Genomic DNA, 271,986 nt, shown 5'->3' with positions numbered 1-271,986 from the left:
TTTTATTTTGACGTTTTTACACTTCACTTCCGCTTCCTGTCTGTCCACAGGAGTGGACTAAATGTGAAATGAAAAAAGGAATTTGCAAAAACCAAAATTGCACGGTCTTTTGAATTTAGTTTTTCGTTTGGAAATAAAAAAGGAATAGATCACGTGATTTCGTTTTTCGTTTTTGGTTTAAAATGAAAAAAGGAAAAAACCATGTGACTTCCGTTTTTGGTTTCAAACGCAAAAACGAATTAAAGCTGCAAGCAGCGATGATCGGGCCCTCGCGTCCTTGCGTATGTCGGGGCTCGGCGCTGATGAAGGGCTTCTGTCACGGGCATATAGATGTCCCCAGACCTGGGCTGTTTTCAGGCAGTGCAAGGGGAGATTAACGTCACATCCTCAATCAACTACTCTGCCTGCTGCAGGGGCTGCTGCATTGAAATGTCGTAGGGGGCGCTATGGAGCCAGTTTTCATCACTGACTGAATATTGGTATTTAGATGTGTTCAGGCTGGGAGTCTTATCAAACATGTAAGGTTTGGTGTAGACTCGAGCAGTTACACTAAAGTTATAGCAATTTCGCCTGTCATGGCGAAACATCAAAACTCAACACCACGCCACGGCCACACGCTTCAATGATAACTAAATCTTTTGATAACTTTTGATCACACACTACTGTAGATGACACACACTGATTTTGAAGTCGTTACGATGAATTCTGTAGGAGGAGTTCGTTAAAATACAAAGTATGCAAAATGGCCAAAAAAAACGCGAAAAATGACCACTTTTATCAAGATGGCCGACTTCCTGTAGGACTTACAATACGGCTCCAAGAGGCTTTTTGTGCGTCTTGACATGACACATAAGCCTACCTAATTTCATTTTCCTAGGTTAATCTGGAAGGCGGGGCTACAATTTTGAAATTTTCAAGGGGGCACTGTTGAGCCATATTGTCACGTCTATGCAAATGACCAATCAGAATTTTAACTGGTGTCACTCCAGACATGTGTGCCAAGTTTCGTGACTGTACACCCATCCCTTGTCCCTAAAATACAGCATCATATTTCATGGCGAAGGATGTGTCGCCATGGCAACAGCGTTTTGATATGGGTCATGACCTGCCCAATGTAGCATCACCAAGGTCTTACATCTTAGCTGAGTCAATTTCAGGTGCATCGGCCAAATTTCCTAGGAGTAATACAAAAAAGAACGACGCATGATACTTCCTGTTGCCAGTAGGTGGCGCTATGACTGTCACTAAATATGGGCCTGACAATGTCTTCAGACCGGGACTCTTAACAAGCATATGAAATTTGGAAAAGATCAGACCATGTGGAGTCAAGTTATAAGGCTTTGAAATTTCATGGCGAGACATCGAAATTCGCCGCTTTGACGCCCACAGAGTGTCAAAGTGTAAAACATGTAACTTCCTGTTGCCAGCAGGTGGTGCTATGACTTAGATCCAATATTGACACATGGATGTGTTCAGGACGGGACTCTTTCCAAGCACAAAAGGTTTGGGTCTCTTAGGATCGTGCATGCCGGAGTTATGGCCGTTTGAATTTTCACGGCGAAGGATCGAAATTCGCCGCCCAACCACACCCCCTTGGCAATGTCGAAAACTCACCGTTTTGATAACTTTTCATCTCCCAGGTCTGTAGATGATACTGACTGAATTTGAAGTTGCTGAGGTCAAATCCCTAGGAGGAGTTTGTTAAAGTATGCGGGCTAAAAACGGCAAAATTGGCGTCAAAATCGCAACTTTGAACCAAAATGGCCGACTTCCTGTTGGATTTAGGGTATGGCTCCAAGAGAGTTTTTGGTGCGTCTGGTCATGATATATAAGCACACCAAATTTCATTGTTCTACGACGATTTGTATCATGGGGCTCGCTTTTCTTAATTTTCTAGGTGGTTGGGGGGGTGGACGACACCAAATCCTTATCTCGCCAAGGGCGCCAAAATGGCTAGAGCCGGCCCTGCCTTTTTGAGCAATATGGACTGCTCTAAATCCTTATGTTAGGTAGGGCAGTGTCAAAGTAGCATCTGTCCCACTGGATAGTAGAACTCCTGAACTCCTTTGTCTATGAACATGCAGATGCAGATCTGCCTTTGGGGCTTGTGATGCACTTTAACAGAGGGATGTCCACTTCACAGGATCTGTTTTGGGACATTGAACCTGGAACCCTTAATCATCACTCTGTGGTGAAGGTAGGCTTCACCGTTTTCATCTCAGTCAGAGATATACACAGACCACTCATTTTCTTTTCCTTGAATTGCAATTGAAATCATTCATTTATAATATACTAGACAAAGCTTAAATACCATGTTCATGGTAACATGCAGAGCCCTTTTGAATGACCCACTGATGTGGAATTCAAAACCTTGAGTGGAAAGTAAGGGTGAGCTGGGTACACATCTTTTACAAATACTTGTGCTTCCATGAAGGTGACACCCCTAATTTTCCAGGAGATACTGTTGAAAAACATTTAATGGATTTGCATATAGTTTCCGAAAAAATAATAATTCTAGATAAAATAGAATTGTCCCAATAGTCCCAAGATAGAGATTTATTATAATGGTTATATACTAATCAAAACATCTTTTTTAGGAGCATGTCTTGCCTCAGGGAGTCCACCAGTGACCTGGCTGGAGACATGGAGACGGATACTCACCCTCTGCAACACCTAGACAAGGTTGCATTACAAGAAGGTAAGTGAGTCATCATTGTAAAATAAATAATTTCTGATTTTTTGCTTTTTTACTGATGAGGTAGCATGCCTGTTTCTTTGTTTGTGAATGGCTGTCTTTAGGAGGTTTCCTCCACTGGTCTCAGACAGCAACAGAAACGTCAGCCTCCCTGTCTGTGGAGATCAGCTGCTATGTGCTGCTGGCCGAACTCAGTGCCTCCCTTTCACTTGAAGACTTGGGCTACACCGTCCACATTGTCAGATGGCTGACAGGCCAGCAGAACTCTTATGGAGGCTTCTCCTCTACACAGGTACATCCAAAACAGCTGATTCCTGGACTTTGACTTTGCATGTCTGTGACTAGCTGGTGTCTCAGGTCCTTGGTGTGAATTTGTAACACAACACTTTGTAATCTGATACCTAAATTTAAACAGGTTACCTGATACCTCATCAATTTAATTTCACTGATCAATACGATGTACATTTTCTGAACTTACACCAGTGTATTTAGTACAAATCACATATTAAACTTTATTACCTTCCAGGTGGCCATTAAGGTCTGAGTAGCTTCACACAGACTTAGTTGTACTGTAGAGTGAAAAGCCTGCAATGATTGGCTGCATCAAATTGCCTACCCTCTCAAGTCTCCAAGACCTCAATTTCTTCTGTGTGCCTCGTAGAGGTTCATGGTGTTGTAGACACAAAAAGTGATGCAAGTAGCTGTGTAAAGCATCTCCACCTTGGGAGAAAAGTTCAAATCCTGCTTACTTACCTTACCTCCACACTCTTGGCCAGTCGTTGGGTGCGGTAGGCATGCTTGTCAGATTGTTATTGGACGCAATCCCAATCATTTTTACTTTTTTGATTTAATTTAATTTTTATTTTATTTTATTCAGGTGCAGAGGTGTTTGTGAAGCAGCTGGGTCTTTAGCTTTTTCTTAAAGATCAAGAGGGACTTTGCGGATTGGATGGAGTTTGGTAACTCGTTCCACCACTGGGGAACTACAGAAGGGAAGAGTCTGGCTAGCGACTTAGGGCCCTGTTGTGGTGGTGGTACCAGGCACCTTTCATTGGCAGAGCGTAGTGAGAGGGATGGAGCGTAGACCTGAATGAGTGAGTTCAGGTAGGCGGGCGCTGTTTTAGTTGCTGTTTTGTAAGCAAGTATCAAGGTTTTGAATTTGATGTGGGCAGCAACTGGGAGCCAGTGGAAGGATATGAACAACAGAGTGACGTGCTGTTTTTGGCTGGTTGAAGATCAGACGCACCACCACGTTGTGTATCATCTGCAGAGGTTTGAACATGCATGCAAGGAGAGCTGCCAGTAAGGAGTTGCAGCGGTCAATGCATGATATTACAAGAGCTTGTACCAGGAGTTGTGCTGCATACTCAGACAGATAGGGTCTGATTTTCCTGATCTTGTACAGGGCAAATCGACACGACCAAATAATCAAGGCCATGTGAACCTTAAATGTAGGAACAGGAAGAGATGGGTATCGTCAGCATAGCAATGGTATGAGAAACTATGGGAGTGGCAGATTGCACCAAGTGAGGTGTTGTATATTGAGAAAAGAAGGGGACCGAGCATTGACCTATGAGGAACCTTTGTGGATAAGCCATGTTTGTTGAACAATTCCCCCCTACAAGATACTCTAAAAGATCTCACTGAGAGGAAGGAGGACGTGAACCAGACCCTGAGATACCAAGCTCAGTGAGTGTGAAGAGGAGGATTTGGTGGTTAACTGTGTCAAAGGCAGCTGATAGATCTAGCAGCAATATAGCTTAGGACTTAACACAGTGCACAAGCCATTCAGAGCAACATGCACCTCCACCTTGACGTGCTGACGTGCTACGGTAAGCGTATTGTATCATTTCCGGTTGCCGACTGTGTATACTGATAGCGTTGTTGCTGCTCTCATCTCAGTTGATTTTCCTATATATATCACATTACTGTTGATTAATATCTGCTGTATATTTAAACTTTCGCTAGTTTTACACAAGCACTCTCAGCGCTTTTCTCTTAACGACTTTTCTCGCTAATCGCACAAGTTGTTAGTCACTTTAGCTCTGCAGCTAGCACTAGCAGCTAACTCAAACTAAGCAGTTAGCGATGGCTTCTCTCTCTCCCTCTCGTTCTCCTGCTCTCTCTTGCTCGGTGTGCCAAATGTTCAGTTACTCCTCTGCCTCCTTTAGTGATAGTGATAAGTGTAATAAGTGTAGTCTATTTGCAGCACTGGAGGCAAGGCTTAGTGAATTGGAAGAGCGGCTCCGCACCATGGAAAAACAATCAGCTGCTAATATAGTTAGCCAGCCCCTAGTATCCGGTGCGGGCCGACCTAGCGTAGCTCCCACTCCCCCGGTAGCTCCCGAGCAGCCGGGAAGCCAGGGCGGCTGGGTGACTGTCCGAAGGAAGCATAGCCCTAAGCAGAAGCCCACGGTTCACCACCAACCAGTTCATGTTTCTAACAGGTTCTCCCCACTCAGCGACACACCCGCTGAGAAACAAACTCTGATTATTGGCAGCTCCATAGTCAGAAACGTGAAGTTAGCGACACCAGCAGCTATAGTTAAATGTATTCCTGGGGCCAGAACAGGCGACATTGAGTCAAATTTAAAACTGCTGGCTAAGAATAAGCGTAAATATGGTACGATCGTCATCCATGTCGGCGGCAACGACTCCCGATTACGCCAATCAGAAGTCACCAAAATTAATGTTGAGTCGGTGTGTACATTTGCTAAAACAATGTCGGACTCCGTAATTTTCTCTGGACCGCTGCCTAATCTGACCAGTGATGACATGTATAGCCGCATGTCACAATTCAACCGCTGGTTGTCGAGGTGGTGTCCAGCAAACGATGTGGGCTTCATAGATAATTGGCAGACTTTCTGGGGAAGACCTGGTCTGATTAGGAGAGACGGCATACATCCCACTTTGGATGGAGCTGCTCTGATATCCAGAAATATGGCCAAGTTTATTAGTAAACCAAAACCATGACAACCCAGAGTTGAGACCAGGAGGCAGAGCTGCAGTCCTACACGCTACTCTGCGCTTCCATTAGAGCAGTTACCCACCCAAAACCACATAGAGACTGTGTCTGTCCCCCGACCACATAAATCAATTAAATCCAAAGTATATAAAAGAAGAGTCATTCATGAAAATCTAGTAAAAATTAAAACCACTACTGCAATAGTACAACAAAATAAGATAATTAAATGTGGACTCTTGAACATTAGATCTCTTTCATCTAAAGCAGTTTTAGTAAACGATTTAATTTCAGATCATCGTATTGATTTATTTTGTCTCACTGAAACCTGGCTGTGTCATGAAGAATATGTCAGCCTTAATGAATCCACTCCCCCCAGTCATATTAATACTCATATTCCTCGAGACACTGGCCGAGGAGGAGGAGTTGCAGCCATTTTCAACTCAAGCCTAATCATTAACCCTAGACCTAAATTTAATTATAACTCATTCGAAAGCCTTGTTCTTAGTCTCTCCCAGCCAACCTGGAAAACTTTACAGCCAGTTCTATTTGTTATAGTGTACCGTCCTCCTGGCCCGTACTCTGAATTCCTATCTGAATTCTCAGAGTTTTTGTCGTATTTAGTCCTTAGTACAGATAAAGTAATTATAGTAGGTGATTTTAATATTCATGTGGACGTTGATAGTGACAGTCTCAGCACTGCATTTCTCTCATTATTAGACTCAATTGGCTTCTCTCAGTGTGTAAATAATCCCACTCACCGTTTTAACCACACCCTAGACCTTGTTCTAACTTATGGGATTGAAATTGAACATTTAATAATTTTTCCACAAAATCCTATTTTATCAGATCATTTTTTAATAACTTTTGAATTCCTATTACTGGATTACACACCATTAGATAAAAATGTCCTCACTAGATGTCTATCTGATAGTGTTGTAGATAAATTTAAGGAAGCAATTCCGTCAATACTGAATTCACTGCCATGTCTCAATACTACAGAGGACTCTTATGTTAACTTTAGTCCCTCCCAAATTGATAATCTTATTGATAGTGCTGCAGGCTCACTAAGACAAACACTCGACTCCATCGCCCCCTTAAAAAAGAAGATAATAAAACGTAAGAGGTTAGCTCCATGGTATAACTCCCAAACCCGCAAATTAAAGCAAACATCGCGAAAATTGGAAAGGATTTGGCGTTCCACCAAAGTAGAAGATTCTCGCTTAGTCTGGCAAGATAGTCTTAAAACATATAGGAAGGCCCTCTGTAATGCCAGAGCTGCCTATTACTCAGCATTAATAGAAGAGAATAAAAACTGCCCTAGGTTCCTTTTCAGCACTTTGGCCAGGCTGACAAAGAGTCATAACTCTACTGATCCATGTATTCCTATAGCTCTCAGTAGTAACGACTTTATGAGCTTCTTTAATGATAAAATTCTAACTATTAGAGACAAAATTAACCATCTCCTGCCCTCAACAGGCACCGTTCTCTCCCCAAACACAGGAACCTTGGTAACGGCAGTAAATCCTGACATATATTTGGACTGTTTTTCTCCAGTAGACTTGTCTGAACTAACTTCAATGATTTGTTCAGCTAAACCATCAACCTGTCTCTTAGATCCCATCCCAACTAGGCTGCTTAAGGAAGCCTTACCCTTAGTGAGCACTTCTTTACTAGATATGATCAATCTGTCTTTAGTAACAGGCTATGTACCACAGTCCTTTAAAGTAGCTGTAATTAAACCTCTTCTTAAAAAGCCTACTCTTGATTCAGGTGTTTTAGCCAATTATAGACCTATATCTAACCTTCCATTTCTATCCAAGATCCTTGAGAAAGCAGTCTCTAATCAGTTATGTGACTTTCTACATAACAATAGTTTATTTGAGGATTTTCAGTCAGGATTTAGAGCGCATCATAGCACAGAAACAGCACTGGTGAAAGTCACAAATGACCTCCTAACTGCATCAGACAAAGGATTTGTCTCTATACTTGTCCTGTTAGATCTTAGTGCTGCATTTGACACAATTGACCATCAAATCCTTTTGCAGAGACTGGAACATTTAATTGGCATTAAAGGAACTGCATTAAGCTGGTTTAAGTCCTATTTATCAGACCGATTTCAGTTTGTACATGTTAATGATGAATCCTCCGTGAAGGCAAAAGTTAGACACGGAGTTCCACAAGGTTCTGTACTTGGACCAATTCTATTCACCTTATATATGCTTCCTTTAGGTAATATTATTAGGAAACACTCCATAAATTTTCATTGTTACGCAGACGATACCCAATTATATTTATCAATGAAGCCAGATGAACCCAATCAGTTAAACAAACTCCAAACATGCCTTAACGACATAAAGACCTGGATGACCTGCAATTTTCTACTACTAAATTCAGATAAAACTGAAGTTTTTGTGCTTGGCCCTAAACACCTTAGAAACACAATATCTAATGATAAAGCTGCTCTGGATGGCATTACCCTGGCCTCCAGCACCACCGTAAGGAATCTGGGAGTTATCTTTGATCAGGATATGTCCTTTAACTCCCACATAAATCAAATTTCAAGGACTGCCTTTTTTCACTTACGTAATATCTCAAAAATCAGGCACATCCTGTCCCTAAAAGATGCAGAAAAACTAGTTCACGCATTTGTTACTTCTAGGCTGGATTATTGCAATTCCTTATTATCAGGCTGCCCTAACAAGTCTCTAAAGACTCTCCAGCTGGTCCAGAACGCAGCTGCACGTGTATTGACTAAAACTAGAAAAAGAGGTCACATTTCTCCCATTTTAGCTTCACTACATTGGCTTCCTGTAAAATCTAGAATAGAATTTAAAATCCTTCTCCTAACTTACAAAGCCCTTAATGGTCAGGCACCATCATATCTTGAAGAGCTCATAATACCGTATTATCCCACTAGAACACTGCGCTCCCAGTATGCAGGCTTACTGGTGGTCCCTACAGTCTTTAAAAGTAGAATGGGAGGCAGAGCCTTCAGCTATCAGGCTCCTCTTCTATGGAACCATCTACCGGATTCAGTCCGGGGTGCAGACACCCTCTCTATGTTTAAGAGTAGGCTTAAAACTTTCCTTTTTGATAAAGCTTATAGTTAGGGCCGACCAGGCTCGCCTTGGATCAGCCTTTAGTTATGCTGCTATAGGCCTAGACTACTGGGGGACTTCCCATGATGCACTGAGCTCCTCTCTCCTCCTCCTCCTCTCCATCTGTATGCATTCATGTAACATCAATGCATGTCACTAACTTTGCTTCTTCCCCGGAGTTTTTTGTGCTTTCTCATCTCACAGAAAAACCTGACTCCCGGGCCGAACCTTCGCGGTCCTTCACAGTCCTGATGGCATCCTTCCCTGTCTGTTGATGCTTGTGCTTGTTGTTCTTTGTTGTTGTCATTGTTTTTCTTCTGTCCCCCCTCCCCCTTTCCCTCTCTCTTTCTCTCTCTCAACCCAACCGGTCAAAGCAGATGGCCGCCCACCAAGAGCCGGGGTCTGCTTGAGGTTTCTACCCGTTAAAGGGGAGTTTTTCCTTACCGCTGTCGCCAAGTGCTTGCTCATGGGGGAACTGTTGGGTCTCTGTAAATTAAAGAGTACGGTCTTGACCTGCTCTATGTGAAAAGTGCCTTGAGATGACTTCTGTTGTGATATGGCGCTATATAAATAAAGATTGATTGATTGATTGACTGACCAGCAGCTCTAGCCGAACACAGTGATTCCATTACCGACAGGAGTGCAGTCGGTAGAATGACCTCACTTAAACCCATTGATTCAGATCAGACGGGTTGTTCTCAGAGAGGAATTCAGAGACTTGTTTAAAGACCGTGTGCTCAAGTATTTCTGATAGGAAGGGTAAGAGTAGTTTTCAACCTGGGCTGGGTTGAGTGTAGGTTTTTTTGGGTGACCCAAATTTGCTTAAATGTAGTGGGGAACACACCCATTGTAAGTTAGGAATTGATGATGTTTGTGACTACAGTGTTAAGTGCAGGTGAAATGGTCTGTAGGAGTTCAGATGGTATCAGGTCCAGTAGACTGGTAGTGGGACAGGCATCAAGCAGAAGCTTGGAGACTTCCTTCTCAGTCAGAGGGGAGAATGAGGATAATGTGGCCCTGTTAGCTGGCAGCAGCAGACTAATTCAGTCAGGTTCAGAGAACTGGTTACTGATGGCAGAATCTTTGTCAGTAAAGAATGAGGCAAACGTATCTGCAGTGAGCAGAGTGGAGGGCGGAGGAGGAGGTAGTTTGAGGAGTGAGTTAGAAGCAGAAAACATTTTTCAAGCATCTGTGGCACCACAGATATTGTTCTGATAGCAAGTGGTTTTAGCTGTTTTCAAACTAGAGGAGAATGATGCTAGGAGACCCTGATAGTCACTGATGTCAGTGGACTCACGGGATTTACGCCATTTTCTCTCTGCCACTCTGAGACCCACCCTTTGCCATCTGAAATAAATACTAAACTCTGAAAATACTAACTTTCATGATGAAGTCTTTCCTCAAAACTTTTGACACACTGGTGAGACGAGACAAAAGGCATTCGATGAGACTGTTAATCTGATAGTGACTTTTACATTTTTCCTTTCATTTGCAGCTTGAAGAGTGATGTTCTCTGCAGTTACACTAAAATCTTGAAGCCAACCTCTACTCAAAAGTATGTTTTGCTTCTTGTTGCTTCACTTGGATGTTTGAGCTTCACTGTGCAGAGTGATTTATGTGCACAGTTTGACACTCAAAGACTGTTTTCATAGTAATCTGCTGAAAGTAACTCTGTGTTCACCATAAATCTGAGTTTAAGGTGTGAACCCAAAGGCATGATTTGTGAAATCACAAATAGTTTGTAGCCAATCATTGTCCAGTATTCAGGAAGTAAAGTAGGAAACATCTTGTATACAGCAGTGAAACTTTTCTAGTAAAGAATATTTGCATATTCATGGATTTGGGATTTTTAATGACAGAGGAAAAGTGATCTTACAGGTTATAACAAGGTAATTTAACTTTTGTATTCGAAGCAAGGTATCTTAAGACATGTCTGATGGAGATCTTTAAATAAACCTGTATTTTATTTAAAGATATGTGTACTTTGTCTCCTTGTATGTTTTAGCCTCTTTTAGCCTTCTTTACCTCATTGTTTTGATTCACAGGCTGCTCTCTTTATGCTATTTGCAGCAAACAATCTCAAATAATCCAAGTTTACAGTACCTCCCCACCATTGGATACAAATTGTGTCACCTGATTCCTAGATGTGCTGCAGCCACCTATTGGCTGGTTTAAATTAACAGCGCTTAGCCAAAGTGAAAGAGTAGCTGATGAAGAAATTCAAGCTAAAAACTGATTTTTATCAGGTGTTGATGGAAACCCCAGCAGAGCTAGAGAAAGAGGGATTCTACTATGACTCCAATAGGATGATATTGTTGTTTTGTGTTCACTGGATGTGTAAGATGGAAATTGTTTGTTAAGCATTTAGCCAGCCCAGAGAAACTTGATAAGCTGATGGTATATCAAGGGCCTGCTCTAAGACACAGGTTTACTAAGTTATTTGGAGGAATTTGCTGAGTAAACTGGAACACTGACTAATGTATTATGTTTTTACTTAGCAAAGTAATCCAGGTGACTCAGTTAACCTGCTCCTTGGTGGAGACCCCTGGGCTGTGTTCTGTTAATGCTCCCCAGAAACTCTACTTTAAACACCAGTATATAGTCAAAGATGCTTATGTAAAGGAATTGACCATTTTGTTCAACTTAAATTCATAGTGTTTAAGATTGATAAAGGGGGAGGGAGCTATGGGGGAAGCTTTCATTAAAATCATTTTGTCTTCACCTTTATGAGGAAAAAAAGAAAATTATAATGAATTAAAACAATTCCTAGCAGGGACGAGTAATTAGACAGTTTGTTTAACTTGAGGAAGGCAACGTTGAAATCTTGAAATACTGTGTCCTTGTTTTCCTGTTCAGACTGCTTACCAATGCTGCCTCCATGTGGACACAGACCTACACTGCAACAGTTTAATTTACAGAAAGATTTAAAACTTCAGACTCTTTCACTAAATGCTCACCTGTAATTCCAAAATATGTAGGCTACTATTTTTTACCATGTATTTTGTTCTGTATTGTATTGCTTAAACTGCATTGGCCTCAAACCTTTAGTAGGGAAAATGGTCCTGTACAGATGGTCGACCGTACTTAAACCTGCCTTAAACCTTTCATTTATCATCACTATAGTGACAAAATGAAATGTTGAGGATGGTACATTGACAACATAATATTGTTTTGGACTGGCTCTGAGGAGGAACTTCTACTGTTTCATGATTTTTTGAACACTAACAACAGAAACAAAATTGCATATTGAATATTCTAAAAGCAATATTAATTTCCTAGATTTGACTGTCTCTAAGGGTGAGGATGGCCATCTTCACACTACGGTATATAAGAAGGCAACAGACAAAAATACTGTGCTGAAAGCGGATAGTTTCCATCCTAACTGACTTAAGGACAACATACCTTTGGGCCAAGTCCAACATCTTCAACATATTTGTGACACAGAGTTTAAAAAGCAGACTATAATCTTGTCAGACCATTTTGCACAGAGAGGTTATAAGATGAAAACTGTCTAGGATGCATACAAAAACGCCCAGTTTGCCTGTAGATCTGAACTCTTTAAGAAAAAGAAAAGACAATCTTCAGGACAAGAGCAGGTTTACTTCGTTACAGGCCACAGTTCTCTACCAAATCCAATAAAAAGGATAATACACTCAAACTGGAATCTCATGAAAAGTGACCCTATTCTTAGGGAAGTTTTTCCTGTCCCTCCCAAGATCAGTTTCAAGAGGGTCCCAACATTACAGGACAGGTTAGTGTCATCTCCCTATAATCAATAATAAAAAAAACTTGGCTTCATTGACCATTGAAGGGTACTTACAAATGTGACTTCGCAACCATTGTGCTAATATAAAGGAATGTAAGCAATTCAGTGATTTTAAGACTCATAAGGTGTAACACATCAAAACATTTATCAACTGTAATCACTTGTACCTGTGGTTGCTTTTACATAGGCCAGACAAAGAGATGACTGAAAGACAGAGTCTCTGAACATAAGTATGCTATCAGAAAAGCTAATTAGGATTACTTATGGATAAGCAGTTTTATAATGTACATAACACTAATCCAGACAGTCTTATGGTTTAAGGCCTAGAAACCATCAAAAACAAAACTCGGGGTGGTGATTGACTAAATTATTATTGCAGAGAGAAACATTTCATATATACCAAATGTAGGCCACAGCACAACCACGACTAAAAGAAGAAATTTATTTCAGTCCTTTTTTGTAGTTGCCCTGATGCATATGTGGTCTGGTGCCTATGCTGCTGTAGATGGTATACAATGTTATTGTTTTTTGTCTTGTTGTCTGTACATCTATTTTTTTCTTATTTTCTTCTCATTATGTTTTCCTGTTGTCCTCCTCCTTCTATACATCTAGTGGTCATACATTGCATTTGTCTCCTATGAGTTCATTGGCTTTCTGTTCAGGTGTTTGCGCATATCTTGTATCTACAAAAGGGGAAACTGTAACTCTATCTTAACAAGCACAAGTATTGTCTATGTTTTTGAATTAGCCATCTGAATAAAGACTTTTAAACTTTTGCCAGAGGAGTGCCTTGGACCTTTCTTCCTTTTTGAACTATTAATTATAAGTTTCTCTCTTTAAATACATAGCACGGTTGTTAGGGGAGACTGGCATCAGCAAGTCCACATTCATGAACGCACTCTGAAACACCATGTTGACAATAAAGAAGCCAGCCAAGGCACATACCTGAAGCTATGAGCATACAACCTGCAACAGAACTAAGTCCCCATCTAACTAGACAGTGACCAAATTAGCAATGAGGACTCAAGCTCATCATTGACTATACTAACACTCTGAAGATCAGTCATTCATCGTTTAACCACCAGTATTTACATTTGCCTTCATAAACCATCACAACCGTGACAATAAAAACTGGACAGCCACTGGACAATGGTATTCTCTGTGTTAATGAATTTCATTTGTGATGATACACAACCACAAGAGGGCTCTGGTGCACAAAGTGGCATAAAGCCAGTGACCATCAGGGTCCTTGAAGTAGCCTGTCAGAGCTCAGATCTCATTTCTGGGGTTTACACAGTTTACATTTACACATTTAAGAATAAAGGTCACTCATGTTATGTTAGGAGTTGTACTGCTGCATACCCTCATCCTCTCAGCTAAAAACAGAATCCAATTGACGGACATTAGGCTGTCCAATAGACAATATATTGATCAATTACACACACACACACACACACTTTAAGTGCCTCATTACTATCCACCATTAGGAATGTATTGTGAATGGTGTGTTGCGTAATTGGTTTTATTTGATATACAGTATATGTTGTTTCTTGAGTGTGTTGATCTGCTAATGATGGTTTTGGCTCCAGTGTAATTTATTACCACATCTATTTTACAACATTTTACAATGTGCTCACCCATCTATGATAACCTTTTCAACATAATACAATGTTATGAAGGAAGAAACATACCAGTCCAAGTTTCCAAATGATTTACCCCATGTAGTTATTGGTTTAATGCCAAATTAGAAAATAACAGGCCTTTTCACAGCAGACATTTTGGCTTGTCACAGCAGGAAATGCACAGGTGTTACTAATGATATTAATGATAGCTCAGTTCTGTTAATTGTAAGTTATTCCAGTGAGCCACTATGCACAACACAAGGGCCCTGAACATCACTAATGTTATTAGTTACACCTGTCCTTTCCCTGCTGTGACATGTCAAAGTGTCTGCCATGAAAAAGCTCTATCAACATAATGAGAGAGATGACATCTGCAGAGTGTCAGGCAAGCTACATGTAAAACAAGACAAGACAAATCCCGATCATCATCAGCAGCATCAACAGCAACACAATGACATCATGGGCTCATCTTGTCAAGAGGAACCTTCTTGTTTTTTTATTTTTGTTTGTTTGTTTTGTTTTTGTTTTTTCAATTTAATAGCATCTCATAAAAATATGAATTAAAAGAATCATATGGTGTAATTTAAACATATTTCCAATATAAAAGGAAGTTATTAAATTAAATGAAGAAAAAAAAACGTTTTCATGTAACAAGCTACGTCACTTCCAGGATGCAGGGGAGAGCAAAATGACAGCTGGTTTGTTTTCATCAACAAGGGAAATTAAGAGTAGATGTTAAAGGTATGTAAAACGACGACCTCCTATTCTGTCAGTTTTTCAGACGCTGTGTTAGGCTGTTGTCGTTAGCTATTGATCATCTACAGTATATTTATACGGTTGCCATCTGTAATCCATGTCGCTGCTGCTGGGGGTCAGACTCACTGATGCTCGAGTCTGGACACCGGACACCGTCTGCTGGATTTAACCCTTATTGTTCACCAGTTAAACGTTGTTTCCTTTAGCTGGAGCTGCAAAGATGGAAACATATTGTTATTGTCTGTAGTAGGTTAGCTACTTGTTTTTTATTTTATTTTATTTTTTTAAAAACCAGCCTCCATTCAAAAATCTGTCAATTTTAAGAACTCTATATCATTTCGGCCGAGGTCTAACGTAAAAACAACAGTTAATGTCCTTTTACGAATCACCAAGAGTTGCACCTAGTTTCGGCGTAAATCTAATTAAAGAACTAGGTATTACTGCAATGAAATGACAACTTTTATGATCGGTTTGCATGTTGTTGCCACCATTATTCTCCACCAAACGGACGTCACGTTACTCCTTGAAGTGTAGCTAGTAAGCCGCTCATAAAAGTTGATATTTTGTTTAAATAAGTATTTCATCGTCGATAACATATATGCCGAATTTAAGAACACTTCCAGTTCAATCGCTGGCCATCGTGTTTTATACGCTTCTCGATGTGTATGTTTATCTAGGAGTGAAGAATTCTCAAAATGCGATACTTTTTAAGGGCGTTTGGTGTAACGTTACCAATTAAACGTGACCTTTTACCTGCCACCAAGAGTTACACATCAGCCCGTCTTTAATCTCATAGAAGAAGCAGCACCTACAACCAAAAAAGTTTTATAACCGTTGTGCTCGTTGTTGTTAGGACAATCTTTCATGAAATTGGTATTGTGTAATATATTTGTAACTGTGTTTTGTATAACAGTTGAAATTTTGTCTAAATGACAATTGCTTCGTCAATAAAGATATATGCCGAAGTTACAAGAATTACGTGCTGAATCGTAGGTTGTCATGTTTTATAAATTGTTAACGTATGAGTTTAATGCAAGCAAAGACATATTAAATTATATGAAATTTCTACGGTGCTTGGCACCGCGGGCCAAACTCCATTGAAAAATCTGTCACTTTATAGGTGCCTGGTGGGCCGATGTAAAACCTAACAGCACAACTGAAGACCTTTTACGAATCACAAAGAGTTACACATCATCTCGGCGTAAATCCAGTGGAAGAAGTAACATTTATTGCTATGAAATATAAACCTTTATAATCGGTTTGCTCGCTGTTGCCACGGTCATTTTTCACCTACTTAAGTTGATCTTCCAATAAGTATTACTTTACACAATGTATGCTGAATCTAGGAGAACTGAGTGCTGAATCGTATGTCGTCATGTTCCAAAAATATGAAAAGGTGACACATCTCAAATTTCCAAGTCAAGGAGGACAAAATACTAACATTTCACTCGTTTATCACATCAAACGTGAGCCAGATAAACAAGTGAAATGTTAGTATTGTGATGTCTATGATGTGAGCCACTTGTTTATTTAGCTCACAACTGTGATGTGAGCCAAATAAACAAGTGGCAATGTCATTATTTTGTCCTCCTTGACTTGGAAACTTGAGATGCGCTACCTTTTTTGATATTTTTGGAACATGCTTGGGTTTAGCACTCCACTGAGAATCCCATTGTTGAAGTGTAACCTCCTTTTCCAATTCATACATCGTCATGCTTTACAAGTGAGACCCACTTAATCTCTCAGCTTCTTTATCTCACAATTCAAGTGACTTACTGCACAACCATCAATCACTGAGTTTATGTGTATTATCACTGACAGAAAATTGTGTCTTATTTTGTTTACCCTCATGGGGACAGTTCTCTGTCTGGTTTGTATCTGGACTGTGAAGGCAGTTTGGCAGCTCACTTGCACTACTTGTAAGAAATCTAAACATGTATTTTGGTGCTCTTTCAGTAAAACTGATATTGGCAAATGATTTATGAGGCAGAAACTGATCTTTGACCATGTCTGTGCTCCAGTGTCATGAGCTGAGCGTCCCCCAGTTCCTCCCTTTCCTGGCCTGTCCAGAGCAAATCCTGACTGAACAAAGAGTGAGCAGCATTTCTTCTGGAGACGACTGTCAACCCTGCCAGCCACTCTGGAGTAAGACAATACTGGCAACGGTAGGGCCTGTCTTTCATCTCCCAAATAGACAACTTTGTCTTGTGTAAAAGTAATGATAATTTAGTCTCAATGGCAAATAAATGCATACATTTAAGCATAAGTATACAGTGGTGTGAAAAAGTGTTTGCCCCCTTCCTGATTTCTTGTTTTTTTGCATGTTTGTCACACTTAAATGTTTCAGATCATCAAACAAATTTAAATATTAGTCAAAGATAACACAAGTAAACACAAAATGCAGTTTTTAAATGAAGGTTTTTATTATTAAGGGAGAAAAAAAATAACCCTAACCCAAACCTACATGGCCCTGTGTGAAAAAGTGTCTCCCCCCCACCCGTTAAAACATAACTTAACTGTGGTTTATCACACCTGAGTTCAATTTCTCTAGCCACACCCAGGCCTGATTACTGCCACACCTGTTCTCAATCAAGAAATCACTTAAATAGGACCTGCCTGACAAGGTGAAGTAGACCAAAAGATCCTCAAAAGCTAGACATCATGCTGAGATCCAAAGAAATTCAGGAACAAATGAGAAAGAAAGTAATTGAGATCTATCAGTCAGGAAAAGGTTATAAAGCCATTTCTAAAACTTTAGGAACCACAGTGAGAGCCATTATCCACAAATGGCGAAAACATGGAACAGTGGTGAACCTTCCCAGGAGTGTCCGGCTGACCAAAATTACCCCAAGAGCGCAGCAACGACTCATCCAAGAGGTCACAAAAGACCCCACAACAACATCCAAAGAACTGCAGGCCTCACTTGCCTCAGTTAAGGTCAGTGTTCATGACCCCACCATAAGAAAGAGACTGGGCAAAAATGGCGTTCCAAGACGAAAACCACTGCTGAGCAAAAAGAACATTAAGGCTTATTTTACATATACTGTCTCATTTTTGCCAGAAAACATCTTGATGAACCCCAAGACTTTTGGGAAAATACTCTGGTTCTGTTTTGCTGCTTCAGGACCTGGAAGACTTGCTGTGATAAATGGAACCATGATTTCTGCTGTCTACCAAAAAATCCTGAAGGAGAATGTCCGGCCATCTGTTTGTGACCTCAAGCTAAAGCGAACTCGGGTTCTGCAGCAGGACAATGATCCAAAACACACCAGCAAATCCACCTATGAGTGGCTGAAGAAAAACAAAATGAAGACTTGAGAGTGGCCTAGTCGCTGTAAAAGACTCATTGCAAGTTATCGCAAACGCTTGATTGCAGTTGTTGCTGCTAAGGGTGGCCCAACCAATTAGGGTTAGGGGGCAATCACTTTTTCACACAGGGCCATGTAGGTTTGGGTTTTGTTTTCCCTTAATAATAAAAACCTTCATTTAGAAACTGCATTTTTTTTGTGTTTACTTGTGTTGTCTTTGTCTTATATTAAAATTTGTTTGATCTGAAACACAAAGGTGTGACAAACATGCAAAAAAAAAAAAAAATCAGGAAGGGTGCAAACACTTTTTCACACCATTGTACGTGTCAGTGGATACAAAATGAAATGGGCTACTCCTGATTTCTTTGGCAGGCCATCACTACAGAAACAGAAGAAGACAGCAAACAGTGATAGTAGTCAAATCAAGAGAAACGTCTCTTCAGGTAAGACACTCTGTCATATCTTTTGAACTATAACCTTATTCTGTTGGAGGTTTCTGTCGAAGTTTAGACCCATCCTCTCTCAAACAAGACATTGGGTAAAACTCCTACAGTATGTATTTTATTTGTGTTTGTCAAATAACTGGCGTTACAGCAAATACAGCTGACGAATAACAAATTGCCTCACCACAGTTTACTGCAGTCCATTTATGTCAAATAAGATATTGTAACAGGATCTTTTTTTTTTTTTTTTATTTCAGCAAAACCACTACATAATTTATGCTTCCCTGCAGCAGATTCCACAGCGAGGATCTATCCACCAAGCATCTTAAAACACACACATACTCATGTTAATTATAGATACTTAACTGATAAGTAAGGTCAAAAATGGCTTCTTCAGTGTGTTTATATTTTAAAAAGTTCAGCAGAAAGATCAGCTCTCTTGTTTCTCTCCTCTGGGCAAATTGAGGGATATTTAAATGGGACAGTGTCTCTGTGGTTTGCTGATAAAGAGCTGAAGACACCTCCTCGTGTCCCTCCCTGATCCCATTATCATTTTGTACCCTTCTTAAAAAGAAATGCAGACATCTATGAGACTGGACAGTAATCCTGAGGAGGGCAGCAGTTATGTCTCTGCAATGTAAATGTAAGACTGTTTTATTCTACATGGAACATTAGTTGCTGAATGAATGGCTGATTTGTACAGGCTAGAAGTGAGAAAATAGTTTATGAATGAAATATGGCAGGTATGAAGACCTGCAGAAAAAATACAAGTGAGTCATTGAAATGAGTGGGCTGATGGTTCATGTTACTCATGTTAATAGTTTAGCATTATTAGTACTGAGTGACAGGGCACGAGTGTTCATCTGTGTGAAACCAGCTGATAAACTAGTTTGGAGAACTTTGACAGGTGAATGTAAGACAGGAAAAGTGAAGATTTTTGAGATTTAGTGTGAATTGCACAATTAGTTAATTAACCAATCAGTTCATCAACAATAACCTTAATAGAGCAGAAACAATTAGTGGACTAAGCAAAGAGTCACTCGACAAAAAGGTAATCAACAATTTTAAAAAAGAAACTACAGCCTCCAAAATGAGCATTTAGTTGAATCAACATCTCTCCAAAACATTTTTAACAAAAATGAAGGTATGACTTGTTGCAGGTCAGTTGTATTAAACCACATTAGCAATCAACTGGCTGTGTATATAATGGATAGATGAATTAAATATATACTATAGACCCAAATTAATGAGCTCTAGGTCAAAATGATCAATAAAAAGACCATCAATTAAACCATAAAAAAGTAAAATATCCTTTGCATCTGTACAACTGTCACTGTCAGAAAGTTTGCTAGGTAGCATCACACTAGTCGGTTATAACTTGATGTTCACCAAAGTTTTTCCTGTTGCAAAGTGGAGAAGGTGACAAATTGTACAGAGAACATGCACATGTCAGTGTCAGATCTTCAGTCAGGTTTATCTCTGTTTCTCACAGTCTCTTTCATCTGTGTATGTTCTCGTCAAATAACAGTAAAGTGAACTTTGTGACTGCAGCAACAGTAGTTTTCTGTTTCTCACTTTTATGATGTTTTATGATGTATGATGTATTTAATTGCAGTAGCGATAAGCCCGTGGCTGCAGTGAACATTATTACATTTATGATGGAGAGTCATACTGTTGCAAGTGTTTGGGTTTATGTTCAATGTGATAGTTTTTGTGTGGATCACTCTTTTGAAAGAAAACCTTGCATCATATTGCATGGAAACCATGAGGACCAAACTTTCAGTTCTGTTTTTAATCAAGTAGTAAAAGTCAGTTTTCACTTACTTTTATTTTATTATGCAATGTTGTGAGTGGTATCAAAGAAGTAATGTATTATGTTTTATAGTCGAGAATGTGTGTGGATACACTCTCATAGTACCTGTGTACACGCTGCAGCATTTTGTACAGTGTAAACAGTGCCTGAATGTGATAACTAATAACTGTTGACTCTTTCCCACCCTGCCGGCCAGCTGAGGGGGGAGCGGTTCAGCGGAACGGAGACATGGAGCCATCAGAGGCCATTGAGGGTCGTACCTTTGTGGAGGTGATGAGTGAAAAGTACAGCCCTGAGAACTTCCCGTACCGCCGCGGGCCTGGCATGGGCGTGGTGGTGGTGCCCACCGCAGGTCCCCAAGGTTCCCCCATGAAAGGTGAGCTGTAGAAAAAAAAAAGACACTTTCACTTTGCCTCCCTAAACCTTAAATAGTTAGGTGCACTTTACTTTATAATCCACTCAGTGTCAGGACTGCTTTCCAGGGTTTCCTGGGTACATGCATTAAAAACAAATAAGACAATTAAAAACATAAAATAGAAACTCCCTCTCACATCTGCTGCTCTGCTTTGTCTCATTGATCCTCCCTCCTACATTCCCAAAAATATCTTTCAACAGCCTGCATAGAATGAGCTCAGACTTACATTCAGCTGTCTGCATTACTCAAAAATACAACATGTCTTGTGGCTGCATTGCATTTTGGTCTTTTGAGGCTTTCTAGTGGTGGAGACATTGGACTCATGAATGTGAGTCCTGTCTTTTCAAAGTAGAGGTAGGAAACACAGATACTGTAGTGAACCAGGGCTTTTGACAAGACACTGTATTAAAATGTCTATCAGTAAGTCAAGTCAAGTTTATTTATAGAGCACATTTAGAAACCAGAGCTAACCAAAGTGCTAAAGAAGAGAATGAAATGACATTAGTAATGATAATAATAGAGTTAAAATGAAAAAGCCTCCCTGAATAGAAAAAGGCAGGAATACAAGACAACAATGAAAGGCAATGATAAAATACAAGGCAATATCAAAATATATGCACAAACATAAGAGCAGAGAAGTTTAGAAAGTAGTACAGCGCAACAGTAACAGTTGTTACAGTCATCATGTCCTAGAGGAATGTTTGGTTCTCATCTTGTTTATTTAATTTTATATAACACTGAAAGAGTATCAGAAGGTTGAGTACTTATATTAAATTCTTAATTTTAATTGTCTGATGTGCTACTTTTTTATTTTAACAAACAAATTTTGACTCATTTACATTTAGTCAAATCCCAGCTGAAAAAATCCTCCTTTTTCTGTGTGAACCTTCCCCTCTGTCATCCTTATAAATTCTTCCTTTCATCCTTGCCCATCTTCCCCTCAGACCGTCTGAACCTGCCCAGTGTCCTGGTGTTGAACAGCTGTGGAATCAGCAGGGCAGGGGACCAGGCTGAAATTGCTGCCTTCTGTGCCCATGTTGTGGAGCTGGACCTGTCCCATAACAAACTGCAGGACTGGCATGAGGTGCTGTTTCTGGGTTTGTTGTTTTATCCCTCGACAGTTAATAGATAAATATAGCAAATAGAGAAGCCTGTGCAGGTTGTGTTTTGTGCGGTGGTCTGTGACTTTTAGGGACAAACATTTAAACACTTTTTCTCAACACCACATTATTTCTTGTTTTCAGATTAGTAAAATTGTCTCCAGCATTCCCAACCTGGAGTTCCTCAACCTGAGCTCTAACCCACTGGCAGGAATGACCCTTGAGCCGCGGTGTGCTGAAGCCTTCTCCCGAGTCCGACGCCTCGTCCTCAACAACACCCAAGTATCCTGGGACACCGTGCTGCTGCTCACCCAGGAGATACCCGAGTAAGACAAATACATATTTTAGATGAGTTGTTTTGAGTAAACCCAGCAGGGAGGCCAAAGCTCAGAACAGTAGTTCATCTCATTTCCAGTCCGACCCTTTCTCTTTTACCTAGCCTTACTTTCCTCTTCACCCTCCTCCCCTCTTTCTCCCATGTTGTCCTGCAGTCTGGAGGAGTTGTTCCTGTGCCTTAACGAGTACAGTGGCGTGAGTGCCTCCAGAGCTGCCTGCCCCAGTCTACGCCTGCTTCACATCACCGACAACAGCCTCCAGGACTGGGCCGAAGTCCGCAAGTTTGGTTCCATGTTCCCTAGCCTGGACACTCTGGTTATGGCCAACAACAACTTGGCCTCCATTCAGGACAGCAAGGAAATCCTGCAACGGCTCTTCCCCAACCTACGCAGCATCAACCTGCACAACTCAGGTCAGTGGATCCAGCTGTTGGCTTGTGTGTATGTTGGCGTCATAGTGATATATTGTTATTACTACTAGTGCTATTGTACTATATAGAGCTGGTACATGAATATACTGAGGGATCTCATGATGGCTTAATTCCAGGAGGAAACAGCATTGCTTGAGATTTTCAGTTTACAGGATTTTACAGAGCCTATCAAAGGTATAGTATCACCATCAGTATGTAATGACTTAATAACAGATGGCAAAATTTGCATAAGCTAACATGTCACTGTATTCTGAAAGGTTTGTATTATTTGAAGAGTATAACAGTTGATCTCTCTCCACGTTAGCTTTTATCTCAGGAATTGTTGTTTCTAACTTTGGAGGAATCAGTGCTGAATCTATGTTTAGAGTTCTATCAGAAGTAGCGTGGACAAAACAATATCTGAAAATATATCAGTGTTCAAAAACACTTCAATACATCGCTTCTTCCTATTTGCTCCTTCAGAGGCACATGGAGAAACATCCTTCCAAGCAAGTTATTTTGTCTTAGATTCAGCTTTTTCTTCTGCCCACAGACTTAGATTGTTTCACTGATTACTGCTGCAGTATCCCTTGTTTCAGGCATTTTGGAATTAAGTGCAAATGTCTTTAAACAAGTAATGATAAGCAAGAAAAGACTACAGCCTATGATTAAGATTTTGACATACTTAAAGGATTGTTGTTGTTTTTTATTGGCAGCAAATCCCATGAAAAGACCAAAACCAAAAATAAGTTTCACAATACTTTCTGACTTCCCTATCCAGCTCATGCTTCTCATCCCCAAGCTGCTTCATTCATACCAAAAATGTGAATCTTTAAAACGTGTCTCAAATATAACATTTTTTTAAACAAAGTCTCAGTTGCATTCTAAAATAGTTGGGCACTGTAGTTTTTAGCCAGTGTTATGCAAAGAGGAATAAACAGACTATTTTCAGCGCTACATTAATACACATTTGGTGCACTAGTGAGCAGTTGGATGGTGTATGTGTGACTGAGCTCTGAGCTCTACGGCATAAGGTAAGAGGAATAAGATATATCAGGCTTTGTATACATACTTGTTAACAGGATCAATTTGTTGTTGATTTTGGTTTTTCATGGGATTTGTTGACAAAGAAAAAAATACAGATTTTTGCCAGCGTTATCCTGTAAGAAGAAGCATACTTTTCATATTTGAGGAATTGGAATTAGTGTTTTGCTTTGTCCAATGTCAAGTTAATCATCTAAAAATTGTGTTATTTTTTTATTCCATGTCCAAGCAGAATCGGTGGTGAATCTATTTTTAGAGTTCCTTTGGGAGTAGAGGGGACAGAAACAATATCTGAAGGCTTGATGTTCAAAAAGACTTCAATGCATCACTTCCTCCTATTTGCCCCCTCAGAGGAACATGAAGAAGCTACTGATAGGTAGCTAGTTTTCAGGCCATGTATGTGTGTCATTCATACTATGAATTTGGCCCAGTCAACCCTCCCACGTTTAACACCTTTAGATGGAGTGGAAAGAAAGGCAAACTCCTCACGTCCAGATTCAGGCCCACTGAACTCAGCCAGGGACTTGAAAATGCTTGTTGACCTAGGCCAGAGACTCCTCTGTCTCCCAGAAGTTGTCAGAACCAGCCTGAGACCAGATCTAGTCCTCTGGTCTGAATCTCAGCGATGGGTCTTTATCGTCGAGTTAACAGTCCCCTGGGAGGATGCTGTGGATGAAACAAATGAGTGAAAGAGGCTGCAATAGGTCAACCTCACAGCAGAAGCAAGAAACCGAGGCTGGAACACCAAGGTGTGCCCAGCTGAGGGCGGATTCATGGCCAACTCCACAGCCAAGCTCCTAAGGGAGCTGGGAATCAGAGGGCAGGCCAGCAGAAAGGCAATTAAAGCACAAATTATACATATTTATTTAGTTTAAAATACAAAATGTGCAATACATTTCACTCATCACTGCATATTTGAAGAGGCTCTATATACTGTATATAACTACCTACTATATGTATATAAAATAAGGTAATTTTTTTTACCATTCAATATTTATCTCATCACTCCTTGCACCCTTCATTTCTTTACACTATTTGTATCCTGTTTTCAGTTCACAGAAACGGTTTCACCTGTATATAGTCATTTTTTGTGTATATTTCTGAAGATTGTTGTGTTGAGTAAACATACTTGGACAATTAAGATGATGCTGATTCTGATAAGTTTTAATAACCATCTTTTCACCTAGTGTCATCATCAAAATTTCAAAATGAATTCCCATCAGCCTCAGCTGTATCTTGTGTTTATTGCTAATTAGCAAATGTTAGAACGCTAACAACCTAAAATAAGATGGTGAACATGGTAAATATGATTCTGCTAAACATCAGCATTTTAGCATTGTCACTTGTTGTTAGCATTCTGATGTTAGCATTTAGCTCAAAGTACCACTGTGGCTAAGTACAGCCTCGTGTAGTAGACTGGTAGTCAAACAATGCTGTCTTGTAGTTACTTAACAAACTGCTCTGTAAAGTGTTAGCACATGGCCTGGATACAGCTATCTACAAGAGACACAGTACACATCACTGTAATATATGTCTGCTGTCCTTTCTTTGTCCTGTCTTAACTTGTCCATGTGTGTGTTGTCAGGTCTTAACCGATGGGAAGACATTGAAAAGCTGAACTTCTTCCCAAAGTTGGAGGAAGTGCGACTGCAGGGCATACCCTTATTGCAGACCTACACTAACGTGGAGCGACGCAGCCTCATGATAGCACAGTGAGTCCCATTAGTGACATTAGTGAGACTGGACCTCCTTTTTAGCAGGTGGAGAGGTTGTTTCTTCTTACACTGAGGAATGCTTAACACCGAATTAGAAGAACATCTCCATTTGGTCTTCAGAACTGTAGAAGTCAATGACCTGAAGCTTTTCAGATTCAAATAGTGTCACAAATATCTGCTACTGAGCTGCTTCATATGTATGTGCTCCTCCGCAGGCTTCCCTCAATATCACAGTTAAATGGCAGCGTTGTGACTGATAGCGAGAGAGAAGACGCAGAGAGGTTTTTCATCCGTTACCATTTAGACTACCCTGAGGAGGAGCTGCCTTACAGGTGCACTTTCTTTCTGAATTCTTAAAACAAAAGCATGAGTGTTTGTAGGGTTTGTAAGTTTGCAATGTAATGAATGACAACACCTCTCCTGCTCTTTTCTTTATAAGATACCATTGCCTGGTAACCAAATATGGAAAACTGGAACCACTCGCAGAGATTGACCTTCGGCCGCGCTTCCGTGCCCAGGTGGAGGTTCACTGTGAGGAAAAAGTGGAACAGGTCAGTTAAACAGTTAATGAGCTATTGTTCAGAAGAGTTTACGAATGTAGAATAACTTGAAAGGCAGGATTAAAGGTTGTATCATGTAACCTTTTGTCACTCCTCCATTCATACTTGACCTTGCTGTCTTGCAGGAATCAACACCAATCCTGCCCTTGATTACTCACGCTTGCATAAAGCGATAAGTCGTCCAGTTATACTTTCATGATATGTACTTTAGCATACTATAAAAAAATTCAAACAAGTACTTTGTTTTCAAACCATAGAAATCATAAGATGTGTTATAGCACCTTCCTTCACTGTTCACTGCCACTCACTTTGCTAAAGGACACAATGACACATGTTGCTTGATACATTTTAACCCTATTATAGATATGTACTGGAAGTGATTATTTTGCCACTGATAAGTCTAAGTCTGATTGATTTTCTGATTTATGTTAGCTTGTTCACTGGCTAACTGTAGAATCTGGTCTCTTGCTAACACATCTGATTTGTATAATAGGTCATATGTATATCTTGTAGAAGCTAACATTTGGAGCAGCTAATAGTTGCTAACATGAGCATCAATCGGTAAATTAGCCCACTGGCTAGTTAGCATAGTCACAAGGCCAAAACTAACTCCAATCATTAAATGTAACACTGTAGTGCCTGCAATGGACCCTGTGTGCAGTTTTAAGAAATACTATCTTGTAAAATGGTTCTTTTAAAAATTGTGGACAAAGTTGCTCTCCCAAAAACAGATACAATGGCGTCCAATTGGGCATTCAGACAGTCCACTTTCTGCTCCTTTTGGGTATACTCACAGGTTAAATAAATTCTTTTTGGATATCGAACTGTGCACTTTTATATGAACAAAACAAAGACGTGGAGGGATTTAAAATTAAATGGTATGAGGGTGCAGTTTAATTCATGGTCACGGTTAGGTTTGCATATTACATACAACGATTATAGCATAGAATTGAACAATTCTGCTTGAGTTCGAACTTATGTATAGAACTTAAAATACCACCAACTTTTGTTTATTCTACTATCGTACCTCCTCAAGGAGTGTCATTTTAATGCCTAAAACGTAGAAACTTTTTGTCTTTGTCTCAGCTGAGCATCCGTTTGGACCAGACAGTAGCAGAGCTGAAGAAGCAGTTGACGACAGTGGTCCAGCTGTCCACAAACAGCATGAGGATCTATTACATCGACAAGTGCAGCGCCTTTGGTCCGGAGGAAATGAAGTACAACACCCGGGCTCTCCACTCCTACAGCATCCAAGATGGTGATGAGATACTGGTGGTACCCAAGACCAAGTGAGCAGCCAGCTTCCAGCTGGCTGATTAGGATAACTCGATTGATTGTTTCATTGGATTATTTATTGATTGGTTAACTGACACTGAAAAATAATTGGAAACTGCACACGGAACAGCATCAGCAGCCTATTTGTTGGAATGGAGAGAGAGTAAAAGAAGAAAATGATGTTAACACCATCACGGAGACTGGACAGTGGAGTACAATGGGCTGCTGGGAGGTGCTGACTGGAAATGCAGCTAGTCTGGAGAGAATTATGTCTTTATTTATTTAAGCTTTATTTGAGGGCATCCACTGAAGTTGATGGATAAATCTATCACACTGGAGAACAGGCCAAGAGAGAAACTTGCAGTCAGCTAGCAGCTTAAGCAGAAGAGAGGGCGCTGTTGTACCAGCAAAGCTTTGCTGCAGCTCTATCTCTTAGTATACGGCATGTACCATAGCACCTGCAAGGCAAGTATCCAACACCACTGGCTTGCCCAAAAGCTACCCTGATTAGTCGTGAGGCAGTGCTACCCAGTGGAGAGGGGCTGCTGTTCTCATCTGCACTTTTACTGTAGGCACAATATCAGGAGGAACAGCAGTTGTTAAAGGAAAAATCCTGCCTAAACATTATTAAATGCAGGTGTTGGTGATCAAATTTTTTGGCTCCATTTTGTTGTTTGGTGGTGTTTTTTTATTTATTCCTGGGGATAATTTGCCAAACACAAAATGTTTAGTCACATTCAGTGAAAAATACCAACAGAGTCAAAAGCTTCTTTGCAGAGCTGTCACGATATTCAAGAATCAGTTTGAAATTCATCATTGAATAAGCAGTTTTAATCCTTAAAGATCCCCTCCAGACATTTTTTAAGACGTATAAAAATAGCTTTGAAGTATAATTTCTATCTGATGAGGTTTTTCCACAAAAAAGTTTGATAACCTTGTTTAAAAGTCTTCATTGCATGTATTTCTTTTACCTTACTAAAAAAAATCAGAAACCATGAACATGCAAAAATAATTTAACTACTAGACACAAGATGTCTGCTACTTCACTGTAAAGTCCATTCTCAGTGTATGTGCTCTGCAGGCTGCAAGTTTCCACATCACACTTGTATAAGTTTCATATTGGCTCCAAACTAGTTGTGATATCACAAAATTCTGCTCGTACATACATGTCTTGAATTAAGATTTAGATGAGCACAGATAAATTTTCCTCCTTCAGCAGATGAATGTGAAAACAAACTCTGCACATTCATCATTCTGCACAGTGCAGCTAAAATAGCAAACTGAAAGAATAAGTAAAACACATTTTTGAGTGGAAGGGGACTTTAAGTGCATGGGGACTTTAACTAAAGTGGGAGTTGATGAGGCAGGGAATGAGAAAATTGGTCGTACGAAAAGGAAAATTACACCACTTTATGACAAAATGGCTTGGGGAGTGCAATGATCACAAACTGATCATACCACAACAGTGTACAGACTATCTGAGGGTTGATTTTTCCTTTAGCACTGGGTCTCTTATCACAGAACACATTCACACATGCCCACACAGCTTACCACATAAAGGCTGTTGTCATGTTATGTGCTGCCCCCTACAGGCTTCATCTGTGTCCCTGCTGAAAACTGATCCCTGCCACTATGAGTTTAGGGTCTTTGTGAGGGAACAAGTGACACACAAACACACACACCAGGGTACCAAAAGACAATCTGTCATTGCACATTCTGTGTAGGAGCCGTAGGAGGGCATCTACATTTTAAATATCACGTAAGTGCAGGTTTATAATTATATCCACATCATGTGAATTTAGTTCAACACAACCTAGGGAGCAAGATGAGGTTTAAAGAGTCACTAACTTGTGTTCATGAACATTTCAGTGGAATATGGTGTCAGTGGAAGTTTTTTGCTGTTATCAGTTTCAGATAATTAATATGCTTTTAAGAGGGGAACTGTTTTTTCCAACGTTCTATTTTTTGTCTGTCGTAAGTTAAATCATTGCATAATGTGTTTAATCGCTTGCTTATGATCTTGCTTATGACCTTTTAAATGCGTAATCAATATATGTTCTTCACAGTTTATTTGGCTTTATCTTTAAAGGGGCACTCCGCCAATTTTACACATTAAGTCCAATTCACTCATCTTGAGAAAAAGTTTGAAGTTTGAAAGAAAAAAAAATCAAAAAGACATAATCTTGGATTAAAAGTCTGTTCAGCAAAAAAATTGTAGGCATTGATTGAAAGACATGAGCATTGAGGTCTTATGAGAGACTATCCAGATGCATTATGGGAAATGTGGGATCCAGTGTTATTAGGGACTAAAAATCAGGATAGCTCGGCCTCTGCTGCTTAAATTTTGACTATTCTTTCTCTGTCTTTTTTGAATGTTATGGAAGTGCAATGCTAAATCACTGGAGTGCCCCTTTAAACTGAAATATTCCTTTATGCCTCTACATCAGTGTTTCATCCACCATAAATTAGTGTATTCTATATTTCAGTTCGTCCTGCGCAGAGATACTTTCACCAAAGATAGCTCATTAGGGTATTCTTATTAATGTGGAATATATTCTGTATGTATTGATTTTAATATACAGCATCCACCTTATATAAGAGGAGCATTGATATTTGATGCTCGGTGCTATCGATTTTTCCTATAGCAAGCAACTTAGCAGAGTAGGGGATTCCTGACAGTGCACAGTGTTATGGCCATGGAGACAACTGATACATTAAGACACAAAATGAAATATTCACATTAAGTGGCTTTTTGGAAATAGATATATGTTTGGGCTGTAGCTCCAGTTCATCCACTGATGATAACAAACCCAGCTCAGTGTGCTTTGGCCTCTTTTTTAACACTGTTTTTACCCTCCAAAGTATCAGTATCTCAAGAATATATATCCCACAGTACCTTCCCTCCTAACTATCCTTTACCTAATTATTTTATGACACTACTGCTATACTTGAATATTAGAAGGTGTAATATAATAACACTAAAGAGTCAGTAATGAAGGTGTAACAATGGCATACAGCAGGTTAGATGAAAATAAAGGACAATACTGGCACCTGTTTCCCCATTCTATCACATAATAATGTTGCTGAATAAATGTTACTGTAGCATGAACCATAGCCATAGAAACCAGCACACACAGGCAGCTGTGCAGTGTTGGCATCAACATCCAAGTCTGGACTGAAGTATTGAGTTATGGTGTCTGTGCTAATCAGTGTGAGACATCTGAGACATCTTTATTTATTAAGAGAAAAAACTCAGCTAATCTGCTTCTTCAGGACTGTGTGGATGTGGCTTGATCAGATTGACAGTGGCCTGGCAGCACAAGCAAATTATTTTTTCAACACCACAACACTCACTTCCTTTTGATTCAGATGTTGCTATACTCGGATTGGTGCATGGAAATACGTCACCTTTTTCCACTTGAGACCCACCCACTTCACACCAGTGAGAAAAGAGCACAAAAAACACAAATACAGAAATTCTTGTATGTGAAATAACCAAAACTGCTCAAGCTTTAGCAGAAAACTTTGTGTTCATTTTCAGATTCCATTGGTCATAGTAAGAAGCTGATTGGCAAAATAAGTTTTCAGGGTGTTTGAAGACAAATTCCTTTTATGCTGCGTTCACATGCCATTAACAATTATTAACAATGTACTCTCTTTTTTAAACTGTTTCAGCTGTTTCATTCCCCTGAATACATCAACCATCAATAGTGACGTCTTGATATCATGTTTGAGATGTTCTCAGCTCAGCTAAACTCTCAAAAGTAAACATCAAGTTTGGTGTCAAAGAATCAAACTGTGCAGCCCCTGAGAGACGCCGTTTATTCATCATTAAACATTTTTGCAGGGAGAAATCCATCATAGAGGCACCATACAATATATCCAGCAGCAGTAGCCCTAGTAGACCAGAATGCAGTGCAAACACAGGACACTGTACTTTGAGTAAGAACTGACTATGCTTGTTGTTGATATGCTGCCAACATCACTATTGCAATCCGTATTTCCAGATTCATACATAATACAGAGATGAACAGGACATTTAAAGGGATAGTTAGACATTTTGAGAAATGCACTTATTTGCTTTTTTGCCAGAGTTTGAAGATTGATATCACTCTCATGTCTGTCTGTTCAGTATGAAGCTACTGGCAGCAGCCAGTTAGTTCAGCATAAAGACAGGATACAAAGGAAACAGCTAGCCTGGCTATCTGCCTACCGGCACCTCTAAAGTTCATTAATTAACACTTTACATCTTATTAGTTAAATCTGGACAAAAACTTAAGTGTAAAAACAACATGTGGAGGACTAGGCTATTTCTTGGCAGGTGCAGTGACTTCCTTGAATCTCCACTCTGAAATTGCCCTGCAGTAATTAGTCAGTTTTTAGAGGAGTGGTAGGTGAATTCTGTTACCTTTGGACAGAGCCTGGCTAGCTGTTTCCCTCAGTTTCCAGTCCTCATGCTAAGCTAAGCTAACCGGCTGCTGGTGGTAGCTTCATATTTAGCCTACAGACATTAGAGTGGTATTGTTCCTCTTATCTGTCAGCAAGTAAGCAAATAAGTGTTTTCCCAAAATGTCAATGTTCTGCTTCAAAGAAGTTCGTGGTGGATGTCAAAAGGCATTCTACAAAATGAAGGAGTCACTAACTGAAGTAGACAAAATACCCCCTGAAGAGTTCCTGAGGGTGGATTTTTCCTTTAAATTCAAATTCCATTTCTACTCCTTAAAACTGCTGTGGTCTGTTCACATTATAAGAAACAAATAAACAAACGAGAAGCAGAAAATTGAGTTGAAATACTCCACAATCTTACACAATGTAATAAACTGATATCAGACCTGTTGAAAAACTGAAACACTATTCTGTTAGATTATGGCTTGCCTGTTTAAATGGAGATAATTCATACAATTAAAACCTCAATATTTCCTTTGCTTAGCTGACCACTCAGCACATAATGCTAGACATCTGGTAGCATCAATATAGCACATCCTGTTCAAAAGGAAACCTGTGAAACTAAATAGATACTTGCTACTCTGGATATATCAGTAAATACACTGCTTGAGTCATCATCTGCCTCTAAAAGTAGTGCACCAGACGTCACATGGATCTCAGAAGGCTATATTTGTCTTTGATTATAGTGTAATAGATTTTGGTGGGATTAAATGTGCAGGATGCCCAGGTTTCATCCCTGCTCAGTCTTATACACCAGTATTTAAGCTAATCAATTCACTCAATATATGTAACTCGGGACTGTTCATAATCTGTGGCATTTGAAGCATAATCTTTTTTTTTTGTAGGAGCCTATATGAAGTATTAAATGGAACAGAATGAGTCATCTTTCTTGTGTTTGTATATGTTGAGAAAGATGTGTCACTGAATGGTAATAAATTGCAGTCTCCCTCTTCAGTGTGACACTTTGTTTCATTCACAGCAGCAGCTTTAGAACCATGTCAGAGGTTCAGATGTGTTTAATGGTACAGATGGGTCTACTGCAGCGTGATTTTATGACTCACTTTGTAAAGACGCTGGCACACTCCAGCATGAATGACTACTGGAGTGCTGGAACTTGGAATAAGGCAAAAGATCCTCCTCCTCCTTCATAATTGAGCCAATCATCCATCAGTACAGAGAAATATAGTCTCATAGAATATTGTAGGAGTGAAGGAGATTTAAAAGTCATGTTGACTACAGTAATAATGGTAGTAGTAATAAGCAGAATGCAAGAATCTGTTTTCACTGATTATTTTTAACAGCCCTTTTCAAAGATTACATTTCTTATTGGCAGCCATTGGTCTTGATTTATTAGACATTCAGAACATCACAGAAATGTTCTAAAAACGAATTTGTGTATAAGACTTTAGCAGCAATACATCCTACATAAAACACATGTAACGTGTAACACATGTAACACTGTGATGGCAACAAATACAACGCTCATTTATTTATACTATATATGTATATATATATATATATATATATATATATATATATATATATATATTATTTATACTATATAGGTACTTATTCCATATTGACTATAGAATAGTATTTCCTTGTGGAACAGCCTTCCTAACCATTTGAGGGCAGCAGACCCTAGACTCTTTTAAAACATGCTTAAAAACCTTTTTATTCAGGAAGGCTTTTTCATCTTAATTCTTGTCATTTTCTTTATGTTATATGTTTTTGACGCTGTAGCACTTTGAGATTCACTGCGAATGAACAGTGTAATACAAATTAAATGCATTATTATTATTGTTATTATTACTTAAATCCTTTACTAGTGTCTTACAGTATTTGTTGAATGAAATCTCTGATGTTTACGTTCATCCCCATGGCGACGGTGTAGGAGGCGGTACACTGCGCTGGCTGGTGACGTTTACGAAGAGCTTCGAACCAATCAGAAATAAGCTGTTTACCGAACTGACGTCACCGTTAAAGCGAAAAGAACCGTTACTCGGTTGCAGAAAGTCTACTACAGCGAGCGGACAGAAGATATGGCTGAATAACAGCGTAGTTTTGATTAAAACCCATGGCGGTGTAGTCTTCTATCGAAACATTAGCGGCCAGCCTCCACAGCACGGTTTGAAAAGCAGCACAAGGCGGCTAGAAAGCTACTTTTAGGGGGGCGTTTCGCTGCCCGCTCGGATCGGGATGATCTCCAACTGTGGGGTGAGTGAATGCAGTTACCTTGATAAGCACAAGCCAGACTCCTATCAAACTCTGGCAGTGTAGCATTGTCTTGCCTGTCAGGAATTAATTTGTCCTTACCGAACACAATTTAACACATTTTAGGGGTTACAATGAGTAACTAGAATATTCGGCATAAAATATGATTCTTAAAGTCATTATAATTTCAAAGTTTTAACCCAAAATCCTACGGTGTGCTGCGGAGGAAGAAAGAAAGTTCAGATACTGTCGAATTCAGTGTTGCTTATTCTGTCGGCCATAGGTTAGCTATGAATAATAGAAGAATGACCCCTGTATTTTACTGGCCTAGCTATGCTGGTACCTGTGAAATGTGTGTGGTTTGCTGATATGCACTACCGCAACTGGCATATGCAGTTTGGCGTAACAGCCCTGCTGCTGTCTCAGCTGCAGATAACGTATAGCCTACTGTTTGCATGAGTTAGCTAACGATATAGCTAGTTAACTAACGCTGGACGTTCAGAGGTTACATAATCTAATAAGACGTGTAGGTTAAGTTAGTTAATTGAATCAACTTTATACTTCGCTACCTCTCAGTCCAAAAGGAGTTTCGATCTCCTCCCCGCCCCCTTCACGGACCGTACTCAATCTGTCAAATCTGCCCCGCTTCCATTACCGAGCTGAGTGGTTATCTAATCACGTGTGAAATAACGATATCATCCTACTTCATGAGAATCTTTGAAATATATTAGTTATTGCCTTAAATCAGCCAGTACACAACCAAATTGAACCGGCCACACTGCAGTCTCGAGTATGGCTTCTGTGCCAGTGTCGTCCCATCTCCTCTCTCCGTGTCATGTAACGCTATAACGTTACCCCTCAGAGACCGTCCACCACAGCACTACGTCTGTCTTTTTCCATTGTCTTGCACACGTACGTCAGCTGTTGTCCTGTGCTAGAAAATATTCGATTTTATTTGGTAATTTACAGGTAATGTATGTTTTTCATGCACCACTATGGCAAGTATATGACATACCTGTGGGGAAACATGGTATGAATCTGACTTAAACGTTTAAATTACATATAGCAGATGTCAAAACTGAAATGCAATCAGAACCATCATCATTGAAATTGATGAGGAATTTCACTTTCATATGTGAAATTTCAGAGCAGCAAAGTTATTATTGCTTATTATGACAGCGTGGGGTGTATGTATATAGTATCTATGCTCTTTGCTATACAGCAACACTATGACGGGAGGAACTCAGAGATGCCTGCAGAGGAATCATGATCCAGTGAAGCTCTCCACTCACTTCAGATTTTAATTTCTGGGTAAACAACCAGTCTGCTGGCTTTAGCAGTGTGGTGGACTTGCTGCTTACCCAGCTTGGCGTATAAAAAGCCTTAATGCTAGTCCTTTAAGAGCAAATTGGAATGCCACTGAGTGTTGAGTGACCTGTGGAGGTCATAGGCGTCTGCTATATTTACCGGCTCTGTAACTTGATCTGTGGCATTTTGGATCGCTGTGCTCATACTATCCTCTCACACTCTGGGGCCACAGCCTCCCAAGTAGCACCCCATTGCTTTCTGTCTATTGGCCTGGCCGCTCGGAACAACACGGGTGAGCCTTTGATAAAGCAACTTAACTGTCACTCTTCCTCCCTTTTTCTTCTTTTAGGTACCTGCTTGTCAGTTGAACGGTGTTGGCTGTTTGAAGATAGGGGATAGGGGATAACGTTTCAGAAAGTTCTGGGTTTTTCTAGCATGAGTAGAAGAGCTAAACATCACTTTCCAGGGTAGGGCATATCACCACTTGATACAGGGGAAGTTTTCAGTGGATGGTGAAAGTATATAGTAGCTGGTCGTGGTGGCAAAATGTGAGCTTTGAAACAAGTGCATAAGAAGCTCTTGAAGATGGAGTCAACCTATCAGCTTTCTTTTTACCTGAGCTTTATAATTGAACAACTTTTCCGGATTTGATAATACGAGCTGAAGGATGCATCATCAATATTTAATGGTTGGACATGAAATCCTCAGAATGTGTTGACCGGTGGCCTCACTTCATGCTGAGGTTGCCTGCTGTAAAGTTTGCTGTGTGAGAGACAGCACAACACAGAGATATGAGCTGTTGATTTAAAACATAAACATTTCTACGGGGTGTTCTGTCCAGCTAGATTGTTTGACAGCAAATGATATGTATTTACCCGATTCTGATTACAGTTATCTCAAACAAAAAGTCCTCAGTCAACAGAATAAAAGTTTTTTCATGTTGATGTTTCCTGCGTGTTGAACGGTATGACATATAATGTGTCCTTGTGTTTCCTCAGGAGTGATCGCTATCACAAAGCCCGTGAGTACGTGTGTGTGTGTGTGTGTACACTGCGGGGTAGCAACCGTAGGATGAGCTGCCCCAGAGCCATCGCAGTCTGCGGGGACTGACACACACCACTGCAAATACGGCAGGTAACACCTTAACACACATGCTTTTACAGATACAAACACACATAAATATGTTGTCCCAGCTGGCAGTATGATGTCTTTTAAGTGTCCCCATGTACATATAGTTCAGAATGCATTCCTGTTGTTACATGTAATGGCAGAGTTTGACACCACTGACTGCATGGTTCAGATGTGTCACAGTAAAAACGGCCAGGCCTGAATGTTGACCAGCTGTACTGTTATTTTGGAAGAAGTTGGAAAAATAATGCGTGTGTTATGTTTTATCAGTCTACAATGACTCACAGAAATGACTCAACTGGTGAAGGTGATGCTGCGTGTCTGTCCCGTCTCAGTTTACAACATTACTGCCATGTAGAGATTTAGACTATGACACTGTACGATACACTATACATTTTAATTGCAGGTTAAAGCTCTACAAGTTTTTCATGATGCTGAAATGATAGAAAACAAACAAGTGGAAAACATATCCACTGCATTAGAGATCAAAACTGCACAACATATCTGCTATTGAGTAATATGATGGTAAGACTTATATTGGAGACCAAGTGTATTGAGTCAATTTAAAAAAAAAATTGGATTTAATCAAAGAAAGTCACAGAAAAATGTTATAGCAGAGACAGAGGAGATGTTAAAGCCCCCCTCTTTTCATTGTTATGCTTTGTTACTTCATTTGAATGTTTGGCCTTCACTGTGTAGAATGATGTTTGTGCAGAGTTAGTTTACACATTCATCTGCTGAAGGGGAAAAGTTTCTCTGTGCTCACTGAAAACATCGTCCAGTATTCAACTTACACAAGTGTGATGTGGACACTTGAAGCCTCCAGTGCACATACAACCAGACCGGACTTTTCAGTGCAGTATATACCCTAGGTTGACTGCTTTTGGGCAGCAGTGACGGGGGTGGAGTTGGGGCATGCTGAGCCAAACTCAGGAGAGCCTCAGCAGCCAGACATTTCTCCGTTCTCTGTTTACAGTAGGAGCGGCTGAGATTGACACTAAAATGAGAATAGCTGGTCCACCTTAAAAGTCAGTCCACCTTAAGTGAGCCTGGTCAGGTTAGGCTAACCCATCGTCGCTAACTTTGGGGCTCTTATAACAGTACCTCTCACGTAGATGTACTTTGGAGAATGAGGTGAGGGAGGATTCTGGGATTTGATGCACTAGTTGATGAGTCAAAAAAAACAATAACATAGGATGTTAGTCATCATCAGTAGCCCATTGATATCAATGATTGTGTGAAATTTTAGCAGCAGTGCTCATAATTCTGCAGCGGCGCGTTGCTGAATGGATATAGGGAAAACACTGCAGTGAAAGTAGCAGACATCTCGTGTCCAGTAGTTAAACTTCTGAAATGAAAAACATTTGAATATTCATACATTCCAGGTTTTTCAATGAGGGACAAGCAGTAGATGATGTTTTAAGAATTTTTAACTAGTTAACTGAAATTTTTTGTGGAAAAACCATATAAGACACAAATTATTACTCAAAGCAGAGTCTTTTTATATATATTAAAACATGTCTGGAGGGTGTCTTTAATATTATGAATTTTAGACCAAGTCTTGTATCACAACATTGATTTATATCACCTTATGAAGTTGTTATGTAAAATATGTTTGCAAACAAGGTTGATGACAGCGGTGAGATTGAATTAAAACAGTAATGTTGCATGCGGCTTTAAAATCAAATATGGGTGACATCATCAGTAACACACAGGTTACACCTAACCTACTGGAGATGATGTCTTTGTGAATGGATAAGAAGCTTACAGCATGTGTTGAAAAGTGCAACTGTTCCACCAGTGTGACTCATTGTTTTAACTACTTGTTGTTTTAAGCCACTTCTGGGTATCTACAACATTTCTCTGGATCACTCAGTGCAATGACAAAGATTGATAGGTGTTTCAAATAATAATGGTGTGTAATTGACCAAATGATTATCTCGATGAATAAAGCATTACGCCAGTCAGCTGCAGAGGCTGCAGCATCAATCACTGTAGCCTGCAGATTCATCTCTGAGGTCAATGCTACTTTTACGGCCTCTCGTGAGTCACCAACAGATGGTGGTAATGATATATCCTAATTGGCTCCTCCTCCTCCGAGTTTTGATATTGTAGAAACGTGGTTGTGCTGTAAAAAAAAAAAATGTTCTTGAGGGAAATTTCTTATAGCAGAAACTGCATATGAATAGAAAACATGAAAAATGTTTTCTCCTCAGTGGATTGCAGTGTTATGGGGATGTGACTTATTTTTGAGAGTTTAATAAGGTATGTGGAATATGAAAGGTGACTAAGCTGTCACAGTCAGAGCCGTAGAGATTTCAAATGCATTGCTGGAAGGGAAAGACAAGCAAAATCATTGATATTAAATTTCTTCTTTAATAGCATTTTTATGAACAAGATATTTTTAGTTGGCACTTTAATTTTGTGGTTTTATTTTTAAGTGTTTTGCTAGCACTGTGCATTCCTCTAGTTAAATTGTCTTTTCTTTGTATCTATCTGTAAAGTCTCCACTATACATGTCATTATACTGCCACACATTTGACTTGGCTGAGGGGAAAACTAAGTGTTGAATAGTAGTCTAACCTGTAGCTAGGAGAGGCTGGAGGAGATCCAACTATGGCCTGTCTTAGCAGCCAAGTAGTCAAGCTTAGTTTTAATATGAAACAGTTTGGCAACTATAGTTGTAATGGGCTGAAAGATGGGGCAGAGAGAGGCGTCAGTGTGGCCCTCACAGACATCAGCGGTGTCTTATCTGCTCACATTTCAGGGTATATATAGCTGCCTGTAAGACCAAGCCAAACCCAGCACAGCTCAGAGACCCCCGAATAGCTTCCATGTTGATCTGCTAACATTATTTCCTATGAGAACCACACTTTGTCTCTGTTAGTTTTTTATCGGTTGGCTGTTTTGTTTATATTGAAGCAACAGTAACAACAGGAAATCCCATGGATTTTTAGGTCAAAAACTGTCACTGTTACTTACTGTTTTCTTGCATGACAAATACATGTAGCACCACTGGTTTGCACAGTCTGGCAAAAGTAATTTTGATGCATTGTGAAAAGTATGAAAATTCAGTTCTAATGCTCAAAAAAGCAATTCATTGATGGAAGCTTGAAGCTGCGCTAATCAATATTTTTATATCAACAATGGGTCGAATGACTATGTGTAATGTGAAAGAGGTCCCTCGTACTGACAAACCTACAGAGAATTATCACCCAACTCTGTAGTTCCACTCAGCTCAATGGTGCATTTTAGTGTCTTTGGGCTTATTGTTTTGGCTTTATGACCCACAAATTTTCACTGTTTGGTTCAGTCTCACCACTCACACGACCTTGTATCCAGCGGCAGCAGGCAACAGTTTATAACAAAAAAAGCTCTGATAAACCTATTGTGCACCACACAGCACCAAATTGAAGACAGGCAAAGTTAGCGACTAGCTGGTGAACACAGTGGAGCTTTTATTAGCTGAAGAGAAAGATATTTCCCTCAGGAGAGACCAAAACAGAGCTAAAATGAGAGTGACTTAGCTTGTCTTATAACGTATAATCATCAGGTGGCTAGCAAAAAATGAAGACTAATTTTGCTCTGGATCTGATGAATGTTAATAGACCCCTCTTTGCTAACGTTTTCACCATATCAACTTTATAAGGTGATAATATGTCAATGCTGTGTGTACAGCTGGTTGCGCTGCTCAGAGATGGCCTCCATTTACTGTATGGCTGGTCTAGTGCAGCATATCTTGCTGTGTTAAATAATAATAATAATGTTAATAACAATAACAATGTTATTTAGATGAGTAAATGATCTATTTAGATTTGACAAAAACATTAATTGAAGATTGAGCCATATGGTACTGCAACAACATAGCCTGGTTCAGCGATTGGGCTCAATGATGACTGTTTCTCCCAGTTGGAAACAGAACAGAGCTAATCAGACCTCTGTAGGCAGGATTAAGAATAAGGACGTCATCCTCCTGCAAAGTTTGCTAATGAAGTAGCTACATCCATGAAAAATAGCATCAGAAAATGGCAAAAAAATGGTAAGAGGAACAGGTGAGATCAACACAGTTTAACAGGCTGTTGTAAGTCGACATACAGAGAAAAAATCTCTTTGACTGGCATGAAAAGTCAAAAACCTCTCCTAGCAACTGCTACCACCGCTTCTTTGTTGACTGAAAATGACTTTGGAGGGAGGCTTACTTCATTTGCTATTGAATGGTTGGGGCAACACCACCCGCCCTTAAAAGGAAATCAGCTAACACAAACAAGCAAACGTAAAAGAAATGGCAGTTCACAAGAATTGAATGTTTGTTTTTAAATGCTTGAGAATAATACATGATATGATGCTGTTTGTTTGCTTTTGTAATCAGTCAGACATTAGTATTGATCAACGCTCATTATCAACACACCACAGATCCCGTCAGTTGGTACTTAATGGTGTGAAATATCAAGCTACTTGTTGCACCTATATTTGACTACATGTGTTATCTGTGCCTGTCTCTATCTCTATCTCTATCTCCATGGAAACTGACCCAGCACTGAACTTGACTTTAACATAGAATCACAGTGCTCGCCTCAAAACAGCACTGACTCAACTGAGAAGGAAATTGAGCCAACCATTTACTATAATATGGCACTTCTACACACACACACACACACACACACACACAGACGCACACAGACGCACATACTCTCACTCCAAATCACCAGTGAGCGAGTGTCCATGCTGGTGTTACATTCATGCGATGTCACCCCTGGGCACAGCAGCTGTAGAGTCCTGCGTCATCACACACACTCTCCCAAAGCACTTGAGATTTACTCTGCTTTCTAATAGGCCAGCGGGAGACCTGGGAGGACAATATGTACTGTAAGAGATCTGACTCACTCACTCATTACAATGATGGATTTTCAACAGATGCACATTTCAGTGAGATAATTGACCCAATCAAAATCAACAAGAGAATTCACAATGTGTCTGGGGGTCTTTGAAAAGCTCTGAAATGTATCAATTTAAGGCTCTAAAAGGTTTCTATGAATAATTTTCTCCTTATAAGCCAAGTTAACTTTCAAGGTTTTTCATTTAGGAAGTGTAGTTGTATTGAGGGCTCATTTATACTATGCCAAACTTCCTATTTCTCTTCTTCTTTGATTGTAGTTTCAGAACCTTCAAATGAATGGTAATTTGAGTCCAATATTCAATTGGTTGATGAGAGCAGTGGGAGTAAACCAGAACCTTTGACGGCTGTAGAGTTGAGGGGAGCTGAAGTGTTTGCTTGGTGATAATTCTTTGTGAGTTTGTCACTACAGGCGACATTACACATTACACATAGTCATCTTTTCCATTCTTCAATATATAGATATTGATGCAGCTTTATAATGAAAAGCGTGTGACATCATTGGCAACTCCCAGCTGAGCTGTGGTACTGCTGGTGATGACTGACTCTTTGTGAATGGAAAAGGAACGTGTGTTGGGATCCTTGTTAATGTCTCTAAATTTTTCATGAATTCAGTTCCAGGAAGTGAAAGTGAGGCTCCTGAAAAAGTTTTTAGTTTGGTTTTCTGAAACCTGCCCAGTAAGTGAAACCTCATCTCTCCAGCTCTTTGCCAAGGATTCCCAGCAGTCAGCTGCTAAAAACTGCCTTCCACTACGCTGCAGAAAGCTTCTCTCATGCAGTCACTTCTGCCACTCTGTTGACAGCTTGACAGCTTTCTTAATACAGATTTAGTAGAAGCTTGGTAGACCAACCAGCTCATTCATAGTAGTAGATTGTTGTCTTTTTACACTGGCATATTTTCACTTTCTGTTTTCTTCTGACCTCTAATATTTGATCCTATCTTATCCTGTTTGATCCTATCTTATCCCCCTACAGCACAGAGGCTTGTTAGGTCGAGCGTTTTTCATTTTTGTGGTGGTTTTCTAAAGGAAGGAAAGGAATAGAGAGCATTACGTGTAGCCCTCAGGCTGTGGCTCTGATAGTAGCCGGCTAAGTGTACATTGGCTCTGGAATATGCCCTGCTGCTACTTTTATGTCCTTACTGCGTTGGTAGCAAGCAAACGAATGCATGCAGCTTGTTGCCATGGTAGCTATGGTAACTACTGGTTAGCACAACCTCAGGGGAGGCTGAAAATGCAGAGTAGCCAGAGTGCGTTTGTGTGTGTGTGTGAGTGGGGCACATGCCTGTGCGTGTTTTGTTGTTTCCGTGGAGACATCTCCTCTCAGAAGCGAAATCCATAGTTTGCTATCGTCTTTATCAATCCTGTGTGTCCATGCTGTGTGGTGTTACTCCCACGGGTGCTACTTGCTGTTTGCACTTCACTCTCAGCAGCTTGCCCACCAGGCTAGCCCGAACTTGTTCCACTCAGCTGCGCTGGCCGGGTCTTACTCTGTGACACAGCTGTGGGAATACAGAGAGTTTTATGGGTGAGACAGGTAGGTCAAGGTTCAACCAAGGTCAAGGTGGTGCATTCATGGGTTCAAATATTTGTAGGATTCAAGGGTTTAGAGATAGACAAAAAAGCCACAGACATTTGATGAGAATTTGTCTTGAGGGGGATTTTTGGCGTTAATGATGTGGGATTGTACAAACTGTTGATTTAGTGAAGTGCCACATTTATACAGCGGGTCTTACACAGTTTTGTCAGAGAAAACACATCTCATGGTATCACAGATACAAATACATCCAGGATGTATCACTGTAATTCCACTCACACATGTTTTTATCCTTGTGTTTACACAGTGTGAGCAGTCACATAATGTAGCTTTGAGCTAGTGTGATGATAAGGATGTGGTGGGCTTACCAGCTGCAGCCTTGTTAATCGGTGGAATTTGCAGTGATGAATGAAGTTTTGCCTCAATCAAAGTTGGGTACAAGCTTTGAAAATTCTGTTGGTTAGTGTTCTCTTTGCATTCAGGCAGCAAATTACTAGCTCAGATTACCAGAAATTGTGCTCTGCAAAAACGATCTGGATAGGAATTTTGGGTTGGCATAGTAGAGTATTTTACTGGAGTATACTGTTATGTCTTCCACACAGATTATGAGCCCATTAGAAATATAGTCTGACTGATACAGGATTTCTTAGGCCAAAACCAAAATTGACATTTGAGAGTTTCAAAAATCTGATAATGATATACCAGCCAACATCAATATTCTTTACACAACCCATAACAGAAATAAACATTTTTGATAATGATCCTTTAAATCTGTTTTTAATTGTGACCAAAAATTCTGCTGTGCGCAACATTCTACAGTTGAAAAATAAACTTGTCAGTACTCTCTGGTGGATGAACTGCAGAACGGTTACACTGTCTCAAAACACATCTTTGGCATTTCTGTACTGAGGCGGAAATGAATGAATCTCTTAAGTAATTTCCTTACAGCACTGCGTCTGACTGTATTCACTTCAATCTTGGATTTTTAAGTGAGTTCAGTGTGATGCTAGGTGTATATAAGCACTGTTAATATCTTATCAACCATTCTATCTGCAACAGAGTTATTGCATGTTATTGTTAGTAAGTTTGTAGTCAAAATTAAAATACTGTATGTTACAGCTGATGGTTGGCGCTTTCATTCACCAGTGAGGGGAGCTACAATGCAGAAAGCTACTGATTCAGGCTACACACTCAGTTAGATTCAATGTTAAATATTTCTTCATCCATGTACTGATCACCTCTGATTGTAAAGAACTAGTCGTGGTTGTTGACACTTTGTTTGTTCCACTTCATTTCCAGGCAGGCATCCCACCGCATTGCACAATCTTGGTAATTTTCTGTCTCCAGTAACTGACAGAGGTGATGATGAAGAGAGTAAATCCAGATCCAGGCTTCATCCCATCTGCATTACAACACTGAAACCAAAATAACCCTGCAAACACCACTGCTGCCAAATTGTAGAAACAAACCTTGTATATCTACAGAGCTTTGCTTTAGCTGGCTGACTTACAGCGAGGCCAGGTTCTTGGTGCAGCTAGTCTCACTGGCTTAGCAGTACCTTAACTCTATGGTCACCGCCACCTGGCCCACCTCTGTGTGTTTTGGCCAGCAGTGTTGGCTTGCCTCCAGCACGCTGCCTGTCTGCCTACTCCAGATCCATATGCTGAATTATTGATAAACCTGTGGTCACAGAGAGAGGCAGAGGCAGAGCGAGAAAGAGATAGAGATGCAGAAGGAGGGGAAATTACACTGCAAAGAAGTAGGTACACTAGGAGAGAAGGCAGGGTGCCGAGAGAGCAGAGAGAGAGAGGATAGGGAGCAGTAAGAGAGAGAGATTAAAGAAATATGAGCCTCCCTCACTGAACTCAACACAGATCAGCAACACCAGATACTTTTATTTATTCAGACGATGCTGTGCATGTGAACAAGAGCCTGTCTCTGCCTCGGCTGTCACAGGAACACACTGTGCCCCTGGCCTGGCTTTACAGCCAACAACCAGCTGGACTCTTCCATTATAGCCGTGGGAGACACATTCTATACTGAGACGGAGGAGGGGTGGGTTGGATTTGCAGTTTGAGAAGTCAAAATAGCCCAGAGAGATTCTACTGCATATTTTCATTTCTCCCCTTGATTTTACGATGGGCTTAAAGTTGGTAGGAAAAGAGGCTTCCTGTGGGTTTTCCAAGCCCGGCTGAAGATGCTTGAGCATTAGATCATGCCTTAGTAGTGTATCAGCAAGCTAGTGCTAATTGTGTCACCACAGATCTGTCTCTGGATTGTGTAGCATGCTCCCCCCTCGTGAGTTGTGTGATGTGGGCTCTTTGTATAGTATGTTGTAGGCTGCAGCTGGCTTCACTTGGTACACCTCAGGCTTGGTTAACCAGCCATGCTCTGCAAAAGCCTGGAGATGGGTAGTATAGACCATAATGCAGGGGTGTTTATGTCACTGGGCCCTAGATAGACACACATGACAGCCTTATATATTCTAATTTGATTTGCTACGGTCTAGAGGAATAAAAGTACTAACAATGAAACCAAATATGTTTTTAAAGGGGCACTCCACTGATAATGTCAAAGTTGACTTTATAGTCGAAATACTACTCAGCTCGTGAAAATTATTAAACAGTGTCTTCTGTGGCTGAGGAGGACCTTACTCAAGTGACATCACTTGTGTAATCTTGGTTTAGGCCCAGAAACTACACATTTTAGCCAAAATTTCCAAAACACACTGCCACAAAATAACAAAGTGTTGGATGGAAAAAACAGCAATGGAAAAAGATCAAAACATCCGCACATTTATCTGCATAAAGACCTTAGTCAGAGCACAAAACTACACGGTATAACAGGAGATAAACTCTTTTAGAGGGAAATTTTAGCCCGATCTTGGGACAAAACCATCTTGTAATGGGGGCAGCAACATCTGTCTGGGGCTGGGATTGTTAGTATTTTTGACAGGAAGCCTGCATTACAAACCGGGGCTGTGGAGATTGAAAGACATGTACAGCAATGCATGTGGACTGCTGCCTGCCTCAATGTCTTCTTTTAAAGCCCCCCTAGACATGTCTTGAGATGTATATAAAATACTCTATTTTAAATAATAATTTGTGTTTGATGTGGTTTTTCCACAAAAGAAGTAAAATTATCATGTTAAAATCCTTAAAATTATATCTCCTCCTTTTCCCTCATTAAAAATTCCAGAATCTATAAATATGCAAATATTTTTAATTTCAAATATTAAAACTGCTGGACAAAAGATGATTCCAACTTCACTGTAAGTTGAATACTGGACCAGGATTGGCTTCCAAACTATTTGTGATGTCACAAATAATGCTCATAGGCCCGCCCCTTAAAACTGGATTTTCAGTGAGCACAGAGAAATTTTCCACTTTCAGAGGATCAATTTGAAAACAGTCTTCCAGTGTCAAACTCTGCATATATATCATTCTGCACAATGAAGCTCAAACATCCAACTGTAGGAACAAGAAGAAAAACATACTTTTGAGTGGAGGGGAACTTTAATAATACTATAAGGAATTGTCAGAGTAAGAACTTCCATTATTTTTGGAGGTTAATGCATTTGAGACATTTCAGATCAATTTGCACTTACTGCTACATCATGTACCACACAGAGACAGTTAAAAGATATGCCCCCCCCGGTCTAAATAATGGAAGTTTCAAGTTGTAAGTTGATTCTGATGACATAGTGCACTGAATGGAAACTAGTAGCTGCCTAAAAGTCAGGAAAAACACATTGAAAGCTCTAAAGTACTACAGCGTGCTTTGAGAAATGGATGGCAGCAATGTAAAGAAAATGTGATTTGTTGTAAATGGGATGAAACATGAAAAAATGCTGATTTAATCCTTCAAATAACATGATAATAAGCACCAGCTGTGTTAGAAAGCCTAATATACATCATGCTAGATCTATAGTTTTCATGATAATATGCCAAAAAGGTGGAACTTTTATAGTCAGTGATGCACCTTCTTGCATCATTTTGTCTCTTTAAAAGTAGATGAATGCTCAGTGAGGCGAGGATAAAGATGTCCTAACTGCTGCCTACATTGTTGCTGTAGTGTAAGTATTGATTGATTGTTGCTGATGAACTAATACAGAGCTGGTGTCTCTTTGCTGTGGCTGCAGTCGATGCAGTCTTCCAGAGGCTCTCCCTCCCTGTGGCTGAGAAACCAGCAGCAGCAGCAACAACATGTCCCGCGTCTCCTCCACCGCCAAGCGCTACGCTGGCCCCTCCTACACCAGCCACTACAGCTCCTACAGCTCCTCCCTGACCCCGGGCCTTAGCTCCTACAGTGAGCGGGACAGGTTGTCCTCCTACAAGTCCCCCACCTCCTCCTCCACCTCTTCCTCAGGTTACTCCTCCTCCAGCTATCTGAGCAGCTCTGCTGTCCGCAGCCGCAACTACAGCACCTCCTCAGACCCAGACCGCGACCGGGGCCGAACCATCCCGCGCACCGACATCCTCGGAAGCAGCAGCAGCCGCCGCAGCGAGAGCCTCAGCCGAACACCTCTCAAGAGCTACGGAGGGTCAGGGCTGAGTGGGGGGTCGGCCTACACCGGCTACAGTTCCTACTCTTCGTCCTCAGCCCAGTCCAGCTACCTCTCCTCTTCACCGGTGGCCTCCAGCATCTCGCTCAGTCGACGAAAATCTGTATCCCAGAGTGACTTAAGCAGGGACCTGGCCCCTCTGGGCCTCAACGACACCTCCTCTTCGTCCTCTATCCCATCTTCTTCCACCAGTGCCCTGCGGAGCTACCGCAGTCGGACCAGCGATGTGGCCGACTCGTATGGCACTAGCTCCCGCCTGAGCTACTCAGGCCTGTCACGGAGCTCTACTCAGGAGGCCCTCTCGCGGAGCTCCACCAAGGAAGCCTTCAGCAGCAGCAGCAGCAGCAGCAGCAGAGCATTCAGCTCTTCGACGTGGGAGCGGGGCAGTAACGGGGTATTTGACTCCCCCACCAGGGACTCCACGGTAAGAGAGTTTCCACTGTTCTTGCACATGCTGGCTTGACATTTCCTGTTTTTATTGGGCATGTACTGGCCGACAGAGGATCAATAACAAGGCGCTGAATAAGGCTCAAAGGAATCTTAGCTGCAGTGTCTGCAGAGGCACACTGCTTCCATTTATTTCACTTCACACATGGTAAAGCCCCACAATGCTTTGTGGTAACTGAAAGTACATTTTTTTACCAAATGGGGGCACTATTGTTTAAATTAATGTCAAAGCACTTGAAGACCTTCTATGCAATGATAGACCAGACCAGTTACACTCTCTCACATGCCTTTAACATGTTCCCTATACAGTCTGAGCTTATTTTTTGCTATCATAATAACAAACAGTGCTATTACATGCAAACCAGAGCTCATTATTTTAGTGTGGAAGTAGCTCCATGGTAATGTGACAAATGAGCTCTTACACATGGATACCTGACCTCTTCTAAACCAGCAATTAGCTAGGTTACACCTCTCAGAAAGAGTTGCCGGGAAAAGATGAGCTGGGTCTGCAGGCCACTCACCTCATCTCTAAGCTCAGTATTAATGACCCGAGCTTCCTCTATACAGGTCACAAAGCACAACTGACCCACTTCCTTTCTGGATTAGTCCCGATAACCGCTTACATGAGTGCAGGAGGGAGGAAAGAGGATGGCATGAAGGTGGAAGAGTGGAAGAGAGAATTAGGGAGAATTTGTGGCAACATTTTATTTGACATGTTGTTCAGTGCATTTACTACTACATAACCACCACTGGTTAATTAATAAAGACATTACCATGCATTTTAAAATGATCTTATGATTTATAATGCATCACAATACTTTATGAGTACCACTTTAACTGAGACATGTAGCTGTGACCTCTACTTGAGCATTAATTATTCAGTATGTAATATTGAAGTGATGAGAGCAAGCTTCCACTAACTTGTTCACATTCCACCAACAACTGTACTTTTTTTCAGGATTAGCCACAAGATTAAAGTGAAGGCACAAAAAAAACCCCACAATTGTACAAGTCATATAGTTTTCAGGACATGTGATGTAACCCCACAAAACGACGATATGGCTTAAAAAACACAAATACAGTATGTGGATATGGAGGGTGGTAGTATCAGGCGACTTGCCAAGATAATGCAACACAATATAACGATGAGAGAGCATTTGCTGTTCTCTCCCTTATATCATTGTAAATGGAATATTTGGCTGCTGGTTGGACAAATGAGACATTTAAAGACGTTACCTTGGGCTCTGGGAAAATGCAGTGGTCATTTTTCATTTGACATTTTATAGACAAAACAATGAATCGAGTAAATAATCTGTAGATGAATCAATAATGCAAATAATTGTTAGTTATTGCCCCTTAACAACAACAGCAAAAACTAACTACTCGAAATGTACCACAGAGTCAATTCAGCACCTTTCTTCAATTTTCTTCAATTGAAAACTTCACATTTACTATTGGATATTGAATTAGATTACATTATATCATACAGGCATATGTGTACATTTAGGGCTCATTAGGTCTTGTTATTGTTCTGAATTTTTAGACAAAAACTGAGTTTCAGTATCTCTATAAAACGACCATCTTTTCATTTAATATACATTTAACGTGAAAGGTCTTAAATGTCCTAAAGGCCCTGCACACCCACACACGTTTCCACTCATTCTGGCTGATTAGACCTCTGCTAAGGTTGAAGGTGGGTGGTGCTATGCTGGGAATTATGTGAGGTCACCGGACACCATGTGCTAATAAGATTGTCTGTACACATCCACACAGTCCTGAGAAGAGGTCTCATCAAATTGATTAAAATCACCTGTCTGGGTTAAGCATGACTGTCCAACATGCATCAGAGAACTTTGTATTGAAATTTTGTGTAAATTGTGTCAACCTTTGGTAGTTGACAGTATATGCCATTACACAAAAAGTGTTATGTCTGACTATGACAATACTCCCTTTAAATGACTCTTTTCATATGAGATAAGTTTAACAATATTAACTACTAACTCATCGTGTGATGGAGCTGCCTGCTGTCATCATGAGGTATCACAGCCTTACATTTTCTCATCAGTCAGGTGCTCCCGTTTAGCTCATTCATTAAAAGGTTAACGTGACCTTGCTCGACCTACGCACCTCTCGTGAGTCAAACATGATGATCATTTTATCACCACGAGACTACTGACTGTCCCATAGAGCAACAAAGGGGGGTTGTACTAAAACTATAAATTAAGCACTGGATAAAAAGAATGCCTTGTTGTTTGCTAACAACACTAATTTGATAATGTACTACTGTATGAGCCTGCAGCTCTGAATCTTGAAACACAAAGAGACTGTTAGACATTCCACTCAACCGTGGACTATGAGCTAATGTCCATGTATCTAATATCAGTTTACTTCAGTAACTGGTCAACCTTATGTCAAAACATGCATGTCACCAACTGGGAAACTGGTCCTTTAAATTAACCCCAGCCTTAGTTGAGTGGCACTGAAATAGTTAATAGAGTAGTTTATTAATAGAAAATATATTGCCATTTTGCTAATCGATTAATTATCAAATACCAAGTAAAAATAACTCACCTTTATTGGAATTTGTCATTATTTTTGACATTTTGTTGACTAAACATTATATTCATTATTCAAAAGAATTATTGATGATAGATGAACCAATAGAGAATATAATCATTAGATACAACCTCAGTTTGATCTACATGTGATTCACCCAAAACTCTATTCATGAAGCTTTCTCTCAGCAGTTCCTTACTTATTAGCAAACATTCCTCTGAGCAAGAGAGTCAGAAGTATGTGTTGCCCTGCACATACACATGTAAATATATGCTTGACATTGTCTCACCCGTTCAAAGTGTGATGATGATAATGAGTGGGTGTGACGGGTTCCTTCCTACTGCAGTTTAGCGTGGGGCGTGCCTATTGTGCGCTGACTGACACATTGTGGGGGAAAATGTCATGGATGATCTCATGACTGATGGACACCAGAATGACAGCCCCCTGTGACTGCTTCCTGACCGCTCATCATGTCATGTTAGGTCATCCATCCTCAGGAAAAACACTGTGGAGTTGTGCTTTGTCTTATTGGTGATGATGATGAAAGTTCCACCCTGCAGTGAACATCAAGCCATTTAAGCGTATAGTCAGAAAAGCTGGCTAAGTAAGGCTGCAACTATCTGCTCATATTCTTTCGGCTGGACTATAAAATGATAAACTTTAATTATATATTATTTTTCAAAAACAAGTCCTCATCTTTCATTATGAATGTTTACACTCACCAATGTTGAAGGGTCTCTTGAAATAGCTTTGGCAAAGCAAAGTTAACCTAATCGTGATAGTTTTCAGAAGCTTACAACACAAAAATAACAGCTGTTGGTGCCTCATGGTGCTGTTCATTTTGCGCCATGTTTATGAGTAAGGCAATCTGGTTGACATGACTCTGATCCTTGTTTTCCATGTTTCCAATTCATAATATTCAAAATAGATCATGACACATCTTAGAAAACAGCCTCATGATGTAACCTCTCTGTAGCTTTACAAAGTTTTGTTCAAGAGATATCAATGAGCTATAAACCTGAGACAATATTCACTGTTGAATTTAGAGCCAGCTCCTTGTAAACACAACCTTTCACTCACACTTTCCCTCCTTGGCTCCAGCAAACAAACAGCTACTGTAAGGCCATGGTGGCATGCCGGAGTGAAAGCTTTCTTGATTGTGCCCCAAGTAGGTCTTGTTCTTGCTTTGTGTCTAGACTTTCCGTTGAGTCAATAATATTTTTAGACTGCCCTACTCTCAGTTATTCACCTTGGTCAGGCAGCTTATGGTTTGATGAAACACAGTCTGGTGTGAGTTGGAGCTTACTTTGTTCTTTAGTGAACACGGTCCAGTACTTTAATAGTTCAGTTTTATAAGCTATTATTATGGGTCTGCTTGATTGGTAGGGGTCAGTGTGTGGCATGTCTATCATGACAGATATTTTAAGATGTAACTAAAACTGTTCAAGTACTATATCAAGCCCATGGATGCTCCTGTATCAATACTGGGATCTTGACTTCAAATCACAATACTTTGAAGTAAAACAAAGCGTTTCAATTGTCTTTTTACAACAGAGCAATAGTGCTTTGACATCTATCTATTCATCCATTTCCTAGATGTTTATCCAGGTCAGGATCATGGTAGCAACAATGAACATTTATAGTTTTGGGGTACATCTTTATCAGGTGTCCAAGCCACCTGAAGTGGCTCCTCAGATGTGGTGTTTGAACCCTGAGATTCTCTCCAATAGCAGAAATGTCCACCCACTCGTGCACTGTGAGTCTAGCCAACAGCTTAGAATTTTTTTTTCAGCCATTTTGGTCACTACCCTACTCTGCACCACAGTCTGATACGACGGTTACATTACTGAAGCCCAAAGGCCAAGAAATCATACCTAGATTATGTTTTCTTCTGTCCTAGCTGCGATGTGAATATGGAGCATGAATGTTCATTCTTGATCTTGGAAACAGTAATTTGATAAAATTATTTTAACACAAGGTCCACTTTTTAGCCTTTTTGCAGGGCTTTTGACTGCAACTCCTGGTCCTCATTTGCCCAGTTGACATGGAGATGGCTCATTTGTGATCATGTGACCTAAGTATGGAGCTTAAGTTATGTGATAATAGGTGGTTGTATATGAGTTGAAATGTGGACATTGAGTTTAGATTATTTTGTCAGAATAATGGAATGTTTTGTTTTGTTTTGCTTTGTTTTTGCATTTGATTAATTTAGAGCTAGAATTCCTCATTATAAGCAGGTCGTCACATTGTTACAAGAACTGAAAAAGTGAGTTAGATTGTTCATTTTGCTAACATAATGGTTTTGTAGCCAACTTACTCTGCTATCCAGTTCTACAGTGACCATACAGAAGACTTCATTCTGTACTTGAACTCTCCCACATGTTCATGTGAACTCTCCCACATGCTTCTACTGAGGTGATGTCAGCATTTAGCATCAGTGCTAGCAAGTTAAAGAATGCCTTGTAGGAATTTAGATTAAAGGCCTAGGTTCGCCATCAACAGCAATGAATTGTTTTAATTGCCTTCCAAAGGAATATGTTGTGCCTGGGTGGAATTTAAACACTTGAGTGAGGAGATTTACAGCCTAATGTGCCTAATTTAGCTTTGGGAATAGAGCAGCTATCCCTAGGTAATTGTACTCTGACTTCTCCTAGATAACATTGCTCAGAGACTGCTTTTGTCCCATTTTTATAACAGGCTGCACAGCTCTTTGCATCAGATATCAGAATACAAACATTGACTCTTTGCCCCTTTCTAACGTTGTAGTTTTCCACCTCAAGGATTTAGACACTCAGACATACACACACACACACACACATACGCACACACATGTTTAGCCTGGTAATGGAATGTACTCCTTGGCTATTTGTTGTGTACACAGGCTTGAGCCTGGGTCATGAGATTGCTGCTGGGGACTTGTTGCACTTCTCTCACCCTACACATCGGTTCAGTTGAAATCAGACACAGTAAGCACAGTATGAATTACAATCATTGTAACTCAATCATGTTGCACTGACGTGGTCAGCAGCTGATCATTTAAATGAAAGGAAACAAAAGACGGCGGAAGACAATAAGCTGCATTAGTTTGGAAACTTGTTTAAAAGTGTCTGAAAGGTCCAGCCTCAAATCATCAGTCATCAAGTGCTTGTAGTCAACAGCCTTGTGTAACCACCAGCACTGCTATAGTATTCTACTTCTGATATTTCCTCATGACAAACAGCTTCTCTATTTTGGACTGTCCAAAGTGTCGAAATTTAACCCTTGTTCACTAAAAAGGATGTAACAGCACATTGCCAAGTCCTCCAGGCTCAGTGGGAGTCAGTCACAGTTTTGTTTGTCACCTGGCCGTGGTCATGAAATTGAAAACCACTGATGCAAGCAAATTTTGCTTTCCAAGAGGTCTATGGTTGCAATCAAGAGGAGTTGAGGAGGGTGTCTCCGGCCATCGCCATCTTGGCGGTGCCTGACTCTACCTAACTCCCAGCTAATCCAAAATGAGCAAAGAGGTGCAGCTCATCAAGGATGGCTGAAACTAGCCACCTAGCAGCTAGAGACCTGTCACTCAAAGCGGCCATGTCCTTAATTATGCATAACTTTACGGCTTAATAAAATTTAAACTGGTGAGTAATAACAATTCACCCCACGTACAGTTGTCATGAAAGGGGAAATTAGCTTTAAAGACCAGAACTGTTTTTTGTACCAGGCTGTCAATATGTTTATTTCTGCTGTTTTAACATGGGGGTCTATGGGGATTGATTCACCTTTGGAGCCTCAAGTGGCCATTCAAGGAACTGCAGTTTTTGGCACTTCCACATTGGCTTCATTTTTCACTTTTACATTTATCTGTGTAGCCTATTATGTAGTATGAAATTGCTGTGTAAGCTAATAGTATTAATTAGTATAGAATTTTCTTGTCACTGGTGTCAAGGTAACAACACTGTATTCTTTTTTGGTAGTTTGTTTTTTGTTTTTTACCATTTTACATGCACATTAATATGTCCTGGCTATGACAATATTCTGAATTTGATACAGGTCATGTAAACAGCATTTTCCGCATTAGTCTTTATTCCGAATGTAGCATTTTCCAATTAAGACATATGGGATATGCCGGTATTATTCGGGTTTCAGGAGCATTACATCAATCAATCAATCAATCAATTTTTATTTATAAAGCGCCAAATCACAACAAAAGTCATCTCAGGGCACTTTTCACATAGAGCAGGTCTAGACCATACTCTTTAATTTACAGAAACCCAACAATTCCCCCATAAGCAAGCACTTGGCGACAGTGGTAAGGAAAAACTCCCCTTTAACGGGTAGAAACCTCAAGCAGAACCCGGCTCTTGGGTACTGTATGCATGTATACAGTACATTTGGAATATGCGTTTCAACTGGGGTATTTACCACACACGGCTTCTCGCCTGTTTACCCCTGCACAGGCAAGATGACATATGCTGGAGCAGGAAGGCAGACAGAGGAGAGGAATGAGAGGAGAGCTGTTCAGGGAGGGCTGGAAAAACAGAACGCGCCTTCTCCACGATGGGGGCGGAGGGGATTGGTTATTATCCTGACATGCAGTCATGGACTGACGCTGACGACTCAGTGTGATGCACCAAAAACACTCAGCAGTGTAGTAAACATCATGGAACAAGCTGGACGTAATTATAAATGTATAATATCAGTCATATCAGTATCACTTATAAATATCAGGCAGCAGCTCACTGATGTTTTTCACCTTGCTGGTTTACTTCACTGCCTGCAGAGATCTTGAGTTTCCTGTTCCTACTGGAGCAGAAGGAAACCCCTCTGCATGGAAACACCTTAGTAGGAATATTGTCTTTTTTTCGGAACAAAGGCAAAAAACAGAATATTTTGTGCATGTAAACGTAGTCACTGTCTATACTGGGTTGGTAAACTGTCTATATTTGGGTAATGTGGATGAAATCTAGGATTGCAGCAGTGATTCGTCTTCATTAAATTAGAGTGAAGCTACTACCAAACCACTATTCTTTGTGTTGCTGGTGATTCACCGGAAACTTTTTTAGGTCAGCTGACCCTAATTTTAGAACCATAGGGCAAGACTTTAATAAAGGCTCATCCATATAGACCTTTTTCACAGCAGACATTCGACTTTAATAATAGGTAAAGCACAGGTGCTACTAATAACTTTAATGATGGCACTGTTCCCTTAAATTGTCTCAGTGAAATGGAACTCAGCAATCATTAAGTTTATTAATTACACCTGCGTTTTTCCTACTGTGCCATGTTAAAATGTCCTCTGTGAAAAAGCTCTATTGTCACATTTATACTCCGGTGTTTCTTTCATCTCGCCTGTTATTATGCTGTCTACCACCTAATAGAAGGTATTGTGGCATATAAGTATTTACGTTAGTTTTCTGTCATGATCATTATGGACTAGATGAGTAGTCTCCTTGGACCACAGCATAAAGTCCTTCAGGTTGTTGCAGCAGCGTGGAGGATGGACTCTGACGTAGACAGCACGGCTGGAGGCGGTCGCTGACGTTTGTTGTAGGCCGACTTTCACCCGCGCCAGAAGGGGCGGACCTGCAGTCCTGTAAAACGGAATGAGAGCACAATATACATTTAATGCCATTTAAAGACCTGCTCTACACCTGCGTAGAATGATACAGCAGTCATCCGCTCTTGTCATCAGGAGGTGTTTTATCTGCGCTTTACCGCTCGTCATATGCTTATTATACTGTAAGTAGAATAATTTAAAGGGAAAGTAACAGGTCTTCTATTCGGCGTGATTTGTGTGGTTGGTCCCGTTATTTGAATGAATGAATGACAACAGACAGAGATCCTATCAAAAACGGAGTGAAAAGTCTAATTCGCCTTCTTGCAATAGAAAACGGCTCAATATCCAGGAGGAGCCGAACGGAAAACCGTCGCTGTTGTCTGAATAAGTCGCACCGGGTCGTCGGCTTCATCCCTCCGCCAGCATGCCGAGCATGCGACAGTCCTACACGGTGACCGTACCTGAGGAGCCGCCGGCAGCCGCGTTCCCGTTTCTGAAGCAGGAGATGCGGAGGAAAGGCAGCATGTCTGGCTCCGTGCTGGTGTCAACTTTCGTAGGGCTTCTCATAAACCAAGCCAAGGTAAGAGAGAGAGAGATACCTCAGCCAAACACCACTCAGAAATCAGGCAATTTAATGTTTACACAGTATTATTTGTTTCTTATGGGCTAAGCTGTGAAACTCGTTTAATTCTCTTTGTGAATGGCTGGTTTTCACTATGAAATGAGGCATATATCAAGCAGTTATTCAATAACAGTCACTGGTGCGTGTGTGGGATTCACTAACGTTATCTTATGTCACCAAAATACTTCGCTGTGGTTGGTAACAAGCAGTGTGGACGAGCAGTAAATATGAATATATAATTAAAAGCGCTACTTTTGTTGTCACATTGTGTTGAATTTATTAGAAGCTCGTGACAATAAACTGTATGAAACGGGTCAATGTGTTTAAAGGCAGGAGTGTGAGCAAGAATTGGGACAACGGTTCACAGATTTTGTTGGGAGAGTTACAGCAGACAGAAATAGCGTTTTGTCCTTATAAAGACGAAAGGGTTGAGTATGTAACTGACAGCTTTATGTATCTTGTGAAAGATGATGTCAGTTTAACGTTGAAGTGAGTCATTTGCAGAGGTAAGCCGCTCTCTTAAGCCGCTGTACTCCGCTGTGCCAGGATCAGTAGGCCTGCAATCGCAGGTCACTGGTTATATAACCACCGTTTAATCCCCATCATACACTACAGCTGCTCTTACTATACTGCTCTAATGTACTGTAGGCTTATCATGGAAATAAGTACAGAAATAACCCATCCTGACAGGGCTTTCTTTCTGCACTGAACTATCTAGGATATGTGTTTTGCCTCCGGCTGTTTCCATATGGACACAGCCACATAATGTAGGTCTCAGTACATAATGTACAGAATAATCACCAAGCTAGTGCTCATTTAGACAATAGACTTAAGGCAGTAATTTTAACTTAGTTAATACTGAAATTTTGTTCAGATTTTTGATAATTTTATAATTCTCATGTCCCATAATACCAGAAGTTAAAGGGATAGAGATTTCTCATTTCCTCTGTAAAATAATATTAACAAGTGCAAGACGAAACACCTCTCTAAAGCCAGGTGAACTCATTGCTCCCAAAAGTGAAGTGAAGCAGATATTTCTGTGGATTTTACCCTGAGTTAACTCTTCCCCTACTGGGATGATTTCTGAAATCACAAGTTAAAAATAAACTAAATAAATACTGATGCGGTTGGAAATGGGTTCAGCAGCCCTACTGTCTCTGACTGATAATGAGAGACGGTTCATGTATTCTTTGGCTTAAAGCTGTCATTACTGTTTTCACCCTGTGTACATAAATGGATGTTACAATTACTCATGCGTTGTTGGCTAAAGTGAAGTTTAAAAGCCTACTTGTCAGCTGTATTTGTCATGATATGAGAAGAACAAGAGGAATGAGTTTAGTTTGTGATCACCACAGCCTTGCTGCTGCCTTTCTGTGTGTGTGCGTGTGTGTGTGTGCGTGTGTGTGTGTGTATAGTCCCGAGCTACAGCGTGGAGTGGAGCTGCTTCTGTTATGTAATGTGAAATCACATTAGAATACACTTTAGCGCTGGCCAGGCCTGGCAGCTTGGCACGCTCCATGTTTTGTTGTCAGCGTCCACCTGCTCCTCCTGTCCTGTCCTTCTTCTTCCACTCTTGCTCATCATCTGTCCTCCACTCCTCCCCTCCCCTGTAGACCACCGGATGCATGGCAAGGGAACGTGCTCTGTCTTCCTCTTGATGTGTGTGTGTGCGAGTTTCCACATCAGAAAAAATGTGCGCATGAACTTTCATGAGGGTGCGTGTGATTATCTGTGTTCATCCACATGTTTCTGCACAGCAGGCTCACAGCACACCAGCACTGACAGCTGTAAGGTTAAAGGTTGCTTTCTGCAGCAGCTCTCTAACTCGTCCTCTACACTGTGATCAGTGGTACCTAAAACTAACGCTGAAATGCATAATTGATAAGTCAGTTGACAGTAAATTAATCATCAACAATTTTCATAATTTATTGATTGTTGAATTCCTTTATGAAGCGAAAAATCCCAGCTTCTCCAGTGTGAAGACTTTCTCTGTATTGTATCAGTGTAGATTGAATATAATTGAGTTGTGTATTGTTGGTTAAAGGGCTCTGCAATACAGTTGAAATAATTATCACAATATTAAATTATTTTTTATGACTGTTCACACTTCAACCTGTCATTTTACTTTATTACAATAAGCTCAAAATCATTCATTTGGACTACTGAATGTTAATAAATGAGAACATGATGCGTTCATATCTTCACAGTATGATTCCACTTAAAACCAATGAATGTTGATATTGAAAAAATGCTTCTCTTATGGAACTTGTGATGAGCTTTTTTCACTATTTTTTTTCTTGTGTAAGTGATAATGAAAATGGTCGGTAATTCAATGTCTATCCAAAAAAATATGACTGTCAATAAGTAGCTGAAACAATTAGTCCATCATCTGAAAATGAATCAGAAACTATTTTGATAATCAAATAATCATTTCAGTCCTTCTTCTTAAATGTGACAATGATGACAGTTCATTTATATTTTAGACTGTTTAGAGAAGAACATTGAAGACATCACTATGGACTCTGAGAAATTCTGTCACTATTTTTTTTAACATTTCTTGGAGTAAATGATTAATCGACCGATTGAGCAAATAATCAGCAGATTAATTATTTTCAGTGCAAGTGTTAAAAAGCGTTGCTCATTTACTTATTAATCTTTTCAGAAATATAACATTATCCTTGCTGATATTTCTACCAAAGACAAATATCACCAGCTTGTGGTTTCTGTCAGAGTCTGAACGTACAGCACTGGTTTCACTTCAGTGGGAGTAACTTGCCAGTAGATCTTCCATATGAGGGTAGCACGTGTTTATCGATGCTTACAGTACTGAGCTGTACTGCTAGTACGCTGTCACACATTAATATTTGGTTATTTTCCGTCGACCTGTCAGGAGCTGTGGTGTGATCTTCCAGTGTAGCATGTTATGATTAGACATAGGCGTAGCTTCAGCGTAATGTAAACACAGGCCGGTAAGCTGGCAGTTTACTTATCTACCATTGATATGCATACCAGCAGAGAAGGCTGAAGATGAACAGGTCTGTTACATAAGAAGTCCATGCATTACTTTATGGTCACATGCTCTCCAGCTGTTAATCTAAACAATGTTAGATTTTCACTGTTCGAATGCATGAATGAAATGCAACCAAGTGGCCGATTCAAAGGGTCGCAGGCTATATTTATTTTTATTTCTCAGAAAGACAGCCATTCTTCTCAGTAAGAGGATCTCACTATTTACTTGTTTGCGTGTGTGTGTGTGTGTGTGTGTGTGTGTGTGTGTGTGTGCAAGTGCGTGAGAGCGTGAGAGAGAGATGAGCTGTGGCTCCACGTCAGCGGACACTGGCTCAACAAGCTCTGATGACTGGTTTCATCCTTCTGTGTGTTTGAAGGGAGAAATAAATAGATCGCCCGTCCTTCCCTATCAAGTGTTTTTGCCAACGTTGAGTGTGTGTTTGTGATCACACACCCGCACACAAGCGTGTGAGCAGAAGTGACACTCACACGTTTGTGTGTGTGTGTGTGTATAGGAGTTCACACTCAACAGTAGCAATACGAGGTAACTCATAGAGAGCGAGAGAGAGATTGTTTATGATGGTCTGCCAAATAGAGAGACAGGTCAGAACAGACTGTTCTGCTGCTCTCTCTCACGCTGGTTTGCCAGCCAATCAGCAGTTGGCATTCTGCACTGCCAGGTGGACCCAGGCATCCTGCTGCTGGTAGTGTGAAGTTCAGTTTACAGCCTGAGCAGAGAGGGGGGGAAAGTGGCACTTGTTATTGCTTTGGTTTTGTTATGACAGTATTGCCAATACTGCAAATAGGTATTAGTCATCCACATTGATTTTGAGTTCCCATTAGTATGCAGCATGAATATGGTGGTTGGATATTATTACATTACTGGTTTCAGTGGAGAGTTTTAGTAGAACATGGTGGTGTAATAGTCATTTTTAAATGTTATAATTGTTGTGATTCTGGTATTGTAATATTTTTATGTATAGTGTTCTAGCTATCCCTTTAATATCTCTGTATCAGGCCATTGTGGGCAATGTTGTAAATCAGTGAGCAGGGCTGCTTTATGGCAATATTAGATTTTTTTTTTAAGAGATGTTTTTGGGCATTTTTGCCTTTTTAATGGAGAGCTGATAGAGGACAAGCAGGTACAGAAAAACAAGGGGGAGTGAGAGAGAGAGAGAGAGAGAGAGGTATAACATGCAACAGCTGCAAGGACGCTCCTAGATTATTTTATATTTGCATCAATGTGATGAAATATCTTGCTTTGTCAGGTATTTACTGGTGTATAGGATTTCATTAGTTATTAATATGTCGATTATTTTTTCAATTAATCAATTTGTTGTTTGATCTATACAATTTTGGGATCACTGTTTCCCACAGCCCAAGATGTTTTGTCCCGACCAACAATCCACAACCCAAAGATATTCAGTTTACTAACATAGAAGAGTAAAGAAACCAGAAAATACCCCTCGCCCTCCCACCTGTATATTTGTACCCTTAATATCAGATGGTACAGTGATTTTCAGAAGACTCATGTGCACTCATTTATAGTTTGGAATAAGCTTCCTTCTGGGATTTACGTGAGGCTATATCACTCGTGCTCTGAGCTTATTATTCTCCCACACCATCTCCAGTCTCCAGAAGGTTTAGATTACTAAGGAGCTGCTGCGGCAACAAGTGCACAGAGGTTGTTTGAGGTAGTCTGGATGTAACGTTAGCTTCACTTCTGTTCAAACGAGAAGAAATGTTCTTTGTGCACTTGCCCTACATCCTAAAATTTACATTTATTCTTACTTAGACAGTTTTTTAGAATAGGATAGGGACTTCTAAGCAATACACATAAGCACTTATAAGGGAACTTTTCCTATAAGTGCTTATGCGTATCCCTCGTCCGTTTGAAATTCGTTCCCCCTACACATTTATTTCCTCATGACCAGAATATAGCCTGAAAAATCCTTCAGTTAGTCGAGCCTGTCCTTTCTGTTGTCACCTTTTGATCAGCTGATGTGCGACAGTATGTAAGGCATTTGTCACACTGGATTCCTTAGATTACACTTGATGTAAACACACAATGCGTGCTAGACAGTTAATCTCCCCGCTGTTGGTCAAAGTTCACGGAGTGGTGAGATGAACAGTTGTCCAAGCAGCAGCTTATACAGTTTAAGACACAGAGCTGCTCTTTGTATGCATATACTGAATGAGGAACGATCCTATTTTTCAGCGTTTTCTGTCCATCTTTTTTTAAAATATTTTGCAATATGATATAAAACTGTCTCCATCAGTTTCTGTTTCCTAGCCCAGTGTAACGTTGTCTTCCTCTGTTTCCCTGTTATGTCACCCTGGTAGAGAAAAGCCAGAGTCAGAGATTATTCATTTCTTCCTGCCTCCCCACCTTGCTCTGACCTATTTCCTCTGCTCCAACACCACCCTCCATCCCCCCCTGACCGGCCATCAGTCCTAGATCTTTGGATTAATTGAGCACGATGGACGGACAGATTTTTACCTCCACCGAGCCGGTTACACGCCAAAGCGACGTTTCCGCTGTCTCTTATTCCAAGCTTTAGGAAGCGGTTCGACGTGGCCTCTGGAATGCTTTTTAATGCAGCCTCTCTGTTCCTGACGCTTTTAAGCCTCGGAGGACTAGGGTTTCAAAAGTAGCTCGCTGGTTGCCGGAGCTGCTTCTGACATTCATGAATAGAGCATTTATACAAAGTTATCCCCCTGGGCCGCCTCTTTTGTGTACAGTATGTATCAGCCCGCTCACAAGGAACCACTGGGATTATGAACAGTGGATGTATGTTCCCTCTTGTGACTATTGGTTTCATTTATCTCCTCTTTCTTTTTTTTTCTTTCCCATCCTTTCATCTCTTCTTCTACAAAACAAAATTCCTTTTCTAGCAGGCATTGATACTTTGATAAAAAAAACCTTTCTACATCATAGTGTAATTTATTTCCAAGCGCGAGCATGCAAATTAGACAGATGGCGTGGTTTATGAGTGTGTTATGTAAGGTGGTTAATTATTAGACTGTATTATATTACATAGTTAAATACTCATGCTCATGGAATAACTGTTTTGATGTTACTTAGTACTAAGGTGAATTGAATGTCACAGGCGTCTTTTACTGAACAAAAGTTCAAGCAGGTCATGTTGTTAGTGTTACTGGGTCTGCAGCGTCGTCTTTAAAGCGCTGAAAACTTGGATCCAAATTGGTGGCATTTCTCTATAATGTTAAATATTAATGAAGGAACAATCAAAATTACAGTAAAGTTTAGGGGTGAAAAAACTCCCTTACATGAGTTTAACATTAACAAACTCAACTTATCTGCGTCATCAGAACTGTGTGGGTTCGGTTTGTTTCGATTGATTGACAGAGCTCCAGCAAAACCACCAACTGTCATCAGACTTGGATGCATCACCTTTTTTTTCAAGCTAAGCCACACCCCCGTTCAAACCAATGAAAATAACGCAGAGAAAAACACAGATACATAAATCTCTCTTGTGAAGACTGATCACGTAGGATCCCGTCGTTCACAGAAAAAAAAAGTCATTTTATCTGTTTTCTGCTGTTGTAAACGCTGAATGTGCTGATCTGCTGCAGCCTTACTGTTAGTGCATGACTTTAATCCCACGTACACACTCTGTGCTGGTTTAAACTGCTTATACTGGAGATTCACAGCAGAATTTGCATAACGGAATTAGGCGTCATTATAGTCGTGCTACAGGCTGGGATCATAGCTTGAGCCAGTGAGTCACAGACGTACTGTACATTAAAGAATCCCGTTTGACACACCGCTGAAGAAATGAAGTGTGGATTATAATTGAGTGTCTGTCAAACGAATAGACAGTAGGATTAAACAAGAGAGAATTAGTGAACATTATTATAAACAATAAATTGCTATTTTACACATTGAAACTGTTAGCGTTTCTAATCTTTAGTGTCATTTACCTGCTACACCCTGCCCTAAAGGGACTGCTTACTCAAAAAATAACGACAATGTGGGTTTTAGTGTCCCATGATGATCTTAATGCCACCTTTAAGCCTGAGTAAAATTTTGAATGAAATACTGAATCAATCTCTTTGTTCCTATGAGATGATAAAACTCTAATTCTGAATATTATTATTGTTTTCAGCTGTGGTCTAAAAATAATCCTGGTCTAAAGTCACCACCGCTCCAAGTCATCCACTGCAAGTTCTTCACACTCTTAACTCTCACACACACTGAGTCACACACACACACACACACACACACACACACACACCCGCTCCTCTCTCAGCCCCGTCGCTGTGATGTCACAGTGTCCTCTAGCTTTCCATCCTGCAAAAAAAATAAGAATAGCGTTGCTACGGAGACAGAGCCGGGATGCTGTTCCGTCGCCGTGACGTTTGGCAGGGTGGCCGAAGGATCAGCCAATCACGAGTGGACAAGCAGTCGTTATTAAAAGCAAAGCTGCTATTTTTGGGAGCGGCCGTGGCATTACTCAGCAGAGTGCAGCAAAGTCAGACACATTCCAACAGTGGGGAGAAAAAGTAACTGGTGTATGTGTGTTTATGAAAATAAAAATTCGAGGTGACCAGAGAGGATTTGTCCCGGGCTGTCCTGTGTTCTGTCACAACGGTCAGCGAGCTAGTGAAGCTGGACATACAACAGGAAGTGTTTGTGTATTTATGTTACGTTACCATGGCTAATAAAGTGCTCCATTCACTACAGTGGAATTTACAGGAAGGAGGATTTAAATAAGCCATAGTTAATTAAACTCCACACGCTGTACAGACTCTTTCTCCTGAATAATAGATGGCAGAGGTTATTTATATAATAGTAAAAAGCTCTTCCTGTATCATAACTAGATAAGCTGCAGGCTCACGTTACTGATGAACAAGCGAACATGCTCACAATCATGTGAAACTCCACTGACAGCAGAGGTCAGGACAGGACTGCTCACTTTGATTTCTGTCCTCACTTTTTGCATCCTTGCTCTAAACCGCCGGTCTAACTAAAGATCTGCCGTTTAGAGCTGAAATTAAAGAAAATTATTCAACAAGTACAGTATTTTTGATAACAAAGCTGTGCAGTCCCTCATCGTTTTGCTTTTTCGGGACGAAAATATACAATTTTGGTTAATTCTCAGGTCTGTCAATCACCTTTCAGCTGCAGCAGGCTGCCGTTTTTAGCAAAAACCCCTCTGTTAAACGTTGTATGTGCTGGATGTGTAAATAGACGATTGTTTGCTAACAAGTTCACTATAACAACTTTATAAGATGACCATATGTCAGTGTAGTGTTTACAGCTTGTTTTGCTGCCCCCAAGTGGCCAAAAAAATATAAGCGATAGTGAGGCAAAAATGCCTGACATTTGCTTGTTGTAGAAGCTCAAATGTTTGAGATTTGGCTGCTTTTCTCTGTTCTATATCTTCGTAAACTGAAACTCTTTGGGTTGTTGACTATTTGACATACAAAACAAAATTTGAAAACACCTGATGTGCTCTGGGAAATCATGACAGTCATTTTTCACTATTTTCTGACATTTTACAGACAAAACAAAAAAATCTGTCAATCAAATAAGTGATAATGAAAATAATGGTCATTTTCAGCCCTACTTCTGTGAATAGATGAAGGCCACAGCCTTTATTAAGTGCTGCACTGTGGTATTCCCACTCCTACGGCCTCTTAGAAAGCATTCTGCTCAGATAGAAATAGTGTACCAGCACCAGTTGTACAGTTTGTATAGTTGTAACAGTTGAATCAGAAGATGATTAGTGTTGAGGCACAGGAGGTTAAGGAGCTCTCAGATCAGAGCACTCCCCAGCACACACCACCCCCTCTGAGACTATGAGATGATCCTTTTCAATGGTGTGATCACAGAGGACTACTCCCTTGGGTCAGTAAGGTCAGCAAGCGTACTCATGTATGCAAATGAATCTCTGTAGCCTTCTGAAGTGTGGCGGTTGTCACGTCATATCCAGGGTGTGGTGCGACTGCAGTCCTCTCTAGCACGTACTGTAGATACTATTTACATCATCTAACTTGACGGTTTTCAGACAAGAAGATGATGCAGCACTTTGAAGTCAAATGTGTTTCCTTACTTTTAAAATCGGTGTCATACTCCGGTAACAAGCCTTTACCAGCACGTTTTGCCTTAATTCAGGTTTTTAAAGCTCATTCTGTCAATTCTATTCCCTTCATTTTGGTTTTCTTTGCTGGTGGTATTGATGCAGAGCACATTCAGTGAATCTAGCTTCACCACGGGTGAGGGTAACAGGGAGCATGTGGGTAAGATACATTTCAACTGCCAGTGAGATCAGGTGACTGGTGTTAAGCTGCCGGCCCTGCAGAGTTGCTCTCCACCTAGAAAATACAAGCTCAAGTTACCAGGCTGTTAGTTTCACCTTGTTTCGCTTTCTTGCTTAAAATACTGTGTTATCATGTGGTTTTTATTTCTCATGTGGTTTACTCAGTGCCAGTTGACTCATTGGTCAGGATGTTGGGATGGTAGGGCAGAAGAAAGAAATGATTGTTAGAAGAGTCTATCTTCATTTCACAATTACAATACAGTTACCAAAAGCATGATCGATATAGCAGACGTATAGTTATGTGTATAACTTGAACTCTTGTGAAAAATGAATTAGATTTGGCACAGCGCTTGTTTTATAAAGCGTAATTGTCTGCTGCCTCTGTTTCTTAGTGGAGGGCACAAGTGCATTCCTTATCCACCCCCGTGTTCTTTGTTAGTTCTTCCTCTAGCTACTCAATTATATAACCACTGTACTTATGTAATGAAGTTTAACTGCAGCAAGTGATGACATAAGTTCTGCAAAGCATTTTTTTACCATTTTAAGATTTTGAAATCATAATAATATGCTGGGCCATCTGTTGTGTTTCACCGAGCGAAGACTGTCTGTGTTCCTGAAAATCTACATGAGTAAAAGCTACAGTGCAGAAAATCCTCAAGGTGTAGTGATTCAGTGTTATCTACTGTTGTTGATCAAATCTCTGCCATCTGGGAGTGATTACCAAGAGAGGAACTTGATTGCGAGATAACAAAAACAAGTTCCTCTCTAAAGACAATACTCACCAGAAAGGGGGAAAAAAAAAACCTGCGGTCCGTCATTCCTAGAGAGACACAACACACACATTCAAATGCAAAGTGTAGATAGATCATATCTTGATCACATGTCCTGATTTTAGATGACTCCCCAGCTGCTTGGGGATATGATTAAAGTATAAATCCAGAATCCCAAAACAGCTGGTGGCAATGTACATTGCATTCATGTGTTCTTCAGTGGAAAGCTTAATACAAAGAAAACACAGCAATGAATATGTATCTGTGATAACTGATGAAACATTTTCCAATGCCTTGCATCATGTGAGATTATAGGTTTTCTCAAGGGTTTAAAAAGAGGTTTTAATGTATTCTTCATCTTCCAGTAATAATAAATACAGTTATTAAGGGTAGAAAATGCACAGCTATAACTTTACTCTTGTCAAACACACTTCAGCTCAAATAAAAGCAGTTTCCGGAGGTTCTCTGGGGTTTGTTCAGATGCATTTTGGAAAATGTAGGAATTCACTAACTTAAAGAGAAGTTTACAAGTGACTGGAAGAATGAATGACTGACCAAATGTGTAATTTATAACACTTAGCTATTGATCATCACAGATTCAGTTTAGTTTAAAAATAATTCCTGGGCAAGAGTGGAATAAATATTTATTTCTAATGTACTGTTCATATGTCTTATGGCTCCTGGAATACATTTTTTCCACTGTTAATGATTGTTGGGAGACTGTGTGCAGGTATTTACATTTAAACTCAAAGAGGATTTACCTTCTGTGTTTATCTTAATATTGTGTCTTTTGTCTTTCAGAACTCAAAGAGTGCCCAAGGACTGGTGGGATTAAAGAACCTAGGAAACACTGTGAGTACAGCAGCTACGTACAAATCTTACTACAATCTGTCTCAGGCCAAAACTCCTGTTGTAGTGTTATAATGTTATAATGTTATAATGTTTATAGTGATTTCTTATTCTAAGCTGATTTATGAGGGAGAAACTCACACAGAAATCCCAAAATCCAGTTAGTGTTAGAGTGATATCAGTTTGTTAATATGTGTCCACATAAGAGTGGTGGTCCAGCAGAGTGTCTGCCAGGCAACAGGCAGAAGGAGCGCTCCTAAAATAAACGTTTGTGTGTGTGTGTGTGTGTGTGTGTGTGTGTGTGTGTTGCTGTCAGTTTGTGTACAGTAACCTAATCAGAGAGCTCTGAACTATGGACCAGGGAGGACTCGTTCTCTCTCTCTCTAACTGGTTTGATCTTACCAAATTGCACGTGTCTCATGTGGACACGTGACGGGAGCAGCAGTATATACACACAGTGCCGTCTTTGACAACGTGTGTGTGTGTGTGTGTGTGTGATACTACCGATTTGAGAGTCATCCCTGAATCAGGACTCTCTCACACTGGGAATGTGATATTTCATCTGTAAGGGAATCCAATTGTGTGCGTGTTTTATCTTTGCAGTGTTTCATGAACAGTATCCTGCAGTGTCTCAGCAACACACACAGCCTGCGAGACTACTGCCTGCACAACTCGCACCGCAGAGACCTTAACAACAACAGCCGCACCAACACAGCCCTCATGGAAGGTGAGAGACGTGTCACACAGGCCCCCTAGAGTCCAAAACAAACACTCGACACAGCTGCTGACACACATCACACTCATTTCCCTCCGTACCTCCGGATTATGTTTGCATCTCCAGATTTGTCTGTGTTTGGAAATCAGACACTGAGAATAGGATCTCTAGGTGTTTTAAATGCTTCGGGTTTCTTAAAAATATGGAAAATCTGACACTAAACATGCAAATGAGTTAAATCCTTACTGACACTGTTACAGTTGCAGAAAGACCCAAGTGCATTTTATGTCTCAGCCCCTGAGTAACGTGAGTGTTTTTGTGTGTTTGTGTAGAATTTGCCAAGCTGATACAGACCATGTGGACGTCATCCAGTAGTGAGGCGGTCAGCCCGTCCGAGTTCAAAACTCAGATCCAGAGATACGCTCCCAGATTTGTGGGATACAAGTAAGCTTTATTCCCCTCTTTGCAATATGTGTATAAGCTGTCATACATCTTAGGTCTTTTTGTAGCACCACAGTTTGCCTGAACTGATTTATTTGACTGCATGTGTAAACGTTTAGAGAAGGCTTGGGTGGTATCTATTTTTTCATACCTACATACCTTCCTGACATTTCACCGGAGTATACAGTATATGGTATTTATGTTTAAAATAAATAAATAAAAGCTGAGCTGCTGGTGTCTGACATTGTCAAGCCTACAGTGCTCTGTGTGTAATATGCAGCCTACTGAGACAAGTCTTGCTGGGTTTAAATACTTATGGCCTACAGAGTAATGAATAGATAGGAAATAAGCACCCTTCTTCCATAGATTCTTGCTGGAGGACCCAATGACACTTGTTGCCACAGCAGATACCGACACATCAGTGGGCTAAATGGAGATGATGTGCGGGTGGTGGTGGCAGACTGGCAGTTGTGTAAAACCATGTGGCTAATAAACTGCTTTTGTAGTTGGAAGAAGTCATCTCAAGATAAAGTTATACGTGGCAATATTTTCATGATTCTATACCACTCGCAGTCTCCATCTTTGTCAGCTCAGCTGCCTGTTCCACCAGTAGAGAATGACCTCTCGTGTCGCGTGCCATGCACTACAATACATCACCTCGATACAGCATCTCTGTATCAGTTTAATAGAAAGAGGAGTGTCTGTATTGAAAATCATACCCTCAGGATTTCCAAATACCTTGGTATAAAGTAATACCTTGATACCGCCCAAGCCTGGACTAGAGGTTAGAGATAATTGAGAATACAGTTACACTGGCTGATATTCATACTGTTCACTGACTGTACGTGTGTGTGTGTGTGTCTTGCAGCCAGCAGGACGCTCAGGAGTTCCTGCGTTTTCTCCTGGACGGTCTGCACAACGAGGTCAACAGGGTCACCGTCAGGCCGAGAGGCACCGTAGAGGACTTTGACCACCTGCCGTAAGTAGTGTGTGTGTTCGTGTGTGTGTGTGTGTGTGTGTGGACCTGCACTGATGCCTTTCTGCACAGGTCAACAGGCAGGATCAGAAGACAAGCTGTGTCTCTGAAGAGAAAGAATGCAGACAGAAATTCAATGAAATTTCTGAATTACAGGGTCAATGACAAAGACTTCAGACGGTATTAAGAATTCTTAAATTTAAATACAAAAGTCTGTTTTCCCTTTTTTGTGGAGTTTCAGTCAGCACCATCAGACCTACAGCAAACACGGTCACTATAGAAGCTGGGAAGCTCAACCACTCACAATGGACAAGTGTCAATTTTAGTTAAAAGTTAAATTAACCTTAATGAATTCATAATTTTTAATTGGTTAATCCATCTATCCATTTTCTGTCACATCTCTGGGTCCAGGTGGCATTAATTTAATTAATTATATGATTAGGAATTATTGTTGTGCTGCTGGGAAAATGTGACGTAATAATAAATAATTATTATATTATACATTCCATGAAACTTTCATACTTTTGCCGATGCATAAAGAGGGACTTCTGAGATGTGTAGACTGTATTCTATGTATCATCAAAAAGGTCTTACATTTAACTTTGTGAACCCTGTAGAAACTTGGGAATTACAATTTTGAAAAGTAAACAGACTAGGAATATTTGGGAATTCTACAAATTAGATATGCTACTGTTGGATAGTATTGTATTACATTTTATTGGAAATGGAACTAAACAGGAAGGAGCACAATTAGATACACTTAAACTTGGAAAAACATCCGGGCCATCGTAGCATCCTTGTTTATATTATGGAGGTATGCAAACAGGGTTTAGACCAGGGCAACATGACCTATGAAGGCTTCATTATGAAGCTTTCATTTAAGGCTGCATGCAAGACTTTTTCCTCCTGTGTGAAGTCTCTGGGGCCCAGATCAGCTTAATGCTCTAATTCTTTTTGGATATAATTATCAGTTATCTAACCATAGCTTGTTTAAGGGTCACAGTTAATCTCTGCAACTTTCCAAATCCCACAATTACTCCCAAAAACAGCTCCACTCTGCCTAAATATTAAAAACAATGCAGATAAAAATGTTCTTTTTCAGCTTGAAAATGTGTCTCAGGATAGAAAGAGTTTTTAAAAAGGTCCTTATTAATCCTTTAATCCTTATGACACATTTACTAGTTTCTCTGCCACCTAGACATTTAGAATAAAGTAGGTCAGATCCTTCAATAGTGGCTGATTACTGCTGTCACCCATTACATTATCAGCCTCTTTACTCAATCACAACAGCTGAGTTTGGATGTCAGTGCACATCAGTTTGGTCTTTAGTGCACACAGTGATTCCTGATATTTGGTGTCTGAATCCAGCAGCATGTCGTCCACTGTATGTAACAATAAGACCAGAACAATCAATAACGTCTCATCTGTGCTTTATGTTCAGGGATGAGGAGAAAGGGAAGAAGATGTGGAGTAAATACCTGGAGAGAGAAGACAGTAAGATAGTTGGTGAGTAGAATGATCTTCAAAATCTGACTTTTTATTTGTTTTTCAGACTTTCTGTGACAGGCTGGTCTTTTAAACCAATGTGTTCTTTACATGTCAAACCGAAACAAAATCTTGTTCTTCCAGACCTGTTTGTAGGGCAGCTCAAGAGCTCTCTGACCTGCAGCCACTGCGGTTTCTGCTCCACCGTCTTCGACCCCTTCTGGGATCTGTCTCTACCTATCGCCAAGGTTAGGGAACACACTCACACTCACACACACACACACAAACACAAACACACACAAATGTAAATAGACATGTGAATGTTGGTCATCAACAGACACAGAACATTAGAGTTGAAATTTCTGAAGTATTGATACATACTTGTTTATACAGCTCTTAACATGAGCTTCTTGATTTCCTCCTTGTCTCTGTTTGTGCTTTGCTTTGTGTGTGTGTGTGTGTGTGTGTGTGTGTGTGTGTTGTTTCTGTGTGGTTGCTTGTGTGCACGCTAATGTCAATGCATCTATGTTTGTGCTCAGAAGGGCTATGGTGAGGTGAGCCTGATGGACTGCATGCGGCTCTTCACCAAAGAAGACGTCCTGGACGGGGATGAGAAGCCAGTGAGTGACTTCTCACAAATTAATTACATTCTAAAGTCAATTTACCTCATAGTTTTCACTTCCACTCTTAAATAAGATTCTTTCATTTTTGTGATCTAAACACGTGTAGTAAATGAAAGTCATTCTGCTTCATGCTGAGTTCAGCTGAGTTGAACCTGGCAGTGAGTGAAACCAGCTCTGTATTTGTCCACAGACGTGCTACAGGTGTAAAGCCAGGAGGAGATGCACTAAGAAGTTCACAGTACAGAAGTTCCCCAAGATCTTAGTGCTGCGTATCCTTTCCTCTGGAATCTGTGTCTGATATTACTGCATAATATGTGATATTTGCAGTGAGCCCCTAGCTTGGAGAGCATGATGGTGCCTGTGTCAGTGAGATAGTGTGTATGTATGGTGATTATGGAAACTCTGCAGTGCACAGTACTGCCCTACTGAGGCAAAACGCAGTAACTACACATTTGGCCAAAATTGAGTTGAGATCTGAATTTGACGTCTTGACATCTGTTTTACTATACAGAAACTGATTATGCCACAGTGAAAACAGCTTTTTGTATTTGCAGTAACAACTAAACTGAGCTAAAAACCAAATTTAAGTAACTGTACTCTGGCTTGGTAATCTGTGAATCATCACACAGAACTGCACAGCTAAAACAACAGAGATATATCAAGTAAAAGCTAGCTGATGAGCCATGGCTAGCCTTAGCTAAAACTAAAACTAAATACATACTTATTGATTTTTCCCTAGCTGTTGACATCTTTGTAATTCAGTGAGTTATACATAAATATGCAAAATGTCGAGGGAGTAGCTAAATCCAATCATGATGGAGAATAAAAACCCAGCTAAACCTCTGCTAAAGCTAACTAGCCTAGCAGTCTAGCAGTAGCCACCATCTCAGCTTTTCAGTGGAATCCATTTCCCAATTTCCAATTTCCCCACTTCCATAGTTACTGCTGTCTACATTGGTAAGGCTGAGTAGTTGATTGCAGTTCAATGAGTCATTACTATTTAGTATTATTTGTTTGATTGGATTATGAAAATGTTTAGTGGCCAGTAGATTTATCAGAGCCATGTATAATCAGAACAATTGCTCCTTGATTCCTTGCTGTCCAGACCTAAAACGCTTCTCTGAGGCAAGAAGAACCAGCAAACTGTCCACCTTCGTTAACTTCCCTATGAAGGATCTTGACCTGCGGGAGTTTGCCTCTGAAAACAGCAGTAAGTACCAATTGTAGGGTTCTAACATCAGTTTGTAAATGTGGACAATCTGAAAAATAAACTTCTGCAGAAAATACCAAATATATGAATTTTGTGGCATTAAAAACTCTAGTAGATTGTTATAGAACTAATAACCACAGACTCTAACATTGCTTATGTCTCTGTCCTGTTGCAGTAAATGCAGTGTACAACCTGTATGCAGTGTCCAATCACTCAGGCACCACTATGGGCGGTCACTACACAGCCTACTGTCGCAATCCCAACTCGGGAGAATGGTACACCTTTAATGACTCCAGGTAGGTTTGAACACACAAATAGTCACAAGTTTATTAATGCAGTTTACATCAAGAAACCACATGGAATGGGAATTTATTGTAGCTTGCCTTTTATTCCTCCTGTACACAAATTACAGCACAATTTGAACAGCTTGTCTCCAAGTTAATTTCCTGTTAATAATTGATAGTAGAAAAAGCTACAAGAAGAACCAGTGAGTGAGTGAAACAGAAGCAGATTATTAAAGGCAGGAATAATGGTCAAACCTGCAGATAATCCTCCCCCCCTCCTTTAACTCCTCTGCTGCCTCGTGAGCATTCAGTCCTTCCCTCCAGGGTTTTTCCTGTTACGCTGCAGTCATTCATAACACTCCACTTCTCTCATTCTCACTGAGCCATACAGCATGCAGACGGGTGACAAATTAAAGGAAAAACCAACATTAAGTGTCTTAGTAATGAGCCTTGGCATTGATTCTACATTCTCTGAACTCTTCTGGAGGGATGAACATCATTCTTCAAAAAGATATTCCCTCATTTGGTGTTGTGATGGTGGTGGTGGAGAGTGCTGTCTAACACGTCAGTCCAAAATCTCCCATAAGTGTTCAACGGGGTTGAGATCTGGTGACTGGGGTCATAGCATATGATTCACATCATTTTCACACTCATCAAACCATTCAGTGACCCCTCCTGCCCTGTGGATGGGGGCATTGTCCTCCTGGAAGAGACCGCCCCCATCAGGATAGAAACAACCTGATCCTCTCACTGTAGGGGTCAAGAATTAAGGGCTGTACTGTTCTCTTGGTGTACGCCACACTCGCACTCGACCATGAGAAAGAGTTGCTCTTCTGTTCAGTGTGATCAAATGTGCGATGTCGACCACAATTTTCAACCCTATTTACTGAAGTTTTTTCCATAGATCTAAATGCAGATGTCACTTTAGTCACTGTTCCTATTGAAACACCAGCCAGTTGAGCAGTCTTTGTGATTGAAGCTCCTGCCATCCGATGAATGAACCCTCTTTCAAAGTCACTTAGATCTTTTCTTCTTGCCATCTTGATACAAAATCAGAATCAACTGGGTCTGCTCAGCATTTTTATACACGCCACAAAGCATGATTGGTTGTTAATTGCTTAATGTACCATGTAGTGCACCTGTGTGGAAGCATCTGCATTCTTTATGTTTCTCCACTTGTTTGTATATCACAGGTCTCATGCATTTCCCCAGTCACTCCCCAGTCGCTCACTATTGTGGTATCTCACCATAACACGGCAGCAGTGCTTCACATCAAGACTCACGTCCCCTCTTGTTTTGTGTTTATGCTGTTCCAGCTGTTTGTAATAATTACCGTGTGTAATTACCATAAATTCTCAAATAGTGGCTTGGGCCTTCAACAGTAGTAGCAGAGAGAACCAGGTTTATCTCTCATTTCCTCTCTTCTACAGTTAACTTGAATTAATTGGTGAATGAAACTAGTATTTTTGTTAAAAAGAGAGTAAATGTAACATGGCTGTGCTGCTTATTCTCTATCAGGGGATGCCTGAATTTACAGAGCAAATCAATACATGTAGTATCTTTAAAGGCATTACCACCACAGGAACTTTTCCAGAAAACCTTTTTTCTGACCTTTTTAGAAACTCAGGAATTTTATCAGCGTTTCAGCTGGAGGTACCAGGATGTACAGTAAACTGAAAACTACTTGCTGTGGGGGTAGTGATTTCCTTCAGCTCAAGAAGTATCAAGGTTGAATATGCAGCACTGAACGTCACTGATTGGTCAAATACACACAACCTTCTTCACAGCATTTTACAACTTCCATTTAAAAGAGCCCTAAACATCAAACAGTGTATTGATTCCAAGCTTTTTGCTCCAGATTCAGTTTTAGCCAAATGAGGCCACAGAGGAGATAAAATTAAATGAACTGTTGCAGCGTTAAACCGGCACAATTTTAAATGTAGTTTGGTTCTTCTCTTTAGAGATCAGTAAATCACATGTATCAAGGTTGTGTTTTTCTTCACCACAACTCTCCTGTTTTTGTGCACCATAATAAACTGTACACCACCCTCCCCCCTTCTCTTTTTCCAGAGTAACGCCAATGTCCTCCAGCCAAGTGCGCAGCAGCGACGCCTACGTCCTGTTCTACGAGCTGGCTTCCTCCTCGCGCATGTGAAGCCTCCTGGAGGACAGCGGGCCACAGCACCACTCTTGACGGACAGACAGACGGATAGATGGATGGATGGATGGAAAACGAGAGTGTTGGTGGAGCCTGGCCTATTTTGGACTTGTACTTGGACATATATCTCACACACACACACACACATACATGAAGGCACACGCCTGGAGCCTGCTTCTCTCAACAGAGAGAGGTAGAGAGGGGAACACTCTGGAAACCACAGGAACCTGATCAACCAGCCCTGCTTTCTCTCTCTCTCTCTCTTTCTGTCTCTATGTCTTTACTCTCGTTGTCTCGTTCACTCTGGCTGGAGGTGTGTGTTTACTGTGTGTGTGTGAGCGTGTGTGTGAGGCTGACACAGGGCAATAATCCCATCTGACCGACCAACCGGTGAATCCGTCTCCATCTCAGAAGTCCCTCTCTATGCACTGCAAACTCTCATCCTGACCGCGCCTTCGCTTTTTCTTGAATTCTTGACTTTCTCGTTTGCCTCAAACCATTAAACTGACTTGTTGCAATTTTTTTTTGACTTTTTTCTGCTTTGAATTTATGTTGTTTTTATGTTTTTTGTTTTTTTTTTGTTTTGTTTTTTGTGGGCGGGGGGTTATTACCCTAGCACCATGAGCATCATCATCACCCCTTTGGACTGTGGATAAACTGTGCTTAGAGTGTGAGTGTAACAGGACTGGTCATGGTTACAAGGAGCTTACAGCCCACCGGCCTGCTCGGTTTTCTCGGCTTTCCCTTCCACTGCACCATAACACTCCCACGTCTCTGTTAGCATCTCCTTCACTTTTTCTTTCTGTAAAAGTGGTTGGGAGGCCGGTGGCACTGTGAGCGTTCAACGTCTCAGAGGACAAACCTCTAACTTTTGTTTAATTTAATTTTGTTTTCCCCATGTGTGGCTGCTACTGATGTTTTAAAAGTGCTGTGAATGAATGAATGGACAGTCCAGTTTGGATCTGCTAAGGATTAACAATATAGACGATAATAACAGTAACAATCCTCATTCGTCAGTATGAGGTCTTTTCTTCCTCTCTTGTTTCATGCCATTGAACAACACGGATGAAAGAATGTTTTAAAGAAGAAAAAAAACACTATATCTGTATATTTTTATATCCTGATGCAATATAGAGAATGTACTATTCAATGGTGCTGAAAATGACCCATAACTGTTTTCAGTTGGTTTATTTACCAGGTTTCAAGAGAGAAAAAAAAGTTATTATTTATGCTTACAGGTGATAATGTGATGAGTCACACTTTTTAACAGTGGCAGTCAAACACATGAGTAAATATATATAAATATAAATATATATATATACATATATATATATATATATGAATAAAAGTCAACAAAACAGTGGTTTACTTTCAGTCTTTGTCTTTTTTTGAAGCTTTTATGAATGGAAATCTGCACTCTGGATCATGAAGGTTTTTCTCAGATGTAGTGACAGTAAAAGGTGTCGTTTATTGGCACATGAAGAAAGATTTAGAAGCATAAACTGGACAATGCAAATGGAGTCAGACAGAAAAAAAGCTGGGCTGTAGTCAAAAGATACTAGAACAAGAGTGTAAGACTGTAGTAACAAGGCAGCAGCTGGGAAGACAGGAGGAAAGTACAATGGTGACTAATGGACAGGTGAGGAATAACATCTGCAGTGACTGGAGATGTTAAAGGGCCACTCCACCAGTTTTACACATAGAGTTCAGTTGGTTTGTTATGGAGAGCACAACTCAGACTGAAAAATAATGTCATCTTCTGAGGCTCTGGAGGTGCTCTGAGAAAATATACTCATAACAGACTTCCTGTGTTACAAACTGGAGATGCGGATTTTGAAAGATCAAAGGATTACCAGGTATTAGCATCACATGCAAAGATTATGGGAAATGTAGGCTCCAGTGATTTTGGATATTAATCCATAAAAAGGACCAAAAGTCAGGATATCTGCCTCTGCTGCTTCAGTCTCAACCATGCTTTTCTAAATCTGTCTCAGAAATCCCCCAACTTTCTTTTTTAAATTTATATTGTATTTCCATTTCAGGATTGGAAGCAGTACATTACAATTTATACATGTTAACCTATTCATTTTCCAGCTATAAATACATGAAATATTCAAAGAAACCAAAGTACAAAAGTATTATCAGAAAAATGTACTTGTAAAAGTACTCATTGTGAAGAGTGAACTCTTTGATATTGTCATTCAGGATTATTATTATTGATGCAGTGATTTGTAAGCAGCATTTTACAGTTGTAGCTGAACAACATGGAGCTGATTTTAACTACTTCATAAAGTTTAAAAAAAACCCAAAACAGTTATATCTGTGGTTGAACCTTATGTCCTTAAAACAAGTGAAATTGTGTTGAAATTGTGTTTTTTAATTTAAATCAGTATGTTAAAGGAATTTTCTAGTGTCTGTATCTTGAAACATGTAGGATTAACACATATCTCGACATGAGAATTACATTGTTGAAACAAGTTGACTTACAGCACTGGCAGATTTTTTTTCCTTTTTAAAGAAAATAACAATTTAGAGACTCAATTGAAAAATAAAATTACTTGATAAGAAGGAGATTTTTCTTCACTGAACAATGCATCATCTATTAGAAGCTGATATGTATGAAAAATAATCTGCAAACCAGTGCCTTTAACTGCTATTTCCCTCTGACATGTAGTGGAGTAGAAGTATAAAGTAGCAAAATACAGAAATTGTGCCTCACAGTACATAAAAATATCACTTGTAAGTACTTGTACTGCGCAATGTTAAATCAATAGAGTACATCTCCTCCAGAGGAGGAGGATACAGATGAGGGAGAAGGTGAGGTCATTACTTTTCCATTTCCCTAATCATTAGACAATATTTATTTAAAATATCTTAGAGATTTAAATATTAGTTCTGCTGTTTCTTAGGAAGCCTATGTGTGTAAATCTGCAATAATACTCCAATGGGAAATTAAACTTTTTACTTTACTTGAGAGATTTTTGAGGAAATCATTGAAAAGTTTTTATATCATGCACATTTTCCCATGAAAATAATCATGGTTAAGCAGGTCTAATACATATTTTTATAATAACATTATATCAAATGTCAGTGTGTAATATGAGAGGCCTGTAGTGATGAACCAGAGCTTTATAATGAGTTTCAGCTCATTGTTCAGCTGTTCTGTTCTGGTTTAGTCTCACACTCTCATAGTGTCAATTGCAGCTGCAGCAGGCAGTTGTTTTCAGACAAAAAGCTGTAAAAACCTACTGTACACTACCTGCTCAACACCAAACAGCAAACAGACACAGTTAGCTGTAGACTAGCTGGTGAACATAATGGAGCATTTAGCAGCCGAAAAGCCAGATATTTCCCTCAGGAGATGGTGGAGACCAAAAACAGAGCTAAAAGAGAGTGAACATTGATCTTAAATGCTGGCCAGAAAAACAACTCCAAATAATGTTGCTCTGCAACTCCGCAACTGTTAACTTGCCAACAAGTTCAATATATCAATTTAAAAAGCAGTTGTCTCTGCCGCTCCCAAGTGGTCAAAAAATCAGTTATTGCTGGTTTAAAGATACTGAATAACAGCTATCAGCAAGTGTAATCCAAGTGTTTATGCCTGTAGCAGATCATACAGGTCTAATTCTGTCTGCCTAATGTGTCGTTATGAAACTGAACTACTGCACATAGTAAAATCACACTTTAGTGGTATAATTCATCTTGGGTCGAAAAAGCTCAGCCGGCTCTCTTATCAGCTTATCACCACAGAGACACACACCATTTTCTTTTGCTGGATCGCTCAGTAATCACTATGGAAGAGCCGCAGCCTGGCCTACTTCCTGCTGTTCCATTATCCGTACATGACCTATTTCTGTGGTCCGAGCTTTACAGCCCCATAGTGAGATCTGATGCCATGAAAGGTCCAGCAGCCAGGAATAGTTCTATAGGCTGACACCCTGGAGGCTCCCACGTCACACTGGAAGGATTCACCCAGTCAGACATCGGAAATAAAAATAATACATGAGGAACCTGTTCCACATGCATTAAAACATCAACTCAACATGGATTAGTTGATGCTCAGGACATCCATCATATTAAAGCTGGACAACACAGACTGGGGGAAACCATTAAGACCGATTGGTGTCACTCCAGTTTGTTGCACATAATTAGCCAAGTTGGGGAAACAGCACTTCATCTCAACATTTCGATTTCAGTTTAATGGCAAATGCTAAAACGTAGCACAAGTAGAGAGGACTCACAAAGTCAGCAAACTGACTCCATAATGTTATACATGAATATCTATAACGCTTTATTTTACAGGTTTGTATTTTTATTAAAAAATGTCCAAATAATTTCCAAGGAAGTTTACTGGAAACAACTATGTAAGTTTGTACTAAATTCAGGGGAATGTTCCTTGAAAGAAATGCTCAATTTAAACTCAAGTAAATATTAAATTCATATATGTTTAACTGTGTTCACAGACTCTAGGATATGATAACATTTAGCAGAGGTTAATTAATTGGAAATGTACCAAGTGAAAATTGTCTCCATTTTCCTTAAAATTAGTACCAAATGACACAGTGTTGTGTGAACAGTTATCTTTGTGGATTATGGAGGTGAAGACAATGATGGGCCATGTCAAGAAGAATCCAGGTTAGTGACAGCTAACAGTTGGAATATGGGTCATATCTCAGCTTAAGCTGCCTCTGTTGTCTATACTCAACATCCATGCAGGTAGGCAGCTGACTATTCACTTTTCAGGGGATCTGGGTCACACAGTATCAGCTGGCTTTTACATCACTGTGCTCATAGTACAATAGTCACAATATGGCTGTAACTGTTTAACTAATCCAGATTACAGTAGTTCTTCTTGGGAAACATCTTGGAAAAAATTAAGAGATAAATTGGAAGTTATAAAATAAAGTGTTACTATCTAAAGTGTGCTAACATTACTCAATGTCAGGGCTGTAAGTGTAAAACGGTAAGGCTATAGCAGCAAAACACCTGTGTGTTTCAAATAGAGCAAGGGAGCATTTTATTGCTTATGAATTCAACTTTTCATTTATAAGAGAATAAATGTACTGTGTTTTCTTTCAAAAGTTACATAGACTGGCCTTAAAAAGTGATATGAATTTAACATCAATGTGACCTTAAGGCCATGAAGGCCTCACTTGGCATTTGGATGGAGTTCATGTCTGTTTCATACTACAGTGAGCAAACCAGATAACACTATAGTGCTAAGGAATTACTGGTGTGTTTGTGTGTGTGTGTTTGATACGAGTCATTTTATTGACCAACACCATTTCTCTGGAACTTCTGAACTTTCAAACTAATAGAGACTGATCATATGGCGCAACCTTGATACACATTCACAGAAAAAGCTTTATTTGTATATTTGTTCAGTTCCACAGTGAACTACACTGAGTCAAAAGCAGGAAGTAAATACACAATTCACAGAGGAAAAGAAGCTTGCTGAAAGAAGACAGCAGATTTCAAACCAGTGCTTTGACCCACATACTAACTGTAGATTCATTTCCTATTTGTCTCTATATTAAAAACAAATAAATTTTACATGCAGCCTCATATGGTGAATTATTTTAAGCAATCTAGAAAGCGGTTGTATTTGAGTGTGTACGGAAGGGATATTATAAATGTTTTTCAGGTCCAAAGCCAGACATGTCCCGTGTGGTTCTGCTGTTACTGGGTGAGAAGCAAAGTGGGAAGAGTTCAGCAGGAAACACCTGGGCAGATGAGCCTTCCACAAAAAAACAACCCACGGCTCCAAGGAGGATGGCTCTATCTTTGGAATATGGGTGGATGTTTAAGCTCACAGTTTGTCTTAATTCATCTGAACTAAATCAAGTCTTTACTCACCTTAATTAAATTTGATCAACCAGGTGACAGTAGTAGTGGAAACCTCAGGGTGGCTGTCCCTATCCACCACCCCAGACAGAGTGTCCCAGGAGGCCTGACCCTCTGCCACCCGGAGCCCACCACCACCACCTTCAGCCAGGAGGAGGGGAGGGCCATGCAGGTCATGCTGCTCCACACCCCCATCTGGCAGTGAGCCATGGTCCTCTTCACTCATGGAGACAAGTTAGTTAAACTGATGATCATTTACTTGTCTGATATGTTTTCTTATGCTCATTGTTTATGTGTGCTGGTGTCTCACTGCTTTTGTGTTGATGTTATGTTATGTTGTAGTGACAAACCCACAGAGAATTATCACCTGACTCTGCAGTTCCCCTCGGATCTATGGAGCGTTTTAATGTCATTCAGCTCATTGTTTTGGTTTTAGGGTCTCAATTTACTGTTTTGGTTCACTCTCACTGGTCTCATTAACCTGGTTTCTAGACACAGCTGGAAGCTTTTTCAGTGACAAAGCTCCAGATCCAGGGATAGGTTCCTTCAATGGTACTCTGATCAAATCTTTGTAGTGTTGCCAACCAATCAGCAGGCCAACAATTAAAATAGAATATTTGCTATTGCAGGATTCGCAGCAGGCCCAGCTGTTTTAAAGCCTGCCCTTTGCCTCAGCCTGCTGGGAAGGAGGAAATCAGGAAAGAGCTCAGCAGGCAACATGATCCTGGCCAAAGGAGAGTTTCAGATCAACATGAAGACTGTCAGGTGCTCTGTAGGCCATGGGGAAGTATCAAGGTGGTCCGCAACCGTGGTGGACATCCCTGGGTGGAGTCTGTTTGGTCTGGCCAGTCCTGAGCAGGTCAGGATGGAGACTGGTTGAAGCCCTTCCCTCTGTCCTCTGAGAAGCAAAGTGGTGTTCCTGCTGGCTGTGCCAGTGGACTCATTCAGAGAGAAAGACAAGAGGGCCGTGGAGAAGTATCTCAGGGTTTTGGAGGAGCATTGTGGTGTTGTTCACCTACCGAGAACAGCTGAGAGGAAGGACAGTGGAGAGGCTCATCGAGGAGAGGGGAGAACCTCTCCAGTGGGTGCTGGACAGATGTGGCCACAGGCATTGTGTATTTGATACAAATACAGGAGAGGAGACTCAAGTAACTCAGCTTCTGGAGATGGTTGAGGAACTATAGAAACTATAAATATGAACAAAAAAGAGAGAAAATGTGGTGAGAAAATGTTTTTAGTACAATTTGTAATATTTGTATTCATTCTATCCACAACCTGCAATTACAACAATTTTAAAATGATGTCTTCAATATGAAACGATGCTGACAGTACACAAAATAAAAGTAATAATGACCTTCGGTCCACATGTTTATTCAAATACAACAATCATATCAACACATTAAAAATGGACATATTGCTTTGTATTGTGCCCATTTCAAAATTCACATATATTTTTCCTTACGTTTCTATTAAATAGAAATTGTAAAAACTATTTTGATGAGTTTTTACCTCTTTATGTATCATAAAGAGGTAAAAACTCATCAAGCAGTTTAATGTCCATTTTTAATGTGTTGATATGATTGTTGTATTTGAATAAACATGTGGACCGAAGGTCATTATTACTTTTATTTTGAAATAATCCCATGCTTTTAATATGAAAACAATGAAAGGTTATTTAAGGTCACACCTTGCTATTGGTTTAGAGCGCCTCTCGTCCAACCAATGATAGCCCTCTACATGACACTTACCTTTGTGATTCTCATAATACATCCTGAAGCTGAGATGTTGTAATGAACTGTCAGCTGTTTTCTGCTTTAACTTTTGTCCCGCTGTCTGTTTTTCTCTGAGGGCTTCTTTTCTTATGGATTATTGATCGTTATTTGTTTGGGAGGGCGCTGCGGCGGCTGCAGGAAGAGGAAGATAATGTTCACCGCCTTTGTGTGCGGGGCTGTGGTGTTTCCTGGACTTTTCTGCGGGTTCAGGAAGGTGCTCAGATCTGCTTTCACACACTGGAGTGACGCCGACGTGGTTTCTGTCAGTGAGAGGTCAGCACGACACCCGCCGACCTTCACTCAGATATCAGCCAATTCAATGTTTTCTTGCGCATGAATCACTTTAAACACGCTGTAATGATTCCTTTACTACTCTGTAATAGTCAATGTAATGTGGTGGTAAACTCGGCACACATATAATGAACCAATTACTGTTTTCACTGGATTATTTTCCAGTTTATTTTAGAGAGTTTTTGCATTTCCTTCTTAGAGATTAACAGTGGGGGCGGCGGTGAGCAGTGTGATCCAGTGCAAAAAGCTGAACTTCTCAGTAATTCACTCACATGTGTAATTTTAAAGTCGAACACAACAAATTAAATCTATGAATGGATTGACTCAGTGATTCTCGAAACGTTTCACGTCAAGGACCCCTAAACTGACACAAATTAGACCATGGACCCCCATTTGATATGATTTTTGCTTTTAGAGTTTTTTTTTTTACAGAAAGTGAATGAAACCCATGAACAAAACAGTCATACATTGTGTCATTGTGTTATTTGTGGATGGAATATTGTGAAAATAAATTATTCCCCTTTTTGCTGGGGACCCCCTGGAACCTCCTCCACCAGACCCCACTGAGAACCACTGATTTAAGTGCTTCAGTAATATTTTATGGTGTATGCATTGGTGCTAAATACGTTTGGTGTATATAAATGCAGTTTCACATGATTGTCTAAAGACAACATCTTCTCATTCCATTTTATTTAGGTGACATGTTGACACTTAGGCTGTTTTTCAGGTTGGTTTCTGCCATCCATGCATCCTTGGCTACTGCAGCTGGAGTTACAGTTGTGACATCATGCAAGGATGTGATGACTGACAGGTAGGAGTCATCTACTCCGTTCAATATGGCAGATATACTGCACCAGAATAGAGGAAAGAGGATTTTGCCATTGAAGTCCCACATTATGCCTCTAATGTTTTATGTCAATATATCATAAATGTTTCTTTGCATGTGAACTGTCTCACCACACACAGTCACTGGCTGGCCAATGGGTTTGTTTTGTTTGGAGCTTCCTATATGGCCAATGACATCTACGCCATGTATCTGAGCCACTACCACATACAGAGGGTCAAAGGTCATGCTGGTTCATACAGCAGCCACTCTCTGCAGACAGTGAAGGCTTTCCTCATCAAGGACTGGATGTTGGTCGTCCATCACGCAGCGCTGCTTCTCATTTTCATGCCCATCTCTCTGGTAAGAACAGGCAGGGATCTCTGTCATATTCACTGTGTGTTTATGCATGATGTGATGTCTTTCATATAAACACACACACGTATATAAATGCTGCTGACTGAACAGTGTGTCTTGACTTTCAGTTCTTCAGAAGAGGGCTAGGTGATTTCTTCATCGGGTGCCTTTTCACCACAGAGTTCAGCACTCCCTTCGTCTCTATAGGAAAGATCCTCATCCAGGTGTTGTTGTTGTATCCCAATTTGCCTACCTAGACTGTCAGAGCTCAACGACAACCTGTAATAATGTGTCTATATGGAGTTAGGGATTGTCTTATTTCTGGCTCACACAAAAATGTGACATCAGCTGGTTGAAACTAACAGATGCTGAAATACCAGTTTATACCGCAGTGGTGGTATAAACTGGTATTTCAGATACTAAAAATGCAACAAACAAAACAGACTGTTCCAACTTCCAAGTCACCAAAAAAAAATTAGACATGTTCTTGTTTTTCTCACTAGCTACCAGCCAGTGTAACAAGTAAGAGACGTCATTAAAATGTAGGCTTTATTTAGAGTAGTAGGAACCTATCTATGATCATAACTCTGTACTAGGCAGTTGCATATGATAATATGATAGTGTATTCACACCAAACCTCTGCCTACTCTTCACAACTTCTAGATACTTTATAAACTACTTTATAAACTACTTACTTGGATGATTTCAGTTCCTCTGCTCAACTGTTCACATTCTTTCTGTCTCTTGTTTCCTCTCTCTCTCTCTCTCGTCTCTGATATCCAGCTGGGCCTCGATGACACCAGGCTGCACAGAATCAATGGCATCCTTGTCCTCATGAGTTTCTTCACGTGTCGGATCTTGGTCTTCCCCTTCATGTACTGGATGTACGGCCGGCAGTTTGGGATCCCCCTGCACAGAGTGCCCCTCCATCTGCCTCTGCAGTGCAACGTGGGTAACCTGGTGATCCTGGCTCCTCAGATCTACTGGTTTATCCTCCTGCTGAAGAAAGCTAAGAGACTCTACCTGAGACAGAGGAGAGGGAAGGGAGACGGACACAAAGACAAGCCAAGGACAGACTGAAGAGTAAACCTGTTTCAAAAATAACCCGGTTAGACACCGAGAACAAATATCAAGGAGGGTTACAGCAACTAGTAAAAATAAAAGACTGAGACTTTGAGAACAAACTTGTAATATTATGAGAATAAAGTTTTAATTTTATGAGAAAAAGTTACTTTTTTGTACATGTCTGACTTTTTATTCCCAAAAATCTTACGTACTAATTAAATAATATGACGACTTCTTGAGATTGACTTTTTTCCTTCCTTACATAACATTTTTCTCATAAAATTTTGACTTTACTCTTGAGATATTGCATATTTTCTCCTTGAAATATTGACTTTTCCATCAAATTATTACAACTTTTTTCTTAAAACATCATGACCTTTTTCTCTCTTTATCTCCTTGATACATCACTGTATTGAGACATGTCAGCAGCTGTTTGTTGTGCACTACATCATTATGTATTTTATAATCTGTGAATTCTGAAATGAACTGTTGACTTGCAGTGTTCATGTTTCCTCTCAGGACGTGTTTGTCAGCTGTTACTATGTTACAAGACTGCCTTAAATGTTTTGTTACAGCTTGTATTTTACATTGTTTAAGCTTTACTGTTTTGCAGAGAATATTTTTGTGTAAATTAAACAATGACTTTTAAATTAATAAAATTCTTATCGTATTAATAGTAATTCTTGATATGACAGTGAGTGAGTACGCAGGGTTAATGTATGCATGTACCACAGTGCCCCGGGTGTAAAGTGGAAACATTTGTGATGAAATTGCAAATTTACCCTCAAGGTCAGATTACCACACTATCTCAGCTACCACATTACTGATCAGAAGCCTCTAACAGTTCAATTTCAGAGTAGAAATGAGAATTACTGACATCTTCTGTGAAATAATGGCTTTTTATTCCCCCAGATTCCAAACTCATCACTTTATAATCATGTCTGGGTTCAGTTAGCTGAGTGCAGAGTATGACATTGACAACTGAAATCATATAGTTTCTCACCAAACATGCTCAAAATCTACAGACAGTTTTTTCACATTTAAAGTAGCAGATAAGAGCTTCTTACACACGTTTAAGAAAATCTGCATCCTACATCAGTAAACTACAGATGAAGAAACAAAAATGATCAGGCAGCAGATGACACGAGCTGAGCGATCTTCTGCTGCAGTACAGCCTTCATCTCCTGGTTCTCCAGATTGTCTGTGATGGTGGACAAGAAGTGCCTGGTGTTGTCGCTCTCCAGCGGGCTGCTGCTGTCTGGAAAGGCGGCCATGATGGCCTCATAGTGACTGAGGATCTCCAGACTGCACAGGAACAGAGGCTCACACTGGCCTCCTGGCATCATCACCTGAGAACAACATCAAAGAGAGGAATCATCTATAGACACCTTAAAGCTAAAATACAGGTGTTTTGGTTTTAAACTGATTATATGTTAATAATTCATACCTGGATGTGCTGAACATGACAGAAGAGCTGGCTGAGAACAAAAAGGACTTCCTGGCTGGGAAATGTCTCTACCTCTTCCTCCATTTGTGACGCTTTTGATTTCAGAGGTGAATCTTCTTCAACTTGTTTGACATCTTTCAAAGAGTCTTTGGACACTTTAGGACTTTTAACTGCAGTGCAGGACAGACTGGAGTCTCTGGACGCTGGTGTTTTAGGAGGCGTTGAAGCAGAGCCTGTAGGAGAGACAGTTGAAGTACCAGATGAAGGGAGAGGCAGCTTGGCTCTCAGTGAGTTCATCATCTCCCTCACAGCGTGAGCGTATAACCTGCCAACATGGGCCCAGCCGTCCACTGACAGCCAGTGAGAGCAGCTGGAGCCACAGAGCAGCTGTAGGACCCGGAGCAGGAGCACTGATAGGCGGAGCTCACATGAAAACCTCCTCAGATCCAGAAGGGGCAGGAAGTCCACGTACTCCAGCGAGAAGGGGACGTGGAGGCGACCCGAGGCGATCAGCTCCTTCAGGGCTCCCAGCAGACGGCTCCACTGGGAGACGGAGCACCAGGGCAGCACCTGGGTGAGGGCCACCAGCAGGCCTTTGCTGAACATGCCGACATGGTCGGGCCGGCTCTGGTCCAGAGAGAGACGGGACAGCATGGTGGACTGTAGAGAGTCGGATAAAGAGCAGCACTCCATCCAGGCCAGAAGACCAGTGCCCTGGCCATACTGGGGCAGATCCAGACCTGACCACTCCTGCAGAGGACAGACACAGGACCACAAACTAGATGTATTAGCAGGAATGATTTGGCACAGAAAGCGAAATAAAAAACAAACCTTCCTGTTCGTCACATCTTATCATGAACTATTTAAAGATTGTTTTTATTGCATATCTGAAATAAACAACAGGAGATCTTGGCTGGACTCTGAATCATGAAGCTGTACTGAACATGCATGAGATGTTCAAAGAAAACAAGGTGGAACCGTACACATCAAAGAAGACTCAGTCCTCATTCTGTTTCACCCGTTTCAAAAAAAACCTGGTCAGACACTGAAACCAAAGATACCGAGGAGAATAACTTCCACTAATAGAAAAACAAAATCAGTAACATTAGAAGAAAAAACTAATCATAAATCATTTTTAAAAACATTTTCTTTGCACATTTTCTATTTTTTTCCTCATAAATATTTTACTTTACATAAATATTTTACTGTTTCACATACATTTTTAACCATTCTCGTAAATTTTCAATTTCTTCATATGTTCCAATAAAACAAGGTGAATGCTGTGCATATCAAAGGAGACGTAGTCCGCACACTGAATATTACAAGCTCTCAATATTTCATGCAATGAAAAGACCAACTGAGCCACTAAGACTGAAACTAACAACCATCACTGTTTAAAAAATGTCGATACACAGTGTTGAGATGTACCATTTAACTCACCCAGTGGCTCTGAGCTGCTTCAGGCCTTTGATCTATAAAACTAAAATGAAAGCTGTAATAAATCCTAACTTCATGAAGGTTATAATGACCAGTTTTGTTTCAGAGAGATATTGATTCAACTTTATACGAGAAACACCTGTCAGTGAAACACCTGACAATTCAACAGCAACACAAACAGCATCCAAAATCAGCACAAAGTTAAATTGAACTAATGTTTCAACAAACACTAAACATTGTAGCTGCTGTATTAAACTGCTACGGTTGAAAATAACACATTTTTAATCACTGCATTTATGAACATTGGGTATTGCTTAAGTCAGTGACTACAAATCTTTGAAATGATTGAAATGTGATTGTGAATTTACATCTGTAAACCAGAGCAGTTGGTTCTGGTTTACAGTAAAATTGTGAAATATCTTTATCCAGTGTTTATCCAGTGGCGACACTCTAGAGAAATGATCATCTGATGACCTCACATCTATTTAAGAAACTTCCAGTTCAACTTTGATCTGATCAGCTTCATAATTCTGAATCAGGACCTTCAGTAATAGCAGTAAGTAGCTGGTGAAGCACAGAAGGCTGCAGTTGTTAATTAAATGTGTCAGATATACATACAGTATATTAACATTTCATATTAGAACTACGACTAACGAATAATTTGCAGATTTTTTTTTTGATTAATTGTTTGGACTATATAATGTTGGAAAATAGTTAAAAATGCGCATCGAAATTTCCCAAAGCCCTGTCTGACATATTTTAATAGCTGGTTTTGTCCAAACAGTCTAAAACCTGATTATTCTGATATTCTGTTTGTTATCACATAAAACCAACAACAAACAGAATTTGAGAAGCTGAAACCAATTAATTTTGGGCATTTCTGCTGAAAAATGACACGAACCATTGATTGATTGTTCCATTTTTGTGACGATCAATTTTCTGTTGATTGATTAAATGGGATTCAAAAGGGTTCAGATTTGATACTGGACTTGAACTCTATGAAATGCTGTCAATGTAAGGTGACATGTTTGGTCTGATACATAACTATATCATCCTTAAAAGACACTCAGGACATTTCCAGAGGAGTTCCTACCTGCTCAGGTAGATCACACACAGTCAGCAGAGAGGAGGGCACTTCGTTTTTGAAGTGTTCCCCCCACACAGGTTTCAGGTGGAAGCGGACCGTCCAGTCCAGCTCCTCCATCTTGTTGTAGAGCCAGAACAGAGCTCTGGACCAGCTGCTGGGGGCCGCCACCACCTCTGCACCCACCACCTGCCCCAGTGAGGTCAGCACCGACACCAGCAGCTCCTTGGTGTCCATAGACCAGTGGTGAACAGCACCCTCTGGTGTCTGCTCCCAACACCTGGCAGATGTTGAGAAAGAAAACAGAGGAATAATGATGAGCATCTGGATGTGGAATTAAAGCTACAAGAACAGACAGAGGGGGACAGTTTGGTCAACCTGAGAGCCTGGTTGTGCAGCTGGGCCAGGACGTAGAGCAGAGGAAACGGAGAGCAGTCAAGCACCCAGTGAGGAGAAGAAGCCGCTTCATGGACATCCACACACAAGGCAGTGTGGAGAAGTTGCAGACTCAGCTCTATATCAACGGAGCTGTGACCTGGAGGGAATACAGAGATGTATGTTGAAACAGACAGGCTCAAAACTCCACCTGTTATTTGACCAGCATCAGTAATGAAGGCCAGTACCTATACTGATGAATGTTAATGTACAGTCTGATTGATACTGGACTTTTTAGGCAAATACTATTATTGATAAATGAGGAACAAAGAAATCTCATAATGATAACTGACTGCAACCATCATTGTTGGTTTAAACCAGTGACATCTGAGCAAACGTCACTCGCTGATAAAGGCTAATGTGGTCAAAAGCTTTAGAAAAAGCTGGTTAGTTAAGATTATTTTGTCAAACCAATGCAGATACTTCAATATGAACATCATATTGGTTTAACTGGGTCACTAAGATCCCATTTCTAGTTGCATAAGTGCACTTTTTACACAGAAGATTCCAAAACTAACATTTAAACATGGAAAGAGATGAGCTAGCAGGTTACTAAGTTTTAAATCAAAACATCAGAGGACGCTCACCCATAGAGGAGAGGTTAGGTAGGACGAAGGTGTTGACGACTTCCTGAGGTGACAGAAACCTCTTTTCCTCTCCCTCAACTGTCATGACTGGCATAATGAGCAGACCCAGAAACTTGAGAAACTGCTCCTTTTCATTGTCCGACAATGACCTGGTCCTGATCACTTCCTGTAGACACCAGCAGAGTAGACCGTTACCACTCATAGGACCCCTTCTTCTGTCTATGTTCTCATCTGCTCCTCCTCTTTCCCTCTGTCCTCTGAGTCCAGGCAGCTGCTGCAGGATCTTAGCCATGAGAGCAAAAGCTCCTTTATTGAAAATTGCTGAATGGCAGCAAGACCTCAAAGTGGCCTCTGGGTTCTGAAACGCCACTCTCGCTACTAAAGAGACAGCTGTGTTCAGGTTGCCCTGCAGCGCTGCTGCTGGTGCTCCACCCCCTCCTTGGATGATGCAGTTGAAGGCCATGTTGAGCTCCTGCTCAAACCCGTCAGTCACAGTGGAGGGAACGGAGCCCCCGAAGAACCCCCTGCTGGACAGTCTGAGCATGGCAGCCAACGCTTTATTCTTATCTTCTAAGGAAAGCGCAGAGAAAATGTCTGCGACGACTTTCATCAGCTTCCTGCACTGGCTCACAGTGGAGCCCTCGCTGTGGAGTTTACTCGTCAGGGTGGAGGAGAGTTTGATCAGCGTGTCGTGATGCTGGAAGGCTACTTGGTTCTTTTCCAGGCAGTCCATCCAGTGCTCATCACAGTCCGCCCAGCTCCTCTCACGGGCAAATAACACCGCAAAGTTGTGATAGTCCTCCAGACGGTGACTGATGATGGTCGTGGTGACCCTCACATTCACTTCAGGGGTGCTCTCTATGGCAGGGAAGGACAGAGACTCCAACAAATCTCTCAGCATATTCTTCACAGCCTCTTTAACACCCATTTCTGTCATAGCTTCAGGCACGTCAGCTTCCTCTACAGCTATCAGGACTCTCTGGGCACTTTGCTGTAGTTTGAATGCAGAGTAACTGGGATTCGAGTTGTCACACACTTTCAGAAACCCACTGTTTTTCCAAAACTGTGCAAGTTCTATAACAATCTGCAAGGCTTCAGTTAGCTTCATCTGACTAGGCTGAAACCAAGATGGGGTGTAAGAGGTACTGAGGTCTCTCTGAGCCTCCTGAATGAGTTCAGGACTGAGTTTCTCATTGTTCTTTTCTCTGATGATGACAGCTTTAGACAGGATGTGCATCTTCTCTTCAGTTGGAAGCTTGACCGCTCGTTCTATCAGGAAGGACGTGTAAAGAACGTCAAGAGAGATGGCGAGGGCGTGGAGGCAGAGGTCTGTTGTAGATATGTGATCTCTTAAGTCTTTCAGTGTGTGAAGGAGAATGTACAGGATGTCAGTGTTTGGCGATGATGCTGATGTGTCTAGTTTAAACCTCTTGGCGGCCTGAGGGGACATACTGGCGGTCTTGGTGGTGAGACGAGCAAACTGGTTAGCGAACATCATCTCTATACTCTCCTCTCCCCCTGCTGTCCGCTCATCTCTGCCTTTCCACAGTTCCCACCACAGCTCCAGAAAGAGGCGGACATCATCCTCGCTTGTAGGGCTGCTCTTCACATGTTGCGTCAGCCTTTCCAGCTCGCAGCAGATCTGAGACTGAGGAAGACACAGGAGGAGATGCGCAAATATCTTTGAAGCTGACATGGACTTTACCAGTTCCAGGAGGACGACATGGTTGACGTCAGGGAGGGCGTTCTGGAGAGGGAAGAAAGGGTTCTCCCTCCACGCCGTCTCAACGTCCTCTCCAGTGTCCCTGCACAGCAGCTTCAACCACACAACACAAACTAATTTCTTTTTCCAGCAGGCAGCCCTGCTGTTGGGAGGACCACCGAGTTCCTCCTGGCCACAGATTTCTCTGACTGCTGCCAGGACCGGATGCCCCACCCTGCTCCAGTCAGCTTTTTGAAGGGAGGACAGGGAAGAAGGGAGACACAGCTTATCAGCCAGTAGGAAAGCACCCTGAAGAACGGCCGAATCTGAAAGCAAAAGAAAACAGACATCAAAGCAATGGCAAGGAGCAATATTTAATTCATTCAGAGAAGGAATGCACTGCCAGCTAATGTGTCACTAATAATATAAACAATGGCTCTTTTCAAATATCCCCATAAGTCATGACAGCGGGACGGTGAACCAGCACGCACAACACCAGGACCCTGAAACTGATGCAGCTAAATGAATTCAGCTGTCACTCATTTTATTATTTACACCTGTGCTTTTCCTACTGAGACATGTCACAACGTCTTCTTTGTAAAGGCTTATTTAAGAGCTCCACAGATAAAAGGACAGGGGTGTTAGCACAGAATTTATTAATAATCTACCATTAAGTGCAGGTTGTTATATAAAGTTATACATTGTGTCAAACCTTATTTAAAAAAAACTGATTTATTGTTGTTTTACTTATCATAAAAAATATATACCTGGTAGAATATGTCTTGACACATTTTATAAATCTTCAATTTTCTAGTGCCAAAACAATTAGTGGATTGACAGAAAATTCACTGACAACCATTTTAATACTCAATAGATTTGAGTCATTTATCAAGCAAAGGATCTTTTTTTTTTTTTTACTGTATATCAAATATAACAAGACATCTAGAGATGTTATGAGGGTTCTGGGATTTTACTCTATTTTATGACATTTTGCAGACTATGCAATTATTCATATGATGGGTATTATTCAACAGATTTGTCAGTAGTGCAAATAATAATTAGCTGCACCCTTATCTATTCAGCCCTCGACTGATAATACACAAACAGAACCTGCTTCTACAACATTAAACTGGATGGATCTGGTTGTTTTGTTTTGTTTTCTTCCAAAGTAAACTGGTAGAAAACAATGTGAACTACTGATTAAAACTAATATTGTTTCAACTAAGTTGTGTTTTATCTGCTGAACCTATTTCATCTCAATTCGCGAAAAAATATAAACATGGTGACATGGCAAATTTAAGATAAATGATTTAGAGTTCAATGTTGTGTCATACTCTACCGCATAAACGTGTTTAAAGAGACATTATACAAAAAGTGAACCAACTTACCTTTATCCATCATCAGTGTCATAGCTGCCGGTAGCTAAATGCAGGTTGTTGCTAGTTTTGGTCAAGTTTTCAATTCCTATTCATGAGCTGCACCACAGAGTGACAATCAGAAGAGTCCATATAGTCAACTCAAACAGCAGTGCTTCACGACATACAGCAATGAAGCCGATACAGCTGAAAATCCGTCAACCTAAGGAACTCTGAACAGGTTTTCAGCAGCATGTCAACATTTCGTATAAAGCGCTTCCGCTGTTCTGCAGCAGCGTGACGTCAGACAAGAGAAAGACCCGCCGCTCTCAGGTGTTCACATGAACTCACAGCGCCACCTCAGGTCACACTCAGTACTGCATGTTTAGCGGCGCAAAAACGAAACCTGAAGCCTGGTAAATAATGCTCACTCAGATATTCATTTGGCTCATTATTTTAGAAGTTGTCATAAGGAAATATCTGTTAAATACCATCTAACTTTAGAAAAGATTTTTCCAGTGATCTGCTTCACACGTGATGCGCCCATGCAAAGTACGGTTTTTTTTCCTCTAAAATGAAAGTGAAACTCGGTAACTGCCAACTCTGTGGTGCTCGAGCAACAAGGAGAAGCTTCTACCAATGTACAATCATGGGTTTAATCTTAAAGATACTTATTTACTTGTATCTATGTGCAGGTAAGTCATTGTTTGAAGCGTTATTACAGATTGAGGAGGTTTGCAGTTTATGCTTCGAGTTTATAGCCTATGTGTTTTGCAGCCATAAAATACATAAGACTACAGGAACAGGAACGAAACAACTACACTATACGATATTCACTAAACTGTACTATACTATACTACTGTATTTATTCACTATACTATACTATATATATTTAGTATGCTGCACTATACTGTACTTGCTAAAGGGTTATACTTATATACTAATACTTATACTTATATACTATACTTTCTCTTTCTCTCTCTCTCTCTCTCTCTCTCTCTCTCTGTCTGTCTCTGTCTGTCTGTCTGTGTGTGTGTGTGTGTGTGTGTGTGTGTGTGTATCTCAGGTGTACAGTGCGTCGATCAGGTATCATGGCTGCCCTGTCCGTTCACTGATGAACATGTGTCTGTGAATAATGAGGGTCACACGGAGACTCAGAACCTCCACAGAGAGGCTATGCTGCAGTTTGGTCAAAAAGGAGACACCCCTATTAATCCACATGCCATCACGTTCCTGGTCACCGGTAAGGCCTGTAGCCTGTAGGATCAACAGCCTGAGAACTTTTCTATTCTATTATATTTTATTCTGTTGTGTTGTAGGATCCAAGTTGGACATGCGGCGGTATGTGGAGGGTGTGGAAGCAGATCAGTTGGAGTGTGAGATCCGTAGGTACAGCACAGCGGGCATCCATGTCCGCTGGCCTGTAAAGGGGACCAGTGAGTACAACCGCTGGTTCAGCTGCACCTTGAAACACACCAAGGGCCTGTTCACCGTCACCAGCTTCCTCAGACACCCATCTGACCAACCGCCCTCTGGACAGCAGGACTACCGCAGCTGGTCTACTATCAGCGACACAGAGATACTCATCACAACAGGTAACAGTTACAGCTGGTAACAATATTTTTGACTTTACTTATAGTCAATATGATAATGTTTAGATAAACAATTCTGTTTTTAGTTGATGGCAAACTGAAGCCCAGAGTAATCATCAAAGGGACATCATTATGGCACACTTGTATCATGGGCTCTGATCAAAAAGTTATGTTTCCACACGTAGTTTGTTTCCACAAAATAACATGTAATTAATATCAGTTCAATCTAAAATGTATCTCTGTTTCATTCTGTCTTATCACTTTTCCTTTTGTAGTTGCCATGGTCATGAAAACACAATCTCCATCAGTGAAAGCAAACCTGGGGTCCCAACAAAAGCTCCACTGCCACTTTGCCGTCGACCACAAGGCACCAAACATCACCGTGGAGTGGCACTTGCAAAATCGAGGAGAGAGAACCGAACTCTTCAGCCATACCAGCCGCTTGGGGCAGACTCGGGGGACTGGGGTTGGGCTGAGGAGTCTCGCAGACGGGGACGCTTCTTATATACTCCCCTTCTCCAAGATGAGCAGTGAAGGGACGTACATTTGTTCAGTGTCAGTGATGCCGCTGTTCGGCAGTCTGGATATAAGTCTGCATATCGAAGGTGAGAAAGAGTCAAGACATGATACTAGTATCCACTTAATTAGCTTTTTTTTTAGCTTTCAATTTCATCTCATGGTCTTCATCCGCAGATGGAGTTTGCTTTCATCATAATTATTACTATGTATTATTATTATTCACAGTAGTACAGTAGTCATACAAGTAGTAGCAATAGATTTAGGTTCAATTATTGAAATGAATCAATGAAATAATGAAGTTATTTTGGAACTCCCCTTGTTTCTCAGTTAATTATGTCATAGTTTAAAGGAATGGTTCGACGTTTTGAGAAATACACATGAGATTTGCGAAGATCAATGCCACTCATGTCTGTATGGTAAAAATAAAGCTAGAGGCAGGAGATGGTTAGCTTAGCTTAGCATAAAGACTAGTAACACTGCACAGCACGGTGACAACAAAAGTCCAGGAAGTTACTGCTTCAAAAAATAACTCAGGACATACATAACTATAAAACAACAACTTGTCTTACATTTTGTTTTTTTGCACGGATTAAACAAACAAGTTATGATGTGATAATTAGTGAGCTTTAGAGGTACCTGGTTGGTGTTTTTTTTACTTTGGGCAGAGCCAGGCCTAGCTGTTTCCAGCCTTTGTGCTAAGCTAAGCTAACCTTCTCGCTCTAGCTTCATCTCTGAATCTCCCAAATATTCTTCTGATTAATTGATTAATAGTTTAGCCTATAAAATGTCATAAAATAGTGAAAAATTGCCATCATAATTTCATAATTCGGACAAAACAAGTTTGTTTGTGCAAAAAAAAAAGATATTTGGTTTATAATGATATAAAACAAAAATTAAAATTTTGAGACGTAATTCCCCCCTGAATGTTGCACACAGCATTGGCTAATGGCACTTAGAGACAAACTCAAGACAGAGAACCCCTTGTTGCAACTGCCTTGAATTTTATTTTCTCCTCCTCTCCTCAGAGCCTCCCCGTGTCTCCCTCAATGTCGCACCTACTCTCTCACTGCAGGAGGGTGCGGAGCAGAAGGTGGTTTGTGAGGCAGAGAGCTACTACCCTCTGGATGTGGAGATAATTTGGTATCAGCAGGACCCGGCAGTGGCAGGCCAGAGGGTCGGTGCTCCTCTCCCCAAGGTGCTGCAGAACGTTCTGCTGTCCAGCCACAAACACAACTCGGACAAGACCTTCTCGCTTTCGGCTTTCTTCTACCTCCAGGCTTCGCTCAGGGACTCAGGCAAGCAGTTTATATGCAGCGTCTCTCATCAGTCCCTGCGAGTGCCCATCAGAAAGAGTTTCATTCTGAATGTTGAAGGTGAGAAGAGGATATGATGTCACTGCAGTTCACTTAGCTACCACACAGTGGCAGCAGAGGAACATATCTGACACCGCATGTCTCTGTTTTCTGTTTAATCGGCCCAGAACCAGTCAGCTGGCTTTTTTACCTCACTCTTTGCTTCATTGTGGTTATACTGTTGGTCATGCTGAGTGTGCTGCTGCTCTACTTGTACTCAGGTGAGTTTGGAGACCCTCATACAAACACGTTGAAACAATCAAACCAAGAAACAATTGTCCTATATGGGCCCATATGTGATCAAATGTGTTCATGTGTCAGTGACATGAAAATATGTGAGAACCACTGTGTTTGTATCATTTTCATGTATGAAGTGTTGATGCAAGAGTGACTAATTATTATCATTTATTTCCTCTACAGAAAGAAAGCGGTCAGCACAGGTAAGATGACATGAAAACATAACTTGTTCCCTTTGATCTTAACAGTTTTGATTTAACCATCACCATCAATGGAAACCACACTTTAATCTCTGTGTATGTGTGTGTTTGTGTCTGTCCTGAGCAGAAAAAACCATACTGAGGACGGACTAAGCAGAACATCATGAACACCAGTGAAGGCAGATTGTCTCCCTCAACCCTCCTCCCTCGTTAGTTTTTATTTTAGAGTGTCTTAGATGTTTGTTTTTTGGTTTTTTGAAAAAATGAATTCGGGTTTCTGTGAAACTAAATGTATGGGTTTTTTACTTTCTGCTTTGATTTTGCTGATGCTAAAAACTATTGATGAGAAAAGGCCTTTTTCATCATGTCACTGTAGGAAATGCTCAGGCATAAATAATAAGATGAATTATGGCTGAATGCCATTTAGCCGCTTCAGTTTCAAGGTCCTGCTCCTAGTTAACGCTGCCTCATTGTCACACTGAAACAGGCAGGCTTGAATAGACAGAGACATCGTTTATGATACTAGTAACATCTGTGTCTTTTAGCCATGCTAGCGAAATATTGTCAAAACATCTCATTTGATGGATTGTTATGATATTTTGTACAGACATTCATGTTCCCCAGAGGATGAATCATGCTGACTCTGGCGATCCCCTGATTTTTTCTCTTTCGCCACCATGAGGTTGGATGAATTGCTGAAGTTTTTACTAGCATTATCACTATAAGCATGCTGATGTGAGCTTTTAGCTGAAGTCACAGAGCTGCTAGCATGGCTGTAAACTGTTGGATTTGTTCTACTGTAACAAGTCAAAATGTCTGCTGTTAAAAGGCCTATATCAAGTCATCACTAAACACCAGTCCCACTGGCCGTTGATAAAACAGTTGGCTTCTAGTTGCTGATAATGCAATAATTAGTCACAATGCAATGTAATACAGCTGTGGTGAGTCTAAAATTTCACAAAACCAGACATTGTTGGACAATGTAATAATTAAATTTGACTCTAAATGTAATACACCCATCAATTAATCTAATAATGCCTTTAAATGAATACTGAAGAAGAATAAATGCCACATACTGTTAATAAACATTATATAATACCTCATCAATAATTTGATATATAATTTGATATCAATTATCAATAATTTGATAAGGTACTACATTACCAGAGTTTTTGTCTTTATCTTTGGCTACATGTGAGTGAAATTAAAAATTTCTTGGAGAAAGGAACGTGTTTTTCTTCATTCATCAGAATGTAACAGAGAACATATTTCTCTGTGCTCTTTCTCTTTATGTTGCTTTATCTCTTACACCCACACTCAACTCCGCATACACACAAGAAAAATCAAAGCCTCCAGTAAAACTCAGAGTGAACCCCAAGAAATCTTCTTTCCTTTTACTTTACTTTCTGTGCTCTCTTTTTCTCTGTCCCTCTCATTACAAACACACGCACAAAAACATCCTTGTAAAACACACTCAAACACAGCTCGTATATGTCAGCCGTCAGCTTTGAAGCGGACTGACGAAGGGAGAAGATGGAGTCCATAGAGAGGACAGCCAAACCGGTCAGTCAGGTAGGAGTCCATTTACGGGGATAAACAGAGCTTTAGTTAGACTGATACCAGATGTGTGTTTGTGTGTGCTGCCAGCGCTCTGTGCCTTAAGGGGTAAGAGAGAGTGTGTGTGGCCCGAGTTTGATCACAACTCTTCAGAGAAGACAAACAAAGCAGACCACACTCTACCTGTCTTTCTGACCGAGGAGAGTGAGTCAGGGAGACAAGAGAAGAAAAGGAAATTGATTAAAACAACAGACTTGACATTTGATGTTCTTTACAGAAATACAAGAACAGAAAAGAAGAAGATATTGTAATAAAAATTCAGTGAGGACTACCCAACAACACAAACAACTCTAGGATCAGTAGCTGTTGCCCTCATGTACACAGCCATCATTTCAAGATAAAGTAGCATTTTCTGAAACCTCGGTATGTTTATCATGAATAAAAATTAATTTTGAGAGACAATTGAATTCTTGACCTCACGTCAGAGGCAATATTAGTGATAGAGTCTTTAAACCACATTTCCCATAATCCCCACTGCTGTCTGCTCTAAAGAGGATATTATCAATTTCTTTTATATTCTCTGTATTTTCATAGATGATCAACATGTTGGAAACGATTTTTCCAACAGCTTTTCATTGCCAGTAATCTTCTGCTTCATGAAATGGCCCCGACTTTGGATAGAAGCTTAATCAAAGGTGTCCTAACTTCCCTCTCAGAATACAAAGCCACTTTTTTTAACAAGAATTTTGTCTCTCAATGTTTCATTCCATTTCTTTTTGAGAATCATTGTTGCAATAAACCAGCATCACTTGATATTTTTTTGGCCAACTGGGGGCGGTGTGACAAGCACTCAACACAACATGGACATATTATCAAATTTTAAAGTTGTTGTGGCAAAGGTATTTGCAAAGAGTTGCCTCTCTTTGACCAATAACTAGCAAAAATTGTGACAAATGGTAAACCCTTTACCATTTCCAAATAAAAAGGCTAGTTCTGTTTTGTACCATAAAGCAATCTTTTGTGCCAGAAATCGATTTTGCCCTAAAACTGATCAGCTGACATATGATGTAAAACACACAGTAGAGGACAAAAAAGGCATCTAAATGTATTGATGTATACATTTTTGTATACAATAATTGTACTAATACAATAAAATTAATGCCATACAGTTTATTGAAATGTGACACCTCATTCCTGAGAGAATTACAGTACAAATAAGACCAAGCCTTTCAACATAACTACACGATCTATATATCCAAAATATTTTGCCAAACACAAAATGGAATAACACTCTTAAATAATTCACATCATGCTATTTAATAAGTGTAATATTAAGGAAGATTGTACACAGATTATGTAACTTCATCCTTTTTTTAGTGGTCGTGCTGTTTCAGATACTTTCCTACCATGACAAGACTAAAATACTGGGGTAACTGAATACTACACTTGGCAGGAACACATTTTAATTTTAAACTAATGAAAATAGGAAATCTTGGCAGTGGCAGCTTCAGCGGGAAAAGTATATTGATATCAGTCCTCAAAAAACAACCATAGACAGCCTCTCTGGGGATGATTTAGTCCCAACTTTTGAATGGAGGTTTACAGACAGGAAGAAACAGAGAAACCAACATGACAGTTGAGAAACTACATGTTGCATCAGCCCTGCATAGTTACAGTGACTTAATCCAGTCACTGATCTTAAGACAATGAGCCAATTTGTAAGACTGGAGACAAGCCAGGGCTGGTGCTTGAGGTGGGTTGATTTCACTGTAGATACACTGAACAAAACACACTCTGATTCCTGGATGTTGTAATTGAACAGAGAACAATTAGCTCAGTTTAATCAGGAGGCTGCTGTTTATGGGTAACCAGCAAAGTCAGGACATGTCTGAAGGTGTGTAAATAAAAGATCACAATCCACTTTTATGATTTGATGATGAAATGTATTTATGACCAGGACACAGATGTGTCAGTAGTTACAGTTAACAATACTGAGGCTCTTCAGCCATGCTAGCTGCTTTCATGGGGTTGTACTATGGCGCAGCAGCTCTTTGTGTGGAATGCCCATGTGTACATTTAGGCAGACCATCCATTTTTTGTGGGTGGGAATTTAAGGGTTAATTAGAGTTTTTGTCATCTCATAATATCTTATTGTAGACATTTTGTGCTGGTTTGGGTAAACTTTGAACTTGTCCACCTCCTGCATGTTGCTTTCTAATCAGACACATTCTTGCTCACATAGTTTCTACTTACATTTTGAGGCATTTCACTTTATTTTGTCAATCCTATTGCCAGACAAGAATGTCAATATTGGTTCAGTTCACTGACAACATTTTTAATAACATCCAACACCAGCATTTTTAAAATTCTCTCTTTCTATAACACCTGCACATGGCACGTATGGTGTGGTTACAGCTGGGGAAAGATTGTAGTTATGGCAGGTGAACTATGTATAAGGTTAGGCAATCATCAGAGGGCACATGCACCATCAAGTCCTTGCAGGTGTTGGATTAATAATCTGCACAAAAAAGGGAAAAAATACCAGTACAGAGCTACCTAGTTCTCAGATCTTCTTGTAATCTACATGGACATGACAACATTTCGACCACAAATAGCCTCAGAACCTGAGGAAAACCATCCGTGACCTTGTCAGTGAATATGAAAATATGTAAGGCTCATGCAAGAACATTTTCGTATTCTTATCCTAGAACTCTTTTACTTTTCTCTGTGAGGTTTGCTCTTGCGAGTGTTCCAAGTCGGATTCAACAAACTCTCTTAAGTGCCTGAACCTGTCGTAAATCGCTTGTTTCAGCCTGATGAATGCCACCTGCTCATGAATAGGTGCACATTCGTGAGATGTGATCATTAGCATAATCCACTCAGTCCAAGGCTCCACTCATAAATTTCGTTCATACCTAAGAGAAAATTCTAAGTATAAGAAAATCAGCCCGTCCTCACAAAAAAAATGTCAGTATCGGTCAAAAATTCAGGGCCTCCACTGGGGTCCTAGAGGGTCCTGGGGTATGGTTAGGGTTAAGGTTACAGGGGAAAGTGACCTGAAAGTATGGACATTGGACCTAATTGAATTTCACATTGTAATCCCTTACACATCTCCTCTCTGAAAAAAGTTACCACATTACTGTAACGTGTTATATAGTAATGCATTACTGCCTGTTTATTCATACATGTCAGTGTGTCAGTCAGTTGAAATAGGGAGCACGCGTGCACGTGTGTGTGTGAGCGTGTGTGGCCTCTCAGGTTTGCAGACTGTGATCCTGCTGTGTCCCCACATATAAAACTTATACTCAGTGGAAATTTCATGTCAAGAGTAGAGAATTTCTGTGTGTTTGTGTGTCTGTGTAAGTAGTTCACTAGACCCTGTGACCAAACCGCTGGCCACACACTTAACTACTGCACGCATAATAAAGATCCATGTAGAGCTAGTGGAAAATTCACTGAGTGTGTTTTGAGAGTGCGTGTGTGTTGGTCCCTCTGTGGCTTCAACTCTTCTCTTCTCTCCCTCGTCTCCTTTTCCCTTCTTCCTCCTCGCCACAAATACTTCGGTTTTATTTCCTCCTCGCCGTCCATTCTTCTGTTTCTGTCTCCTGAGTTCAGCTTAGAACTAACAGCGCAGGGCTCCTATGATCTTTGAATAACAAACAGCTCTAATGATGCTGGTTCACCCGTCTGGCTCTCCTCTCCTGAGCTGTTGTGACAGATCTCAAATAACACCAGACTGATTTCCTACACAAAGGGTGTTTAGAAAAGCAAAGCAGCTAATTGCCATCACTGTTCTCACTGACAGACCTTGACACTTGCGGTTTATGTTCAAAATCAATTCTCTGCCCCGCCAGTTTCTCCGGCGAGATTAGGTTGCAAGTCTCACCCAGTAATAAAAAAAAGAAAAAAATACATGCAGCAGCTCAGAGGCGATGAGCTCATGTTAGAAACACATGCATGTAGTTTCTGGTCTGGCTGATGACGAGCTCTCACCAGCCAGCAGCTATAGATGCGCCAGGTTTCATGTTGAAACATCAGAGTTGCATAAGAGAGTGAGCGTGAAATATGATATATGGCATGCCGCAAACCAACATTTAAGTCAGATCGTAAAACAGGGTCGTGTCATTGCATAGCTATGCAGCAAGCGTCATGAAATTGTTCGAAGCAAATAGCCGCCTCAGATCACAAGGGACTTTATTGATTGTGTTTTGGGAAACTATGCCCAAAAAGATTATGAAATATGTTTGTGTAGTGCTATCACAAGTACAAAGTGATCTGGTTTACAGTATGTGGTGACGACACAGAGATGGAGGAACTGGAGACTTATTGGGTAACAAAGTGGGACATTATTGTGCAGGAACTGTTTTGTCTCATATTCAGATTAATGATAGTGTGTATTTTTAACTTTTATTTGTCAGTCTGTTTGTGTTTACATGGAAACTGTAAGTGATAGTGGCCCTCAGAGACTCAGTGTCAGTGCCTGTTTATGCCGCCCGACTGCCCTTTGTATATGTCTCTAAGTGGAGCTTTAAATGTCTTCGTTGTGCGCCATACCTCCGTTGTAGATCCTTCCGGCTTCCACCACACATACACTCGCAGGGCACATAAGTGAACACACTCTTAGGGTTTTAAAGTGTCATGTATAGTTCTAAGGAACTGGCGTCCACCAAGGGGAAAAGCAATAAGTCAAGAGGATCCATGGCTACCACTCTCTGCTTTGTTAATTGTTGTGTTTGTTGTGTCAACACAGTAACCGGTTGTGTTGGTCATCAGTATTTGAAAACTCAACTCCAAGGTCCCCACTGTGCCAACTGGCTCTCAATGCAGCTCTCACACTCTGAGGAGACATTAGATCTGTCTGATGGCGAGTGGAAATGCATGACATTTGCATGAATATGTGTGTATGTGTGTGTGTGTGTGTGTGTGTGTGTGTCAAAAAGAAAATAATCTACCCACATGTATGGTTTCATTTTGTTGTTTGGTGCAGTATTTCTCTTATTAAAATGGAAGAATAGCTCCAAAATAGGTGACATCATGTTTAGACATGGCTAGTGCAGCTAGAATGGATTTTAAAAGTAGAAAACACATTTATAAAATATATCAACAGTTCATGTCAAGTTTTGGTGTCAGAGATTGTTTTCTTAACTACTGTTATCATTATTAAAATTAAACGCAAAATGAATCCTTGTCCTTCATTACTCACAAATTTGAACGCTTGAGTGTCTTTGCAATCTGTTTTTCTTGGCCCAAAACAGCCAATGTGCCAACTGTAGAGATATTATCAGTTTGCTAGCTGGAAACGTACGCACCAAGAATGTGTGTGTGTGTGTGTGTGTGTGTGTGTGTGTGTGTGTGTGTATGGTGGGGGTGTCTGTGTGTCAGCTCTGAATGATCTCAGAGCTGCACCGTGAACTGTCTTTGTACATTGATGTATTGGAAACATACAACCTGATTTTGTGAAACATTTTCATCTCGCAGGGATATTTGCTTCGCATTCAGTCTGCACACACCTTAAAGTGGACATATGCTCCTGTGATTGTCTGTCATTTACATACTGTTATGATGTATGATGTTAAATATGGTCAAAGTTCCAAAACTTGAGGTGAACGTATGTAAAATTCTCCCTACAATACAAAAGTCCAGGTTTCGCTCTGCCATGAACATTTGTTTGCAATTTTTTTTTTTTACTTTCCTGGTGAGATGAGGTCAGCTTGTTATGCATGTCCATAAATGGCTGCCTTTTCAGTCCATTCTGTGTTTCTGAGGTTGTTTGCGTTTTCCACTCCAGATCGGATTTCAACTCAAACATGTACGGATGTATTTGAGAAGTTTGTATTTTGAGTAAAGAACAAGAAAAAGAAGTGAAATCCTACTACTATAGTTTGTTGATGTAGCCTCCGGAGCCTCTTGCAGTCTTCTGAGGGGCAGCCTCCAAGAACTGGCCAATCAGAACAGAGTGGGCTCATTGGGAGGACGGGCTTAAAGAGACAGGAGATATAACGGCCTGTTTCAGAACAGAGGCTGAACTGAGGGGCTGCATAAAGGGCCAGTATAAGATAAATAATGGGTTTTTTGAGCTGTAAATCATGCAAAAAATATAGTAGAGCCTCAGAATAGAAATATATATCTGGAAATGTGCATGACATGTCCCCTTTAAGATTCTTTAACTACATTCTTGCAACAAGTCCAGATTGCCAGGATTGGATTGTAAAAAGTCGTTCTGGCAAACAAAGTGAATCTGTCCTCTATTACAGTTTTTTATCTTCTTATTTGTTTCTGGTAAGAAAAATATTCCAGGTAAACAGGTTTACTGAGATGGATGGATTACCAAAAGGGCCTATTGGACACAGCTCGAGGGGCCCCAAGCAATATGCCCTTCTGAAAAACTGAAGGAAAAGTCTGAAGTTCAAAGGGAATGTTTATCATCTCAAGTATTATCTAGGACAAGTTCAGCATTGACACCATGTGATAGGGGCCCTTCAAATCTAAAGTGGCTCTAAAGTGTCTTCAAATGCTCATCGTCTCATAATCAGTCCATGTGTAGTGGTATTTAAAAATACCAGCTGTAGCACTGCATCCTCACTTTGATGCTACACACTTAATATAGCAAACTATATAACCTATGTTTCTGTATTAGGGAATGACGAATCCTGTACTTTTTCATGTTCCTCTCAGTTACTCAAAGGTTTCCATAACTACCAGCTCTTCCAGCCTCTTAATATCAAATAAGGTCTGTCTCCTGTCCAGCTGAAATACATCAACTACTGTATATCTCAGGGCTCTTCTCCGAGGCGACGCCATCTATCTGTGTGAATAGTTGAGCTCTGACACAAAGACATCTATACATTTTCCGAGACTTAAATGGAAACATCTCTAGTTCCAACTCCCTAAACCCAACGTTTCTCAGATTAAATTAAGTCTCGTCAGCAGGATGACTGATGTTCTAAAAAAGACAAGTTTGAAAGAGTCTCCTGTTTTCCGCACAGCACCTCTCTGCCTGTTGTACACTATAATTTAAAAGCAGACGTCCAACTACTACTTTAGTGGAATCCATCCCTTATTTTATGAGGACGTGGTAGTCAGGATAGATCCATACAGAGACATGATTTAAATAACTGAAGGGAAGGAGGCTCAGTGCAGAAAAAATACGTGATGTAGCATTTGCCAACCACACTGTAAGCCCTGCTGACACTGAGATTAGGCTCGGTTTTAATTTGTAATGAAGAGACCAGATGTGGTTGTGTGTGTGTTTGTGTGTGTGTTTGTGTGTGTGTGTGTGTGTGTGCATGGTTAGATGGCAGGGCAACAGCGGAACACGGGAAAGGTCAGCAGGACAGATTCCCAGACTGTTAAACAGCAAGAAGGGACGTTCAGGAAAATACAATCGTTATGTTCTTTCTCTCTCTGTATGGCTGTCTCTCTTGGTGTGTCTCTGTTTCACACTGACACGCACAGGCGCACACATACACAAAGTGTTAAGACAACACACTCCTGATTTATTGGCTCTCCTGGGTCCTGATAAAACTCATCCTGAATGATCTCATTTGTACTGCTAGAAGATGGGATAGGCAGACACTGACTGGCTCTGCATGTGTGTGTATGTGTGTGTGTCTGTCTATGTGTGAGGTTTAGTTATTTTCGTTGAGGTTTATTTGTTTGAGGATATTCTCAGACAGTAATTGTTGAGTTTTACTGAAACTTTTTGAATCCAAACTACAACTTCCTGTATGACTCTGGGCAAGAAAACTCATGTTCAACTAGTACTAGCATACCGGATCTGATACCTGATACTGATACTGCGTACATCCTTGGTCAACCATTTCACACACAAGACTCAGGATGCACTTGTAGATCTATAAAGTACACAATTATATATGACCTTGTATATTCTAAAGTGATATTCTGTTAGTACTGGACAGTACTGTACTGTACTTGGAAATATGGTGAAAACTAGTATTATTACAGTTTTTTGATGAAAAGTCAAGCTAAGACCCTTGTTAAAAGGTGAGGAGTGACAGAGAACTTGGCTGGATAAAACCATGTTGTTGGATGTCAAATGTGTAGTGCAAACTTTGACTGAATTTCCAGAACGTTGGCAAAGAAAATGCAAATCAATGCATGTTTCTACCTCATACTGTTATGTAAATAAAGGGCGTTGGGCTCATCTAGATAAATAGTCATGGCACTAATTCTCCAGAGGGCACAACAAGATGTAATTAAAAAGAGTGTCAATCAAACTCAAACAAGGAAAAACATGATGACAATATATCAATGGTTTGTTTCATGTATTAATTTGAGGAATCCACACAGATCTGATATTTTCATCTACCGGTATTTTTCATCACATAATTAATGCTTGTCATGATTTATTTGCTCAGTTAGTTTCCATTGCACTTTGTTGCATTTTCTTTTTCTCTACACACCAACTTTTCCACCTCAGCCAATCATAAAAACGTCTTTGTGATGTCAACATTTTTTCTAATTTCTGGCATTTCAAGTCAGATTTTGTTTTTTTGTTATTGCGCAAATGGAAAATATGATAACAGGTGGATGGAAAAGTACTTGCGGTGTCCAAATTAAAAGACAGTTGGTGAAAATGATACCTCTCACAAACAAGTTCAACCACTTTCATAAGGAAAGCACCAGCCCAACAGAAACTACTTCTTAATTTATCAATTTCGATCATCCAATCATCACATATGAAACCACACAGGCCAGTGATTTGGAACAGACTGTATGAAACTTTGGGAAATTACACATATACAGTAACTCCAGTGTTCTTAAGGCCAATTTATATTTGAGACATCTGTGTGGCTGTGAGGGTCTGCATTACATAACTTTCAACATCTGTCTACAGTACCAGTCAGAAGTTTGGACACACTTTCTCATTCAAGGGAATGGGAAGGTATGTCCAAGCTTTTGACTGCTACTGTATGACCATCAGACTGTTCATGTGCAGCCAAAATTGTTGCAAACACCCATTGTAGTATAAAGAGAACTGTGTGCACATCTGGAGTCCGCTGTTTGCATCAGTTTTTGGACTATCTGCCTTCTTTAGGTGATCTCACCCAAATAACTGTGTCACATTTTTTGGTCTGGAAAATATATAAAGGGGACTTCCATTTATTGCTGTAATATATAAATTAGGGGCCTATTTAAAACTATTCTGATGCTACAAATTGAACCATTAATGTGCACAATATTGGATATGATCCCATTTTGGATTTCCAGAATAAAAAGATTCATAAAAGGGTTTCAATTGCTTAAATCAATGATGGCATTTTTTTGTACATTTAAATGATATGAAAAGTCAAAGATAACACTAGTGAACTTTTTTACATTTGTGCATGTTATCACTTATGTAACTGTGCTTCCCCATTAGGCTGAGGTATAAATCCTGCAGAAGACAGCAGGTCAGTGAGGGGTTGATCCAGAGGTATTCCAACCTCCAGTGTTTACGGATCCCACCATGACTCACTTGGATCACATTACTCCTCACACATTACAAAGTGATGTGATGCAACGTTAACTTATTGTCTTGTCTGGGCGAGTGTGGGATTCGGCAGGATTTACGGGCCCATGAAAAACACCCGCAGAGTTTTATGTTCAGCCCTGACGCAACATTTAGATGAAATGTAAGAGCTGTAAATGTATGTGTGGGGTCATTCTACATGTGTATGCATACAGCAGTGTAAGTGTTATGAAATGTATTCAGTAGACATACGGCAGGAAACGAGTGTTACATAGAGTAACACAGTAACGTAGGTGTCTCTACCTCTCATGTTCATCCCCTCACCTGGACTAGATTTATGCTGGTTGAAGGAAGTGTCAGTTCATCATTTTTACATTTTGGCTGTCTGGGTAATAAGCAGGTAGTGGACAGTGACGGGGCGTTACTTAGAGACACTGTGTTTTACTGCTTGAGTCAGGACTGAGGAGTTTATGTGAGAATTGGGAATAAAATGTACAGAGAGAGAATGAGATAAACAGCAGCTAAAGGTATTAGTTCATAAAATTCTTTAGTGGTTTTATGGTGTTTTTCTTTGTATTACACAGTGCTTATACATTGGTGTAGTGATATATTAAAATGATGATGGAAAAAGTATCAGTGTCCTCCACCTTTGATATGATGACTGATTAAATCTATTGTAGAAATGATCAATGCTACTCCATGGGAAGCTCGTAACCTGAATGGATTCTCATATAAAATTTTGACTTGTGGTCACATAAATACATGCATTCGTTTCATTCATTCATTCGTTTCAGTCATGTCTTGCCAAAGAAATGAAGGCAATGGTGTTTATGAGGATCTTACTCAACAGACCAGCCGCGCAACTAAACACACCTAAAAGTATAAAAGTGATTTGTAACAGTTTTGGAAAGCGGCATTTTATACTCCTTCTTCATTCTGAAAATGCTACTATGAGTCGTACTGGAGTGCAGGTACAATCGACCTATGTGGTTGTTTAATTATGAGGATGTGTTGTATAATAGACAGAACTTGTTTACTGTGTTGATATTTAACCAAAGCCATGATCTCACCCTCGCTTTAAGATAGGCAACTTATGACTTTCTCCAAAAAATTTAGAAGACTTTATGCTAAGCACATTTTTGTTTTTATCTTTGAGGCTGGGGACTTACAAAAGAGGGATTCCAGTAACTTTAATAATAATCTCTTTCACAGACATGTATCCACGGCTGGAAAAGTTTAAGTTTCTTTTCTTTTCAGTTTTTCAGCAAATGAACACTACAAATCTTTCAGGCATATTTTACCCTCATTTGCATAAAGTTTCCATTTCTGACCTGAATTTTTGATTAAAAGAATGCATTTTCATGATGTGCCTAAGACGGATAGGATCTTCTGCTGGGATGGATGGGTGTGACTTGGAGCGAGACTCTACAGGGCTCACTGGATTGACCTAAATCTGGATCTAAAACTGACAGCTGACAGCAGCCCTGGAAGGAACTGCTTTTAAATCCAGCAACAAAATTATTTCATGTGGCTGAATCAGACTGGTTGAAGTGAACAGAGGAAATACAAACAGACAGCTGACTGAGTTGGAAGCAGGAAAGGAAATCTTTTGCTAAGCTTCATTTCAGAGTTTTTAGATTCTATTGACTGTTATGAAGCTGTTCCATTTTGGAGGAAATGTGAAACCTTGGCATTAAAATTGTCCAAAAACTCCAAGTAAATAAATGTATGACTTTTTTTGAAAAACACAAAATATCGGTCTTCAATCTTACAGCGGTGTTGTTGTTGCTGTACGGTGTGACGTCTGTTTGAAGTCAGAAGCTTTGATGAATCTTCTTGTGTGTTTTCAGACATGCATAGATTACATGCAGCTCTGCCGGCCACAGCTAATGATGTTGTCTTTCCAAACCTGGAGCTTTGAGGAAAAATGGCTCAGCTTGATGGATGTTCTCTAAAAACCCTGCTAATTGGCTCTGTTCGTGCATGCATGAATGTGTGTGGTTGATTTTGTGTGTGTGTGTGTTCAGCTCCAGGGCCTGGATGAGGAAAGGGTGATGTAATGCTGAATCAGGGCCTCGCTGCCAGCTGAAGGGCTGATCTGGTAACGCTGTGAGGTTTTGATACAGCAGAGTAGAGAGTGTGTGTGTGTATGTGTGTGTGTGTGTGTGTGTGTACAGATTGCAGAGAAAGAACAATTGATGGATATGACTGAGATGTATTTTGGCTGGGTCTGAGTGGATGACATCATCTTGCACTACACACACATATACAACATGCTGTTGCTTAAGAGTCAGTCAACAGTTATCGCTGTGAGTTCAAAGTTGTTCACTGATTGTTCTCCTGGGAAAAATGTATGACTTTCTCACACTGTATGTTTGTGTGTGTGTGTGTGTGTGTGTGTGTGTGTGTGTGTATGGGTGTTCTTGCTTTGGTCAGTAATTACATTGAGAATTAAATATTTTTCGTCTTGAGTGGCCGAAAAAATGTTAGCAGCATCAATTCAAAGAAACATTGATGTCATAAAAACCTACATCAAAGCCAAGTTGTGTGTGTGCACATGCACGTAACTTCCTAAAGTCCCATCCAGTTCTTGGGGTCATATCCCTCCCAGTATCCTCTCCACTGTTGACATTAGGGGCCTGTCCACTTCCACACCTATCTAATCCTGACGCCGTCCCACAGAGGACACCCGGCCCAGACTCATTCACTGTGTCTCCCTCAGTCTGCTCACTGTCTCTGATATCACTGCTTACTCACACTTGGAAGCACCAGTGTGAGTAACATGCTGGAAGACGTGACATCCAGTTTTTCACAATAGCTGTTAAATATCACTGAAACAGAGATAAGGCTTCAATTAAACTATTGCCTGAGGTGTGTTAGTGTATGAGTTAAAGCTGCAGCCAGTCTTATTTTCGCCAACAAAAACTATGACAAAAAATATTCATTGACAACCTTTTTGTTAACGTTGAAAACAAGCTTAAAATTACATAAAAAATAACTATAATGAAATAACATTTTTCATCAATGAATAAAAAGTAATCAACAATGTGAAAAAACAGACAAATGTACAAACAAATTATTGTTTTAATGCAAAGTCTTATCAGTCACCTGATTAGTAAAACACCACCCAAACATATCTGATTATGTAGCATTATCAAATGTTGTGGATGTGGACAACATTCATTTTCAGGAATGAGTAAGTTACAGGATTAAAAATTAAAATGTCACTGACAAGAGCTGAATTAAAATGTCTTTAACTTTGTTGACTAAAACTAACAAAAACCAATTCACTAAAATTTGACTAAAAATAATGTACATCTTGGTCAAAAGACTAAGACTAAAACTAAATCCAAACCAAGTGCCACAATGAACACGGCTTTGCACATTCCTACGCTCCTACACTAAACAGTTAACCACATTCTTGGTATCTCCATCTTTTTCTGAGGAATAAACAAACTACAGTTGACGTCTGAGTGTATTTGCATGAAGATAGAAGGAGATAGTTGTGGTTTTTTTGCCCAGGTTTTGACATATCCATCTCCGAGGTTTCTGCTTCAATCCCGACACAATGGAGGGTAAAGGACTAAATGACATTTAAAAATTCCCAATTTAATTCTGGATAAACCACAGAACACACATCAACAGTGTTTAAAGAGATTATTTCAGTAGAGAGTAGTTCCAATGCAAACTTCACAGCGAGGTCTGGAGATTATCTGGAGATTATCATTGTCTGCAAAGACAAGTTGCTCCTGAATTTTTTAAATGCCATTTAAAGTGCTGTGAGCACCACAAATAGACCTTTTAAACTATTAAACATCTTTAGTAATTGAACATGTTGCCACCTCTCAGAGGTTCTTGGACACATTTGCAGCATAAAACATTTTATTGCTGGCTTCGGTTACATGTGCTGTGTGATCCGCACGCAGTGGTGATGGAAAGGCTTCATAGTTCATGTTCGGTAATTTCATCCACATTTCTTGTTAAAATAATAAAGTAATAAAGCTCCTGAGTTGAGACAGTGGGCTGATTAATGTGAAACAGACGCTAGTGAAGTGCAGTGGCTTCTTCGTCCTTTTGAAGGCAAATATGGATGATGTTGTGAAAATAAACCAAAAGCTGACACCGAAAGAGTTTCCATAAGTGACCCTGTATGGTTGTTTGATATTCTGGATGGACACACTCCCCCTCATCCCATCCTGTTGCTCTTCTTAACCCTCCCAAAAGTGTATATCAGACACATCACCCTCTCCACAGTTCAAATCTCAAATCTCTATCATCACTCTTCCACCTCCCTTCATCTGTGCTCTATCAACAATCCTCTTTCCTTCCCACAAACTCTCACGCCACATCGCTCACCTTTTCACCCCGTCATACCTGCATCTACCTATTCCCCTGGCATTCAATAATGGAACCTTTATTCATCCCAGTGTAAAGTCAAGTGACCGTTTGCTATGAGTCACATGGAGGTAGACAAAAGCAGTCTTCTCATTTCTGGCTGATGACCATGAATTTTGTTCACTTAAATAACAACTGTCACTAGCAGATTTCATCAGCAATTGCTACTTAGCATAAGCTAATGCTAACGCTAAAACCCCATGAGTCGGTTGATAACTCCGTCTCCAGTTGACTTTTTTCCAACTGATTTGTTCTGAAATGAAAATGATGCTACATACATGATGTGCTAAAAGACTGAGCCTTAATGTCCCTGCATCCTCACCAGCTGGTGATCCAAGACATGTAACTAAAGGAGCAGCTTTGTTCATGTAATGAATTCAAAGAGAAAAGGATTTGAGGATGACGACAAACCAGTGAGTTTGGCAAACCTTAACACTAAGGCAAGTTTGGCAAATGAAAAGCAGGACAGAGATCCTATCATTACTCTAAACTGATATACTACCTTTGTTACCTTTCTAACGTAACTGTAACCCAACATAATAAGTAAGTAAGTAAGTTAATGACTTGCCCGTTAGGTTCCTACTGAAGGTAGTAAGCTAGTTTGTCAGGTATGCTAACATTTGCAGTTTACGTTAAAACGCAAACATACAATTTAGTTACACTTTTAGTTTAATTTCACTAGGATAATCCAGTATAATTCAGTATCAGTACTGCCTCCTCTTGCCTGGGCACATATATCAAAAACAAATTGCTGATGTTTTTTTAGTTTCTGCCACATTCTTTAGATATCATGCATCACTCTCACTACAATCTCATGCACATTGTTTCAGCATGTGGAGAAATCCAAAGCTTTCATAGGCCAGCATGCCTAGTTACGGTTGCTTTTAAAGCAGTGTCCACTGCATTTGAGGTACAAAAAAATTGACTGCATATTGATATTATTTTCCTCTATCTGCTTCCAGGGTGGCCTTACTAGCAGCACTGAGTCTACTTTGCCAAAACACTTGTGAACCTTAATAAGACTCAGTATAAACATGACATAATAATTGAATATTTTTAGTAGTTGCACACAAAAACAATACATTTCTTTCTACCTCCCTCCATATGCAGTTAATCAAATTTGTGCTTTGAAGTGTCAATGACATCATGACTTGGCTGACTTCCCGTGGCCCTATTTAGGCAGGACAGGTTCCCATGGAAACTCTGATGTCATGGGGGCTTCAGGGCGAGGCGAGTAGGAATGGATGACGTTTTTAGGCCTGCTTTCGGGTGAGATCTGATGTTCGTTAACAATGGACAGACATATCCATGTTTTTAAAGGAAGCAATTCAGTGCTGGCTGTGTTTTCGGTTTCATCCTCCATAAAGTTGGGATGAAATCCTACAGCAAATAATATGGTTCAACTCTGACATAGTAAATGAAGGTGGACCAATATTTTGAAAGAATGTATTTGATCAAGGTGTTTGGTTTGTAAATGATATTGTGTGTGAAGATGGGAAATTTATGAGGTATAACCAGTTCACATGGACAGACAGGAACAGCGCTGTGTGTCAGCAGACTGAAGTCAAAGCCAGCAGGTAGCCTGTCCGTCAACCTGGTGACTCATGCAACGAACTGGCTGGCTTGATCTGCTGTGTGTTATTGTGTCTCAATGTCAGTCTACAGGCAGATCAGAGCCAAGCTGTCCTGAATTTACAGTGTGAGTTAAAGACTGATGTAGAGGAACAAGCTGGCTGTATGCCTTGAGAAAGTGAAAGAGACCAAAATCTATCCATTTACAAAGTGCAAATGCTTTAAAATACTGCTGTCAAGAATTTTATTTAAAACATGGTGTGTGGTTTCTATTTTCAAACTAGGAAAAATGTATGTTCCTGCACTCTTTTTTTATTAAAGAAATGTTTTTTGACATTTTAGGAAATACACTTGTTTGCTTTCTTGCTGAGAGTTAGATGAGAAGATTGATAGTATAAAGACTGGAAGTAGGGGGAAACAGCCAGCCTGGCTCAATAATTAGCATGTTGTTTTTTGAAGTGTAAAAACAAGTTGTAATTTTAAAGGGGGTTGTGTGCTGGAGGTATAATGTATTTATTAGTGAGCTTTAGAGGTAGGTGGATTTTTTAACCTTTTGATAGAGCCAGGCTAGCGCTTCTGTATCCATTTTAGCTAACCCACTGTTGACTGTAGCTTGGTATTTAGTGTAAATGAGTCTTTTCAATCTTTTCATTTAACTCTCAGAGCAAATGCAAATATGCACATTTCCCAAAATGACAAACTAATGATTGTATTACCATTAGGTTTAGCTAATAGCTAATTAGCTGTTTGTGTGAAATGTCAGATTTTTGTATTAAGTGTCAGCAATTTTTTGTTGAGGATGTTGTAAAATTTATACATTAGCTTAGCTGATGTATTTTAATGTGTATGATAGTCTTTTTTTGGAATGTTTATGTGTACGTGAGTCAGTCAGTGAGGTAGGTAAACCAGCCTAAATGCAAAATGTCCCAATTAAGTTTGTCTGTGTTTACTTGTGGGTTGATTGCAAGTGTATCTCATGCAAAACCATGAAGGAATTGTTGATTTCATACTATGCAGCAAGAATTTGTTGGAATATTTTACCTCCCAAATTGTATAATGTTTGTATCAACTTGCTACTTACACTGGAATGCTGGACAATGTTCAAGAATAGAAAACTGCCTAAAGCAGTAGCCCCAACACAAAAACTATTTCAAAATGCTCATAAAAACTCAGTGTAAACTTGTCAATACATGGTTGTTTTCAGCTTGCTTGTTACCATGAGTCTTGCTGAGTCATACCTCACATAGGCTGAAGTGGTAGCTTATGCTTATGTACTGTAAGCAGTTATGGAAGAAATATGTCAATCTTTTACTTAAGTAAAACTACAACAATATTAAATCCCATATTTCCCATTCCCTCTGAAATATACTGGAATAGAAGAATCAAGCACAACTACCATAATATAACGTGTGTGTGTTGATTATCAGTAGCAGTATCATTTAAGTTGACCCAGATGCAGCATGACTCATTTTCGTGTTTAGACAAAGTTCACTTTGGCAGTTTGCTCTCATATAGCTCTGCTTTCTGCATCTCAAGTGTGTGTATGTGTGTGTGTGTGTTTATGGGAGTTTGAGGGAGTGTGGACATATTTGTGTTCTGTTTAAGGCGGTGGTGACGTACATTCTTCTCTGTGGCACAAACTCAGAGCCCTCTTGTTAATGTTTACAGTCTGTAACCAGCAGTCACAGATAGCCTGTGTGTGTGTGTGTGTGTGTGTGTGTGTGTGTGTGTGTGTGTGTGTGTGTATACCCTAACCCCTCTAAAAAGATATAGGGGAATGTGGATGATGATGGAGAGGAAATTAGAGAGGACCAAGGCGGAACGCGGTTGAGTTTGGCATCTTCGGCTGTATAGTTTCACTATGTTCATACATACATACCTATAATTAACAACTTAATTATAAACAACATATTGCCTAATGACTGTCTATCAAAAATTATTCACTTAAATACAGCACTGAATGTTCCTTTCATGTTGCCAGCTGTAAACTGATGCCAAAAAAATGTGTTGAAATAAAGCAGTTGGTGAGACTGAAAAAGAAGAAAAAGACTGGAGTCATGTCAGTGTTTTAAAGATCAGTTGTTCCGTTCTGATTTGAATAAGATTTACATGAGGCATTTTCATGTTTCCAAGATATACATTCAAAACTCTAATATCAAACTTAAAACAGCAAGGCTTAAGTCACTTCAGTGACAACTAAAAATACACAACACTAGCGCTCTAATGAGATCTTTTAAATAAAAGACAGTAGTTGTAAACATTCTATCCAGCATAACTTCATCAGAGGATATTTAGTGATGAATGTTGAATCACAAATAGATGTAAGGTACATTCAATGACTTTTTCCATCTTCCCAGGAACATAAACAGTTGCATGACTTTGTTGACATCATTTTATAGACTGTATCATGGAGTCATCATGTTTACCCATATAAGACACAGTGTGAGAATCTTCATCACATCAGAATGTGTCATCCATCCGACTGGTGTCTGTCCTTTCTTGTTTTGACTCATAGGGCAACATTTCGTGCATCTTAAGGCAGTTATCACTGTCAGACATCTGTGTTTGGACTGATTTGACTGTTGTTCTTTCACTTTTGCATCAGTGTAATGTTCAACCACAGTTACAGGTACAGGCCAACGAAACATCTATCATGAAGAGTATAACAGACAGAGCTAGATAAGAAAATTAACCAGAGCATGTTGGATGTGTTGAGAGGTAGTTTGAACAGCCACTCATTTGACTCAAGAGATAAATCAAGTTCATAAAGTTGTGGATTTGTTACGTGGGATGGAGCAGATGAACCCAAGTGCGGACACAACAGCAAGGAGACAGGGACATGATAGAAACAAGGTGTTTATTGTAAAGGCTGGGAAAAGGGAATGCAGGCCTGGAGAAGCTTGGGCTGAGAACTGGGAAGTGGGGCTGGGGTTTGGGCAGGGAAATGGGAAACATGGGGCTGAGGCTTGGGCTGGAATCTGGAAATCTGGGGCTAAGGCTTGGGCTGGGAGCTGGGAAGAGTGGGGATTCAGGGCAGGAAAGCAGGGCTGATGAGACAAGACAAGGGATTGGGGACAGAGCAGATGGAACTGCAAGAGACAGGAAACAGGGTTAAACACAGGAAAACAGGAGACAACAAAAAAAATGGATAAATGCAGGTGAAGTGGCGTGAAGCGTAGTAACTCTGACTGGAGCAGAGACTACGATCTGGCAGAGCTGAGTATTTGTAGAGGGATTGATTACTGAGGTGAGATGAGGTGCGGCTGGTGTGGCTCTGCTCTGACTCCAGCACACCTGTCTCCATTCACACAATCACACACACACACACACACACACACACACACACACACAGGTGCAATGAGACAGAGTGGTGAATAGAAGGTTTTTTATTTTATTTTTTTAATTAAAGTAATTAAACAACTTTATCCCTGTAAACTATGAACCAATATGACATCACAAGGGTTCCATATGTTTTTCTGTCATGCTCCACTTTGAAAGCCAAACAATTTTCATGCCCCGTGATTGTTTACACATCAACTAAAGGAGGCAAATTGAATTTTATTGAAATGATCAAGAACATAGACTGCATGTTTGTTTTCACAAATGTTTCTTATTCATCTCTGGTGTACAAATACAAGTTAACAGTTTTTACACACAGGTTTGTTGGATTTAACATACATGGCTGCTTGACAAGCATCAGCATTTCGTATTTTCTTCTCTGTCAGAAGTCAGTTCATATTATACTTGACATGTCTACATACTAGGTAGCTTTGCTGGCATCAGAGGGGTATTTTTTCTTTATCTTTGCCAAATTAATTCATTTCAATAATTTTCACAGAAGACATGTTTATCTCGTCATAGCAGAAAAAGCACAGAAGGAACTAACAAGATTAATGAAGTAGTAGACACAAAGTAGTTGCTATTTATTCCACACACTCCATGAATGTAACATAAGTCAGAATTACCCCTGGTTGTAAGGTCTGCTTCACTGGTTTTAGTTAGTTGGTTGGTTTAGTTTGGTTATTTTCTTAGGAGAGTAATACTCAGCCTGAAAAACTTCACATCTTTACAGAGACACACTTTTACAACTTCAGTGTATTGCTCATGAGCACTTTGACAGTACTTTCTGACGGATGGGAGCATGTACTTTATTCACCTTCTTGTTCACATGTCCCATCTGGTTGTGGGATTGAACTGGTGATTTTCTGATTTCCTCACATCTCAAAGGCATCAGTGAGAAAATAATTGCTTTCTCCTCTTGCTCCTTACTTTTTGCAGACGTTTGGCCCTTGTCAACCATGATATATTTTTGTCCATAAGTGTGCTACATAATGCAAATCCCCAGATGTCTCCCAGCCTACTATGTGACCTAATCCACACTTAATCAGTTGAGACAGACACCCTGCACAGAGGTAGAAGTGTGTTTGCAAATGTCTCTGCGATATCAACAAAAAGTCTTACAGGTTGAAGACCAGATGAGAAGAAAATCTAACAGTGTGTGACCTCTCCTCTTAGTTGTCTCAGTAATCATGCTGGACATTTACAACCTCAGTTCTGCGCAGAGGGAGTCAGAGTCAGAGAAGTAAAACATATTTGGTCATTATCAAAACAATGAAATAGCTCAACATGGACTGTGGGAGGCTTTGTATTGAGACAGGGGGAGAGAAAGAGGGATCTATTGTTGTGATGACAGCTGAAGCTTTTCATTTCATACCATTCTGATTTATGTGGGTCATACCACATTACCTGCTGACTCACTATTACTGGAAAGCAGTTTGGAGTTCAGGGACCTACAGAGGTCCTTCAGGGACTTTCAGGGTGCCCCAAGCAAAATGGGGAATAGTTCCATTCCACTTGAATTAATCTTAATTCAATTTTATCATTTAATGAGTCACATCATGAGTGAATGAAAATTTTGTTCAGGAAACATGAGTACTACAGAGAAATTGATTTCTTGAATAACAAATAAGAATCAGAAGCTGTTCTGAAGATACCAGGCTATATTCACACTCATTATGATAAAATTAAAAACACAGTTTAAAGCTGCACAAATATATTATAATATTATAATACATTTTCCTATAACAATGCATCAATTGAGTAGAGTGGCCACTTATAGTGATGAAGCAAAAAGAATTATATATAATTTACTCTGCAGTTCCCCTCAAATCTACGTAACGTTTTAGCTTCCTTGAGCTCATTGCTTTTGCAGTTAGCCACTAAAGAGACTTAAGAATTGGTGGAGACCAAACCAGAGCTAAAAGGAGAGCAAATATTAGTCTTACATTTCTCAAATGGCCAGAAACATGACTCCAAATGAATGTTAATGTTGGTCTGTGCCTGCTGGATGTGTGAGCTAACACGTTCGCCAGAACAACTTAATAGGGTGGTAAAGTCAATGTTGCATTTATAGCTTGTTCCACTGGTCCCATGTTGCCAAAAAAAGAAGAAATAAATTTGGAAAATCAATTAATGCGTCAAACTGGGTTCCATTCATACTTGTGTCTGAGTTCTTAACACTGAAATGCCAAAACAACAGAAACAAAATATTACATGCAGGCTTCATATTGTCTTCACAATGAGAAATCTTTACCAGCATCAGAAACTTGTAGGAGAAACAACAAACAGCCCAAGCTGACCATTCACAGCTCTTTCAGTCCCTGCATCATGTCAGCTATCTACAGCAGCAATGTGCGTAAGCTCTGTAGCTACACCATAACCCCTTATTACAGAGCTATAAATCAAACTTTAATGCTGCCACACTGAATTATGCCTGTACTCTATATGTTGACAATCATGTGTCAGATTTATCTGCATTAACTTGATTATGACATTACAGCGCTCCCCTTTTTTAAAATCCTCAGATGAATGATGAAGCTGATACGCGTGACCTCTGACCTCTACAGGGGTTTGTTGTCGTCTGTGTCTTGTACTGCCCCCAGCAGACTCACATAAAACCCCGAGGGGGTGCTTGGTTGGGGGTGGGGGAACAGAAAGGTGGGGGAACAATCTTCCAGTAAATCACCTCACCAAGCCCCCTCCTTGTCTCACAACTCCCCCTGCTCACTGTCTCACACACACACTCCTTAACACACACATTCACTGTTGACAGTAAGCAGGAGGGTGGAATGTCGAAGTATTTGCGTGTGTCTGCCTAATGCGTGGACGCACACATACACACGCACACACAATTGCTATCTGGTGTGGAATGTTTGTTCTGTTGGGGTCCAGTTACACGGGGGAGGGTAGTGGTCTTCAGCAGCCAGCTTGGCTGTCTGTCTGTCTCAACCTGCCATCAAACAAATCACTACAATAGAACATAATAGAAAAATGTAAAAGTACATGTGGGGACACAGTGGGATGTAAACCCACCTCAACCCCCTCTGGGGGTATTTACACTCTAGTTGACATACAGTACATCTATAGGATAGAGGTATAATAAGTAGTATCAAACTAATGTGATATTGTACACCATCATCATTCAAGTCTTTCACTCTTGAAGGTTGCAGTCTTTATCTTTTAAGGCTGAATTCACACAAAATCAGGTGTTGCAGCACACCTCCGCAGGGTTATGGGGAGGTGCGGGGTGGGGGTGTATTTGTTTGTAACCGCTGTGAAACAATCAGAAAATTTTTTTCCTCTCATTCACCTGGTTTCTTGCAAACGCTACTCTCTCTCTTCATTCACTCTCTAGCTCGCTCGACCACCACTGTTCTCTCTCTCGCTCTCTTTGTCTCTTGTCTTTTTTAAAATAAGTTGGGAAGCCGTCAGCAAAGCCTAACTTTATTTTTAACATTATCAAACAAAGAGAAATGTCTACGTCTTTGTCCTCCCTCATAGCAGGGTTGTACAACTCTGATCAGTCTGATCGCCAGCTGTGATTGATCATCGCAGCGTGATGTCGAGTTGCGTTTCTCCAAAAGTTGATTCTGGTTCAACTTTCTCACCACAGGCTGCTGCAGAACCCCTGTGGGCCGCATCTCTGCAGCTTAAACACACTACCCCCATTCAAATGAATGGGAGGACTGGCATTTTTGCTGCAACGCCTGATTTGGTCTGAATACGGCCTAACAAAACACCATTAGGGTGAAGGGATGGAAAGATTATGAGAGAGAGAAAGAAGAACAGACATGGATTGGGGAGAGAAGAGAAATAGATAAAGTGTGTGTTTGCATTGTCTATGTAACTGAAACAATTAAAGGATACCTATTCGGCTTTTTTGGTATTTTCTGTTATTTATATAGTGTTTGATGTCGGATATCTATGCTAAATATGTCAAAATTCCAAAACTTGAAATTAACGTATGTAGGAATGCTCCCTGCAAGTCAAAGGCCAGGGCTTCAAACTGCTCTCAATGCTTCATTTACAACGTTTTTTTCTACCTTGCCGATGAGCTGACATTGCGTCATTGCACATGCCCATAAACAGCAGTCCGTTCCATAGCCTTGATTGCTAATTTTTTTGCTAATGTTTTTTCAAGTGTTGTTTGCATTGTTCACTTTCATATTTCAGATCGCATTCTGGCTTCAACATGTGTGGATATATTTGAGAAGTTAACATTTCGAGTAAAGAATGAAAAAAATCCTACTATTATAGTTCATTCTATGGTTTGTTGACGTAGCCTGCGGAGCATCTCGAAGTTGCATGGATGTATAATAAGAACTGGATTCAGCTATGGAAGCAGGGCCCCATTCATGCCTATGAAAGTTGCTCAGTGGCACCAAAAAAAGATACTTCTCATTGTAAACATACTGTGCACGCTCTATGGGCCGCATGCACTTATGGAGCATGCTCACTAGAGACTTCCGCAGGCTGAGATAGCTACTTCTGGTTTAGCCCCCCGGTTAACTTGAATGGGGATAAACAATTTAATCGTGCAGCTCTTCTAGACTTTCAAAATGTGATCAGACCAAATGGATCCAATTCTGATAGTGAAATGAATCATTTCCCAGGGGCTGTGATGCTCAAATAAACGTATCCGCTGAATTACAGATATCTCTGTCACAATGCAAGTCTATGGGAAAAAGTCTTTTTAGGCCAGTGTGCATCACATGATCTAATTACACAATTTGGCCACTATGTCAAATTAGCTTCAAAGCCTGGTGCTGTTCCTGTATTCAGTTCTCTTTATAAATCCATGGGAAGTCGGCCAAGACGCAGCTTCTGGAAGCTAACCAATCAGAACAGAGTGGGCTCCTCAGGAGGGGGGCCTTAAAGAGACAGGTGCTAAAACAGCCTGTTTCAGGCAGAGGCTGAACTGATGGGCTGTGTAAAGGGTCAGTAGAAGATAAATAAGGAGTTTTTTAAACTGTGAATCATGCAAAGATATTCCAGTAGAGCCCAAGAAGAAAAATGTAGAAATGTGCATAATATGTCACCTTTAATTCCCTTTATTCACACTGCAAATTGAATGAGATTATGATTATGTGTCCTGTGCTGTTTAGTGCTAGACATCACATGGACTACTAAAAAACAGTGTCTAAGGTAACAATGTTAACATTTGATGTATTGTATCAGAGTTGATACAATACATCAAATGTTAACATTCATAATTAATATGGTATATGCTCAGTTATAAGTAAATCAAATAAATGGAATAAATTAATCTCACCGTGACAGACAGGAATTTCATAATCAAGATCTTCAAATTTATCACAAGATTATGTGGAAAGTAACCATAACAATAGTGCTGATGCTGTATGGATGGTTGAAATGTAAACACAATCACCATTAAAAAAAATACTTCATATATTGGAAAAAAATAAATAATGGCTTTCAGTGGTATTTTTTGTTTTCTACTGTAGTGGTCATGGTATATATGTTATGTTATAATGCACCTTATCCATTGCTGTATCCATTATTTTGTTATATCAGGACACCTTATCATTATCAGCATCAGCATTATTTCATATTTAGTACACATAAGCGGTTTGGTGACATGCACGTAATGCAACACTGTAAATAAGCCCCTGAGAGTATATTTCTTACCCAAATAAAAGAAGAGGGAAAAAATGGAGGAGGGAGGAAAAGAAAAAGTGATACTGAGTAGGAGGAAGAAGTGCAGTAAGAGTAGGAGAGAGAAGAGAAGGGGAGAGAACTCCTTCCAATAGTTTACACAGTGCAAGGATATAAAAGCTACCCAACCCGCCTCCCTCGCTCCCCTCCCCTCACATTTACTACTCTTTCCATGTTGTTTCTTCACTCTACCACCACAACCACCCTCCTCCTTTATCCCTCCCCTTCCCCTCCCTCCTCTGGGCCAAAAGAGAGGAGTGATCAACCTGAGAGTTTAAACAAACCAGAGAGCCGGCAGGGCAGAGCAGAGCTCACACACTCACACACACACACACTCATACAGCTGTTCAGTGCTGAGGAAGCTCTACTGGAGTGTAGCGGAGAGCGAAGCTGAGGTAGGTTTGTTGCAGCTGTGAATGAAGATTGAAACTGCTGTGTTTTATGGGAGTTTTGAAACATAGCTGGCTCAAAGATATGTATGCTTTCTTTCTCTCACTCTGACTCCTTAAAAAACAGATTCTCTTGTTCTGTACAATGCAGTAACTTCAGTCTGTTGTACCTGAGCTGTTGTGTTTGTATCAAGTTTGTGATGTTTTAAATGTTTGCTGTAGATTCTGAATGAATGCAGATAGTACAAACTTTAGTTTCATTGTCAACATCCTGGATATTTTCCAGTGTCTGTTTGTGCAGGACATCACCCACGACTTTGAGTTCAACGGGTGTCTACAGAGTTTGACAGCCGTTAATAAGTCAAAGGTCAAGTCTTTTTCCTTTTGTCTTTGGTGATTTCAGACAAAAGACACAGTGAGACATCTACACTTACTGAGGGAGAAGGAGCCAAGGACGTCCCAGTACAGAGTTGAAGGAGCGGTGGGGATAAAACAGACCAGACCTTTGGCCCCCCTGCAAACTTTCACCTCCCAACCCCTGTCTGTCAGTCCCCTCCCTCCAGCCAAACCCTGAGCACACTGACTGAAGCTACACATCCTCCAGTGGCCAGAGTATCTCACTTGCAGACATTAACTTACAGACCGAAAGGCTGTCAGCAGTGGCAACAGCTGCACCAATAGAAGCCCCAACCCTGGCTGAGATGGGAGACCTGTGTCACCTCCGGTCTTCTTCTCCAGAGGGAGAGACAGTGTGTGCAGCCCTAGCCCGTTACGAGAACACTCTCCGGGATGCCATCAGAGAGATCCACGTAGATGTCAGCACTTTTAAGCAGGGCATGGAGCGTCGTCTGGAGGAGGAGGCCAACCTGAGCGGGCCTCTCGGACGAGCTGTGGCTCAGCTCCAGCAGGAGAACCGGCAGCTCAGGAGTCAGCTGGAGGTTCTTACCCAACAGGTGGAGATCCTGACTGGGATGATGTGTGACCGCAGCACCTTGTTGAACAACAGCCACAATCACAGTCAAAACAACAAGAATCACCTTAATGACATTCAGGAGAACCATCAGGAGATAAAGGAGGTGATTTACGGGAAGGGTCAGGCTCACACTCAGAGCCAGTCTCATCTCCACCTCCAGACCTGCACCCTGGGGAGCCAAGCCCAGACCCACAGTGGCCTCAGCAGTCAGTCCAGTCCTGCGTCACCCCCTGCCACTTTCTCATCTTCTCCCAGCTCCAACAGTCCTCCTGTCAGCTCAAAAGTTTCCTCCATGGTGACGGGCCCTGTGGCCAGCAGCAGCCCATCCACCGCTCGCTTCTCCAGCCGAGCCACCTTCGCTGTGTCCAGCAAGACCAATGTGAGTACGGCATGTTTGTAGAACACATACAGAATCCTTTACAACAGTAGCTCCCAAACTGTTTTTATCTGGTCTACCACATCAGCCCCGAACTATGTTCCTGTGAACATGTTTTATATCTATATTGATTATGTAAAAGTGGAAATTGTTGCAATATTTTTTTTCAAAACCCTTTAGTCAGGTTGGTCAATTTTGCATTTGATCTTCTTGGAGTGGCACATTTTGCAAACTATTTTAGCCATTACTTTTAGCTATTTATTTCAACCATTTTTCCATTACATTTAGACAACTATTTTAAGCATTTATCCATTATTACTTTTAGCTATTTCAACCATTTATACTATGATGCTTTCAGCTAACAATTTCTATCCATTATGTTTAGCTTTTTCACCATCTATCCAATACTTTTAGTTAACTATTATAACTGTTTAACCATTACTTTTAGCTATTTATTTCAGCCATTTAGCAAATACTGTTAAATATCTATTTATCCATTGCTTTAGCTATTTCAACCATTTATCTCTCATATGCGCCTAACTATTTGAACAGTTTATTCATTACATTTAGCTAGACTATCTATTTCAACAATTAATCCATTACTTTTATCAACTGTTTAGATGTCTCAACTTGCTTGCTAGCAAGACTATTTTCATGCACTCTCAATAGCAACATGCAGTGTTCAGGTTCTGCTGACCCAATACATTTTTAAAATCAAATTGTAATTTCTGTTTTCTCAAATAGTAGAGTTACTTAATAGTAGAGTTTTTCCATGTATTCCCTGGCAACTTCAGAAGTATCCCCCTGGGGTAGAAGTACCCCTGGTTGGGAATCACTGCTTTACATTTCAAGAACTTCCTAAATAGATCTCAACTCTTTAAGGTATCTCATCCAAGAAAATGTATAGCTTGCCATATTTGTACTGACCTAACACTTAACACTGTCATCCCAGATACTTTGTAACATGGATGCAATGCAGTTTTCCAGGTAGGGAAAGGGCTGCTGTGGTAACAAGGCAGAATGTGAGTTTGACTGAAGCTGTGTTGCGTTGTGGTTGTGTGGATGTGTCACTGCGGTTGCACAAGAGGCCTCCACCAGGATGCTTAAGGATTTATGAAGTACAGTAACATGAGTCTAGCAGGCTCCTGGGAGGTGAGGTTAGTGTGGTCGTGTGGTTTTTCAGACCTGACTCAAATATGTGAAATCAGCATTGTGAAATGTAGGCTTTGGTTAGTCACTCAGTGTTGTCCTGTAAACCCACGGAATAAATTGAGGACAATATATTTTTCCTGGACTGCACCGACCAGCCCTTTAACCCTGAATGTCTGTCACTGACTGACTGCCTGGTTTTGGAGTTTCCCCATTGGCCGTTGCTCTTTCAAAATGAATCGGAACGAACAGTTTCAATTACGTCCCCAGTGGGCGTTTACAGCAGAGCCCCTGAGTACAATCCCGAAATAAGTTTTAAAAACACACATTTACTGGCTGAAGAGCGTTTCACACAGAGGCTCCGACACTGACAGGAGCGCCAACCTGCAGATACAAAGAGACACAACAGATCCATTTTACCAGCCTGCATGGTGCCTCGTGATATACTACTTCAGTACACTTCAACAACAAATATTACTGGGACAACTACAGAAAATTTCAGACGAACATTTAATATCCAGGAATTCACATTATAGACACTACCACTGACTATCCCTGTAACAAATTGGCCACAATTTCACACATTGACCATACACGGTCCAGCCATATACTGGGTTTTCACCTAGTCTTGTTTTCCCCCAGTTCCAGTTCCTGGAAGGCTGATTTGTCTACACTCAAGGTGTGTATCAGTCATTTGACTGTATGAGCAACACAACTGGTTTCTGTTTATGTATAGGTTATGATGCATCATTAATTATCACTGCATGAGTCATGACTAGACTGCCTGTGTCGAGAGTTTACTTGCTCAGCGGTTTCTGAATTATTTATAGGAGTAATGTTTAACTGTCACCTTGGGATGCTGCTCATGGAAGCACGTCTGAAGTCTCCGAGTTGTCCCTTTCCACATCATTGCGTAGTTGAATTTGTTTCCTCTGTTGGCTTCTCTACCTTCTGCTGAAGCCAAAAACCGAATCTCCTGGCTGCAATCCATCCAATTGTTGCTGCATCATTCAACCAGTTGATGATGAGTGTGCAGTTTTCCTGGCCTTCCCCTGACCATAAATTCATGTTTGTTTCAGTTCAGGGAGGAAATTCTGTCCTATCTGCCTAAATATTTAGATACATTAAAGAGTAGACACCAGCTGGAAAAAATCAAGATTTTCTTCTCTCTTTTGCCTTCCCGTTCCCAGGTGATTTGATCATTGTTTGTGAGAACTTGCAGTTTGGCCTAATCCCCACAATATTTCTGCAGAGAATTATCAAAATTATTTTTTCCCCCAGATTTTGTCAAATTATTCCTGCAGCACAATCTACCTCTCCACTGTCTATCTATGTGCTCATTATGTTCCTAACAGTCATATATTAACCAAATATGGCAAAATATACAGCTGCCATCTAACCTTAACCCTATCATCATGCGCAAACCTGTCAAGCTCACAGAAAGGCACATTTAGGTATGCACAGGGTAAAGTGCCCATCTCTGCCTCCTCTACTGGTCAGAACTCACTCTTCTTCCTCCCTTCTGAAACATCGCTTCCTCTGCAGCAGAAGGAAAACTTGCTACTGGACTGCGAATGCTTCAATCAACATGTTAGCTTTCATAAACTGGCTGTATGTACATCTTGTACCATAAATCAGAGTAGTTGTGTGCACATCCATAACACCTCAGTGGGATAGGTGCTGGATGGATAAATCAATTAAATTGCGATAAAGGGAGTTCCCGCACATCCATTCTCTACAAAAGAATCACAATTTAATGTTATTCGCAACATTTCGACCAACTGCAGGTCCTCCTCAGGTAAATACTTTGATTTAGTGTGGGGAAACTCCTTGTATTGCAGTTTATATCTTGTACCACCATTGTATGTCTGTCAACAGTACATAATAACAGCATATATTTAGGGTTATATTTATTGCCTAAAGAAAGCAATGAAACGTAGGATGAGTCACATGTCTAAGTGTAGTGACTAAATCTTCTGTGACAAAAGGAGGTCCACATATAGTCAGAGAATGTTATTTTCTTCCAGGATGCCCCCTCTTGAAGTGGAAAGTATGATATTTATCATGTATCATGAGGCCAGTATTGAGATTCTCTTTTTATTTGGAGCAGAGTTGGTCCTCGGTGAAGCTGCATTTTGTGTTTGCTGTAAACTCACAGCAGGCACACATCCTTTATGCATACCGCGTGTGTATTTGATGGTCTACACCACGCAGGAGGTGGCCAAGTCAACATCTGTAAAACATGGCATGTAACATGGCCCAGTTTTGGAAACATTTTCCAAAATGATACAGACTGCAGCTATAGATGACAATGTATTTTATCTCTACTACAAATTTGGCACTAGATATGCTCAGCTTTTCAAAGTGTCAGAATTTACTTCAAAAATATTTGCTGGGTATAAGCATACACCGTCATACAAAGGTATATATATATAAATCAGAAAATGAAATTGCAAAAAACATTGTACACACATATACACATGTACACATTATGCAAATATCTGTTCCTGATGTATCTGTAATTACCAAAGTATGTGATGGATACAACAGAGGAATGTTATCTGCTGTGAAATCATGTGGTCAGAGCTAAACAACACAAGGGCACCTTTGTTTCGTTGTGTCTCTGCTGTGGGAGATCCCCCCTGTCAGCCAATCACACAACTACATGAGCACACAGATGAGATGAAACGTGGTTCACAGAGTGCGCAAAAGGTTCACTGTGTGTATGCTGCTCCTCTGCTCTCATGATAGTAATCAGCTTCATTGGATTTTTTCTTCTTGTCCACGTAGTCAAATCTCAAAACATTACTGTAGAATCCTGATTGTAGCTCGCTCTTCCTGCCACATCCTCACCTGTCTGTCAGAGAGAGAGGTAGAAGATACAGTACATGAAGTTCAGTTGGCTGTTCAAACAGGTCTGATGGACATGATACACTGACAGTTATGCATGTATACACACACACACACACACACACACACACACACACTGCAGGCATTCTTAACAGCTCGAATCCAAGCTGAAGCTCTCTGTGCCAAAGAGATGTGTATAGGCCTGCTTCTAGCCTGCTCTCCAGCTGTTACTATGCACCTTCACCATGACCTGCCAAGCCGTCACAAGAGGACACACACCTGCACACTCACAAACGCATACGCACTCACCTTGAAAACACACCTGCAGCATGTCGACACGATCCCGTGCATATCAAAAACACACCTGCTGTACGTATCTGTAAGAATTATGATTTTTTTTTTCCCACTGTGTTCTCTCTCTGTCCAAGAAAGTGAAGCATTTTTTTCATCAAACAAATTGACTCAAATGAGAAATGTGGCGTTTTCCAATCACATTTTTCAGTTTAAATATACTGTAGGTATAGGCATACGTTTGTATTTTTTAAGAGGTTTATTGCTTTCAGTCTGAATTTATTGACAAAAAAAAAATGTCCAAATGATGATGGTGATGAATGTTTTGCAATATTTGGGAAGTTTTGTCATAATTTGCCGCCTCTACTCCACTTTCCTGATTCAGTACATTGGAATTCACATAAAAATATTTGAATGGATACCCAGCTGTGTGTATGTGTGTGTGTATGTTTCCATCTGGAAGGTTTTTGAGGTTTGTAAAGAGGCAGCTGTGTGGCTCTTTTCTATCCTCTAATGGTCCTGGGCAACAGGAATTAGTCAAGATTAGGATTAGGACAAAGACCTAAGCCTGCTCAACGATGTCTCCTCTTCCTCCTCTGTTTCCCATCACACACACACATACACACACACACACACACACACACACACACACACACACACACACACACACACACACACACACACACACATGTCTGCAGACAACACCGCTGTTGCCAATTACAGTGCCAAAGCTGCAGTCTCAATGGGCCATTGTGTGGGTTCTTGTGCTTCATTGGATGTACATTGAGTGTGGAAGTGTACAGAATCGACCCTCATCTCTCACTCGTTCTTTCACCTCTTTCTCTTCTCTTCCATGTCTCTCACCTGTCATTCTTATCTCACCTTGGCAAGTTTTTACTAGATGTTGATGCTTTTTTTAAATATACAGTGCATTTTGATATGTATGATACATTCTTGAGTTTTATCACTGAGGGTGAAAGTTTATTCTTGACCCTAGAATTAGTAGTTTTACAAAAAAATAACTCATGGTCCACTTAGTAGCTTTTTTCCTGAGCTTTCAACCACATCTCTCAGTCTTCATCAGTAGAGAGTTTGTTCAGTTGTCATGATGATGGCTCAGTTTTCACCAAATGATGTAACTATGGAACTTCGGTCATGTGATAACAGGAGGTTGTATATCTGGGGGAAATTGGTCATGATCAGCAGGTGAAAACTCTGGAAAAAGAAAGTGGATCTCGAGTTAAGATTTTTCACTGGTTGATTGTTTTTATTCGTCAGGTTGGAACTAACTGAAGTGACATTTCGAATATAGCAGGATAATAAAATGCCACTGCATACTTCTTCTGACATATTCGCAATCGCAAACTTCTACATTTACAGAGTTGCAGCTTGTGTGTGGACCCAGTGTACGTACCTGGTTGATGATGCTGATTGGTCTGTGGTCCCCCTGACCCAATCCAGTCCTCATCCTCCTCCTTCCAAAACACACCGGCAATCAGATAAACACATTTCTAAAGATGAGAAGAATGAGGTAGTAAGCAGGAAACATCACATGTGCAACATACTGTAAAGCCTCTGTGAGTTTCAACAAATAACAGTCAGTCCCGCACAGATGAGAGCAGGACTCACATGAGTATGTACACAATAATTGTTGCGGACAGTGTGTATACAGCTGCAGAGGAGATGGAGCCCTGCTGAGCCATTATATATCCACAGATGTTAGTGATCATTAATTTTTGTAGGGAATAAAGCATTTGAATCCATCTCTTTTAAAGATAGCCTATTTAGCTTTAACTCATGTAATCTTTACAAAATTTAAAGCTGAATTCATAATAAGGACGCACACACACACTTTCATTTTCATTTTTACTCATAAATACCTTTCCAAACCACACCTGTATTACTCAAGACTCTTAGCACTGTGTGTGTGTGAAGGTGTGTGTGTGTATGTGTGTTGCTGGGATAGATAGACACATATATGAGCAGAGCTTCATTAGGAGATGAACATATCAGATTGACGCTGTCAACACTATTATCTACTGTTCTCTGTCAACGCATAGTCTGGGTGCATTTGATTTATGGCTCAATACAGCACTTACATTATATGTTATGTAAGAGCAGATTCCTTAATACTGTATAGTTGCTGCTTACAGTCGGTGCCATCTTTTCTGTTTGGAGCCAGGACCTTCCAAATAAGGAGTGTGGGGTGTTTTCTCTCACACTCCAGAAACAGGCAACGCTACCTCGGACCGAAGCTCATGCTAATTTACCGGGAACACTGAGCGGCACAGACTTTATTATCTTTTTAATTTAGAGATTGAGACCAGAATGACTCGTTAAAAGTATTTATTAGCTTAGTATTTCATGAGAGAAGTTGAGGCTTTTTGAATGGGAGTCTAATAGAGTCAGGGATTTTTTTGGAGCCAGCATCTAGCGACCGTCAGTTATTGCACAGGGAGTTCTGCATTGGCTTCATTTTCAAGCCATGGTTGTTGCTGCTTGCTTTAGATTGAAAAGTTTAGATTGGGGCAGTTGCGGTTATGTTTCATCAATGGGCTGCCTGACTGACAGTCTGTACAGATGTTGCATTAATTGTTACTTAAATTTGCTACATGCAGCAACTTAACATGAATAAACCACACACAATTACCACACATCATTTTGAGGTGTAGCTGCTGTCAACAGTGTGGTACAAAGTCAGCCAAAAGTTGTTGCTGGTGGTGGCAGACAACGGAAGGAATGAAAGGGAAACTCACTTCCAATTGATTCTTGCAGGATGCAACAGGATTTATGGGATATGCAGTTTTAATTTTGAGAAACATCTGTAATCACAATACAACTGCTGTGAGACAGAAGCTCCCCATGGTCTCCACCCTTGTCTCATTTCAAAGCAATTACACCAAGCTAATAAAATGAGTTACACAGTAATGATATACTGACGTTCATAATTGGAACTGAGCATTTAAGTTGCTATTTGCTCTGATCTTATTCCACCTACAGTAGATTGAGTTACCAGCTAATAATGAGAATAGTGAAACGTGTGTGTGTGTTGCTACAAATCCCATCAGGCTACACTCCCACTGACACTCAGTCTCCATCCATCCCTCCCCTCTGCACCCATTAGCTCCATCTCCTACTAACGTTACACAACTCAACCTCGATCCTATCTGTTTCTTATCTACACACACGGGCAGCAGATCCCTGTGTCTGCCCTGCAGTGTTTTAGTTTAGTCACAGTCTGAAGATAGGTTGATGGATAGATTGTGCTTTCGGGGCACTTAAATGTACTGATCCCAATCCAAAGTGAATTACGCTGTGATTACTGTGATTACTGGCTGCCGGTGCACGTGTATGCATGCACAGACACTCCTTTAAGTTATGGAAAAGGTGGAAACACATACTGGGTGGGAACGTTTGGCCAACAGGGAATAATTTTCCCACATTTTGAAATGTGATGCAGCAGTTAGCTGGTGTGGTTTTTCTCCATATTTGGAGATGCTGTTCTGGTTTTTGGACTGAGCAGATTTTTGATAGAATATTATGTTGTTGTTTGCTAAGCATACAGTATTTGGTTGTCCCTATTAAGTATGCAAAGTGAAGATCTTCCTACTCTCCCATATAAGTCTGTGGATCTTCAGATGGCTGTAGAGGCCATTCCACGTTCCATATAGTTTGGTGCAGTGTGGGCTTGGGAGAGTGGTGGTGGTTGGTAGTGGTTGAGCCTTTTTCTCCCTGTCCTTGCAGTGCTCGAGCAGTTGCTCGATGAGATGTGGAATTTCTTCAGACTCTTGAACTGTTGCTTTGCTTGCTAGGGGCTCAATGACCTCCCTTCAGCTGGGAGTACAGGATCTGTTTGGGGAGATGTGTGATGGATATGCAGATGACATGGACAACGGCTCTGTAGACCAGGAGTTTTGTTTGGGCCTTTAGGTTTTGATCTTCAAGACTTTTCCTGAGTCTGGCATAGGCTCCATAGGTCCCATATAAGACATTAAGGAAAAACACAAATTTACCAGTCACTCTTCCAGGACTTGTGATCGTCAAACATTATACTAGTGGTTTTTGATGTACTTAAAAGCAGAACTTGCAATACAGACATTCGCATATACGCACAACCAATTATAATTAAAGCTTCCTACAAGAGGCCAGTGGAAAAAGCTGTAAACACCTTTTGTTGTTACGACTTAGCAAATGGTTGCTCATTTACACATCCAGCAGACACTGAGCAACATCAACATTTATATGGAGCAATGTTTTTGGCCACCTGATGAATGTATGTCTAATATTCACTCTCCTTTTAGCTCTGTGGTCTTCACAAACTTCTGTGGGAATTTTATTTGATACTTACTCCACTTTCTTCACTAGTATGAAGAGAAGTCATTTAACTTCTTCATAGATCCACCATGATTGACCACCACCATTGATTCTGTTTGTGAGCTCAGCTGAACGAAGGGTTACCCTGCAGAGTAGAGAGTGAGTGTATGTTTATCTCCATGACAAAGACATTTGACATTTACACGCTGTCTGTGGAGACTCCCTGGGCTGAGCCAGCAAGGAACTGTCTCTGATACTGTGATGTACAACTCCTGATATGTGTGTACTCTGCCAGAACCTATCCATCCATCCATCTACTCTTCCCTGTCTCTGTGGCCCCTTCCTCACCCCTCTACCCCTCCCCCATATCCCCCTCTGAGTTCGGCTGCATTTTACGGCTGGATTCCTGGCAGCAACCCCCCTCCTTTGTGGCTATTAATACAGCCATGAGCAGAAAACAGAAAAAGAAGTATGCTTTTGTCATCAAACAAAACACAAACTCACACAAGCAAATAAGATGTTTACTGCTAATTATATGTTACTTTGGAATCCTAGCAAATTTTAACATCTCTACTTGGGTTTATGCCTATTTATATCTCATTATCTTATTAATTTGCGTGAATGATTTGGCGATGGAAATGACTCATCAAGATTTTTTGAATGCTGGTTTGGCAATACTTATTCTAAAAAAGACACACCAGTAGTAAGAACTTAAAATAGACGTGGATTGATATTGAAGGAAAGAATAAAAATGAAAACAGGGCACAGTTGAAAAGTGTGTGCGTACACATGCTGGGGGTTTAACAGAGGTATGCGGCCACTCCCTGGCTACCCCTGGCTCTCTTAATGACTTCCAGACAATAGGCCGTGTTCCCGTCATCATCTCTGTGGAAACAGGTTAATAACCAACTGGCCGGTGGGACAGCTCACCCTCACTGCCCTCTGGAACCAGTAAGCCTTACTGGAAATAAACTTCAGATTCTTAGGTCACCTCCCCATCTGCGTCAGCTCAATCCGCCATGGGAATACTGCACTATTTCATTTACTGGCGTATGGATCTAGTGTTTTGGAATAATATCTCAAAGGCACTTTAAAAGAAAATTGGTTTTATAAGTAGGGTGACACCGTGGGAAGTCACTGGTGAGAGAGTAGGGAACTCCTGAGGTTTTCAGCTTTTGTCAGACATCAAGTCTCCCACTACAGGAGGCTGACCCAGATATAAGTGCTACTTCAGGCACTTTGGGGGGTTGAGCAGAAGTAGGAACATGACCCAGAGTTAATCTATCTGTCTGTCAATCACTGTGAGGACATGAAACTATTAGGATCCCTGCGGGGAAATGGGGGCATTTACTGTAACAGCATACAGACAGAAAAAGGGGAAAATAACAATATAGCACATAGCTGAGATTTACAGTAAATGAAAAAGAGCTACCAACATTCAATACTGGGACATATCAGGTGGAATGTTTGAATGAATATACTGGGGGGGAGGGGGTGTTAAGACAACATTTGCTGTATGACTTAATGGAAAGTGTGCAGGTATGCAGGAATATAATATTCAGATCTAGTGAACAAATTGCGAAAATGTTAACTTAAATAAATAGAAATCTCAATAATATTCTCAAAAAACACATGATGGGAAAAATAAAACTCAACAACAAAGTTAATGTTGGATGCTGTGTGTAACCAGACTAAAATTTCCCTGTGTGGGTGTGTGAGTCTAAACTCTCATGGTGATGAGATCTTCCGGTTATGCAGCTTCTCCAACTTTTATGTGTTTATTTATGTGTTATGTTGAAGGCCAGGCTGGCCTCAGGACCAAATAAAAACATGATACAGGCTGTGACGCAGGCAGACTGGGTAGTTTGTGTGATGGAGCTGGGAGTAATAATGATATCTTCTCCAGCTGTCTGGTAATTTTGTGGTGATTCTTGATCATGTGGCATCACATCAGGCCTCAGTGCCAGGAGGTTTTCAGGAAGGATTAGGTCTTCTTCCTTGATTGAAGTTGATCAGTGAGCTCACCTGCTGCAGTTTGGCTGGAGTGAAGATTTTGCAGACATGTGACTGGAAGCCAGTGAGATTATAGGATGATAATACTGGGTGCCTCTACTGAGGAACCATAAATTCTATTCCTACTACTAATGAACCTGACTAGTTTTTTGTTTGTTTGTTTGATTTTGTTGTTTTTCTTCTTCTTCTTCTTTTGTCTTTTAACTTCCTGGTTCTGTTCCAGAAATGAGAAAACCTAATTCAAAATCACATTGACATTTGTAGTAACCAAAATAACTAGAAATCCATTGGAACATAACCTTTCACAATAGTGTGTTATTCACTCTATTTTTTAAAAAAAAAAAACTATCTAATAATGTTGTTTATTAAATATTTCTGAAATCCTGTTTTTTAACAAACAGCATTTCCCATAAGCCCTTGACTAGACCCCTAGACAGGGGTTAAACATCACAGATTTGGATGAAACCAAGTTATGATGACACAAGTACCTGCGCTACCAGGCTAGTACATTTTCAGGGGTGTGTGGTTGATCTGTCAGATTTCTTTTTTACTCACAAAGTGACTGTTTGTGACTTTAACTTTGTTAAAGTCACGAAGGTTTCAACTTCTGATAGCAAGTGCTGTAGTGGAGCAAAGTTGTCTTTTGGAAAGTAAACCTCAGTAGCATGCTTCATTTATCAGACAGATGAAAGAAAATCTGAATGAGAGATTGCATTGAGTTACAGAAGCGTGTGGAACAGACGCTAGCCCAGACGTGAGGTCACGACTTCAGTTCTCTTTAATGTTTAACATGTTCACCAGGATCACCACAGTGATTATACATCACCCTGAGGGGGACATAAATGTCTACACATTTCACTCAAAATTACAAATATCAACTTTATGGTGGAGCTGGACGAAAAAGTCAGAGGATCACTAAAGTCATAATGATTCATAATTTGTAAACCATGGATATCTGTACCAAATTGTATGACAATCAATCCAATACTTTCTTAGATATGTGGTGGACCAACAGATCGAAATTTCTATCCCTCGTGCCACACCACTAGCTACAAATTAGAAAAAACATTCTAAAAAGAGATTAGTGTGTTATTCATAATTAAGGTGAATGAAACTGAGGATATGCTACTCAGTTCATCCATCCATTTATTTTCTATACCAACTTATCACATGCAGGATGGGGGGCGATTACTATGATATTCTATCTACAGATGCTTTCAGTTCAGGTCAGTATTCTCCTATACATAATTACTGTATTACCGGAAAATGCTACTCAAATGACTTCATCTGCACATAAACTGATAACTACTGGAGCAGCACTCTCTTTCACCTGTTTCTTTCCACACACACACCTGTGTGCCTGTTCACTGTAGTCAGCTGTTTGTTAGAAACGGGAATGAAGGCAGCAGTGATAGTGGCCGCCTGTGGCCGCTGACCTCTCACCTAGCTGAGGTCAGAATGTCAGACTCCCCCACATCATCCTGCCCTCCTCTGCCTCACTGCCAGGAATGGTGGAGAAGAGGAGAGGAGGAAGGAAGATGGAGGGAGGGAAGTGGACAGGGAAGACAGGGGAGTCACTCTCTATTGTTGCCATATGTTGGAGCTAGAGTTTACAGAGGAGGGAGGAGAAGAGTGAAAAATGATCCTCTCCCAAAAGCTAGCAGGACCTATTTCTCATATACTTGGCCTGAAAGAGACCGAGGACAGACTGTTCCTCTTCCACGCTTCTTACCCATCTTTCATCATGAATTAACCAACAGCAGACAAGAAAAGGCTGATGGGAGAGTGGGAGCAGCTGAGCAGAGCAGCAGTAAGCTGCTGCTGTGTTGTGGGTTAGCATAAAGGTCGAGGTGCTGCCAGCAGGTTGTAGGTTTAATCCTGAGCTCTGAGGCTTTGGTATCTTGAGGGTGGTTAGTATGACTACGTTGTCCATCAATACTACTGTAGGACCTCTGAGCAAGGCATTGGAAACTGCATCCTGACATCTCTAAGGAAAAGCATGTGCAGCAGACTCTGTTGCGTTGGAAATTTAAGAAAGATACCTAAAAAAAAGACAAAATCTAGTCACTATCACATGCATCTTAACTGGCAAATTAGAGGTCCTGCTCTCCCTTAGCTGATTAGATCTCTGCTCAGGTTGAGATTCGGCTGAGCGACAATAATAAAAATATTTATTTATATACAGCATTTTTCAAACCAAAGTTACACAGTGGTTTACAAGAGAAAATCAACAATGAATGGGCAAATAAAAGTACAGAAAATTAAATCCTTAACAATAAAATAAGAAACAAATAAAACAGATAAGCCATATTAGAAATGGAAAAACTGAATCATGTTTGTTGGCTGAGATGCTCCTCAGTCTGATGAAGCATGACTGTGACTTGTTTGTCAAGGGAGAGGCCACTGTTGAAAATTACACCATAGTTTCTGGCTGCAGGTTTGACACTTGCAGACATGGGAGCCAAGACTGTTCGACCAAATATCAGCTATGCTGGGAATTATGATGTGTCATCAAACTGCATCGACTAGGGTGCCCTGGTGGCTTGGTAGTTTATCTATGTTCCCTCAGATCAGTACCTCCACCAATGAGGTAATATTTTCATCCCTGTCCATTTGTTTGTTTGTTCATTTGTCTGTCTGACCCTAACCCTCTAACCCTAACCCCCGCCCTTCAAGGGACCCCAACAGCACTTTATGCAGTTATGGAAGGGCTGGCTCTGATGATGAGGGAACATGGGGCCTAACTTGGATGGGGAGAAACATTCTTGAGGAAACATAGGGCTGACCCGAGTGGCTTACAGGTTAAGGTGCCAACCAGAACCCACAAAATCCTTTGTTTGTGCCTGGCTGGGGACTTTTGTTGCATTTCATTCCCCATCTATCTCATCTATCTCTTCCTTCATATCATGCCATCTTTGTATCATTTATTGTCTGTCTAATAAAGGCACAAAATAACCCCCAAAATATATAAAACTGCATCTACTACTACTATTAAGAATAATAAAGATACTCGTGCTGACAGGTGAAACAAAACAAACAGCAGGGTGAAGGAGATGTCAACCAAGTACAGTCAGTCTGCACAGTCCTGATAGGAGCTCTAATCAGGCAAAGTGAAAACACCTGTGTGGGTGAACCATTGGCAAGGAGTGACTTTATCTGGATTTTAATCTTTTCACTCCCAGGATTTGATTAAAAAACTTTAGGCTTTTTTTTAGAGCTGACTTGTCTACTACTATGACTTGCCATAGTAGGTAAAGCACAGATGTTCTTAATAACATTAACATGACAGGCCATCATTAATTTTACTATTTACACCTGTGCTTTTCCCACTGGGACATGTCAAAATGTCTTCCATAGAAAAGCCCTAAGGACTGATTCAAACAGAAATTGGGCTTATGCAGGAGCAACACAAGATAAAAGCACATTACTCCCTCAACTAGAAAGTGTTGGACAGAACAAACAACATACTCATGATGACCAGCAGCAAGGCTAAAAATATAAATTTTGTCATGAGGATGGTGATGGAGGGAAGGCCATGCCATGCAGTCTTTCATATTCAGAGGTGGGTGAATACGCTCCACAAATTTCATGGCCGTCAGCCCATTAGATCAGTTGATGTTGACACTAAAATTTTAGTCTTGACCCTGAAAATGGTAGAACAATCTCACCACACAGTCCTTTCAGTAGGTGAACGTGTCACACCGTCTTCTTCAGCAGCCAGTTGTTATGAAATTAGAGAAGTTCAAATTTCCATTTTTTCTGAGCATTTTAAGGACTTTTGTACACTTGGGCCTAAAAGTTGAGACTGAAAGTTCATTCTTGACCTTGAAAAAATGTAAATTTGAGCATCTACATTTCCACGGCAACTTACAAAAACGGTCTGTATGCAGTTTGTACAAAACCACATGTGAAATCATGTCCTCTCACAAGATAACGCTGTGCGGTAACTTGCATTCAGTGTTACTGTGTTACGAAGAAAACTTTTCCTTTACCAACATACCCCATGTGATCCAATACTGTAGGCTCTTACCTGCAATTAGGTTTTTATATCTTCACAGTTCAAAAGCTGTGCATATTTTCCACTCACAATGCAAAGTGCGATTTTTCTAGCAGAGAAATTGCAGGCTATGTGAATGTATTTGAAGAACAGGTGGTTTTAGTGTGTCTGTCTTCCTCCAAGAAGATTCTTCTATACACTCCTGGGAGGAAATTACAGAGCAGGGATCCCCTGTCACTAACTGTTTCCTCTGATAACTTAACAATATGTATGTGTGTGTGCACACAAGAGCATGTTTCTTGCTTCATATTGGTACATTTGTACATACTATACACTATAGGACTTACTGCATTCTGGGTTTTTTATTGATGCCATAGTGAAATACAAGGTCACAAGCTGTCACTGTCCTCATTGTAGTTGACAGTGGTGAATGGCTGTTTACAAGCTCTGTAATAATTCATAACGTGTAGTATACTATAAGCCTGTCCTGTCACCTACCACAAAGACTGAAAACAGAAGGAAACTGCTAGCCTGACTGAAAATCTGTCAACCAGCACTTCTTTTGATCAAGTAACACATTATGTCTTAGTTGTTTAATCTGTAAACAAACAGAAATGTAGCCATGTGACAAGTTGTGGTTTTATGGGAAGTTAAAAGCTGCAACTATTTCTAGCTAGCTTAATTTACCGCTGCTTCCAGTGTTTTTGCTAAGCAAAGCTAATTGTCTCCTTGCTCTAGCTTCATATTTAGAGGAAGACAGTAGTATTCATCTTGTCATCTATCTCAAAAAAGCAAATAAGTGTATGTCCCAAAATGCTGAACTATTCTTTAAACTTGTCCAGTTATTTTCTGTCACCTAAATTTGAGTATAAAGGGGCTACAATTCCTACACTATTCATCTTATGTGGATGCTAACATGCTGCTGCTGGATTACAGAGCCAACAAAACAATGTGCCACATGTTCTGATACTTTCTGAGTGCACTGTATGTTTCCCAGCAGACCACCAAATACTCCCCCTCCTGCGGTCAAGTCGTCCCATCCGCACCTCACCCCCACGCAGACACAGCCTTTATTGAAGTGTCAGTGATGAAGATGCCTCTGACAGCTGAACAATATCCTCTGACTAAACACAGGACGTGGCGCTCACCCAGCACCCTCATACCTCCTCCTGTTTGAACAGACAGGTTTCCCAGTGCAAGTTGTCCCAAAGCAACAGCCAATATTGTGGCATTTGCAAAAATTCTGTTGTCCAAACGTCCACTGGGTCCACGCTGAAAGTTGTCGGTAAATACCTGCTGAACCATGATAAAGAAACACTCTCTTACCAGTGAATACTTGAGGTTAAGAGGTGAGAGCCTTTGTCATTGTGAAGCTGCATGAGCCAATTTCACAACCTGTGGTATGATTTCTGTACATTGCACACCCTCTGGAGCTAAAAGTTGAGTTCAGTGAGTCCGTTTTTTCCAGATGGAAAGTTTGCTAACATATGTTTAGGAGGCACCTTTACATCACTGAAGTTTGATTTATCTTTTCCTGTTGATGAAGGGTATTTCTTGCCACTGATAGTGGGGAAATTTGTCCACTGCTGGCCTCAGTGTGACAGCACAGGAATAACAAACTCCTTCTTGTTCTTCTTGCCCTTCATCTTATTATTCTTTCTCTTCCTCTGTCTCTGCTCTCACGTGTGCTCAAGGCTTTTCCACATTATCTGCTCCGTTTCACTCGTTTCATCCAAACATTTTATGGTTCCCCACTCATGATACAATGACGCACTGGTAAGGGATTTGTTGTTCCCTGAAGAAAGAAAGGGGAGCTTTTGTCTGCTTACACTTCTGTCACTCCATTATGAGACTGTTATAGGGGAAAGACTTTGCATGTTCTCTGTGTGTGTGAGTGTGTGTGTGTGTGTGTTCATGCATCTGCACATTTACAGGTTGTTCCTCCTCTATATAGTGCTGTAACATGGTGACAGCTGCTAACAGCAGACCAGACTAAACAACTGGTCAATCCCCTCTAAGCTTCAATGTTGTTTGATTTACTTTTTAGAAGTCAGGGACAAATTAGACTGAAGCTAAATGTACACGCACCTCCTGTATGTCCATCCAGGGTTTCTTACACAGCTTAGCTCGGTCTATTTTAGTGTCATCTTGACATGATGGTTCCTACTTTTAGCCTCTTATCAGTAGGGAGCAAACACTCTAATAAGACACGTGTGTTGCAGGAAAGAATAACGTGACTTGTAGCGTAGTATAAAATTTGGGTTTGTAAAGCTGCCACCAGCTGAGGTGATGATATCGTTAAATTTGATTCCTAATTTAAAAGGATACAGGGTTTCATCCAGAATTGGTTCCTGGCACAGGTGCTTCATGAGACAAAAATAGTTCTTAGCCGACACAGCAAGCTTTTAATTTGCACTTACAGTAAATGCTCTTCATGGCCAAATCCACTATCAATCCAAACAAGCACGGTCTTCAATATTGTAACAATTAAGACATATGGTCTACAACCACGCTAGCGGCTTGTGCTTTGATTTAATTGCTAACATCAGCATGCTAACACGCTCACAAAAACAATGTTTACAAGTAGATGTTAAACTGGTTTAATGTTTTTCATGTTCACCATCTCAGTTTAGTGTGTTCTTATGGTAACATTTGCCAATTCAGCACTATACACAAAGTACACCTGAGGCAGATGGGAATGTCATTAGTTTTGCAGGTATTTGTCCATAAAATAAAAGTTTTGACCTTATGTAAGGCAGGGGATCACCAACGTTATTACAATTCATCCTTAGGGGAACATGAATATCTGTATAAAGTTTCATGGCAATCCATTTAATATTTCTTGAGATATTTCAGTCTGTGTGTCTCACCCACAATTCTTCATGGTCACTCGTCAGCAAAGACGTTTTTATCTCAAGTTTAATGCTGCCCAGAGATTTCATGTGACTAAAGCCCCATTCAGACTGGATTTACAGGGGGAAGTGGGGTGATTTCAGTATTACCTGTGCTGGTCAGATAATAATTACAGCCCCAGTTAACTTTTTGTTTTGTGGCAAACTGGTCCTCCTCTAATATAAGTCCAGTCCAGAGAGGCACATTACATTTTCAAAGTCTAGAAGTTTTTATAGAGCTGTGCTAAAAACATAGCCTAATCAGAAAGAGACATTCAAGTACTTTGCAACTGTTTGTGTTAATAATCAAACTACAGCTACATAATTACTGGTAAATTATACCCAATATTCAAAATAATACCAGCCAAGGTGGCATGCTTTTCTAATGGAGTTACTTTTGGAATAGCAATCATATACAGGCCAAGTTCTCCCAAACTGATGCAGATATCAGTTACTATGCACACTGACTCACTTGGGAGCTACTGTGTACTTACATGGGTTTTCAGTGCTGGTGTGGGCTTATATATCCACACCTATTCAATATATATTGTTAAATATTTGCAGGGTAGCAGCTGCTTGCAGCAATGTTGACCTACATTAGAACATTGCACTTGATGGCTTCCTGGCTACGATACAAATCCAAATATTGCCAGTGGTCTTTATCAGTTGGTCCTGTCCACCTGAAGTTGAAATCCAACATTAAGCACATAAACAAGCAGGAACCAAATGGATGAAATGATAACACACAGAAGAAGAAATATAATATTTGGACACTGGCCATGGACAGGAAGGAGCCCTCGGTTCTCCCAAAGTTCAACCTCACTTCCAGGGAAGATGAAACAGATCTGTTTCATGAGGCCAGAATATTTGTGTATACACTGAGTCTTCTTTAAGTGAGTGTGCACACATGTGATGGGTGCAGCATGTCCTCAGGTCCCTTGTCAGTTCTGTGCCATGTTAAGTGTTGAGCCCACAGCGATCAACAGTGTGTTCTGCCAGCAAATAAGACCTCGAGATACCAGAGAGTTGACAGGAACCTCAGCAGCTCCGCTATCATGTTTCCCACTCTGACCCACAGTGGACGTCTGCTGATCTGAGTACTTAAGCTGGGGAAGCTCCCCTCCCCAAAGCCAGACATTCTGCAATTTGTCTCCCCCCTCCTATTGGATAGCCAGCTGTTTCCACCTCACTACCCCGTACCCCTGCCCCATTCCCCATCGTGCAATATACAACTGCCTCCCTCACCTTTTCATACATAATATTTTCTCCAGAAGTCCTCACTTTTTCCCTTATTCCCTTCCAGGTGTGTCATCAGCCTTTTATGAAATGACCCCCCCCCCCCCCCCCCCCCCCCCCCCCCACACACACACACACACACACACACACCCTTCTTGTTTTAACACACACACACACACACACCCCACCAGCATTCCTATATGGTGAGCTCAGCCAAATACACTCACATTTATATACTCCCAGCCATTTCTCAAGTGAGCACAGCATGCTATATCTCTGTAAGAACTGCATTGTGAGAGACAGGAGGGGATAGAGTCGTGGTTCAGGAGTCTGCCTTGCCACAGACTTTTTGCTGGAGGAAAATTGAGATCTTTTCTTGAAGTCTTCAGGGATGAATTTATGAGAAAAAAAAAGTACTTACTTCTATTTGTAGGCTATCTAGCCCTGCAGAGAGTTTTGGTTTTATTTGGTTAGGTTTTAAGATATCTATCTTTGAGATTTCTGCCTCCACCCCAATAAAGGTACATGGAATTTACTTTTGGTGCTCACAGCATTGAGAAATAACATTTAACTTCTCTTTCCAGAAACATCGTCTCTGTTGCTCCAATGAAAATGTGTTCGGTGAGATCTGTGGATTTTCCAGAGTAACAAGTATATTGTTTGTGGAATGAGATGTTGTTTCCGTGATATGATGATATTTTTTAATGTCATCATGAGCTTAAAAATGGGGCATCTCAGTGGCCTAGTATGATAGGCTATGCTAGCAGCTAGATCCAGCTAGGAACAGACAGAAGCAACAAAAAAATATTAGTGATTAGTTGATGCTAGCGGCAACAGCAAAATGGCCCAAGAATCTGCTCCAAACAATATTTTTTTAATAATATTTTATACTCGTAATTCCAAAGCAATGCTAATGTTGCTCTGTATCCACTGGATGTGTAAAATAAACAACTGAAAGTACCACATAGTGCTAACATACCACAGAAAGAAAAATAAATAGTAAAAGGTTAAAGTACTTGTAGTAACACAGCATTTAATTTAAGACACCCTAAATTACCATTTGCTCCACCAGTTTCTGGCCATTGCAAACATATTGTGAATGATTTCAGTTGTTCTTATGTACAGTCACATCCTCTATCTGTCTGTTTAGTGGTTTCAGACAGCAAAGACAAGCTGAGCAGATGCTGTGGTTCTGCTTCCAAACATGCTGACGTTATCTAAACACAGAATTGATGCATCAGTGGTGAAATAATGTTCTCAGTCAAACAGTGCAGAAATCAACCCTTTCTATTTAATTCCACTGTGACAGCCAAGTTTGAAACACAACCAGCTGTTCAGAGTTATTTGTTGCCAAAGAGCAGAGGATCTCCAACATGGGTGCCTGCGGGTGCATTACATCTCCTGAAGGCCTTTTCTCAGGGTCTGTTACACTGACAAGTTTGACGTGGTTTGCTGCTGACCTTGAGAAAACGTGCACAGCTATCAGTGCTGCACTATTGACCTGAGTTGTGTTGTTCTGTGCCAAAGGGGCTGACTATAAACACACCAGCGCTAAGCTCCATCTATCTGTCTGACAGGGCCACATGGAAAGTGACAGCTTGACCCACAACCTATGTGGGTCAGTAGCACCATGCGGTTAAGAGTTTGAGATAGAGGTATCTGCTCAGGATGGAGATTAGCTGTTCCATGTGGCTGATTGTGTTTGGAGAGAGGAAGGAGAGCCTCTGCTGCACGTCTGCACTGATCACAGAGACAGGAAAAAGACGGGGTCACATATTGCACACACTGAAATGTGAACTGAAGACTGATGATGTTTGACATTAAAACTTGATCTCAATCACTTTAGCGGTCCGGCTGCCAGATCAGTGGATATATTTTGGCAGCTGGCCCATCACTGAGCGTGTCAGTGACAGCGCTGCCTGATTTAAAACAAAGACTTCTCCAGTCTTATCACAGGAGAGGAGACAGACACACAGAACAGAACAGACCATTCGCTGCCTCTCATACCTACAACAACCAGCTCATTTATCCAAAGCCATCAAATGGCCCACTTTGAAGTAAGTCGTGCTGTGCTGATTTGTTGCTTTGTTTTGTCTGAAGTTGTGTCAAAAAAGCCCATATGTTGGAAAAATGTCCAAAAACCTGAAAAGAGTGAATGGGCCAACAATGACTCAACAAGCAACAGACATCTGGATTTTTTTTTTTTTTTTTTTTTCAAACCAGGGGAACATGATGCCCTGACTCTTTGTCTGATCCAAACACAACATATTGGTTTCTAAATGGCGCCACACAAAACTCAGACAATATTAAAGGGCCAACAAGTGCATTTTTTATTCCCATGTGTCAAAAAAATCAGTACAACTGATCAATACCACAATGATTCATTCAACAGGTGTTTAAAGTGCTGGCTTTTTCCAGCATGCACTATTTTATGGAAAAACTTTCCCTAACAGCCCTCCTGCTGGTCTCCAGTGTAGGTCACAGATGACTTCATGCTTCTTTTAAAAGCAATGAAGGCTGCTAGAGTGTTGATGTTAACTGTAAATTGTATATGTGTTTCAGAGTATTGAGCGAGAGGAACCAATAGAAGTGGACCCAGCCCCAACAAATGCTGGACTGGAGAATGGACACGCTGCTACAACAGGTAACCAGCACATTAAAAATGTTTCACATCATGGTAGTGCAAGTTGTCCTCACATTTAGAATTTATATACAGAAGTGATTTCAACCTTTTAAAGGGGTAATCCACTGATTTTACACTTGAAGATCAGTTTACTAGTCATGGTGATTACTACTCAGCCTGTAAAAACAGTTGCATAATATCTTCCGTGTCTCTGGAGGAGCTTTGAGTAGGAAAATAATCCTTGATGATGTCATAGTGATGTCATCAGGGTTATCATGGCTTTAGCATGGAGACATGTTACAGACATGGGAATTTACCAGGCAGAGAGGGTCTAACAAAAACATACTATTGAGTTGCATGATGGGAAGTGTAGGATCCAGTGTTTTTGGAGCTTGACTCATACCAGGGACTAAAGGTCAAGATATTTCAGTGTTCTGTTCTGTTCTGTGATTCATCAATGTCGACCACTCTTTTTTTATCTGTCTATTGTGAGTCCCACAAGTTTATGGAAATTCAATTCTAAATCACACACATACACAAAATTACAAGAAAAGTAAATCTATGCTCTTTGCACTTTCTCAAAAACTTAGACGCACCAGAAACTCCTTGACATTTAGAGATGGGATAATATCTATGAGCAGGTCTTACTTTACATACTTGGTGTGACACAAGATCATTGCCTACAGTGGAAGCTGTATACGACTAAGGTCATCATAATTAGTTGCTGGTTTGGTTGCAATAAGCACAGCAATGGTATTTGTGGAAGGGAAGTCCTCATCACTATGCCCCTCTTCTTATTCACGACTCCCAACACTACTGCAGTGTAACAGAACAGGGTGACACCAGATTCAACTAGTGATCAACAGAGCTGCACGTCTCATGACAGACCACACTCTGAAAGACTTCATAAAGACTGACTGCAAATGGATGGTTAGGACAGTATAGTGGAGAGAATTAAAGTAGCTGTACAGGGAGTTATTTGTATTTAATATATGTACCCAGGACTCCCTGGAAAGTAGTATTGATGCTGAGTGGATTATCCCGGTGAAATAAAGTAAACTAAATATTTTAAGGCTGATTTAAATCTTATAAATGTATGAGGTTAGAGAAGTTGGCCTTTAATAAAGAAGTACATGCTTTTCTGATGCTTTTTCCTCATGGTGATCATAGCGGCAGCCGTTCTCTATATCCACTTGTTATTAAGCAGTTCAGAGACTGTGGTTGTACTGGGCAGCTCCCAGTATTCAGTGTGACTCTTTGAATGTGAAGCAGGCTGTGGTAATGTTATAAACTTCTGGAACTTCAGGATAATAAGCTGAGTTGAGTTAGTTAAAGCTGCCATTATTCACTTTTCACCACTTGGGGGCAGCAGAACAAGCTGAGGTGCTTCTTAACAGGCACCTATTCTCTGTACACATCCATTAGACATGGAGTAACATTAGCTTTCATTTGGAGCTGTGTTTCTGTTCACCTGAATGATGAATGTAATTCCAATATTCACTCTCTGTTTTGGTCTCCACCAACTCCTGAGTAAAATATCCAGCTTTTTAGTTGCTCAATGCTCTACTGTATTAACTAGCGATGCAAATGAGAGCTGAGACTCAAACAAAACACGTTTCCAGGTTGTAAAATCAAAACAAAGAGCTAAAAGACACTAAAACACTCCGTAGAGCTGAGGGGAGCTGCAGAACCCAATTACCTGTGGGTTTGTCACTGCAAGCAACACTTTTCACATTACACAGTGAATCGCATGTTAATATGAAAATATTAATGAGTGCAGCTTTAAAAATGTTCATTAATGTGATCATTCTACATGTTTTGATCCATACAGAACATTCAGTGTTGGTACATGGAAAGATTTCTCCACCCAATAACTTGCCACTCGAGCACACAGCCCCTGTTGCCATGCGGATGCCCCACCTCCCCATCACCGCTACCACCAAGACAGCAGAAATCAAGGGCTCTCCTGACTCTACCAGCAGCCCCACTGGTTCCTGGTCCTCACCAGTCTCAGAGGCCCCACCTCCGAGCCAATCAACTGCCAGCACCACCCAGCCCGAACCAATACCAGAGTCCCCGACTCAACCAGGTGGATGACGTTTTCAACTTTATCTCAACTTTTCCTCTTAAATATCAAATTTGAGTTTCAATATGTGAAAACCTCCAAGTCGTTGATTATAATCATCAACTTACTTTCACAGTTGGTTTTGGAAAATCACCTAACTTACAGTTTCCTTTGGTTTTCTTGTTGTTAGTGTCTTCTGTGAAGACATGGACCCCTACACCTATCAGAGCTCTGGGATCTCCTCGCCTTCAAGGTGAGCCTTGCTAGCAGACAGATCTATCTATCTATCTATATATATATATATATATGGGAGGGGGTGAGAGAGGGAATTTTATATGAATTACTGTGACTGTCTTTTGCAGAGAAGGCAAATTCAGCCCCTGCTAAGTCTGTGACCTACTCAGGGCTGCTGCAGCATGACAGGTGAGTGGAAGGTGACTGAAGAACAGATATAGTTTTTCATGTATGATTTGGCAATCTGACTCTTCTATGCACCCATCCTGCAGAGATGGTGACATAAACAATGACAGACCCTTCGGGTCGGGAGGAGAAAGGAGGCGGGAGCTGGTGAGGTCACAGACTCTGCCACGAAACATCGGTGCTCAGGCTCGTCGATCTATCTTTGAGAGACTGGACTCTGAAGCCAGTAACAGGTAATGCTGCACTGGGGTCACGTGGGAATGATGGTAGATAAATGGTTCCCTTTAAAATTGAAACTCACACCTGCACCTTTTTTGTCCTGTATAGTCGCCCCAAACCAGTGGACTCTAAACCCAAACTGAAGCGCTCTCAGAGTTTTGGAGTTTCCAGCGCCAGCAGCATAAAACAAATCCTTCTTGAGTGGTGCCGCTCTAAGACAATAGGCTACCAGGTAAATCACCAAGTTTGACAATAGGCTACCAGGTAAATCACTAAGTTATCTTGTCATTTGCTTTACATTGCATACATTTTAGATTGTGTAATATTTTCAACCATTTCCAGTCATACTTTCTATCATTTGGCCCCTATGTCATATTATCCGTTACTGCTTGGCTCCTTACAAGTTCAGATTTTTAAAGTAATCTGCCTGAGTTAGTCCATGTACTACAAATTGCACAAATATTAAATTACTGACGACCATTTTCCAAATCAGGTCATATTTGATTATGTTTTTAAGGGGTTTTCCAACTTTCCAGACAGTCACTGGCATCACCATAGCATGAAAATAAACCAGCAAATATTTGCTTAAGATATGTAATCCATTGTGTCTGGTTGTATTTTTGTCAATGTTACTTTATTGTTGCATGGTAATCTCGCCTACATTATTGTGGAAACTGATGCTGTGTTCATATTTGAAAGCTTCAACATTTTTTTTTTAGTATTATTTAGCAGCAGAACAGCAGCAGCCATGTTAATGTAAGAAGCTACAAATTTCACATTATCTTTTTCAACATGTTTGCTAGCTCTTCTGGGTTTGACTTTCTCACAACATATCTTGAGAATACAATGCTATTTGTCTACCTTAAAATGTCACAGCTTCCTGCCATCCAACTTTGGATATCAATCCAGGCTTTTAACTCCAATAGCACACAATAATAAATAAGGCAGAGACTTAAAGACAAGTATATGATCATAGTTTATGGATTACTTAACCAACCAAATCTTTGCAAAGCTGATTTTTATAGTGTACACAAGCTAAAAGTATTCTAATTCTTAAAGTATTTATTGATTGAAAGAAATTTGGGGAATTTCACATATTTTCTTTCTTTCTGAGAGATGAGAATACTGTTATCAATCTTGTGTATGTGCTTTAAAAAGCTGGAGCTGGGAGGTGTTTAGCCTAGTTTAGCATAAACATTGGAAGCAGAGGGGAAACAGCTAGCCTGGCTCTCTGCAAAGACAAAATATGTCTACCAACACCTCTAAAACTCATTATTTAATGAATTAATGTCCGTAAACAAACAGAAATGTAAAATTGCTCGGTTAGTTGCCTGGAAACCTCACTGTGATGCTCAGTTGTTGTTCACCAAGAGGGAGTTACACCATGTAACCCCTAAAACTACTTTATCTGTCTGTGGAGGATAAATAATAAAGATACAAAATGTTGATGTGTGCTTTAGAGGGGTTGATAGGTGTATTTCTGAGCTCTGGACAGAGCCAGGCTAGCTGGTTCCAGTCTTTTTGCTAAGCTAGGCTAAACTCCTCCCAGCTCCAACTCCATATTTATTGGAGTGACATGAGGCTGGTATTAATCTTCTTGTCTACTTCTCGGAAAGAAAGCGAATAAGCACAATAAGTTACTCTAAGTGTGCAGGGTTAGCCAAGGTAGGAAAAACAGTCTGAAAGATTTAAAATGGGCAGCTGTAGTGAAATGTTTACACAATTTGTCAAAAATGGGCTTCAACATGCAAAATCTTAAGTATAGTGCTTTAGTATGAGATGAATGATACAAGTAATCTGTTTTAAATAAGCTTAACTCCAGCCAGTCTTCCATATAGATTTAACTTTTCAGCACATAGCACAGTGCTAATGTGTAAATTATTTACCTCTGAATCACAGAGGTGTATCGAAGTGAGTGTGCTTGTGAGTACGGCTGTGTGTAATTGTATGTGTGTGTTTTGGGGGGTTGAGGTACTTTAGGTCATGGCTCAGTACACCGACACATTGCTGCACTCTGGTACCCTTTTTCCTCACAGCAGCCTGTGCCAGCTGCTCCATGTGGCTTTTGTTATAGTCAAGCCAGACAAAGCCAAGATTCTTATTAAATGGGAGCAAACACACACACATACACACACACAAGAGAAGAGATGTTCATCTGATGACTTTACATGTTGCATTTGATTCACAGCATACTCCAGACTTATAAAGGGCAGCCTTGAAATGACATTATTTGAAAAGCATGTAACAGACTGAAAGCAGTAAAGAAAAAGAGGAAAGGAAAGTAGAGGAAAATCTGTTTTATCTATCATAATTATAGGCTAGACAGTGAATGGGGAGATGGTTTTATGAAGCTACAATAAGCTGCCAGTCAGTTTTACAAGTCATGTTCTTTTGCCTCCTTCAGGCTTTCAGCTCTTACCGGTTTCCTCCATTCACACACACATAGACACTTGCCACATCATCACCAAACCTTCTTTATCTCTGTTTCTCTGCAGAACATAGACATCCAGAACTTTTCGTCCAGTTGGAGTGATGGGATGGCTTTCTGTGCTCTGGTTCACTCCTTCTTCCCCACTGAGTTTGACTACAATTCTCTGTCGCCCGCCAACCGCAAACACAACTTTGAACTGGCTTTTGGAACTGCAGAGTGAGTGGGCAGCAATGTCAGACTATGAATGCAATCAAAGATTTTAAAAGTGGTTTATTTTTCTGATATGGTGCAATTTCATTAATTACATATTAATTGTAGGATTGATTATGTTAACACAAAGAGCTAACAGTGAGACACAGAGGCATCTCTATTGTATATGATACAGTGTTGTTTCAGAGGTTTTCCAGCATAGAGACAGCGTATAAAAACTAAAAACAGTCTGCATACTGATAGTTCAGTTTGAACATAAATCAGACATATTAATTGTGATAAGTTTAGGACAAAATATTGGCTAACTTCACAGTCTTACTGCTTATCAGAATTTTTTAGTGCAATATTTTCCCTGTGATTAATGGCACAAATTTCCCATTACAATCTTTTTTTTAAGGAATTGTTAAACATTTTGGGAAATATACTTACTTGCTTATCCTGAGAGTTAGATTAGAACATCGATACCAATGTCAGACATGAGCAGCATCAATCTTCTCATTTCACTCTTGCAGAGACAGCAAATAAGCATATTTCCCAAAAAGTCAAACTGTTTGTTTGAATCCATGATATTAAATGAACTTTTATGTAGCTTAACTTCTCACTGCTGTCATCACACAACAGCAGAAATGCTCTTTTGTTAATCAAGAGTCAGCTTAGGTTTCTGAATTTTCTGCTGAATCAGCCTTAAAGGATTTATGGGCTACATTAACAATGCAAGTATCATTGTGTCTGATTTGTTTTTTTATTCCTTTCATTTTATAGCCCTCTATTATTTTATATGAGAGAACGTAACATTCCCATATATACTTTGTAGCACATGCTGCTCTTTGACATGTTTGATGAAAGGTGTGCATTCCTTTTGCCTGACTCCATGTCTTCACATATTATTATTCACATATTATTGCTCCCTAAGACAGACAGAGAACATACAGGCTGCATACTGTAGATCAGACATTATACAGGCCTAACAACACAGAGCAGGGCTTAAATAACATCACTCCATGTAAGAATGTGTTATTCTTTGACCGATAGCGCTGCTGCAGAATTAAGCTGATTTGACTCGAAAACAATATTCTCTTGGTCCACAGAATCAATCCTCCATATAAAGTGTCAGCTTTAGATTTGACCTCTTAAAGAGATCACAGAGAGACTTATAGGACAATAAATATATATGAGTTATTACATGCAATAATTCCTTCTTCTCTTTCCTTCTTCAACCCTGAAAACATGTTTGTTAGCGTGTGAAGGAAAAGTCTGTGTTTTCATCAGAACCCTCCAAGACACAATATTAGATACATAGTATGACTTTAGACAGGTTAGATTGATACATCAGGATTATACTGGTCTGGTTTTTGTGTGTTTCAGAGGCTTTTCCAGCCTGGCAGCAATGAAATTCTGACTTTTCAAATCTCTTTTTGATTAAATTCTAGATAAAAGATATTCATGCTGTATAAAGTTTCCCTTCCCCTGCAGCTGAGCTGACTTGTTTCTCTGTCTATGTCTCCAGAGTGAAGGCAGGCTGCGACCGGCTGATCGAGGTGGATGACATGATGATCATGGGGCGTAAACCAGATCCCATGTGTGTCTTCACCTACGTCCAGTCCCTCTACAACCACCTGCGCAAGTTTGAGTGAAGCTCAAACATCGAGGATCTCATCATCTGCACCGTTCTCATTTGAGTCTCAACCTTTTTCAACCCTGTTCTTTGTCAAGTGTTGAGCGATGGGATGTTCTTCTTATTCTCTGTACTCTGTACTTTACTTGAGCTGAGAGGAGATCCAGAGCTGGCATGGGTGCACTTTGAAAAGACTAGACCGCCCTCTGGTGATGGATCAGTGAACATTCATCCACATGCTGCAGGAAAAGCCTCCTCGATGCCTCGCTCATGGGCTCACACCTCAGTTCACAGATACACAGTGGACATTGACTCCTGGGGAGATTATTGTGTATGTAAGAGTACAGCAATGAAGACCATTCATTTAGACACAAATGTCAGAGTTGGTTTGTCAACAGTTTTTCTTCTGTGTGTGTGTTGGTCTTGAGGTTTACAGTGTTGAACTGTTGCTGTGTTGTATAAATCTTTATTACTGTGACACTTGAATATGAGTGTCTATATTAACCTTTAACATTGCACCAATGGAGAGGAGGTATATTTCACAAATGTCACTGAAGAACTAAACTGTAGGCACCTGTTTGTGATGGAGACTTAGTTAACTTGAGGTCTTTGATTAAAGCTATATAGAAAATGAATGTATGTGTTTGTACAATGGAAATTGTTGCTGAGTGATTTTCACTGTACGTCCACATATGCTGTGATATCATATTATTTAGATGATGCTGAGATATGGAAAACTAAATCAATAAATTGTACTGTTTGACACCTAACTGTGTATATAGTGTTACTGACTGGGTATCAGAGGGTAAAATTCTGCACAGCAAAAAAGGGAAAAAGGTGAAACAAATTATAACATCATGAAACACTGTCTATGAAGAAAGAAAATATAAAAGAAAGAATGTCAGATGTAATGTCAGAAAAACGGCAAAATAACTTTTGATTCTCAATTTTAAAAATCTATTTAGTTAAAAGTATATTGATTTGGAGATAAAGTTTATTTCCTTTACTTGTTTATCTGCTACTTTTGGATTGACCCCACATTTCCTTCCAAATATTTAACAGAATTTCAGCTTTTTTGTTGCCCTCAAAGCTTCTTATTACCTTCATTGTTCCTAATATTTCTTGGCATGATATTAAAATGCTGCATGAAAAAAAAGGCTAATAACAAACACACAGGCTAGTAAAATCAAATGAATGCAACAACCACCCCACTGTTCCCTCATCCTGATCAGTGTTTACACAATGTTTATTATTGGCATCAAGAGCTCATGTGTCTTAAAATATCAGAAAATATACTTCCATACACTTATAGCTTCATAATGTCTACATAACAATGTCTGATACATGTGGAAGCTAATTACGGCTAATTTCCATTCAGTGTTGGGTGATCATTTGTTGAACATTTATAAACTCCTGTTGGTTAAAGTGTAAATCAACACTGAACCCCCAAGGGTAGAAAATTGCTACTGCACTGTTGTATGTGGCTGCAAACAGTCCAGCTAAAGCTAAAGCAGGAGGCAGGAGGTCACATTACTGAGCAGTATGCTGGTAAGAGACTATAAATCACTGTGGGTCATCTCAAAAATCTCCAAACAATGTGCTGATAAAAGACAAATGAAGACTCATATGAGCATTACTGTATACTTTTATGTGAGGTGGGCTGACAGAAAGACAAGCAGTACAAATGAAATACTAACACACACACACACACACACACACACACACACACACACACACACACACACACACACACACACACACACACACACACAATCATCACATCTCTGCTGATCAGAGTGTGAACAACATGCTGTTAAACAAAGGGGTCAGTGTGACATGAACAGTATAATATGATCAAACTGCCCACAAGCAGCATGCTGCAGGAGACAGAAATTATTTATATAAGGAGCCTTTGAATTAAAATGTATGTATTTAGATATAATCACAATCAAGTTATTAAATCACACTTGCTGCAATCAATTACATCGTATTTGTTCTCAGTGTTTCATTGTTAGCCAAACTAATCTACCACAGGCCACTTTTTATGAATCTTACATAAATGTTTCTTGAAAGTAGAATAATGCAGATCCCTCCATATGAAAATTATTTGTAAATAAGTTTGTATTGGATTAGTTTGTATTATTTGTATTGTATTTGCATTGGAATCATGTGACATGAAATAAAAAGGTTAGACTAGATTAAATCCTGTATGACCTACTTGGATAATTCAGTAAAATAATTTAATGTCTGACAGATAAAGTTGGAAGATTCATGTCTTGTCGACTGGACGCAAACATGACTTAGTGAATGAATGAGGGATTGGTCAATTTTTAATTTAAAAAATTCTAATAATGCATATTTTTGTAAAGTTAGAGGCAAGACGCAAAATGTATTTATAGCATGAACGAATTTTTCTGTGGACAAAATGACGCACTGATCGACTAAATAGAGTTATAAGTTAAGTCTGTGTCCAATTTTAAAAATCGGTCATTTGTGCTTTTATTCACCTGATCTAATATTAAAATTATAGCCTAAATATCTTTGTTGGATCTATTACCAAACACTTGGTTATTATATCCCAAAACTCTTCAGATACAGACAGCTTTTGGACAGTTGTTGCACACAGACAGACAGTAAACATCTCTGCCCGGCTGTCACTAACTGGGGATTAAAAGCAGAGGTGAATAACACCTGGATTTGCTGGGTGCTGGGTGCTGGGTGGGGGGGTGTGGGGGTGTCCCTCTGGATATAAGAGGTGGTCACTACTCGTCAGTCGCTGAGCATCAGCTGTCAGATCGTCAGTGGATGTGTGTGTGTGTATGTGTGTGTGTGAGGAGTTATGGCTCTGTTCATGGACGCAGATTTCTCTCTACTCAAGCAGACCCAGCAGAAAGACATGATGGATTTTAAGGCGTTATTCGGAGAACAGGATCCCTGCAAAGGTGAGTCAGTCAAACATCAATTAGAAGAAAATTATGTTTCTTATGTCCTCAATAAATTTCAGTTTTTTAAAAAAACACACCAAATATAAATGAATTATTCAGTTAAATATGCTACTATCTTTTATAGAGATAATTATTTTTTCAGAACATAATTTAAAAAAAACAACAGAAATGAATCCAACATAAAAATGACTAAAATAAAAAAGGTGTTGATGTGGGCTTATATAAACCATATAAACGTGGAGAAAAACTTTGTAAACGTGGAAAAAAGGACATGAAACTATCCGTCATCAATCCAGATACCTGTCTGTTAAATTGAGAGAAAACATTTCACAGTAGCCTGTTTGTTAGTGAATAAATAGTGAACCTCTTGTTGCTTAATCATCATAAAATATTCTATTAATACGGTTGGAAAATGTGGATAAAAAAAAGTGAAAACACACATTAAATGTTTTCACTGTGACCAAAAGAAAATAAATTGCATAATCTTTTTTTTACAAACTGGAAAAAAAAATATGTAAAAGTCTCTATACTTAAAAATTCCAACATATTGAATTTCCTCCATTCTTCTCATTGTATTTCACATAATTTAATTTCGTTTGGTTTTAATATTTCCTGTGTGATTTGGACTGTTTCTCTTTCCTCTGTGATGTCATGACTGAAGAGGTGCGCAGTGAAAGTGCCGTGTCTTCCCCGGAGCCGGACCGGGCCGCGGGTCTGATGGAGGGTCAGCGGAAGAGGAAGAGGACCATCTTCAGTCGGGCCCAGCTGTCTGAGCTGGAGCAGGCCTTCGCTGTGACTCCCTACCCAGACATCACCCTGAGGGAGAGGCTGGCCGCTCACACACACCTGCCCGAGAGCAAGATACAGGTGATTTAGGTCATTTTGAGAATATATACTGACTAAAAGCTTATGAAAGCTCAGTGTTTTAGGTGTGAGTTTTAGTTTATGAAAAGGGAATCGTTGGTAGTGATGAACCCACAAAGATTTATCACCCAGTTCTTCAGTTTCTTCAGCTTTACTGAGCATTTTAGCCTCTTTCAGCTCATTGTTTTTGGTTTTTTGACCGCAACTTTAATGTTTTACTCTCAAAGAATTATTTTGGCAGCAGCAGGTAGCTGTTTTCCATTTTTGTTTTCTGTTGTTTCTGCTGCCCCCAAGTGGCCAAAAATCAGTCATTGCACGTTTCAAAAATATATTTCCGGCTGTTTTGTTGATGAAAACTACAAAATTGAATTAGAATCCAGAAAGATAGGAATACCCAGCAGAGGAGTTCATCCATATTTTTCTGTAGCACAACCAACCAAAAGTGAAGTCTAATTCAGAAAAGTCATGCCATTTCTCACAGGTGTGGTTCCAAAACCGAAGAGCCAGAAGTATCAAGACTGGGAGACTCCCCAAGTCCACCAAGCATGTCCTAGGAGGCAGAGTGCTTGCGGAGCCCACCCCAGGGCCTGTGGCCTCAGCTTTCCCGGCCCCAACCACCCTGGCAGACATATTCAGGTCAGAGCACAACCACCCCTGTGAGGATGTCCCTCAGATCTACTCCGACTGGATCCAAATCTACAGCAACCAACCTCCATCTTCCTCAGCTCTCCACCAGCAGCCCACACTCGGCTCCCCAAAACTCCCTGAGTCTCGTCTCTGGGAAGAGGAGCACCACCAGCGGCAGCACCTGGGATCAGCTCTCCCCGGTTTCCTCCCCGGCTCATTTGCCCAGCCCCTCACCAGGCAGCCTCATCACTCGGCCTCCAACCGCTCCTACCAGGCCTTCAGGAATTTCAAGCCCCAGAGCCTGGCTCCATCTGGGGCTCATCAGGGTGTGTACGGAGGGAGCGCTGGAGGTGGAGGTCACGCTTCTGTAGACCAGGTGGTCCCTTCCCACCCTCAGCCAATGTACTGGGAGGTAACTCAAGGCCAGGGACACCACCACCACCATCATCACCCACAAATGGGACCACAGACCTCCATGGGCTACATCTCAGACCTGATCTACAACGCTGCTATTGTCACCAACTTTCTGGAATTCTGATGAGTCCAGATGTGGAGCATGATATGTGGAAAACATGTGGATGATGGACATGATATGTGGATATTGTTGCGATCAAGGCTCCTGTCTTGGACTCCTTTGTATTTCCCTTTATATCACCTTGTGTGTCTAAATGTGTCTGTTCAGTTCAATGTTCAGAGTTTAATGTTCATCAAGCACACCTCTCATATGCTATACAGTTGTTTTCAAGTTGTTGTTAGTTTGTCCTTATAATTGTTTTTAGTATGTTCCAGTCATGTTTTAAATATGTTAGTGATTCATGTGATTTATGTCATCCCAGCCCTCAGTTGAGTTTACAATTGCTTTGGCTCAGTTATCACATCAGGTTTATAATGAGCAAAACTCTCAATGCAAAAAACCAAACTGAGCAGCCAAATTCTTCAATTTAAACACAAAATGTTGTTCTTACATACAAAGTGCAAAACAAGAAATCATGTTCAGTCCTCAAAATACAGACACTGTACAGTTCATTCTCAGTGTTTGTGCGCTGAAGTCTTCAAGTTTCCACACCACATTTGAGAAAGTTACATAGTGGACTATGATTGGCTCCAAACTAGTTGTGATGTCACAAATCATTCTTGTACAGTAGATACACACCTTGAAGTAAGTTTTAAAATGAGCACAGAGAAACTTTCCTCCCTCAGCAGATGAATATAAAAAACAACTCCGCACATACATCAGTCTGCTCACTGAAGCTCAAACATCCAACTGTGGAAGCAAAACACATTTTTGAGTGGAGGGGGACTTAAACATTACCAGATGAACAGCTTTGCAGCAGAATTTCTAATTACTTTGCCAACACATATTTCAAATGCAAGGCAGCAGTGGAAAATAAAAGGAAAAATAAGTATTACCGTATTTCCCTTTTGTTTCCATCACAGTCAAAATGTTGAATGTACTGAGTGTCTGTTACAGAAGTAACAGTAACTGTGTTTAAGTTATGCTTTCCAGCATTACTCCAGCTCACTGTGTTTTAGATATGTAAGGTCTGGTGTCTTGAAAACAAACTATTTGTGGTGACTGCAGTGTGACTCTAAATTTCATCATCTACTGCATATTTACAACAATAGAATATATTCAATAAATAAAATGAAAGTTTTCAAATGTGATTCTCACTCTACATCATTTCAAATACTGACATCTGCATAAATTATTTTTTTTCTCACTGCAATCTCGAAGAAATGACTGCTGCAGACTCTGTCAGCTGTTTAACAGAATTATTTGATCTTGACCATTTTATTTAAAATGCAATGATGTACTCATCATAAATTCAGTGATGGACATGAGCATGATGTTCTGATAAACTCACTATATGATCTTTTACCTAATTGATATTCTCACTTTGTGTGCTATGTGAGACATTGAGGCCCAAATTAAGAATACATAATTTTTGTGAAATGCGAGTTTTGCTAATAAAATTGAACCAAAGCAACTGAAAAGCAAATTCAGTAATGCAGATCGGTGAATAGTCATGCACATATAAACTCAGAACTTGTTCCGGTATGTTTCTAGTCTCATTTTGATGCTTTCTAACTAAATAAAGGACTAATCCAAAGATTCAGAGAACAGCTCATAAACTCAGTAACCCACCAACTTGTCTCTACAGTGGAATCACTTGTACTTGGATTCTTCTCACAGCTGCCAGCTCCTGTTTACCGTGCCATGTTTAATGCTGCGACCCCACAAGTATTATCTTTCAAAACATTCTGATTAAAATGATTCCTTGTGGTAAGATACCATGACAGGAATAATTATTTTCTAAGTCAAAATATATTGTTTTTTATATCTCTCTGTACTGTAAGCATCAAGAGGGTTAGATGGACAGAGGGAAGAAAAAAATGAAAAATAAGAACTAAATTAAAGCCAGAGCTCAGGGTCTATCAGCTTACAGGCTCTGTAATTCTGCCTGGATTTAAGTTTTGAAATATTACATGAGAGGTATAATACAGAGGCAAATATGACAGACAGTAGTGCACACTGTTCGTCCAGCACTGGACAGTGATCTCTGCATATCATAATCATCTTTAATACCAAATAATCTTTCAATAAACCTTTAATCCGGGTGTCAAATCTCAGATCTTAGGAAGATACTTTTTTTTTTGTATTCCAGATGTAGTTACATCTTTTAATCCCCCCACTGATATGACAGGACTTGACAAGAGGAGGATGGGATAGTTTACAGAAAATATGAATTCATATCTCAAGACAGGATCAGAGAAAACAGATCCTCTCGTATTGGAATTGTTTTGAAATAAGATGCTGAATGCAGTAAATCTTTTATCATGGCTACTGTACCCCTGTTTGTTTTTGATGTGTTGGTTGTCCCTATAATTCATTTCAAAGCAGATACAGTAATCACAGATCAGACAATTATTCCCACATCTGTCAGGTGGAGAAGGATGATAAAATAATTCAAGAGCAAGTCAGTAAACAGTATTATTAACTGATGCCACAGCTGGCGGGCTATTTGGAAGAGTCAAAACAAAGGAAACTACAGAGCAAAATTTAACAAAACAACTTGACAAAATAACTTAATTCAAAGTCCACTTACTAGCTTTTTTCCTGAGCTTTCACCTGCATCTCATGGTCATCATCAGTGAATTGAGTTTTCTCAATAGTGAAAGCTCAGGAAAAGGCTGGAAAAAATTAACTTCATATTTTTTCAAATGACTATTTCCAAAACTAAACTGCTGTGTTTGGAGGGAATGACAGTTACTGGCCATCACTAATACTATTCAGCTGATACTAGTTTGTTTTTTTAGAAATGCCAGCGGCATGCCTATAATACTGATGATAATGTTGCTCAGTTTGTCCACCACTTTGGTCCAGACTGAAATATCTCAACAACTAATGTTCCATTGACATGACATTTTGTACAATCCAACGGATTTAAATAATTCCGAGTTTTACTGTTGCGCCACCAGTTTCACTTTTGTGGTTTTGAGTGAAATATCTTGACAACTATTGCATGGTTTGGCATGAAATTTGGTACATTCACGTCCACCTCACAATGAATTGTAATAACTTTGGTGACCCATTAACTTCTCATTAACCTTAGCTTTACTTTATGCTTATAACAAATGTTGGCATGCGAACACACAAAACTAAGATGATGAAAGGTAACATTATACCTGCTAAACATCAGCATGTTAGCATTGTCATTGTTAGCCTATTAGTATGCTGACGCTAGCATTTAGCTAAAGTACAACAGCACAGAGCCGCTAACGTGGATGTAGTTTCTTAGCCTTGTTGGAATGGACAGAATATAAACACTTCAACTAAAAAGAAACAATGTGTCAAATTATTCAATTTTGTTTGGTACCTTAAATACTTTTATAGCTCTACACTTTTGATTTTGTTGACTTTTAATGATTTTATTGAACACATAAATATAATTACTTCTGAGAGCAGAACAGAAGGAATCATAAGAAAATGACCAACATTCATTTTCACAGAGAAGAGCCAATGAGAAAGAAGAGGCAGAGGAAAAACATGGAACACAAAATATCTGTAAATAAATAAGAAATATCATTCATATTTTGATTTGATTTAAAAACAGTCTGTGCAGGTGGAATGTCATTAAAGATAAAGCACTAGTATTTGACAAAGAAGAGATATTTACAGATAAGAGGAATTTTGAACCAATTTGCTTTCTTGTAATGTTTCAGCTTCCATTTAGGAGAGGGATACAGGGATACAATTTGTAAATTCTCAGTAACTCTAATCTTACTCAGAAATTCCACTGGTTTTCCTTTCAAATAAAAGCAAAAAGTCCACAGGATTTTCAAGCAAAGTGAGAAGATCTGTAGTCTTTCATGGATGCCAGAGTGACCAAAGTTCTCATTAGAGGGCTGCTATTGTTTGCTGGTTTTGCTTCCCAACATTATTGTGCTTCCCTCGTTCGCTGTGTGTGGCCGGTTGCTATGGTTCCCCTAGTTCTCCCTCCATGGTCCGGACCAGGACGTACAGCTCAGCAAGCCCGACTACAGATGCAGCGATCACAGCTGATATTACTCTCTGAAAAACAAGTGTAAGGCCAAGTTACAGAACATTTAGAAGAATAAAAACTCTTTTTTAATTTGGGGATGCACACGACAATATACAGGGTGTTATAGGGTGATTTCAACTGATTTAGGGCTAGAATTTGTGTTTCCAACTAACATAAAAATGCGGATGAATAAAACAATTGAAAGATTTTGTATAATGCAACTTAATACATGGACACCACCTCTTCCACTTCCTCCGAAATTATTATTATTATTATTAACCAAAGTTGAATAGTTTAAAAAACAAACAAAGACTAAACATGGTAAGTTTTATAAAGATAGAATTTGTTGCAGGGCTGTTGTATTGGACTCAACACAGTTTAGTTAGGTGTACCTAATATAGTGGCAACTGCATATATAGTATACATATAAATTAAATGTTCTCTTACCGCTGTTATCTCAGTGAACAGGTACTGACTGCCCATGTAGGAACAGGCAAAAGCAGCGACTACTGTCACCAGGAAGTTGAATACGGTCACCACCACGGCTTTGACTGATCGCACTGCAAGAACAGAGGAGGAAACAAGTTCATTGTCAATATGGTGCAACAAAATTCACTTTCTGTTTGCTAGACTTGTAATAATAACACAATACAAATTTTGTACATATGCACCACACTAACCTTGATGTCCAAAATCTGCCAGTGTTCCATTACGGTTGATTTCCTGAAGACAAGAAAGAAAAAGATATTCATTACATTATGCAATATGTGCAAGTATTTACTGTGCGTGAAAATAAAACTCTGATCAACACTGTATTCCTCTGAAATGCAGTCAGTGTATGTTAGCTAGAATAATGAATTGGTAAAGACTAATTTAATCTGAAACAATGGAAGTAGATGTCCAAATTATTAACAAATAGTGTAAAATTGCTCCTGCTTTTAATTCTGCAGGAAATGACACTCATTTGCAGTACAGGCATAACATCTTTACATCACATATTATATTTCTACTATACAATTTCTGATGAGGCCTGAAAGTTCTTGACACTGATAAACTAAGATGCTTGTGAGGTTAAGAACATTTACCTGAGTGTTTACATTACGTGTGATCCGGTTGTATTCCTCATTGGCTAGTTTGGCTTTGATTTTCTCCAAACGTGCGACCAGCTCGGGGTTCTGAGGTAAGAGAGAAATGTCACAGTTTATTTCCAGCTCAGTTCCTGATGATACTGGTTTGATATTTCATACAGTTTTATCAGTTTACCTCTCACTGACTTGCACTCATATTATATGGGAGTGACTGCTGAAACTTGTCATTGACAGTTATATTACAAACTGTAAATGTTCTCTCACTCAGAATTGTTAAAAGCCACTAAGACAACATTATTAAAACAGTCTGTAGACTATGGTGGCTCCTGATTAACTTTTACTCACATGTGTTAGTGTGTTAGCACAAATCACAAACTGTCAATTTTTGGCTTTAGTGGCATAAATGATCATTCTTTATACTTGACTTCAGGCATTTTTGTGTTGGTGACATTCTTATTTTACAGAAGAAGTTGAAGAAGAAATTGGAGTCAATTGCCAAATTTGAAATAGTATTTATGAGAATTGGGAGGCTTGTCCCTGCCGTCCTCCTCATATGTTGTGAGTACAGTATAAGAGTAATGTGTTAGACAAGAAATACAATATGACGAAATAAAGGTTGACAATGGTTCGACTTACTCTGGGAGGCTTCACAACCTCAGGTAGATGCAGTGAACTATCCTCCAGCAACTCATGCAGGTAGAAAGGATGCCCTGGAGGAAAACATTCATAAGGAAATGTTACTCAATATATTAACATTACATATTACTGACATAGCTTCAAGTACAAATGATCTTATTGCCTCACGTCAAATCTCTTTTGGTGCCACTCTTCAGCAAGGGTTTGCTAAAGCTACAAGTCTATAATATTGATATTATTACATGAGACTATAACCTGGGATGTTGATTATTGAAATATAGTGATATACAGTAGCTTAAATGGCTACTTTTCCTGGTCTTCAAGGTCAAGTAACACTTTAAGGATAAGTTCACAGTTTTTCCAGTCTGTCTTAAAACAACAGTCAGGTGTCCAAATGAACAGTGAAAGAGGTTTTCCTCACTGTAATCATTCCTCCTGTTCATACTGGTTATTAAAAGATCTCCTTCAAATGTGCTTTCAATGTAACTGATGGAGGCCAAAATCCACAGTGTGTCCACACAGTCATTTTGTGCAAAAATGCATTTAAAAGTTGATGTGAAGCTTATATGAGACTTTAGCAGTCTGAGTTAGTCATATCAAGTGGATATCTGCCACATTTACAATCTTTTTAGCATCAAATCCCCTCTTTGTGTTTCCTCTGATGGTGTTTCCCTGTTGAGCTGCGGTGGAAGTATAGTAACAAAAAGAGGAACTTTGGCACTAAAAAGACTGTAACGTTGGACGATATCTACTTGATTTGATTCATTTGGATGGCTGGATTTTGCCCCCCATCACTTACATTGTAAGTGCATTATGAAAGGATCTTCTAATGGTCAGTATGAACAGGAGGAATAATTACAGCAAGAAAAACCTCTTTTATTGTTCATGTGGGCACCTGACTGTTGTTTTAAGATAGACATGAAAAATTGTGACCCTTTCCTTTAAAGAGTGACACGATATTTGTTACTCATCTGTTCTTGTTGAACATAAAAATGAGTAGCATATACCTCTACATGCGTCATATCATATATGCGTTTTCTTTTTTTGGTTTTGAATCAGTCATATATTACCAATATCCAAATAGGTCAAATGGTACATGGTAAAATATTACAAAAATATCGACACATTATAGTTGTTGAGATAACTGCCCAGAAAAGACCACATACTGTATGGCTCTACTCTATTAAGTAAGTTTATCATGTTGATAACTATAATAACTCCACATGATTCAGCATCATTAGTCACAGAACATATTAAACATATAACAGACTTGTCATCACCTTCATCCTGCAGGTGTTTCTTGAGTTTTCTCGCTGTACTGAAGGGCAGAGTTGTCGGCTCTGGTTTTTCAAGAATAATCTCCAGTTCTTCTCTCAGTCCTTGTGGCAGAGATGAGTCAGTCTTTTCCAACAGCTCCGCCACCCTGTTTCTGAATTTATCTCCCACCACAAATGCAGAAGCCATGCTTTAAATCCTACTGACTATCTCTGCTGTGACTCTATGCGATGCACTTATCTAGATAAAACCCCCCTTTGGCTTTTACTCAGTGAAGCAAAAGCAGCCAGCTTCAAAGTGTTATCAAAAAATAGCCAAAAATATGTTTTAAAATCTGCTTGCTGTTAGCACGCGTTCACATTTAGCAACAACAGCTAGCTGTAAATACTAACAACCAAGTAAGCGACCATGTTGTTTGCCTTGTGACAAGGTGACGTTGTCGGTCACATGACCATCTGTGTGAAAATATATTTAAACTGCGCGTTTTGAAAATGATCAAGTATCATTAATAATCGTTGTGAAATTTTAAATTTTATCTGATAAGTGGAAAACAATATCATATTTTTTATTCATATTCAACTCAAATGTTGCTCGCGTCAGTCCACGTGAGCTCTTTTGGTGCCTTCATGGTCTCCCGTAAGCTCCTAAGGCCAAGATTGAAAGATTTTAACTGACCTGCAATAAAGTAAACTACAAATTTAAACAAACATACTTTTTGGAGACAAATGTTTCACTTAGTCTGTGACCTGTCAGTTTAATGGAATAATGGAATGGAATGGAATAATTTTTATTGTCGCTCTTTTTTTAATCACAATTACCAATGGACCAATGAAAACTCCACTGCACACTGAACAAGCCAACTACAAATATTTATGAATCACCGCCACTTACTGTTACAATCATTTACTACGACGGAGTATTAGGGCCACACTGAGAAAAGAACTTAAATTTTTCGCGTTTTTTCTCCTAAATTTGCGACTTTTTGCCGTTATATTAATATATTCTTGTAACATTACGACTTTATACTCGTAATATTACGACTTTTCTCTCGAAACATTATGACTTTATACTCGCAATCTAGGATTTTTTTTCTCTCAGTGTGATCTGCTCCGTCGTAATATACAGGTAATAAAAGACAAGAAAAACGAAGTGGGGAAATTGACTTTATCGCTTGTTAAGCACTCAGTTGTCGTTATTACTACCTTACAGCCGGCCTCCTGAAAGCAGCATCAGTGGCCCTGCTGCACTTGCGCTTGTGACCGTGCCAGGGCAGGAAAGATGGCGGCCTGTGCGTTACGCCGAGGCTTGCTAAGCACAGTCAGTAAATACAACAGAAAACACGCTCACAGGATACTGAGTGTGGCTGACAGCAGTGGCGGGCTGGAGGTGTACAGACCGCGGCTGCAGTGCCGAGCCTGCGGGCTGCCCGGCGGGGTGCAGCAGAGGAGGTTCATGTCGTCACGGTAAGAGACGCAGCCAGAGTCAGAGCTAACAGCTAAAGACTTTAGCCAAGTACGAGCTCTTCAAGATGGCACCGCAGCAACACTGACCACGTTTCTGTGGAGGGGGCAGGTGTTTTATGTGGTGCATTATGAGCTTTGTGTACAAATATGAGATGACATGTAGCAACAGCAAAGGAGAAAAGTACAGTTGTCCTCTGCTGCTCATTAGCTTACAAGGCAATTAGCCAGCGTGGATTGAGCAACAACCTGATCTGATCTGATCTGATCTGACCTGATCTGAGGTCTCATTTATAACTGCTGCGTACGAACAAAACGGGACTTGAAAGTAACAGTACTTTACACGAAAAAGTTGGAATCTATAAAAACAGAGTTGACGACAGAATGTGCGCACCTGTACGTAACCTCTGACCTATGCCTATGAACATTTTGGAGACAGGGGACACGGGCGACGCAGATGGTGAGGTGGTGAATTGAAGCCAGGTTGTATAATGATTCTTCTCAGACATTTAATTTCATTGTATATCAAACGTTAATTATAGATTCACGTTACCATAAACATTCAAACCAGCAGTGTTATTGCTTGCAGTGAGTCATAACTATTCCATAAGCACCTTTCAGTTTTAAAAGATATAAGCCGTAACCAATTACATCAGTGAATTATTATTGAACTATTAATGAAACATTGGGCTCAATACGCTGTCTTACACACACTCCAGGGCACAGAGGAGAGGGCCGGGCTGCATGGTGCTCACACTTGTGATCAGTTGTGGAGCATGAAATGATGATGAAATGTCAGGATGTGGCAGGATTCAGGAAAGCTTGCCTTTCTTCAATATGAAGCCTGAATATAGTGATTCCTTTTCACCTCAACCACCATAACTAACTGATGAAATTATCATCATCAAATGTAGAAATCTAAGATGACATCAAATGACTTGAAAGACTCGCAGAACAGAGCACTAATAGATTTTTAATATCTTCTATTACTGTGCATATCATCAAGTACAATTTTAGTTTTCACAGTTTTTATGTGTAAAATCGCAGCAGTGAACACAACTGTGCTGTCACTGGAGACACCGCAGTGGCCGCCACACACACTCTTTCTTCTCCAGTCACCTCACTAGCACATCCTCAACACCTGCTCTCACATACAGACTGTGTACATTAGAGAAACACCTGTATGCTGGATTTTGGAGTAAATATAAATGAATACAGTGTTTATTGTATTGTAGATTTCAAGCGTGTGGTCTCGTCATCAGTCATGTATGCGTCTATAGATGCTTAACAAACATCAAGCAATGAGCTTCGGTGTCCCCGTGCCTCCACTAGTCCATACACTGACAGCGTGCAGCGATGTGCTTCTTGGCATCTATCTCCATGTCTGACCATTTTGTTTAATTGTTTTGTTTATTGCACTGACCGAATCACCAGCTGCTGCAGCCATCAGCCTCTCAAACGTTCTTCTGTCACTGCTGCCATTCTCCGCAGGAACAACATGTACATCAGTATTCACAAGGACTTTTGTGTTAACCGTTTGTGGTTGATTGTGGGAGTGTAGGGGTGGGATATGAGGTTTGTCCATGTGTGCGCATTTTCAGGTTGATTTTGATTTATAGAGGGAAAAATACATGCATTCATGCATGAGCACAGTTTTATAAATCTGATTGTTTTTTATCGCACACCATATTTGGCTTTTGTGCTCATGTACACTTTTGGTTTGGATCCTATGCACTGTTTTATAAACGAGGCCCCAGATCTGCAACCATTAATCAATACATGTTAGATCAATACATGTTACAGCAATACATGTTAGAACACAGTGATAGAAATGTCTTACTGTAATGATTTGCTAAAGTTTGGTAGCACTGATAAAGCAAACAGTATTTTATCTTCCATAAAAGTTCCACCAAATTCCTCCCTAATAATATTTAAATCAGGGATCATATTGTCAAATTTACTGCGTTTCTTTACTCGATTAACATTGTGTGATTTCATAGGTTAATGTTGGAGCACTTTGTGTTTACATAGCACCATTATGTCTCATTGGTACATGATGTCCTATTTTCCACTGTTACGTCTGCTGTAGTTCACTTTGGATAAAGGTGCTTTCTGTCATGTAGTGTTCTATTCAATACTTATTATTATTATTATTATTATTATTATTATTATTATTATTATTATTGTCGTTGTTGTTATAGAGGAAAAGACAGTAATTAAGATAATATCACTATCAATTTTCAATATCAGATCTGTGTTTAACAGACTGATGAAATATTCACTAAAAAAACATAAAACCACTGTGGTTGTATTCAAATGAAGTGAAACCAGTGTGAAACAACACTATCATCAGCGCTTCAGTGTCACGACTCTTTCAGATGACATTGAGAGTTGTGAAAGTAATGATGTCAAAATGTACCAATGTAAGACTTTATTTGCTGCAGATACGGCATGTCCGATATCTTTCAGTGGCACCAGTGAATGCAGTTTGTGCTGCCATGTCCATGGATGCAGCACTTCCATCAACACAGCCTGGAACTTTCCCTTTATATTCAAATGAGATGCTCTAGTTGATGACTGAGGGTCAGAAGACACAGTGTTGCATTTCGCAATAAGTCCTTACTCATAAATTCATTGAAAACAGTGTAGAGAATGCTTTAAAAAAAGAGCCTTCCTCATTTCTGTTTAATTAAAGTGAAATCACATCTGGAGCAGCAGATGCATTGGCCGCCACAGTTCCACTGAATGTCCCTGTCCTCAGATGAGTTTTGGTGCTGCGTATGTGGACAGATTGGCTTAGGCTATTCAGCGTCATCTCGTTAACATCGATTAAACACACCTGTTGGTTTCCAGAAACCTTGGGTGTCTTGTTCCCTTGATGAGAGTATTGTTAATGAGCAACAGTGTTGGTCTACATTAAGTTTTTCCCCACTACAATTAATGTTTATTTCTTTAAATCACAGTACATGATACATTTGTGGGTAGTATTCTTTTGACATAGCAACGTGTCATCATGTGTCCCAGTAAGTCATGCCAGTAAAGCAGCATGCACAATACACCTTGACATGTCAAAGCAGGAAAAGCACAGATTCATTTATTAACATTAATGATAGCTGAATAATCCCAAGTAGTTTCTCCAAAGTCATGAGCTGGTATATTGCATGATGGGTTACTTTGAGAAAGGTCTGGTGCCCATTCGTATCTGTAGTGTGCTGGATAGTAGGAGTGCTGCAAGAAACTGATGGTTTTTTAATTTTGATAATGAGTGAAAAGATAAAAAACAATGTTGTTAGCATTTTGCAAAAGTACATTAAGCTGTTGGTATGAATTCAGACTGTCTGTCCAAAGTCGTGGTCCTTAAGAGCACCAAGAAAACTGAAGATAATTTAAGGACATTTACATTTTAATTAAAAAAGCTGAGTACAGGATGCACAGAAATGTTTGTTTTAATCATACAGTGCTGCCAAGCAATACAGGATTTCTGAGGCAAATAATGTCAATTGAGAGTTTAAAAAATTGTTAATGATTTAATGGCCAATATGAACTCTTTTTCACACAACATTTTGTTGTTGTTGTTGTTTTTTACAACTGCGATCCAGAAATGTACTGGCCAGGACATTTTACAGTTTAAAAATAAACTTGCCACTACTCTCTGGTGTGAATGGTGACACTGTTTCAAAACAACATATCTGTGACATGTCTGTCTGAATGATCTGTCTGATTTATCACTCAGACTCGTTAACTTTCACCACATTGATTAGAATAACTTTTATGAGAACAGACCTCATCCAAATTAGGACAAAATCAGCCACAGAGATCTTCCTGGATGCTTCTCTTCAACAACATTAGTTTAAACATGAGCTTTAAACAAGCTCATATTTGAGTAGTTCAGTTTATTTGAGTAGTACTTTTTCTGGGTGTTTGGAAAATGAGAATGTCCTCAGAGCTGTTGTTTTAGGTTATTGTGGGTTGTAGTTGGTAGCCAACATTTTCCATTATGAACACAAAGTCCCATGTTTACCTATGTAACTTTGTTTTTGCTTCTCTCAGCCTGGACATGTGATCAGAGCTTACAGACTTAGTACTATCATTAGTAACACGGAGATACTCATCCTGTCTCTGTATTCTACTGTTGATAGTTTAGTAATTCAGTCCAGACAGTTCTCTAAAAATGCACTTGAGTCTAGTTTTTTTGACCGAGTCAGCAGAGATTTGTTTGTTATGTGTGCACTCTTACACTCTTTTCTGCCCAGCTTTCACACCAGCAGTGGTTAAAGAACTTGGCTATGGGCCATTACAGAGAGAAACCAGTTGTTGTTGTTGTTTCTGTAGCTGCCTTCATCTGATTAAGAAGAGGAGGAGGTGCACTTATAAAAAATCTCTGTGAGAGGGAGTGAAGGTGGGTGTACAGGTGGGTGTACAGGTGGGTGAGTGTCCCCACACTGGTTGGATTAGCAGCAGTGATTCAGCAGCAGCGTGTATGTCTAACTTTAGTTTATGTAGCCCTTTCATAATGTCATCTCCTGTCCTGTTGCTCTATTTTCACCCACCTTTCTCTGACACGATGACAGCTCTGTGACACAATGAACCGCTTCACTCCTTGATGGCAGAAAGAAAAGGGCAACGTTAAATGACTGGTCCCTGTATTTATCGGCAGGGCGAGCTGTTGGCTGGGGGTAGCGGCTGGCTGAGGCTAGTTCCAGCTTTTGCAATGGCTTGTCTATATTTAGATCTGATTATCTCTGGCCACACAGTGTATTGACATTTCTCAGATTGTTGCAGAGGTAGAAAAGACATGAGAGGGGTCCAAGTGAAACCTGCTACAGCCAGATTTGGAAGAAAACATCAGTGCATTCCTGCACTTTTTGCACATTTTTATTGAGATCTGGCTAGTGTTTTCTATTAGACCACTGAGAAATAATAAAATGATGTTACGTAAAAATGAGTGTGTGTTAAAGTACTTCATGCCATCTGACAGTCGGCAAGAAATAATCTCTCTTGTGTAAATTACATAATACAACATTACCTACCTTTCAAAATTGTTGTAATGGTGCCAATTTGGACAACAAAAACTGAATAAAAATCTCAGTCTCAGTAGATTTTAGGTTTAGGATTGAAATTCAGAAAACAAGAACAGAGTTTTGGATGTAGGGGAATCAGGATCAAAAAGAAAAGGAAAAAAATCTGTCCACTTCTATAGAGAGAGATGATGGAAACTCATTTCATGATTTCTCAATTATCAACACAAGAGAATCTGGAATCTTATTTACAACATACTGACTATCCTAGTTTGGTGGTCAGCATGTTAAATAAATGGTAATGTAATTTATATGGCCTGATCTGGTCTTGCACTTGCATTGACCTCACTGACTGCTGAAGGTTTCTTCTCGGCTTTAACATGAACACTTTGAAGGAATAGTCAGACATTTTGGGAACTGCACATCTAACTCTCAGCTTTCTCGCTGAGAGTTAGATGTACCCAGCCAAGAAATAATCTGGTACATAATCCCCTATAAAACTACAACGTGTTGTTTTTACACTTCAATTTTTGTGCAGATTAAACAGAAATATATAATGTTGATTCGAGAGCTTTCCAGGTGCTGGTAGGCAGATTTTTTACCTTTTGGACAGAGTCGGGCTAGCTGTTTGGAAGTGTTTGCAGTCTTTATGCTAAGATAATCTGTTGCATGCTTTAGTTTCATTTACCGCACAGACAGTAGAGCAGTAACAATCTTCTGATCTACTTCTCAGCAAGAAATAGATAAGTTGCGCTCTTCAAAATCATAGGCTAACTAGTTTGTCAACATGGCTAAGATTCATCACTGTAGCTTTAGCTGTAGCTGCATATTATAATGTATTCCTGTTTTTTTCCACAAGCAGGAAGTTAAAATCATCTCCCTTCAGCTGGTAAAATGAGACTTCCAAATTTGAGCCCAGCACAGACTAAAGCATGACTGATCTTAATGAGAGATAATTGTACCAGGACCTTTCTGACACTCACAGCGCCCAAATGTCAGGACTTTGTGAAAAAATGTGGTTCAAAACAATGAATCCAGGTTATCTACTGATTATTCTTGTGTAATACACCCGTGATATGAAAATAACCTGAAACCAACCGACTGTGCAACAGTAAATCCCACTGTCCATATATCCACCTCATTAATCCCCACTCTTCATCTCTGTTGTGCAGATTAGCTTTGCAGGGAGCGGCGAAGTATGCGAGTTATTTATTTGAAGTGACCAGCTGTTGTTGTAAGTCCACGCGTTTGTGTGTGTGTGTGTGTGTGTGTGTGTGTGTGTGTTGCGAGGCTGAAAGCAAGGACATAGAGATTAGGTCGAGTGGTATTTCTGTTGACATCCGACAAGTCGAGGTGTTTTATTCAATCTCGTCAAAGTTGTGATTGAGATTACGAGTGAAGGGAAGGAGAGAGGCTGAAGGGAGGCAGCAGGATTTTCCCTCCTGCAGGGATGATGTAAATCGTCTCTAGAGGAGGGAAAATTCTCTTCACAACTGTGGGATTTTCTCTTGAGGCTCCTTAAGGACTTACTGGCTGTCTGTGTTTGTCCTTTTTATATGATGTTGTTTTGATCTCAATCCCCACGTTTGTACTGCATACAGACCCGTATATTACCATCAAATGCTTTCCTTTTGATGGCCAAAGTTGGTTTTACACAAACACAAGCACACACACAGGGTCCAGTGTGTAATGGTGTTGCCTGTATTTGGCAGGAACAGGCCTGAAGGGAAGATTTTGGAGACGGTGGGAGTGTTTGAGGCTCTAAAGCAGCACGGCAAATATGAAACAGGACAGGTAAGACACACAAACACACTCTCTAAAGCACAGATGGACTGGTGTAGCTCTTCATGGCTCTCCATCATTTAGGTCAATGTTAGACTGATTTTTGAATCTTAAATTACAGTCCAGTGCATTTACATCGTTAGGTCTGTTTTTAAGTTTTGATCTGTCAGCCAATATCTTTGTATTGTTATTATAACACATTTCAAACATTGAAGGACTTTGCGTGATCCTGTGTTAAGGGAATGTAATCCCATCTAACTTTATTAAACCTTCTGTATATATATAATCTCACAGCCATTTATCCCCTTTCTCCTTGTTGTTCTCTCCTCAGCTGTTTCTCCACAGTGTGTTTGGCTACAGAGGCATCGTCTTGTTTCCTTGGCATGCTCGACTCTATGACAGAGACATCACCCCTCCCATGTCTGACAGGTAAAGCTCCAGGTCTAGCAGACTGCGCCAAAAAAGCCTCCCAAAGCTTGAGTTTTGGGGTTCCTGTGTGGTGGTTCTTGTATAACTGAGATCCTGTGATCTCTTTTCACTCCCAGCAAGCCTGAGCCCCCAGGAGCCCACGGGTCCAAGGAGGTGAAGGGGAAGACCCACACCTACTACCAAGTCCTGATTGACACCAGGGACTGCCCTCACATAGTGAGTCACTATATGTTTGTAACAAGGTCAGATTGTCATACAGGACCATAAAGCACTGCCTTTTGTTTCACTTAAATATAAAATGCTGTGGAAGATTTTTAAGAAAAAGTCCGAGCAGGCAAACACCTTCAGCTGATATTGTGTTGAAGCTTGATAACAATAGATTGAACCTTAGTCATTCTGCATATTTTTAAATGCCAAATTTTGTTCTTAACAGGATGGAAAAGTGTCTGAGTCACCACATAGATCTAAAATCAAAACCAGAGTCTTAGATTGTTACATTCTCAGTCAGTCATTGCCTTGTTTCACATGCTTAACATCAAACATGTAACTGGTCTTAGGGTTAATGCCCTCTGCCATTAGATGGGTTGTAAAAATGACACTTTTAACACTTGTGGGCACCTAATAAGAATTTTTGATTGTCCTGATACCCAGTGCAGTGTAGGATGACACAGCCACAGCTGTGGATGTATGTAGTTCATTAGTGTTTGAGTCACCAGCTGTATGACTGTTGGTTCATGTTGTGTTTGACAGTCTCAGAGGTCCCAGACAGAGGCAGTGACGTTCCTGGCCAACCATGATGACAGCAGAGCCCTGTATGCCATACCAGGTATGCAGCACTGCTGTCACTGGCACTATGTCTACGTAATATCATCGGTGGTCCCAGCACATCCCTTTTCTAACAGTTTTTGATGGCGGGTTTATCATAAACACTAAGAATACTGTCCAGCTTGGCTTTCAGTTTGGTCTATTTTGAACATTATAATTTCAGTGCAGCCGAGTAGAGTCTGATCCCAGCCAGCAGTGTAGCAGCTGTTCCATGAGACCAAGCCTCCAGTAGTATAGAAACCTCCCATTTTAAGATGGTTGTAATTGTTTTCTGCCTCCTGCCCCATGTGACACTAAATCTCTCTCTTTCCATCAGGTCTGGACTATGTGAGCCATGAAGACATCCTGCCCTATAACTCCACAGAGCAGGTCCCCATCCAGCACGAGCTGTTTGAGCGCTTCCTCATGTACAACCCTGCCAAATGTAAACACTCGCCTCCAGTCTCCACATTAGCTTCCAACAGTCTTCTTCACACAAGCCTTTATAATGCCCAGTGGTTCACTTTCCACTGTAGTGGTCATTATGAACATATTTCATCCCACACTGAAGTCATTATTTCACATATTGACAACAATATTTACTGCCAAGTTAAATATTCGCTTTACTGTTTACATGTCATGTGTCTAATGAGATGCTGATATCTGCCTATGTTTGATGTTACTGACAGTTATATTGAGCTTACCCACCATACTGTACCAAAAGCAAATTCCACTGACTTTGGTCATGTGGTCATAAATAAATAATTGGTCGATAAATATTAACACTTTTCTATTTTGGATAGAAATCCTGTAGCTCTGTTCATGTCAGATTAAATTTTGTTACTTTCTGTATCTTTAGCATTCTGTGTCCTCAGTAAATATATGTGTGTGTTTTGTCCTTCCCTGGATGCTGCAGCTCCTCCGTTCACAGCCAGAGACACCCTGAAGGCGTGGCAGGAGAAGAACCACCCCTGGCTGGAGCTGTCAGACGTCCACAGGGAGACCACCGAGAACATCCGAGTCACCGTCATCCCCTTCTACATGGGCATGAGGGTAAATGACCAACTTTCAGATGCTTAAAGAAATCTGAAGCTGCTTCTTGACTCTCTTAAAGCATAGACTGTAGCCACACCAGCTTATATCTTGTCCCCACTGCACTGGTGGTGTTTTGTTCTTCCAGTAAAGATCCTAGCCTGTAGGTGTAGCCTTTATCTGTTTAGTTTGTAGATTTCAAGGTAAGGGTTAGTTCATTCAAATACTAACAGCAAGTTCTTTCTTTTTCTCAGGAGGCCCAGAACTCCCATGTTTACTGGGTGAGTAAAAGATTTATTTTAAAGGACCACTGTGTAGAATTTAGTGGCATCTAGCAGAACGGACTTGGCAGAAATGGAATACAATATTCATAAGTACGTTTTATTTAGTGTATAATCCCATGAAAATAAGAATCGCTGTGTTTTTGTTAGAATGAGCCCTTTATAGCTACATAGGGAGTGGGTCTCACCATGTTGCACCGCCATGTTTCTACAGTAGCCCAGAATGGACAAATCAAACATTGGCTCTAGCGAGGGCCTTTCACGTTTTTTGTGAGTTTCACGGCCACCGTATGTTCTCCTATGCGCTTGGAACAGGAGGGAGTATTCAGTTGGTTGCAATCTTCAACCTCACCACTAGATGCTACTAAATCTTACACACTGCTCCTTTAATATGCACTGAAATTCATGGGGAATTCATGGGGTGTCAGTGAGAAAATAACACCAGTTACTAGCCAGACACTGGCTTAATTCACTAGCAGACTGTATTAATATGTTATATGGAATGTCACAAAAAAGGGAAAAAATGCTCATCGCAACGTCCCAGAGCCCAAGATGACATCTTCAGTAGTCCAACCTCAAAGATATTCAGTTTACAATGATGTATGATAAAGAAATCCAGCATATCCTCTCATTTGAGAAGCTGGAACTGAAAGGGTTGGTACTATTTCACTGTTGTTGCTTGAAAAATGATTATCAAAATAGTTTCTGATTATTTTTCTGTCGATCAACTAATCGATTAGTAGACTAATCATTTCAGCTGCATTTGTGTATGTTGTCTTCCTGCAGTGGCGGTATTGTATCCGTTTGGAGAACATGGGCAACGAGGTGGTTCAGCTGAGAGAGAGGCACTGGAGGATCTTCAGCCTGTCAGGAACCCTGGAGACGGTCCGAGGACGAGGCGTCGTTGGCAGGGTCAGTGCAACCAAAACTCTTAAAAAGCTATTTCCTATATTTGTGTTGTCGACATACAGTCCATGGTGTAGCTCTTTATAGATGATTTACTGCTGCACAGATTCATCAAGCACAGACGCAAAGAACACGACAGTGACAATAAGAAAGACTGTAGCTATTTAGTGTGTTGCACTTGAAATACTACATTCGTATAACCTTGTTATTCTGTGTGATGTCACAGGAGCCAGTATTGTCTAAAGAACAGCCGGCATTTCAGTATAGCAGCCATGTGTCTCTTCAAGCCCCCAGTGGTCACATGTGGTGAGTTTGATCAGTCATACTTCAATTCACATCCCCCACTGCTGCTGTATTGCAGTATTTGGTACATCTTCACTTGTTGGAATTGCTGGTCTTGTCATTTTTAAGAACCTCCCATGAGTACAATATGTACTCATCTTTTGTGCTCTGTTCCATTACTCATTTACCATTTGCAATATTACAATCAATCACCCAGCCCTGTCATTTGTTTCTAGGGGGACGTTTCGTATTGAAAGGACTGATGGCTCCCACTTTGATGTTCGCATTCCTCCTTTCTCCCTGGAGAGCAACAAAGATGACAAAGCTCCCCCTGCAGGCTACACATTCTAACTGCGAGTAGTCACACCCCCACTTGCAAGGCCCCGGGCACGCTGTCTGTCCTAGCCGTGCCTGGGTTGTCTAGAATTGTCCTTCCCTTGTATCTTTGCCTCAGCCTTCAGCAGAATAGCGTGAGTCAGGTTAAGGAAAGGCAATACATAGATAATCCAAATGCAGGCCCAACTATACCTTTTCCTCAGAGTGCACCCAACAGCAATATGTCATTGATTAAATCATATAGGGTAGAAAGTCCCGTGCGTCTTCACTCCATGTTGTGTTTGAACATGCACAGTCTAGTGGAAGAGAATTTGGGAGGTAGGGAGGTGAATTAATGTTGCCAGGCAGAGCTGGACATGTTCTGCATCAAATAGCTGAAATATTGACCAGGTTGTTTTTATGGTGAGAGTATTTCCTGCTGAGCTGTGGGTTCACTAAAAGAGCAGCAGCTCATTACTGCGGCCTCAGTGGGATACTTCAAATCAACATGTAAGAATACATGACGCATGATTTTTATCCTGGACCCTGTTTTCCCCATCAGTTCAGTTTTGAAAGCATAGCAGCACTCTATCAGTTCAGTCATGTCAAACCTCTGTGGGCCGTTTATGAGAGGCAAAACAGAATTCTGGGCTGGTTACAGTACACAAGTATTCCTGTTTTACTGGTTTACAACATTATGAAACAGAGGTTGGACTTAGGATTTGGTTGACACTTGAATAGAAAATGACTCTTTAATGTCAAAACTTGAGCTTAATTTCCCTGTAGTACAAATGTAAAAACACACATTTTTGTGCAAATATTCACCCCCTTCAAGTCAGTATCTCATTGTGGCAGCAGTCACAAAGAGATACTGTTCCTCTGTCAAAAAATGCTTACGTTCTGTCAGGCTTCTAGGGGCCTGTTAGTGAACAGCAGTTTTCAAGTGCTGTCACACATAGTGGCATCATTTTTTATGTCTGGACCGACTTGGCCACCTCAGGACACAAATATTGTGTCACCCCTCATCCCCCACAGTCCTTTTGGTGTCACTCTCACATGGACACTTTTTAAAGATGGCCTAGGCAGATTTACAGCTGTTCCATATTCTATTTCTCTTTTTGGTGATTGACCAAATTGTACTTTATGGGATATTCAGTGATTTATTCACATTCCCTTGTATCCTTCCATTGACTGGTAATTTTGGAAAATTTTGATATATTTCTTTTTAATTTTTGTAGCCTGACACAGATTGTTCAGAGTTTTCTTTGTCTTCATGATGCCGTTATTGCCAGGAAAGAGAATAATTAACCAGCTGTTGAACCTTCCAGACAGGTGTATTTATTTAACCTTTAAACCACTTGTCACACGTTCATTATACCCTGGTGATCTCTATACAAATGATAGTGACTCAGATGACTGCTCCAGTGATGATTTAGTTGTGTCGCAGTACAGGGAGTGAATACTTACACATCAATTAATTTGTGTTTGACATTTCCACTTAATTTATATCAATTATATAGAGATCTGGATTCCCTTTGACATTCAAGTCCTATTTTCTTGTGAAGTGTGTTTTTAAAAAGTCCTTATTCCAATCACAGTGATTCAGTTGAAACAACAAAACTAGAAAAGGGCTTTTAATAAGCAACAAACTATGTGTTGATGGCTAAAAATGAATCCCTCTTTTGGTGGAAAGGAGGCAATGGTCAGGTCTAAGTTCTGTCTTTGAGTAACAAATGATGTGCACCATAAAGTAATTAAACCAGGAGAGGCCTGTGTGAAATGTCTACCTTCCTCTCTCCTCCCTGTAAAAACCAGAATGAAGTCTTCATCCTGTAGACATGAGGTGGATGTCTTTCGTTGAGGCTGACTGTTTGACTTTGCAAGCTCTGTGACAAGAACTTATGAGCCTAAAATTTCTCTCTGTAACGTGAGGAAAGAAACTAACATGTTTGTTTTGATATGTGATTTGAAGCAACTGATGGTTGAAATACTACTGTAAATAGAGATGTAATTAAAGGCAAAACAAATAAATATACCTTTTGAAAAATACATCATGACGTCTTGTTGTGTTTTGTATTTTATGCATGTAGCTGTCAGTCTAAACCTGCTCCTGCAGAGGAACACACATATGCTGCATATGCAGGGATGGAGAAAATAATGTTTATCTGTTAGATGAGTTTTATTGGCTGTGGTATGAATAATCACCACCAGATGTCACTACAATCATTTCCCTGCACACTCTGGCTACATAAAGATCAATAGTGTATGAACCATGTGATCACATTTACTGCACTGAATACTGATAAACTGATTATTTCCCTGTTATCTTGCTCACAATCTGAACTCGTACTCGTGCATATTTCCATGTAAGTGGAAATGAAAGTGGACTAAATGACTTGATCGTCGGGTTAAATACATCCATACATTTATCCTAATTGATGATAGCCTTTTTACTGAACTGAGATTGAAAATATGCCATTTTCTCGTCTATGAGAAAGACGAAACTTGATTAGAAAATCAGCTAATTTGAAGATAATAACGACTGCCTTATCAACAGAGATGGAAAAACACTCAGGGCCATTTATAAATTAGTATGTTGCTCCTACTCTTCTATGCGGCAGAAGCCAGTACACAAAACAACACCTATTTTAAAATTTTAACTTTTCAGGTCGGGTTATTATCTGACCTACTTCCATCACAATACGCAAGCTACAACATCAACAAATTACTTTCAATTGTAGGCTTTTAAAAATGAATCGATACTTTAATAATCAGCTGTATGCCGATTTTACAGGAAGACTGTATATCATTTTAAAAGGTATGAGTCATCAGGTCTAGATATATGCACCTCTACCAATAAGCATCCCAACATTAAACTGATTCATTTTTAATGGAGGTTGGTTTGTCTCCCACCGCGAGGCACAGACCAACGGGTTAAGAAACTGCAAACTTGGCGTTGCTCGTGCTCTCCCAGCCCCTCCTGTCTCCATCAGCGCGAGGGAGGGAGGACTTGTGCTCACGTGCACACGCTGCGCGCCCCTATTCAGTTGAACAGAGGGTGCAATACATAATTCAGTCCCAGCAAGGGGACACCTCAGTCTCTCCCCTCCTGTCAAGCCGCGGAGCTGCAGCTTCCACACAGCCTGTGGACCGAGACGCCGACGCGGCTGTTTGCTGCCCCTCTGCGGATGGAGAATCAACCTTGGAGAAGGGCGAATGCTGTGTTTGATGCAGGTAATGCATGACTTCCAGCGGCTGAGGAAGGAGCAGACGTAAACATTGCCATGCCCTGCTTCACGCACCTCCTTCTCTGCTCCGGGACAGAGGGTTCTGTTTTAGAGGATAACAACAGAGGAGAGTGAGAAGATAACGCTGCTGTCGAAGGTAAATATTATGGAGACGTGGTGAAGTTGTGTTCGGGATAGGAGGCTGCGGCGGGCCACGGTCTGCACTGTCGGTATCCTGCATCCTGACTTTGCTGTGTCCGTGCTTTGCGGCCATGCTGCAGGCAGCATCCTCCGACCTGTTCCCGACTTGAGCTGCACTCTCTGGGATTAACAAGTTCCCACAAGCAGAAAACTACTACTTCTTCATGTTTTGGCGTATTATTTTATACTCTGGGAACATTCACTCTTTTGTGTAACTGTGTGATAATGACATTTTTCATGAACATTGGAACAGTTTGGGATATTATTTCTCACGGTGCTTCAGATCTGAGCCCCAGACTGAGCAGGCTGTAAGATGTGATCAGCTGCACACATTTTAATGAACAAAGTATCTCACATATTAATTAAACCTGCTTCTGCATGACAGCACAGTGGGATCAGGCTTGTTATTATCATAGTTCACATTAACGCAGCACCATGGGTGCCAAGCAGACCAAAGGCCAGGAGCCGGGAGGAGCCAGTCCCCAGCACAGCTGGAAGCGGACGCCCACCAAGGAGCGGGGAGACATCTTGGCGTCCCTCATGCTGAAGTCAGGGGACCGACTGAGCCGTGGGGGGACGCCGCCACCCTACCAGCGCCGCATCGGCATGATCCAGGAGATGATGCTGATGGCCAAGCAGGGCAAACAAGATGAGGCCACAGAGATGCTGAAGACCCTCCGACAGGTAGCTGCTCTGTGTGTTTGTGTGTGACGGAGTGTGTGAGTGAAACCTCAAGGATCACAGGTTTGTCCTTAGAACAACACCACAACATTCCTGATTTACTTTTCTCTGTTCTTTCTCACTTGCCTCTGTGTGAACATGTTGGCTCTTCCTCAGCTGATGTCAGCACTGATGCTGAAATAAAAGCCAGGCTTGACCGACTGTTGACACACTGACTAAACTGATTCAGTGAATTGATGAATTGACCGCCTCCCTGCCTGTTGGACTGTACAGGAGCCCCCCTAGTTGGTTGGTTGGTTGGCTGGCAGGCAGGCAGGCGGGCAGGACATGTTGTGCTCAGCCTGGATCTGCAGCACTGGTATAGTGTGGACTAGGATTTATAGCTTCTCTCCGTCTTTCAAGACATTTGCAGCGCTTGGCTGCCTGCTGCTGCTGCTGCTGCTGTTGTTGCTACAGAGCAGAAGGAAAAGCCCAGCAGCAGTCTGGAAGAATCTGGTGCGGCAAGAAACAAAAGGGAAGCAGGAAAATGAAAAGGCAGAAATGCCACCAGTTGAATTGGAGAATTTGTAGAGCTGCAAAGAAAGGGAAGGAGTGAAATCATGAAAAGTTCATCTGAATATATGTTTAGTGTTGGGATAAGAAGGAAACAAAGATAAGTCAGAGAAGATAGTGGAAGAAGAAACAGGTTTATAAGCTCTCATCCCCGTAGACGGCACTGCACAAAATCCATATGCTGCCCGTGTTTATCCCCCTATGACTCAACCACAGGGAGCTGTGCCTCCGGCTTACACACACACACACATTCATTGCTTTCACAGTTTATTGTTTGGCTTTGGTGATTTCCATCAGCTCCTTTCAGTTACTATTTACAGTTTTTTGATCAAACCCATTTAGATTGTTAATCCTTGAATCAATGGCAAACAGCGGAGCGAAGCAAACAGGCTTAAAGACGAAGGACACCTCTCCATCCATCATCATTAAGACCAGAGGATTACCATCTCTGTCGCTGCTTGATTAAGCCATGATACTCTAGAGGAGGAGAATTACGTTTCCAGTCTGAAAGTGAAGGCACAATAACACAGCAGCGTGGTTAAAGTCTTACAAGTGAGCAGTGAATCTGTGATACTCTTGAATGTGAAGCAGGAACTAACTGCACATTTAAATATGGTCACTTAAATTCTGTCGAATCATTAATTATATGTAAATCAGTGGCGGTTGGTGACTCAAAAAACTGGGGAGGACAGGAGGAAAACCAACCCACGCCATCATGTTATTTTACATTAGTTGGCTACTTATCTGTGCTTTCTTATGTTCAACAAAAAATTAAGCAGTAAAACAATAGCTCACAAGATTTTGAGGGGTGACGCTGCACCCAGTATGTTACAGTGGGAATTTTACACAATATCCTCTGATTTAAAAAGGAAAAACAAAAAGCATGAAAAACTGGAATTTTGAAAAACAAAGCAAAAATGAAGTGTGCTATGAGTTCCTCTGCCTGTGGGAGGTTTCCACTCACTTCACATGTTGGGGGATTATCTTCATAACTGCTGTGAGGCCTTTTGTTGCATCCTGTCTTACAAGAGCAAGAGAGCTGTAAAGGCTGGCCGTCTTCTGTGGATGTTATAAGGTCAGAAGAAGTCTAGTCAGTAAAATTTGAACAAAAATCAAGCTTTGGCAGTTTAATAGTGATTGGAAAACACTGGGGGAAAAAAACAAACCTTTTCTTTGGATCTTGTAAGGTCACAAGTCAGAGGGGCTGTTGTCACCAGACAATGAAGAGGACTGTCAATAATTACCAATTTGTTTCTTTCATTTTAACTTTTGGCATTTTATCTAGGATCTATTTCAGGCTGGTTTATTTGCTAACTACCCTTCAAACTAAGAAAAAGTTGCCAATGAGTTGTTATATTTTGGCGTGCAAACATTTGTAGGCTATACCTGGATTATATATGTTTGTTTTGGTTGATTGTAAAATTGTCTGTCACAAATATGAAAGATTAAATTCATGATTACAGTTAATAAATTCCTTGTCTGTTATTGGAATAACATTCGATGAATTGCATAGTTGATGTTTTGCCCAACAGACACTGGAAATGTTAGTCCCTGAACCCAACTTGAAAACACTTGACTTAGAAGCGGTGTAGTTTTACTGTTATCCAGTAAAGTGATACCAAAATCCTTAAAGTAATATAAAATCACAAAAAATGGAAATAGAAAATAATATTTCATGCCGTATACTCTTGTGACCTTTGACTCACCTGAATATCCTCCATGCCTTTCAGCCCGTGCAGCAGACCGTCACAGTACAGCAGCATGTCGGGCTGAAAACAGGAAATTTGGACTCTGTTGAAAAGGCTTAAATAAAATATAATTTTTTAATGATGTGTTTAAAAGTAGTTCGCAATTTGCATGTTATAATTTCTTTTGTAATATGCTACTCTATGAATCTATTTATCGCTCTACTGCATACAGTGGTGAGGATGAAATTTGGAAACTGTCATTGGACAAACGGGATGTCAATATTGTATTCTGGTTGTTGATTGGTTAGGGAGGACGTCCTCCGTTGGAGTGTCACTTTACATCTTTTGGCCAATAACAGATTAGCATGAAAAAAAATTAAGTACATTTAATTGATATAAGTGATCCCGCCCTGAGGAGGACAGCAGGAGCCCGTCCTCCTCTGCTCTCCTCTCACTGCTTCACACATACTGTCCTTTCCCCTCTTGTCTGTCCTGCAGGTGTCGCTGTTGAAGCATTTTAATCAGAATTTCAATAATCTTTTTTATATTTTGATCTCCCTCTTGCCTCTCAAAAATAGAGGAGGAGCAACCTCCTCTACCTTTATGGACCAGCCTCCTCTGATGTAAACTATCTGAAAAAACATATATATTCTACCAAATTTAGCCCAATTTTAACCTAGAGGACCTGCAAATGACTTAAATCACATTCACTGAGTCATATCCTCTGTAAGTTTGTTCCACTCTGTAAAATAACAACTACACACTAAATCACTGTCTTTTTTAACATAACATTTTCAACATTCAACATTGTTCAATGTTCAACATTTTAGGAAAAACACTTTCATCAATCGAATCAAATCAAATTTATTTATAAAGCACATTTAAAAACAACCACAGTTGACCAAAGTGCTGTACAATAAGATATCAAGAATAAATTAGTCTTTAGTTTGGCCTTAAAAGTGTCTAGGGAAGGGGAACACTTAATTCCAAAAGGTAAGCTGTTCCAAAGTTTTGGGGCAGCTACAGCTATCTCTTTCTTTTCAAGACTGAGACAAGAAGATTGGTAACACATTCATGGCTGCACACCAAGTACAGAGCTGAAGTCAGGAAGTGGTTAGCCTAGCTTAGCATAAAGTTTTCAAATAAATCTTGTCTGAGCACAAGCTGTCGTACAAGAGGTTTGCCAAAACAAAACACAGTCTAAAACTTGGAAATTCTTATTTAATCCAGAAACTGTCTGATCAAACAGTAAGTAAACAAGTCAATTTTTTAAAACTTGAACAGTCACATTTCACTCTGTACCAACAAAGTACAGAGGTCAAATACTGATTTGACTGAGTTCATAGCCATGCTAGCAGCATGGCTCTAGAGATGTCTGTCAGTCAGTCTGTCGGTAGATTGGTCCATCATGCTAGTTCAGACTGAAATATCTCGACAACTATCAGATGGGTTGCCATCAAATTGATCCTCAGAGGATACATTCTGCTGACTTTTGTGATTCTCTGACTATGTCTCTAGTTCCACCAGCAGGTCAAAATTTTCACTTATGCTGTACTAAACTGTATAAATGAACTTCTACTTGATGGATTAGCACAAAATTTTGTACAGACATTCATGGTTCCCAGGCAATGTATTCTAATGACTGTGTTGATCCTCTGGCTTTTCATCTAGCACCACCATGAGGTTGACTTTTTAGTTCTTTATTGAAATATCTTGACACAATTGGACGCTTAGTACGGAATTTGATACACACACATTTGTTGTACCCAGAGGATGAATTGTAATAACTTTGATCTCCTGACTTTTCATCTAGCACCATCATTTGGTCAAAATTTATTTATATCCAATACTTTGATTTATTACCAAATACCTGCACAACTGATGACATTACCATCAGCTGTACTTTGTGTTTAGTGCCAATTAGCAAATTTTTGCATGCTAACATGCCGCACCCACACGGTGAACATGGTTAACTTTATACCTGCTAAACATAAACATGCTGTTACTGTTAGCATGCTAATGTAAGCATTTGACTCAGCCTCACAGAGCCGCTAGCATGGCTGTAGGCTCTTACTCTTGTTTTCCATTGACAGAATGAGCTTCTTTATTTTTAAACACATGTGGTAGCCCATTTTTTATAGATAGCTCCCACCTGACAGAATGAACTACCTCACTTGAAAGCACTTTTATTTTTTTATTGGCAGTGCATCTGAAGAGAGTGGCTTGTATTGTCAGAACGCTTGCCCAAGCTGTTTCATGGATCTCTTTTTTATCCAGTCTCATTGTTACATTTTTAGGCATTATTAGCAAACAGCCACTCTGCAGTCGACCTCCATTATGGCATCAGATACAGCTGCTGGGAGATTTGTGGTGAACTGTAAAGCCTTTATCAGCACATAAAGGAGTACTTTTCAGTCATTAAGAGACCTGTGCACAATTAATAAACTTAAGCTATTTCCTTTTCTCGTCTGGGCTTTTAGCACGGTGTATTTACTCAGTGTCATTTCATGATCAAGCAGCGTTGTTAGTGTCTTTCTATCACGAGAAAAGAGAGGTAGGATTGTGTAAACAGTAGTCCACATGGCTTAGCTTTGATCCAGTGGGTGATGGATCGAGGTCAATCGCTTATGACCTTTGAAGGATTTTTCTTTGCTGCTGTTGCGAGAGCTGGGGATTAGAGAAAAGGAAATGTCTACAAACATGATGCACTCCAACTGGGTGAAAGTTAATAATATGGTGTCGGATGGATGGATGGATGGATGGATGCCTGTCCTGAGAATTGAGGAGGCTAAAAATAACATGTTTTACTTCATTTTGACTCATTCTGCCAAAGGTATTGACTTTATATATATGAGAGCAGGGTTTCATGGTGGGTTGTGAAGGTGAAATATGAAGAGCTCCAGTGACATAACCATCAGTCACACGTGGCTTCATATTCAGAAGGGTGGGTGATCTTGCAGAACGGTACATGACGGACTGATCACACGATGAATTGAATAAAGACAATTACTGAAGGTAGAGGAAAACACCAGGAGCGTTAAAATGAAACAGACACTGACGAGGAAAAAGAGAGGAAGGGGAGGCGAGTGGTTATAGAAACATTAGAAGAAAGCACTATAAAAATGAAAGAGGAAATGAGTCATAGAGAGAAAAGAAGAAGAGAGGAGAAATGACAGAGATGGCTTGTGTGTGGAAGATATGAGCTTTTCACTGGTTACCAGGTTTCCCTCCATGTTGCCCAGAAACCATGCCAATTGCCATAGAGCTTGGACTAAACAGACATTGATTAATCACGCAGGAGCTCTGTTAAGAGCTAATGGGGAGGCCACCTTCTTAATCACCACCCTTCAATTAACTTGAAATCAAAGCTAGCATCTCTTAACCACTTCCCCCTGGGCTGCCTCGAAGCTGATCGCTAAACCATAACCATCAGCCTTTGTGGAAACCTCCACCCTTAAATTTAGCCTCTGTGCTTCCCTCAGCAGCCCCTAGTTTGCTGTAAACAGCTGCATCTGATTTTTAACTCGCGTTTTTAGGATGGAGATATACTTTCTTTTTAACCACGCGTTGATGTAGACAACCGGTTGTGTTGTGAGTGGAATTGTTCACATACTTGCTTATGCACTTTGCGTGTTACTGGAGGATTCCACTAGAGGGCACAACAGAGAACTAAGGGTATAATTAGAACTTCTGGATTTGCATTTACATGTCGACACTTGAGGAGGTTACTATTTTGTTTTTCCACCGTACACAGGCATAACAGTTTCTGACTTGTTTCCATTTATTTTTGCGGGTTTCCACGTCAACTTCTAAAATGGTACTGATCTCATGCCAGGTATTCTGACAAGCATATTTGTCACACATCGTACAGATGCGGGTAATTGATCTATTAACTTGTTTTCAATACCTTCCGCCATTGTTGTCGCTGCTGACGTGCATACTGACCCCTGACACTGTCACATCCTCATAATGCCCCTACACTGCCTCTACCCTTCATGTGCATATTGCATCTTGTGGACGTGTATCGTTAATTTCTGAGGATGTGCACAACCGGCACTCCAAACGGAAGCAGGATATGTGAGGCAGCCATCATGCATAGTTAAAAGCAAGTATATCCCTGCCCTTATGGTATGTGGCCAGTGTTTTGTTAGATTGAAAGGCTGCTAAGTTGTGGTTTCCATTAATATTTTAACTGCAAATGGTCATTAGTTGGTGCTGAAAAGTGATTACCTTTCTTTTCAAGCTTAAAACCTCAAACATATACAGTAACAAGGACTCTCCTTAATTTAATTTTCAGCTTTGTGCTGCAGGAGTTCTCTGTGGTGCTGCACGCTGTGTCATCAAAATCTTTTTAGTTGAAAGTTATACAGCATAAAAGACTACAAGCTTTTACATACATTGTACAGTTAATTGCACATACTCCCTTATCTCTCTTATCAGCAGCTGAAGGGCAGCGTCTCGACATGGTGCTGTTTGATTGATTGATTCAGCTTTGTTTTGGCTGCACTTAAAATCACAGTGGTGTGAGAGCTGCCTGCAGTCTGTACAGTCTGTTCCATCACCAACTAAATCAGGCTCTTTCAAGTGCAATTTTTACAAGCTCAGTGCTCACGTTATACTCAATTTTCTTTTTTCGCTGTCCCCCACACAAAATGGCAGGCTTTACTATTGGTTTGTGGTTAGAACAACTTACTTCACCAGCTAAACTACAAAACACATATGTGTCATGTCATAGAGAATGAAACTTACAAGGAGCAGGGTTATGATATCTCCCACTTGGTGACAAGAACTACAAATGTGTCATTAAACCTGTGGTAAAATGGCAACAATTGCTACGTTCTTGTCATATCAGAGTTATCGTAATTACGAGATTCCGACTTGTAAATAGCATTCACACCAACTTTCAAATCATAATTACTACTGGAAAACTGAAAGTTACGACATATCCGACTTGGCGCTTCATAATATGGAAGTGCCTAAAAATCTAATAAAATAAGGACGCCTCACATCAGCCAAAGTCCGTCGTCCATGGGGATTAAATCCAGATTTAATGGATGTAGTGTTATGTTGTCAATGCGTGTGTTGACAATGTGTTTTTAACCCTCACCCAGCCAACTTTGTAATCATACAACCATCATTTGTTGTCTGATGACGTAAAGGCTCGCAAGTTATGATCATGGGAATCTTTCCCATCTTTCCCATATTATATGAATGCAGCAAAAGCCACCATCATTATAACAGTTACATCTAAATGGCATCCAATAACACTTATAAAGTCAATTCAGCTTATTAAAAAGGAGCTGTACTCTACATCTATTTATCTGTATCTAACAGGGTTAACTATCTTGGAATAATGCGTGAACCATGTCGGAATAGAGACCCAAACTCATTACATCTGGATTAGCCACTGTTGCACTAGCTTGTAATTTTTTTTTTTTTCCTGGGATTTACAATCCATATTGTATGATAAACAAACATCTACTGTTGTACCAGCGTGGCGGCATGTTTTTCATCTAACAATACTCTCTCCTGTCACATTCCCACCTTTTTAACTGTAATATCTGCTGTCTAAAACATCTACACAGTTCAGCCCTCCCTGGTTTGCTGTTATTACACACATCCACTCACCCATGTACTCTTTTTCCTTATTTGGATGTATGGAGTGCACCACATGACATGTTGTTGTATAAGGTCATGTTCCAGTGCTAGATTTTTAGTAATCTGCATTAATGTCAGTGTGATCTTGAATGAGGTTTTCTTGCTTCAGAATATGTACAGACAAAACAGATTCCTTAAACATGGGGGGTCACCCATCCCTTTTTACAAGTGATAAAAAACACTTGGATACATTAGACCTTTAAAGCCCTTACATGCTAATGATAAACCTGCACAGGTGTTTTCACTTAATTGCATTTCCCAGTATTGTGTGGGTGTGTACAGACATGTGCTTAATTAACTTAATTCTTATTAGTGGACATGTAAAATTTTGACAGGACACATTGAATGGCACACAAGGTGAATTATTGTGCTTGTTATAGTGAATCTGAAAACCATGAAGGAAGAATATGTATAAAACTTAGCCTAGAAGAGCAATTTTTGGGGCTGGATGTCATGTCAGTGTAGGAACAGAGTGCACAAGGCAGAGCCAGGGAATGAGACACTATTGCACATGTGTCATAGAAACCAAACACGTGGTAGGTGCAAGGAACGTTCAAATTAATTGATAGATTGTCATATGATATTCAGCTGCCCTAATTTATTCATGATTAGCACATGTAGTTTGGTGACCCAGCACAGCTCCACTCTACTTGAACCTGAGGAGAGGCCTAGTAAGCTGGACAAACAAGCAATTTCTCTACTCAGACCTTTTATTATAAAGATATGAATAATAATAATAATTGTTCATTGGTAATCTAAGAATACCTTCCATCATGTCAGAGATGGATGACACTGTCTGGTCTGTATGTGACCTTCAATAAAAGGTCAATGTCTGCTTCATATATGGGTCCTTAAGCCCCCGGTTGCCATTTCCTCTTATTTACCAAAGAGCCTGCACTTGAGCCGTCGTGTTTGCCCTGTCTGTCTCCAGCTCCATCTTTGTTCATGTTCAGCTAGGCTCAGACCGCCGCTTTGATGTTGACCGTCTCTAATTAGTGTAGGTGGTGCTTTCTAATGAAAGAAAAGCCCACACTGTTTTCCTTATAACACAAATGGTTTGTGTGTGTGTACGCACTCAACACACTACCCCCTCGAGTTCAAGGAAGTGGACTCTGCATTTTTATTTCTATTTTGCCCTTGTCATGTATATTTCATGATGGACCACTGTTAATAATGTATGACACTTCTCGAGGGTGGATAGCATTTATGTACTTTTGTCTATTGTTTTTACTTTTTACCACTGCAGACCTCATCGCTAAACACACACACACAAACACACCCTCAGCACTGTTGTGAGATGTTGTGAATATGCTAACTGTTGATTCGTAAACCTTTTAGTGTTTGGGTTCAGATTAGAGTGAGCTGAAGATTAATTTCTATTCAGGGGTTGATCTATTTGCATAACACCTCAAATCCTTATCACACTATGAAGGAAGACAATCTGTGCTCCTCTGACTCATCATCTCACACACACACACACACTCACACAGAAGTGATCTGTATTTCTTCAGATTTTTGCCACCAGTGTCGTCATTTTTAAGGCAAATAAATGTACCGAAAAGCATCCAAATGTTGCACTGTTGCACTATAATTCTAACAACGAGAACCCCCGCCAGCCCAAAAAAATATTTTTTAATGCCAAAATTAACACTAAATATCCATTCATTCGGAAATCAATAATGTTTGGGCGTCTCTGTGCAGCGCTGTTCCGGTACGTGAGTCAACCTCTGTGTTGTTGCCTGGGAAACTATTGGTAGCGTAATTCTGTTAAGGAATATGGCATTGCGTAATATGTTTGCGTAGGGGGTGGGAAAGAGTGAGTGGCAAAAAGGTGACAGTGGATGCGAGTGGAGCAGAAGAAAAGGTTAGTAAGTTAGTAAATTTTCAGTCTGGCAGTAAATGTACAGTACAGACTACAGTGTGTCAGTTAATAAATGCTAAAAAGTCACGTCTGTTGTTTCCCCAAGTGCTGAAAAAGTGAAGGGGGTTAGCTCCAAAGTTAGCAACAATGGGTTAGCCTAACCTGAAGACACAAAACAGAGAAACAGAGAACAGAGAAATGTGTGATTGCGGAGTTCACTGTGCACTCTGTCCCGTTACAACAAAGTTCAAAAAACATCTGCCTACCAACACCTCTAACTTTTAACTGGCCAACAACAAATAGTCCCATCACGTAAATTAGTAAAAGTAAAGTAATCAAGTAAAAGTGCTGGTTGGCTGATTTTTTTTAACCTTTGGAGCCAGGCTAGCTGTTTCTCCCTGCCTTTAAGCTAACTTTCTCCTGGTTGTAGCTTCATATTAACCGTACAGACATGAGAGTGGTATTGAATTTCTCATCTAACTCTTGGCCAGAAATAAATGGGTGGAGTTTCCCAAAATTCTTTAACTCTTTACCCAAGCTATTAAAAGCCAAGTTTATTTCTGACATTGAAAGAAGCCAAGAAGAGTATAAATTCAGCTAGTTATACAGAAGTAAGGTCTAGTAAGGGAGAGATGGAGTAATTAGACACACTGCAGAGACTGCAGCTGAAAGAAATAACTAGTAATTAGTCTGTATTCATAATTCACGATACAAACATAGTGGAAAGGCTAAAAAGGCAAACTAGCCAATTATTTTCATGCTACTGTCTCTGTTGTAGATTCAACATGCTCTGTTGGACAAATGGCCGCCAGAAAGGGGTGTGCAGCGCTGGGTCCACTAGGTCCTCACACATACACATGCAGGAATAATTTCAGACACGATACACCCACAGAGCACCACTTGTGACTGTGTGATCTCAACTGGAAACTGTGTATCCTGTTCGCCACCAGGACATATCACAACACATACCTGTTGATGCACTAATCATAGGTTTCTCTCATCTGTTATGTTTCTATTAATGTCGCTCTCATCTGTGCCGCAGCTGATTAATGACTGTTTGTGTGTCTGTCATTCAGTCAAGGCTCCTGTCATCATTTACTGCCCCTCCTACGCAGAACAATAGGCAGCATGGAAACCTCAGTGAGTCATACCTTTTCTGGAGGAGACCATCTCTCTCTCTCTCTCTCTCTCTCTCTCTCTCTCTCTCTCTCTCAGTTTTCAGAACATGGTTGGTCCTGTTGCCAGTTAACAGGCTGTGAACTGTCTGCACAAACAAACCCAAACACACAAAAATATATGAGCATGCACTTACATTCAGACTAAAATACATTTTCTCCTAAAAAGTGTTTCAAGCCCACTGGCATTAGCAGCTGAAATAGCGGTGATGATAGAAAAGCAGAGCCATTACATATTGTGTATACAGAGTGTTGTGCCGGAGCAGACGGTATGTATCATCTGAAACAACATCCTGTTATATAGGATGTATACAGCTGGCTACGTGTGTGTGTGTTAACCCAAGGGTTGGTCATAAACTCAGTCCCCCTGATGAGAAACAAATACTGGGTGTGAACAAAGTAACATGTACGCATTATGATTTACATTATAAGGCAACTAGACAGTGATTTCAGTGATTTGGCTCTAAGATATATTAAATTCTCAGTAGAGATTTGTGATGATACTAGAACACAATTGCAAAGTGCTTTAGTTTTAGCCAGTGGTGAAAATGACAGTGATCTATAGTTCTTTATAGGCTTGTTAAATATTGTGGCAAGCTAGTATGCGGTGGCCACTCTGGGACCAAAACACAATGCTTTTTGTAGTTCATGTAGTATGTTGTCTATACTTGTTTTTGTCATGCCTTACCCTATTTTGTCTTGTCTTGGCACCTTATGATGTCTTTTTGTACTTTTTGTCTACCTTGTTTGCACCACATTAAATTTAAGCACATTAAATGTAACACCATTGAAACACAGTGTTATCCCTAGCAATTTACAATACTTGTAATCCAAATGTATTGAAGTAACAAGAGTCTTCAGCCATGCTAGCAGTTCTATGAGGCTATACTCTGGCACAGCAGTGCTTTGTGCTAAACGCTAACCTTAGCATGTTAACATGCTCACGATGACAATGCTAACATGCTGATGTTTAGCAGGTATGCACCGAATCACCATGATATTGCACTAACTAACAACTAACAACAGTCACTTCCGGGTAGACAACTGGTGGTTGATATGAATTGTGGAGATATGTGATATCAGCCAACTTGTTTATTTTCTGTTGTCATTTTCAGTTAAACACGTTGGTCTGACCTATCTGATGTAACGTTACTTTAACTAACGCAACACCAACAACCTCAAATAAGTTCTTTCTTTGAAAACTTATTGAAAATTAAATGAGACATAAAGCTTACTTGTCACAAAATGCTTCCTACAAATTCCTGACACTTTAAGGCCCCTGTCTTTTTATCCAGAGCTTTCTTTGAGCATGTTTGCTCTTCCCAGATGGAAATCTGAAAAACCCAAACCCTTCTCCACTCTTTCTTGTTGCTCAGCGCCCCTATATACAACAAGACTTAACCATTTAATCCTCAGATGAGAGTATCTCTCAGTTATTCCTTGCCCCTGTTTGCTCCGTGCTATTAAATTGTATGTACATGACACAGGGGTTTTCTACCTGGAAATTATTGTCAACAAACATTGTGATTGATTCTGTATCAGTGGCTGTAATGTTTTCCATGGTCAATATTTTAGTTTTTGTTACTGTAGCTAAGATGCTAACATTGCTAATTAGCACTAAACACAAAGTACAGCTGAGGCTGATAGGAATGTCTTTAGCTTTGCAGGTATTTGGTCATAAACCAAAAATATTGGACAAATAAAATTTTGACCTGGCGATGGCACTACAGGAAAAGTTAACAGATATTACCAAGGATAAAAGAATTAATCTTCTGGAAACCATGAATATCTGTAGCAAAGTTTGCAGCAGTCCATTAGCTGTCAAGATAAATTTGGACCAAAGTGGTGGACTGATGGACAACCATCATCAGACCCAAATGTGCACTTATATTTCAGAAATGTCACCGTCTAATGGGTAGAGTGCCCAGACTTTTACTGATCACATTCATGCTCCCAGAGGATGAGCCATTTCCATTTTGGACACTGCATGGGCTAGGACGAAATGTCAGAATTCCCCATAATCTAATTGGCATATTGCCATGAAATGAGCATATTCATGCTACCAAGGGAGCCCATGACCTTTCCTTTACTCCCACACTCTGGACAAAGTCTACATTCTGTGCCCCACTACTAGTAATGCTTTAGATGTGGAATCTTGCTCCCAAACAAAGTACATTTTTTGGATGTCTATAATGGATAATGATGGATAATCTAAATTATTAATATCCTTAGTTATTTTAGCCCAAACACATCATGCAAGGCTGTATATGCACAGCCAGCACTGTCCTTTGCATTAGTATTAGAGGCGATGACAGCAGCTTTGGTACACACTTCACAATACCTTTAACTGTTCCGGTCTAATCCTCTTTGTGTATTTTTTTTCATGGTTGTCATTCAAGCTGACTTTTTAAGATTTAACAAGGCCGCTGTTCATGCATGAAGCTCTGTCAACAGGTTTATGCTTCGTCGGCTTTGATGGAGCTTGAGATGTGACAAATTTTCATTTCCCTGACTAGTAAGCAGACAGTCAGAAAGCGGAAAGCAATGCAACAGGCTTTAATTTAATGCTTCAGGGGGTCAGTGAGTTTATAAAGCAGCATGGCAAATGTAAATTCCTTTTGAAATTTGGCTTGCACTATAGATATTTGTGTGTATGTATGGCTGTGTGTGCATGAATGAATTTGTGCCTTTTATGTTTGTATGAATGCATAAACATAGTATGTAATGTGTGTGATCAAAAATGAGTACTGTACTGTAGCCACTGAATAGTTAATGTATGTTATTTCATCTGTGTTTTTTGTCACTGCACGGTTGTGAATGGGTTTTTTTTCTTTCATTTTCATTTTTATGTGAAGCACATTGAGTTTACTCATGTGTATGAAATGTGGTATATGAATAGATTGCCTTGCCTTTTCTACATGAGCACTGCCTATATAAGAGCCCTGTGTACAATTGTGTAAGTAAAGTTATGATGGTCTTATTTAATCTGTGTGTGTGTGTGTGTGTGTGTGTAGGACCTGGGCATGGAGTCAACATCTCTGGATGACGTGTTGTACCGCTACGCCAGCTTCAGAAACCTGGTTGACCCCATCACGCACGACCTGATTATCAGCCTGGCACGATACGTCCACTGCCCCAAGACGGTATGACACACACACACACACACACACACATACAGTAAAAATCACCTAAAGTGAAGAATACTTACTAAATATTGCCTATTACAGTAAACATACCCATGTATGCACACACACACGCACACGCACACACACAGGCTGATGTGATTCATTGCGTTGCTGCTATCAGATGATCTCCTGACTCATTTTGTCTGACACTATTAGGTTATGGAAGTGCTCTAAGTGGTTGTGTGGCTGTGTGTGTCCTTGAGGGAACTGCGGTGCCTTGTGTTTGTTCATTCATGTAGTCCAGTGTGTCATTGAGGGAGAGAAAGGGAGAGAAATTGAGAGAGAGGGAGAAAAAGCATGACAGCAGCCATACAGGATGAACAATGCAGGGAGGAAGGAGGAGTGATGGAGATGAAGATAGGAAGTCCTGATGTGTAATTCCAGTGGTGTATTCTGCTGAAACACTATTGCCCCAGTGCAGGCTGTGTTTAGGAGGCTTACCTTTAGCCAATATTAAGCCCATGTATTTACTGTAAAAAGTCATCTAGATCTGAGAAACAGTTGTCATATCATTTCTCAACCTCTTGATTCAGTCTCCCCTTCAGCCCTTGAGATGATAAGCTAACTGATCCCTTTAATTATTGTTGATACATGCTTTCATACATGATATCATGCTAAAAGACGCTAAAGATGCTAAAGTTAGCATGTCACAGACAGAAAGTCAGCATCTTCACCAGCTGATAATTCAGATAATCAATTTCAAAACTCAACACATTCGTGTATGACAGGGTAGACCTAGTTAGCCCTAGTGTTATAGTAAGCAGTAAAGGAAAAAGTAAGATCAGACTGTTATTTCTGCTAACTTACTGTAGAGAAACATGCTTAGACAATCAACACAGAGGTTAGATTTATGCTTTATTGTTCATATTTTCACTTTTAAAAAAGAATAGGCTTTTATGAGGACAAACTAATTTTTGAAAACGTAATACTATTTCGGGCAACATGTTTGGCTAGACTTACCCAAAACCAATAAACACAGTGTCTGGTCCAGTCCTGAATGTGTCTTTTTCTAACGTCACCTGTGACAACACAATATAATACAACATTTGTTGACAATGTGCTCCTTGGCCTTGGAAATAACACCACATTAGTCTTTCTACTGTAGGTAGTAAGCTAGTTAGCTGGACATGCTAACCTTTAGGCTACAGGTTATGGAGCAGATAAACACATTGTCTGTATATACAGTATGTATATTTATGTCTTTGTGTACATCTTTGATAATAGTCTTGTTCAAGTTCAAGGAATGTGAGAGAGATGGCGAATGACATTCAAGGGTCCTCAGCTGCATTTCAACCAGAGACGTTGCAGTTCACGGTCAGTTTCATAACCCCTGAGCCACAGGACACCCCATGGTCGTTTGTTCTAACACAATCCATGTGAGTAATATGTGTGTACTAGATGTTTCCCCTGACCTCACCAAGACCTCATAAATACAATTTTAGCTCAATAATTTCATATATTTCCTGTGAAAACAGGATGCTGGAGATGTAGGGCTCATCAGTGTAATTATTACATATCTGCATATGGTACGACTCTCACTATATGAAAGAGGAAAATATGTACAAGGATATATGAGGGATACATAAGTCACAGTATGCATAGTGGAGGCTAAAAAATACTTGTTATCAATGTACAAGCCACATTCTGTGAGACTCTCTTCACACATGCCAAAGCTGATGAGGAAAGTGGAGGGCTTTGTGTGCAGTTCATGATAGGTGAACAGAGGAAGGCTGAGAAGTGCAAAAGTGCAAATGAAAGACACACCAGAGGGGGTGTTGTTATGTGAGGAGAGAAGAGCAACAAGAGAGAGGAAGTAGAGAAGGAGGAAGAGAGAGGTGTTATTTCCGACATTCTGCTTTGTACGTCCTGTCCTTCAGAGGGTATAATCAGTGAATATTTGCCCTGCAGACACTGGTTAGATTAAAATGAAGCTTAGCAAAAATCATCTCCATGTAACAAATACTGTGGTGTGACAACTAATTTATTTTCATTTAAATAACAATATTACAGCCACTTTTGAATAAGTCGTTATCACACTGTGGATAAATCTAATTTCAGTCTCTTCTAGATATTGTCAAATTGTAAAACAAGAACCAGTCAAACTTCAGCCTGTTGTGAAGAGATCAATCTTTATTGATGATCAAGCTTTTTCACACAAGAATTGGTTAAACTTTACGTTTTACGGAAGGTGTGCAGAATTATTATTTCAAATCTCTACATATTTATTTGGCCATTTGTTAAATAATGGCAAGTTGAGTGGCAGCAGTAATTTTGAGCAATAGTACTACTTAACTTTTTAAAATTATGATTGAAATCACTCACTTGTATTTACTTAAACCTGCATTTATTGATTTTTTTTTTGCCCTTTGGGGGCAGCACAACAAGCTGTCAAAACAACACTGACATATGATCACCCTATAAAGTTGACAGGTAAACATGTTAGTGGCATGTTCTCATATGTAGCAGACACAGAGCAACATTAGCACCTACTTGGAGTCGTGTCCAGTGGCGTTTTCTCCCAGAGGCCAAAGGAAGCCAGGCTTTCCCTGTTGTTTCAGACTGTAGTTGTCATTTCAACAAAAACACTTTGTTTAACAGTTTTGGTAATTCTTCTGTGCTGTTGCTGTCATCTCTTCCCCATTTCTCATTGAGTATTTTACAATGAGTGAAAAGCGCCCCTCTAAATGTTATGTGGTGAAAGTGTGTTGAAACACTATATTGTACTCCTACTGTACGCTAATGTTATGTCCGTGAGGAGGCCAGACCGAAACTGTCATCCCTTGGTGAAAAAAAATTGAAGGATTAGCCAATCAGATGAGGCTACCGTCATGCCACTGCCAAACTGTGATTAGTCAGGACTATGTCAATGGAAGCCAGCCGCCCTTACTGACAGAAGTTCTCAGATCTTGTCATCTCTGCAGTTAGACATTTTCGTTGGCGTCTTCATGTAAACGATCCTCCTTCTTCACCCTTGGATGTTTGTATATTTACGGTTTCACACCAGTCACATGATAGAAACGTCATCAACATGCCCACTCACTTGCTGTAAATTTTCTGGGAAATGACCTGCTGTATTCACACATGGGCTTAATGGGGAGCTTGTGGTAGGGAGCTGGCAGGGTGAAGTCCATTTAGTGCGTTCTCACATACAGCTCCAAGGTCCAGATAAACTCAGAGTTGCAGTGAATGTGTGAAAGGGGCTGATGTCCAGTATTCACTCTTCTTTTAACTCTGTTGTTTGGTGCTGGACGGGTATACAGTGGGTTTATTTTAGGGCTGTAGTCAACCAAAGAAAAACTTGGTCAACTGATATTGTATCTACTCTTTAACCAATTGATTGGTTGATGGGGAAAAAAGCAACATTCACATAATATAGTTAACAAGCCAAGTTAGCCCTCCTAGCTAATGCATGCTATCTACACTAACTACGCTAACAAAATAGCGTAGTTAGCACGCTGTGTCATTAGTGGGTGATATCTAGTGTTGGCAACATTTTTTGCTGACACTAGATATCAAGCAAAAGTGAGAAGTTATATCATTATATCTAAGTTGCCGTGAGCTGTGAATTCACCTTTTCTTAGCAGCAGAAGGCAGAAGATAACGTTATCTTGGAGCCTGACAAGCCCAGGCAAGCAGCTCTCCTCTTCCCACTTCCATCTCAGACTCACTCTGTCCGGCGGCAGTTTTCTTGGCCTGCCACTGGATGTGCAGCGTTTTCCTCTTCTTCTTTTTTCTGTTTTATGGGAGGTGGCAACCAGTGTTAAGGTGCATTACTGCCACCCACCATGTTGGAGTGTGAACCAGAGTTATCTACCTTCCCAAACAAACACAGTGTTATCTTCTTTTGGGGGGTCAGGAGACTACAGCCCTAGTTTATTTGAGTTTTTTTTGCTGAAAACAGCTGCTTGCATCATCTGGAAACAACACTGATGAGAGCACTGAGAGTGAACCAAAACGTTGTGGGTTGTAAAACCAAAACAATGAGCTGAAAAATGCTAGAATGCACCGTAGGAAAGAGGGGAACAGCAGAGTTAAGTGCTATGGGTCACTTCAAGTGACCCCTTTCACATTAAATATAGCAGCTTTAACTTATGTTACTCTTTAGACTTTGCATTTCTACATCCTATTTATTGCCTAAGCCCCCAGGACTGCAGGGCCATACAGACAGTTGTGAGGATGTCCCAGACTCACTGGTTCCCTCCACAGAGGAAATGTCCATCAAGCAGTGCCATAAAAGCACAAAGAGTATTCTTAGGGACCTTTCACACCCAACACACGTGACCTGCTCTGCCTTCAGGCAGCTGATAACACTGCATTTTTGCAGAGGGGACATGTTTTAAGGATGTTGTTTTCCCTAGCACATTTTCTGCACTGTTTGCTGCACTTCCACCTGACACTGTGTTGTTTTATACAGCTGTGGTTTGGGATATTGTGCTGCCAGTCATGCTGTTACAGTCTGTTTTTGTTGTTAATGGCTGCGTGAAGAGATAAGAGCAACAAAAACTGGCAATGCAAATACACCAAAACAGAACGCATACTGTGACTTTATATGGGCATCCCTCTTCCTCTCTCTCCTTTCTTCTTTACCTCTTCTATTTCAGTCAGTATCTTAACAGTTAATACAGCCTTGGTGCAGGACTGCAGTCTCTAATAACACATTTCCATAAATAAACAAAGGGACTTTTGAGTTAAGTGACAGGATTAATAGATTAAGGTAGTTGTGATATGCATAAATAGAAAAGCAATTATTTGTTACATTGATTACATCCGTGTTAATCCTGCTCTGCCTGATGAGTTTATGAATCCCTCAGAGATAGACCCTGAAACATAAATCAAAAAATTATTAATCACTCTAAAATCAGTCATTATATTCCATAAGGGGCAGCAAATCTTTCAATATTTAATTATCTCCCTCAACACTTTGGGTTAAAGTTGCTATATACTGAATAGTTCATTATTATTTATTATTAGTCATTATTATTTTCCATAAAGACGCCTAACTAACGCCTAAATATGCAGTGATTTTATTTGGTTACAGCATTATACATGCACCATACATAAACCCCTAGATATTGCTGCTACTATCAATTATAAAACACTCTCCTGCACACTTGTGTGTAATTAGATTACAGTCAATCCAGGATGAGTCTTCACATACACAGCCCGGGTGGTATCGATCGATTTTACAGCAAATGTGAAATCAATCAAACTGCATCATATCCATCATATCAGATAAGGACCAAACAGACGTTTAATTAAGAATCAATATATTGGTATTAAATCTAGTGCACTAGTACAGGATTACACAAACACAATAAACACCAAAGAGGTATTTCTATAAAAAGGGCCGAGACAAACTGGAGTTACATGAAAAGTCTGACTTCAGTGAACCCACGTGAACAATTGATTTGGGTTTACACCTTTCCTCAAATGCCACCTTGCCAAACAGTCGGGGTACCTGCACTGGGTCAAGCTGTGAGCAGCTATCTCATGATGCAAGTGTTCAGGACAACACTGGAAAATGTGTTGTTTACCTTGATGATGTGTTGGAGGTTTGCTGGAGAATGAGACTGCTGTCGCCTGCAGCTCTTTATTCAACCAGCTTACTCTGGCTGTTTCTTCTTTTACCATTCCTCCCTGCAATATTTCAAACATTTAAAATGTTGTTGTGTAGACCCAATTTTTTAATAAACAATAGTCATGAAAACCCATTTTTGCCAGGAAACAAAACAAAAAAGGATGAAAAGATAAAGAATAATAAAAAAATGAGATACAAAGTGAATGTTTTAAATTCCTATCTCACTATTTTGACTTATTGTTTTTAGCATTTTGCCTTTATTTAGATAGTAGCAGTAGAGATGCAGGCTGGAAATGCAGGGAAATAAAAGGACATGACATGAAACAAATGTGCTATAACTATTGTTTTCCATCATTCTAATTTTCCACCTGTTTTTTCTGGGAGAAATATATTTCAATATGCTACAATGGCAGCTAATTTTGATGAAAAATACTGGTGCATCACCCATAGTTGCTTCACAATAAAAGCCTTCCTGTGACTGAAAAGTAATATGAAGCAGCAGCAGAAGTAAATCTGAGTTAACAGTATCTTAACAGTTAATACAGCCTCGGTGCAGGTGTAGGAGAGCAGTCAGTAAACAGTGAAGCTTCTATCAATTGAAAGTGAGAACAGGAAGTTGGGACTTCCTGTTCATGTTTAACTCAAATTCTTGAAACCCCTAAATTACAGAGGAAATACTGAAAGCATACCTTCTAATGGGTTTCTCTCTTGTCACCAGCTTGACCACACCTGTTGAGCCATTCAGTTTAGTGCAAAGACACATCTTTGATACTGTGAAAGTAGGTAAAGGAAAACGATACAGTTTTTGTGGCTCACCATTGGCCCTGTGTAGTCAGACTGCTTGGTCTTTAGCAGCTCCTGGTTGGTCCTTTGTTGGCATGCCGCTCAGAGTGTGATCAAAACATGAGGACTTAATGGAGCTTGATATGGAATTAAATTGATTTCATGGATCAAAGGCTTGTGTTGTTTAAGTTTAAGTTACAACTTTAAATTTAGTTGTAAAGTTGTATGTTTTTTTATATTGCCTTTAATACCTTTATTTTATTGGCATTTGATGAATATATTTTCAACATGTAACCAGTTCTACATGATCTGTTGGACAGATTTCTTGGCAAAAGTGCCAGAAATGAAATGAAAATGAAATGAAATAATCGATAAGTTGATTGACATAAAATTCATCAGCAACTACTTTGATAATTAATTAATCATTTAAGTCATTGTTCAGGCAGAAATGCCAGCCATTCAAAGATTCACCAAACCACTAATTTGCAGACCTGGAGGGAATTTACCAGGAAGAATTTAATTAGATTCTTTAAGGTAAAGAGTAAACACTTGTCATGTATTCTGGAAATGCCCTGAAATAACCAAATTCTGGGAAACAGGATGTACGGCAATGAGTTATTTTTTATTGTTATTATTGTTATCATTGTTATTATTGTTTTTATTATTATTATTTCATATATATTTCTTTATTTATGGATGTTTTCCCTGAGCTCAAGTGTTTGTTTGGTATTATTTTGCATAAAAAAGTTTTTTAAAAAAGCCAGATGTTTGACAGTTCTAGCTTCTCAGATGGGTGAATTGGCTGCTTTTTCTTGTCTTACATTATAGTAATAGTCTCTTTGGGACTGTTGCTCAGACAAAACAAGATATTTGATGATGATATTGGGAAAAAATGTTGTTAGTTGCAGCCCTAATTTATATGCATTTCAGTGGATGTGCCACTGGGGTAATGGTGGTTTGTCTACTTCCGCCTACAACCCAGATTTGTCTATACTAAACACACACACACACGCTGCCAAAGACAAATACAATACCATAAGTGCAGTTGCCTTATTCAAATTCACTATTAATAAACATCCCTGCACACTCATATACAGACACACACTCGTTCATGCATGTACACAAATCACACTCAAGCAAACACCTGTACACAAACACACACACAAATACAGACTAACTTTTTTTCTCATATTCTTCACTTTTATTCTTGATCTCACACTCTTACACTCACACAGTTACACAGCAGCACAACTGCCTGCATACAAAGTGTGAAAGGTCTATTCATTACTGTGTGACTCCAGCTAAGCAGGGTGGCTTGTGAATCTATACTCGTGGCAGCTGAAAGCTTCGCTGCTTTATCACTGCAGCTGCAGTGAACTTCTCTCTGTCTTCTCTCTTTTTATTTTCTCTTCTTCTCTCCATTATCCTTAGCTTTTCATCCCTGTTTCACACCTCTTCTGTCTCCTCCCTGCACCTTTAAGTAATCTCCATTTCTCACTTATCTTCTGCGTCATTCCACCCACCCGTGTCTCCACTTTTCTTTTGCTATGAATCCAACAATTGGCTTCATGTGGCTCAAAAAACAGTATTTGTGTCTGTGTGTGTGTATGTGTTTGACCCTGTTGATACTGGCTGTTAATTTAATGTCAGATACGAGCCAGTCAGCATGTTCCACCACCTGATATGATGTCTGATTTAAATTATAAGCATCATCAATTTTATTATTTATTTTATCCATTTCTTTTGTCAAGCATAAAACATCAGTTACAGCCGCCTTAATTCAATCAAATAGAAAGCAAACGGATAAGAGTCTGAAGGTTCTTTTTCCATTTTTCAGTATTAAAAATTGTGGGGTTTGGTACTTTTTTGAAAAAATGTAGTGAAAAGGAAAACAGATTTGAAATGCAACAAAAAATAAGTTTATGAAAGAGAAGTGATTCATTTATTTGGCTCCACGAGTTAACCCATGATCAATGCATTTTAGTCCCACGGCCTTCATCAGAGTGCTCTCATCACGGTGAAGGTAATGTAGCTGAAATATATGTTGCTCACAGGATTTAATTCACCAGTGTGACTATTCAGTTAGAATTAAAGCATAAAGCTGGCTTTTTAAATAATATTTTGTTGATAACAACTAAAAATTAATATATCCTGCTTTCAAATACTTTTTAAGAAGCCTGATTTCACCCTGGCACCTCTTCGTCCCTGGGACCCATGGCTTTGTTAATAAGATTTGAAGACTTATAGAAGTTTTGATGTCTGCTGTGTGGGCGTTGATTGATAACTGTGATTGACACTTCACTCACTTGCTACTCTCTCCAGCCACCGGGACTCGCACTGAGTCGGACTATTATCGCGATATTTCGGTGAGTTTAATGTTACTTGATTACAATACCTGCCCTGTTAGCACAATCTAGCTAAAGTAGCTAACTTTAGCTGAAGTGTGAAGTACAGGGTGGCGGGGCATATTTCCAGAGCATAAAAGGCAACACCCCACACTCCTTATTTGGAGGTCCTGGCTCCAAACGGAAAAGATGCGGCAGACTATAAGCTGCAACACAAACTGGTTCCAATGCAAACCAACGGGTGATGTCACAATTCGCTACATCCAGTCTGTGGAGAGAACACAAGCAGCCTGAGCTGACCAATCACAGTTCTTGCATTCCCCATGTGGTATCTCTGTAGCTGCCATAGCTGTGACATGTAGGTACATTTTTGAGTAGACACACATCAGCTGCAGTGTATATGGAGCCATAGGTAACCTCTTCAAACAGAAGATGAAGTGGCATTATAGTAGATCATGTCAATTGCACTCCACTAAACATTCTTAAATTTGAAAATCTATCAGATTTCATTTTAACCTTAGTGATAGAGGACAGTTTTTCCCCTTTCTCCCTCGTTCTTTGCCACACTCAAAGCTCATAGTGACATTCCAGGTCAATAGCTGAGACGGACCCAGTGAGATATCTATTCCAGTGGAGACATGCCATTTACTGGGGAAGATTTAAAGGCTTTGGATGAATAGATGCCACAATGCAATTTAAACTGAACCACAGGACATGCTTATTCAGTATGAAAAGACATCTTAGCAGGTGAGTGTGCGTGTGTTTTTGTAATGAGGAATACTGGCAGGAAAGTTATCGATTACTCATAAGTCACTGCTTTGGCGACAAACACCCAGACAGGGGTGTCTCTCTCTCTCTCACACAAACACACATGCACACACTCATATAGTGCTTCAGCCTCTCCATCATTGTGTCTGTGCTGGAGCTCCTTTATCTTTCACGCTCAACTATCAGAGACTGTACTGTCATTCTCAAAGTGCTAAATGAAGTGAAATATTGGCCAAAGGATAATGCATGGCACCTGCAGCATGAAAGACAGGAGAGTGGACAGAAGGGTTCAACAGATGTGTGTTTTTGAAATCTTGGTATAAAAAGTTTCACTTTTGTTTTGAAGCTTGAAATTTGACCATTTCCATGCATTCAGGATTCAGTGTTTCCCCATATTTTACGGTTTTATGGCAGAACAGAATTTTTGTATTGAGTATTTATGACATTAACTGGCTGCCAAAACTACATTTATTTTTCTTTTTTTTGTATATTCTACTGACTGAACTAAGGAGGTTAATACAGTACAGTGTTTCCCCTATAATTGTACAGACCTGGCAGGTCACTAGGCCAACATGAACGCCCGCCAAGCCAAAAAAATATTTTTTTAATGCCAAAAATAACGCAATACACCCATTCATTCAGAAATCAATAGCATTTGGGAGCCTCTGTGCAGTGCTGTTCCATAATGTGAGTCAACCTCTGTGTTGTGCCTGGGAAAATCTTGGTAGTGTAGCTCCTTCAAGGAATAGGGCAGTGCATAATGTGTGTGCGTAGCGAGTAAGTGGTTAAGCAAAAGAGTGAGCAGCAGAAAAGTGATGGTGAATGCGAGCGGAGCACAGGAAAAGGTTAGCAGTAAGTTGTCAATCTGGCTGTAAATGTACAGTACAGGCTACAGTGTGTCAGTTAATAAATGCTGCAGCTTCTCAAGACCAAGAAAAGTCACGTCTGTCGTTTCCCCAACTGCTGGAAAAGTGAAAGAAGTTAGCTCCAAAGTTAGCAACAATGGGTTAGCCTAACCTGACGACAGAGAACGGAGAAATGTGTGGCTGCTGAGTCTCTCCCAAGTTTTGCTCAGTGCATCCAGCTGCAGTATGACTTACTAACAGGGGGTGTATCTTTAAGAGAAAATGTCTTCATGCTGACAAAGTTGCTATTGTTGCTTCTGTTGAAATCTTGTTTGACTTTTGAGTCACCATGATCAGGCTTGAAGATTCATGAGTGCTGACAGCTGTGTTAATTTTATTCAGTCTTTTGACGAAATTGTATTAGATTCAGTTGCATTTTAGGTGATTTTTGTTTTAATTGACAAAAAACTAAAGGCAATCTGGTCTAGTTGGAGAGATTTATACGTCTTATAAGTTTTTTTCCAATTTTAGTCATGTTTTTTATTTTTATGCTGTACTCATAAAATTTCTACAGTGACCTTTGATCAAACACCAACATAATTTTAGCTGTCTTTAGTTATTCTCATGAGGAAATTCAACAGGAGCCAAAATTTGAAGATGTACAGTAATATCTAGGAGTTAGTCACTCATGTGGGCACATCCTACTGAAACACATCCTTCAAGGAATATGTAACTGAAAACCTATGTTTTCTATTTTGATTAGCAAACATTCACTACAAGACTTGAAAATGTGGCTCTGAAAGTGTTGTAGCTTTGTGCTAAGACACAGAAAACTTTGTATGAAATTGTCCATAGAAACTTCTCAAATCTCTCCTGCAGCATAATTCATTCCTTCGCAGTCCGTGCGTATCCTTATTATGTTCCAAACACTTGTATTTGTACGTTAATATGCCAAAGTATACTGCCAAATTTGCTGCTTCAGTTTGTTGCTAGCTGTTAGCTTACATTAGTAAACCTGAGCAGCTCACTGCAGTTGTGAGTGTGACTGATAATGTACGTCTTTGGTTGCATAAATTAAAAGTAAAACACTCTTTAAACTACTGCAGTTGTCATATTTGGTGAGTACTTTGGTATATTTGGTGATTATTATTCTTAAATTTATTCTTCTCATTTACCATAAGCCTAGCTAACAGTTCTAGTTAAGTTGAACATTTCATACAACTTTATATATCTTTATCATTAAAGCTATAATATGTAACTATTCCACATTAAAATGTCTAAAAATGACTACATGTTATATATTTTGATGTATACTTACATCATCTCAAATGTTTCCAACAATTTTCAAACCCATTGAAATCTGTAATTTTAATCAAGGTAATGGCCCATTTCATTTGGTCACCTGTCAATGGGGTCATACCCGCTCTACCAAAGAGTATACACACACAAGATTATGATCATCTTGTGCGCATGCGTCAGTGTTGTGGTTTTTTCACCACAATGGTATCGAAGAATATACGCATACAAAATAATATGTCGGCGTTGTGGTTGTTCGCCAGAAACTGTCATAAATTGACTTTTATTCAGTTTTAAGCCATATTTTTATGATAAACTTGTTAGATCTTGGTTGTTTTTAAGTACATCTTTTAACCAGATGAAGGATTTTAGTCATTGTTTAGTCATAATTTTGCTCTCAGTAAAAACCTCCTGAACGATGAACACTGAAAGAATCCTAAACAGGAGAAGCTGATTGTTTAACAATGAGGACAACATCTCCCATGATCCCACACTACTTCACAACAGCATGAAACTCTGTCTTTTTTATTATTTTGACCCAGAGACCCCTAGCAGCAGAAATTACATATTGTGCGTTTAAGTTTTTAATTTTTTGAATACATTTAATTATAGTTTTTGTTTAGGGTTAGCTTTTATTTTGTTTTTCCTTTTGTTGAGATATTATTTCCATACATTAAGGTCTAAACACTGCTCCAGGACATTATGTACCTTACCAGAAATACAATTCTGGAAAGCAAATACAGTCATTTATTTTTATTTAATTTTTCTGTTCTGTAGGGTTTGAGTGTAAAAATACTGAATTAGACTCTTATTAAATACCCACCTATGGTTTACAGGTTCAAACATGTAGAGTGAAGTGATTCCTTCCTCAGATGCTGTAAAAGCAGCCAACAGTCTGTGTGTCTTTCACCTGCACCACCTGACCGCTGAAAAGAGATTGAATTATCCAAACAATTTATCTGCAGAATGGAGGGACAGTTTAGCAGTAATTTACCAGAGCATGCAGGGCATGCAGTGAAAAATAGGACTAAAGTAATGGTTCCATTTGTACTTTATAAGCTAACTTTATCAGCAGGCTTCCCTGAGGGGAAGGAATAGAGATGAAAAAGACAGATAAATAAGAGAGAGCGAGAGAGAGATGGAGGCATAGGGAAATAGGAGAGGGAGAAAGAGGAGAGGTCATACGTTCTCCCGAGACTGTAAAGATTCATAGATGTGTTGTGTATCAATAATGTAACGAGAGGGAGAGAAGGGGGAGGAATATGACAGGGAAGGACATCAGAGAATGAAGGAGACAGAAAAGCAAAGAAACAGAGAGAGTTAAGGCCAAAGAGAAAAAAGGAAAAGGATGAGAGAAAAGAGAGCTGGATGCAGTATAATGTAGAGAAGGCCACAGTGAAGCGACGAGGCTCCAGCCAGATGCTGCTGCTGTTTTCATCAACCTGAGCTCTCTGTCTCATTCATTTCAGCACAATTCAATTCACACAGCTTTATTGACATGATGAGACCACTCTTACTGTACATTACCAAGAGTGTTGGTACAAAACATCAATACATCTCAACAAAGACTACACAAATAAACAACAACTGCAGAATGTTGAAAAAATAAAATATCTTTTGTTGGTTGAATATCAGCCTTTCAAATGTGTCTCGATCGGATGTTAATGCAAACTAGAAATTCCAATTATGTGAGCATATAGAGAAATATAATATCTTTGTCTAATGAAAACCTGGCATCTACAAAATGTTAGCTTGTCAGAATCTAGGGCATTGTGTTTCTAGCACGACATCTGTGCATATTTGAGTTTATACAATGGCCTCTAAAAGGTTTTCATCAGAGCAGGAGTGACAGGACTTTCTCAACCCTTAAAGGAACCATGTCATGTGAAATGTGAAACAGCAGAAAGACTTTACAGGATTCATTCTTATTCATTGCATCAGAATAAGAAAATGTGTTGACAAGTTAATGGCTTCAAGGAACTTGTTTTAGTACAGTGTCAATACAAATTTAAAAGGAAAGAAAACAGAAAAAGATAAATTAAGCTTATAGGAATTATAAAGATAAATATGTCTTAATGTATCCAAAAACAAATACATTATAGTGTAATGGACACATTGTTAATCTGTTGTAGGAAGTGAACAGTGTGGAAGGGTTATGACCTGCTGTAACAAATAATTATTGGATAATTATTGGATCTTGCAAAGAAAAAAATGCATATAAATTAGAATAGAGCAAATTAATGAATGCATCCAGAGCTTAACAAGCTATGCTAGTGGATCTGCACTTACACACAGCAGTGCTTTGAACTAAATACTAATGTCAGCGTGCTAACATTCTCACAATGATAATACTAACACGCTGATGTTAAGCATGTATGTTTACCGTGTTCACCATCGTAGTTTAGCATGCTAGCATGGTAACAATGGCTAATTTGCACTAACTGCAAATACAGTTGATGGGAGTTATTGGTATTTGGTTATAAACCAAAGTAGCCTATTGGACAAATTTTGACCTGATGATGGTGCCAAAACGTAAGGTATCAACAAAGTCATTACAATTCATCGTGAAGATAACATGAATGTGTGTTCAAAATTTCATGACAATTTATCCAACAGAAGTTGAGACATTTCACTTAAAGCCACAAATGTGAATCTTATGATGGCACAAGCAGAAATCACCAGAATCATCAGGAATCATCCTCTGGGGTCTACGAGTATCTGTACAAAATTTAATGACAATCCATCTAATAGTTGTTGAGATATTTCAGGCCGGACCAAAGTGGTGGATTGACATTGCCATCCTTAGATCCATGCCAGATAGGGGTGCAAAAGATCACAAAAATCATGGTTCGGATTGTATCACGGTTTTGAGTCATGGATCAGGTCATTTTTCAGATCAGCCAAAAAGAAAAAAGGGAGACAAATATTACTTAGCTTTCCATTTATTCTGTAAAACACTTAAAGCAAGGAACTTTTTTAAACTTTTTAAACATGGTAGTGAATGAAACAACAGCCTGTGTAGGAAGGAGCCACCAAACAAACATTCACCGGGAAAAATGCACTGTTAATGTCAGTTAGCAGCTAGATAGCTAACAATCTGCTCAGCTACAGCACATTAAACAGCATGTAAACATACCTGCAGATGTCACTTCGGACACATTTGATGCTGGTTTGGTCGTTGCTCTCCAAAACACGGATCAACTACGTTCACCACTAATGCCAGAACTAAACCAAAATTTGTTGAACCTGTATTCATTGATTTTTTAATTGGCTACTTTGGGGCAGCACAAAACTGTGGAAGGAAGTCATTGTTAATGTTATTAATTACATCAGTGCTGTTCCTGCTTTGACAAGTAAAGATGCCATAAAGGTGCTTCACATCAGTGTATGTCCATGTGAAAAAGTTCAAATTAATTTCCAATTTCCTTTTATGGTAATTTGTGTACATCTGAATTCAGTGATTGTTCCTGTGAAAGTTCTATCAGTAGGAAAACATATTTGTGTTATTGATGAGGACCTTGAAATACTCTGTGATTCCGATCTGACAATAAATGAAATTAAAACAGCTCTTTTCTCAATGAAAAAGGGAACATTTCCAGATACTGATGGTCATTTTATGAATAGATAATTGGCAGACTATTACTCTTCTAACTATTGATTATAAAATCTTGGCGATGGCTTATGTGGAGCAGACTAAAGACAAGACTTAATCATATTGTTGCTGAAGCACAGTCAGGTTTTATTAAAGGTCGTCATATTAGCAATAATATCAGACTTATCTTAGATTTATTGGACTATGTAGACTCAGTGCATTAAAAAGCTTTTATTCTTTTTTCATAGAGCTAAGAGGAACTGCAGAGTTGGGTGATAATTATCTTTGGGTTTGTCACAACTAGCACCCCCTTTCACATTCACCTTCATTGTTTATATGAAATATGGATTAGTGAAAGCATATAAATAAAAGAAAGATAAATAAGTTTCATTGTCTTCACTGAGTGTGGAAATGGGCAGCAGGGTAGAGTACAGAGACCAGAAATATGAAAAATAGCTCTTTGCTATGAATCTAAAAATGTGAGTTTACATCAAAAATACTTTTCCTCAACTTTTTTGCAACTTCTGACTCAGTGGGAATCATTATCACTTCATTTAGTTTGAAATTCATTTGGCAGCAAAAGAAGTGGAAGAACTTTTTCTCTGCTATCCATTCATCGACTTTCACAAATGCTTTCTGCTAGAAAATTGATTTTCTGCTTTACTATTCAACTTTTACCCTTCAGTATTTTACCAAGCTGGCCCGAAATACACACACTGGCCTGAATAACACAGTGTTGTACCTCACAGTTTAGGGAACACTGAATGTCTTTGTTTATATCACTTCTCCCACTCACCATCTGTTTTAGACTGGATACAGGGGACCTGCAACCCTGACTCACCACCTGAATAAATGTATTGTAATTGGTCGAAGCCTCATAAACAGACACACACACACACACACATGCAGTGACGGTACAGCAGAGGGTTGTGGTGACATTGAGGCAGATGGGTACAGCTGAGGCGGTGCATCAGTAACTGTGAAGCTGTGTCTGAAATTGCTTCCTTCGTTCACTGTGATGGAAGCTCAGTAGGGACTCTACACAAAGCACTAAATTGAGATGTTGAACATTTATGTTTCATCATCATTTTGCGTCACAACCAAGAGATGTAATGTCACATAACTGTAATTTACACATCTGTCACTTGAGGTGCCAGGGTACCTTTTTTCATAGTAGAAAAGAAGTGTACATGCTAACATTTCTCATCCCATTGTATGAATGTTTGAGTGTGTGAATGTACTCTTCAAACGTAATGGCACAAAGTGAATGTAATGTAGCACACCAGGCAGCAAATAGAGAGCGATTACAGACTTAGCCAATCAACACAGTGCGTAGCATTCAATTCCCCGGCCTCATCGTGTGTGTGTGTGTGTGTGTGTGTGTGTGTGTGTGTGTGTGTATGTGTGATGTATGGTCTGTCGTAGGCCACTTTCAGGGACAAATTTCAGACTAAAGTTAATTGGGTACAGCTTGTCCAATTGAGGACAAAAGCCATGTCCCCAGTTGAGAAAAAGCTGATTTTTGGGTTAGTGGTTAAGATTAAGGTAAAGGTTAGGTTTAGGTAAGTAGTGGTTATGTATGTCTAGGTAATGTCCCCAAAAGTGACCTAAGCAAACATGTGTGTGTGTGTGTGTGTGTGTGTGTGTGTGTGTTTGTGTGTGTGTGTGTCCTGTCATATCAGAAAGTTGACGTCGGCAGAAGGCGTGTTTGCTAATTCTTTGCTCCAGTGGTCCTCAAATCCTTTAATTATATCCATGTATCTTATTGCTGTCTGTTACTGCTGCAACACTTCACTGCTCCGTCTTATTCTGTGATAATGTTGCGTCCACCTTTCCCACTCCCCTGTGTGTACAACTCTGCAACTCTGGCTGACAGCGTCAAAGCCAAATACACATTACATACCTGTATACAAAACATGTACCTGTCACTACTTGCTTACATTGGATTTTTCTTTTTTTGTTGGCCTATGTACTGAATGATCGATGGATGACTGAATATGAAGCTCCATGGAATGATTTTGTTGTGCCACGTGCATTTCCACCTCCTTTTGTTCATACCTTGAGAAAGGCCAAGTGTACAATAAATCCTCTAAATTGCACTTATTAAATCAATTGATTACCTATGACTTGTTGCTCTTTTCCAGAGTAGCCTGGGGTGATGATCTTACCATACAATATCTAAATAAGGGATGAGTGATGCATGATATAGACAATAATCTATCAAGATTTTACATTTACATGATTAATCAATTAAATTTGGCTTTGTTGGGGTTTGTTGTCTCACATACAGTTCCCTAGAAAGTCCTTTATCTCCTGTGTTGCTTGTTGGCTGTTTGTAAGCTTATCTGTCAGTGGTTTGGTGCAGGGCAGGGAGTGTACAGCTGCCTGCTGTGACTGGAAACAAGGTTGATGAGAGCGATGAGAGTAAATCTAAGTAGTAAAGCTGCAGGCTGTGAAACCAAAACAAAGAGCTGAAAGGTGCTAAAATCCAAATTCAGGGTAGAAGTTAACTACGACTCCTAAGGTGCATTTCAGGAAGAATCAGCCAATCACAGAGCTTAAAATTCAGTCATGCATGGCTAACAGCAGCAGAAGCTAAAGATTACGGTGTTGAGAAAACTGATTTTACAATCTACAGAGTGAACAAGTTTATTTCTGGGTCACTTTTGAGTGAATTCAGCATCTATGTCTATTGTTTACATTGTTTACGACAAAGTGTTTTGAATCCATTACGCTCTGATTCGCTGCCAAGCAGTCGCCTGATTTTACATCCAGCCACTGACAAGCAGCAACATTAGCATTCATTTACATTCTCTGGCCTCCTGTTGAATGTCAGGTGGTCTGGTATTTTTAGATGTACTTATATAATATGATAATTTTTCAGCATGAATGTACTACATACTCAACCTATTGTCAGATTTGTATATAGAAGACCTCTAGACTTGTTGGCAAATGTGCCAACAAGTCTGTGTTTATAAAAAGATACCTTGGTTACCTAGCTAACAAGCTCAATATGACATCAGTCAGATGAAGGCTAACAGTAGAAAGTCCAACGTAGAAATGAATCACGTCTACTTTTGCTCAGTTAAAAAGTTGCAAGTTTACAACCAGCTGTTCTCATCACAGCTCCTGTATTGCTGAAGACTTGCAATATGGCCACCTGAAGGTTTTCCTCATCAGCTGCTCTGTAATTGAGTTGATAGTCTGTGTGTCTCTTTGTCTCTGTGTGTCCAATAGGAGGGCGACTCTCTCGGAGCGATGGAGAAGGTTTGTCGTCAGCTGACCTACCATCTCAGCCCCCACTCTCAGTGGAGGAGACAAGGCCTGCTCAAGAGGAAACCTCAGGCCTGGTGAGCCTCTATGTGTGTGTGGCAATGGTATAGTATGTCGCTGTGTTTGTTAACATCTCAGTGTGTCACCAGTGTGTCATCATCTGCTGCCCCTTTGGATGCCATGGAGACTTCCACTGATGTCCCTCTTTATTTTCTCACTCTCACAGTTGGAAATGAAACCAGTTCCTTCTGTCTATCCTTCTCTCTCTCTGTTAGCCTTTTAGTATCCCTCTCCTTGTTTGTCATCCATCTTTTTAAATCTGCATTGTTACCTTAATTGTATCTCTGTTTGTATTATTTAATTTGTATTTCAGTCTGACATTCAAAACTTATCAAAAATCTGAACCTGTGTTAGACTGCCACCTTTCTCTGTGATTTTTCCTCTTTGCAGCTACATTATGTAGAAACCTCATTTTGAAGGTCTGCAGCCAAATGAAAATGGAAATTTGGATGGATTTGATATATGCAGCAGTGTTACACAATATGCAAATCAGCCATCAAAAGCAACTATAAGCGACCAAGCCGTGTTTCACCAGGTCTGTAAAGCATAGCAAGCAAATAATGATTAAACTAAGCTCTATGTCAAAAGGGCATCTTTTCATGTACGCAGAGCACCATATTCCACTGGCAAAAGAGCACTTTGAAAGCATCTGACGGCTTAATTGAATTTATTTCTTGGGTTAAGGCATAACACAGATAGAGTATCCATAAATGTAAATCCACTGGCTATCACTCAGGAGAAAAAAGAAAAAGCTGTTTTACTTGATGGTTTTATTGGTCTTTGCTGGAATTTCATTTCTCTGCTCTCTGGTGCATCTGGTGCACAATTTTTATTTGTAATTTTTTAATTGTCATGAATTATCACGTGCAATATTAGCAAACAAATTAAAAAGTAGATTACATTAATTATAACTTTCCACGACCAAGAAAGAAGTGGAAAGCAATATGTGCGATGAATGAAAGGAAATGAGAGGTTTTGAATCTCTTTACACTTTTAAAGTTAGAAATTTAGAAATTAAAGTGAGACACATTTTGATATTGCCGGCATCTTAATTTTCAACTCTTACTGTGTCAATTGACAGTCTAAGTGAAATTTGCTGGCAGAGAAAAATGTTGGAGAGAAGAATAAATGAAGTCGTCTTGCCTCAGAACACTTAGATTTTTGTGAATGAGACATTTGGATTAAGTTATTTTTCAGTTTTAGGACTCTCATCTATCTGACATTTCAGAGAAAGAAAGAACAGACATAACAATTAGGAGTACATGTATATCTGAGTAAATATTTTTCTTCATTTGTAGACATAGCCATCAGATTTCACCTGATATCCTTTACAGCATAATATTCATATTTTGTGGTGGTTTTAAATGAAGAAGTAAGGTAACTGAAATATATCAACCATATCAATAAAAAAGTAATAAAACATTCTAACACATAGAAACATATCAAATTTTATTATAAAAAGGATTTAAAGGCTTTATTTCTGTTCCATTCACTGCAACCTAAATCTAACATGGAAACATTTAGACCTGCTATAAAATGCATCCTGGTGGGAGCAGAAGGTATCAAAACGACATTGTAGCAGGATACATTTCGAGAGAAGATTTCCACTGCTGTGTGAAAGGAGCAACAGTAAGAAATGAAAGTCTCTCCTCCTCAGGTGTCAGCATGAACACCAGGTGTCACACCCTCAACAAAACAGACCATTTGCAGACAAATAATGTAGAGGGGGTTTGTATCGGGAAAATAATTCTTCAGTATGTGTACATTGGATCCCAGGTGTCAATGACTTCACAGTAAACAAAACTGATAGATTGCTTTTGTCTTATAGAATACTTTGCTCAGCGCTCAGCTTTAGATGCAATGTCTTTACCTATAATGGAAATAAATGATAGCTGCAGACGAAAACGAGTTTGATAATTATCTTAAGTAATTCTGTACTGGTGAAGGGGATTTAATCAAAGCAGTGTTGCAGTCGGCACTTCAGGCTGTCATGAACTCCAGTCGGAGTGATTAGCTAGAGAAGAGACAGGGCTCATTTACTCTGCATCGCAGGGCAAGAGATGAGATTGAATCATCCTTTTGCATGAAACACACACCATTAACGCCCTCACACACACACACACATATCTCCATGAAAAATTATGTCAGCCCCTCCTGGAGTCAATGAAGAAAGGTGACAAACATTTGATAAACTGCAAAGGCACCAAACACTGACGATCCGCTCAGTTGTCCATTACAGTTTTGGATTGTTTTGTGGCTTCTTGTGTTACCCAACTACTAAGACTACAAAAATTACACTGATTTTCAGTGATTCCCAAAACAAGGGTACATTTACCCCAGGAGGTAATTCTGCCGTTGCTAGGGGGGTACATGGAAAGAATATAGAGGCCAGTGTTGCCAACTATTTTCAGTGGCAAGTAGCTAAAGCCTGAAGGAAAAGTCACTAGATGATGTTGCATGCTAATTTACATATCTGTGACATCATTACATAATTATATACATACAAGATTTTAAAAAATCTAAAGAAAATTAAGTTAAATTAGACTAAACTGACTGAAACTAGCTATGTCATTAGTTATTTTTTTCAAGCAGCTCCTTGATGTGCATCTAAATCTACCAAATAATATTCATGCAGGTTGTATCAACTCTAACTGACGTATCTGAATAGAGAGGCAATCATGCATTGGAATAAATTCACTATCGTTAAATCTGTCTATTTTGACAAAACAAAATCAAACTTAGATAGTAAAGTTAAAGCATTTAGAATAAAAACAATGTGGATTAGTGATTGGTCATTAGGTACACACATTCATAGCTTATTCATGACTCTGTCTGGCTGATGATTAGTCCACTGAACTTGCTGCTGCTCTGTCCCACTGAACACAGTCAATCTAGAGAGCCAAATCAGCTCTCATTCACTGAGAAATACTGGCGACTTCCTTCAAGAAGAGGAGACAAGGTCTGTCCAAAAAGTTGTTAGATATGTCGTTGGCCACTTTTTTGAGAAAAAGTCGCTAAAGCTAGCGACAAAGTCACTAAGTTGGCAGCACTGATAGAGAGGCATTTAAAAATAGTTTTGATTGAAAAGACATGTCTGTGTTTAGGAGGAATATACACATACAATTGGGATTACAAATTGGTGTGATGCTGATTTTTAGTAAGTTAATTGTGCAGTACATACTTCCCACCAACCTGGGTCAGCTGTAACACCACAAAGCCATGTTTTCAAAGAGACTGTATGAAAACTAATTGTGAAAAGTGAGCAGCAAAGTGGAAATGGTTAGCAGTAATGGATAAACTTTAAAGAGTCCTTAAAATGCAATGATTAAACACTTTAAATGAGTATTCAAAATTAGTAGATGGTGAAATAGTTAGCTAAACATAATTAGTAAACATTTGAATTAGTTACCTAAGATTAATTAATACACAGGTGAAATAGCTTGCTAAGAGTAAGTTGAAATAGCTAGCTAAGACTGATGGATAAACAGTTAAAATAGTTAGCTAGTGGTGGATAAAGGGTCCTTTTGCAGGTTCAAGTTGTAGTTGTAGGAATGCAAACTTGACCAAACCTCAACAGTGACAATGCAATTCTATGAAAAAATTATGGTAACAATATCCACTCATGTAGTGTTACATGACATCCACTGTAAAACCAGCTGAAATTAGCATATTTGGCACATTACAGGTGATGTCAATGAAGGGATGAGCTCATCTGACAGATGTGATGGTTCATCAGACAAAGAAGGTTGGGAACCACTGAGCTAGATGGTCGACTATAACAAGCATGTTTATATTTTGGTCCATACCGGACAAATTGACTTCAGTATTCTTATCATGTGGATTCCTTGGATCTAGCCAAGTATAGTCAGTATTTCCACTAGGTTGCATTATTTACTCCAAACGTTTTATCACTAACAGTCACTAAAGTTGCATCAAAATTGATTTCTTCCCAAATCTGTTCAACAACATAGACTTAGTATGTGACTAAAGAGAGTGAGTCCAATTTTCAACAGATTTAACACTCAATATGCGGACCTGAATATAATACAAAATATTTTCCTGGAAACATTGGGAAACATGGACTCTTCTTACATTTGAAGATTAGACAATTAAATGTGATTTTCACAGTAATCATCCTGAAAAAACTAGACATAGGAGGGAGTTTTGAACCCAGGTTATTTTTACAATACACCCTCTCAGAATGTCATGTTAGCAGATGGCGAGCCAACTAAACAGTCTTAAAATAGTCTTTTCATTTTCCAAAAAGCCACTTCTTAGAGCTTTAGCCACTATGCAGCTGAAAAGCTTTGAATATCACCAGCCAGCTGAATCAAGAAGTTAATACTGATTTTCTTTGAGATAGCAGCAATGAATTAGAAGGACCAGACAGCTGTTTGTCATGTTTTCTGCATTATTGAAAAAGTTTTATGTATTTTATGTGACATTATAAAGCCCCTATATGAATGATTTGAGCATTTCTAATTTTGGTGACTTCTATTGGTAGTATCAAAAAACACTGATGCTTTGTATTTACTGCTATAATGGGTGGCTGAAATACACTCTACATGTTGAAAATACTTCAAATGTCATTTGAAGCTAGTATTACCTCCTAAGAACAAGCAAGTGAAAAAGTACAAGATGATAAATAAATTGTACTAGTGTAAACAGTGTTAGTGAGCATACCAAACTGCACAATGAATAATTGTCTATTGTTTACATATTAGTCATAATGTCGAGATATAAAATGGGCAACAGATTGGAAGACAGATTTTTAATTAAGTCTGCAGGAGCTGAAACAGATATTGGCATCTCACTATTACAAATGTCCTGAGGGTCTATCTATAACTGTAAGTGTGTATTTCATAATCTGAGGGTAAATTGGTCTTTCATCTTTAACCTCCTAACACACATCAGACAGTAACCTCCTGTACCATTAGTTACAAGGATAAATTGTGATGTAATGAAAAACACCTGTCTCTGTTTCAGTGTGTGTGTGTGCAACAAATAATGCTGTAGACTGTGCACTGTACAGATCTCAGGTTTTAAAGTCATCACAATCTTTGACTGTAGCAACTGAAATATGCTTTTTTTTAGCCTTTACTGTGTGGTTTGTATTTAACCTGAGTAAAATTCTAACACAGTGAATACAGCAGGTCCCTTTTAACCTTTCAAAAAGGTTTTATGACATACCATCGAAAAAAGAGGACAAACAGAGCATATTCTGTTTGGCTCAATAGAACCTCCATCAGGCCAACCATGTGATATTATTCAGTTTTTATGTTTGTATTCACCTGCAAATTTTTAGTTAAAGGGGGCCTGTTATGCTCATTTCCTGCTCTATATTTTTATTCTGGGACTCCACTAGAGTAACTTTGCATGATTCGTAGTCCAGGAAACTTCTTATTTATCTTATACTGGCCCTTTATGAAAGGCTTTGATTTTTTTGTGAGTAGTTAAATAGTTGCAAAAGCAGAAAAAGTCAAGAAAGTTGGTGATCCTTCATAGAAAAATCTCTCTTCTGGAAAACAAACTGCACTATAATTTGTCTCCTTTGGATAAGTTTGCTTTCAGATCCCCAGGTTCAGGTCTTACATCACATTTCCTGCTAAGAGTGTATTGGACCGAGAAGGGGGTGTGATCAGGTCCAGCTGGGCCTGGCAGCTCTGGATCTGATCTGTAACTTTTTATCTGAGATCTCAGCGATCCCAATCAGAAAAATGACACTGTAGCAATGAAAATGGACATTGTTGCTGTTTAGGAAAGTGTGTATAAAATGTAAATCAATTGGCTGGCACTTTGTTATTGTCTGTAAAACAAGAGTAACTGTGGTTGTGAGTCGCGGAGAGAAAAAAAGAAAGATTAACAAGGATTACTGTTCATTGTCTGGCTGCTTAACAACAGCTCCTTTCAATGTACTCAACAAGTCTGCTCAGTGGTTTGAAATGAGGCAGCTGCAGAGCTGAATATGTGGAGCAGCCAGCAGACCTGGACTCCTCTCTGCTTTACAACCGAGGTCTGGGACCCTGCAGAGAAAAATGTGAGGTAAACAATGTGACAGCATATATTCTGAGGGCAGGGTTACTTTTTTAGCAACATTGGGACAAGACATTTCTCTTTAAGAAAGAATTTGATTGATTTGCCTGTCAGCTGTGTTTGATTGAATTCATGGTTGTGTGGGGGGTGGGTGGGGTTGTGCCAGGAAACAGAGAAGCAGATGGAAACAAGAAAAACTCAACAGGTCTCAAGCTCACACCAACATATTACCCCCAGTATCATCATTAGATAATCACAATCGATGGATGCATTACAAATCCAGCTATTTCATATTGTAATTCTATTTATCTTAAAGGTTAATTCTAGTTTACTACAACTGAGTTTAAGTTCAAAAATTCAAACACTGATAAAACTATTGTGCTCCACAATAGCAGACCAGCACTGAGATGATCAGGAAGAGCTTCTACTCTTAGGCCACTAGCATCCTAAATGAGGTCACTGCCTAAGACCCCCTCACCCCCCCAACCTATCTGCCTGTCTGTCTCTGTACCCGTCTGTGTGCCAACCTTTCGGCATGTCTGCCGCCTGCTGACTGGCTGGCTGTTGCTGTCACACCAACAGATTTATTGGCTGCTTCCCACCTGTGCGCTGACAGCCAGTAGAGAGAGAAGTGGAGTGTTGACTCAGGATATCTGTGCCTCTCTCTGCTCTTTTTTGCCCCTTCATTTCCCTCATCTGTGTCATCTCACCAGCAGGCAAAAACAAACAGGGATATTTGCCCTAATATAAATTTAAATCTTTGTGTCTGTGTGGCAGTAAAGGACATGAAAAATCAATATAGGGTTTGACTGCTATGGGCCACAGTTTTAATTTGAAGCAACTGATGGCTTAACACCAACAAATATTTGATATTCTGTACGATTTGACAGAAACCCCTGCAGAGAGAAAAGCAGGCAAAAAGCAGTTATTGGAAATGTAGAATTGCTTATTTCTAACCCATTTTCCTGTCTGTAGGAAGTCATTGATTTTCCAGCTTGCACCCTTTCACACTCCATCACTGCTGCTTTTGTTATGAAGCTCACCACTGATCAGCAGTTGAAGAAGACTCTGTCTAAGGGAAGTTATTTGTGTAATTTTTTGATGAAAGCATGCAGCAGCTTCTTAACAACAAATAAAATTCCTTTTCATTGGTCATTTTGATTGTGCAATATAATCTCTTATTCAGACATTGCACAAACCACAAAGAATTGAATTCCTTTCTATGGTAGGCATAAAACTTCTCCTCCACCCAGAATCAAGTTATATGCATGTCAATATTTTTATAACATCACTGTAATGTGAAAGAGATTGCTTGTAGTGACCAACCCATGGAGTTGTCATTTGATTCTGTATTTCCCATAAGCTTTATGGAGCATTTTACCATATTTCAGCTAATTATTTTGGTTCAACAGTCCGCAACTTCACTGTTATGATTCACTCTCACAGCTCTCATCAACCTCATTTCCAGCAACAGCAGGCAGCTGTTTTCAGCAAAAAGCTCCAATAAACCCACTGAACGTGACCTGCACAGCAGACAGAAAAAATTAGCAACTAGCTGGTGAACATAGTGGAGCATTAAGCAGCTACAGAGACAGATATTTCCCTCAGGGGTTGGAGACCACTAAGCTTGAACTAACAGCTTGTTCCACTGCCCCCAAGCAACCAAAAAACAATTAATACTGCTTTAAATAAATCAGACTTACATGCTGTTAGTTTTCATCACAATTAATAATTTACAATATTATTGACAGTTAAAATCAAAATCAATATTTAAAACTAATTTTACCATTTTCTAAATCTATCCAAATCAGTCTAGCCCAGTGGGCTTTAGCATTTATTGGCCCTCAATACACAAGTAAACAAATGTTATGAAGTATATAGCCACTGTGGATAACTTTGAATGTCTCAGCTGTCATTACGAGGCTGTAGGTTTTCACTCTTTTAAGACACAAAATGTCTCCTGGGTATTTTGTGTCAGTATTCATTCATCTTGAAATTGTATCACTTTCATTTCAAGCTTTTGTAACAGCAGTCAGAACATCTATTTTAGTTAATGAGTTCTTTGTTTCTCCTTTACTCCTCACCCCCACCCTTTACTGGCTGCATAGCACTCTGGCCATTTGTTTTCCTCTTGTGGGAGTAGAAATTGGTTTCTCTGCCTCATCTACGATGGATTTACCCTTGTATGGTGTTGGACACCATGCTGCAGAAAAGAGCCCTTGTTCTTTCTGTTTCCTGGTAATGTAGATAACTGCAGCATTTTCTAATGTCAAACTCTGTTGTTGGATTGCAAATATCTAGATATCATTTCAGTTTTTCTGTTTGAAATGCTATCGATGGGGAAAAGAAAAGTACACTGGTATCCACAGAGTGAAGAGAAGAGACCTGACAGACCTCTATTATTGTACATAAAAGCAACAGCTTAATCAATATGTATCCTCAGTTTGAAAAAGGATGAATTTTAGCTGTCCACATGCTCGCAGTTGTCAAAATTATTTGAGATAGGAAGGTGAACTTCAGTCTTTAAATATTAATACAGACTATAACTAACCAATTTGGAGATAATGAATTGGAATGAATGGATTTTAAAATGAATCCGAACACTTCAAAAGCACTCGGATTTAAATTCTCAATTTAATCCAAATCTTTTTTTTTTCTCTTTCCTTGACTTGTCCTCTGAGTCATTCTCTCTGCCCTCCCTATCAGGTCCCAAATTGTCCACCTCTGCTTTCCCTCACTGGACAGCATAGTTAGCTCAGCAAGTGTTACCCACAATGCCGTTGCTGGCTTTACAATAGCTCTTCTCCCTTTTCAATGGGCCCTGTTCCCCAACATTATCATTGTTTTGTGTGTTAAATCATCATTATATCAGTCAAGTGTTTCCGTTCATTAGTCGGTTAGGTTTTTTTGATAATTGAATACATCGGTTGGTATGTGTGCTTTATCTTTGTTTTCAGGTTTATGATCTGGTAGAAGGGTCAGCCCACTCTGTATGTTCTTTCAGTCGTTCTGCTTGTGTTGTTGGGGGTAGATCAGCTGCTCAACCAGGGAGACTGCAAACAGGTTTATATCATTAGGTCCTCTTGGCAGTGAAAGACTGGACATTTTTAGGATGTGAGAAGGTAAAATTGTTCTGTAGTAAATGACATTTGGTTGAATTTATTAACTGTGTGCTTATAGTAGACTGTGATTGTTAGCAATAACAGAACGATCCAGTGTTCATAATTGTGTGGTGTTCTGTGTGCTTTGAAAGTCTCGTATCTGTGTAGCTCACCCCCATACTTACCTGAGCAGGTGGTAGGTTCCAGTTAGGCGAGGCTGAGAAGGTAAATTGCCATTCAGTGGTCAGTAGGAAAGAGCTGGTGGCAGCTTGCTGTGAGGCTGCAGATTTTATTGTTTGTTTGCTTTGGCTTAAGTTATTTTTGCCGAATTTCCCAATTAATAAATATGACCTTTTGTGCACATACTTTTTTGTGCCTGCCGACCTGCTTTGTTTAACATCCCTTTAAAAGTTTCCAGTGCTAAATACCATCTTCTGCCCTTTATATGGGGTGGCAGCAGTACAAGCACACAGAGGAAACCTGGAGAAAACAATGAAACACCCATTTCTAAACATGTATGAGATTGTGAGAGAGGCACTGGTGATGCTGCGGAGTAGGAGATGATAAAAGATTCAGTAGAAAAGGTGATTCAGGCGGATTATGCTTTTGATAAATTTTAATGATTGCCTCTCACAAGGCTTAGAAGAAAAAAATGAATTTTTGAAAGTACCTTATGTCTCTATATGGTGTAGTGGAGCACATGTTTTTAATCCCACCACTTCCTTCTGTCTTCAACACATATTAAAAAGCTCAAAAACACCAAAAGGTGTTACCTGTTCACTCTCTATAAAACATATACTTGTTTAGAAAATTGATGATCTGTCTTTTATTATGCAGCACACTGTCATATAAAGTATTGTGGTAAAGCACAGAAATTCCAATGTAACCTTTGCTGTCTGTGTCGATGATATAAAGCTCACTACTGTGCAGTGACATAGTGGCACACCAGTCAGCTAATGCCATTCATGTTGAATGCATTCATATGAATACATAAACATTTCAAATTAGATAAAATAGTACTGATGGTTTGCCATTTCCATCTCCAGCCCGGCCTCCTCCACAATTCAACACCGTCATCTGTTTGCGTCTCAATATGACTCATGTTTATTCCTAGTGGACCAGTGACCTCTTGTAGCTGTATGAATAATGGTATTACCCACTGAACACCACTGCTACTGACACAGATAAAGATGCTTTGTACAGAGCAACTCTCAATTGTTGCCAGCGTGTTTTGTAGATGAACATGAGCCAACTGCTTCAGTCACAGTTTGGTTTCTGCTTCACCTCATTTAGCGGAAAGATTATAATCGAAGATATGACAATGTGATAAATACTTTTCTTTATGAGAGTAGTTGCGTTTAAAATTACTTCAGAGGGATTTTATGTGACATCACAAAAGTTACTCACTGTACAGATGGTAGCGGACAGTAGACGAGGTCCTCTGGTGGCGAGGACAGCTCAGAATATGCTGCTCTTAAAGATGTAGTAATCAATTGTTGTCCACTAGGGGGCAGAAAATCATCAAAACAAGCTGCCAGATGCACAGCCACATGTCCCAATTCCATACTAAATACTATCAACAACCGGAAATGACACAATACTTGTGCCACCCAACGTAAATCAAACAGTGACTTTAGAAAGCTACTGTCAATTAAACTTTTTAATATTTTTGAGTGAACTTAATTTTGTCGCTTTTAACAGTGTGAATGTACTACATACTCAAAACCTGCTTAGAATTGTAATAGGGGTAGTTTATCAAGTTATTAGGGCTAATGTGTCACCTACCTAAAAGTTACCTACCTACACATCCAGCAGACACAGACCAAGCATTCATTTAGAGTCATGTTTCTGGCAACTTGATGAATGTACGTCCAATATTCACTCTTCTTTTAGCTTTGTTTTGACTTCCATCAACTCTTGAGAAAATATCTGTCTCTTGAGCTGCTAAAAGCTACACAGTCAGCCAGTCGCCAACTTTGTCTGTCTTCTGTTTGGTGCTGGGAGTGTGGTGTACAGTGGGTTTATCACAGCTTTTTTGCTGGTAAAGGCTGCCTGGGTTAATAAGAGCGGAGAGGCTGAACTATATACAATAATTTTTCGATAAAAACAAAACTCTTAGCTAAAAGAAGCTAAAACGCTCAGTAGAGCTGCAGGATTAGGCGATAATTCTCTGACTCCTGCTCTGAGTGACTCTTCCAGATTACACCAATTCGATGTTAAAATATTAATGAATAGAAAATGAACAGAAAAACAAAAAATAGATCAATTATGCCCTCAAAATATCTACTATTTTTGCATTAGCAATACTTTTCTTCCAATTTTACAAAAACGAGAGATACTCATCCAAACATGCAAACATCCCATCACACATTAGTGTAGTGAAATCTTGCAAAATTTACCAATTTCTGTCTTTGTCCAAAAGAACTAAACCAATAAAATCTTCGTATTCAGTCACCAGAATTTCTGAGAGCACTATGGTTCAGCCCCTTGGAGAAGTCTGACAAAAATACACTCATGCGGGTCACCTGGACAAGTGAGAACAATAGACCTGATGTCGGTGTTCGAGCTGATGTAGCAGCTGGGCAAGTGCTGTCCAATCAGTGTCATAGGTATCCATGTGTATGCTGACTTCTCTTCCACCTGAGCACTCTAGCAGCTGATTTCTCGCTCCTCCTCTGTGGTTGAAGTTGGCCTAATTAGTTTAATCAGATGCTGTCGTGATTGCTGGGAATGTGACTTTGCATAAATGGCACATGATCAGAAAAAATCTTTTAAATGATTTCAGTGGACTCAGTCATGTGTCTTGAAATATGTGACAGCTGCTCATTCAGACAGAGAATAGTGCTATTTCCTGCATCTAAGATCTAAGAAATGTTCCTCCTGATCGTCTGTTGTGGGTACTTACAGTAACACAGTCAGGGAGTCATAACCCTAACCGCTCACACCCTCTATGCTACCTTCGTAAACCTTGTTGTACAGGACGAGATGGAAGAAGGGGTGTTTTCTCACCTGTGCTGTCAAAGAACAGGAGAGGATCTTCAGCATGTGCACACACCAGCTGACTAGGTGATAAATGATCTCCAGGGCACACAGACACACAGGCAGGCAGGTAGAGGAGAAATAAGGACAAGATCTTCAGTCATGCATTATTTTAATACTTAAATGTACCGTCCATGTCTTCACCTCTATCATCTCCTCCATTTACATTTCATGTCTGAAGAGGATGCTGCTGGTGAAATGTAGTCACTTTCACCTAGATTCACCTTGTGAGTCTGTTTCAGGAAACAAGTGGGTGGTTTCAGATCTTTCAGCGGAAGAGATCAAGCAGAAGCATAGACATGATTTGTGTTATGTACTGTATATCTGGATGGATGATATAGAGAGATACAGTCAGACAGGAACAGCCAGAGAGAGGATCATGCAGGGATGGAGGTGAAACACAGTTAAGCCTCGCGGTGACATGCTGAGATAAAAGTGGCATTTTTAGAGATGCGATATGAAATCCAGGCTGTGACAAAGTCCCTGTGTCTTTATACAGACTACATTTATAGGAATAAGTGGAGGAGTAGCTTATGACTCACAAGATATTATTTTGTCAATGTGATAATTAGAGGTACTTGGGTCATCAGATATCAGCTTTGGAACGCTGGGCCTTAATGCCCCCTTTTGGTTTCCAAATAGATTTCTGAAATTTTCTGCTTTATGTGTCCTCACCATAATAATAAATCACTTTGATTCTTAGTTAGTTCTTCGTTGAGATGCAGCTTTCCTTTGCCAAAACTTAAGGGCATCCAGCATATGTGTCCCTTTTGGCATGATGGCCCCTGAAATGGTGCACAACAGTAGACTGTATATACAGTAAAGATGGACGTATCAAGATATGACGTCACCTGTTGGTTTGAAGCATGGATGTATAAAGAGAACTGGATACAGTGTTGGAGGCAGGGCCTCATTCATTCCTATGAAAGTTGGTCAGTGGCGCATGAAGCCAAAAAAGTTCAACAACTTCTGCATCTGCACAGCCCATAGAGCAAGCACAGTAGCACAGTAGTAGACGGCTACTTCCGGTTTAGCCCTCTGGCTAACTTGAATGGGGATGAAACAATTCAATCGTGCGGCTCTTCTAGGCTTTTGAAATATGATAGGACCAAATGGATCAAATTCTGATAGAGAGACAAGTCATTTCGCGGAGGTTGTGATGCTCAAAAAAGTGTATCCGCTGATTTACAGACGTCTCTTTCACAATGTAAGTCTATGGGAATAAGTCTTTTTGGGCCAGTGTTCATCACATGACATTGTAATTACACGGTTTGGCCGCTATGTCAAATTTCTTTATACATCCATGGTTTGAAGCCCAGAGTTGCAGCTTATGGTCAGCACCATCATTTCCGTTTGGAGTCAGGACCTTCCAAATGGGTTTTGCCTTCCACACTCTGGAAACACGCCCCGCTACTTCGGACCCAAGCTAATGCTAGCTTGTCTACTGGCAGCAGAGCAGTTACCACACAGTGATGCACCACACACCTGTAAAAGGAGGTGAGGACCGGAGTGCCTTCAGCCTCCTCAGGAAGTAGAGGCGTTGGTGGGCCTTCTTCACTGTGCTGGCTGTGTTGGTGCTCCAGGTGATGTTGAGATGTGGACCCCCAGGAAATTTAAAGCTGGTGACCATCTCTACAACAGATGTGAAGAGGAGGAGGAGGAGTGGTGTGTGACTCCTCAGAGTCAACAACCATCTTCTTCATTTTGTTCACATTGATTGAGAGGTTGATGCTTTTGCACCAGGCTTCCAGTCCCTCCACCCCCTGTCTGTATGCAGACTCATTGCTGTGAGTGATGAGTCCCAGATTGCTCTGGTGTTTGGCTGAGCAGTCATAAGTCAGCAGTATGTACAGTAGGGGGCTCAGTGCACATCCCTGAGGGGCACCGGTGTTGAGAATGATGGGGGAGGAAGTGACATCTTTTCATTCTCACAGACTGGTGCCTCTTTGTTAGAAAGTCCAGCACCCAGATACTGAGATGAACTGAGTCCAACAAGTGACAGTTTGTTTATCAGGGTATGTGGAATGATTGTATTGAATGCGGAACTGAAGTCCAGGAAGAGCAGCCTGGCATAAGGGTTCTTGCTCTCCAGGTGAGTGAGGGCCAGATGAACCACAGATGTGATGTTATCTGCAGTGGAGCGGACAATAGCGCAACAATAGTCCAACTCGACTGCGAGTCCCGGAGCCAGGGAGAGCAACAGCTGAGCCAACTGTCAACTGTCAAGACAGCTGTCAATCAACAGCCACACGGCAGACATCAAAGCTACTATAAGTCTTCAGATCTTATTAATGGAGCAATAGCAGAGGAAAAAGGGCTCAATACAAAAGCAACTACAGCCTGTAGTTGAATTGGAGAGTGGCTCCGCCATTGCCAAGGTAGCAGAACTTCTTCTCCCACTCATGTTGGACTGGGGGCAGACTGGACGCTACAGTGACTCACTGTCCCCCCTGTGGTACAAGTTGTATTACAAGACAGTAGGGGCCATACAGGGCTGGTGGGGAAGGTGCAGGGAAGGTGCAGAAAGATGAGGTGAAGTCAGACATAGTCAAATATTGGTTCTTACCGCCTTCAGCTCTTTTGTGTTTCTACCCCAGCTTCTGTCAGATCCACTAAGATGAAACATTATGCAGAGTCTAGAAAACTTGGGGTGAACAATAATTGACAAAAATCCACATCCTCTGTGAGGCTGCACTAATACAGCATGCTAACATGCTCACAATGACAATGATAAGTGATGTTTAGCAGGTATTATGTTTACCATGTCTTAGTTTAGCATGTTAGTGTGCTAACATTTGCTTATTAGCATTAAACAAAAAGCACAACTGAGGCTGATGGGAATGTTATTAGTTTTGCAGGTAGTTGGTCATAAAACTAATTATTGGCCAAATTAAAATTTTAACCTGAACATGGCACAAGGTGGAAAATAAAGGGATGAACAAAGTGATTATGTTTCATCCTGAGGGGGACATGAATGTCTGTACAAGATTTCATGGCGTTCTTGAGAGATTTCAGTTTGGACCAAAGTGATGGACCAACCACATGCTAGTGTGACTAAACAAACAACGCTACTTGAATCTGACAGTGATAAAGCATAAAGCTGGTGCTCCTCCTGATGCACAGCTAAATATTGCTACTAATGATCCTTTTTACCCTGTGCAAGGCCAGTGTGGGGTCGATTCAGTTCGTATTCTTTTCAGTCAAGTAGCCATGTCCTGAGAGCGTTTTCAAACAAATTTCAATGTTAGTTTAATTAGCTAAAATCAATGGCAATGGCTAAAGCTGCTTTTGTCTGAAATCAAGGAACCATTGTTTCAAAATTACGAAGAATTTCAAGTGGTAAATCTGCCACCAGTATCATTGTAAACTTAACTGCATATGACAGGTGTAGGAAGAGGGCAGGGCTTAGCAAATGGTCGGTTACATTTTGTAGTAAAAATCTTAAATTATATCCATGTCTCATATCGAGGTCTCCATCCCAACATCCTGCTGATTGTGGCTCAGACAGGGGTGAGTGACCTCAGTTCAGAGAGGCTGTATATATCTCTTTTTGCAGCGTGGGATTCTGGTCAGAAGCCAAAGCCACCATGAGCTCTCTCATCGTCTCATCTGCTTTTTATTTGCACACTCCTAGTCTTGCTTCTCTTTGTTTATTGCCTTAAAGCAAGCAGGCCAGAGTGATGTTGGAAAGAAGTGGCAGATTGTCTGGACAGAGACAGAAGGAGGAGGGGTGAAGCATGGGAAACATTTCTCTGTGCTGACAACACATGAGATGAAAGGCAGTGATGGGCGATAGTCCACAGGTTGAGACATGTGTAATTTTACTTTCTGGAATCATGTAAACCCTCTTGTGTGTGTGTGTGTGTTTCCTGTTGAGTACAGAGTCCAGACAGACGGAGCATTGCTGGGAGAGGGGAGGTGCAGCTGAGCATGGGAGGAGAACATGAGCCGTAACAATTAGATCAGTGGTCTCAAACCACGTGTAATGTAAAGCCGAGGGCACGGATGCACCAGCTGTGTTAACTAATTAGCACACATTCACTCAGAGAGTAGGAAATGGGCTGCTGCGAGGAGTTGGGTTGGTGCAGAAACCTCGAGGGCCTCTGTGGGAAGTGGTTTGAGACCACTTACCCAGACAGTAAGGGGTAGCCTCATCAGCCTCAAGGTGTTTTCACTGTTCATTTGCATTTACTTGCAAGACGTGACTTTTTTGCAAAGTTTCTATTAGGTACATACAACATGTGTGAAAACAGGTGGTCAGGAGCTTTATTTTGTTGTCAAGCATTCCGTGTAAAACCCTCCATCTGCATTACAGTGAAAGAACTGCTTTCTGTAATCTTGTAGAAGGTGATTGAATTCACTGTACTTGTAATGGATTATGCACAATTTTAAATATTAAATAAATGAATTTAAGTGTTTAATGTATTGTGGCAGATATAACTAAATGAATATGGATGGTGTTCTAAATTTTTCTTACTGGCATCAAATCCCATGAAAAGACCAAAACCAACATTGATTTAGTCTCTCAATACTTTCTGACATCCTTAACCTGCCTCTGGCCCCAGGCCCTGCCTCTTGCCACTGCAAATGCCTTTCGAGTTAAGTCATTGCCATTATTCTGAAATATGTACATATCATAGTGTTTGTTAGTGCTGCTTTGTGTATGATGATTATCTGATTGATTGAAACGTTGCACAGAAACATTTTGCCATGATATCTCAGCTCCAGCTCCAGCTTTTTTTAGAAAATGTCTCAGCGATTTCCAAAAACAGCTGACCATTGTAGTTTTTAACATCTTTATGTCGTTATTTAAAGTATATAAACTATTATAAATATTTTCATATTAACAATTGATAAAATTACTATGTGTAATGTGTAAGGGATCACTTGTAGAAACAAACCCACAGAGAAGTATCACCTGACTGCTGTTCCCCTCAGCTCTACATAGTGTTTTAACAATTTTTCAGCTCATTGTTTTGGTATTTAGGCCACATCTTTACTGCTTTGATTCACCCTCATAGCTCTCATTACCATTGTTTCCACTGGCTGTGGCTCAGGAGGTAGAGTGGGTCATCTACTAACCGCAGGTTTGGCATTTGGTTTGGTTTGATCCCCAGCTCTGCCTATGTGTAGAAGTGTCCTTGAATAAGACAATAAAACCCAAATTGCTAAAATCAGAGCTAAAAGGAGAGTGAAAATTGAACATACATTTGGCCGGTGGAAAGAAACAGGACTATAAAATATTCGGAGCACTCTGAATAAAACACTTTGCCAACATGTGTGCCATACCAACATAATAATCAGTGTTGTGTTCTCAGCTTGTTCTGCTGCCCCAGTGGGCCAAAACACATCAGTTATTACAGGTATCACACTGTACCGTACATGGTTGTTTGCTGTGTGTTCTTGTCCATGTAATGCTAATTTTTAATTTTGAAATGTGATCTTCTCCTGCTGAGAAGTTGCAAGCACAACCTCATGTTACAGAGAACAGCTGCTGCAGGTGATGAAATATCAAGATTTCCCACAGGAGATGTGTTAAGTTAGTGGTGATGACAACAAGGCAAGCCAACCTAATTACAGTGAATTCTGTGAAAACCTCGTTACTGCTTTTTATTGGTTGGTTTGGTTTAATATGCAAGAAAGGTGAATTATTTAGTAGGTGCTGACAAGTGACAAAGTGGTTAGTTTGTAGCTTGAGATAAATCATTTGAAGTATTAAACATTTCTTTTCAACTTTTTTTTGCTAGAGTTCCTGCTGTAGAGATCTCTACCAGAGTTTTGTTTTGGTAACATTTGAACTAGAGATGTAAGTTATTGCAGAAGAAATTGCAGAAACATCTTGAGGTCCCCTGAGATATCTGACTGTGAATTCTTGTTGAGAGATTTCTTCAAATCCCATCACAGAGAAGGATGTCCATAATAGACAAACACAGAAGTTATGTGGCATAAATCAGATGAGGGCCATCCAGACTGTCAACATATTATCTGTCCTGTCAAGTCCAGGGGCTGAATTATGCAGCTGCACAGCATTTGTTTAAGAATATAACAGACTGTCAGCATAAACATCTTTTTCCTTATGTTTTCATTTTCTTTGTTGAAGTCAGAAGGAAAGAGAATTTTGATATGTTGGGATTCCACCATGCCAAAGTTACCACATGTGACACAGTTACATATATAGTTTAGTGTTTGGTGGTATAAAATTAGTAGTGTGTCAGGTTGTAAAGGGGCTTGGTGCTTTGTGGATGAGCTCCACAAATTCCAGATACTTCAAAACGAATATAACTGTGTGTTAATAAATACCACCAAACCATCTTGCTACTCACTAACTTGTCATCACGTTTTGATTTGAAAGGTTTCATATTATATGAGGCAGCATGGTTTTCTGAAAGTCTTCAGGATCTTGGAAATAGCATTTGACAAAAAATTCTCATTACAAAGTCCACTTCTTTGATAACAACTAAACCATCTCCATGACAACTGACCAAACTCCACATGATGAAGGCCACGAGATGTGGCTGACACCTTCCTTCACAAGGAAAAACCACCTTGTGATGGATTTTTTTTTTCCCAAAAGATTGGAGTCAAGTATCAAACACAAGAGTGGTGTGTTTTCTTTTTGTGGCATGTCAAGTTAAGTGAATGCAGACGGGACAACAAGGAGAGGGAGGGCGGCTGCTGTCCTCATGAACTCACACAACTATATGCTGCTGCTGTCTGAGGTGATGATGGTTCAACTTTTTCCAGTGTGACCATGGCAACCATAGAAACCACTGAGAGAAACTATACATGAGTTCCCCAAATTGTCCTTTATTCACCAGCAGAGCACAAACAGATCAATGAAGAGAAACGGGCTTGGGGGAACATCAGCTTCAAAGTCTGATGGACCAATAAACAATATGATACTAGTTAGCAAAACCTGTTATATTAATCACATTAATTAATCATTGCAAACCATTTCCTCTGTTTTAAGCTGCTACCTGCTTGTTTTAGCTGTAGTACCAGTCAAAAGTTTGGACACACTTTCTCATTCAAGTGAATAGGAAGGTGTGTCCAATTTTTTGACTGGTACTGTACATGATGAGATAATACTAGGTGGATAGCAGCAGCCTGTGGTGTATGGTGCAGGTTATTAGTAGGATCAGACCTAGTCGGGTGTCCTGCTGCCACTCAATCAAAATACAGAACCTTGACGTTGCCTGGCGGCAGACACAACAATAACCACTCGCTGTCAGAAAGCACTTTAAGGCTATGAGGCACCATAGATCTGACAGGGTACGCTTCAGAAGCTGACCAGCACAGTGACAGCTTGTGCCGTGAGGAGCTGCAGAGTGAGATAATTCTCTGTAAGTTCATCACTATGAGCAACGCCTCTCACACAATAACAAAAATTCCAATTAGAGTTTAAAGTTTACCGTAGCATTTCCATGACCTGCTGCTGTTCCACTATCAGCTCATAGGGAGGCCACGTTATATGCTGCCTGCACTCCATTCAAGCAGGTTTTCCTGCCCTTGCTAGTATGTAAGACATAGTTTGCCGGCACAGCCGAACAGGCCTTTTTCACAGCGGACATATTGACTGTCACAGTTGGAAAAGCACAGGTGTTATTAATAACACTAACAATGGCTCTGTTCTATTTAAGTGTCCCAGTAAGTCAAGACAGTGTGACAGTGAGCCAACATGAACAATATCATTAGGAGCCAGTAGCCCCAGCTGTTCATAAGTTTATATAACAAGTCTAACTTATATTATAACTAAGAGAAGTTATAGCCTTGTTATAATTTAAGTGTTTACTAAGTAGAGATTTAGCATTATGCATCACTAAATTTAGACCATTTGCACCACACATTTCTTTGCTGTTACTAAACATTTACACCTACTAGCTGCAGAGGGAAACTGTAGCGTAAGCCAGCCATGAACCAACTGACAAAACTAACGTTAGCTTGCTAATCTTTCACCCTTTAAAACTGAGGAGTAAAAGAGGTAATGTGGAATACGGTCGACATATCTGACCTGGCCTGACACTTTACATTACATTTCACAGAAAAAACACAATATACCTAGAATTACAAAACTTTATGCCAATAATATTAGACTGACTTAAATGTCCAAATAACATTGGTTAGGTTAGCTTACTTGGATATTTCCCTCTCACTGTAAACTGGATGAATACTACTTATTCTAAAACACATATTTCTCCAGGTATGCAGACATAAATAAAACAAAGTGCTATATTCCAAAGAAGTGTCAGTGAAATATATTATATCTTTTGCCACTAAAACTGTTCCTGATGCTACAGTGACCTCCTGTTCACACAGTTGGTTGCTTGTGATTAGATTTACACATCACTGAAGTGTTTACTAGATAAGACATTTATCTTCCTTAACACACAAGCTAGCCGGTGCAACCCAGTCCCGGACCCTGAAACTGAAGCAGCTAAATGGAATTCAGCCATCCTTCATTGTATTATTTACACCTGTGAACTACTAGGCTTGAGAGCAGGTGTATATATGAGGATAATGGACTACTGAGGGGCAGGTGTGCAGGCAGGAGGAGAACCAGGAGACTGGGAAAAGGTGGGAATACACTGAAGGAATTACATAATGAGAGGTTAGTGATCAGGCAGGCATGGGGAACTAAGCAGATGATTGTGATGTGATGATGATGCTGCTGTCTCCATGGCAGCACTGACTTAAGCTCATCACCTGTTTTGCTTCTTTATTACGATATATAACAGTATAGTCTGACAATCCTGAGTATGTCAATTGTGCATGCAAACTTCCAGACAAAGCTAATTGCAAAATAAGATTAAAAAATTGACAAGCCGCGCCCTGAGCCAGATGATGTTGGTAGATCAGACTGACAGGCAGTTACATGCTCTTCCCCCCAAAATCAAACCACAAATATAATGCAGTGACAGATCACTCCCTGTGACCCTTGGGAGAGTGAGGAAACATTTTTGGAAGGCTAAATTTGACCCATGTTCACTGCTTGGCTTTGGGCTGGTCTGGCCTAGATTCTTTACTAAAGTCTCTCTGGTATGTGAATAGATAAACATATTCAGCTGTTAACTGATGGTGATAGTTGAATCCCGCAGGCTGTACCACAGTCACATGTTTCTAAGTAAACCTGTGGCCAACTATATTCTGACCAGAGCTGTAGGTCTCTGCTGTAGCTCTTGTTCTGTTAATGTATAGCAGATTTATTGTTGGCGGGTTAATCCTAAATGAGGAACTTTGTGTGTGTGTGTCCCTAAACCTCACTTGCATGAGTATACTATATGTGGGTGATAATTGGTGTTGGCCCTTGTGTCCAGTGTGTATTACAAGCATTGTTTTCATTTGTAATCTGGAAAAATTAAACTTCTGATCTCAGCTTTTCTTCTTTTTTATGGACCAGACCCCTGGTTAATTTTCTGCCAAATCCAGGCACCACACTGGGTTTATTTTTAGCTTGGACCATGTGATTAGAGAGTATAGCTTTAAGTGCTTTGCTGCTCATCAGCCATTTTTCATTCCCCTAACTTCAGTTTCTTAAGCCCTAAATCTCCTTAGTGTCTCTCTGCCTTTGTCTGTGCGTCCCCAGAGCTCTCTTTAGCTGCAGTGTTTGTGGTTCTCAAGTGTACTGTTTATGTAGTTTCCATTAGCTGCCAAAGCACAATGTGTACATTACCCCACGCAGTGTGGATTCTTATTTTCTCTTTGTCTCTGCATGTATTCTTCACCACATATGGTCTTTAAAGGGCTGATTTTAAATGGATTGTTTTTAAATGGAGGTAACTGAAAGACCTGAGGTTTTAATTTGTTTCATCTCTGTCTTTATACTTGATAAAAAATGCAAGGAACAAAATAGACCATGTGATAGGAAAAAAAACAAACTTGCAGACTGGAAACAACTGGAAATAATTTAGGATGTTAAGGATATTACCAGCTGGAACTGTGTGTTGGGTCGTGGTGTAACATTCAGAAGGTCTGCTCAAAACTGGGTGCATAAATCAGAACAAATATTCAAAGAAAGAAACAATTACGTCTTTTACAGTTAGCACATCAACGCATTGTTTGATGCATTTCATGCGACTGTGTTCTTCACAGTGAATAAATCACAGTCAGCAGGAGACAAACATGGAAACGGAAACAGTATCAAGTTTCCACACTGTCACTTTGAAAGGTGTCAAGTTGCAGGTTTTATGTGATTAGTAGAGGTGGCTAGTGTTGCAAAATGTGAGATGTTATTGTATAGAATTGTTATGTGCATATACTGGTAGCAAGCAAAAAATTCAGTCAATAACCTTTTGGTATTAATTGTTGACTGATAGAAGTTTCAAAAAAAGTAAAAAAAAATGTATTAACTTAAACATCAGCATCTCCAAATGACACACAAGTGGCAGAAAATATTTCTGTTGTAATGTGTACAACTTGCTTTTCTCACGTGTCTTTCTCCAGCCTGAAGGCAGTGCTGTCGACCCCTCCGTCAGGCGGAGCGTTGGATCTATCCGGGATTCCTCTCACGGCTCGGGACATGGAGCGTCTGTGTTCACACCTACAGCGCCACGCCTGCACCGTGGTCAGCTTGGAGCTGGGCTTCACCGAGCTGACCGACGAGGCGTTCCTCTTGCTCCTGCCCACTCTGGCTGTTCTTCCTCACCTGGAGACCCTGGCGCTGAACGGAAACAGGCTGACCAGAGCTGTTCTGAAGGAGCTGACCGATGCCCTGAAGGTCAGAAACTCACTGATATTTTGTATATTTGTCAAATTTAATTATAATATAGTATTGTATTAGTATAATTATTGTAAAAACAAATAAGACCCTTTGCTTTCAGTTGCAAAGAATGGTATCTCTGTCCTTACTGAAGAGGACAGACTTTTTCATAAACTTTTAACTCATTCCACCACTTGTCTACGGCAGAAACCTCAAACTATATAAAAGCATGTATTTATCATTTGTGACGTCATTTTATTAGGAGTTGTTGCTGCCATCTCGACACTTTCTACTAAAAAACCTAAATTTGGCCAATGGGAGAAAGCCTGAATGGTGCTGAAGTGGGAAAAACAAGCAGCAATCACCACAAGTTTGATATGCAAAAACAAATATCAATCTAGGAAACCCACCCCCAAAATATTCTTCTCGTCAGAGTGCAAAATGTATTTTTTTTGTCCACCGGCCAAATGGCTAGTGAATGTTCAAATTTTACCAGTCACTCAATAGACTACCACTGTCTGAAGCAAATTTACCAGCCACTTTCATATTTTAGTAGCATTTGGCTGGTAGCTGGTGCTAGTTTTGTGCCCTGCTTCTCATTGAACATTAATTTCTTTTTTTTTAATAAATATTTTTTTTACCACCAAAACAGCAGAAACAGATTGGCAGTGACATTACATAATAAGTCTGATTATACTAGAAAAGAACTAAAATCAATAATGAAGTATTGTGTGCATGTCCAAAGCCTGATATATTTTATCATGTCATAGAGTTCCATTTTTGTCCAAAAGCTATTAAAAACATGTCAATGAGACAAACAGTTGTACTGAGAGACATGTTCCTTCACTACCATGAACACACACATCGTAGCTTATTTTGAGTCAACCTCACATTCACCGGCCTGGTGCCATAAATACTCACTAACCTGCAAAATGTGTATTAATTTGCAGCTGAAAATAGTCCCCAACAAAAACACTATTTACTCCTGTTTGACTAATGTTTGCAAAAGAAATACAGTGCCCAGCTGTTAAAGGAAAATATTTGGTCTTTAATTTGTATACCAAATACAAAACTAATGACAACCTAAGCAGTACTGTGTGTTTTGTGTTAATTAGCTAATTTTAGCATGCTAACAGGCCCCACTAAAGTGGTGAAAATGGTGAACATTATACCTGCCATTATAAACTCTCATATATGAGCATACACTCAGTCACAGAGGATGTGATCCGTTTCTCTAAAAGATAAATAACCAGTGATGTTTGAAAAACCCAGATGGTCATTTAAAAACACTTACTTCTGTTCTGACAGTATTTTCACAACCCTGACCCTCTTTTAACCATCTGGATGAAAAAATATTCCATCCGTTGCACGATCAAAAGATTTTTAAATAGTTTCCCAAGTTGCAACGGTTTCCTATCCAAGTAGCCAGCACGCAGCCATCTTTGGTTTGAGTCAGAAACAAAGTTCTCAAAAATTTCCTCAGTAGATATCAATGAGCTCTGATCGAGAGCAGTTGAGAAGTATTGAGAGCTGTAAGATCTGTAAGACTCTGTAAGATTTGAAACTGTTTTTCTTTAGTGCCATTCAATGGTACTATCAAGAATGACACTGTGTTAGACAGCTCTGTATGCTGCAATCTACACAAAATTATTGTTAGTTTTGTTGTAAGTCGTGGACTGGGGGTTTCCAGTCATTTTTAAATCAGCATCTAGTAGCTATACAAGTTGCTGAAACATCAGTGTATTATTGCTCCATCTGACATGGAAGAAGGAACCTCTTTCTCATTTGTAAGTGTGTGTTGAGGCTTGTAGATGCTGACAGTCTTTTTGACAGTGATCTCATTTGTTTGCTATAATCCTCTGAAAATAAGATGAGAAACTGGTGATGATGATATTGTTATTACAGTATGATAATATTTTCTTCTCTAGGATCCAGGCAGTTTCCCGAGCGTGACATGGATCGACCTGGGCAACAATGTGGACATCTTCTCCCTGCCGCAGCCTTTCCTGGTCAGCCTGAGGAAGCGCTGTCCTAAGCAGGGCAACCTGCCCACCATCCTGGAGTTCGGGGAGAGTCAGGCCAGCGACCCCCCCGAGAGACTGAGGGGGCTCGAGGAAGAGGAGGAGACCGACGACACCAACCGGACTGAGAGCATGGGCGAGCTCCGGTCGGAGGTGGAGGAGGAGCTGGACGGAGAGATGGAGATAGAGGACATGATGGAGGAGCTGCTTGACTTTGACAGGGAGGTACAGGGGAAGGAGGATGAAGAGGAGAGCATGTGGACCATGGAGGAGCAGAGGAAAGTGGGGAGGAGGAGGAGGATGAGAGGGGAGGAGGCGCCGAGGAAAGAGCAGTCGGGGCGGAAGGCGGTGATGGACGAGGACGATGACGACACGCAGAGCCACTCCTCCAGACTGTCTTGCTCCAGCCAGTCACAACACTCCTCTGGAGCCGCTGAGCCATTGAGAGCAGAGGAGGATGACCTGAACGAGGTGACCGACCAATCGGACCACTTGACCTGATTGCTGCTCCCTGCTCCGCTCTGCTTATATTTCCCCTCCTGTGTCGAGTCATGTCTGGAAGGAGGCGAGATGACTTTGTCTCCAGCAGAGGCTGACTGAGTGTGCTCGAAGCTGAAAGTCAAACAGGCTGCAGTGTTGGAAGGATGTAATCCATAGAACATGCCACTCGATACTCCCTCCACTGATCAGATTTGTGAGCAGCCGCTGCAGCTTTCAGACACTGGCAGAGTGACAGCTGAACCTAGGTGACTGTGTGATTGCAGCCGCTGACTGTAACATGAGAAGACAATCCCCTACAGGACGCCTGTCTGTCATAACTGTCTGTTGTTTCAAGTATGAATAGACTAAGGATGCTAATGCATAGAATAGACTGATTAATTATATCACATGAGACTTTTATGTATAACTGGGAATGTTTATCTTTATTCAGGTCCTTCTTCCCTGTAACCATGGTAATACCTACATGTGCCTGTAACACGTCCCATTACTGGTTAAGAGTGTGTTTGGCCACATTGAGAGATATAAAAAGAGACCAGAAAATATAGAACTAGTCAGGGCCCTTCAAACTTAAAGAAAATAGTGTTTTTGCCAAAAACTGTATAAAATGCCTCCCACATACATTGATGGCTAGCCAGATTGATTGCAAGATAGACAGGAATCAGAAGTCAAGCCAACAGATTTGTGGAAATCAGTCGATGCTAAAGAAAAGAACAGATGTAGTGGAAGAGGAGTGCACTGAAGATGAAATTAGTCAGCTGAAACCAAAAGAAGTAAACAACTGATGAAGAAAATGTCACAGTATAGGCCTGGTAATTGTAAGAAAATTGAGAGGAAAGAAGTAAATGTCCTGTTTGAAAGGAACAGGACTAAGTGTGATAGATGGGATACTCTGATGGCCATGTGTGTCAAAGCAAAGTACTGGCTAACAAGTTTAAATATTTAGTAGCCTTTTTCTCATAATCCACGTCATGTTTCACTAGACAGCACTATACACTAGTGTGTGTCACATGCTTACATGCTATGTTTATATATAGGCTGCAGCTACGATCACATTCATGTATGGTGTCCGCTGGGTTACAATAAATGATTACTTATGCAGTATATGGCACTCACTCAGCTTGTGCTTTCCCCCCATGTATCACTTATAGTCCATGCAACGCTTTAAGAAACAAACTGTATTTTTGGATGTACCTATCACCCATGGACAGATAAAACCTATATATATAGGTTTTATCTGTCCATGGGTGATTGTTTAGATTGTAATTTAGCTATTTAAAGAGGCATTCCTCTCAACTCAAGGAGTGATATTTGTTATTTTTGTGCTCTGAGATAGTCTAAGCAATATTTGTGTACATAAATTATGCTTCAAAGCTGAACCAGACTCTTAATTTGTGATATTGTAAAAGTTACTGACTGGTGTTGTTGATAGAGACTTAAGACTTAACTGAGGCACAGAATATTAACTTGTATAGAAGAAAGCCTCACCATATAGCAGTTACTAAATTAAATAAATACAAACATATGTTTCCCTTAACAGCTGCCCCATGCACTAATACATTCACTTTTGGAGCTGCTAACATGTGTGGCATCAAAAATTAAACGCTTTTGTAACATACAGATGATTTTCAGTCTCAAATCTTCCAGCAACCCCAGCTGGTTCTGTTATGGAGATCCCCTGGACCACTGGCTGTATGGAGTAATGTCTGATGGTTACAGTCTGTGAACAAAAGAACAAAAACACAAACAGTATAAATCAAATAAATATAACACTGCCAGAAAGACTTTTTTGCCATTGAGTTGAATAAACTCTCTAACACTGTTTTTGACAGATATTAACTAAAAGCAGGACTCTTGTATGGGAGTGAATGAGGTGTACAGGTGTTCATTTTACTACATTGAGCTGGTATGTTTTAAAGGGGCACTCCGCTGATTACTATTCAACTATTCAGTACTATTCAACACTTGTATAATGTTTTTTGTGGTGCTGAAGGGAGCTTTACTAGAACTCCAAAGTCTGAGAAAATAACCCTGATGATGATGAGTTGCATTATTGGACATGTAGGATCCAGTGTTTTTGAAATTCAACACAGACTAGGGACTAAAAGTCAGGATATCTCAGCCTCTGCTGCTTCAATTTTGACCATTGAATAAAAAAAAATCTGTGTGTCGCCAGTCCCCCAACATTATGGAAATGCAATACTAAATCTCTGGAGTACCCCTTTAAAATATGGTAGTTGTTGTTTATCTATGCCGAATAATAACCGTCAACAGATGTTGGATGGGAGCCATGTTTTTGTCTCATTCTGTCTGTCTGTTAAATATAACTGATATATTACCTCTAAATGGATTTGCATGAGACTTTGTGGAAAGGTCAGTTGGTTGCATGGTGAAAATCCAAAATGTGGAAGTGGAATATCTTGATAGTATTGCATAGCACTTGCAGATACAAATCTTTCTTCCATGCAAAGCTATTCTCTCTCGAGACAAAAATATTATTGCAACCATAATCTGATAAGAAACGAGTGATATATCAAAACTAAAATTAAATGTCTGAAGGGAGAAAATTAAGAAAAATGCCTGATCAGTATAAATAACTTGGTAACTAATAACTTTGTGTTCACTTAATCATATTTAAAACACCAGTAAGCTGAGTTACAGCAGAACCTATTAAACCAAAGCAAGCAGCCAATTGAAAGTAATTTGATATTTAAATTACTGTAGGCAAGCAAATTACCATATATTATTTTGGAAAACAACCCTGCCTAGATTAAGCAAGCAATGTTATGATAAGTGTACATATTCATATAATGGTGAAATGAAAATTATGGCCCAGAATGTCTTCTAACCAACCTTGCCTAGTATCTGTTTATCACTGAAGGTGTTGTGATAACTTACCATACATCCTTTGGACTTTGCTGATGTGGTTGCCCACAACAACACACCATTTTGCCCAAAGGTTTATCATACAGTGGGGTTGTAGTTTAATGGAGAAATTCAGGGGTATTGCACTTGAAGCTAATTACAAAGAGTCACCTCCCTTTAATCTACTTTTACAATAAGCTATTATTGCATTTTCCCTGCAAAATTGCAAATAGATAATTACAATGAACCCTTTAAACAGAGGCAGACGGGTTGCAATATGCTACTTTACAGTTGTGGGCGACTCAGCAGTATCATCAGACAGTTAATGTGATTTTCAGCAATTGAAGCCATTGTGTAGAGGGAAGTCAATGCCACACAACTGAAATATTGATCACTGTAAAGTGAGTTCAGATTGTAACGAGAGTGTTTGTGTGCCATCAACAACTGGTCAGTGTGGATCAGTGGCTTTATACAGCATTGTCAGTGGTTTGGACCCATTGCTCAAGGTCAAACTGACTCACTGCATGTGACTTCAACTCCCAAGAACTCTTGTGAAAGCTTCGAGACTCATATTCTCAGGTTTACTGGAGTCTTTTGCTCGCTGCTGTTAACAGGACTCCATGTGACTGCAGAGAGAGAGAGAGAGAGAGAGATTTGGACAGTGGAGATCAGAGTTGTGTGAACATATTTTTGGTAATGTGCTGAAGCCATGCACTTGTCTGCTTTTATGTTGAGGTCACAGCAAATCAAAGTAAGCAGGTCCTAAGCAGAGTAAACTGACATGTCAACCATCATCCTGAGTTTCAAGAACTAATTTTTAATTACCTTAAGATTAACATAATGTTTCAATATTGACCAAAACTCATATATCACTCCACTGTACTTGATCCACTGCAGTCCTGTGTTAATAATCTAATTCAAATTGTAGCCACATGTCTTAATTGTTTGGTGATTTTCTCTCCCAGCGACTGAAGACTCTCTCTGCTCATCACCACAGGCAGAATGACTAGTCCTGTAGTGTGTTATTGTAAGACGTGAGATGACCATGGTGTGGGATGGGGCTATGAATGCTTGAATTGATGAGGTGGCCGTGTAAGTCTTGCTGGTGTATTCTGAGAAGTAAAAAGAAACATGTTAATGTGAATCTGAAGACATGACAGTCTGTAGCTTTGGATATTTTCTCTCTCTGTGAGTCTTTCTTCTATATGTATTTCTCAATCTACAGTATACCTCTGTATTATTCTCTATACAACATCTTTCTTCTGTCACCCTCCCCTTTCCCAAAGCTCCCGTGGATCTTTAATTTTCATGCCATATTATCAAGGTGAGAACAATGCTCTGTGCATTCATTTACAAGTGAAATTGTTATGAATGGATCTTACCAATAAATTCTATGATACAAAAAGAAATCCTGTCCTGTTGTACTTTTTCATTTTTGAATATCATGACTGCTGGAGAGCTGCTATCCACAGCAAAAGTTTAGATTGTAGGTGTCAGCTACAGCAGAGACTATGCAGACCTCGATGTGGAGGAGCATCCATCAGCATCCACTGGTTCATCTGTGTGGAAGCTGTGCAATCTCAGTTTTTCACAGTCTTATTTTCACAGCTTTACTCGTGGTTACTTATTGTTTAGATCGGTTACAAGGCATCAACAAGAACAACTTTTTGTGTTGCCAGGTTGTCATAAATTTCACTTGGTGTTGAGCCATTAATAGTCTGTGGTTATAAATGTCATTATAAACAGCAGTTAACCATCGTGTAGGGGAGACCAGGGACAGTTGTTACATGGGACGGTTGTAACACCTTGAATTCCTCCAATCAGAAACAAGCTATAGTGATTACACTCACTCTGGACGTGCTCAGTTCGATTGTCTTCTTGCTTACAAAAAAGGAGCCACATTTGAAACTCCCAGAGAAAGTTACCAGCAAAAGTGTTTTTTTGAGGTAAAAATTTTACTTTTCTATCAGGTGTATTTTTTTGGATACCATCCTGAGATCAAATGTCTAGGAATCCAAACAAGTACTATTAGAATCACTGTTCTTTAAGCTAAAAATAGGAATGGCTAACATGTGTCAAACTAGCAGTCAAACTAGTTCACATGAGGTGAAAACATGGCTGGTGATACTGGGACGGTTGTAATGCGTTGTTACAACCGTCCCTAAACCAAGTTTCATTTGTTTTAAAAACCTAAAGGCCTACATAAACTAGATAGATAGATAGATAGATAGATGGATAGATAGATAGATGGATAGATAGATAGATAGATAGATAGATAGATAGATAGATAGATAGATAGATAGATAGATAGATAGATAGCAAATTAGAGGTAGAATGTCATAAAATTACATGCTAAGTAAATGATAATCAGTTGCATGCTAATAGTCAGTGGAAACACGTGTTTGCTTACAGCATGCTAAATATCAGAAAGAGGAAGACAGATGGGAGTCCTGCTTCCTTTGCTGGAGAGGGCTTCAGATGGCATAAACGGCATTTGCCATGTTACCCTGTACTGACTGTTGTCCTCAAACTAATCCATTTTGATTTAATGTTTAAACTTTTTTGAGGATGTGTGTTCTACTCATTAAATAATTTTCTTGCATTATAATTTGATGGCTTCCCCTCTTTATTGTCTTGTAGTGTGAATAAAGGTATTCATTTTTTTTAAAAGAAATGAATAGTTACAATAACATGAGTGATAAATAATCTTTTTCATTTTGAGTATTTGATTGATTAATTATGTATATTTTTGACATGTTACAACCGTCACGTCATGGCATGTGTTACAACTGTCCCTGTACACTGGGGCAGTTGTAACAGTGGAGTGACTGTATTTAAATCAATTTTGCAACCTGTACATATTTCATAAAACCACTTAAATACATTGTTTCAGTAGTTGACACATTGCAGTTTATAATATAGCAAATGGACTGTTCAAGTGGTTTTTGATTTATTGGGAAAATCGCAAAAAGTGTTACAACTGTCCCTGGTCTCCCCTACATCAGTAATAAAGGGTCAAGAGTTTCTAAGTTTCTAATGAGCAAACAGCAGAAATTGAGTAAATTGTAATCATAGTTATGTAAATCATTAATAAAATATTTTCTACAATAATACAAGTGCAGTTGTAAATGTCAATAAGTTGCAAATAACTTCAGATTTCAGATCCAATTTAAATAACCCAGATGCCCTGCAGATATTTTCCAGAAGATCAGAGGTCTATCTATCTATCTATCTATCTATCTATCTATCTATCTGTCTGTCTGTCTGTCTGTCTGTTAACTGTTATATGTTAAAAATGTAAGCGTGCTTACAGTATGTACAGTATGTTGATCCTTTTAGTTCAGTGCTTTGGTCGCTGTCTGTAACTAGACAAGTTTTGTATTCTTCACATGTTATTTTATATATTTTTTATTTTCATAGCCTCTGTTAAGTTCGTCCGTATTTATTAAGATATCCTTGTGTGTTATTTATTCGGTTATTTATTGAGGTTAAAGGCTCTGGTGGTGGATATCAACCCACTACAGATAACAGCATTTACTGGAACATTAAGGATTATTGATAGTCTTTGGCTGACATCTAGTGGCCAAATTTATAAATTACAACCAATCTGTTATTTACCAGGTTAAATGTGTTGGATATACTGTATATTTCTGAGACCGAAATGTTTGTTGGAGCAGGACGTGAAGAGTGTGTGTGTGTGTGTGTGTGTGTAATTACAGCACTGCTGCTGATCTGGCTAAACAATGAGTTAAGTTTAGTTTCACAGTAAGCCACAATCATGACGGACAGGGCCGTCAAATCAAACAGAATTAACACGAACAGGAAACGCGCGTCACTTCGGAGCAGCATTCCGGCTCCGACGCAGTTTTGTTCCATCCTCCATACGGTGTTCTACTCCACCGGACCGGGAGGTTTGACTGCGGGGAAACCGTCCGCCTTTTAAATTCAGTTGCGCTCCTACTATACTAATTACGGTAGCCTGGTCAAGGCTGAACGACCGCCTTTAGTCTACCGTATTTACTATAGTAGCAGTGCAACTAAACTGCCCGATTTTGTTAACTTGCTCAGATTTCGTTGATTTGGTCATTTTTCCTTGATATTTGTGCTTCTACTACGGTTAAGTAGGCTACATAGTTAAACGGTTACTTTATTTGTCTGTTTTGACTTGTTTTATTGTTGATATACGACCGGGAGTCTGCACCATGGCTGTATAATACTCTTATAATACATCCACGGTCTGCACGGAGTGTTTTATTTTGATGCTTTATGCTGGTTCTATGTCAGACTCACTGCCCAGCTTGATCTGTGCAACTTGACGCGGCTTCGGTCAAAAATAGACTGGGCGCGTATCTTTAGCACAGCGGAGCGGAGAGTCGCTTCTGGCCGCGGCTCGCCCGGTGGGATTACAAACATTGATTAGAGTGGCTGCGATCAGCTCCGGGAGCCGGAACGCAGCGCACACGCGCCTAGTGGGATCAAGCAGAAATTTGACGCTAGCGCGGCTTTTACGTACTTTACGTCACATCCGGTGAGTGGGGTCTTTTTTTGTTTTCCCGTATCCGCCATTTCAGTTTTTGAAGTTAGTTGTCATCGGTCGCTGGGATTTAGCCTGAATTCCGTCTCCCAAACGTGTTATATGTTAAAGATTAGACCTGAATCCAGGTCGTAAACCAAATAAGAGTCCTTTTCAGTTCGTGGTTGGGGTTCTGTGTCGGCGAGTTGATGTTCAGACGGCCAGCTGCGGGTGTCGCCTGTTTACTAAACGTGCTCTAGGCGCTAAAGTTTTTGTATGAGTTGAAGGCTTTGCGTGTGGATCACGGGAGGGAGAGAAGGGAAGGCCCGGTGAAGCCTCGGCTTTGGAGTGGTTATCATGGCCGGAAATTTTGACGCGGAGGACCGCGGCAGCTGGTACTGGGGTCGGTTGAGCAGGCAGGAGGCTGTGTCTCTGTTGCAGGGGCAGAGGCACGGCGTGTTTCTAGTCCGGGACTCCATCACCAGCCCCGGCGACTACGTGCTGTCGGTGTCGGAGAACTCCAAAGTCTCGCATTACATAATTAACAGCATCAGCAACAACCGACAGTCCGGTCCAGGTAAGATAACATGGGGGGGTCGGCGTATGGAGATGCTGATGTGACCGTTCTTGCATGACTTGCACCAAAGGAGATGCGCAATAGTGGCTTTACCACTCTGTTGTTTGGATAATACAGCAGGCCAGACATTAAAACATGTCAATTTAATGCTTATTGAAAGACAAACATACCTCTGGCCATGGTTTCAGAGCGTTTATGGGTGCACAAACAGGCAACACACTAGGCATTACTCCATACATCGCATTAGTAATGCACTGATATTGATGCGCATGTTATTCCTACACACTTGTGTCACTAAAATACACTGTAGTGGGCGGTGTGAGTGTTGAAATAGACTGTATTCATGTAAGCTGTGGCCTGGTGCACCGCTCAGATGAGTCGACTTAACCAGCTGACCCTGAAAGAGCTGTAAATGTTCAAAAGTCTGTCATATTGCCAGGTTTTAATAGACTTTGGCCAGATTTGTTCCCTGCCTCTGCTGGGGGGGTTTTCCTCTGTAGGAAATGCAGTAGAATATTTGTTGTATTTCCTCATGTAGACCTTTCAGTGGAAGGAACAAACACATATGAAAGGGGAAAGAAATGTAAAATAAGGAAACAAAAATCCTTCCTGCTCATTCTGGAAATCACCATCATCACTCTTGGTTACATAAAGAAGCAGGGTTCAAACCTCACATATTTAAATATATTGAAGCATGTAGAGTTTTGGATTATTTTGTTTCTCTGACTCTTCTTCCATCCTCTCTTATTTTGACCAGGTTTGGCCCATCCCAGGTTCCGCATTGGTGACCAGGAGTTTGACGCTCTCCCTGCTCTGCTAGAGTTCTATAAGATCCACTACTTGGACACCACCACCTTAATAGAACCCATCAACAAGTCCAAACACACCTCCTTTATCAGCGTAGGCCCCGGCGGAGGCCCGCCACCACGTCTGGAGGACGAGTACGTCCGAGCACTTTTCGATTTCCCCGGCAACGACGAGGAGGATCTCCCGTTTAGGAAGGGCGATATTCTCCGGGTTCTGGAGAAGCCAGAGGAGCAGTGGTGGAACGCTCAGAACTCTGAAGGCCGGGCGGGGATGATCCCAGTGCCGTACGTGGAGAAGTACCGACCGGCGTCTCCAAGTTCAGTGGCGGGAGCCGGTGTACCTGGGGGGCCACCAGGTGGGATGGGAGTGTTAGGGAACTCTGACGGCTCTGCAGCCCAGTCTGGCGCTCCGCTGCTGGGAGACCCTAGCCAGTACGCCCAGCCCACCCCCCTCCCAAACCTCCAGAACGGACCTGTCTATGCCAGGGCCATACAGAAGAGGGTGCCCAACGCCTACGACAAGACTGCCCTGGCTTTAGAGGTAACTATAGATGTGTGTGTTGATATCTGAAATCTTTTGTGTTTCTTTTTGAACGTGAGCTGGTGGGAAGAAGATGATGAAGGATGTAGGGCCGGCCCTTAAAGCTTATCACGGCTGAGCTCGCATTCTTTCGCTTTCTTTCCCATTGTGCTTTTGATTATTTCTTCCTCAGTATTAGTTGAGCAAGTTGAATCAAGGTCACAAAAAATGCTCAGCCAAGATAATCTGCTCATTTAATATCTCGTCTGCAGCGATCAGTCCAGGAACATTACAGATTGATCAGCGTAAAGTGTCCATAATGTTTATTAACTCTTCATCTTTCTGGATTAGCGCTGTAGTAGAGTCAGGGGTCGGTAGTGTTTTCCACAGGTTTTAACTTGATTGTAAAGATGAGAGGGTACCCAAATATGAAAACTGCCTTTTAAACTCTCCTCCCTGGTCGCTGTGGCTGGACTGTTAAACTGTCCGGAAGCGAGAGCGGGGCTCCCACGGAGCAGGTCGTTGGGGGAAGGAAATAGTTTGTGTTTGGGAACAGGACCATTTCCTCTGGTCTCTGTGAAGCCAGGAGTCCAGCTGAGCCTGAGCCAGGAGTGGGACTAGGAGACAGGCTCTGTCTCTGCTGGATGCCACCGCTTATAAAAATACCGATACAGATGCTTTCTTTGATTTCGTTGAGTTGATCCACAAATCTGCTGCTGCTGCTGCTGCTGCTGCTGCTGGTTGGTTTGTCTTTGTCTAGCTCATATGTTAACTAGAGAAACTTTAAAAAGAAATCACAGAGGTTTTGCTCAGTTGAAATATGACAGGTAAATCCTTTTGTTGAAGTTAGTTTCTACCACTCCCACCTGTGGTAGACGTTTCTGGCTTTGACCTGTGTGAGGCCGTTTGTTTTCCCCACTCCAGCAGGCCAGTAGTGTGACTCAGCAAGGCGGCACTGGACAGTTAATAATTAGCTCACGTTTCCTCGTCTCGTTCTCTTAAATCCTCTGGGCTTCATACTGTGTCTGACTAACTTTTTCAAGTACATAACGCTTAATTTGTTTATTGTGTCAGACACCCACAATCTGTCTGCATCATAAAGTTGTGGTAAGCTTACAGACTATTGTAAAATTGGCCTTTTAACTCTTTATCCAATTATTGTGAAGCTTCAAGTCCATGCATATAGTTGGAGATAAAGGCAGTGGATCTAATAACATGAACACATGTGCAAGTTAATCACTTCAGTATAATACTATAAATAATATTACAGTGTTTGTTTGTTATGTAGAAACTGTGTTACTTCAACTGTCTGATAACTCTGAGGCCTATATACTCTGTATAAGGAGCCAAAATACCATAAATACCATAAAATGTTATGCGATCCAGTACATCAACAAACAGCTGTATGTGTCAAATGGCTGTGGCTTGTTATGTAATGATAGCGTCTGCATGCTTTTCACTATGCAGACATCTCAGCACCTCTATTTACAGAATCCTTCATGTAATGCTGGGAGATGTCCCGAGCAGATCCTCAGGGACGACACAAAGGACTTTTTTTTTTAAAATGCACCGTTACATGCTGTATAAAGCCCAATTCAATACTGATCATAAGTTCATTGTACTCCAGGTAAGCCGTCTGTGAAATGCAACTCATTTTGCACTGTGAAAACACTTGAACTGTTTCCTAACGCAACAGAGTTAGGAGTGAATGACCCACAAAACACTCTTAACAGCAGCCAGCAGTCTGAATTAATGATATCCACAAGAGCAAAGCATGCAAACACACTTGCTTCAGTTTATACTGCCGTGCTGCATCTGTGTCACTGTTCACATATGATTAGAGCTGAAACAAGGTCGTGCACAAACATGATCTGGTTTCAGGCTCTCAAATGTGAGGATTTGCTTCTTTTAACAGTTAAATATCTTTAGGTTTTGGACTGTTAGTTGGACATTAAAATAAAATAATAATAAAAAAAGTTGTACAAGTCTTCTCCAACACAGCACGCTTAATTCACCTTTCCTCACCTCCTTCATCAAGGTAGTTTCCTGTTTGCGTATACACACTGTATCTGATCACACACTGATCTTCATAGATAACAAGTATACACCCAAAAAACACACGGATGTTTTCTACAGAACACAATATTTACTCAGTGGGTAGAGAAACATGAACCCCAACTAAGTTCAAAGTTGATGTTTCCGAAATTCTTGTTCTGTGGTAACAAGTACGATCCAGCAGACTCTGCAAAGTTAGAAACTGTTGGTTTAAACAGATAAACGACATCACCTTGAGCTCTGGGAAACTTTAATGAGCATGTTTCACTACATTCTGGCATTTTATAGATCAAATGATTCATCAGAAATAGCTTGTTGGTCAACAATAAAAGTAATTTTTCATCGCAGCCCTACGTATTACAATTTAAAGGACGGGTTCACAAACCTGACTGTTTTTTTTAAGTGTCAGGTGCCTGTATGAAGACTGAAATAGGTTTTTCTTGCTGTAATCATTGCTGTTCATACTAACCATTAAGGGATCCCTTCATAATAAGCTTTCAATGTAAATGATGGGGGACAAAATCCACAGTCCTTGTTCTGTGCATAAATATATTTGAAAACTTCACATAAGATAAAGTTTATATGAAGCTTCAGCTGCCTGAATTAGTGACATCAACTGCATATTTGTCAAAGTTACATCCTATTCAGTATAAATCCCTTTTTTTTACTATTCTTCCACTGCAGCTCAACAGGGAAACATAGATGGGAAATTATACTGAAAAAGAATGTTAGTGTAGAAGATATCATCTTGATTTGACTAACTCATATTAGTTTCAGATAAACTTTTGGATACATTTTTACACAAAACGAGGACTGTGGATTTTGGCCCCCAACACTCCCATTGGAAGTGAATCAGGAAGGGATCTTTTAATGACCAGTAAGAAAAGGAGGAATGCAGCAAGCGAAACCTGTTTCAAAGCTCATATTGACACCCGACTATTATTTTTAGACAGACTAGTGATCTATCCTTTAAGTTGTGTTTTTTTTTTTTTTTTTTTTTGGTGTTTATTTTTAATTGTTGTATTTCTGTATTTTTAAACTTTAAAAATGATTTTATCATGTTGATGGATGGCTTTTATGCTGATGTTAAACACCTTGAACTGCCATTGTGTATGAAAAATGCTATACAAATAAAACTGACTTGACGTCCTATAAGAGTACAATACAGGAAACCATAGCAGAGCTATTCAGCTGTCAAACATATCTCAATTGCTTGACTAGTTTTAATGTATGTGTGCTAAGGTTCAGTGTGCATCTGGTCATTCAAATTGTGCCAGGTACACATACACAAGGAAAGAGTGTCAGAACTGGTGAAACGGTTATCAAACAAATGCTATGAGGCATGGAAGAGTCAGAGTCTAAGCTTTGAGCCCCCGCACAGCCTTGAACTTTGGAACTGTCTGTTACTCCTTATTTGCTCAGGTTCAGTGACACAGCCACTCCTCTGCCTGTCCAGGTCAACTGTCATGATGCATGCGTCTGATGTCACCCACTAGGGTTATCTACAAATAAATCTATTTTTATGTTCTCTTTATTGATAATAATAAATCTTGTCATTGTGTCATTGTGTCACTACTTGCTGCTAACACCTTTTTTCTCTCTCTCTCTCTCTCTCCTCTCCTCCTTCACCAGGTGGGTGATATGGTGACGGTGACCAAAATAAACGTGAACGGCCAGTGGGAGGGCGAATGTAAAGGCAAACGTGGCCACTTTCCCTTCACACACGTCAAACTGCTGGACCAGCACAACGCCGAGGACGAACTCAGCTGAGAGCGGACAGCCAGACGCAAACTGGACACTAGTATTAGACCCTTCCTCATCCTTCCCTCCCTCCCTTCCCTCCCTTCCCGCTCCACGTTGTCACCCGCTCCCCCCCCTCACGTCTGCTCCAGCTCTTACCCGCACCAAGTACAGTTTCAAAGAATCACAGAGAACAAATAAAAAGGTCCTTGTTGGACGTCGTAATGCACACACCCTCCATTTCTACCCCTCTGAATAACCTTAACTGCTCGCCTCCTCCACCATCACCTGCTCTGACTGACCTCCCAAAAAAAAATGGATCCTATACTCTACAGTGGAAAATGAACTGGATCCCTCGCTCCGTGGATTTGGCAACACCCTTTAGATCTTCCCTTGTCACGTCCTCGCCGCGGACACGTTATCACTCCACAGGAGACTCTTCGCCGCAGAGTTCAACCACTTCCCCTTTCCTGTGTTGGAGCCAGTAGATAACCGCTCAGTACGGAGTGTCATTTTTCATCCTTGTCGTCATTGGTCACCACGGTTACAGCGCTGTAGGATCACTTATGCTGCATTCACGTCAGAAGTTGAAAAGTAACACTGATGTTTTCACGTGTTTGTCTTTTTTTTTTTTTTTTTTTTTTTCTTTGTTAGGGTGCCGTTATTGAAATTTTTACAAACTTTGTCTTAAACCCGATCCACTCGAGTCGTCTCACACTTACAGTGCATGGACGTTGTGGCTTTAAACACAACCTACAGGAAATTAGCTCGGAACATGCTGTGGCAGAAAATCATTTTATTTTTCCAAATCGGTGTCCTCGGTAATGAATTCCTGAAGGTTATTGAAGGTGTCTGTGGGTGTTTATTACACCTAACATTTATATCCTGAACACAAGACTGAACAATATTCTCTGGCATTGTTTACCACCTAAAAAAAGCTGAGATGAAAGGTATTTTCTGGTTTTAAAAGTTTGCATTTACCATGTTGTCATTAGACAGGGATGCAGCATTGTTTTGGGGATTACCCATGCGCCAGCACATAATAAAGACTTTGATGAACTACAGCTGGGAAGGTATATCACGTCTCAGAGAGAAACAGCCAAGTCACCTGAAGGTGTACAGTTCTACTACAGAGCAGACCAAGGACCAGTCCAGCCCCCACCCCTCACACCAAATATCAAATGGATAACAAAAAACTGAGTCGAGACCAGCAGCTAGCAGTGACTTCATGTAGTCATAGCTGTAGTGCAGGCCCCCAGCAGTGAACCTGAGAAACACATGTTGAGGTGGAGATGAAGACAACACTACATTCAGCCTCTCCACACCTCCCACCTTGGCTCACCCCAGCCCCATCCACCCATCACCTATGACCAAGTACCACCAAGTAGTCTTTTGTAAGGAAAAAAAGAACATATTGTTATGTAAATGATGTATTATGTGATTATCATTACATGCTAAAATATTGTTGTTTTTTTTTTTGTTTGTTTGTTATCTTTGTAATTGTCTTCATAGCTGATTTTTGTCCGGGGGAGAAAGAGTTTCTGTGTACACTTTTTACTGCTGCATGTTGGCAGTGGAGCGATGGGTCGCTTGGTGCAAAATGGATAAACTGACTTTGGGGGGGGAGCACATCTGTTTGCCCCCAGCCCTCAAGAGGCCACATGTGTTCTTATTCTGCGTCTGTACATGAATGAAGTTAACAGAGTGAATGTAGGCTGTCCACCATGTTAGTTAGTACTGTCTTCTCATGTTAGTGCTCGCCATTCAGCCCACGGAGTAAACCATAGCAAAAATGATCTGCTCTGTGTTGTCAAATGTGTCCAAGAAAAAAAAAAAAGGGGGGGGGTATTATTTAGTACCTACCCTTTTTGTTTTTAACCTTTTAATAATCTGTTGCCACCTTGCACCGTTTTTGTTCTTTTAATCCTCAGGTTTACCAGCCTGTGTTTCCTTTGTGCTTCCTCACTTAATCTTCTGCCACTATTTTATTTAAAGCCTTGTCCATTTACGATGCACAAACCAACATGGACTGTTTCTTTTACTGTCGTATCTCTACCCTCTACGCCATTTCTGTATTGCCAAGAGATCATGCGAATAGAACAGCAGATTATGTCATAGTCCAGATTGATTGTGTCCCCCCCACCCCACACTCACCCACCCTCCCCTCCTAAGGTTGTTTTCTGTTGAGATTGAATCAATCCGCTTGTTGACACCTGACAATCATCGCCCTCATTTATCATAACGCAGAAGAAGGCTGGGTGTGTAGTTTGGAGTTTTGCCAGAGTGAACTCGGATCACTGTGAATATGATCTGTGAGAACTCAACTGTTTCCTCCAAGTGGAGGGTTCATCTCAGATGTCATGGTCAACACACCTCGTCACCTTTAGGTGGCACTGTAACACTCAGAAAGATGGAGTCCTTCTGGAAAGCTGTTCTGCCAGTGCTGATGAGATTAAAGGAGATGAAATTTGATTTTTAACAGAATGCACTTAACTGCTTTTACACTGTGTTTGCATTGATATGTGCTCTCCTTTTTTGTATTTTTTTGTTTTAAAGTGATCCTTTATTGCTCTCCATGACCTCATAGCTTTGCCTGACGAGCTCTGTCCTGCTTTCACATTTTGTTCTTTTGCCGTATTCCAAGCCCATGTTAAAAGATTCACTATTTAAAATTATTTGGCTTACTTATTGGGAAAAAATCTGATCTAGGAAAGTAACATTTGTGCCAGCTTTCAACACAGTCCATTTCTATCTGTGTAGTTATGATCAAATCAAGCTTCTTTGTCACTTACACTGCACTGCAGGTGCTTAGCTACATAAATCATAATCTTATCAATTGTGTTGCCAATGAAACCACCAAGAAGTATTTTTTTAGTAGCCCTGCATGAAGTCATTCCAGGAAGGGGTGGCAAAATGCCAGTGGGGAATTGTGTATCAAAATATCAAAATGTGCCATTTTATTATAACACTATATTCTTTCAAGACAATGGAAATTACCCTTTTATTTTCTGTAGCATGTAATGTGGTAATATACTAGTAAATAAAGTCAACCCCATGACAAATGATTTGTTTAATGTATTGTCCTTTTTGTATGCTTATAAAACTACATATGTGCTGCTGAGTCAGGAAAGCTCTTACTTGGCATTTCATAACCACTCATTAAAAATTCACACACATTCACATGCAGTGTGTAGAATTTAATGGCATCTAGCGGAACAGACTTTAGAAAATGGAATCTAATATTCATAAGTATGTTTTAATCAGTGTATAACTGAAATAAGAACTACTGTGTTTTTGTTACCTTAGAGTGAGCCCTTTATATATACATAGGGAGCCAACTCACTTGCAATCTGCAACCTAACCACTAGATGCTGCTAAATCCTACACACTGATCCTTTAAGGAAACTAACGTATTTTAATGCTGGCTGTTTTGATTGTACAAAACCCTTTTTCTTTCATACTGCACATAGCAGTTGCAGCTACAGAATTTATTGCCATTCATACTACCATGAGATATTTTTGGTAACGCAGTGTTGAGTTGGGAAGTCTCAGTATATAGTAGGAATGTATAATATATAGTATTTACTGTGTAGACAGCAAGAAAACTGCTGTGAAATACAGTCTTTTTTTGTGTGCGGCCGGACCACAACAGCAGGGCCAGCCTTGCACGTGGTTGTCCGTGAGTGAGTGATGAAGTTGCACCATGGGTCAGCTGGCCCAGTGTTGGAAATTTTATTTGACATCATTATATTTCTTTGATGTTTTCACATCACAAAAGTTTAACAACAGCATTAAAACACAAGTCTTGGAGGTAAAACATGCAACTCATGTAGCTGTTATATCAGTTTAGTGTGGACCTGCTCCTCTGCAGATGCGCTTGATTTTACTGTAACTGTGGTACCTGGATGGAGATAAAGCTCCTGAATTTGCACCCAAACTGCTGTAAAGACTTTTTACTTTTTACAACTTTCACCGCAGCCTCCATGATCATCGACCAGGAAAGAGGCAGAAGAAAGGCGCAGAGAAAACAAAAAAACTTGTTAAAAAACATACAACCCCAAATCACCAAGGTGCTGATTCACACAGGACTAATATTATCACAGGACCTCTGTGTTTAGTGAAATATGGTAGGTAGCCTAATTTGCGGTGGAATTTTTTGCTTTAAAATATTATAGACATGGGATTAAGATCACAGACGACCTCTGTCATTATTACAAATTTCTAGAGGTTGCAGGTCCCAGGCTATTGACTGCAGCTCATTCCATATTTATGGCTCACAGAGTCTGAGAGAAAACAGCCCTCCATGCGTCGAGAGGCGTGAGGGACAGCGCACAGTTAAAGCATCCCAAATAACAATCACTCTGAAAAAACCCTCAATGCAGAACGAGAGACATCCGCAGATAGAAACAGATGAAAGAGCAGAGGGCATTAAGAGATAGATCATTATAATAGTTATAATTAAAATAAATTAATATTAAATAAGAATAATAATATAATATTAAAATAAATTCTCTATCAAATGAAACATCTTAAGATATGAGTGTACAGCATTGTTCTTGCAGCTGCATTTTTTTTTTTTTTTTTTAACTAAAACGTAGTTTAACCATGTCATGTGATATGCTACTTCAGTACATTTTACCAGCAAATATTACTGGGACCACTACAGAAAAATGCAGATGAACATTTAATATTCAAGAATTCACATTATAGACACTACCACTGACTATCCCTGTACCAAACCATACATGGTCCAGCCATATACTAGGTTTTGACCTTGTCTTGTTTTTTTGTTTTTTTAACTTACCTACTTTTTTTCAATCTCCTGGGCTTTTACTAAGCGGTTCTGTTTCCACTACAAAAGAAAACTCATATGAATGGTGCCCTTAGATTAAATTTATGTTTAAAAGTAGAAGTCTATATGGTTAATTATATGAAATATATTAAATGATAATTTACTGATGCACTGAAGTGCACTGAAAAAGTAAATATAAGGTAATTTGTTGATATATATTTTTGCAAAAGTAATTATAGGGATACTGTTTAGGACCTCAAAATGTGGTCCAAATGCCTGACAATTCAACTGAATGTACTTCATGTTGTGTGACAGGTGAGGATTTACAGTCCTCCTTACGTCCTGTTCTGACATAACAACACACTCCTTTTGAAATTATACTGTATGATAAGATCCAATCACCAAAATCACATAACATACAGACGAATGAAAAATTAAAGGAAAAACCAACATAAAGTGTCTTAGTAAGGTGTTGGGCCACCACGTGCCGCCAAAACAGCTAATGCGTCTTAGCATTGATTCTACAAGTCTCTGAACTCTAATGGAGGGATGAGCATCATTCTTCAAGAAGATATTCTCTCATTTGGTGTTTTGATGGTGAAGGTGGAGAGCGCTGTCTAAGACGTTGGTCCAAAATCTCCCATAGGTGTTAAGTTGGGTTGCGATCTGGTGACTGTGAAGGATATAGCATATGATTCACATCATTTTCACACTCATCAAACCAATCAGTGATCCCTTGTGCCCTGTGGATGGGGCTTCTTGGCACCTTGTATTGATTTGAAGTGACCCTTCCCTCTAAGGGGACAAGTGAACCCAAATCATGCCAGCAAAATTCCCCCACAGCATAACAGAGCTACCGGATCCCCTCACTGTAGGGGCCAAGCATTCAGGCTTGTACCGGTTTTTCCTTGAATTTGTCACCCATCTGTATCTTCTCAGCCATGCAAATGTGCCAAGAATTTAAATATCCACCCCTGAAACATCATCTAGCACCCTATTAATGGAGGTGAAGAAGACTGTGTTAGTGCCAGTGAAGAATGACATCCAAAAACCTCAGCAATGGGTCTTTCCAGAAACATTGTCCAAGTCAATGACGGTAGTTTGAGAGCAATCTGTAGAGGAAAGACAAGTTGCCATTGAATTTATCAATTTCATTTTTTATTTTTATTTTTTAATTTTTGTGAGCAACACATGCACATGACATAGTACATGGCAACATCACGTGGGTTTTTTTGTCTGTCTAGACAACAGAATAAACAGAATTTATATGGAAAAGACATACTGCTGTTGCAATAAACACTATACACTGGCATCAGAAACATCTGATAATATAATAAAGTGACTGTTTATATAATTTACTTTCTCAAGAAAGTAGATTTAGTGGTTCTAGTTAGGATAAGATGGGGACAGTGGCAACAATGTCTAATTCCTCCTATCAGAAATGTGCTAGAACCATGAAACTTATTCTTGTTATACTGTCCAGACTGTTTGCATGAAAAAATCAAATTTGATATCATTTTAATTATTGTTTTGTTGTAACTGACCCATACTCAACAGTCATATTAAAAACTGATACAACAACAACAAAAATAAGATTACATCCTGATGAACATTATGGATGAAGAAATATTAACACTGTTTTAAAGGTGCAATAAGTTATTTTTCTTCCTTGTGTTATAAAACAGTCAAAATACTGCTACCTACTGGTGTAGTTCAAGAAATACTCTCTGCTGCCCCAGTAAGCATCATGAGAATAATCTGGTCACGTACATAGACTGAAAAAAAACAATGTACATAGCCACTGTGAGGTCACATATTGGTTTGTGGAGCCAGAAGTGACCATATTTAGATGAGAGGGTGGAGCTGACCTTACCGCTAGCATTAGCTAGTAGCTTGGTTAGCATTTACAGTGTATGGTTAACTGTGATATTGCTAATGCTAATTTTGGATAGCGAAAAGCAGGCTTAAAACAAAATTGACTTAATGGAAAAACTGAACAGCTGACTCTTTCAGGGTCTTTTAATACAACCAAATGAACAAGACTTTTTTAGACACTAAAATGTTACAATTAACTTTCATGAACTGAAAACACACTAAAGTAGCGAGAGTTATGCCTATACTCCTAATCTGGGGTTACAATACCTAAGGTAGCCTTTGTAACCAAGTAGTCACTGTGGTAGTGACTTGTTAAACACAGGGTGGCCACGCCCTAAAGCATACTCTGCTTACTCATCTATTTTATTGCAAATGGGACCATAATTTACAAAATCAACATCATGCTGTATAGAAGAAGTGTTGAATCTAGACTGAGACCATAAACTCATTAGAGAAGTGTTTACTGAGGTAATAAATCAAGTGAGAATTAGGGTAATTTTCTCATAGGCTTCCATAAAATCTGCCCTCCTTTTGCAATCAGTGGAGTCGCCCCCTCCTGACCATTAGAGAGAATGCAAGTTCGAGTCACTTCTACTTTGACCTCATTTTCTAAAAGGGTCTAGCTGCAGACTTGCAGACTCACCCTAACCTTACACTACACACCCATTTTACTACATGACTCCCCCCCCCCATGTTGTCACCCTAATGGCATGTTACACGACACGCCCCCCCTGACCCCCAACCCTAACCCTAACCATCTCTCTCCTCATGCCTAAACCTAACCAAGACGGTGTCATGTAGTAAAGTGAGTGTGTGGTGTAGATACTGCACTACGTGCTGCAGCTGGATATACTTACATTTTTCAGCCATCTACATTTTTAATCTGTTATTGTTCTAACTAACATTGTGGTAAGATTAATTGCCTGCCTGGCAACAGCCGCTCATAGGGCTGGTCTTGTCATTGCCCACACAAAACAAATTAACTGTGATTTTCATAGATATAGTGCATAGTCTGTCAAACAATTCAAACATTCTGACTGATAAGACATTTAAAATAAAAACTAAGTTGATGAGAACCATTTTAATGAATTTTAACGTATGTTGCAACTGACCCCATACCAGTTGCAACACCTGATATATATATATATATATACATGTATATACATATACATGTGTGTATATGTATATATGTATGTGTATATATATATGTGTGTGTGTGTGTGTGTGTGTGTGTGTGTGTGTGTATGTATGTATGTATGTATGTATGTATATATTAATGATGTGTGTACAAAGCTGTCAGATATGAGTGGATTAAAACTATGGTGGTCTACTGTAAATAGTCTCAGACTAGTAGGTGAGCAAAATGCAAAGTGTTGCAACCGTCCCCACCTCTTTAAAGGGGCGTACAGAAATCGGCTGCACTGTCCACTGACTGGACAGCGTATGAGAGCAGGGTGATTTATGTGCGTATGTGCAGTACCCGGATGAGACGAGCACAGCGCAGCGCTGCCGGCGGGGCGGAACACCACTCTTCATCTTCATCTTCATCATCATCATCGACCCAGTTGGTTTCTAGGAACCGCCGACAGACCTGGCACACACACCACCGTGGTTTTTTTCACTAAAGATTTGTCACTTTGATTAAGTTCACTACTCTACCCGCATCTCGACACACAATGGGAGAGCGAGAGGACCTAGTTTATCAGGCCAAACTCGCCGAGCAGGCAGAGCGATATGACGGTAAGCGGCAGTTTGAGGGCCGGCTGGGAGGCTCGGAGCGGGACGTGTTTCTCCTTCTTCTAGCTAATGTTAACGGAGCTTTGCTTTACGAGGTAGCTCAGTGTTAGCTGCGGCTAGCCGCAGAGCTAACCTGACTGCGGCCACCCGTTTTTCTGCTAACTATTCACTCACACGGCTCCACGTTGGAAGATACTGATGTATTGTTGAAATAATAGCCAACGCCAGCACGGCTCTGTGTTTTAGGGGGAATTGTTCGGATGTGACTGACAGTGGCTAACGTTAGCGGAGGGGCTAAAACAAAATGGCGGATTAGCGGAGCGTGAGCTGTCAGGAGTTGCCTCCCCTGCACCACGCTAGCTCCATAGCTTAACGCTTTAGCTACTGGCTTGGTCAGCTACTATAAGCACCCAGTGTCATATTAACCTCCAGTGTAACCATATTAACGTACTTAATCTACTTTAACATTAGCAAGGCGTTAGCAGAGGACAGTGAGTGAGTGTGAGGGCAGCTGTTCACTTGGGGTGTTCCCCCTGCAAGCAGGCTGTACGGATCGATTGGGTGAAAATGACTCCCTCTTCCCCTCTCTGGTACACTCCTGTCAGACTGTCATACCATTACAGGCCTTGTAACGGTTAGAGGCTGTTTTTAGACGGCTGCCTGAAGCTACGGTCATACGTTGCCCGGTAACATTATGTGAATGTGCCATGACTCATTCACGAGTGTATTTACAGAGTGATTTATGGTTTACTGGCTTAAATGGCAACCTTGCCGGAATGTAAGTAAATCGAATTCATATAGTTGTTCTGCATAGGGTTATCAAATTGTAAGATGAATTTCTAAAGATCTTTGTCGATCAGCTAAGTCAAATACTGTACTCCCTAAATTACACCAGCCCCTGTCTCACGCTCACAGAGAACCAAGCCTGAACGATTTGATCAATTAACCCAATTTCATAATTTTATGAAGGTGTTTCCCTTAAGGTGATAATTAACTTTACTGGACATGCACCATCATTTGAATCAAATCAACCTTATACCCTGCCATCCATCATCGGTGGCTTACAATTTCAGCACACTGTTATGAGAAACATATCAGTGATGTAAGTAATTGGTTGATGTGTGTGTGTGTGTTTGCTGGATTGGTGCCAGTGAATAGGTCAAGGTTTGGCTCTGGTAAGGACGCCGCCTCAATATGAACTCTCAACAGCCTTTACCATGTCACGGTTAAACCTGTCTAACATATTCTGTAAGCTGTAAATGATTACCTCTGAGCACCACAGCAATGCCAGATCTGCTCATCTGTAATGCAAGGTTTTGCCCATCTGAAAACCCCATAGGTCTGTAAGGCACATTGAATTTGCTGTTAGGGCCATTAATGCTTATTGTCAAGATAAATAATAATGTTTTAAAAATAGTTGCAGATGGCATACTTTTGGTAAGTTTTTAGGCGTAGTCAGGATGCAAGGTTGCAGAGAAACATTATCTTCTCAATAAAACGGTGCGAAAAGAATTCCGAGTGCTCACTGGAGTGCTGTATGTCTCCTCAACAGAGATGGTGGAGTCTATGAAGAACGTGGCGGGCATGGATGTGGAGCTCACAGTGGAGGAGAGGAACCTACTATCAGTGGCCTACAAGAATGTGATCGGAGCTCGGAGAGCTTCCTGGAGGATAATCAGCAGTATCGAACAGAGGGAAGAGAACAAGGGCGGAGAAGAGAAACTGAAGATGATCCGGGAATACAGGCAAACGGTAAAGCTCAGGATGCAACTTCCATGAACAAGCTGAGAACATGTACTTAAACATCATCTGTCAGGAGCACTTTGTCACCATGTCTCATTGTCCCAAATATGTTTCTCATTTCAAAGCATCTCCGAACGTGCTAATGTGAGATCATTTTTAATATTAATAATACACACTATGAGCAGCTACTGGATAGACTGCATCTGAGTCATAGTTGGCAAGTTGTGCACTCTCTCTTGCTTTAATGAAGGGAAATAAGAGCTGGCTATTATTCTGGGAGAGGCCAGAGTGTGTCAGAGAGATGGGAGAGGCAGTTGGACTGCAGTCAATGATCTAATGGGATTCAGAGATTCATTTCGTCAGTCATTCTCAGACTCCCTTGGGGGGACACATTTCTTCTATCACCATTACAGCACCTGGTGAGCGTTTAACACCTAAATTTGATCAGTAAAAATCGAATATTGAGACTGCAGCAGACCATAAGGATGTTATTAGCTTGGAGTTTAAAGAGGCGAACATGGACAGTCCACACTGACTCTCCCAGTCATGGGCAGATAACTGGCATAGACCCTTGCACCCATGCAGAAGCATAAAGTATAATTTGGACCTTTTAAAAAAGGGCCGTAGTGGCAAATGATCAGAATGTTTTTGCTGATTGAATAATCATTTTGTTGTTTTGGGGGCAGGTTGAGCAGGAGCTGAAGTCAATCTGTGGTGACATTCTGGAGGCACTGGAGAGGCACCTACTCCCTTCTGCTGTCATGGGAGAGTCAAAGGTCTTCTACAACAAAATGTAAGAGTATAATAGATAATAAAAATAAATGAATAAAACCTGTTTAGTTCTGACACAGATCTCTGAATGAGCTTTTGTGTTTGCTCAGTTAATTGACAGTCACGCACACATTCTCAGTTTACTTGTAATTTCATCATACAGTTCAGACTCTCATCCAAAGAAAACATTACATGAGTCATGAAAGTCAATATTGTGGCCACTTCTCTTCTTCCCCAATTCCAGGAAGGGTGACTACCACAGGTACCTGGCAGAGTTTGCCACCGGCAATGACAGAAAGGAGGCAGCAGAGAACAGCCTGGTGGCCTACAAAACCGCCACCGATCTAGCCATGTCAGAGCTGCCGCCAACACACCCCATTCGCCTTGGCCTCGCCCTTAACTTCTCCGTCTTCTACTACGAGATCCTCAATTCGCCCGATCGCGCTTGCAGGTCACTGTTTGTGCGATACAATGTCTCTAGTGTATGTCTTAAACTTTCACCGACAGCGGTAAAGCAAGAGTCATCTGTTTAGCAGTAAATGTCATAAGTAGAGCTGCAATTGTGAGTCACTTAATCAGTTAGTTGATCTACAGAAAGTGTGAAGAGATTTAAACAATGCTACAGATTTTGGGAGCCATATTTCATTTGATAGGTTGGTCCAAAGTGTAGGACAATAAAGAAGCCAGGTACGGCCTCTTGTTTTCAGTCTGCCTTCACTAATCCTCCCCTGGTTGCTGTGCATAACTAGACGGCCATTGTTCTGACTCGTGAGGCTGAAACTTTAGACTCTCTGTTCATATTCATGTTCTTCCTCTGTGCTCCTCAAGTGTAGAGCATTTAAAAGTATTCACCCTCTTGACCTATACATGTTTTATTGATTTACCACATTAAATCACAGTGGATGTAATTGGACTTCTGTTAACATGGATCAATTAAAAAAAAATGCTTAAATGTATATAAGAAAACAAACTTATAGATTGATGTAAGTACAAGTGTATCAGTCTTTACCCATTCTTCTTTAAAACATTGCTTAAACTCTATCAGGTTGCATTATGATCAAAGAGCCTTCCACCTATTCTGGATTAGATTGAGGATTAGAATGTAATGTGGCCACTTCATGAAAAAATCTCTGATGTGCAGTCATGATGAACCACTGAATGTGTTTCCTCAGGTTGGCGAAGGCTGCGTTCGATGACGCCATCGCAGAACTGGACACACTGAGTGAAGAAAGCTACAAGGACTCCACACTTATCATGCAGTTGTTACGTGACAACCTGACACTATGGACTTCAGATATGCAGGGAGAAGGTAAGAGGGTGACACACAGTACTGATATTGTTAGAGGACATTGTATTCATAAACTGTATCTGCACTGGTAGTGTATCTACCTGTTTGTCTCTGAAGAACTTTCTTTTTCCAGGACTAGATGCTGATGCACTGATGAACTAACTCACCCCTCACTCATCTCTTCTCACCCACCTAAAACCTTTTGATATTGAATTTATAACATGTTAATTCTGTGAGCAGCTTAATAGATGTTTCTGATGATCCAGTCATTGACACTGCAAGACGCAGTTATTGCTAACATGTGATATTGTGCTTAAATTTTTACAAGAAAATAAAAGATTAGGATTGCCCCCCCGAAACCTGGTTCTGAATTAGAACTGCTTCTAAAACGTTAAGAACCCAGGGTATTTTCAAGGTCGGTTCTTTTATCGGTACTCGAAGAAACTGAGGAGTGAGAGCGGAAAATCATAATTTCTGGTTGCTGCAGCCTTTCCTCTCCTCTCTGTCTTCTGCTCCCTGTGTCGGTGTTTGACCGAGGGCGGGGCTGAGCTCCACACACACACACACACACACGCACGCATAGACAGCAGAGAGGGTGCGGTGGAGACAGTGAACCCAGTGAAACGAAAGGTAACGATTTATTCAAGGTGACGACAGCTATGCTCGTTACTGTAAGTGCAATTAAAATGCAGAAAGCATAAACATGGAGGAAAGCACTATTTTCAACTGCTTTGTCCGGAGTCCCTCATCCACCACCAGTATGTTTTGTTTTATTCTGAATTTATTCTTTTTTTAAATAATACTTAAAAAAAACAACAACAATTCTTAAGTAATGAAACCGAACTGATAAGAGTATTGATAAAGAACTGGGCCAATGAGGAGTATCTGTAAGAGAAGTAGTATCGATCAAATCCAAACGATCCCTATGACAGATATATCTGTGTGTCATGGTGTGAAGGAGGTGTCATGGAGAAGAAGAAAAAACTAATTTGTGCGCATGATTCAATAATTTGTGCTCTGAGTTTAATACATAATGTATTTTGTCTACTCTCTTCTCGTCAGCTGACAGTTTGAAGATGACAAAGACGACATTTATGAACCTTTTATGAACACGATGACATCCGCAGTGTCATCAAAGTTTTTACAGCGAAACGTTGTGATCTAAAAGATAACACAATGTTGTGTTGAACAGCCAAGACCCTGAAGTATATCCATATATATATCAGTCCAAGATCTAAATAAAACCATGTTAAATATGTGAATGTGACATGTAGATGCAAGACTAATAGCATGAGGGTGATACTTTATACTAAATCCAGAGCATGAATTACTTACTGGAGAGTAAGAAGTGTTCAATTCAGTGCCGAATTGCAAAATAGTGCGCACAATTTGTTTTTTCCCATGAGACCTCCCTGAGTCTGCATCATCAGATTTCATGGAGTGACATTACTTGAGATTGAGTTAGAATACTGTAGCTCAGCGGACAAGGAAGCATGTTGGAACCTGATCTGTAAAATAAAGGCAACAATCATCTAAAAATCAAAATCATGTTTATCAAAACGATGAGTCCATTTGACTTGTGTTCCAGCTGTGTGCACAGGCTTTGTTTGAGTACAGTTAGTACTGCTGGTTAAAACTCTCAAGTAATTGGTTATGTGTATTTATCTTTTCTCTTCACACATGCCCTTTACTCAGCGTACTCCCAGTTTCCTCTGTTTACCGTCCTTTCCTCCGTCTATGCCCGAGATAAATGAGTTTGAGGCTTCTCCTGCTGAGGTTGTAAGAAGAAACAGGCACTTACAGTGTCGGACCCCTCCAGAGGGCTATAAAGTGCACAGAGGATCTACTCATAGTGATCCAAATGAAGGCTAATGTGATTTCTCTGATCTTTAGATGTTAGATCAAAGTTGAGATACCGGAGAAAAATCAAGTAACAAGGAAATCTGGCTTTTGAAGTTCATCAAGGGTGACAAGTTAAGCCCCGATTTTAAAAAGCCAAAAAGCTTGATGAATACACTCACATCCATTCAAGCTTTCACAACCTGGATCATGCTACTCGCAGCGTGCACGTCCAAGTACAGAGTCAGTCTGTTGTACAATTCCTGTCTAACTGGTGTACATGAGGCTGAGCTGAAATCATCCGTCCTGCCTACCTGACATCACCTGCTTCTCCACCTGCCAGCATTTTATTCTAGGGCTGAAAGATTTGAGGAACAATGTTGGGATTTAAATGTAATTATTTCAAATCAAAGTACAGGTAGAATAAACCACAGGACTTAATTTATTGCTAACAGTTGGCCAGTTATGGTAATGATGACAGACTGCTATTAAATCAAGAGCACTTCACAGCCCTGAAACCTGAAGGTCCAGATTCAGAGCTCTAAGCTTATAAGCCTAAAATGATGATATGATGCACTTAAAAGTTTCAACTCCTCCTACCAGCCGGCTGTGAAATGTCCAGACTTCCCTGCTTGCTTACTCAAGGACTTATGTAGGCCTATAAGTTTACTGATGTAGAGAGGTTTATAGCATAAATTGTTAATACCAGTCCTATTAAAAGACATGTCACAGTACATATGACAAAAGTCCAGTTACCAGCCTGCTGATTGTCTGACATAGACAACACCAGATTGTATATGTAGGACTAGAACTTGTTGGTTTAGCCACTATGTTGGTCTTTTATCAACTCATTATTTTTCAAACATCAAAAATGATACATTGTCTGTTTCCACAAAGCATCACTGGTCAGATGCACAGACAGCAACATGCTGAGCGCCTCATAACCAGACAGCCAAGATTTCAGTTTTTTTTTTTTTTTCCACCAACTCTTTGAAATAATGTTAATTAACTGCCGCTTCAAGTTTCCCGGCAACGGTTGTCTTTATAGCCGCTAAAATCAACAGTTGCAGACTGTTGAGATACTGTTAATAATTAAAAAGGCAGCTCACAGGATATAAAATCTCACTCTTTCAAATAGCATTCTCTACGTTAAAACAGTAAATCATTCAGCCCTGTTTTTGATTCCTTTTCTTTCTTCCTCCATTCATTCCAGCAGTTTGCATTCTATAAAAGCAGCTGTGTTGCAGAGCGTCCACCAGCACCTTTATTTCTCAGTGACTCATCATCTCTCTTGTCTTTCTCTCATTCCCTCTGCTGTAGAGTCCTAAAGGAAACAAACCTGACTGTTCATTTCCCATGTTAACTATACTTTGTAAGTGTTGCTCACCCAAGCCTTGCTGTGTGTGTGGCTGCCTTCTTTTCCTCTCATCACTAACTCACTCACGGTTTAATAATTCAATCCACTCACCTGTTGCTTTGTCACTCCGTCATTCAGTTGGATCTTTTATTAACTATTGACAGGTAGAAATCTTTTGATCTTCCCACCACAGTCAGTTGAAAAACAGGGTTTCTTGAGTTTGGATAGTTCAGCTGAGCCTGACTTATGTGTGTTTAGAGTAAGATTGTTTGTTTAGAGCGTGATTGTTCACTTAGTTGCCTGTTAAACTTGTATGTATACCAAGGAGGAGAGGTTTAGATCATGTTATTGGCATGTCACACTGCTCGCGCACACTTCACGGCATTCAGCCAACCGATCTCATGTGACTGTGGGTTAGGACAAAGCAAAGAAAAACCCTACTGATTTGTTTAAAGTAATAAAGCATTTGACCTTCTCTGTTAGAAACAAGTTGAAATTGTCAGATGTGTCTGCATGTTTGTTTTGTGTAGTTTCCACTTAGTCAGTTTTTGAGACACTATGCTTGAAATTTACATTTGATTCCACATCTCACCCACACCAGACACTGGGGAGAAGTTAAGTTTGGGTTCAGCATACAGGAAATTGCTGCAGTCTGTAATTAAGGACCATTGTTCTGTTTATACAGATTTTCACTGAAAAATGTTCAGATTTATATAAAAAAAAAGGGAGCAGATCAGTTTAAACTGAATTTCACCCGAATTTTATATCCCCCACGCATCTGAAAGATGTGTCCTGATGCAAGAAGACAGCTGTTCACCAGTGAAAATAAATCAGATACTAATAACAACAACGACACAGATTTTCACCCAGAGTTTTGTATTATGATCTGTTTTATGTTTAATTTTCACGTGTTAAACGTGTATTAAAAATAAGCCAATACATTCCACCATATTGTTTTTATAAAAACACCCTAGCTTTACTCTTGGCTACATTCCAAATCAAATGCCCCAAAGTTTTAATGTACCTGTGCTTGAGTTGATTGATTTTATTGCTAATTTGCTGTTGCGACACTGTCAAGCTTTCCATCATAACATACAAATTCATGAGGTCATTTTTAAACAATGTGTTATCAATTTCAGACAGCAGAAGACAAAAGCGGCCTCCTCACTCGTAGCCAGCGGCTGTGGATTATGTTAGCTAAAATGACAGCTGTTGCTGGTAGATTGTATCATCTGTACCTAGCTAACTGACTCCTTTTGAAAGCAAGAAACCTGTAAAGGGGAACTTAAATTTGCTACGTCTGTGAGCATTGTTCTTGTGTTGTATGTACGAATGTTAGATCCAGCTGTCACATCGTTCTAACACATTCCTGCTTTGCCTGCATATTTATTCTAATCTTTCAAACAGTGTGTTTCCGCTTTTAATGTTACAAGAGAAAAGGCTTTTAGGATGAGGAAGAATATGTTATCTTTACGTTTGCTGGAGTGTAAACTTCCCCAAATCCAATAAAGAGCAGGACGGAGCCACTAACAGTAGCTTTTTTAAAAATGTAACCTATAACCCCAACAAATGTTAATGATGTTGTTTAGTGCTTCTTTGCTTTGGAAGTGATGCTTGGTTAGTGCTGTTTGTAGGTGCAATAACTGCAGCTTACGTTAGCATTAGCAGATAAATGCACTGTCAATCAATTTTATCAATTCTTTTTGTTTTTTGGGGGTTTTTTTTGTTTTGTAAAAGCTAAAAACAGACAACACCCTCTACACCGTTAATATACAGTGTTCGGGGGAGGGGTTTAGCAATCAGTCAATGGGTTTCTCTACCACACACGTCAGGCCTGCCTGCCTCTGACTCAGCATTAGGGATGAAAAACATGTTTCTGACTGAAGCGTTTCTCTCCACCAGGTGAAGAACAGAACAAAGAGGCACTGCAAGACGTCGAGGATGAGGCCCAGTGAGACTATGCCACCAACAGCCAACAACTTGAGACCCTCCCCTCACCTCCTCACACTCCTCGTCCCTTCACCTTCGTCCTCCTCATCCTCCCCCACCCACCCCCACCTCCCCCCAACTCCTCTTCCCTTTCTGTGAGTCACCCTCCTCTTCCTCTCCTCCTTTTTCCTTTCTTCCACCTCCGCAGCTCCAAGACCCAGCAGGGCCATGAAGCTAACAAATTTATTTTTCTCTTCTTTTTTATTTTTATATTAGCCCTTACATCATTCAAGAAAATACCACTTAATTGAGACAGTAAATACAATGTTAGAAAGACAAAGATAAAGAGAGTCCCTGGATTGTTTTTTTTTTTTTTTTTTTTTTTTTTTTTGTCCTGGTACAAGCGGTTCTGAAATGTTATCTTTGTTTTCATTATTGTATTTTTGTTTGTTTTTTTTTTTTTGCTTTTTCCTCAATATTTTTATCAGTTGCTGGATGTATTGAGAATTTTTTTTTTCTTAATGTAATTACAGAAATTAACTTTTATTACTGATAATGTTGACTATTAGTTATGGGAGCTATTTTATCTCTGTTTTTAGTGAAATGTCATGCGAATCATTTTACCTTTTTATGGGCAATTTGAAAAACTAAAAAGTGCCCTTTTTGTTAACTTAGTTTTTCAGAGGAAGTTGGCAAAATTCGCGATATCCACGTGGGGCAAAGAAGTGCTTAACTTTTACACCATAGTGATTCTGTTGTCATGTTTTTGTAGTTGTCTTTGGACTGTACTTTGTGCTGAAATACTGTAACTGTGCACACATGCTGAATCTCTGAAGGTTGACTTATAGCTAGCTGGTGGTTTTAATTCATAAAAAAAAAAAAAAACTTGGGAGTTTTGTCACTTGTGTAAAAGACAAGTCTCAATTTGGCCCCTGCTCCTCGACAGACAGCCCTAAAATCAAGATTGTCAGTGCTTGCATGAGTTAGCAAATATTCTTTTCTGCTGCTTTTCCCCTACTTTGTGCTAAAGCTCCTCTAGGTTCAGAGGTTTACTTTCTTTGTTGTTTCCTTTGTTTCTCTTCTTGTTTTGCTTCATTATGTGTAACTTGGAGCTGATTTGTACTACTGGATATCTGACTGGAGCCACAGACAGGGAATCTGTATTGTTCTTACTGAAACACAGCATGGAATTAACATTAAACAATCTAAATTAAACATTACAAACTGTCTGGTTGCTTTTATTCATTTCAACCAATCACCCAGTTTTTGGAAGACACTCATTTTGCAGTTTATCTTGGTTGAGTGTTATGTGAATAAATAAAACTGTCCTGGGGGATCTGTTGCTACCGTGTCTCAGGAAGTCATAATTACTGGCTTGCACTCCAGGCTGTTAACATTCACATTATAACCTTGTTAGAATGAGCTGAATACTTTATGGACAGGTGTTTCTTCAGTGTCAGTACGGGCTTTCTAAACCCCAAACAGGATGAGCCTCCCATACACAGAGCAAATGTTACTACTGAATTCTGAGTCGGCAACTGTGAGCGTAATCTTAAATTTATATGTTCTATTTATAGTGTTT

The 271,986-nt window shown here is 40.1% G+C and overlaps 13 protein-coding genes and 1 long non-coding RNA gene across 25 annotated transcripts; 11 read left to right on the top strand and 3 right to left on the bottom strand.

Moving 5' to 3' along the window:
- The first annotated feature begins 2,638 nt into the window (after window positions 1-2,638).
- Window positions 2,639-10,730, top strand: LOC122984125 (alpha-1-inhibitor 3-like). Its single transcript, XM_044354447.1, has 3 exons — window positions 2,639-2,698; window positions 2,800-2,987; window positions 10,254-10,730. The coding sequence occupies exons 1-3, from the start codon at window positions 2,644-2,646 to the stop codon at window positions 10,263-10,265; spliced, it is 255 nt and encodes an 84-aa protein (XP_044210382.1). The 5' UTR covers window positions 2,639-2,643; the 3' UTR covers window positions 10,266-10,730.
- Window positions 10,731-14,792: 4,062 nt separating this feature from the next.
- On the top strand, window positions 14,793-31,084 carry LOC122984121 (tubulin-specific chaperone cofactor E-like protein). 2 transcript variants are annotated; one of them, XM_044354442.1, is made up of 11 exons: window positions 14,793-14,887; window positions 16,924-17,047; window positions 18,583-18,653; window positions 20,663-20,842; window positions 21,826-21,965; window positions 22,126-22,307; window positions 22,473-22,729; window positions 25,356-25,482; window positions 25,701-25,817; window positions 25,925-26,036; window positions 27,132-31,084. In XM_044354442.1, the coding sequence occupies exons 4-11, from the start codon at window positions 20,695-20,697 to the stop codon at window positions 27,336-27,338; spliced, it is 1,290 nt and encodes a 429-aa protein (XP_044210377.1). In that variant the 5' UTR covers window positions 14,793-14,887; window positions 16,924-17,047; window positions 18,583-18,653; window positions 20,663-20,694; the 3' UTR covers window positions 27,339-31,084. The 2 variants fall into 2 exon arrangements, with proteins under 2 accessions (XP_044210377.1, XP_044210375.1); XM_044354440.1 differs by having other exon boundaries at window positions 16,924-17,067.
- A 2,654-nt stretch (window positions 31,085-33,738) lies between these two features.
- On the top strand, window positions 33,739-76,744 carry usp2a (ubiquitin specific peptidase 2a). Of its 7 annotated transcripts, none has more exons than XM_044353755.1 (14): window positions 33,739-33,983; window positions 36,287-36,422; window positions 46,988-47,834; window positions 67,442-67,492; window positions 68,093-68,216; window positions 68,537-68,648; window positions 69,514-69,624; window positions 71,063-71,127; window positions 71,251-71,354; window positions 71,646-71,726; window positions 71,920-71,998; window positions 72,835-72,939; window positions 73,115-73,235; window positions 75,294-76,744. In XM_044353755.1, the coding sequence occupies exons 3-14, from the start codon at window positions 47,052-47,054 to the stop codon at window positions 75,376-75,378; spliced, it is 1,821 nt and encodes a 606-aa protein (XP_044209690.1). In that variant the 5' UTR covers window positions 33,739-33,983; window positions 36,287-36,422; window positions 46,988-47,051; the 3' UTR covers window positions 75,379-76,744. The 7 variants fall into 7 exon arrangements, with proteins under 7 accessions (XP_044209690.1, XP_044209692.1, XP_044209689.1 ...); XM_044353757.1 differs by lacking the exon at window positions 33,739-33,983 and adding an exon at window positions 35,475-35,580 and having other exon boundaries at window positions 71,649-71,726; XM_044353754.1 differs by lacking the exon at window positions 33,739-33,983 and adding an exon at window positions 35,475-35,580.
- Window positions 76,745-82,963: 6,219 nt separating this feature from the next.
- Window positions 82,964-86,161, top strand: LOC122983918 (TLC domain-containing protein 3A-like). Its single transcript, XM_044354113.1, has 5 exons — window positions 82,964-83,270; window positions 84,016-84,099; window positions 84,255-84,474; window positions 84,597-84,692; window positions 85,252-86,161. Exons 1-5 carry the CDS (start codon window positions 83,149-83,151, stop codon window positions 85,546-85,548), a joined length of 819 nt encoding a protein of 272 aa, XP_044210048.1. The 5' UTR covers window positions 82,964-83,148; the 3' UTR covers window positions 85,549-86,161.
- Window positions 86,162-86,415: 254 nt separating this feature from the next.
- On the bottom strand, window positions 86,416-93,896 carry gemin4 (gem (nuclear organelle) associated protein 4). Its single transcript, XM_044354111.1, has 6 exons — window positions 93,614-93,896; window positions 90,524-92,551; window positions 89,880-90,036; window positions 89,511-89,781; window positions 86,981-87,730; window positions 86,416-86,882 (listed from the first exon to the last, which is right to left on the bottom strand). The coding sequence occupies exons 1-6, from the start codon at window positions 93,633-93,635 to the stop codon at window positions 86,661-86,663; spliced, it is 3,450 nt and encodes a 1,149-aa protein (XP_044210046.1). The 5' UTR covers window positions 93,636-93,896; the 3' UTR covers window positions 86,416-86,660.
- A 108-nt stretch (window positions 93,897-94,004) lies between these two features.
- Window positions 94,005-98,708, top strand: dhrs13b.2 (dehydrogenase/reductase (SDR family) member 13b.2). Its single transcript, XM_044354112.1, has 8 exons — window positions 94,005-94,275; window positions 94,647-94,823; window positions 94,900-95,175; window positions 95,448-95,777; window positions 96,717-97,064; window positions 97,172-97,264; window positions 97,464-97,483; window positions 97,608-98,708. Exons 1-8 carry the CDS (start codon window positions 94,155-94,157, stop codon window positions 97,620-97,622), a joined length of 1,380 nt encoding a protein of 459 aa, XP_044210047.1. The 5' UTR covers window positions 94,005-94,154; the 3' UTR covers window positions 97,623-98,708.
- A 25,043-nt stretch (window positions 98,709-123,751) lies between these two features.
- smtnl (smoothelin, like) lies at window positions 123,752-154,323 on the top strand. The gene is made up of 10 exons (XM_044354789.1): window positions 123,752-123,886; window positions 124,284-125,232; window positions 146,533-146,614; window positions 148,425-148,682; window positions 148,849-148,911; window positions 149,021-149,081; window positions 149,165-149,311; window positions 149,406-149,529; window positions 151,793-151,944; window positions 153,446-154,323. The coding sequence occupies exons 2-10, from the start codon at window positions 124,582-124,584 to the stop codon at window positions 153,570-153,572; spliced, it is 1,665 nt and encodes a 554-aa protein (XP_044210724.1). The 5' UTR covers window positions 123,752-123,886; window positions 124,284-124,581; the 3' UTR covers window positions 153,573-154,323.
- A 2,059-nt stretch (window positions 154,324-156,382) lies between these two features.
- Window positions 156,383-161,269, top strand: sebox (SEBOX homeobox). Its single transcript, XM_044354256.1, has 3 exons — window positions 156,383-156,495; window positions 157,160-157,365; window positions 157,844-161,269. Exons 1-3 carry the CDS (start codon window positions 156,393-156,395, stop codon window positions 158,525-158,527), a joined length of 993 nt encoding a protein of 330 aa, XP_044210191.1. The 5' UTR covers window positions 156,383-156,392; the 3' UTR covers window positions 158,528-161,269.
- A 787-nt stretch (window positions 161,270-162,056) lies between these two features.
- On the bottom strand, window positions 162,057-165,993 carry tmem199 (transmembrane protein 199). The gene is made up of 6 exons (XM_044353470.1): window positions 165,538-165,993; window positions 164,258-164,331; window positions 163,619-163,708; window positions 163,214-163,256; window positions 162,981-163,093; window positions 162,057-162,562 (listed from the first exon to the last, which is right to left on the bottom strand). Exons 1-6 carry the CDS (start codon window positions 165,719-165,721, stop codon window positions 162,467-162,469), a joined length of 600 nt encoding a protein of 199 aa, XP_044209405.1. The 5' UTR covers window positions 165,722-165,993; the 3' UTR covers window positions 162,057-162,466.
- A 756-nt stretch (window positions 165,994-166,749) lies between these two features.
- Window positions 166,750-179,890, top strand: poldip2 (polymerase (DNA-directed), delta interacting protein 2). 3 transcript variants are annotated; one of them, XR_006403737.1, is made up of 11 exons: window positions 166,750-166,995; window positions 173,723-173,804; window positions 174,124-174,221; window positions 174,338-174,437; window positions 174,972-175,047; window positions 175,363-175,470; window positions 175,942-176,078; window positions 176,312-176,338; window positions 177,125-177,292; window positions 177,413-177,550; window positions 177,763-177,895. XR_006403737.1 is itself a non-coding variant. In XM_044353468.1 (11 exons), the coding sequence occupies exons 1-11, from the start codon at window positions 166,811-166,813 to the stop codon at window positions 177,875-177,877; spliced, it is 1,134 nt and encodes a 377-aa protein (XP_044209403.1). In that variant the 5' UTR covers window positions 166,756-166,810; the 3' UTR covers window positions 177,878-179,890. The 3 variants fall into 3 exon arrangements, 2 of the variants coding, with proteins under 2 accessions (XP_044209403.1, XP_044209404.1); XM_044353468.1 differs by having other exon boundaries at window positions 166,756-166,995; window positions 177,125-177,250; window positions 177,471-177,550; window positions 177,763-179,890; XM_044353469.1 differs by having other exon boundaries at window positions 166,758-166,995; window positions 173,729-173,804; window positions 177,125-177,250; window positions 177,471-177,550; window positions 177,763-179,890.
- Window positions 179,891-180,712: 822 nt separating this feature from the next.
- lrrc75a (leucine rich repeat containing 75A) lies at window positions 180,713-244,271 on the top strand. 2 transcript variants are annotated; one of them, XM_044353279.1, is made up of 5 exons: window positions 180,713-181,953; window positions 195,899-196,027; window positions 214,514-214,626; window positions 237,223-237,496; window positions 239,407-244,271. In XM_044353279.1, the coding sequence occupies exons 1-5, from the start codon at window positions 181,705-181,707 to the stop codon at window positions 239,998-240,000; spliced, it is 1,359 nt and encodes a 452-aa protein (XP_044209214.1). In that variant the 5' UTR covers window positions 180,713-181,704; the 3' UTR covers window positions 240,001-244,271. The 2 variants fall into 2 exon arrangements, with proteins under 2 accessions (XP_044209214.1, XP_044209215.1); XM_044353280.1 differs by lacking the exon at window positions 180,713-181,953 and adding an exon at window positions 192,789-192,849.
- Window positions 182,000-199,857, bottom strand: LOC122983521. The gene is made up of 4 exons (XR_006403724.1): window positions 199,641-199,857; window positions 184,209-184,271; window positions 183,467-183,561; window positions 182,000-183,006 (listed from the first exon to the last, which is right to left on the bottom strand). It is a non-coding gene; the product is annotated as an uncharacterized LOC122983521 (long non-coding RNA).
- A 3,114-nt stretch (window positions 244,272-247,385) lies between the features above and the next one.
- Window positions 247,386-256,138, top strand: crk (v-crk avian sarcoma virus CT10 oncogene homolog). The gene is made up of 3 exons (XM_044353281.1): window positions 247,386-247,952; window positions 248,710-249,299; window positions 252,966-256,138. Exons 1-3 carry the CDS (start codon window positions 247,733-247,735, stop codon window positions 253,101-253,103), a joined length of 948 nt encoding a protein of 315 aa, XP_044209216.1. The 5' UTR covers window positions 247,386-247,732; the 3' UTR covers window positions 253,104-256,138.
- A 5,054-nt stretch (window positions 256,139-261,192) lies between these two features.
- On the top strand, window positions 261,193-271,633 carry ywhae1 (tyrosine 3-monooxygenase/tryptophan 5-monooxygenase activation protein, epsilon polypeptide 1). Of its 2 annotated transcripts, XM_044354048.1 has the most exons (7): window positions 261,193-261,480; window positions 263,030-263,229; window positions 263,907-264,013; window positions 264,236-264,442; window positions 265,164-265,300; window positions 268,439-268,490; window positions 270,378-271,633. In XM_044354048.1, the coding sequence occupies exons 1-6, from the start codon at window positions 261,417-261,419 to the stop codon at window positions 268,444-268,446; spliced, it is 723 nt and encodes a 240-aa protein (XP_044209983.1). In that variant the 5' UTR covers window positions 261,193-261,416; the 3' UTR covers window positions 268,447-268,490; window positions 270,378-271,633. The 2 variants fall into 2 exon arrangements, with proteins under 2 accessions (XP_044209983.1, XP_044209982.1); XM_044354047.1 differs by lacking the exon at window positions 268,439-268,490.
- Window positions 271,634-271,986: the final 353 nt, after the last annotated feature.

The sequence above is a fragment of the Thunnus albacares genome, chromosome 6 (assembly GCF_914725855.1).
Source record: "Thunnus albacares chromosome 6, fThuAlb1.1, whole genome shotgun sequence".
In the NCBI taxonomy this organism is placed as follows: domain Eukaryota; kingdom Metazoa; phylum Chordata; class Actinopteri; order Scombriformes; family Scombridae; genus Thunnus; species Thunnus albacares.
The sequence above is the reverse complement of the archived record's forward strand: the minus strand, read 5'-3'. Positions and strand labels throughout refer to the sequence as shown.

Bases quoted from the DNA above. Each gene is read 5' to 3' on its own strand.
- LOC122984125 (XM_044354447.1), top strand. From the start codon at position 2,644: ATGGAGACGGATACTCACCCTCTGCAACACCTAGACAAGGTTGCATTA. The intron at 2,699-2,799 runs GTAAGTGAGTCA...GGCTGTCTTTAG, and splicing joins CAAGGTTGCATTACAAGAAG to GAGGTTTCCTCCACTGGTCT.
- LOC122984121 (XM_044354442.1), top strand. From the start codon at position 20,695: ATGGAGCCATCAGAGGCCATTGAGGGTCGTACCTTTGTGGAGGTGATG. The intron at 21,966-22,125 runs GTGCTGTTTCTG...TCTTGTTTTCAG, and splicing joins AACTGCAGGACTGGCATGAG to ATTAGTAAAATTGTCTCCAG. The intron at 26,037-27,131 runs GTCAGTTAAACA...TCTTTGTCTCAG, and splicing joins GTGAGGAAAAAGTGGAACAG to CTGAGCATCCGTTTGGACCA.
- usp2a (XM_044353755.1), top strand. From the start codon at position 47,052: ATGTCCCGCGTCTCCTCCACCGCCAAGCGCTACGCTGGCCCCTCCTAC. The intron at 47,835-67,441 runs GTAAGAGAGTTT...TTTGTCTTTCAG, and splicing joins CCCCCACCAGGGACTCCACG to AACTCAAAGAGTGCCCAAGG. The intron at 68,217-68,536 runs GTGAGAGACGTG...GTGTTTGTGTAG, and splicing joins CAACACAGCCCTCATGGAAG to AATTTGCCAAGCTGATACAG.
- LOC122983918 (XM_044354113.1), top strand. From the start codon at position 83,149: ATGTTCACCGCCTTTGTGTGCGGGGCTGTGGTGTTTCCTGGACTTTTC. The intron at 84,100-84,254 runs GTAGGAGTCATC...CACCACACACAG, and splicing joins AAGGATGTGATGACTGACAG to TCACTGGCTGGCCAATGGGT. The intron at 84,693-85,251 runs GTGTTGTTGTTG...TCTGATATCCAG, and splicing joins TAGGAAAGATCCTCATCCAG to CTGGGCCTCGATGACACCAG.
- gemin4 (XM_044354111.1), bottom strand. From the start codon at position 93,635: ATGACACTGATGATGGATAAAG. The intron at 92,552-93,613 runs GTAAGTTGGTTC...TTTTGCTTTCAG, and splicing joins GACACTGATGATGGATAAAG to ATTCGGCCGTTCTTCAGGGT. The intron at 87,731-89,510 runs GTAGGAACTCCT...TGTCCTCTGCAG, and splicing joins TGTGTGATCTACCTGAGCAG to GAGTGGTCAGGTCTGGATCT.
- dhrs13b.2 (XM_044354112.1), top strand. From the start codon at position 94,155: ATGAAAGTGAAACTCGGTAACTGCCAACTCTGTGGTGCTCGAGCAACA. The intron at 95,176-95,447 runs GTAACAGTTACA...TTCCTTTTGTAG, and splicing joins AGAGATACTCATCACAACAG to TTGCCATGGTCATGAAAACA. The intron at 97,265-97,463 runs GTGAGTTTGGAG...TTTCCTCTACAG, and splicing joins GCTGCTCTACTTGTACTCAG to AAAGAAAGCGGTCAGCACAG.
- smtnl (XM_044354789.1), top strand. From the start codon at position 124,582: ATGGGAGACCTGTGTCACCTCCGGTCTTCTTCTCCAGAGGGAGAGACA. The intron at 148,683-148,848 runs GTGGATGACGTT...TCTTGTTGTTAG, and splicing joins AGAGTCCCCGACTCAACCAG to TGTCTTCTGTGAAGACATGG. The intron at 151,945-153,445 runs GTGAGTGGGCAG...CTATGTCTCCAG, and splicing joins CTGGCTTTTGGAACTGCAGA to AGTGAAGGCAGGCTGCGACC.
- sebox (XM_044354256.1), top strand. From the start codon at position 156,393: ATGGCTCTGTTCATGGACGCAGATTTCTCTCTACTCAAGCAGACCCAG. The intron at 156,496-157,159 runs GTGAGTCAGTCA...TCATGACTGAAG, and splicing joins AGAACAGGATCCCTGCAAAG to AGGTGCGCAGTGAAAGTGCC. The intron at 157,366-157,843 runs GTGATTTAGGTC...CATTTCTCACAG, and splicing joins TGCCCGAGAGCAAGATACAG to GTGTGGTTCCAAAACCGAAG.
- tmem199 (XM_044353470.1), bottom strand. From the start codon at position 165,721: ATGGCTTCTGCATTTGTGGTGGGAGATAAATTCAGAAACAGGGTGGCG. The intron at 163,709-164,257 runs GTAAGTCGAACC...CTCTTACCTCAG, and splicing joins AGGTTGTGAAGCCTCCCAGA to AACCCCGAGCTGGTCGCACG. The intron at 163,257-163,618 runs GTAAATGTTCTT...TCTTGTCTTCAG, and splicing joins CACGTAATGTAAACACTCAG to GAAATCAACCGTAATGGAAC.
- poldip2 (XM_044353468.1), top strand. From the start codon at position 166,811: ATGGCGGCCTGTGCGTTACGCCGAGGCTTGCTAAGCACAGTCAGTAAA. The intron at 174,222-174,337 runs GTAAAGCTCCAG...TTTCACTCCCAG, and splicing joins ACCCCTCCCATGTCTGACAG to CAAGCCTGAGCCCCCAGGAG. The intron at 174,438-174,971 runs GTGAGTCACTAT...TGTGTTTGACAG, and splicing joins CCAGGGACTGCCCTCACATA to TCTCAGAGGTCCCAGACAGA.
- lrrc75a (XM_044353279.1), top strand. From the start codon at position 181,705: ATGGGTGCCAAGCAGACCAAAGGCCAGGAGCCGGGAGGAGCCAGTCCC. The intron at 181,954-195,898 runs GTAGCTGCTCTG...GTGTGTGTGTAG, and splicing joins TGCTGAAGACCCTCCGACAG to GACCTGGGCATGGAGTCAAC. The intron at 237,497-239,406 runs GTCAGAAACTCA...TTTCTTCTCTAG, and splicing joins AGCTGACCGATGCCCTGAAG to GATCCAGGCAGTTTCCCGAG.
- crk (XM_044353281.1), top strand. From the start codon at position 247,733: ATGGCCGGAAATTTTGACGCGGAGGACCGCGGCAGCTGGTACTGGGGT. The intron at 247,953-248,709 runs GTAAGATAACAT...TATTTTGACCAG, and splicing joins CAACCGACAGTCCGGTCCAG to GTTTGGCCCATCCCAGGTTC. The intron at 249,300-252,965 runs GTAACTATAGAT...CTCCTTCACCAG, and splicing joins AGACTGCCCTGGCTTTAGAG to GTGGGTGATATGGTGACGGT.
- ywhae1 (XM_044354047.1), top strand. From the start codon at position 261,417: ATGGGAGAGCGAGAGGACCTAGTTTATCAGGCCAAACTCGCCGAGCAG. The intron at 261,481-263,029 runs GTAAGCGGCAGT...TCTCCTCAACAG, and splicing joins GCAGGCAGAGCGATATGACG to AGATGGTGGAGTCTATGAAG. The intron at 265,301-270,377 runs GTAAGAGGGTGA...TCTCTCCACCAG, and splicing joins TTCAGATATGCAGGGAGAAG to GTGAAGAACAGAACAAAGAG.